Source organism: Calonectris borealis, chromosome 2 (genome assembly GCF_964195595.1).
Source record: "Calonectris borealis chromosome 2, bCalBor7.hap1.2, whole genome shotgun sequence".
NCBI lineage: Eukaryota > Metazoa > Chordata > Aves > Procellariiformes > Procellariidae > Calonectris > Calonectris borealis.
In genome coordinates this window covers 161,803,625-162,091,982 of record NC_134313.1, presented here as the reverse complement: position 1 = coordinate 162,091,982, position 288,358 = coordinate 161,803,625, and the positions used below count along the sequence as shown (strand labels likewise).

Sequence of the window (288,358 nt, the reverse complement as noted above, 5' to 3'; positions counted from 1 at the left end):
CCTGTTTGAAACCTCCCGGCAGCCCGAAGAGACCGCGGCGAAGGGAGACGGCCGGCGGCGGCGGATGTTTCGGGCCATGAAAGCCCTTGGCGCTCCAGCCACTTGTTTCTCTAGTTGAAGCGGAGTTTGCAAAAGTCCCGGGCTTTCAGTTGTTGCTCTGTCTTTTAGCCGCTGCTCGCCAGCTCAGATGCAGCTGTTTAATACCTCCCAGGGGTTTTGTGTGGAAAATAATAGCTTACAAAACCTAGCTTCTCCCAGGTTCTACTATTTCAGCTTTATTTCCGAACAGCTGGTCCGTGTCTTTGTCCATCCCCTTCCCTCCTGGCCGCGGCGAGAATTCGGCAGGAAACCTCCGGCCGCTACCTACGCCCCGAGAGCCACCGCCGCTGGCGGTGGGGGTCAAAGAGCAACCCTCGCCCTTGGAAACGGGGACAAAAAAAAAAAAAACCCCAAACTTCGCGCCCCGTCTAGACAGGTCAAGGTGCAAGATGCTCCTCTCCCTGTTGCGTCTTCCGGAAAGGGGCGTGAACCGGAGCCAAGTGCACAGCAAACACCCGCGCCGCATCCCTGCCCCTTTAGAAGACTTCTTTTTTTTTTTTTTTTCTTCTTCTTCTTTTTCTCTCCACCCTCTGCTGATCAAAGTAGGAAGTTTTCATGACAACCATAGTCAAAGGGCCTGCATCGCAAATGAACTCGATTTCGGCGATGTTGATATATCCCGGCTCCATTGTCTCTTTTCAGACACAGTATGAACCCTTCCGGTCTCAATGATTACATTACAGAAGGACTTTCACATGTGGGCTTCATTTGCACAAAGGGGTTGCCTTGCTTCACCACCATCTGGCCACAAATCAGATAAATAAAGGCAGGAGAATTAAAATTAAAGCTTAGAGGGTTTTTTTTTTCTCTCTCTCTCCCCCTTCGTCTTCTTCTTGCACCGGGGCCCATTATGAAAACCCTCCCTCCCCCCTAGTTGCATTCTGGATGGGGAGACTACTTTTTATGAAACCTGGGAAAAGCAAAAAAGTTCCTAAAAAAAAAAGACAAAAAAAAAAAGAAAAAAGAAAAAGAAGTCTGGGAAAAGCAAAAAAGTGCCCAAAAAAAAAAGGACAAAAAAAAAATACTGCTGTCTTCCCCTCCCAACCTGTTTGCAGGGCAGCGTAACCTATTTTACAGTAAAGACAGGCTCATGCAAAACCACATTTTGCTATCAAAAGTCAGTCTCATCCACTGGGATGCGAATATTTTTTTTCAGGAAAACACAATGTCCCACAAGCTGAAAAAAAAAAAAGCTGGTGGCGGCGGAAGGCGGTGGCAGAAGTTGTGTTTGAAACTTGTGCTCCAAACTGCTGGTTCTTCCTCCCGCCGGAGCGGGGAGCGAAGAGGCTCAGGCAGCGCTCAGACACAGGGGAAGGGCTTTTCCCCCCCAAGAAAGAGAAATACATGGCAGTTTCTGAAGGTAGAAAATAAAATAACCTGCGAACGCAGGAGGAAGGTGTTACAGCCCTTACGACAGAAGGTGAGATTCATCCTCACAATCTAATTTCAGCCCTGGCATCGCTTCTATTGAGGTCAGTGTTGCTCCGGGAGGGATTTTTTTTGCAATCTGATTGCTATAGCAATAAATTGCACTAAATTTCATCCCCCTTCCAAGCTACTTCCAGGACAGTAACTTAAGTCAGCTGATGGGGAAAGCCACTTTTCAAGGCTGTATTTCTTTACACAGAGATATTCAGTGCCATAAGCAGAAGGGTTTTACTCTGTAAATTCTGGAAAAAAAGATTTTTCCATGTCTATATTCCAACCGATATTCAAGTGTGTAGTCATATCGCCTATCGCCCCTCTGCAGCCCCTTCCCGTGGCTTCCTGGCTGGTCAGGAACACTGTGAGCGTGGCTGAGCCAAAGCCCACAGACGCCACAGGGTACCCTGCCCAAAGACGGGGCTCTCGCATCTCCTGAACTTTATCACGTGCAGCAAAGCCAAGCACCGACCCAGGAGAAAATGCATCCAATGTCTGAAAAAAATAACGAACCCTCAAAATTCATGTGACAAACCCCACAAATTTACAGAAATGGCTTTGCTGCATGTGCTGTTGTTTGGATGCACGAGAACGTTTTCGTACCATACTGGCACCTATGTGATGTGGTTCAGGCTGAGCATGGCTTGTATTTAGCATCATATTTAGATTTGGGCTGTATTCTCTTGCTACAGTAATGAAAAGTATTTTAGAGATAGCGTATACATAAAGAAGATGAATAAAAACGTAAGAGCATAACTTGCTAACAGTTGGGTTTGCTAATTTTTTGTTTCTTTTTAATAAATTACACACTGGATGTGTAATCTCTGAATAACTTTGTCTTCCCTCATTTGTTTGGAGTCAGACTCACGCTTTGGGTAGCAACTATTATTACATGAGCGTGTTTCTTGTAAACCCATGGATGCAGAAGCTGCCAAGATAATCTATTAATTTCTGTTGTCCATTTGTTGGGTTTTGCCTAAGGAAATTTTTGCAGAAATAAATGCAACTTGAATTTAAGCGAAGTATCTTTTGTAGAGCTGTGCTCTGCTTGGGCGTACAGGGCTCTAGGCAGTTGAGAGTGCTCTTTCTGAAAGTGTTTTAATAGTAAGAGAGGAATAAGTATTTGGACAAGTGGTGGAAAACTAAAGCCTTTCTTTCTATACTGTGAAGATTTTGAATAGTACTTGTCAATAAAGCAACTCCTATTGTAATTGTACCGGAGACATGGGCCTCCACCCCGAAAAAGCTGTCTCAGAGATACTAACCTCATTAAAATATGAATGAAAAGGCAGCCATCATTGTAATGGGAGAAAACCATTTACTCGGCAACAAACTTTATCTGCTATCTTTTGTAAAAATATAAATATGATATCTAGCAGATTTTTTTATTACATTTGACGAGGAGACTGATGAACACACGAGGGTTTTTTTAAGTTTTCAAATAAGTCACAAAATCTGATCCTTCCCTCCTTGCTTTTTCTACTGAGCATTTCAAAACTGGAAGCACCTCCAAATAATTTGAAATGTTTAAAAGGAAAAAAAAAGAGGGCTTTGTTTCTTTGGGGCTTTTTTTTAAGGTTGAAGGAAACTTTCGCCTTTATTTTTGTGTTTTTTTCCAGAATATCTCATCCAATTTCAAAACAAAACAAGAGAATTCATTACAGACTGCTGTGACGACACCCTAATAACAGTCAATTATAGGGTGCTCAAATGCCTGTTCATTACTATGTCTCTGTTAATCTAGTCCTAAATTTCTTGCTTGATAGATACCACAACCGGCCAAGAATACAATTGCATTACAAAGTGCAATAAAAAATATACAAAATGTAACTGCAGGAAGTAGGCAGTTTCAAAATAACCAAGCTGTCAATCAAACATTTGTCAAAATAATTAGACATATCTGGTCATTTTTTTAATAAAATATAGACAGACTCGGAATGGATAATATGTGAAGCTTTGGGTTTAAATAGGAGTTGTTTCAAAGACTTGGAAATAAGTCTTTTAAAATGTTTCATGTAGTTTAATCATTATCTTTTCATCCACAAAAGTGTTCAAATCATTTTTGATATTAGTTAAAAGTCAATATTTAGAAGTGAAAATTCAAACCTCCTTTGCTCTAGGCTAAAACAGGAGCAACATGAATGCTGAGCTGCTCTAAAGGCTGATGGGATATATAATTAGCTATTATGTTAATTGAATCCACTGTGAGTTTGTTGTATGAGATTTCTTCATATAATATGCAAATAGCTTCGAAGGTTTAGTTTTATTAGACAATATAATTAGAAATCTTCTAAAGGAGTGAATTCTAATGAGGCATAATAAAGCTTTGTAAAATATCTGTTTGCTGGGTGAGCAGACCACCTGGGCTTAATCAATACCGGGAACTTTATTGTGTAACGGCATATTTTAAAGAAAGTTTAAGAATTTACCTTTCTAGTTCCATTCATCGTAGTTTTATTTTAAGAGAAGGAGAGCTCATTTTAGCAAGGAAGGAGGTGAAATTCTTGTAATAAGGAAGGAGGTGAAATTCTTGTAATCTGAGGGGAGGAAATAACTTCAAAAATAAACGATTCGAATTCTGCTTATTTAAAAGAAAATAAAAATAAATTTAAAAAACCCCTCTCCCAGCTGTAGTGTCAGTTATGTGCATCTCGAGACGCTTAAAGTGAAATGTTACATGAGCGAAGTTAGCCATTATTCCTGCCATTAAATGCCTGCTTCAAGCAGATGTACATACTTTAGCTTCTGTAGTGTAACTAATCAGCGTAACTTCACTTTTAGTAAGATAGCCCAACATGTTAATATGTGGAATTAAGCACTCTCTTCTAAAGGAAGAAATTCACACCAGGGTATTCCGGAGCCAGTCCCGAATTCCACCCTCACATTCCACTTGCTTTAAGACCACCACCAAAGACAAAGCTTAAACTATTTTAGCTAATGCCAGAATGCCAAAAATGTGTAATCTCTCGTCTAATTCGCCTTGTTCGCACTTTAGACTGTGCCAAAGCTGCACTATTCAGTCTTAATATTAATTGAAAATAATAGACAGGATACTTTGTGCTAGCATAGCATTCAGAGAAGGGCATTTTTTTTCCCCCGTCGACAATAATCAGTAGCAACACATTAAGAAAGAACCTGAAGCCCTGATTAAAGCAGTAGATTTAAGCAAACCAAAAAAACCACATTATCACAGCAAGTGCCCTGCCAGCCCCCCTGGGGAGGAGAGGCAGAAGTCGACCCAGGCGAGGTGTCCGTGCAGCCAGGCTGCAGCTACCCAGAAAATGTTTCATTTCTTTGTGCCGTACTCAAATATCTCTGGTCCTACACTTCACAGAGATGCTCTCTGCAATGCCAAAAATCCAACAAACCCATACTTAATAAAGGCAATATTGTGAATATATTATGAACTTATCACATCTCATACAGTAGATCATAAAACCGTTGTACCTAGGTCTGGGTGGAGACCTAACTGGTACAAGTAGCCATCCATTAATGCTTCTCTGATCCATACACTTAAAATCGGCAGCAGCAGGGGCTTGTTCCTCTGAATAATGAGGATCTCAGCACAGCAGAAAAGGATGACATTGTACACATCATTTTCAGCTGAAAAAAAAATCACTGGGTTTATTTTCCCAAGTTCTGCTTTAAGCCGTTCAGAAGTTGTTTGCAATCTCTCAAAAACTCCCTCCCCTCCCCACCACCACTTGAGGAAAAAAATACTCAGTCAAAACCAACCTTCCTCCCCAAATGTGAACTTTATTCACACCCTGGTTTTTTATTTCTTCCTTAGATTCAAAGCATCTGGAGAAGATAGCCTGGAGCAGCCTTCAGAAATCGGGACCATGCCCTGGAGAATTAGTGTCAGAAGAGGATGTTACCTGTTTGCCTTGCCTGCTATCCTCCCCTTATCCCCTAAGGGAACAAAACCAGGCGGATTCTGCCTAATGTTAATTAAATCACTCTGTTAATTAGAAGTAAGGTGCTTTAGCAACAAGCAAACAAAGGGTCCTATTCCTCCCTTGCTCTGCAGGTTGGACTCAAATAACTCAGAAAGCAAATAGAGGCTGAGGAGGAACCCACATGCTTTGTTCAGCCTTTCCCACCTCTTCCCCAGGTGAAACGAGCTCTCCTAACGAAGGGCTGCCTGTGAGGGACACTGGATGCCGAGTCCCCAGCGAAGGAGAGAAAATATGAAAAAAAATTAAGTTTGATAGTCTGTTGTGCTGGAGAAGGTTTAAGTGTTCAGTCCCATGGGCCACACCTGGGCTAACGGACTCAGCAGGCATTGACACGCAACTGTCTGTGCTGTTGGGCCAACTCCTTGGTGGGGACAGCTGGGGAGGTCTGTGGGGTGAAGGGCTGAAGAGGCCAGGCTGGAGGTGAACACCCCGTCTTGGAGTGCGTGGATGGACGTCACCCCTCGTCGGGAGGCCTTGGTGCTGGAGAGCACATCGTGGAGTTTCATTTAGGGAAAGCGAGCTAAGATGAAGTGCCGGCCTGCTGGGATTCCCGTGGGATCCAGATCTGAGCTGAGTAAGGGTGCATCCCTGGAGCCATCGGTTCCCAGCTGGGGGGTAACGCTCTCTGCTGATGCCGGCTGTGCACCTCCTCCCCAGGGGTGACACCCTGCACCTCCTGAATCTCTTTTTCCATCCCTGTGAGCAGATGAATCGAAAGGGTTGCTACTCCCTGGTGTTCAAAATAAAACAGCAGGTTCTTCTCATTGCTCTATTAAAGTCGTAATTTTAAAGCAGCAACACGTCTGTCAGGGGACACTCTGTGACTACAGCGCAGGAAATAACACTGATAAAGGGAAACCCCGCTGGAAATTTTTAACTAGTCTTATACATGACAGTAGATGAAATTTTCTAATCCGTGGACATTTCTATGCTTCATAGATTTCCTTGCTAAAAGCTCAGAATTTCTTAAACTCCTCTGTCCTCCTCCCCCAGCAACCTCTGCTCCGAAGGGCAGGTCTGCAGCCTCCCCCCACGCTCCCCGGGGAAACCCAGCGCATCCTCCACAGCACTAAACCTGCACCGGGAGTATCGCACGAGCTTCCTCCCACCGCTGCTGCTTCCGTGCTTCCAGGGCAAGTAAAGGGTGGCAGGTTTCAGCTACTTGACTGCAGCCTTCTAAGACCACCTATAGACTTAAGCCTGTTAAATTAACCTTAATACCGTCATTATTCCTCTGCTGGATGGTAACCATCTGGCCATGACTTCATGTTGCAGTTAACCTAGGCTCCTGCCTAGATTTTAGCTGAAATCCCCTTTTTTTTTTTTTGCCCACATTGCAAAAGCACTGACTGAAGCTGGGTCAGGTTTAAGCTGGGCTGTGTCTCCCCAGCATCAGTAGGGATGTGGATCGGTGAATCCCATCCCAGCCTACCCGAAGCCGCCAACTTTACAGTAAGGATACCAGCACATTGCTTATTCTCTGACTGTCCTCCGTTGCCCACTCTCATCCCTCCATGAGTACAAAGGGTTGGAAAAACAGGTCTCCACATAAATGATGGTTCCTACATACTTTTATCTTGGCTTTGCTCTTTGCTTGGGGATGCAGTTAAAGCAGTTTAATTTTCACTGAAAATAACCTCTTACATGACATTAGTAGCATGGATGCTGCCTAAGCTACAGCTGTGATGGCTCTCCATTTTTCCTTAGGGGTTGGATTTTGTGTCTCCTCTGCCTACTCCATCCCCACTCACTCCACGTGTGTCTGAAGCTACTTATGTACCCCCGACCTGCAGCACAGGGCCATTTCTCATGGCTCCATTTACTACAACAGGGCCATTTCTGTCCTCAAGGTGCCATATGCACATCCCCACCTATACAAGGAACGATGAAATACATCATACAGTCCTCATGGATAGCAGCTTGGGGTGACATTGCCTGTCCTCAGTCAACAGCAAGTGATTTATTTTCATTTTTCCTTTCCTATTCCTGGACAGAAGGTAATACACCCTTTCATTGCCTGAGAAAGCTCTTTCCACCTCTGTAAAGCCACCCCAGCCCAGTGACACAAAGCCTTTTGAGGAGAGGACCATAAATTAGCAGACAAAAAGAAAAAGTCTTACCAATGAAACACAGTCCTGGCTGGGCTGCCATGTGATTTTATCATATAATTTCTTTTTTATTTCTTAATAGAGCTTTCAGTTGCATGCTGCATTGGTTTTTGAACGTCCAGGAAACAAGAAGTGAGCAGGAGGCTTTGTTCAAAAATATTGCTGGGTCACAAAGTAATATAAAGCCATGGCAAACTGTCCATTTGCAGTGTATTTTAAAACATTGCACAGCATCGTGGTATGCCCCGTGTACAGTGAAACACTTCAGCACATTGATCCTTTGCCTTCAGTGGAACATAAGCATATACCCATGTGCTTAAATAGATGTGTCATGTATACACGCTTAAATATATGTGTCAAGCTTAAAGAGGGTATCTGAGCACATTGGATCCAGAAGGTCCAGAACAGCCTCAGTCCAGTTCCTCAGCACAAAATTGCTGTGAGTGTGCCCATCCTGAGAAAGGACGTCCAAGTGTAGTTTAAGGCTACCCGAACGATGGATCAAGAGCAGATGTGATCCAGGTGAGCTCTGTATAGAGAAGGGCAATCGGCCGCCTAGAGATTTACCTATTTTACACCAGATTTTCTATGGCAATGCACAGTGCCAGCCTATGTCTTGTATGGTATAAATCCTGCTCAAAACTAGGGACAGCAGAGCGCTTGCCTCAGCTTCAGGGCTCTGCTCCTTCCTTCTACTAGGGGACAGCTGTAACTCACAAAACTGGGGTGTTTGGGACATGGGAAGGGAGCACAAAAGCCACGGGCCTCCTCGCTGCCGCTCGGTGAGCCCCAACGAACATCGCCAGCATCCCAGCAGCCGCGAGAAAGCCAGGTACTGCCTCTTCCTTCATTCAGTCTGAACAAAAACAAGGGCGTTTAGTCTTTGCGAAAGGTATTCCAGGAATGTTGAAGTTTCAGCGGTTTTTGCTTTTTCTTTCTCGAAAAAATCTACCGCAAATTTTTAGCGCTCCCCTCCAACACATCTACCCCCATACCTGCCCAGGGGAAACCAGTGGAAATTCATAACCTCACCTATGAGCAATCTAAACTAAGCTTCTCTACCCCAAAAAATTGACTCTGAGTAACTTAGCGGTGAAAAGAGACCCAGCTGATAAATAAACATCACCAACTAATTCTGTGCAGACTTATCAGCTATCGCTTAAGAGAGGCAAAGGGGATTATCACCCCAGCTGGCAGGAGCGGCCGCCTCTCTGCTGCACTTACAGGTACCAAAGGTCAGCTTCTTCCAGCGGCTTGCTGGGGCTCCCCACGTTTCTCCAGGGAGTTAACCCCCATTCTGCAGAAAACTAAGAGCTGATTTTACTTCAACACTGAGAAATGTTTATATACGTAGGGAAATTAACAGTAAGAACTACTTTCTGGTTTTATCTTAAGGGGATGGTTGTCACTGAAGCATCCCTTGTGTACAGTTGGTAGAACAAAACCCAAGTTTAACTGCTTCTCTGTTCACTGCATGAAGGTACTCAATACCACAGGATTTTATTTTAGTTAAAAGAAAAAGTTGAGAGCAGTTGATTGCTTAAATTAAGCCTCGTTTTCTACAGTGAAGCCTTTCTAATTTCTAGATTGGTTTCTAGAATGTTTCTAGGGATGGTAGATCCCAATATTCCAAGCATATGCATATTTGTATAAGCCATCTGCTTTAATGTTACATTTGATAATGCCTTAGATACAGCTGGACAATCCAGATTACGGTAAGCATTCGTGGGTGTTTTTTACAGCAAAAGTGTATACAAATCTACAAATACCAAAGTCATCTGTTTTCAAAGCAAACACAAATTAATGCGGATGACTGCATACACAAAAACACGGTATAAAACCAGGCATACCTGCATGCCATGAGCTAAATACCATGGGCATAAATCAGTGTTGAACCCCAGGCACCCAACCCCTGAATATCTGGCCGTCACCGATTCCCCATCCAACAGCGACAGACTCCACGCGATATTGAAGAGATGATTATGAGAGTATTACCCCACCTAGCACTGCTGAAGAAAGGCTCCCACGCTGAAGGGAGTCACAAATAATTAAATGTTTCAAAACACAATGGATATGACATGCTTTCAAAATAGCATCTATAGAACGGCTTCCACTAGGGCGAGGAGCTCTCGGGAGGGAAAGCCCTTTCACTCACTTCAGTTGATTACCTGTATAAAAGGGCTTAATTTCTCCGGAGCGTTTCGTTTCCGAATCGCCTCTTTTTACCAAAGCCATTGAGGCAGGAGTGGCAGGTACTCATACAACCCGTGAGATGATGTTTCCCCAGACGGAGCTATGAGGACATGGGTCCTGGCTAGATTTAATTTTTAACATGCAATTAAAAAAAAAAAATTTTAAAAAAGAATTTTCTTGGAAATCACCTTTTCCATCCCAATTCTGCTAACCTAGACCTTCACCCAGTTTGACAAGCAGCAGGTTCCTGAAGGATTTTGGCATCCCTTGGCTGAGAGCCAGCCCAGCTCCTGGCCCCCTTCAACACCCATTTGGGAAGAAGTGGTTGCCCAGCCCCCTTGGCCACGGTGCCCCATGAGTCACTTGCAGGCTAAAATCTTGCATTTCTTTGGTGGGTTCCTGGAATTGTGTCCTAAACTGGTAGTGCCATTTTCAAATGCATTTTGATGGGAGGTGCTGGATGGTCAGTGGTTTTAAAAGATTGCCTTGCCTCCTTCATTGAAGAAACAGTTGTTGGGGAACGTAACTGCAATCACCCATTAAGAACATCTTGGCCGAGTGAAAATAATTTCCTTAAAAACTAGCTCAATAGGTTAAAATCCACAAATAAATTAAATACTTCAAGAAAAAAAATGTGTGCCATTATAAAGCTGTGTAAAACAACCAGATACCAAAAAAAAACCATAGGAAAAGGCAGTGCAGAACACACAAACAAAACTGATATCAACTTTTAATATCTGCTGCTATGAGCTGCTATTGACTTCCTGTGATCAATGATTCGAACAACTGTCCCTCCGCCCCTGACACCCTATGGCTAATTCAGGATCCGTGCCCCATTGACAGCAGTAGTAGTCTCCATTTTATCTGATGGGAATCAGATCAGGTCATTGGATACTTCTGTGTTTACTACCTTAACATGCTTTTAATTCTTTGGTAGTGTATATTTATATCTGGACTTCCTGGGGGGTTTATGCTCTTTTTAAGGATAATTACAACCTGTTAGGAAAATGCCCTTAAGTTCTATAAATACATTCTCAACTCTGATCTTCATTGTATACAGATGTTTTCTCTAGGATTTTCTCTCATTTAAAAAATAATATTTAAAAATGCATATGTAAGGGAGCGAAATTAAGAAATACAAGAGTTTTAGATAGGCATGAGTTGCTGAAATGTTCATGGATTTGTAGGCTTTCCCACAGATTTTATGGGATGTAAATATTTTTACAAGCTTGAGACGAATGAGGATAAAACACATGTAGTTTCTAGAGAAACTTGATGGAGATAAATGCAGCCGGTCTGGACTTTCTTATCACCAACATTACACTTCAGAGGGAAGCTTGCGTGGTGGCTGGCTGATAAAAATAACGTTAATGTCCCTGTGTGCGGACAGGTATGAAGCTGGTGCCAGTAGAGATGCAACTGGGTGAGGACACACACAGGTTTTAATCCCTGTGAGTTTGAATTTGGCATTTACTGGGTGCTGATGTTCTCCCTGGAAGGCTGGGTCTCTCCAGCCGGCCGCAATGCCCTCTCTTGGAAATCCCCATTTGTGTCGGTGGGTCCTTCTCCCTCATCACCTTTGCGCTCTCTCTTCAGGAAACTGAAGAACTTGAATCACCAAGCAACTAAACAACTTAAAACTCAGATAGTGACGGAGATAAGAACAAAAGAAGAATAATTAAGCATTAAAAATCCTATGTGAAAATGACTTCATTCTCAAGTGGGTATAAAACTAATATACGTGTGGGACATTTGAAGAGCACCAAAGGCTCATGAGATACTGCGGTGAAATTTAGACCACAGCTAATTTTATCTTCTCTGATGGAATGTTTTTTCCTTTTATCCTCCAGTTTCCAAATTTTCAGGGCAAACTCTGACTTCACCTATTTAAAAAATACCTAATTTTATTATTAAAATTATTTGGATTAGAAACACCTTTGGGCAAAAGCTGATTTTCTGTAATGTCCTTATACTGGGTGGTGTAGAGTTGGTTGCTCCATGATTAAGACTCTTGGTACTACTGAGGTACACTAAATAGTAGTAACTTCTTAGTGCATCTTCAGTGCGTCTTGCTGCAGCAGAGGTGGTGCAAACACTGCAGAACGGGATTATTGAGGAAAAATCAGTTTGTTTTGTAACAAAACACAAAATCCAGTTCTTGTGAAAATTTCTGTTTAGCTTCCTCACAAGAAAATCTTGGAAATGTCTGGGAGTGGGGAAGCATCTGCTTCCCCAAAAAGCCAGGCACCAGTTCTCCGTATAGGAGACAGTGTGGTCCAGTACATGGTAGAACCAGGCTCTAGGTTCTAGCTCCACTGTCAACCAGGTGAACCACCTAGTCATTTATGCCTCTGTTTGGCCACCAAAATGTTCAGAAACAGCAACCCTGCTTCTATATACGTGCCAAGGGATGAGCTGGGCTCGGACAGAGATTTTTATTTCCATTTGGATAGTTTGGAGGGATTTGGGGAAGCAGACTGTGAGGATGCTCCGTGTCTATATTTCACCAGCATCTTTAATGTGTTGGACTACGTCTTTAGCTTCTCCTCCTTGCGAGAAAGTGCACACCAGTAAAATGGGTGGCTCCCAGGGTGGGAGATTAGACTTGTTCACACCCCGGGGGATATTGGAAGTGACAAGAATATCTAAGAAGAGCTTTAGAAGTACAGCTTATCCTCCTTACATTGCCAATCTGTCTTTTGCTGAGAGCTGCCTGGGAATGGATTTCCCACTGGATTAATTAATTCTAATTATGACCTTCCATCATCTACCCATAAATTGGCTTGGTGTGGACGTAGGTGAGATTTCAAATACAGGCTGCACATTAAATATACATACATATATATATATGTATAGCTGTGTGTGTACATACACAAGCAATTCTCCATGTGGGACTGCACGGCAACTGTGCCGGATGCTGTCTGCGAACGCATCGCCAAAGGATATTCCTGTCTTCATTGAATAACGACAGCCAGCCAGGCTGGCAGGTAGGTAGAGAGTAGCATTTTATAAGTGACCTGTATCTTAAATAGCAGATGTTGGGTTTTGGCCAGATTTCTTTTTTCTTGGTTTTTCAGCAGAGCCACCCAGGCTCCGCTTTCCTCCAACTACAGTCAACCTTAGTTTTGTCTCTGGGTTAATTTTCTCCTCTCAGCTCTACATTGCCTTGCTTCCAATGCGCTCTAGGATCTCAGCCGGATCTCTCGGGGACACAGCAATGCCTTCGAGGCTGTCCTCAGGGCTGTTGTAGAACACCGCTAAAAGCACCCACAGCCTCCGCTTCCATTACATCGCGGAGCATTAAAGATATGGACCTTTATTGGATACTGACATATAAATTAAGAATACTGTTCAAAATAATGCACTGGATAGGGCCTGAGGGGTACCAAGCCAAGAAAACAACTGTAAATCTTCCATCTGCAACTCACCCCCTTGAGTGTGGAACGTGCGATGTATCTTCACCTGATTAACCCAGCGTCCCAGATTGGACCGGGGATATGGCTGCCCCGGTCTTGCTATTGCTTGCCCTTGGTGGCATCGAGCAGGCTATATTCTCCCTGCCAAAAGACATCGAGGTCTCATAGCCTCAGCAGGGAGCTCAGCCACTGCCACATCTCTTGGGTGATGTATATGGAGTTACCAGAACCCAGGCTTGGCCCAGGGTTTTCTTCTTTCCAGGAAAAGTTTTGTAGAAAACTGCTTTTTGTACAATATTTTGATCAAGAAGATTAAAAAAAAAAAAAAAAAAAGAAGGAAAATTATCCTAAATTATCAAAAAGGAGCGAAATAAAGAAATAATTCTCCTTTTCCTGATACTCTGCTGCAAAGCTTCTAGCACAACAGTTGCAGTAAATATCAGCTACTGTTTGTAATCCATATATGTGGAGCCATATGTTTTACAGTCTGGATTAAGGCAACCAAAGCCCATCTGATCTTGGTTGTCAATAAATCATACAGACCCAGAAGGACTCACAGGAATCTCAGGAATTGAAAAGCTATAGTTACCTCTTTGCCTGGTAACATTACCAGTGATTCACAGAAACTGTAAGACTTGTGATGTAAAGAAAACTCATAACTACTCTGAAAACTATAGCCATATATAGCTACTCTGAAAATACTCAGAAGAGGATCTGTTTTGAGAGTACCAAATCTGAATTGCAGGAAACTCCTGTAGAAAATAAGAAAGAAAGAGCCACTCCTTTATAAGCTTATTTTTTGAGTAAAAAATCATACTTTAAGGATCATATCATTTTGGTGATGCTTATAGGAACATTATGCCCTTTGAACAACTTTTTGCAAGATCAGGATAATGGGCAAGTAAAGCTCAGAAAGCCTAATTATTTTATCTAAGTTAAAGAAATACATGGCAGAACAGCTCCTCTTTAAAGGTAATTTTTTAAATGCCTCAACTCCACAACTCCTCCCGCAATTCACCTAACCCAAGCGCAAATTTTTCCTTGATTATTTTTTGTGGAAAAAAAATAGAGCAAAAAGAGGTGTGACTAGGAAATGAGTACTGCCAGGCTAAAAAAAAAATATCCCTGCTTCCCCCTGTCTCTTAGTGCAGGTCAGGCCACCTTTGGGGGCATCCTTTTGGGAAAGCATTGCCCTGAAAGAGTGCCTGCCCTGCAGCCCAGAGGTGTAACGGCAGTAGTGCAGTCCAGCCCCAGCGCAGCCCGGCTCTGCGGGGCTGCGGGCAGACCTCAGGGTGCCTTAACGAGACTTTTTAGGTTTTGGGTGATCCTTCACGTTTCTTTGTATGAAGACACAACGCCATCACATAAATAGAGCAGGTTTTGTTGTAAGGAGCAGGCTCCTAGGAGAAGCCTGATAGCTCCTCTCAGTTATCTTTTTATAAACCGCAAGAGAATGGGGAATGTACGCCTAAGACTTTAAGCTCCTATCTGTGAAACATTTAAATATAGTTTTTTTCTGCCTTGTACTGGGTTTGCGTGGCAAGGTTTTAGTAGTGGGGGGGGGGGGCTACAGGGGTGGCTTCTGTGAGAAGCTGCTAGAAGCTTCCCCTATGTCCAATAGAGCCAATGCCAGCCGGCTCCAATACAGACTCACCGCTGGCCAAGGCTGAGTCCATCAGCGACGGTGGTAGTGCCTCTGGGATAACGTATTTAAGAATGGGAAAAAAACGGCACAACAGCAACTGCAGCCAGAGAGAGGAGTGAGAATATGTGAAACAACTCTGCAGACACCAAGGTCAGTGAAGAAGGAGGGGGAGGAGGTGCTCCAGGCACCGGAGCAGAGATTCCCCTGCAGCCCATGGTGAAGACCATGGTGAGGCAGGCTGTCCACCTGCAGCCCATGGAGGCCCACGCTGGAGCAGATATCCACCTGCAGCACATGGAGGACCCCACACCGGAGCAGGGGGATGCCCGAAGGAGGCTGTGACCCCGTGGGAAGTCCGTGCTGGAGTGATGTCCCTGTCCTTATCTCAACCCATGAGCCTTTCGTTATGTTTTCTCTCCCCTGTCCAGCTGAGGAGCGGAGTGATAGAGCGGCTTGGTGGGCACCTGGCATCCAGCCAGGGTCAACCCACCACATGCCTTTTTTTTTTTTTTTTTAAGAGAACACTTGCTGTTCTTTTCACAGCTCCATGCTGCACCTGGAAGCAAAACTCCTTCCCTTTTTAATTTTCAGAGCCCACCTATCACAGGTGTACTGAACGAGCCCCTTAGATGCTCTGCTACAGCATCTCCAAATCACATCCCCACTTGTTTCACCATCCAGGAGCAGAAAACCAACGAGCTCCTCGGCAGGTCTGGGAGCCTGCAGCCCCGGCAAATCCCAGGGCTGACACTCCGCAGCGAGGACTGTGAAAAGCTTTCATTGATCCCAGCACAACCTGCTGCTGTTTCACCCCTTATTGTCTCTCGCGCTCGCAATGTGCTGTCTAGGCGTTTCCTGCCGCTGTGATGAGATGCTTCGATGGCTGCACAAGTCATTTTTCCAGTCCTTTATAACACAGTAATGCCTTTATTTGATTGCAAGAGCAAGATCTGCCCCGCCAGACATTTTTGCGGCTGAAAGACCAACACAATCAAATCAGCAGATGCAGCATATAGGAAATAAGGACTTCATGCCAGAGAGATGACACTTTGAATCACATGCCATTTTAGAAATGAAAATCCCAAAGAGCCTCCGAAGAAATGGAAAGTCATTTAACTTTTCAATATTTCTGTATCAAAATCTCCAGGTAATAGCCAATACCAGTCTTCATCAATTTAGGAGGCTTAGTAGCGCCACAAGGAGACAGAGATGAGGACTCCCAGGATCCAAATCCTGGCAGCAACAGGGAGGACAGCGGGCGGGTTATTTGCCTGGGAGAAGGGTGGTGTTCGGCAGCGTACACCCCCCTGAGCGCCAGAAAGCAGGCAGGTAACGAGTCAAGCCCGTAGGACGCATCGCACCAAAGCTGCTCTTTGCTGTGCCCTCTGCAATGCCTTAAGCAATTTATTGAATTGTCCAACTCCCCAATTAGCCATAAACTAATGCTTCTGACCCAAAAGGTGTCACGCTTTCCTCCAACCCCTCCCAGCCTCAGCCATCACTGAGAACATGAGGGTGCAAAGAAACCACGAATGTACGACTAATCAGTTTTGACAGACACTATGGAGATAGGAAACAGCTACATTTTTGTGTATATAACCTGGTTATACACAAGAGAAGGTGTTTCTCTTCCAACAGCCCAAGCAGCCCGTATGGGGTGGCTTCCCATACCTCCTTCCCATGGAGAGCAACTGCAGCTGGTAACGGGAGGAAGAACAAAGAAGCCAGTTTGCTGGTAGGGAGACATACAAACAGCTCTTCAGAGCCATACAGGAAATGTGAAAGGAATGGGAAAGAAGTGAGCATGGTCTGCTAGGGGCAGACCAGCAGGAACCAGAGGAGATGAGCTGACCTGGTGGACTTGTAGTTGCCTCTACAGGAATCAGTGCAGCAAATCTGGGTGCTGCTGCTCCTGCGAGTGGGTGGGAGACATGAGATGCACCAGCCCTCGGGAAAGGTGACTTGGCAGCCCTCCTGCCTGCTCCACCACGGGGTAAGGACCAGCTTTCCCAGAGGGACTGGAAGAGAAGGGCCACCAGGCTGGAAGCAATGGTGGGGACTGGCAAGCAGAGTAAGCTTAGTATCACCAAGAAGAGACAACGAAGAGCTGTAATAAGAGTTTATGTAATGATGAGGACTCTTTTAAAACAGAAAAGAAGCAGAGTGGGAGAAAAAGGCTGTGCTGAAATTACAGGAGCAGCAGATGGGAATAATTTAATAGTTCAATACTTCTCTCCTGAAAACTGCACTGGAGTCTGCCATTCCCAGCTCTCACCTTCCCATCTCACGGAGGAGGAGTTGTCTCCACACTTTAGGTGAGCTGAGCATTGGCCAGCCGTGTTAAGGATGGGCACCAGAGGAATTTGTGTCACCCACCTTGGCAAAAGGTAAGCGGCCCTGCCAAGTCATCTTCCACAGGGAGGGCTCAGTGATCCAGGGTCAACTGGATTAAAGGCATTTGGGGAGCCATCATGGGCTACATCTAGTGTAACACAGCTGATGGGACCTCTATGCATATTGAGAGTCCCAAAGGGGACACCAATGCCTGTCTGATTTTGGGGGCAAGGAGATGATAGAGCAGAGGGAGGAACCCACCCTGCTCTCCCCATACCACCAGGAGAAGGGGATGCTCTGCACAGGAGTAGAAGTTTCTTTCAAAACTCATTACATTAGTATTTGAAATGCCTTCAAAAGCTTGTGGAGACATCAGCATAGCTTAGCCAGAGTTACTGCTTCTACCAATTTCTTATTACACCAGAGCTTGTCATGTGGGACACTGAAGTCCAGGTCAGTCTCCTCTCATCTAGGATGCGGGGAGGAGAAGATATGGCTGCACGTGGGCATCCTGACCAGGATTAGGCTGGTGGTGGTGTTAAGAAAAGATCAAACAAAGGCTAGCATGTGCTACAGCTTTGCAGATTTCAGAGCCGACTTAAGCCAAGAGCTTTTCTGACACAGGTTAGCACGTCCTGCACTGCTGCTGCTTGGCCATTCATGGCTTGCAACTGGGGCTGCCAAAACCTCAGTTACGTGATGCTACTGTGAAAGTAGCTGGACTTGGCTGGACCAGACACACTGCAGAGGGAGATACCTGAGCCTGAGCTGCCTTCCCTGGAGCGCTGTGAGGGTCTTTTCCAGCCTGATTCACATAGAGCCATTGTCCCAGTACAGTGGAGTCAGTCTTGTGGCTAGTCCAGGCTGAGTAAGACATGAGATGGGTCAGCTGCTAAATTTGTCAGACTAAATTCCAGATTAGACCAACATTTAAGTCAGAGCACTTAGTTGATGAGTATTTCACTGCGAAGCCCTCACAGAATATCAAAGGGTCTAAGTTTCAATGCCCTGAGGTTAGACAAAAAAGCTCAAAGAAACACAAAGCAGAAAACCTGAGCATCCCTGACAGAGGACTTCAGGGACAGGTAACAAAGAAAAGCAATCAGTATATGGACTATGTGATAAACCATCCCAATATTCTTGGAAAAAGTGTCTGTGCAAGTTGAACAGTATTTGTCTCTGAAAAAAGGTAAGGGTGCAACGTTGGGTGGAAAATAACTGGAAGTGATACTCATTAAAGAAAAACAGGAGAGAGGGATGTGCTCACTGGCTGGTTATAGCACTGCTGAAGGGTGTTCAGGGAAATGTCAAGAGCGAAGTTTTTCCCTTTTTGCTGCCATAGCCCAGTTAAGATCCGTTTGTGGAAGACTAAGCAACATAACTGATCAGCAAGTAAATGAGAGGTCTTTAATGCCAGCCAAGCCTCCTGGATCATTTCACTTTAAAGGCTCTAAAGTGCCTAGGACTTCTGACAGATGAAAGCAGAATCAGTTCATTTGTTGAATGCAAACTGAACCCTTTCAAAAATGTTAAGTCCCATTGTAGGGTTAAAAAAAAAATCCAGCTCAGAAGTCAGCCTGCAGATTTCTGCTGTGGAAGACAGAAAGCACGAGCTTCATTGCTGCAGAGCCAGGTTTCACATGCCAAGGCTGTAAGAGCATTTTACAGCTCCAGTGAGCAAACACCACTACACCTGATGACACAGAAGGTGATGTCTGTCGAGTTTCTTAAACACCAAAGCTTGATTCAGTCCTTCAGGGGAGCGCAGGCTAGGAAATATGGAAAACCAGGGACTGAAAGGTAGCCAGGAGAAACAGAGAAGGCAGCGCAGAGAGCTTACAGCAATGCTGCATGAAGCAGCAAATACCTTCAGTGAGCAGTGAGATTCAGGCAGTCCACACTCTCTTCTGTTTAACGTGTATAGATAAATCTCGGATATCTCGATAGCAAATGCTAGAAATAAGGAAGCCATATACATAAAGGAATTAATAAAGAGATCCAAACATATTACGTTACAGGTCTCATCGCACTGCGAGGTAGTCAGGACTATTCTGGATGAAGACTTTATTTTTATTATGGCAACATATTTCTCTCCATATTCTTTGATTCTGCCTGCAGTACCACACTATCCAGTCCATGGCAGAAATGGGGCCATAAAGCAGTTGCTGAGACATGGGGTAATGCCATTGAGTTGATGATCTATAGGCAGCGGTCCTTATGGAGAGCTGTGCATTGCACAGGAATTACAAGCTTCGGACTGGAACAACAAATGGAGAATTACAAGGAAGACTTGTGCTATGCCTATGGATTAGGGAATAAATTCTATGCTACCTGTCCAGTTTACCTTGGCTTTGGAACAAATAAAGTAGTGTGCAAAGGAAATACTGGAACCTGGAAGCCTAGAAATATAGTTTTACTTGTAACATCCAGTTTGATCATCTCATAAAGTATATATCCTTGCCCTGAACAGATGGGTCTGTCTACATGAAAAGCAAAATCTTTCCATTCCTGAATAGGGGAATACAGTGCTAGCTGTATGGAAGTTAAATATCTCTGCTTGCTTCAGATTTTTCACTAAAGGATCTAGTAAATGGGGGCACTACATAAAATGCAAATATAACTTGTTGAGGAAGGGGAAGGAGGGTTTAACGGTACAGCCTTTCTGGAAAGTCTTCCAGCAGAGGATTAGGAACTATGGATGGTATTTCCATAAGCCCTCGTTTTTGGCCTGACGATGACTCCCAGAGAAGTTGATGGTAAATCTGCCATTGTATCCAAGAGGAACAGACTTGAGACAGCGCTGAGCAAACTGAAGATCCCAGCCTTTGACTCAGTAGTGTAAATATTTTGCCTTTATAAGCAGAGATTAGTAAATTCAGGGACGTTATTCAAAATGCAATTTGGTAGCTGCTTCACTGAGCAGTATCCATACACACTGAGCATACTTATCTCCCACGGTTTTAAAACTGCTTCGTGCCGTTAAGGAACAAGAACATAAACCACAAAAGCGACTGCAGTCAGTGTCGCAGTGGGTAATCTCAGCACAAAGGAGACAAACGGGTCACAGACATATTATTCCCTTTGCACCCCTTACGATGCTCCCTCTCAGGAAGGGTGCGCGGCCGTATGGATGGGTGCTAGGAAATATAAACATAGGTGCTTGATTCTGCGTGAAAGCTGATGTTGGTCTCTCATGTTGTTGATATGCTGTTTTTAATGAGAATGGAAAACAGCTGGGGGGGGAAAAAGTAAATCCCTGTTCATGTTCAAAGTGAGAAATATTGTTGTGTATAGAGTGAATTTAATCCACTCAGCAGAAAAGTCCCTGGCTGAAAAGGTATCCAATAAAGATGTTCAGATCTGCTTAACTGAGTTGGAGAGTGGATTTTCTGTAGTTGTCTATCCAACGTATGTAGAAAAGATCAGGAGAGGAGCGCAACGTATCTTACCTTGTAGCTATAGCAGAAGCCAGGGTGGTCACAAAAAACTTAGATATCCACAGACACTGTTACCCACAGAATGCTTCATGCACTCGGTGCTCAAGGAAGAAATGGGATTTGAGACTGACATTTTAGACAGTCAGGAAAATGTACTTGTGCTTTCCTGAAACACTGCATTTGAGTAAAGCAGCCTACAGATCCATACCATTCCTCATCTGAGTAGCTAGGAAGTTCTCCTGCCTTATTACTGAAGGTTGGAATTTAATAATTAGTTGAAGGATTTTAAACAAGAAGAACTTCTATAATTTTATATTTTAAGAGTTATGAGGACTCTGTATCTGGCTTAAAAATCCAATAATAGAACCTGTCAAAGAATTCAATTCCGAGAAAGTCCCTGACTTGAAATTCATATGTCTGGAGACTCTACTTATACATGATGAACAGAAAGTAGAGGTCAGCCAGTACGGTAACGTAAGATGCAGAACACCATTGCGAAGTCATGGTCTGCAACTTCGTGAAGGAGGAACAAGAACTATTTACATAACAACAGTTTTAATACTTGGAGCTTTCCCCCAAACAATATGGTAACATTGTGGCACACAGAATTGACATTTTGCGTAAATATTTTGCTCCTGCTGCAAGATCTGACCCTACGGTTACATTTAACCTGCCCAGAGTATTAGCTGAAGAACAACCTTTCATGTCACACTAGAATAAAATCCTGTTCATTGACTTCTCTGAGTGCCCAGGACAGCATTAAGAAGTTTGTCCATCTCTATACTTTGGTCTGACAGACATTTACTTCAATGAATTTTTTCAACAGAAAACCTTTGTTGGGGAAAAAACCAAGAAGATCCAGAGCAAAGACAACCAGTTGGAGAGAAATCATCAGAAAATCCATATGACAGAAAGGGATGAACAGTACCAGAGGTTTCTGGTATTCCTATCTGCTGTACAGTTCTGGAGAGCAGTGGAAAAGTGGCAAGGCATTTAGAATCATTATAGAATCATAGAATTATTAAGGTTGGAAAAGACCTCTAAGATCATTGAGTCAAACCGTCAACCCACACCACCATGCCCACTACACCATGTCCCTAAGCACCACATCTACACGTCTTTTAAATACTTCCAGGGATGGTGACTCAACCACTTCCCTGGGCAGTCTGTTCCAAGGCCTGACCACTCTTTCAGTGAAGAAATTTCTCCTAATGTCCAATCTAAACCTCCTTGGCGCAACTTGAGGCCATTTCCTCTCGTCCTATCGCTTGTTACTTGGGAGAAGAGACCAACCCCCACCTCGCCACAACCTCCTGCCAGGTAGTTGTAGAGCGCGATGAGGTCTCCCCTCAGCCTCCTCTTCTCCAGGCTAAACAACCCCAGTTCCCTCAGACGCTCCTCATCAGACTTGTGCTCCAGGCCCTTCACCAGCTTCGTTGCCCTTCTCTGGACACGCTCCAGCACCTCCATGTCCTTCTTGGAGTGAGGGGCCCAAAACTGAACACAGGATTCGAGGTGCGGCCTCACCAGTGCCGAGTACAGGGGCACGATCACCTCCCTGCTCCTGCTGGCCACACTAGTTCTGATACAGGCCAGGATGCCGTTGGCCGCCTTGGCCACCTGGGCACACTGCCGGCTCATGTTCAGCCGGCTGTCAATCAGCACCCCCAGGTCCTTTTCCTCTGGGCAGCTTCCCAGCCACTCTTCCCCAAGCCTGTAGCGTTGCATGGGGTTGTTGTGACCCAAGTGCAGGACCCGGCACTTGGCCTTGTTGAACCTCATACAGTTGGCCTCGGCCCATCGATTCAGCCTGTCCAGGTCCCTCTGCAGAGCCTTCCTACCCTCCAGCAGATCAACACTCCCGCCCAACTTGGTGTTGTCTGCAAACTTATTGAGGGAGCACTTGATCGAGCAATGCCCCAAGCTTATGAGAGCTCATTTATTCTCATTCATCTTAAGTCTTGTTACATGCAGAGGAAGTCTGCCACCAGCACACCAAAGTGACTTACATGAGATGGGATAGCTCCCTAATTTAATTTATTTTAATGGAAGCCTCAGTGATATCTGCCCTTGGCAGCAGTGCATACTGGTAGGGCACCTGAAAGAGGAAACATCTCTCCACCTAAAACTGACAAGTTGATATATCTGAGCTGGGCTGAGCTGACCTTGTTCCTCTTAGTTTGCTTATGCAGCCCCCATCAGATCTGCTGACACTAACGGCCCAGGAGAGCATGTCACCCTCAGACATGCCTCAGGATCTTCATGAATCACTGCTCTTGCTGCTGGAGCCGTCGTTCATGGATTCATGGAGCCTTCTCATTATTCTGGAGATAAACTCTGGGTTTGAACTGGGACTTGAAATGATAACCACAGCTGGCATCAATACCACAGGCATGTGTGCCTCATCAACAAGTGCAATTCTCCACTCTAACTTCACAGTAGGGGGAACAGACAAGGAAACCTCTCCCAACCACATCTGCTGGCAGAGAGCAAGAAAAGGAAGAGACGACAGGAATTACTGCACAGCCCTCATGTGAACAGGACATCAGCATCGATCATAGGTTTTAAAGAAAACTGGATTTCTGTTTTTGTAAGGCCACTTGCTTTCCTCTATGGTCATTGCAATCTTCTGTCAACTTCTGAGGAGACACTTCTCATCCAATACTGTTCGTTGTCAGCCCAGATTCACTTCCTTGACTCCATCTGCCTGCATTTACAGTGAATTCGGGATCCTCCAGAAACAAGCATGTTGGTGCTGGCTCCAGCAGTCCTTTGAGTCAAAAACCCTGATTAAAAAACACAATAACTGTCCGATGAATTCCTTTTCCTTAAAACCGATGTTAATACTACCATGACCCAGAAAGATCACACAGTAACAATCAGACGTTGGGGGAACGGGGAAAGCCTCCCTCCAGATGCAGCGTGGAAGAGCCGTCTGCAGGACGGCATAATGGGAATGTGAAAACCAGCCTCCTTTGGGAGCAGGGTCGGACACGGAGCCCTGGTTCCTTATTGACATGGCTGGAAACTGGACAGAAGAAGGATTGTACTGCCTTGATCCAAAGCAGCTGAAAAAGGATTTCATTCACACCCTGGCATTTCCATGGGTCGCTTAAACACAGGAATGACCAAGTGGTGTTGCATAACTCCAGAGAGTAAACTTTCTGGACAACATCCAATGACATTCTTCTGAATAAACTCGCAAGTAGCCATTTCCCCCCAAACTGGAAAAAAACCTTGCCCCAGTCCTTGGGTCTGATGCAGGGCAGAGCCGAGGTGGTGGGGACCAAGCGCTGCATCTTACATCGCACCCTGCGCTTGACCTAGTCACCGACTGCCAAGTGGTGCTTTATCTCTTGCCGATCAAGGACTCTAGCCATTTCCATATGGTTTGTACTCCTGTAACTTGATTTTTTTTCTGATATCTGATTAATCTGAGCTTTTGCTCTATGACTTTCTGCCTCTGAAGTAATCCCCTCTGCGTGTTGGCACTAGTGCCCAGTCAGGGCACCAGTGATGGCCGGCAATCTCCTCTCTTCTTCATTGTGCTGCCGCCCTGCGTACTGATGGTGATGCTCTTCCTTCTGGATGGATGCCACCCCTGGGATTTGTCCCCATTAGCCCACTTCAGGAGGGAGACGCTGAAATTCTTCCAAAAATAGTTCCAATGGCTACTTGTGTCCCTCATCTCCAAGAGACTGAGCTTGTTCTCCCTCCCCAACACACACAGACCCTCCCTGGGGCTCTCAAGGAAACCACTCAGGTTCAAGAAAGGACTCGGGGTTCCCTGGGGGTTTGGGCATTCAGGGAAGGGACAGGCGGGGACAGGGAAGCTGGGACAGGACAGTGGGGAAGAGAGGGGGGTCTGCCCTCTGCTGTGCTGCAAATGCCGGCTACCCTCCAGCCTTTGGGGAGGGGGAGAGATGAGGTAGAACCATAGCTGTGGGGATGCAGTGCTGCCTTGGGCATGTTTCCTCTCCCTAAAATGGCAGCCAAGGGGCTGTTTGCCTCAGGAGCTGATTTGTTGGGTTGGTTTTTTTTCACCCAGAAAAAGCAAACCCAAGCATCCCAGCCCATGCTGTGCTATGGGACGGAGCCGAGCGGGCTAGCCTGGCTTGCTTCCCATAAGGGGTGCATCAAGCTATATATAAAGATACTTCCTTTTATCGCTTCCTGATAGCCCAATTTTCTTTGTGAATCCTGCAGGGGAGCCAGTCACGGTGTACACTTTGGTGGAAAAGCTCTGCTGAACAGAGAATCACCTCAAAATATAAGTAATGCCTCATGTTTGATAAAAGCTTGAGCCCGTTGGATGTTCATGGCACCTTGAAGTTCTGTGGATGGAAATCGTGGCCAAGCCACCCACCACCGTGGGGGTTTGTACTATGGCTACGGGTCTTGCCTCCCGGCTTTGCTTGCCAGCAGCCAGTGGTTTGTTTGAGGGGTGCAGTGACATGCAGGTAAATACAGTGAAAGTAGTTTTTTTTTACTGCAGGGGGGTTGCAGAGGACCTGGTCCTGCCCCCAGACTCTTTGGAGGCTGCTGCCACCTCTGGTTCTTGGCATAGCAAAGGCACTGCAGCATTAATGTTCTTTTAGAGAAATAACGGCTACAAACCTTGTTGCTCAGTTGCAATCTGAAAGCAAAGCTTGAGTTTTAATAAAACCCGAGTTTGGCAAATCTGAGATGGAAGTGCAAATCTGCCTAAATTCCCCATAGCTCCCCCTCTTTGAAAGACGTGCGAGTCACGTTGCCTTCAGCCTGCTGGAAAAAGCGAGAGAAAAAGGCATCCCTGAGCACAATTCTTTCCCTGAAATATGTTTAAACTCGTTCTCTTCTGACGATCGCAGTATCTCCGACGCTGCTATCACCACCACAGTGCTACGTACAGATGATGCTCCCGAAATGTATATGTGATTGACTTCAAAGCACCGAGCGAGTGCATGTGTAATCAAGTGTGGTGAATGAGTCTGAATCAGTCTTGACATGGCTTTCCTTCCCGGCCTGGCCTGGGTGCCTAGACAAGGTTTTTATTCTCATTGCTTTCTGATATGATAGATCTCCTCTAGCTGACTTTTTTTTTAACCTCCTCTGACATTTAGGGCTTGTCTATACTGGGGATTTAATTCAAATTATTCGAGGATGTGAATTTAGAGAGGAATAATTATTCCTGATTAACTCCCCATGTGGACAGTCTTGTTCCAAAATAAAAGTGCTTTATTTCAAATGGGTTTAATTGACTCCAAGAAAATCAGTAGGTTGTTTTCACTATGAAAAAAGGAAAAGAAGGATACAAAATGGAAAATATTTATTTCCTCTTCAATTTGTTGAAAAATGCAAGGACTTTTGAATGTTATGAAATTTTTAACTGAAAATTGCTTTATGTTATTGTGTATAATTTGCACCTCTGATAAACTGCATGCTGTTAAAATTATTGTTCCATGAAAATAATTACACAGCAGCCAACATAATTAGACAAGCAACGCAAAATCAGAGGCAGAAATGTAGGACGAGACTCTGACTGGGAGGGCTGTTTGTAGGGAGGTTGCTCTGAGGTGTATTTTATTCTGTCCACGCACTCGCATTCAGCCTGATTTGCTGGAACCAAAACTGATTACAGAATGTAACAAGCCTCACAAAAGCTTAATCAAAAAAAAAGTTTCTCAGCTTTAGGATGAATTTTCTGTTCAAAAACAAAAAAAAAGAGGAATCCCAGAATAATCGATACTCTGCTGGGGAAAATCAAAGCGCGAGGTGTCAAAAAATGTCCAACACCCCCAATGGCAGAGGCACTGACGCTGCTGATGCCTGTGGTACCCAGAAGGGAGAGCCGGAGTCAGGCAGGGCTCTGGCTGCCAAGCGTCACACATGGGCTCGGGCACTCATCTCGTATTATCCCTACTATTGAATTGATCTCATCCCAGATATCCCTATTTAAGAGTATTAAGGTATTGTCTGGGGACAGTGCAGGATGCAGTGAGCACTTCAGGGTGAAGAGTGTTTAGCATGGACACAGACACAAGTCATGTCATACCTTTTGACTACAGGGCAGGGAACTGGTCCTAGCCTTGGTTACCAGCACAGACCTACCCACTTAAACTCCTCTTTCTAAATAACTGCTCTGCTTAGGTGGCAATCCAGTGCTAGACATGAATGTCCTCCTGGAACTAAAAAACTTGCCCTTATGCAATCATTGTCAGAGCTGGTTCATGCAATTCTTCCAAAAAGTGTCATCATCAACAAATCAGTGTTTTCTGAATTAAAAAAAACCCAAACAAACAACAAACCCTAAAAAAATCAAGCCTCTTGTGTGAATCAGTAGATGGGAAATCTTAATCCAGGACCTCCCGTACAACAGGAGCCTCCAGTAATGGCCTACTGAAAAACACAAAGTACTGGCTTTTCTTAGCTTCCTTTTTTTTTGTTTTCATTCCAATGTAGGACGGGGAATCTTCGAAAGACTTCTTTTTTTTCTTTCCTTGGGCAGGAAACCATTTGCCACCCAATTGCAATTTGCAGTGAAGCAGTGAGAGCCAGCCCCCAGAGATTGCAGCTCTGATTTCGAGAACACGTAGGAGCACGCTGGGATCATGGTAACAAAGAGGTTTACAGAACGACTCGAGCATAAAAACATGCAGAGCTCTGCAGAAACAGAGCCTAGAATTGAAACTCCTGCAATCACACCAAGAGAAGTGGGAATCTTAAACTTCCAGAGTTAAAGAAGTTAAAGTTCTTAAAGTTCCAGAGAAGGTTTTTTCTTTGCTCTTCTAGCACTGCTTTCAATACTGGGTTTCATTGCCCCCTCTTCTCTGCCAAACTGGAAGAGCAATCAATAGACAGGAGACGATTATGCCACTCTTTTAAAACCTGCCCTACATGTTATACAGTTAGCAGCTCAGATGAGAAATTTTATGTCCACATCTATCCGTTCTCTACGTCCACTTCAAGGTACGTTATGAATCCGTACTCATTCATACCAAGCCAAACCTTTCCTTTCTTCTTGAAGAGCAATATCCTAATAAAATGCATTCCTTTAATTGTTCAACCCATCAGACCAAAACAGATCATAGCCAAAAACCCTAGAAAGAAAAAAGGACCTAATGTTTTCAAAACACTGAAGTAGCTTGAGCTTCCTAAATCTTACGGCCATGGGAGACATGGGTTACATAAAGAGCGTGGGCAGGTATGCTTCACTGCACATCTCACCATCCTGGTCACCTTCACCAGGTCCAGAATGAGCCGGAGCAACTGCAGCCCTTCTCTAGCCCACACACCCCCAGCTCTTAGTGGGAGGGAAGGCGACGGGTGCACAGACCTTACTGTGGGATGGAAATTGAGTGTGGCAGATGCAAACATCTGAACTCAGGAGCTCAGGAAAGGTCTCCAGTGCCATGCTTTAGATATGGCATTAACAACTTTGGGGACTTTCAGTAGACCTTGGGCTTTTTGGGGCCTAAGCCATTCTGAAAATAGGACTTCAGGATGCTATTCTAAATTTTAGTCAAGGTGAATTTATACTGAAGTCTAAATCCACAGTTAGTATCATAGAATCATAGAATCATTTAGGTTGGAAAAGACCTTTAAGATCATCAAGCCCAACCGTTAACCCAGCACTGCCAAGCCCACCACTAAACCATGTCCCTAAGCACCACATCTACACGTCTTTTAAATACTTCCAGGGATGGTGACTCAACCACTTCCCTGGGCAGCCTGTTCCAATGCTTGACAACTCTTTTGGTGAAGAACTTTCTCCTAATATCCAACCTAAACCTCCCTTGGCACAACTTGGGGCCATTTCCTCTTGTCCTATCGCTTGTTACTTGGGAGAAGAGATTGACAACCACTCGCTACAACCTCCTTCCAGGTAGTTGTAGAGCGCGATGAGGTCTCCCCTCAGCCTCCTCTTCTCCAGGCTAAACAACCCCAGTTCCCTCAGCCACTCCTCATCAGACTTGTGCTCCAGGCCCTTCACCAGCTTCGTTGCCCTCCTCTGGACACGCTCCAGCACCTCCATGTCCTTCTTGGAGTGAGGGGCCCAGAACTGAACACAGGATTCGAGGTGCGGCCTCACCAGTGCCGAGTACAGGGGCACGATCACCTCCCTGCTCCTGCTGGCCACACTAGTTCTGACACAAGCCAAGATGCCATTGGCCGCCTTAGCCACCTGGGCACACTGCCAGCTCATGTTCAGCCGGCTGTCAATCAGCACCCCCAGGTCCCTTTCCTCTGGGCAGCTTTCCAGCCACTCTTCCCCAAGCCTGTAGCGTTGCCTGGGGTTGTTGTGGCCGAAGTGCAGGACCCGGCACTTGGCCTTGTTGAACCTCATACAGTTGGCCTCGGCCCATCGATCCAGCCTGTCCAGGTCCCTCTGCAGAGCCTTCCTACCCTTGAGCAGATCAACACTCCCGCCCAGCTTGGTGTCATCTATAAACGTACTGAGGGAGCACTCGATCCCCTCATCCAGATCATTGATAAAGATATTGAACAGGACTGGCCCCAAAACTGAGCCCTGGGGAACACCGCTCGTGACTGGCCGCCAACTGAATTTAACTCCGTTCACCACAATTCTCTGGGCCCGGCCATCCAGTCACTTTTTTACCCAGTGAAGAGTACACCCATCCAAGCCATGAGCAGCCAGTTTCTCCAGGAGAATGCTGTGGGAAATGGTGTCAAAGGCTTTACGAAAGTCTAGGTAGATCACATCCACAGCCTTTCCCTCATCCACTAAGTGGGTCACCTGGTCATAGAAGGAGATCAGGTTGGTCAAGCAGGACCTGCCTTTCATAAACCCATGCTGACTGGGCCTGATCACCTGGTTGTCCTGTACATGCCGTGTGATGGCACTCAAGATGATCTGCTCCATAACCTTCCCTGGCACCGAGGTCAGACAGACAGGCCTGTAGTTCCCTGGATCCTCCTTCCAGCCCTTCTTGTAGATGTGCGTCACATTTGCTATCCTCCAGTCAACTGGGTTAGCCAGGACTGCTGAGAAATGATAAAGTGACTTGGTGAGCACTTCTGCCAGTTCCCTCAGTACCCTTGGGTGGGTCCCATCCAGCCCCATAAACTTGTGTGTGTCTAAGTGGTGTAGCAGGTTGCTAACCATTTTCCCTTGGATTTTGAGGGCTTCATTCTGCTCCCCGTCTTCCAGCTCAGGGGCCTGGGTACCCGGAGAACAACTGGTCTTACTATTAAAGACTGAGGCAAAGAAGACATTAAGTACCTCAGTCTTTTCCTCATCCTTTGTCACTATGTTTCCCGCTGCATCCGATAAAGGATGAAGATTCTCCTTAGCCCTCCTTTTGTTGCGAATGTATTTATAGAAACATTTTTTATTGTCTTTTACAGCAGTAGCCAGATTAAGTTCTAACTGGGCTTTGGCTCTTCTAATTTTCTCCCTGCGTAACCTCACGACAACCTTGTAGTCCTCCTGAGCAGCCTGCCCCTCTTCCAAAGGTCATAAATGCTCCTTTTTTTCCTGAGTTCCAGCCAAAGCTCTCTTTTCAGCCTGGCCAGTTTTCTTCCCCGCCGGCTCGTCTTTTGGCACATGGAGATGGCCTTCTCCTGCGCCTTTAAGACTTCCTTCTTGAAGAATGTCCAGCCTTCCTGGACTCCTTTGCCCTTCAGGACTGTCTCCCAAGGGACTCTGTCAAGCAGTCTGCTAAAAAGGCCAAAGTCTGCCCTCTGGAAGTCCAAGGTAGCAGTTCTGTTGACCCCCCTCCTTACTTCTCCAAGAATCGAAGACTCTATCATTTCATGATCGCTGTGCCCAAGACGGCCTCCAACGGTCACATCACCCACAAGTCCCTCTCTGTTCACAAACAACAGGTCCAGCGGGCGCCTTCCCTAGTTGGCTCACTCACCAGCTGTGTCAGGAAGTTATCTTCCACACACTCCAGGAACCTCTGAGACTGTTTCCTCTCTGCTGTATTGTATTTCCAGCAGACATCTGGTAAGTTGAAGTCCCCCAAGAGAACAAGGGATAGTGATTGTGAGACTTCTCCCAGCTGCTTATAGAATATTTCATCTGCCTCTTCATCCTGGTTGGGTGGTCTATAACAGACTCCCACCATGATATCTGCCTTGTTGGCCTTCCCCCTGATTCTTACCCATAAACACTCAACCCTATCATCACCATCATCAAGCTCTAGACAGTCAAAACACTCTCTAACATACAGGGCTACCCCACTGCCTCTCCTTCCTTGCTTGTCCCTTCTGAAGAATTTATGGCCATCCATTGCAGCACTCCAGTTGTGCGAGTCATCCCACCATGTTTCCATGATGGCAACTATATCATAGTTTTCCTGCTGCACAATGGCTTCCAGCTCCTCCTGTTTGTTGCTCACGCTGCGTACATTGGTGCAGATGCTATTGATCCTGCCACCTTTTTGGGGGAAGAAGGCCTAATTCCTATGTGACCATTCTCAGGCGCTCCCGTGGTTTCTAACACATCCATCTTGGCTGCCACATGGATGTCCATCCCCTGCCTCCACTGGGACAGCAGACCAAAGGATCTCACTAGCACACTGTCCCTTAAAATTGGTGTGCCGCCCTCAGGCTTATCTCTAGCGAGCCTGGTTTTATCCCTTTTCCCCTTCAAATCTAGTTTAAAGCTCTTTTAATGAGCCCTGCTAACTCCGGTGCAAAAATCCTTTTCCCCGCTTACAATGAAGTAGAAATTGTTCTGAACAGATTAGGGATGAGCTTTTGAAGGAGGCCTCTGAATTTTAAGTAACCAATTCTCATTGAAAGTCACTGGGTTTGGGCATCCCTTGCTCACTTTTGAAGATCCAAACCAGGGTCTAAAACTCATTCTGTTAACAAGCCAGACAATATTTCTTTCCTGGGAAAGCATTCTTCTGATATCCCAAAATTAAGACAATAGAGGGCTACATTATTTTTTTTATTCTCAAAGGCTAATACTGAAACAATATAGAAATAATTGTGAAAAATAAACTACAGCAATTTAGATATTTAGTTTTCAAATCAGTTGACAGGCATAGCAAGGAAATGTTTTTACCTCTGAAGAAATAAATGTAATAAAATACTGTTTAAATAATGTTTAAGTGATGTGATGAAAGACGGGTTCACGAACCCTCTGTTATGTTAACAATTAGCAGTGCAGGACATGGATTTTGTTTAAGAAATGTGTACTGCTAATATTGGGGTCGACATATGAATAAACAAGAATGGCAGTATGCACTGGAGTCAGACTTAAAGTCTGCTTATGCTTATGCTTAGTTATCTGTATTGCTTTACTCTTGCACCAAGACCTACTGCAGTCATCTCCCATGTGTCCGTGTGTCCACAGGCAGGTGTGGGCACCCATTCATATACTTGCCCACATCAAGACATCATTTGTGTACTGAAATGACTTTCTTGCTCAAAGCGAGGAAGACACACACGTATCAGCCCACTACTGAAGTCTGATGCTGACCCATGCTGTTAGAGGCAGCAAGGCCCAGGGGTTGGGGGTGCTGGCCTGGGACCACTCTAGGAGCACCCCAAGAGCTATCACTTGTTCTGCTATAGACTAACCGTGCAATGTCAGGCAAGCCACTGTGCCCTCCTCTCACTTTCTCTTAGTTGTTAATCTGATTTGACCATTGCCTTTGACCACACTGTTGTCCACAATGGTACCCCGAGCCTGAAGTTCCCACTGACACTAAAGATAAACTTCTTGGAGTTGGACGTCAGAAGACTCAAATGTCTTGGACAGCTTCTGATTCATCTCGCCTCCTGCTGACTTGGAAAGCTGTGGCATCCTTCCAGACATATCCTCGGACAGCTTGGTCCTCTGTCCTCCTCAGTGATAGCCTGGGAATAGACATGTAAAGCCAGGCCTGAGAAGCAACATCTTGAGAAGGCCGCTGCCGTTTACGGAGAAGCAGCTTTCATTTTCATTATGCCTTAAATAGTCTCTTAAGCCTCTTAATTTACAGACAGCGATGATGGAAAAGTCCATTATCTGAGTCAACAACAATCCTCTGAAATATTTGCCGAATGACTTAGCTCACCAAACATTTCCAGAAGCTTTTCTATTTACATGTATCTAGTATGATCTGTATTTTCCATGCTGCAGAACACATAGAATAAGCCAAGCTCTGCTCCTGGAAGTTGGCAGTGTAAGGGCTTGATCCACCACCCTCAGTTCCCACCATGGGCAATGGAACTTGAAGGTATCCAGCACCCACAAGAAGCCCATGGACAGCAGTGGACACTATTCGGACCTCCAGTGCAATGCCTGATTAGATAACAGTGTGTGTCTCTAGGTAGAATGTATATTCTCTCCCTCTCATTCTCCCTTTTTCTTTCTCCGTCTTAATAATGCGCGTAGCTCTGATTTATTTTTTATCAAGATTAACAATGGAACAATACTGTTTCAAATATTAAAAAGGCAAAGAAATGTAGGTACTGAAAAGGAAGGAAAATACCTCAATTTCAAGCCTAAAGATTACTTTGGGTCCCAGAGGAAGCAGAAGCAATTTAGTGGCTGATACCCTTAGCAAGAAAAAAGGTTGTAAGATTAAGACCAACTGCTGTTTGGATAAGTGGTTGGTAATTGCACATATCAGCAATTATGTGCTGTCATATCATTTTTCTGTTACCTTACTCCTCTCTTGTGTCCCGTCAGGGTTTACTTGGAATGACCCTACATCTATGGTCCTCTTTGGATTCACCTTCTTAATGTCATACAACAGTGCCTCATAAGTTCAAAGAAAAAAGAAGTCATTATTACAGGAGATGCCTGGTGGAGGTGCTCCTCTTCACAGATGTAGCTAGAGGCTACTGCTATAATAACCAGGCTTCCAGGAAGAGAAATAAAGAAAGGCCTCCTGAACCTGCAAAACCCCTATTTGTCCTCCAGCCATGCAGGGGGAGAAGTGGGTGTGTGGGGGGAGAGTTCTAGCAGGGACAGCTTTGCAGCAGGGTAGGAGAGGGTTGCCTGTGTGCGTGGTCCAGGTGCCATCCCGCCTGTGATGCTGCAGCACCTGGCTCAGGTCACGCAGGGGGGTCTCGGTGGGAGCTGGGGGCCCCGAGGCTTGCTTGGTCAGGGCAGTAGAGGCTACTATATTGAATCCTCTTCAAATGAAAAGGGGGAGCTTGAGTTCACTGTATGTAAGCTGGTTATAACTCCTGCCCCAGCTGGGGACATTTTGGGGGGTAACGGTGGCCCACCCAGAGCTGAGTGGCGGGGCTCACTTCTGTAGCTTGTCAGAGGCTTTGCATCGCTCAGAAAGGCGAACGCCATCAGAAACACCTTTTCTCTCGCAGAAGTAACTGATTCCCCAATAAAGTGTCAAAAGATAACAAAGTCTGTTGCAGCTAAACTCATCTGTTCATTGCCTGAGGGAAGCCTCCAGCTTATACGGCACTGGGTGCTCCCATGGAGCAGAAAATATTTAGCTCGCTAATCAGATTCAGGCAGGAGTGGTAACTGCCGCTGTCTGCAGTGTGCCTAGGGTGTATCTAGAGAGGACAGGCGAGGGCTGGCTTTCAGGTGTCCCGGTACTGACCTGCAGCGATGCCACTGAGGTCAATGACTTTATAGGGATGTAAAGGAGAGCAGGGTTTTACACGGGGATCCCACCGCAGAAGCAGAGCGAGTCCTGTCTCTGCAAGGGCCATCATGATGAGAAGCTCTGGGAAGGACCAGCAAACCGCTGTGTCAGGCTGTGGGAGATGCCAAACCGCAGCTGAACACAGGAGTCTTAGCAGTGATAGCGAGGTGCCACCTAACAGCTCATGGAACACCTGATACCCTTTGAAAAGCAGATAAAAGATTCATCAGCACAGATGAAGATATGAGGGCTTGGGCTTAGACAGCCTGTAGCTCCTGCCAAGAAATCGTGTGGAAGGTAGAAATGAATTTAAAAGGTTGAGTGGGGGCCAGCAAGTCAATAACTGAATAATCCCATCCAGATAGGAAACCAAAGCATAAACAAGAGTCTCCACATAGTGACGAGTTAGCACTGGTTGCACTCTGGAAAGGATCCTAAAATAACAGAGATTCCTGGAGACAGAATAAACACATCTCTCAGTTGTCATCCTGAGCAGAGGGTAATTGCCTAGATGTTTGATTGACTTGCTGCTAGAACTAAATATGTAGTTCTCTGACATGCTGTCACCTCCTTCGCTGTACGTTTGAGATTTTTCAGTAAAGCACACCAGGAATCAAAGCAAATGTCCACAAGGAAAGATGCACCTCAACCTTGAACTTTAATCATCAGCAAAGGGGTGAAAATATATTTAAAAGAAGAGAAGTCACTGCATTCCTGAGAGTGACATTTAATCCCGAAATTCCCCGGGGGCTTGTGCACATATGATCCAACCCCCCCCAACAGAGGAACATGGAGTTGCAGCCCCTGTCTGAGGGCTGGGGAGTTGGTGCGTGGCTTTCTGAGCTCCCCAGGCAGACCATGAGACGGTCCTCAACTTCACGTCCGATCCCCATTTCCTTTCCCGGGGTTTCCTTCGGGGTTTCCTTCAGCACGTCTCTTCCCATTTTGCACTGCCGGAAGGGACAGAGGAGCAAAGTTCCCAAGTTAGTCTTCCTTCTAGTTTTAGCAGCTCTTTTACCCTGAACCTGAGTGCTTGATGCCTTCTCAAAGCCACCACAAGGCTCTGGTTAGCAATTCTTACCGAGCGCTGAGCAGACCCTGCTATGCTTTGCTTCCTTTCCACCTCCGAGTTAGCCTCAGTTTCACCTATGTTAAACTTTTATTTATGTAAATGTAAGCGAACCTACCCAGAAGCCTTAGCACTGAAATGATAAAATGAATTTTCAGTAAGTCTTAGAAGTTGCAGGAGGCTGGAGGACTGTCACCATTATAGTGATTTTCAAAAGTAAAATGACCTGGCCAAACCCCAGGCTGGCCCAGCTCCTGGGAAGGATGATGTGCTAGTTCAGAGTTCAATTCATAACAGATATAAAAAATAATGTACTTAAAGCAACACAGTGTGAGTTCATGAAGGTAACTGTTTCTTAACTCGATATCATACTCTAACATGTAACAGACTTCTATAAAACAATTTGCTCCGTACTCTGTGACAGCTTAGGTACTGAACTCAAACCAAAATTAACCTGGCACATCATAGGCGAAAGGAAAATGTCTAAACAACAGGCCTTTAAAGGTAACTATGAAAGAAAATTATCATTAGATTAATATAATTCTAAAAGAGTCCCAGTTCTAAGTCCTCAGTCTTTCTTATTATGCACCATTTGAGGAAAAAAATAAGGTCATCATCAGAAGGCACAGACATTGATGGGTGATTAATAGCAAAAGGATAAATAACGGATGTGCATCACCTAGTTTGCTATGCACAGGCAATCGGTGCGGTCAGACACAAGGTAATTCCTCAGCAAACAAGGAACGCCAGACAAGGCTGCTCCGGAACCAGTGGAAAGCCAGCGTGCAAAACGGCTAATGCAAAACCTGGGGAAAATCTGCGAGTGGCAGACTGGAAAAAGGAGGTCACATCACCTCCCACCACGGGTCTGCTACGGTCCCTGCTGCGAAACCGCCTCCAGGACAGCAGCCCAGCACTACCATCAGGTGATGGAGAAGGAGAGGGAAGCTCCACAAAGAGACCAGGAATCATGGCATGGGATGAGTGGAGGGACAGCTTCTTCCTTCTCCCCCAAAAAGGGACACTGGAGGCACAGGCACATGGCAAGGCAGTGGAAATCATGCACCCCAAATCCAGGTTGGTGGCCCAAGGACAAGACTATCTTCTCTCTCTCTCTGCATTTGAGAATTCACCCCAGAGTGAACTGAATTCCAGGTCAGAGCGAGCTTGTGCGGCTGGTTTACAAACCTGACCCCTCCCCTCGCCTCCAGCCTGTGCAGGAAAAAAGCGTTTTCTAACAGAAACTTCAATGGAGCTATCACTTTGTGAGCACTGCAAATATATATATATACACAAAGCAACTTGTCTAATATATGTTCAAGATAGAAGTTTGAGATGTCAGAGAATTTCATCTGAAAAAAACAGGCATTCATGCACAAGAGGATAACTTCAAACCTATCTACCTATCTATTCAACTCCGAGCTCCAGGTAGATAAAGAAATCAAGCCGAACTAAAGCAGGCGGACACGTGTAAAATGATTCCTGCAGGCAGAAAAGAAGAGGATGTCCCCACAAGTACTGCTAAACTGAGTTTTAGAGAGAGAAGTGGCAATTACCCAGCCTGTGTCTCCTGCCCTCACATGCACGACCTCGGGAGCGAAGTGATGCGCTCAGCTGAGACAGTCAAACGTGCCCCAGGGGACTGGGATGGCACACGTCTCCACTGCAGCCAGCTCTTGTTCTACCCGCAACGACCTACTCAGCTTTCTCTTTTCTTTTACTGAAGGAAGAATATTACAACAACCCAGGGAAAAACAGGGTAGGAAGGCGCGCAGCACGGATGGGAGGAACCCAGCCCAAGCAGAAGACCAGGGGCTCTGTCGGTGCTCCCTTGGTCTGATTTCACGCCAGCGATGATCGGAAATAAGTCCAGTGATTTAAAAACAGTATAAATGAGTCCTAGCTTGGGCTCACCATACAGTGAATTCCCTTTTTCTCCAAAATTGTATTTGTCACCAAGAACCTTCACTCACAGAGACTGCAAAGCCAGAAGGCTCTCTCCATTCATTTACATATTAAAACTCAACAGATGATGAAGAAGAAGCAATTACTAGAGCCAGGAGGAGTAGTTTTCTTCGTTATGTTTATTCATTTTCGTTTTGCTCAGTAAAGTCTATGCTCAATGGAAAGCTGATTGTTTCAGATACCTTTGTAGGTGGTGTTTTACACCATCATACACTAGCATACAGCACATCATTAACTTAAAGTGAATTAACACACTCAAAATGAATGAGATAGATAATGCAATGCGAAGGAAATGTGTGGCAACATCTTTTGCTCCTTTCACAAGCAACGCCTGCCTACACGCCTGCAGGGAGCCCTGCCATTCCAGCTGGGCTGTGTCTGCCTCTCCGTTAGAGGAGAGGTTTGTCCACAGAGCCAAGAGCTGGGCAGCACCTTGAGGCAATGCTTCAGCAAAGGGTGCTGTCCCCTGCCCTGGGCAAACAGAAGTTCTCCTCTGTCCCAGCTGCAAAGTTGGCCATGATCTTTGCGATTGCTATCGGGATGGGTGCTCTTTCTCACCCAAATCTCTCTGCAGAGAAGACGGATCCTGGAGATGATATTTTAAACTTCCATTTTCCCCTCAAGTGCCATTTGGATTTATTTTTTCTCTCTCCCACGTTGTTTCACATTAACTGTGTTCAACTACAGGGAGTATCAGAAAATATTACCTTAGCTTGAGAATAGATTTGCTCTCAAGTGACATCTTCCAATACTACTGATTTATACCCTTTTCCTGCATTGATCTGTTGGGAGCTTTCATCAGCTATATCTGACATAAACACTGTATTATTCTGTATTGCATTATACCCTAGAAATCCACTCAAATCCCTTTGCTCCTCAAATTAAAGCAATATGCATTACAGTGTCCTGATTTCCTTCTATTCTTGCATTTGCATTTTTGTATCATGCTCTAGATTACTCATGTATATTTTGGCATAAGCATCTCCCTGTTCATTTAAGAATATTGCCTTTAATCTCCGTTATACCTTGAAGCATACAAAATCCTGGCCCCAAAGGACACATGGAGACATTTAGTTCCCACAGTGGCTGAATTTTTGTGGAAGTTATTTAAAGCAAATGTCATGTTGTTCAGAAGCCCAAGCCTTGTTCCAGGGCGATCCCATGGACACCCACGATGAGCCTCTGGTCTCACTGCTCCACACAGCCTGTGAGGTTCGTCTGCCGCACTGCAGATCACCGTGCTTTCGGGAAGGGACTTCTCGTCTCCTCCCGCCACAGTGACACAGACCGCAGCTCTGCAGCCAAAAGTTTCTAGTCGTGTGGTCGTGCTGGGATGCCTGAGCTTCTCAGTAGTTTAGCCACGGAGTTCGTTTGCCTGCGAGCAGCTTTTTGATGGCAGAAATAGAGTAGCAGCTGTATGTTGTACTTTTGCTGCAAGAGATGGGGTGGATTCATTCCATTGTTCTCATTCACTTTGAGCATCTTCTGACCATCAGAATGATCCACTATTGTATTTCTTACAAAACATAATGCTACAAGAGTACACCTAATAATATATCTCATAGTTTGGTAGTTTGGGTGGGGTTGGGATGTTTTTGTGGGTCTACATTACTTCCCAGATTTGTTCTGTGGTAGGACTCCACGTAGGTCCAATGTTTGTCCCAATCAGATATTAATGGTTATACTGGAAATGTATTCAGTCAGCCAGAGCCCTGAGTTTGGTAAAGCTACATGACATATATAAAAGGGTAGGAGTTTCCTTGAAAGAGGACCTTCAGACTTTTCTGAGGTGGTATATAGGCCTGCTGGTTCAGAGTTGCTCCGTTTGACAGCCAGTCTAAATAACCCAGCATACTCTTTATTTCTAGACTTTTTCTGGATTATTACATGCCCCAGAATGCAGTCTAAAGTAAAGCTGGTAGGAAAAGACGTCTGTAATTTAGGGATGAGTAAGTCTTTCCATAGGTGGGAGGCAAGAGAGAAGACTCAGGCTTTATTCCAGTTAAGGCTGAGACCGTCATGTTTGAAATGACCCTATGATTGTCTACTCTTATTTTCAAACATCCACCATAAGATATCTGAGATCTGACTTAAAGATCTGAGCACCACAAACTCTGCAGGCAATCAGAGCACAAGGTGCGCAGAGCCACTAAAAGTGCCCATTCGACTGGGCTCAGGACAGGCTCTCAAGAAACATCTTGAAAGCTGCAGTCCCTGACAAAGAGCAGCAAGCAACCCGCAACGCCAAGAAAGATCCAGCGGCATGTGCAAGCCGTGACCCATGGCAGTGAGCACACGCGGCGTGGCCTTTGGGTCCAGTGACAGCAAAAAACTGAAATATGGACCGTGGTACTTGGAAAGGAGAAGCCTTTGTATTAGGCAGAGCAGAAGCTGAAGATGGTTTGGCAAGAAAACTGGAGTCACAGGGGAAATGTGTCTGCAGCTTCCACGTCAGAACAGGAAACCTCTTCCTCCACCCGTGTTTAGGCAATGCCCTCATGCAGAGCCACTGATCAGTCCAGCGTAGCTTCAATCACAGCCAGTAACGTGGAGCTCTCCTTGGAGGACAGTCCAACATCATTGAGGTACCCCTGAGGACAGCATCTCCTGAAATCTCCCACAAAATGCCCCTCCCTGGCCTGTTCACATACAAAAGCAAAAGATGCTATCACTGCTAAAAATGAACAAAATTTTTTATCCAACCCAAGCAGAAGAGACCCATCTCTGCTAATGTCCACTGGACGAGGAACAAAAAGGACAGACAAAAACCAGAGGGCTAACAAAACAAGTTATGTTGTGCCTATCAGAGCAAGCAAAACACTATTGCATGTTCATTAAGATTTGTTCAAAAGTTCAGAAAATTCCCTCCAGTAATATAATGGGTGATAATTCAATTTATTTATGTTTTTAAGGCATGAATACTAGCTTTAATTTCCCTCAACTGTGCCTTTATTATTATTAATCTACTTATCTTCTAGAAAGATCATCTAAACTACACTTCTATAGGGAATGTGATCTTTGGCCATGTAGGGCTTTGCAATTATCCAGTTCTGAATGAACTTGTTGTTAAAACATTTTTTAAGTCTAATGAAAACATTAGATCAATTCCTCGCAGTGATAGTTGTCATTAAATCAATAGCGTGTGTAAGTCCATTATACTGATATTTGACACGAACTGCCGAAGGTCTGCTAACAATGAAACCATACTGAAGTGTGTCCTCCGCTAAGCATATTTCATACGAGATAAAAATCTGTTAAGTCTACAGTAACTGAAACTTTTCTTCTTTAACTAAAATAAACAGATATCTGAAATGTTGCTGTAACTCACACTAGGACCACCACGATCACACAGGTTTTAGAGCTGGTCCTTTTATCACACCTTTATCACAGCTCTACTCTCAAATCAGTTAGAAAAGCTTTTTTTGATTGTTTATCTGTATAGCTTACAAAGCACGGGCAGAGATTTCGTAATGAAGTTCTGCTAAGCACAGAGAACCTGAACCTACCCCCTCCAAAAGCAACAGCACTGTCACCAACTTCAGTGGAAGTCGGACCGTTCCTCAAGTCCCTGGACAAGGGAAGGTTTTCCCAAGGAGGAACAACATCTCTGCATGACAGCAGAGCAGCTTGCAGGGGCAAGAAACACCACCAGACCCATTTCCCCATGGAGAAAAGCAGTTTCTTTGTATATGCCATTATATTGCAAATGGGAAAGACTATTGAAAGACCTCTGCCTCTGTGTTCTTTAAACACTTTTCCAGTGGCCTGCAAACTCAGTTTCCACTCCTGCCATGGGTGCTTCAGAAACAGCATCGCTATCAATGCAATCCTGCGAGAGTGTGATGTCTGATATATGTAATATATTATGGGATTTTTACCATGAGAGAAAAATAAAACTTGAGAAAATGGCTAGCTGATGGAAAGACTGAAGTCCAGAGAAGAGCCATTCAACATGCAATTTCTTATGATTTATAAACCTAACAATTTTTCAGTAGTAGTACGTAACATTTGCTCACAGGCAAAGAGGCTGTGAGCACACAAGTGTAAAGGGAAATAATGGTCGATGGCAGACATTGACAATTTTCTGGCCAAAAAGACCACTTCAAAATGAAAATTCAAACTATTCATTTGAATGTCGTTAAAAATTTACTGGGAAGTGGGCAAAGGATCAGTGAAACTCTTCATCAAACAATTTTTGGAAATTTTGGTCCTCAGAAACAGCATTTTTTCACAAACAAATGAACTAATTGATAGGAAAAAAATCACCTGAGACATGATCTGAGACTTTGGCTTTTGTAATTCTTGCAGCAGAAAATCCCAACCAGCGCAGAAGTGGAGCAAGAACCCAAGCAGAGCTGGGTCCTGCCCTGCCCTGTGCTATGGCTCCCACTAACGGCAGCAAGGGAAAGCTCGGTCACTCCCAACACAGCAGAGAGAGCAGAAAAAACTCTGCAAAATGTTCTTCACCCCATTTTTGGTGTTTAGTTTTTAAATTTCTAAAAACACAGTCACCAACCAGATTTTCCTGAATCATTTCCACAGTTAGAATATGAGTTTAACACAAAATAATCTGAATATTAGTCCCCTTGGATGGGTTTTATCTCACCTTCAGACATCTGCAACGTAGACTTCTAGAGCTACATCCTCATTTCAGCCAGGGGAGCGAGATCCAGGGTATGATTCCCATTGTCGGCCTGACCTATTTCAGGCATGGGATGAATCATGATCTCGATTTCGCTGCCGACTTCTGCCTTGCCTGTATGTGGAGCTGGGGCGACTGGTTCAGACGTGTGGTAGAGGTTGCCCTGGCGTGACTGCAAGGAGACGCCATGCCGAAAACAAAGCCCTTGCGCTCAGCCGGAGAGGATGATGGTGGTTGAAAAGAGGACGTTATGTAGGGCTCCCCTGTAGGGAGCCCGAATCAGGGGATCAGTGCTGCGGGATGGAGGTTCTTGTCCACAGCTGAGGAGAGCTTCAACCTCCTTCACGTGGGGCCTTTAGATTTTGGTCAAGTCTATGTCCAGTTCTGTTACAAGGCGGGAAAAATCCAAAAATCTCAGGTGAGAACTGGTAACTGTGGAAGGAGATGGACAAATATGTTTGTTTTTCATTTCGGTTCCGAACACAATGGAGATTATCAAAACAGCCGAGTAATTTTCTGTTGTTAGCACCGCAGAGATATCTCCCCGCAATCAGGCGCAGAGACCAGGTGCAGGCTGTCCTTGGGTCCCACTTCTAAATCTCAGATACATTTTTATAAGGCCTCTGACTCAAGGAATAAACATGAGAGGATTACAGCTAATCAGATAAGTATGTCTTTATTTAACTGTAACATCAAAAATTAAGCTTGCAGTATGTTCTTAAGAGATAGAGTCTTCAATCTAATTCAAAGATTTTTTGGAAAGATTTTTTTCCTTTTAATTAAATCGTGTTGATTTTATTTGACATTTGATTTCAAGAGAACCGCCAGTGTTTCTCCTTCACTGTTTGTCTCGAATCCGTGTGTAACATGTCAGAGCCAAAAGTCTACGCTGCTCCTCCTGAAGGCTGCTGTATTTTAGCTTCTCTGTGGGTCATACAGATCAGCCTGGGTACAGATCACCCACTTAAACATCTCCCCCCGAAGATCTGGGTTTCTATACAGTGCAGCAGAGCGCTGTGCAGGTAGCACGGTATGCACTCGGCACGTATGTACGCGCAGAGAACGTAAACCTCCTGACACGAGGCAGGCTTTCCTCATATGAGGAACAAGTTACGCTGGGATAAGCAACACAGCAAATACCCCACAAATACCAGGGAAGAGGTTTCGGCCAGCTTGTCCCCCTGCACTGGTCCGTGGTAGGGCCAGACCAGCACCCAATGGGTGCAGCCAACAGTGGGAGGTTGAAGCGAAGTGGTATTACTCCTTTTCAGCAGCCAGTCCGTATTGCAATGTATTTTATATTTCAGCTCCATGGATGAAGTCTCAGCCTTGGTTTTAGCCTGGGTCAGTCCTCCGGTCTGGCCCCCCGTGTGACTGCAGCACAGACCTGCGATGGTGGCGTGTGGGAAGCAGCGGTGGAGGAGGTGGGAAGGGCAGAGCTTCCCCTTTCGTTGGCAATCCTCCTTGCGGGACCACAGCGGTGGACTCTGGGGACCTCCTTGGGTTCAAAACCACATGCGGAACTGCAGGGCCCAAGAAGGAACTTACAGAGATATTCCATATGTTAAAGCAGAGTGCAAGTTCTTCGGAGATGGGATCTGATGTACCAAACCGTAAAAGAGCTAAAAAAAGATGCTGTGCTATACAGAAATAATTACACAAGTATATTAAGATTGCAGATCAGCATCTCAGAAGTCAGAAAATGCCTGCATTAGCGTCAGCTGGGAAGAGCCCTGTGTCCACTGAATTCCCCCCTCGTTTGTTGCTGAAACTGGAAGCTGCCCAGTGAACAAGGCAGGAAATTTGAGGAGGAGGAAGGAGACATGGTGAAGGCAGCTGAATGGTGTCCTGGGGAACTGGCTGCTATCTCTGTCCCTGCTGAAGAGTTTCTCTGAGATACTGCCAAGTCATCCAAACCATACATTGAAAGCTTTGTCTCAGTAATTGTGTGGGGTTTTGTTTTTTGAATGCATAAATTAATGCCCCAAGTTGTGATTCACAAAACTGCTGAGCACTCATTGCTGTGAAAGAAAACAAGGGCACTGTCCTTCCAGCACATAAAGTGCTAGAGAACGTGAAGTGTTCAGAAAAATCAGGTCATTAGGCATGCAAATTGGGTCATCAAAATTAGTGGATCTTTTTGACATTAATCTCTCTAGACTTCTTCCTGGGAAAACAGGGAGATCCCATACCCTACAGGAGAGTTGTGAACTAAATTAATTTAATGTTTGTTTCCCCAATAGCTCCCGCTCCATCTGATGCTGATGCTATTTGCATGTCAGGCGGGCCGTTTCCATCTCTTCCTCGCTCACTGCAATCACCGACGACACGGTCGAGGTGAGGATTGCTGCCGTACCAGTACGGAGCATCCCCAGCCCTGGGCAGACGTGGAACGGGAGCCCTGCCCTGGCCCTTACAGCCACACCAGCCACCTCTGGTGTTGATGGGTCCATCTGGGCTGCCGAGCACTATGATTTCCAGCTCCCAAATTCTTAAATTTGGTCATATTTGAGCATTGTTTCACATGTCCGGAGTATCGTGAAGGCCAGGATGACCTGCCCGCTGCTGAGCTTTAGGACAGTGCTCCACTACGCAGAGCTTGCCAACAGCAAAAGCAACTTCTGAATGCGCTTGTTCCTCAAGGTGGTTCTGCTCCCCTTCCATTTAGACAAGCCCAAGTCTATTATCCCTAAAGTAAAATGCTAAAACTCCTACCGCAGATGTTTAAAGTAAGCATTTCTCAGAACAAAGAGCTTATTCATCTTGAAAAGACTTACTACCTACGGAGAAGTACTAACGCCTCAGCTCCCCGCTTCTCCAGTCCCCGGCATCTGGGGGCCGTCTCAGTCACTGCTCAGCCTGCCGCCCCAAATCCTGCTGCCGGCGGAGGCAGCAGGGTGGGACCCCTCAAAACTGCTGTGCCTCCATCACCCGCGGCTTTGTCAAGGGATTCGGGGAGAGAGGTACGGCTGCGTCTGAAGCCACGGCGTTCATCAGGGAGGACTTATTTCAATATGTTGTTGAAACTATCTGATGTCAGGTTATATGTCTCAGGGGGACGCGCGTTTCGTGTAGTTTGTTATGCCATCTGTTAAGAAATGCAGCCACTCGTCTCCCTGCTACACAACCACAGATGGGGAGTTTTTCCCCCTGTGTGCATTACTGTCAATATATGCCAAAGCCTTCCTAGCTGGAGCCAGGTGGAATCACCACCACGACGAGCGCGCCTGGGAAGAAGGGTGCTGCATGGGTCTTCCCGAGCACCTTAGCTCCCGGTGTGCAGACGAGCTTAACGAACAAAGCCAGCCTACGCCGGTGAGGTCAGGTCCCCAAAATTCCTCCGGCTTACAGGGCACTGAGCGATGACTCCAGCAGCGGAGCTCGAGGAGGAGTTCGTGCCGCTTCGTGCAACAAGGCGTGCGGCCCCTGTTGCAGATCTGACCCTCCTGTTGGCTGGCTGTGGACGGTGCTTGCCCCAAATCACCGTCTGGAGACGGCACCGTGAATCTCAGATGCAGAAAAAAATCCGAAGCCTCAACTGCTGCCTCTGTGGAGATGCCACAGCTCTCAATGAAGGCATGGTGTGCGCTTAACTAAACATCGTGTCTCCAGCACTCCAGACTGCGAAGGAAACCATGCTCTGCTGACTGACCAACCAAGTCCTGCAGGGGAAAAAGCAAACACGAAGCGAGCAGCAAGTCCCCCAACGGCTATAAGCAGCTATTGACTTAAGCATCAATAACGCTCCTTTTTTTCAGGAGTGATTATCGCACCTTTTAATATTGAGCTGACACTTTTCCAGCGTGACTGGGTCCGTTCCTGAGCCTGCGGGTTGGAAGTTTTAAAGGGAGGTTTTACAGAAAGGAGACTGTAACTGGGAGTTTTATTGAAAACTGGAAGTTTTACAGAAAGGGGACGTTGGTTAGGACGGGAAGCCTTACAGAAAGGGGATTTCATTAGGAAGGAAAGTTTTACAGAAAGGGGACTGCAAAGCCAGCCCGTTCCGATCACCCTCTATTCGCTGGTCTCTTTGGGGCAGGTATTTCACCCAAGCAGAACAGGAGCTGGTATCAGATTTATTTTCTCTGGAAAGCAAATGGTCACCCTGCTCTCATGGCACTACTCCCATCACACAGGCGACAGCACCCGGCGGCATTCCCCAGTGCAAGCAGCACTGCTGTCCTCCGGGAAGACCCAAGTCAGCAGCAGGAGTAGCAAAACAGCTCCCTGGGGATGAGGAAGCACTTCTGAGGCTGGTGGGCATACCAGAAAGTCTGTCTGAAAACTGAACTAAAGAAACCCAATTTTTTCCACCAGTGTTAGAAAGATCTTGCCCCGCCACCCCCAGCCCCACTCCCAGTCGCGGCTGGTGCTCAGCCCTTCTGCAAACCTGCTTTCAAAGCTCAGACCTGGGATGCTGCCTTGGGAGGCAGCATTTTGGGGAACCAGCAAATGTTTGAGCCCATTGCTTCTTTTAAAAGCCCAGTTGGCCTCAGCGAACACAGTCCCCCAACCGAGCCCCTCACTTCCGCAAAGCTCCGCAGGCGCCTGCTCCCCGTGCCCACTCTGACTGGGCTCCATGGACCAGCAGAGGCAGGCGAGGTGGCCCCAGCTCCAGGGGGACCAGGTTGCAGCCCCAGAAACCGCTGGGGACAGTGGGGGACCTGGAGATGCCACCGAGCGGTTCTGAGGCACCAAATGACCAACACTTGCCCATCCTGGATTTTTATAACCAAATGCAACTTTTGACTGATGTCCAGTTCGTGCAGCAAGAAGGCGGATGCTCTACGCAAAGATTTCACTGGTGCTGTGTGGACTTCGGGCTCCTTCCTCCTGTCTCACACTGCAGGATTGGGGCTTAATTTACCAAGTGATGTAACCAAATAAAAAAGTTAAAGCACTTTAATATAATATTGTGACTAATGGAAAGGATGTCATAATTTACAGATATCTTCTCTACTTCTGCCATAATTTAGTTCTGCCATAATTTAAGTTTGCACATGCCCATGGAAAAAACCCAACAACTCATAAAACAATTTTCAAATAACAGATATATTATCCACATATATCTTTAGGCATGTAAAGCCCTGTATCTAAAGCAACCTCCAGCAGATCTCTGCCTGCCATGAACTCTCAGCAGGGACTGCCCACGCGCATTTATTTTGAGTGCCCACATATTGCACCTGTGTTTGTGATGGCATGGCAAGGAGACAGCTGGCAGGATCCCCCAGCTTGGGGATGCTTCAGCCACGGACCAAGTCCATCAGCATTTATGTGGAGCCCCACGTAGCCGAAATTTTCCTCCATGTCTCTTACAATTGGGGGGCTGCCAGTGCTACATCTGCCTCTACAAGTTATGAGTCCTGTAAAAAATATTTGGACTCCAAAAAATAGGGCCCCAGGAGAGAAAGGATTAGGTGCAACCCTTAAAAAAATGAAGTCTTCATGTTTTAAGGTCCACATTCATATCTCAGCCTCTGTCAAGCTTTTCACACAGTGCTTTGGGTGGGGGGCAGCTCTCAGAGGGACCTGCCGGTTGAGGGAGCATCTCCTTCAACACCAGGAAGGGCAGCAACAACGCAGACCTTCGAGAGGAGAAACACTTGCTCCTTTCTGCACCTGTATAATTCCCCAGATGGACACCCACTAGGGTTGCCAGATTTAAAATCTGAAAATACGCGATGGAGCAGCCGCAGCAGCTGGAGGAAGCTGTGAGGAACTATTTTTCCATTGTGTCACTGAAAAAAAAAAATTGGAAATGGAAGAGAAGATGGACTAGAAATAGAAAAAAATAGAAAGAGTGAAAACTGCAGGAAGGCCAGAATCGAAAGGAAAGGAATAGAAGGAAGAGAAAGCTTAGCAGGAAAAAACACCTGCTTGCAATCCTGAAAATGAGTAAATTTGGAGAGAAATAACAATTCTGCTCTTACAGAAAATTGCAAAAAAAAAACCAACAAAAAACTCTGAATGGGCAAAAATCCTTGCCCAAATAAAAATTCACGAACTCCTCAATTTTTTAGGCAAATGACCAGCAACATGGCAACTTTTGTGCATCGATCCTTAGGAAACAGCACTCCCCCCGACTCCTGTCAAGAAGGACAAGGGATTAGCTCAGGCACTGAGGAGCTGACATAGTTAAACACTGCTGCTGGCAGATACAATCCAGTTTATGACTGAGGTGGTAAAAACACGCATGAAAGCAAATTCGTAAGAAAGATACTCTAATGAAGATGTATAGAAGGGCTGTAATGCCATGTAGCCTCTTGATAGCTAGGGCCCTGATCCTGCAAATTAAGCTAAGCGGCGAAGTTAATCAGATGCATAAGCGTTTGCAACATCAGTGTTTTTTTTTCTTCCCCAAATGAGCTAAATTCAAAAAGCCTTGGTTTAAATTACACAAAGATATTAGCAACATCAGTTCTTTATTAGAAGCAGTTTATTCATTCAGGGTGTACAGTACGGAGCAACACGCCTGGCATGGTTAGTGATGCGTGAACCTGAAGGGGAAGAAATCCCTTTGCATTCCCTTCACAGCCAAGTTGCACAACAATTCAGGCTGCTGCCTCAGCAGCCAAATGGGCAATTTTCCAAGCCTAAAAGTCAGCAACGAACCCAAGTATTAAGGCAGCTTTGTTCTCCCTTAAAGCTGACCAGATACCCTTGGAAAGCTCCCTCGGATCATTCTTCTTCCTCCCCATCTTCTCCCTGACAGCCTCTTTCACTAGGAGGGTACAACCATGATGTTGCATTTCCCAGCCCTCCGCTCCGAAGCAAGGGGTGAAAATCTCACGTGGCTTCACAGGGTCAACGGCAAAACCTTTGGTTCAAGGCAAAGCTATAAACATCCTGGTGAGGATGACTAAACTAGAGCAATGCACCTGAGGGAAGAGGAGAAGAAAAAATCCAGGCTCTCCGACAGCTCATCTCCTATCTCAGAGGTAAGTTTAAAGCTGTGGCAAATGTGCGTTAGCAGCAGGCATGGCAGGGTAACCCTCAGGAGCTGTCCTGCGCTTGTCCTCACGGCAGGCAATGAAATACTAACTCAAAGCAGCAAATCTTGCTTACAATTTGCACACCTCAAAGACGTCACTAAAATCATCTCTTTTGTAGGATGCAGGATGTCTCGTTCAATGAGGAAGAAAAACTGTCAAGAGCTGAACAAGCAAAGGGGAGCGAGAAGCCCTCTCGGTGAGCAGAGCATCTCTGTGATCGTAATACAACACGATCGAGGCTGGGAGGCCAGGGGGACCTTGTCGTCCTCTCAGCGCACCCATCAGCACCCCAGTAAGATTCTTCGCGTTGATCGGTTCAACAGTAGTGGTTTCTCATAACGAAGCACCCGAGCAGCATCCATCAGGTACGCTCGTGAGATAGGGGTGTGTGGATGATCAGGGACTACCTCCTCCGCAGTGAAACGTAGGTGATGTTGAGATGGGATGTTTAAGCTACGCCGTAATATACAGCAATGCTGTATAAAGGGGAAAATTGTGTAAAACCTTTTAGAAAGAAATGACTTTATTCAGGAAGAAATACAACACCAAGGGGAAAGAGGAATACAAAAAGAACAAGAGAACAAACGGCTCTTGCTTTTCTCCACCATTTTTAAGAGGCTTAAGTGAAAATTTCTAAACATATTTTTCAGTTAATTTCCAATTTTTCTCAAGATATATCCTCTCCATTTTTTACTGGCTCTGATAAGATTAATTTAATTTCTCATCCAAGCATTCCAGCAACTTCTTGACTAGTGTTGCCTATTTAACAAATATTTTCATCCCACACCATGGCTGTACTTTTTCGTAGCCAGTCTGTGCTGAATGGCCACAATGCATTTAGAAACCAAGAATGTCTACAAATATTGCACTGTGCATGACCTGATATTTCAGGGGAACCCCCCCCCCCAAATTCAATAGTCACTTGTGGTCATTCATGACTTCAATTTTGCAGCAGGAGCAAAGGATCTAATCTTGTCTTTGAACCTTGGTCCCATACCAAGTGAAAAGGAAGATGGCAATGACAAGAGTGAAACAGCATTACACGCCAAGCTATGATTTCTAGTCCCCCAGCCACAAATGTCTGGAAAATACTTTGAGTACATACAACTGTTCTTGCTCCCTTTTTCGGTCTTGGCTCTATGTACCTCTTAGTGGTCATTCTTGGAGATAAATACTGTGCCAGATGGACTTTTGTTCTGACCTGGTACACAACTTCTTACATGGTTGTAGGATCAAGACCTAGCTTTTCTAAATTTCCCAGGTTTGGAAGTGTTTCAAAGGGTAAAATAGAAAAGAAAAAGGAATGCTATCAATCTAGTAACATTTTTAAATTTTTTTTTTACCATTCTTCCCTGCACCAATTGTAATAACCAGACAAGTATTAAATAGTTAGAGTGGCAAGAGGAAAAGCAGACGGAAAAGGGAAAAGAAAAATCCCTAACATCTCTTGTTATTTCCTACAAGGCAAAAAGAGATGAAGTAAGTATTAAAATTATCCTAAGAAGCGAAAATAAATGCTAAGAACGATTAGAAAAACAAATGCTGTTTCATTTCAAATCTGCAAGAGAAAATCATCTTTTTTTTTTTTTACTTAATTAAAAATGAATTAAATTAATTCAATTCATTCATGAGGTAACCTCTTCATTTCAGTCTAACCCTTACACATCAGAGCGCCGGATGAAGAGGACATGGAGGGAAAAGAAGAGGGGGCTTCCTGGAGTGCTTTGTGCTGAGGCTATTTTGGGTTGCATAGCAGCTGGTGGGCAACTGTGGGCAGCATCTATAAGCTATAGCAACGCTTGGGGTGATGGCTGGCAGCTGTGCCAGCCCTTGGATCAGTCCCGAGGCCCAGAAACGCAAAAACATCACGAAGCCGTTTTCCTCCCTTGTCTTGTGTTGAGCCTCCTGGCAGGCACAAGACAAAACCTGGCGTTGACATTCTTCTTGATCTGTATCGGCCAGAGCTTCCACGCCCAAAACTCACAGAGACATCCACCCTATATGCATTTGCGGAATTGGTCCAATGTGTTTCAGAGATCGCTCTTTTCTTACAGTCAGAATGATAACAAACTAGATACACGTCAGCTCTTTGGAATAACTGCTGGAACAAGATCAAATTGGTAGGCAGGTCCAACAAAGCCTGGCTTTCAAGCCAGAAACATTTCGTAACAGCGCTCCCTCAGCTTGCTGCAGAAGATCCCTTTTGCTAAACTGAAGCACTAACCAGCACTGCTAACCTGTTCTGCTTACGGGATACCCGGCATGGTCCGAAAGCACTTTCTGAAATAATCTGTTTAACACAACTTCACAGCTGCTGTGTAAATTTAAGGACTGAACACAAGCTGGTACTTGCGCAATCACTGACCAAGACATTTGCAATTGAGCTGATTCACATTGACAACGTACACTGAGCAGGTTCTGGGAGGTACAACGCAAGGTCTGTGCCATCGGTACCGGAACAGGCAGCGTTGGTTCCTGACTGCCAGCAAATGTGTATTTTGGCATAGCTCCTGCTGGAAAGAGAGGAATGCAACTGTTAATCCCTGGCTTCTGAATAACTAAACACAAAATGCTTGTGAAGAAAAAAAACAACAAAATTAATCTTTTCTCTAAGTGGTTGCCAAACCTGACATAGACAAAACATCAAGCAGGCAAAAGATGCTGCAGTTTTCCCTTCAAATCTCTAACTGCAGAGAGCACTCGGCCATGGCTCTCCCTCAGATTAGCGAGAAGGTCAGCAGCTCCCATCAAAGAGCAGCCTTCACTCCGCAGCTGCAACCTGACACCTGTCAGCTTCATCAGCTGGAATTGAAACCTTTCCTAAACCCTCTGGCTCCGCCTGGGAGCAGGCAGCCCAACCTGAGCTGAGCCTGGACTCACTCAGAGCCCGATGCCAATCGATAAGTGTCCTTCCTCCCATTGGCATCTGCAATCTGGTGCCTACGATGGAGAGAAACGGCGCTTGCCGGCATGTCACGGGTCTGCTCCAAGGGCTTTCTGCTACTGCCACCACCCTGGGAGGTGACACCAGGGACCTAAATGAATGGAGAACCGGGGAGCCTTAGCGGCAGAGCCTCCTGCCTTGCCTGCACGAAGCTCCAGCCAGGTAGCACTAGTGCAAGGCTGGAACTGGAGTTACCATGGTGAATCCCCCGGCATGAAATGACCTCATTGGAGACTTCCTCCTTACAGGATTTCTGGGGGATGCGGTAAAGCTGATTGTAATGCTAATGTTCTTACAGGACTGCAGTGCTGTGCTTATGTCAGATGCTGAGCATCGCTGGTTGCAGGAGCGGTCCCCGTCCCCTTAGGGACTGGGAATCCTGCTTTAAGTCATCAGTAAAAATAGGGTTTCGCTAATCGCCAGTTGGTTGCATCACAGGAGTATTGCACACACACACACACAGAGAGCAGTGCCTGCTCCAGAGCGATGCAGAGCAAGGATTTCAGGGCTGTAAGGAGGTTTGGGCTGCAGCTTGCAATGGCTTTAGCATTGGTGGATGAAGTCAGTTCTCTGTGCTTTAAGTCTTATAAATGCTCTCATATTAAGCAGTGTCCCCTCATCCCACAGCAGAGGTGAACGCTGCTTCCAAAATAACCTTAAATGCAACCCAAACGGTTGGATTTGGCTGGTCTGCTAGGACAGCAGTTTTGGAACGTGTTATATATGTGTGTGTGTGTGCGTGCGCGCGTGTGAAGGGCTGTATGTGGCACATCCTGACATAGACAAATATTGGAAATCTTTGCCTCCACTTCAAGATTCTTTGATGCACCTCAAGGTGTAGATAAGATTGGGATTTTTGCTATTGCACCAACAGCTGCACCAAGATGTTTGGTGACTGAATGATGCCCCTTCCACGACCTTACCCTCCATCAATCCTGTTCATGATTTGACTTCCTCCAATCTCCTCATTGTGCTTAAACATACCTTCAGTCCAAGGCAGGCACACCTCTTGGAACCTGGCTGTGCTGATTCCTGGTCTCAGGCAGTCCTGCAAGCTCTCCTAAAGCATACAGACTTGCAATTAAGAGGCACCACACTTGCACAGGACCGAGGGTTCAAGCTCTATGAAAGCCTGGAGTCAGAGGGGAGGCAGCTGCTCCCACATCTGCGGGCAGTCCCAGGGCATTTACGTATCCAGGAAAATTGTTCTGATCTCACTCAAATCAAGTGTAAGATCTTTTTGCTTAAAAGATCTATGACACTTAGCAGCATTTATCTGCTTTAAGTTTTCTTGTCTCCCCCCTCTTACATTGGTTATTTCTCAGCTTCTCTTTCCATAGGTCTCCAAGATTGGAAGGGACAGTGGCAATTATTTTGTTTCATCTCCTGCACTGAACAAGCAACAGAGTTTCATCAAGCCCTCTGCTAAGTCTATTATTTCTGGCTGAGCTAAGAAATATCGTTAAGTAAACATTCTACTCCTGATTTAAAGACTTCTACTTGTGAGGGAGCCACCACATTTTTAGGTATAAGCACATATGTACATTTATGTGTGCACACATTTCTTTTAGACATTAGAGCATCTACAGATTTTCCAACAGGAATGACCCAAGAAAGTCCAATCCAGGAAGGAATTGTGAGATAAGCTTCTGTTTGGCACACAGCTATCAGCAGCGCTCCTAGGACCAATGCCAAACCTTTTTCTCCAAAGGTGGATGCAGAATTGCTTCCTATCATGAAGAAAACAACTCAATTCAAATCAGCTATGTTGCCCAGAACAATTTGGAGAGGTACAGAGGAGCAAGGAAAGGTTTCATCTATCTAATTTACTAGACGTAATGTAGTAATCTAGATTACCTAGGAATCTTGTTCCTCGTATCAAGAACAAGATCCATGAGATACGCAAAGACGTTAAAGGTATTTTTACTTGAAAAATAAATCACAAGCATCTATGGGAAGGTTAAACGAGCGCTCACATACAGAGGATGACCTATGCTCTATTTTTACAGACACACCCAGGTTTGGAAAGAAGGCCAAGCAACCAATTAAGGAAGCTAAAATGATGATGATAGTGTCACCTAAAAGATCTAAACAGCTCAGCTTTGTTTATCCCAGACTATCAGAAGTTCAAATGAACATCTCTAACTCTGTCATGGTGTTTATAATACCTGAAACCATTTGGTTGTACTGGGGAGAGGCTGGATGTAGTATCTAAGGGGGCGTGCAATGCTATCTATTCTATACAGTTAATTTCAACTACCAAATTGGATGGATTGCACTAACTATAGCATTTGTTTGATAAAATAAAGCTTAATCTAGCAAGGTGGATTCGGTTCGGAAAATATGCATTTTGGCTTCTAGAAAATCTTGACTTCATGCAACTAGATTGAGACCTCTGTTAACTTCAGGGTTCACATTGTCCATGTTTACATTACTCTGTTAGCTTATTCATGAGGATTACTCATTTAGATCCACACAGCAGATCCTTAAAGCATCCTGAGAGTATCTGCAAACGTGACCATACTGTGCCCAGCGCACCTTCAAATTTTCTCACAAATCCCCATAGTATCCACTCTAAGGCACTTTTACCACTTGCTCCTCCCTCAGCTCACCCACATCGCTCTCCAGACCTGCTGCTTTGCTCATGTACTTATGTTTCCCTGTGGTTACCTTGCCCAGCAGCACGCTGCAGAGCTGCAGCTCATCAGGGTGAGGGACAGAGCAAGAGTCTCTGGACAGCTCTACACACTGTTTGCAGGATGGTCTTTGCAAAGGAAGCCAGTTATCCTATTTCTCAGCACTATGACCTGTGCTAGCAAGCCACTCTTCAGGACTCCAAGAGCATATTTCAACAGGACATGGCTCAAATCTCAAGCACACATTGGTAAGACATCCTTCCCTTTTTGACACCAGGGGAATGCTGATTTCAGGCTGTAAGATGCCTTCCCTGTCATCCAATTTTAGGTGTCAGTTTGGTACAAAATGGCTCAGAACAAACCACCTCCAGATGTTCCACACAGTGAATTGCAAGGAGATCACTGAATAAATCTGGCTTGAGTTTTGTCATAAATGCTAGCGTTAGGTAGCCCTAATTGCTTGTTCCCTGAGTGTTTCACCTTTAATATCTAGGAGACTACTCAGCACTGGTGAGGCCACACCTGGAGTACTGTGTCCAGCTGTGGCTCCTCAGTACAAGAGAGACATGGACATAATGGAGAGAGTCCAATGAAGGGCCACCAAGATGATGAACGGACTAGAGCATCTCTCCTATAAGGAAAGGCTGAGAGAGCCGGGACTGCTTAGCCTGGAGGAGAGAAGGCTCAGGGGGGATCTTATCAATGTATATCACCTGCAGGGAGGGTGCAAAGAGGGCAGGGCTCTTTTCAGTGGTGCCCAGTAACAGGACCAGAGGCAATGGGCACAAACTAAAACTACAGGAGGCTCCATCATCATCATGAAACACTTTTTTTTATTGTGAGGGTAACTGAGCACTGGAGCAGATTGCCCAGGGAGGTTGTGAAATCTCCATCCTTGGAGATATTCAAAAGCTGTCTGGACATGGTCCAGGGTAACTGGCTCTGGGTGACCCTGCTTGAGCAGGGGAGTTGGACCAAATGACTTCTCCAGAGGTCTCTGCCAACCCCAACCATTCCGTGATTCTGTGAGGTTGCTGCCCACAAATCTATTGAAGTCTGTGAATTAGACTGGAGGGGACATCACATTCTTCACTCTTATAATCCGGTGTAAGCAACTTTGCCTCTTCAAGCCCTTATTCCTTTTCCCATCTTCTCTGTTTTATGTTTTAGACTGTCATTTTGTTGGGACAGGAACTACCTTATCCTGAGCTTGCGCAGCACCTTATGCAACAGGATGATCCTCTTCTCACTAAAGTCTTTTGATTGACACTGGAATATTAAAAATCACAAAGATAAAATGGAATTCTAATGTTAAGTACTGAGTGCTTCATTTTTCCCCTACTTTCAGTAAAACTGAAGACTTCATTCCACCCACCTTGGCTTCCCGCCAAAGTCAAGTCAGAGGATGTTCCTGCAGCTGCGATTCTGAAATCAGACCACATAACAGCCACCGAGCAAACGGCCCTGCAGCCAGACCCCAGCTGCCACCGCTCTCCCTGGATGGCAGGGCATGAAGTCAGCATGCTGGGCAGCAGGCGCTGCACAGTATAGTCTCCATACGACCTTCATATGGACATCTCTAGTCCTCCAGTGTCTCTTAACTCATTCACTTTTCTTGTTTAAGCAGATGAGAAAATGGTGGGGTTTGTTGTTTTTTTTAACAGGTAAAAATCAAGCTTTTTCCATATTGTCAAAAGAATTTTTAACTGTCTTGCAGCTATTGGAAGGAATTTTCAAGGTATTTTGCCATTTAAGGTTGAAAACTGTTCTTGTCTTGAAATATTTTTCTAAGCTTACTTTCTTTGTCTAACTAAATCAATAAACTGATGTGTGACCCAAACATAATGATTTAAATGCATTTTTAAATCAGTAAAAACTTCAAAGGAGCATGTTCATTGCAGACTACAAAATTGTCCTAGAATATTCACTGACACACTGTACATCAGGAAACATATACATATTCATTAGCAGTTTTTATTTATCTTCAAACCACTACGGTTCTGAAAGAGCAAATCAAACAGAAGTCTAAAAAGCCTTTGTATTCAGCCAAGACTCTTCCACAGCTTCTCAGGCAATGATTAGTATTACTGCAGTTGTACTGAGTAGACAGGATTATTAATTAAGACATATTGGTTTGCTCTGGTGCACTCTATCCTCAACAGAAGATCTGTCAAGTTGTAGTTTGTACAAAAGTTTCTCCGCATACCATTGCTCATGTTTTCTAAAATGAAAAGTCACTCGAGCTCTTTGCGCTTTCAAATTTCTCAGGGCTATATTCACTGAAAACAGTGGCAAGATTCCTACCGATTACAATCTTAACAGAGTCAATCTAGAAATATATTTGTTACAGATTTAAAAGTATCTTGCTGTCCTCCCAATAGATAACCACAAAATTTATTTTATTGGCCTTCAAGTCTGCGAACAACTGCCAGCAGTCTCTGTTCTGTGGAACAATGGTCTTCAGGAGACTCGTCTTTGATTTGCCACAGAAATGAAATCTAAACTCCTAAAGAGAGGAACAATGAGTGAACAGTCCTGTATAAGGCTGAGATTTAGGGGAGAGGAATTCAATTTTGCCATAAGCTCAAACTTCTTGTGTGATCTTGGACAACACCCTTGTGAAGGTCTACACTGCGCTGTCTGGGAAGCAGTCTGACTGTGATGAATTGGTGTATCTGGAGGCTCATGCTGTTGTGGCTGGCCTATTTCTGGGTCCTGAGCCAGGTCCAAATGAGTTCATGCTGTAAAGATCAGAACTTTACACTGATCTGCATTGTATCCCTGGGGGTATATCTGTAGTCATAGACCTGAGAAGACTGGAAAATTAGCCAAGATTGAGTCCTGTGACACTAGACTTTTAGCAATAGCTGAGGTAGCTCAAATACCTCTATAGACCATTAGTCCTCCTGTACCATTTCAGTCTTCATTTTAAAATGGCGATGATAGTGCTGACTGGTGAGGTGAGTCTGGCCACCTTGTTTTGGGCGTACCAGAGTTCAGCGAGCTGGGCCACTCATCCCCAGGGCCAGAGGGTAATCTCTGATGTCTTCTCTTTAGTGATACAGGTGTAGCCACCCTCTTCATTCTAGGACTCATTTGCTTTTTAAATAATGATCCTATGGTAAATGGTGTGAAGTGAGATTGTGCTGACTGAGTAAATGGCCTGTGAATGTATCACAGGCTCAATGCTTCCTGACAGTACTGACGCCTAACAGAAGGAAATCTCTATTTTCCCTAAATCAAAACTGCAATGAAATATAAGCAAATTTGATCCAGACTTCAATGAAAGGCAGTAAACAAGATAAGCAAGATATTTCTTCTGTTTCTTGAGCTACTTTTTCCAGTAGCTGCTCAAGAGTAAAACTGCATACTGATTCTTAATCTCTTCAAGCTTTGACCAAAGTGATGCTCTTATGAGGCCTGGACACTCTTACGGAGAATGGGATCTGCCTTTTCCTAGCTTTTGTGACTGTCCCTACCTCAAAGACCTCACAAAGTAAACGTACAAAACAAGACAACTAAAATATTTAAAAAACAGTCCTAAGGATCATAAAGAAACAGTGGGGCAATTATGAGAAGTGAAACGGCCACTGTCACAGCATGCCAACTCCACATAAAGTAAGTTGCATGTTTTATGTCCTGAAGTAAGCACAGCCACTTCAGCATTGCGTAAAGGTGTTCTTCTGAGATAAGCACAGGTCACAGCAATTCTTCTTCTACCCATTACACACTCAACGCACAGTCCTCGGCATGTTAAGGCTGCAGACTGCATTAGCACAAACTTCTTCCTGCAACTGCTTACTAAAATTGGTCTTTCTTAAAAAGTATTCCATCTGAAAATTTCACAGATAATACTTTGTCTGAAAAATGAGCATCAAATGCCTTTTGGAGGCTTTTTTTTTCATTCTTCCCTCCAAGTTAAGAAGAACATTTTGGTTTCAATGGCAATTATCAAAGCGTTTAATTTCTTATCTTTTATCTGTCAAATATACGTTACTGGATTCAGCCCAAATCCCTGTGTCCAGCAAAGCCTGAATTATCATCAACAACCTGACCTGACTAGCTAAGGTTTGAGTTCTGTTGTGCTTAGCTGGAGCTCTATTTTCTTCTTTTTACAGTTTTTATAGTTCTTTACCTTTTTTATTTTTCAACTCTCCTTACTCCACAAGTCTTATAAGCATCTTTCCCTTTGTTTAGGTTCTCTGTAAGAGACTCCTCGTACCCTGTAGTGGGAGGACATACATAAAACTGTTACACTTTCAGCTCCTCTGAGTCTGCTTCTCAGCCTGGAAGTTCCCCCTGCAGAACAGCTCATCTCTGAAGAAGTGAAAGCTTGAGCCTAGACAGATGCTGTAAAATACTCCATGAAAAATCCTACGACTATTCCAATTAAGATGGGTAGTCTTCATACACTATCTAGCAGATGGACTGAGACTCGATCTTTGGCTTTACTGAAAGGCTCTTTGCAAACATTAGGGGCTTGTCTGTGCTGAGGTAATGTAAAACTCTGCTACGTCAGCGGATTTAGGGTCAAGCTGTAAAAGCAAAGAGATATCCACAGTGATGTGGAGCCTAATACAGAGCCTCCTATAGTGAACAGCCCGTTGGTTTCTGTGGGACTCCTCTGGGTGATATGTTGTATGGCTGGTGCTAAAGATTTGCACACACACAAAAAAATCATTGCTTTAAAATAATGAAAGCATTTAAAATTCCTTTGGATAACAGTATGATGAAGAGTTCTCAACATACACATGGAGAAGGATGGGAAGGAAATGGAAGCAGAGAAAGGTATTGTGTCTTGAGGAAGGTCACACAAAAGATTGGTAGCAAGACTGAGAACAGAAACCAGGTGTTCTGGCTGGGGCTTTTTTAACAAGAAAACACTATCTCTCTTCTCATAGGGTCCCTCATCTTAGCATAATGCTGAAGTAACCACTGAGGGGACCATGTAAACTCAAGCATCAGCCAGACATCTTTTCCAGCAAGGAAACTCCTAGAAATTTTGGCAGACACCTACTATGGTGTCAAACGATCTCTTCCCCAGAACACAGCACCAACATATGGTTGTGACATGTGCCACATCGCAGCATTGTCTCAGCAATACCTGGCAACGTCCTTTGAAAAATTCACTTGCATTAGATGGCACATTCAGATGCACACAACTTCAAAAGCAGTAATAACAAAAGTAACAGCTGTAGAGTCAGCCCTTATGGACTGGCCATTTCCCGCAGAACTGTTTTACCGGCAGCCAGTGTTTTTTCTTCAATTCTTGTTTAAAGACTAAAGGACTTTTCCCTGATTATTTTTTCATACTATACAAGGTATTCTAACAGCTGCTGGAAGCTGAATACCACATTAACAATACATAATTTAGTAAATATATGCCCATATTGACACTGAAAGAAAACTTGAGATTGCACCACCATACTGTGTGTTTTTATTATACTGTAAGTACAGTCTCAAACATAATAGGATTTATTCATAGCATATTTACTCTGCTGAAGTGAGCATAAATATGTAAATGTTTAAGGCTTAGACTGGGAATTGCCTACTGCTGCTTTCAAGTCATGCAGCACTCTCCGCACTCTAAATGCAGGCTGACAGCAGAAACGGCAGAACTATACTTCCAAGGAAAGTATTACAGAAGGATCAAGCTTGCATATCATTACCTTACCCCTGACTTCTAATGCAGAATGACAGTGGACACACAGTTGTAGCTTTCACACTACTTTAATGGAACAACTACACAGAGAGAGCGAGAGACCAAACATTGCTGATTGGGGCAGCCCCACTGGAGCGTGATTTGAAGGAAGAAAAATTCGTTTTTGTAAGATACCATTCAGATGTATGAAGCAAAATAATTTTGTGTTGAAATACATGTAAGCAAAGAGGGTTGATTTTGTTCCCTAGTTGTCAGGGAAGAAAAGGACAGCAGAGTGCCTGCTAGCAGCACTCAGATAAAATCCTTTTCTGAGTGAAATAGGCATGAAGTATGTGGCGGGAAAGTTATTCTGCAGAAGCCAGTGGATGAAGCTCTGCTGGCTTCTCTGGAGCATGAGCCATCAGAGACCTGTTTCAAATGCTTGCAGGCATGAGAGGCTACACCAAGGTGAGGGAGCTCTATATGGGGTATATTAAGGTGCTTATAGCTTTCTCTGAGGCAGAAAGCTCAATCAGTTTTCAAAGTTGTAAATAAATAAGTAAAAAGACACAGCAGAAAAACTGCTCATGAGGCAATTACCACAGGGTAGTTGGAGCAAGAGAGAATAATCCCAGCTTCGCAGCTGGGATTTCAGGTCTAAGCAAATATCTGAGTAATCGTCTTTAGCTGTGTACACATTTTAATTCACACCTTTCCACTCGCTTATTGCTTCCGTGCCAGATACTTTTTAAAAAAGTGAATCAATTACCCATAAAAGGTGTCAGATTGTCAACAATGGAAATGAAATCCCCTGGTTACTGAAAAAAACAGGTTCGGAACAGCACTACAAACTTCCGCTCACCGCTGAGGCAATTGGCCTCTCGTGTAACCTGGAGGGTATCTCTCATTATAATTGCTACTCGGTCCTGGCTTGAATTGCTCCAAGCACTTCTAATACAATCTGATCCCTTCAGACCCCGCTTTACTGCCCCTGTTCAAGCATGAAGAATTCAAGCTGGAACAGGTGCAGAGCAGGATGATTAATACAATCTGGGGAACAGGGACTCTTTCACAAGCAGAGCTGCCAACGCTATCAATTTATGTGGTAGACAACTGCTTTGGGCAGTAACCTACTGGATTTCCAGTATCTGGCAGCTTAGGTTCTTGGATGCCTGGAAATTCAGGAGAATTTCACAGAGCCCACACAAAGCAACTTGAGGTGGAACGAACAGCGAGTCTGATACGTCCCTGGTCCCCAAAGGGGTACAGAGTCACTTCGTGGTTGTCGCTTCTGGACCTGCAAGGGCAGAATGGTACTATGTAGCATAGTAAAGGCTGACTGCTGTCTGGGATTACATGGGGATGGGAAGGAAAAATGCTGGCAAGGAAGAAATGCCACTTATGCTAAAAGGTAATGTCAGCACATAAGAACAAACAAGTATGGATTGGCCAGGGATACAGTCACACTGTAAACTGGAAGATCTCAGGTAACTATTAGTATAAGGATGTTGCAAAACAGCAGCCTTCCTCTAAGGGAGGGGGAGGCAACAGCCTAGCTACTTCTAAAAAAAAGCTTGAACCTTTATGAAAGAATTCTATTAAAAAAAGTGTCTGTAACATTAGGGATTACATCTGCTAAGTCCAAAGATCCTGTCCTGTTTTCAACCACACAGTAGCCCTTATGCACCTTTCTCACAAAAAACATATGATCTTCTCTCCTTTCTCTGGAATTTCCTCTGTGTTCTTCTCCACTGAGCATTAGCAGTAGTATTATTTTATGTTTTCCAGCGTGTTCATCTTATTTTAAGTGCCAGTTCTTTGTATTAACCTTAATTTCTTTACATGTTTTCTGCTTATATGTCTTTACATCACACAGGTAAAGGACTAGAGATTTTGGCATCATTTAGCTTAGCTGACAACACAATCATTAAAAGAACTGTCTTGAAATTATCTGTATCCCCCATTTTCTTCTATTGTGTAATCGCAATTTTTTCTAAACTTTACAACATAATCACGATTGTAGCCCTCTGAAATCAGCAATGAATGAATCTCTTTTATGGCCATGGCATCACGGAGTCACTGGAAAATCTCCTGCAAACCAGAGGCTGAGTTTCCACTTGAGCTGCAATCTGGTGCATTGTGAATAAAAACTACATAAATCCTATAAATTTCACCCAGTGAAGGCCACTGGTAACATTTTTCCCTGTTACAATCTCCCTTATAAAAGTCGATCTGAATCTTTAATACTAAGAAGAATACATGGAGAAAAGACAACAACCTAGAACTTAAAAAATGAGGTCTTTTCAATTAACGATTTAAAAACAGGGGAAGGCACCTTATGTACCTTTTTCTTATCTTTCAGATAAAGACCTCTTGGGTAAGATTGGTAAATCCTTATCTGCCAGATAAAGGACCACTATGATGGGCCTTATCGCTTAATTAAATCCTAGTACTATGTACAATGAAGTCAATAATTTGTTATACAAGACAGCACTTCAAACGGTGGCTGCATTGGATAATGCGTCTCTCTTGGTTCCCTGTACCACAGCACACTGTAATGGGTCATGTTCCATAACCCGCTCCTGGGCTGCAAGGAACTCATTATAGAAAAGGTGCCCAGCTTAATGTGGAAGGGCTGTGATAAATAAATCTGTTGGATCGACTAGATAAAGTACGGTTCCCGGATGAAATTGAATTGATATGTAGGGCCTAATTCTTTCAGTCTTCCTTATAAGAAAATTAGTTGAATGTGAAAGATTTGTGGATTTTGGCTCAAATAAAATACTGATGCTGTCAATTACTGTAACGGAAAAATAACAAAAGTTAATGTTAGAAGATGTTGTGAAACTCATGGAACAAATGCAACCTCTGAAAAAACACAATAAGGTCTAAATCCTGACGATCCCTTTACTCATTAAGGTTCATGCCACTCAATGCATTTACATCCACACACATCAAACTGGCTGGATGGCCAGGCCTGAAGAGTTGTGGTGAATGGAGTTAAATCCAGTTGGTGGCCAGTCACAAGTGGTGTTCCTCAGGGCTCAGTATTGGGGCCAGTTCTGTTTAATATCTTTATCAACGATCTGCGTGAGGGCATCAAGTGCTCCCTCAGTAAGTTTGCAGATGACACCAAGCTGGGCGGGAGTGTTGATCTGCTGGAGGGTAGGAAGGCTCTGCAGAGGGACCTGGACAGGCTGGATCGATGGGCTGAGGCCAACTGTATGAGGTTCAACAAGGCTAAGTGCCGGGTCCTGCACTTGGGTCACAACAACCCCAGGCAACGCTACAGGCTTGGGGAAGAGTGGCTGGAAAGTTGCCCAGCAGGAAGGGACCCGGAGGTGTTGGTCGACAGCCGGCTGAACATGAGCCGGCAGTGTGCCCAGGTGGCCAAGAAGGCCAATGGCATCCTGGCCTGTATCAGAACTAGTGTGGCCAGCAGGAGCAGGGAGGTGATCGTGCCCCTGTACTCGGCACTGGTGAGGCCACACCTCGAATCCTGTGTTCAGTTTTGGGCCCCTCACTACAAGAAGGACATGGAGGTGCTGGAGCGTGTCCAGAGAAGGACAACGAAGCTGGTGAAGGGTCTGGAGCACAAGTCTGATGAGGAGTGGCTGAGGGAACTGGGGTTGTTTAGTCTGGAGAAGAGGAGGCTGAGGGGAGACCTCATCGCGCTCTACAACTACCTGGCAGGAGGTTGTGGTGAGGTGGGTGTTGGTCTCTTCTCCCAAGTAACAAGCGATAGGACAAGAGGAAATGGCCTCAAGTTGCACCAGAGGAGGTTTAGACTGGATATTAGGAAAAATTTCTTCACCGAAAGGGTTGTCAAGCATTGGAAGAGGCTGCCCAGGGAAGTGGTTGAGTCACCATCTCTGGAGATATTATAAGACGTGTAGATGTGGTGCTTAGGGACATGGTTTAGTGGTGGACTTGGCAGTGCTAGGTTAACAGTTGGACTTGATGATCTTAAAGGTCTTTTCCAACCTTAATGATTCTATGATTCTATGATCACGGTGAAAATCAATAATACCTATATATACCTAACTGGTCAATAATACCTATCACCAGATATCATACTGGGAAGGTTTTCCTGGATACTAAACCCAGTCCAAATAATTCTCTTTTCCACACAAACATATTTCTATAAAGAAGTCTAATAATTGGAATGCTTCATTTAACTAATTGGCTTATTGGTAAAGTGCTAGGGTGATCTGTTCCTGAGTTTGTTTGGCAACAACACTTTTGTACATATGGGTAATCCATAAAATCAGGTGTATTGTATCTCTGAGTCTCTGAAGGACTCCATTATAGCCTAAACCCATAAACCATTAGGCCCAGCAAACACAGAAATGGCTTGATCCTGCAGTATGCACTGAAGCTCTACAAGCCAGGAGTCTTTTCCTGGTAAATGTGGAAAAATTTAGACTTGATATCTGCTATTGGCTCTAATCTTGCTGAGCACTATCAAAATAGAGACTCTATGGTTGGGATTTATTTCCCTTCATTTTTATCAAGACAGGTCTCCCACAGCTAAGAGCTGCCACTCAGCCCATCTAATGTAACTAAACGGAGGAGGATCACACAACTAGCTTAGATTAGGCATCTAACTTTTAGCCAACTAGAGCTAGAGAACATTTATTTTTCCCTTAGAAAGAATCCCCGAGGAGCGTCTGAGCACGCAGCTGTAGCAGTGCTATGACACAGATGTCTGTCCATGAAGGATGGGGCATCAAAATTCTTGGGTGTGCAGTAAGACAAAAGGTCCAAATGCAGATCTTGTTCATACTGAAGATGGTGATTGCTTCGAAGTGTGTTATTTTTACTTTATATTTATGCCAATGATATGCTCAGAACTACACCGTCAACATTAAGCAGAGACAACTCCTGGCCACCAGGATAAACAGGAGCAACCATAAAATGACTCTAGATTATGCCAACCAAAATCATCCCTGTTAAGGCTATTCCATAAACTTAGCATCTCCACACATTTACAGGGTTTGTTACAATCCCATTCACGCTTTCATAAAGCTGAGGGCACAAAAACTGCTTCCAGGAACCATTGGTATTGAGGCCAGGCTAAATATGCTCTAAGTCGCTAGAGCTGTGTGCAGGAGTTCTTGGATTTCACAGCTGGGCACTTCTAGCAAATTGTACTTCTTTCTGTGCATAATCCCGAAGGATTTCCCCATAAATGCATAGACCTAGTTCTCACATGTCTGGCAAACTCTTCCTGTCTGCTTGCCAAGTTTTAAAGGGCAAGGAATCAACAGCTGATAATTTATGCCAGAAACCTACAATGATCCAAATTCACCCCTCGTGTAATTCTGGTAAAGCCAGCAGAGTTCCAGGGGAGAAGTTGTTGGCTTAGCAAAGTAAATTTTCACTGACATGTGAGGAATACACAGTATCAATTAAAGCAGAGCTAATTATTGCTACTATTATTTGCATTGCAGTAGTTCCCAGAGGCTTTTAACAGGATTATAGCCTTCTGGTACGAGTTCTTAGGAACGTAAGCTCTGATCTGGAAGTTCATGTATGATAGCTGACATTTGGTACCTGTGCACGATGTCTCTACGTTCAGTGGGGCTCTACAGAGCACGGGGCTTTGCTCACAGGTATGGGCCACGAGAATCTGGGCCACAGAAGTTGCTTGTGATGCTCTGAGGTTTGCCTAGAGCCATCACATGTCTTTCTGCTCTTTACAGAGTGGAAGGGGCCAGCCTGGCCTGTGTCCAGAGAAAGCAAGTCCTTCCCAAACCTCAGCATTTGGGCAAGGACAACGATGCCGTACATTGGCTCCGTGTCAGGAAACCTTGGGAAACACTCAACCTCTCCTTATTCTGATATGTTTATCATGGGGTACGACTCCCTTTGCCTAAAAATAGGGCATCTTAGACATTTTCCACTTATTCTGAGTCATTCTTGAAAGGAAGGACTACCTGAGCACGGACTACCTGAGGACTACCTGACATTTGTCAGCTTCATCCTGATTCCCCTGCTGTCCCTGGCACCAAATGGGCTTCCTGGTGAAACAAAGCGAAGCTTAGTCAGTAAGACTTCCAGCATCCAGGCTGAAAAAAAAAAATCACAAATAAAATGCTGTAATATGTTTAACACTTGGATTCCTCTAGTGTTTCTTGATTTCTTTTCTCTAGATACCTAAAATATATTGCAAACACTGGGGTCCAGGGCAATCCCCAGGCTTCTGTGTGCCGCTCTCAGTTCAGAACCCAAAGTTACAGTCCACACCTCCCTGCAGCCAGTTGGTGCTGGTAATAATTTATATATTTTACACTATATTTCAACAATATATGCGTTCTGTTGAGATATTGATCTTTGGTGGGTGACCAGCTTTCTAGGGACTCCACATGTGATACATTAATAACACACTTGACAGACACATTGCTTGTTTAGACCATTTCTCAGCACACAAGCTCTCCTATTCTCCACCCCAGCAGCTGCTTCAGGGGTCCTTAGGTCACATTGCTCTGAAGAAATTACGGCTGAAATAAGATGCATCAAGTGGATTGCAGACAACAAGGCAGATAAGCTGCAACAAGTGGATAAATAAGTAACAAGAACGGGGGAGGAAACGGAAAGAAAAATTACAGCGATAAAAGCTGATAAACATGAACGCTGCCTGCAGATCTGAAACTACGGTTAGTCTGGAGGCTGTAACACACTCAGAATGTTTTCTGTTCAAAGTTTATCACACCAGTGTTTTTCATATATTTTAATTGTTTCAAGCCTCATACTGTTCTCTTTCCTTAAATAAGATATTTATTAGTTTTTGAAGTCTTTCCCATTTCCTACTCTGCCTTTGCCCTTCTGGGGAATAGGCTCAAAGAGAAAGCATCTTTCACCTGTGTATATCTTTTAAGAGGTACTACTGCCTCCTAAGCTTGCTGCCACTGTCAATAGGTCATAGATCAGGCCCAGTGGCACCTACAAGAGAGTGAATTTTCTTTCGCACCCCTCATTTGTACACAGAATTTCCTATCAGGTGTGACAGAACATTTGCTGCATCATAGGATGTTGCTGAAACAACCCAAGACCTGTTCAGAGTCCGATTTGGAGGAACTTGTCCGAAGACGGGCTTAACTTCAAATGGAAGACAGTGCCTCGGAATTAGATGTCACTTTGAGAGGTTAATCACAATAAGGTTATGAGCCAAGCCCACGACTGGACCACCCATCTCAGCCAGTTTGCCATGCTATGAGTTTTTTTGCCAGACTGAGTGGGACTAGAATGAAAGCTCACGAAGAGGTAACTGTGGTTAAAAAATAAGCCAGAAGCACATTTTCTCTCGGGAATTAGGAGCCATTTGCTGTTGATAACACTGTTCTTACTACTGCTACGTATTAATTTTAAGTGTTTAATGGAATCAAATTTGGAAGTCTGCTTTACTGGATTTCTGACTTTTAACCATTCGAGTATGCATGCAAAAATAAATAATAATTTAAATAAATTTAAAAGAAACACATTAAAAATTATGATGTCTGCTCAAAAAACAAGCTACTGAGTATTTTGGAAAAAAATGTTAAAATCCAAAACTAGCGTAAATAAAACTGATAGTGACTACTGCAGTGGAAACAGCTTAATGTGGACAAGTTAGGACACAACAATTTTTACCAAAAGGTTTCAAATAATCAGAAAAAAAGAAGTTTAGCATTATTCTCCCCAGCTTAGAGAGGGAAATCTGAGGCAGCAGATGCAAGGCAACCTGCCCCAGTAATGCAGCTAGCGAGTGCAGAACCAGGATTACAGGTTTCTTGAGTTCCGGCTCAGTTATGTACTTAATCTCCTTGCAAGACAATCTGTTGCCTTCCCAACTGCAGCTGGATTTGCTTTGGAAGACACACAGGCAAATATATTATTTATGCAGAACTTCCAAAAATATTTAAATAAATTGATGATGATTAGTTCATATAAAGTCATTTTAATTCATGGATTTAAAAAGCAGCAAGTATGTTAACCCCCATTTACAGAAAGCCACAAGCACAGTTGCATTTTATAGCACAGGTTAGGTAGTATCAAGAAAAAAGTTGGAGTTTTTTATACAGAATCCAGAGCAACTACAGTTCCTGGAATCTGAAAACTCACAGAAAGTCCTGAGTGAAGGTGAGTAGAGTTACCATACTTCATACATCATCCTTCATGGTAGTTTAGGTCCCCGTTCCACACCTGCTGAAGTTCAGACATCTGGGAACGGCCACTTTTTTGTATCCGGAGCTGTGCAAAATGGTTGAAGAGTCTGTATATTAACAAACGAGTAATAGTGAACTATCCTGTTATTCCTCTTCAATATTGGATTGGATTAAGCAAATGGTAACTTGATTTGTGTTTGGACTGTCAGTCAATCAGCTATTAAAATGAGCAAAAATATAGAGCATAAAATACCTATAAAATACACTCTTCTACATATCTGAATGCCACAAAGATGCTCATTGTGAATACTGCTTATGTTTAACACTTCATTTCCCAGCCTCAAACAGAAGAGATACAGAGAATTATGACAAGAGAGCTGTGAATTGTAACAGGCTGCTGCTGAGACTGGCCAAGTCTCGCCCCACACACTTCTCTGCCCAAAAAACTCCCTGCCTTGCCAGGAAATCCTTTTGTGTTGCAAACCAGCTGCCCAAAAGAAAGATCGATACCAAGGAGCGATGGCTGAAATCCTGGCCCCACTGAAATCACCATGGTTCTTTACCACTGATAGCAGTAGTGTTCACATTTTACCACCTCCACATCAGGCAATCAGAGCTGGACTGATGGACTATGTATTAAATTATCAGGAAGAATCGCCTGGTCTATTTCCTAAATTAAAGTCAGAATTTGTCTGAGAGTTTGTAGGAATATGTAAAGAATAAATCTCTAGCTGTACAGTTGTGAAGAAAACCTAAAAAATGAGACCAAATGCAATGCAGAGATAAGTCTGCAGGGAGCCCAGAACAAAGTGACATGAGAACTTCCTATTCTCATAGCGAGGGTTTAATCAGATAACGCCGATAATTTAAATACTAACATTGTTAATTATTTCCATGAGGACTTGTCCACCTGGGAAAGTTTTGCCGTTTACTTGAACTAGTCTTGTTATAGTAGGCTCCATTAAACAGTTTTAGATCAGACTGGGCTTCTTCACAAGTAGTGTAACCTAAAAGTTTTATATTAAGGCACAATTTTATACTGTGTTTAACCCGGTCTATGCAGAATGCCACAAGTCCTGATTCCCCCGTTAAAAGGAAAAGTAGGAAAAGGCGGGAAGGAAACTCAAAAGGAAAACTCTTTTTGGTGAATTACTTTTCTGTGGGATCAGTGATCCAAACTGATCTACTCTGCAGCCACACGATCACTAGGTCCTTTGAAAAGGAGACGGGGAGCACTTAGCTAAGCGGCCAGGAAGGAAGCGCTTAGAGAAAGGGCTAGCAGAAAAGGACTTTTAGCCTGCAGTGAAACTGGATTTAGCGTGTTATGACACTGAGCCTATAAAGCACGTACCCAGGTGAGGTTTGAGTGGAGAAGCAAGAACTACATGGCCTGAACTATTTTAATTTAGTTTATGCAAGCATTAACTCCCCTGCACGCTCAAGCCTTAAAAGATGGAGGACCACAGATCTACCTAACATAGCCCAAACCTTGGGGGGTCTAGCTGGACCTACAACCTACTGAAACCTCGATGCAACCCGATGCGAGCTGGGCATTTCGGAGGTGGTGTGAGCAGCCTCCCACTTTGGCAAGAGCCATCCACAGACCCTCGCCAGGGAGGCGTGAGAGCGCTGAAAAGCAGCGCCTTTCTCTCTTTGTCCCGGTCAGGTAAAGGCACGGCAGCCGGCTCGGCCGCCTCCGCACACAGCCAGGCTGCGGACAGCAGCCTCCCTCAGGGCCGGAGGCCGGCGGGCCTGCTCCCCTGTGAGGGAGCGGCTAGGCCCAGGCACCACGGACTGCCCGCAGGGACCCCCGGCAGGGCGCGGAACCGCTCGGGCACGGCTCCACGGCTCTTCCCCGGAGCCAAGGCCCAAAGCAGCCGCAGCACGGCCCCGACCGCCATCTCGCCCGCGCAGCACCCCCGCCTCCCCCGCGCATGCGCATCCCCGCCCCTCCGCCCAGGCACGTGCCACTCTGTGGCACATGCGCACTCCTGCCCAGCCCGCCCGCGCGGCGCCGCCAGGAGGAGGCCGCTCGGCGCATGCGCAGAGGGCGCTGACGGTGGCCGGCGTGCGGCGCGGCTGGGCCCCGGCTAACCAACCAGCGGCGCCCACTGCCCGCCCTCCCCGCGAGGGAGGGACCGGTCCTCCGCCACCCCATGATGCATCGCGGGGGCGGCAGCGACAGCGACGGTGGTGGCGGCGGCGGCCGCCATGTTGTGGTAGTTTGTTGTTCTCCTGGGGTGGGTGCGTGCGGAGGGGCGGCGGGAGGGGGAGCCGCCGGGCGCTGAATCCGAGCCCTTCCCCATCCCCCCGCTCCCCGCCGCTCCTGGGGGCGGCACGGGGTCGCCGCCGGGAGCCGCCGCCGCCTGGGCAAGGCGAAGAGCCATGGCTGCCGCCCTGGGAGGAGGCGCAGGTGGGTGTCGCGGCCCCGAAGGGCTTCACCTGGGGGCGGGCGGAGGGCTCGGGGTCTGGGGCCTCGCCTGGGGGAGCGGGGCCGGCTGCAGCCGCGGCGCGGGGCCTGGCTGGGGGCGGAGCGGCCGGCGGGGCTGAGGGGAGCCGTGGGCTGCGGGCCCTTGCTGGGGCGGTGCCGCCGCCGCCCCCCTCCCCACCTCTCTGCCTTCCGCTTGGGCGGGGGCGGTGAGTTTTGCGTGCTCGGGGGTGCCGGCGGGGCGCGGAGCGGGTGGGCCCCGCGCTCCCGGGGGGGAGCAGGAGCTTCCCTGGCACCGCAAGGCCCCAGGGGCTCCTCTCTTGCTAATGGCAGTCGGCGTCGTGCGGTGATGGGAACTGTTGTCTCCCCTTGGCCGGGGCGGGGCCGGGAAGGGGCAACAGCTTCATCGCTCACCGCAGGTGCGGGACCTCCGGGTGGGAGGGATGTGTTTATTTAGAGACATTCATTCCCATAGTTTTTGCAGCTACAGTATGTGACCTGTTTGAATAACTTATCTTTCATCTGGGAAGTAGTTATAATTTATTTTACAGACTGCCCAGAAGCAGAAGGTCTCACTTGGAAGGTGTAAAATGAAGTCAGTGCTTGACCCCAGGACGCTCAGGCGCGCCACTGTTGCTCTTCTTGACTAAGGACGCTTCTTCTCACAGCGTTTTAAATGACAGCTCAAAACCCTCTCTGGTTCTGATTGGTATATTAATCAAATTTTAAAATGAGGACATTTATTTGAGTGATTAAAAGAAAAACTTGCAGGGGTCACACTGGGGTGTTCAAGAGAGAGACAGTTAAGAGAACATGTCTGTTTCTGGTGCTATGGGCCTTGCTTTCACTAGGAATAACAGTTTTGATAAAGACTGGTCAGACTTGTCAGTTGGCCTGCTTGTCCTTGTCTGTACAAAAGTTTGTGATGATTTTAGTCAGTGTTTTTTCTGTAAGTAGGTGTCACGGAGAAGCATGTGGCTTGTCCTTGTGATCACTCACCTAAGTGGTGAGACTGTTCGCCATTGCTAGCTTAATTGGTAACAAAGTACGTAAACACAACTAAATTTCCTACTGAAGTTAAATGTTACAAAGAAATTCCCAAATTTAGGAGTTCAGGTGTTTGGGAAGAAGGCTAGGAAGGATGGCACTGATTGGTAAAACAGTAAATATTTGAATATTTTGGGCATTGTTTTAATGGTGTTAAATCTTTGTGCCATTTTCTGTGGTTCTGATCAGTTATTTGTCACATGGAAGTAAACTTTGCCTGCGTGTTCTATCTCTGGAAGTTTTTTTCTAGCATTATGAGGACAGAGTAATTTAAAGTGTTTGAAGCATTTTAGTTCTTGTGTTTAAAACTCTGCTGCAAGTTGAATGAGCATGCTTTCATGTACAAAGGTATATGCAACAGACAACCTTCCACTAAGTGGTGAAATTTTAGTTTCAAGGCTATTTTTTTTTGTTGTGGAGTACCATTTGTGTCTAACCGTGAATTAGGATCCCTTCCTACTATGTGGGCACAAACAGCTGTTTGTTCAGCGTTAGCACTGTGCTCATCAATAAATGGTGGCCAATTAAATACGATCCTTGCCCCATATAAACAGTGTTTGTTTAGTCTAGATGATCACTGTGAGCACTTGCCTGAATGAAGAAACCCAGAGGTATCACACACTGATGTCCATATGACTAGTCAAAGAAAATTCCTGGTTGAAGTTGTTAAATACACTTGTAAAACCCAGTAAAAAAGCCTGGAACTTACAGGGATGGTATATGGAACTCTTTTTGGAAAGCGACTACTATCCAAAGTCAATAGTGGTAACAAACGGGAAAGAAGGCATACAGGGTGAAAAGCCCAGGACTAAGTGGCTATTTGGCTTAAATGTTTTTGATCAGTTAGTTTTAATTGTAGGAACTAAAGTTTTGGATTTAGTTTTTTTGGGGAGGGAAAGACTTTAAAATATGGAGATAACAGCACCCCAGTGTTTCCTTAGGGGAAAAAAGCTCTAATGATTGGTAAAGTAGTATGAAATAGGTCTTGGAAAAATAAATGGAGTGTTAATTTGATGGCATTGCAGGGTAACAGTTGACAAAGTGAGTTAGTTTTGGCTTTCAAGATGCAGATTAAAGTTCAAATATTCTGTAAGGATATGATGCAGGGCTGAAAAATGAAATGTGAAATGGCTATGTCAGCTGAACATTTGAATATATTCGATGGGATGGAAGGAGGGTGATTTGTCTGTTGGACAGCATGTGTGGACTCATTGGTCATTTATAAATTTTTAGCCTCTTGGAGAAATACTGGCTTGATTCATAAGAATAAAGAATTCATATGTACTTTTGTGACCAGATACTTGTGTTGGTGCAGCTAAGCTTTCTAAGGATGAAGGTAAAGGCTCCTTCGGTGATAGGTTTCGCAAACATAAACTGGGAAGTTTTCAAGTGGTGGTCTGTGAGGTCTCTGGAAGTGATTCACAGCTTCATGTTACTTCACAAATTCCTTTGCCTATGCAGCCTGATTCAACTTGCTTCTAATTCTAGAATGGCTGCATTGAAACAGAGAAGTTCAAGGTGGCTGTGCTCGTGATGGTAAGGGACTTTGAGGGCTTATAGTTGCTCATTAGTCCATTGATATGGTTAAGACAATGGTTCCCAAGCTTTGATTCAAGCTTTCATATAAAAACAGAGCCAGAGCAAACACGCTGAACGCTAAGTAAAATCATCTTACTTAAAGGGCAGCTACAAAGAGGATGGAGGCCCTGTCTTCACAAGGAGCCACATGGAGAAGACAAGGGGCAACAGTTACAAGTTGTACCAGGAGAGGCTTCGCTTGATATAAGAAAGACTTTTTTTTTTTTTTTTTTTACAGTGAGAACAATCAATCACTGGAACAACCTCCTCAGGGAACATGGTGGTGTCCCCATCACTGGAGGTTTTCAAAATGTGATTGGACAGGGTGCTGGATATGCTGGATAATCTATCTCATCTAGGCTCCCTTTCTGACGAAAAGCTGGACCAGATGGTCTTTCAAGGTCCCTTCCAACCTGGGCTGTTCCATGATTTAGTGATCATCTGCTTATAGTGTAATGTAACAACTATGTTGTATAGCTGCTGAAATTTTTTCTTGGTATTTAAAATCTAGCTGTAAATTGATTGCAGTAATCTCATTTAGGGCAAGATGGTTACAGGGTAAACAACAAACCATCACTAAAACAAAGCAAGGAGCACTTCTAATCTCAATTGTCTGCCATACTGAAGGAAGGGAAAACTATTGTAAGTTTTCTTCCTTTCAGATTAATTCACTTTTGATGAGCTTCAGTGGTCTAGAAGACTTTGAGTGTAGATACCCTTCGGTTGTGAATCATGACAGGGGATGGGGAGAGGGAGGAACTGAAGAGGGCCCCATCTATACATGTCTGCCCCATATTCCTGCTGGAAGTCCTGTAGCAAGAGTAGCTGAATGGGTGTTTCTCTACCTCTGAGCCTGTTATGTTATTCCTGCAGCTTGAACTTAAGCTGTCATCAGTTTAATTTCATTTTAACCAATCTGAGGGCTGCTGTTGTGCTCTCAGCAGCGTAGTAGCTTTAAAAACCTCTTGTGAAGCTGTTGTTAAAAATTGGAAAAAATCTCATTCTGCTAGCCCAGCAAGCACCTTTCTCTGTGTTGTGGGTCACCATCCAATTCAAAGATGTAGTAAAAATTCTCCAGTGTGACAAATTCAATTGAATTTGTCGTGCTTCAGGCTATTTGGCAGCAGCATACGGGGGCTGGAAATAGATTCTACATTTATGTCTAGATGAAAGTGGCTGGGGTGCTGGCTGTGTTTTGGTCTCTGTGGGTATTGCATCTTACTTTATTAGGTGGACTGATGCAACTGGTCACTATAAATTAGAGTTATATTGGAATATGCACGCACTAAAACTCCTCTAAGTGTCAAAGGCCTATAGAGTTTACTATTCATGAAATACGAGTATATGATCATGGGATATTGTACCAGCTAAGGACTAGTGCCAAAAAACATTACTACTTGAATGAGCTTGTGGCAGATTTGCTTTAAAGCATAGCAATTTTTGATCTCTTTATGCTTCTTTGACAAGCTTTCACTGGAAGTCATGTTCTTCTAAATGTTCTCTCATTTCAGGTCATCTAAATTAAACATAGCCTTAGCGTCACTTGTTTTTACAAAAGCCAAATCATGCTTTATTGCATCAAATACTAAACCTCAGATTTTAGGTCACATAGAATTTGTTGTCCAGAATAATTTAAGATGATGGTTGTCACTGACTTGACCAAAAAACCTCCAAGTAAGTAATGTGATTGGTCCTGTGTTGTATTCTGCTGTAATGCAGCCTCAGTTTTAACTATAACTTTTGGTGGCTGTGAAAGACGCTGTCTGAAGAGTTGCAGTTTCTCATCAGTGTCCAAAGCCGTTTGGGAACTGAGTTCATGTGGATTTCATTTAAACTCTTGGCCTTCATTCACTGTTCAGCATTTGTGAGGCAAGGACTATGACACTTTTAAAATGTTTTTCCAAAGCAAATATATTTTCAAATCCAAGCAGACTTTGGAAATGTTTTTTTGTGGGTTGGTGGTTCTGGGTTTAGATGTAGTTTATTTTAAAAAAAAAAAAAAAGTACTATTTCTTTCAAGCAGTAGTTAGAGAACTTCAGTTCCAGGCAGCATATCATAATTAGTTCTGTTCTTGCTTATTGCTAGTGACTTGCTTTGCATCATGACAAACGCTCTAAAAAAAAGTTGGTTTTGAGAAGGTAAAAGGAACTTATCTCCTGTAGAAATTAATTTTTCTACTTTATTTCTTTGAGGAAGTTCAAATTACTCCTATAGGATAGAGTTTGAAAGAAAACATGAAATACGCTAGTTGAGGGACATGTTATGCGATTGTTACATTGTTATAAATATTTAGTCACTGAATACTTAAGGCTTCTATGAGTAATTGTTTACCAATCTAAAGACTCCATGATATCTGTTCCTGAAAGGATAAACTAAACTGCTCTGTGTTTGAGTGTGGTATGAGTATTTGTGCATGTGTGTTCTTGTGCATAATGCCAGTAGTAGGAGTGAATGTGATTTTTATGATGGCGTAGAGAGCTTGTTTATCTATAATAAGTGAGACTGGATTTGTGGTGTGCTTCATAATGTGTTAGGTTTACATCACAAACTCAGGTTCAGGAGTTCCTGTTGACCTTGTGCTTTTAGTGCTGGATGTTATTGTGATTTGTTACCAGAAGTTTTCATTCAGCTGGTGTTAATAGTATGTGCACATTGCCAGCCTGAGTTTTAGACATGGCTGTTCCTCATGAAACCTGTTGTTCTTCTGTATCGCATAGCAAGAGATATTTAAATTCAGTTCACTATCGGGCAGAAACATAGGTCTGGTTTTAAATGGTGTACTCAGTTCCTGAAAATCAAGGCTTTACAATGCCTATATGTTGTGTAACCTTTTGCAATGAAATATGAAGAAAAATGTTCTGTAGAAATAAACTATTACATAAAGATAAGCTCGTAAGCTGTTTTTAATCTGGAGACTTGTGCTTGAAATGCTGTCAAGTTGTCATGTTGAGTGTTTTAAATACGATACCGGGGAATGGGTTAGATCAAGATGGACTTGTTATGTTCAGCATTAAATCTAAGCATAGAGAAGTGGTGTTTTTTCATGTGGTAAATGACTTTTTTTCCTCTAGTTTTCTTTTCTTTTTCTATCTTTTTTTTTTAAATAGGTCCCTTACCTGTTCTGCCCAAAGACAGTGCAGCTTAGTTAGTTTATTAAAAGACCTGGTGGGTAAACAGTGAGTAATACTTTTTTATCCATTGAACTATTGGATCATTGTGGCATCTCCATCTTGTTTTGGATAAGGAGAAATCTTTGATGCTTTTTCAATGCCTAAAACTAATAGTGTGTTTGATATTCATGATAGCGTAATATTGAAGCGAACCAAAATACAAAATTTTGAACTGTTAAGGAGGTTTATGAGACAGCATGTGGTTAGTGTTCCAGAAAGCATGCAGGTGTATTTCTAGGAAGATGAACAATGCAGTCATCAAATGTTTTTCCTAGTCTAGAAGTCTTGGCCATCTCATTGCAGTAAAATACTCCATCTTAGCAACAGTTGCTATGTAGGACTACCTTTTTAGGCTACATCGGTACCATTTTAAGACATTAAGAGCTCTGCAGTGTTCCTGCTGATTCACCTCCTACGCTTCTCTGAGACTTGACTGTGTACTTGGGACTTCCATTTTACATCGAAAAATGATTAGTGAAGGCTTTATTGAAAGGGTGTCCACAGAGTTAGAAACTACCATCAGCATGGAGGAAATGAGGCTTGTATTTTGTGGCTTTCTAGTGTGGATGATCTATTGTTATTAAGCAGGAAAAAAGTTAACAGTTCTGGGCATTTATCATAAAACCAAAAAATAAGCTGTATAGAACAGCTTATAGCACTGCTGGTAAGTATAAGCACCAGGGTAAGTAAAAACCAAATGGGGACCTTTTAGTGTGGGGAACCAGATGTGTTTGGCTGTCTTTGAACTTATTCTGGCTCACAGCTGGCCAGGGCCTTGGCAGGCAGGCTGGTCCAACAAAACAGCCAGCGTTAGTGAGTCTCTGCAGCATCCTGCAACTTCTCTGTCACTTTGATAATGGTGATTTTCTTAGAGCTGCAGTAGGAAGAACCAAGTGGTGGATTATTTCTTTTGTTTTCCTGTATAACTGGTCTGTCCTGCTTACTTATTCAGTTAGTGCTTTTTTGGTATGTATAGGTCTTGGGGATTTTTCCCTTCTAGTGATGCCTGGAAGTTAGAGAGGGGACTTAGTGTGTTTAGTGATCACCTGTCTGGATATTCCAGTTGATACCCAGCTAAAGCGCACACATTTTGGTGAGCTTTGCCATGAGAGCCTTGAATTGAAACGAGGAGCCGTAGCCATTGCATTGCATGTCTTAGCAACAGTTGCTGTGTACAACTACCTTTCTAGGCTGTACTGATACTGCTGGAAGAAATACAAAACCTCTTCCAACTCCTACAATGGACATTTTCCTGCTGAAAAGGCTTATGTTCATGGATTTTCCCCCTCCCTTTTTTCCTTCTCTCCTCGCCTCCCACACAGTAATACTGAGAATTATAAAAAATCTTTGGCTGTTGCTCTCAGTGCTTTTGTGTTCTGCTGATGCTGAGTGTTCCTCTTTCTGTACAAGTTAATGTTTTACAGGCACTTAACCACACTTGACGTAAACGCTGACTTGTTTCTCAAGGAGAAACATCCATAAATGTTATGCTGATTGTTGTTTAGTGGTATTTTCCAATGTTATTGCCTAGACAGGTAGAAGAAAAATTAAAATATGTGAAGTTTCAGAAATGAAAAAAAAAATTATGCCTCACTGAGGTTTACCAGGCATCACATCACACTGCAGGTGTAAGGCTTGTGTCCATTTCAATGCTTTCTATCTCAGAAATGATGAAGCTGGCAATGAATGCTATTTGTAGATGCGTGACTGTTGTGACCTCCTTTTCTAAAGGAGAACTACAACCTGCTTTGAGCTCTGACAACACTTAATGTCAAAATGGCATAATTTGTAACGCTCATTGTCAGTGTCAGCTGTCACAGAACAAATAAGCATAAAAAAAAAAGCTGGCTCCCTCTGTCCCAAAGATCTTTATATGATAAGTGTGTGATGAGGCAGGGAGACAAGAGATGAAAACAGGGAGGTGGTGGTGACGTATGTGGAACAGTTCTTATAAGCTGTGGTCACCACACACAGATTGAACAGTCATTTTTTGAGGCTTTTGTATGCATCCTGCTAGAGGGGACTTGTGAAAAGGGCTTTGCATGGATGTAATTCAGCCTTGGATTTTGGTAGGAGTTGCTCATAAATAAGAAATAGGATGTGAGAAATTTGGAGGGGTTGGAAGAGCTAGAGGGTGGATGTTCGTGATGTTGGCTGAGTGGGGGTCCAGGTCTACACTAGAAAATTGGCAGGAAATCGGACGCTCTTTTGGTATTATTTCTTCACTAGCAGTAATACTAGGATGAAGCACTTTTATGGCCATGAAACTTAACTATCTAGTCTGGAAAAGTACTATGAATTATACTGAAGAGTGTTTCTTTTTGCTGTAGAGAGAGCTCAGTAGAGAAAAAGGGTTTGGCACGTAACTTTGTGTTGTCTAGATTTAAACTTGGCTGACGTGAAGGTCCATCTGTGTAAGAATTGTGTGCTGAAGAGCTAAGATCTTGTCTTCAAGTGGTGTTGGTTTATAATACAGCTCTCTGTAGTTCTAAAAGTGGTGCCTGGCATGAAAAAATACGGTATCTTGCAAGCAAGCAGGCATAGCTTAAAAAGAAGTTACTATCTTCCTGATGGTGGTCATTGTCCTGAGCTGTGTTAGTCAATATGTGGACACTCGTAATTTGGGTTGCTGCAAAACCAGTCACATTACCTTAAAAAAAAAAAAAAAAATCTTTGGAGGTGGTTACATCAAGTCAGTGGATTACTGCAATCCAGCGGTAAGAACAATGACAGTACAGGGTATTTGTGCCCTTAAAATGGCAGTGCACTAAGATAATCACTGCAGCATGGTTTTGAATGACCATAAGGAGAGTGAGGTGGCATTATTTTTCAGAGACCACAAAATTGGATAATTTGGTGTTCAAGAGGACGATCGTAAATGCTTGGATATCTGTCTAGCTTTCCCCTGTGGGTGAAATAGGAATTGGAATTGAAGGAGGTTGCAATATGTAGATGTTTGAGCAGAGAAATGTAAAACAACTGTTTGTTTCAGTGGTATTGGCTCATGTAAATTAGTTTAAATATAGAAGAATAATTAAAATATAAAAGTATCTGTAGGGAGTAAAGAGGGGAACCTCATCAAGGGGAATTGTTTTACCTACTGTTTCAAAACAAAAGAGTTGCCACCCATGACTTGTGTTGCATCATAATTCATACTGAGCAGTCTTATTTTCATAGCTATTTATGATTGAAATTTCTGGTTTGAAAGCTCTTAATTTAGTGACATTGCAAGAACTGAATTTTCTCTTTTTAATGTTTTTACCTCCTTTTAAACTCCTACCGGGCACTAATATCTGTATTTTGATTATATGAAGTAAGAATTGAATAGATTTGTCATTGCATGTAGGGAATATTCACTAAAGGATACTGGGTTGAGTTTAAAGAGCTTAGACAGGTTTGGTTTTGAAGGTTCACTAAAAAACCCCAAACAAACGTAAAAAACCAGTTGATCCTTGGCATTGTACTTGGTCAAAGAGTTAAGTGCTAAGAGTCAGGAGAATGACTGGATATATGGTATCTTAGTGTTCACCAATTCAGATTGTAAGGCTGGATTGCTCAACCTCCTGTGTTTTGCAGACAATTAAACTGCAGCGAGTTTCCCCATGTGTTGAGCATAACTTTTATTTGCCCACTTGTTTGACTCTTACAAAAGTCATTAAAATGTGTAAAAAGACACCAATTCCAGGTGTGCATTCTCTGTTGGGCTGTAGCGACAGGATGGGAAAGTGAGGGTTGAGTGTTCCTGAAGGTATGTGCTTCCAGTTTACAGATGACGAGACATCTGGATGTCTGAACAGAGCAGATGAGCTTTGCATTTCTTTTGCAGATAAATGGAAGTTTTAATATTTTTAAGTAGCAAAATTGTCATTTGCAAACTAAGCTACGCAGGAGTAATTTGTGATTTGATAGGCTAAAGTGAGGGTACTTGTAGAGGGAAATACATGGCGCACCAGTTTTATCTTGGAAGGCATGTGCATGCTTAGGTACACAGTGTAACCTGCTTCAATGACTTCTAGTGTTTCTAATGCCCCAATGTTGAGATAATTGATGGTGTATTACACCTGACTTCCCTCTTCAGTTTCGGGTTGCTGGTACCATCCTGCCTTATGCTGATCTGAGGTTTGTTCTTATTTTCAAAGTGCCTTTGCAAGCTCAGCATAGGCAGATGAGCTTGTGGCCTCCAAGGCAAGCAGAGATCTGGCAGACATGGTTCCTTCTACCTCCATTGCACCTCAGTTTCATGCATTTCTGGGGAGCTCCTGTCTCTGGGATGACCTCTGTTGGCAACATTTTCCAGGATGTATCTCACGCTCTTACATGTTTTCCTTGGGTCATCCTCACCTCAATAGTGAGAAGAGAGAAAGCTACATTAGGGGTTTTCCTCATATTAAAATGGAAAGTAGAAAAGGCTATTTTTACATCTTCTAAAAAACAACACCCCCCAAAAAAAAATCCCACCTGTGGTTGCTTCAGAAACCTTTCATTTCAGTAAGAATTATTTAATGTAGTTACCTTCCTTACAGATGATGACTTTGATCAATTTGATAAGCCTGGTGCAGAAAGGTCTTGGAGAAGAAGAGCTGGAGATGACGACTGGGACAGGTAGGTAGAATATCTTCATGTTCAGTTTCTGTATGCTGAATTACATTGCTCTGTTTTCCCATTCTGGCATTTTGTATTCTAACATTTGGAGTAGCACACATTTAGAAACTAATGAAGACGTTGGTTGTTATGCATGTATCAGCTGATGCTAGATTGTGCCAAACGTATACTTGCCTTGAGGAATATAGAGAGCACTGTGAAGAGATACCATGTAAAATTGGATAAATACAAAGTATTTGTGGTGTGTAATTAACTTGGCAATTAATAATCTGGTTTTCCTTTTAAATATTTAGTAGATCTCAATAGTTTAAAGTTAGATTAGTTAGATTTCGCTAGTACTTGAATTTGCCCAACTTTTTTTTTTTAAACTAGATGTTTAAATTCTTATCCTCAAAGTCCTACTTCAATTTTACACTAGGGGAGAGTAATGGAGCTTAGGTATGGGCTTCTATTGAAAAAATGACTGTTGTAAAGATTTAGAGGTATGTATGAATTTGGTTATTTTGGAGGAGAATAAGAGCATGTCCTTTTATGCGAAGGCACTCTAGCTGGGAAAGGCTTGAATCAAGCTGCTGGCTAGACTTGTCTATTCGTTCTGGGAGAAAACTTTTCACTTTTTTGTGGGGTTGCATTTTTTTATTATTCCTTTTTAGTAACAGAGAGACTTGTTCAGACTTTGCCAGTAGTTTTCACTCTAAAAAGGGGAAAAAACCATTCCAAACAGATTTTTGTCTTTTATAATAATCATTCAAATGATTGTAGTAAACAAATTTTACCCTAAGTAGTTTTCCACTGAGCTGAGCCCTTGGAGTGAATCAGCTACTCTACATTTATCATCATTCCAGAGGGATTAGTTTCTCTCCTGTGCCTTTCTGCTAGGTTAAGTGGGTAGTTTTCATTGCTCTAGGAGGTGAGTAAGAGTGAATAAGGAATTTGGACAATAGCTTCAGTATACAGGGTGTTCTGCTGTATGCTGATGAGAGGTGTCTGCTCTCTGTCACGCCAGCACAGCTGTTTGTGGGTTGGATGGTGAACTGCATCAAGGAACTGATCTGGTTTGAGAGTGTAATTAAAATAACTTGTTCAGCCTGGGTCACTGTACTGTGCTGCCTCCCAGCCCCAGCTCTGGGTATTCAAAAATACTGAAGCCAATATTACGGGCAAAATGTTTTGTATTAGAGTATTTTCTGAAATTTTTGCCTTTGCTGACTTCATGGTATGAATATGTGGGCTCTTAGATGCTGGCTGGTCACATTTGCTTTCAGCTGCCCTACTCTTACCACTTCAGAAAATTTGGAAGAGTCAAACAGCCATTGTATTGGAAGTTGTAAGCTTATTGCCAATGGTAAACTCCCTGTGGCAGTTTTTTTAATAGGACTTGAGAAAGGTTATAGAGTGTTTTCAGTAAGTTGAGACTTTGAAGCACACAAGGATTCAGTTTGAGAAAAAAGTTTTTGTTTATGTGTTTATTATTAGCTGCATATAATTTAAGATAGATGATCAAAAATCATATTGTTTATTCTTTAGTGAAATTTTAAGGGAAATGGTTTCAGGTGCAGTGCTGCAGATTCCAGAGTTTCATCTTGCTGATCATTTCAGAAAATGTTTTTCTTACAGCTGTATCTAATAGAATACTATTTTATTTGCATGTGTTGGAATTTTATTTTTTTATTATTATTAATTCTTTTTAGATTGACAAGCTGTCTTTGGAAGTCTTAAGTTCTATGGTTGTCTGGGTGATTACAAATGCTATACATGGATGTGTTGTTCGCTAATGTAATTGCTTGAATTTTTTTAACTACTGGCCTAACTCAGTATAGGACACAGTTTCTTGAAGGTGGAAAAAAGGCTAAATGAACACAGTAGACTTGTTTTGGTGTTTTTTTTTTTTTTGATCCTTCATGCTTTGTTTTGCAACCTAAGTAACTTTTTTTGTGGGGGAGGGTGAAGGGGTTATGCTGTTACTCGTACATCTTGATGAACCATCAACTCTTACTGTGTTGCTGCTTAACTGAGTCCCATCCTGCAGTCATTTAAATAATTTTGAATTTTCAGATCTCTTTCCTTTCTCAAACACTGGAGGGTGATAACTGAGAGTTGGAAGGCCCCTGTTATTTGGGAGTACAAATGTAACATTGTTCTTGGAGAATTTTTCCCATTACACTTTTTTTACAAATTCTTTTCCTGAAACACTTCTGTCCCTGCTACTGCTCAAGTTTAATGAGGCACGCTTATGAATTTGGAGGCCAGAAAGGGCCAGTCTGATGTCTTTATCATGGGCTGTTAATTTATACATTTATCTCTATAAGTAGCCCAAAGCTTGGGTTTGGGAGAAATGTGCAGTTCTGGTGCTATCCTGTGAGATGACAGGGCTGATTTAGTAGTTGACTTTTGCTGAAATTCGCTTGTTCTGACCCTTTTCTGAGACTATTCATTTCTCTACGCTGGCAGAAAACTTGTTGTCTGTCTTTTTTATTATTATTTTCTCTTCCTCATTTGGTGAGCTGAATTTATTCAGTGAGGGGAATGTTGAGTATTGGGAGTTGAGGAAGGGGAGGAAGTGGGTCTGTCTTTTGTGAGAGCGGTGAACTCTTAGATTATCTTAATCCTAATTTCCTAGAATTGTGGTTTTGGAAAGACCTTTGTGTATTGATGATAGTGAGGGTGAGTTGCCTTTGGAACTATCACAGATGTGTACTTTTATTCCAGTTTAATTTATTTTATGTGGCTTTGTGTGGTATCAGATTGCAACCATTCATTTTTGTCTGTTTTTCTCAGCTAGCCTAAGATCTTTCAGTGTCTGTGGTTTTTTTGTGTTTTTTTTTTTCTTTTCTGTTTTTTTAATAGTCAGATCTGGTAATTCTGGTCCCTCTTCTTTCTGATAGATAACTTCAGATTTGGCTGTTTTAAAAGAAGCTTGAAATAGGTCCGCTTCACTGTGCAGGCTTTTTACTGTTACTTTGTTTACTCAAACAGTTACCATTGGTGATTTTTCTTCTTTTAATTTATCGATGAAAATATTGAATGACATTGAATATTTTAATAGGTTTTGAGGGGCATTCTGTGAAACACCTTTGTTTCTGTTATAAGCTTTATGTATTTGCTAGTGCTAATTTTTTGACTGTCAAGTAAACAAGCCAAAGCTTTTAAAAATCTAGAATACATATGCAATTACTTCTATTGACCAAATGTTTAATCTTTTTTTTTTAAAAATCACATCGAGGATGTTTTTAGTAATGTGTTGAATAGCACTAACTATGTTTAGATAATTAATTTAATCTTTCACTTTCTTTTCCATTCCTCCTTGATCTGGATTTCTTACTATCTGAACTTGCTTTTCGTCTTTGAATGCTGCTATAACACACGCTCTTGCTGTCCTTTGGAATTTCTCTAGTGCAGCTTTATTAAAAGCTGTCAGTGGTCGACTATAGTGCTGGGAAATATTTTCAAACCTTTTGGTGCATTTGTCAGATTACTGGTAGCTGAAGAGATTAGTGACTTTTTCCTACTTCAATTTTGGCTCTAAATTCTTCTGAAACCATTTCTGTTACGTAGAATTTTCTATCTCTGAAATAAAGGTCTTAAATTCTAGTCAGTTTGCTCTTTGGGATGTATGATATGTCTAATGTCCCAATTTTTGTTTAATATTGCAGGGAGCACAAAACAATTGCTGTTTGTTAATGTTCAGTCATTCCTGGAACTGTTTGAGATCAGCAGCTATGAACAAATACTGTGTACTGATGATAATGTCCTATTTAGTGCTGATTTGGAATATCATCTGTTCTGTTCTAGCCCACAAGATTTTTATTGCCCTCTGAAAGAGATGTATCCATCTACAAAAACAACTTTTAGCACTGATTTATGTCTTGGGGTTGGCTTCCCCATTTTCAAGTATTTCCTATACCGTCCTAAGGAACTCTTATACATATCTCCATTCTGTTAATATAGTCCATTCTCACTCTGCGGTATTGAATTTTTATGTATTATCTAAGGCATGGGGGTGTTTTTTGTGGTTTGTTTTTTTTTAAGGTGTGCAGGTGGAAATAGGGTCACATTCTTGAAATACAGCTCATATTGCAAATCACTGGCATCTCATTTTAGTATTAGGACATGCATGTTCTAACATGGGCATTTGTCAGTAATAAGTGTATATTATAGAATGTTTATTCCTGTCACTAGGTAATTCTTTCACTGAAGGAAGAATGAGATTAAACAGTTGTCCTAAAGCTTAACTAATCTGGACTGTAGTTCTTTGTGTTGCATCCTATTTATGGGACAGATGCTATGTGATGGCAGAAGTTTTGTAAGCCAGGTATTTCTATGCTTCCTGAATTCTTAGCCACGCTTACAAAGATAGTGAAACATGCATTTGATTTTGTCGTCCACAAATGTCTGTTTGACCTTACCCTCAAATTGAGGAGGAGGGAATAAAGTACTTATGAAAGATCTAGGCCTAAGTGGCTCCCAAGCCAGCTGACATCCAGTGCCTCCTTGCTGAAGTGCAGCTTGGGCCACATGGTGGCCTGTAGACTGAGTCTTGCCCGCAGGACTTTACTGTCTCACTTCTTCCCTCGAGAGGTAGGAAATAGCAGTTTGGACAATATACCCAAATGGCCTTGAAGTGAAGCATCTCGAGTCGGGACTTAATAACCGTGTTTAAAATGCCTGCACTTTGTCTAGGTTTATATGCTGTGTTCTAGTTGGAGGGATATGGAAAGAAGAGCATATGGAAATGAAATGACTGCACAACAGAAGTCCTGTTTAATACGCATGGTCTATTGTTTCATTTAAAATATATATCTCCTCCTTCAACTTGCTGAATGCTTTGCTAAAAGGAAAGCTTTGTGCAGACTCAATTCTCCAAGTTAGTTTTTTAAGGTGTATACCCTATCTGGTGTTTGTTTCTGTTTTCTGAGGTTCAGCTTCTTAAATTTGTTAATGTTTTGCAGTGAACTTGATGATGACTTGCTTGGAGAGGATTTGCTAACTGGCAAAAAGGTAAGAGACGTGCGTTGAAGTGAATTGTTATAGATATTAAAATGTGAATGTTGTTCAACTTACCCACTTCAGTTGTTTGGTATGGCCTTTTACGTATTTTAGTCACCTCCCCAAAGCCTGACAGCCACAGGTACCTGAGATCTGCCCTATTGCCAGAGCGCTCTGCACCCAGAGCTTTGTTTCCTTTTGTGAAGTACCTCCAAGTGTGGCTTTTTAAAATAAAACTTCTAGAAAAAAATTTTTCATTTCTTCTCATAACACATGGTTCAAAAAGGAGATGGTTCTCAAAATCAGTTTCTCTGTAGCCCATATTGACTTAATGATAAAACAAAAAAAAAACAAAAAAAAAACCCCAACAAAAACAAAAAAAACCCTGTTATGCCTCCTGAGTGCTGATTAGCATTCTGGAGAATTCACTTCAACTGCCAGTTTCCTGGCTATTAAAAGTAACTCATCAAAATACCATCAGTATTTACCGGAGAGTAAATAAAAAAGCAATCAGTGGTGTCTATTAAAGATCCACTCACTGCACACAATCCAGTAGTACTTTGTCTAATGAGTAGGCAGAGGATTTCCCCTTCTACAGTGAGGGAAGAATATGGAAGCAGCTAGCGGAGAACATAAATGAGTTCCCTCATGTCTGCTATAGACTCCTCACTCTGATACTTATTTCCAGAATTGAACCCTATGAAAGAACTAAATGTATGTTTGGATTTGCCAGATATCTGCAGGAGAAGGCAGGTCTTCTGTTTGGGAAGTCAAAACTGGCTAGTCACCTCTTCCTCTACTTCATCTGCTAAATTAATTAATTTAGAAAATAGTTTTTAAAGTTTTGGTTGGAGATGAATAGGTTTGTTAAGAAATCCAGATCTGGTAAAAATTGAGTTTTAATTGATGTCATTTTTTATAATCACACTCTAGATGTTGGAAGTTAGCTTCTTGAAATTATTGTGTAAGTAATCCCTATTAAAGATAGGATGTTCCTTTGTCTCGTGTACTGGTTTAAAAAATAAAATAAAATTCCAGGAGGATAGGGATTGCAGGTGTGTGTTACACAATTATCAAAAACATAAGCAGTTAACATTGGATACATCTCTGTGGTTGAAACGTAAGTTGATAAAGCTACTTACTCTTTTTTTTTTTTTAAGATATCTATGAATACTAACCAATACTAGACTTCTCCAATGTATTATATGTTCTTGTGCTTTTTCTATTCTTGTTTTCAGTTTGCCATGTTACAGGGCTCTGAGCAATATCTGTGCGTATGGACTCTCATGGTGGAGTAATAATAGATCTCTGAGGAAGTTTTCCCTGAGCTATTTAGGCTAAACTTGCTTCTACTTAATCTCATCCCAGTACTTTTAGATAAATCTACCCTTGTATAACCTTTCTGCCCCTATTACTTTAGAGGATGGAAATAATGTTGCTGAGCAAAACTGCAGTTATCTCTTTCTAGCGGGTAATTATTTACAAAAAAAACCCAAACAAACAACTGAAAGTAGGATAGACAAATTAGGAGGAGTTCAGAAAAGGCATGATATTTTCTTCTAATTTTTTTTTGTCACTTAGAAACTAATAATGGTTTTTCAATTTTCTTCATAGCATCATATCCTTTTCTCCAGTCTCCAAAGTATCTCTGCTTTCTAGAAACTGCAGTAACTTAGTGGTTTTTCTTGACTCGCCTGATGCATCAAGGTTACAAGGCAGTTAAATAAGAGCACTAAAGCTAACTTTTCTTTCTTCCTGATATTTCTTAAGTGAGTTGTCGTCTTTGGCTATATTTGGGAATGCATCAGTGAAAAGTGTTGAAGCTAGGCAAATTTCAGTTTTGTAAATTTCCATAAGACTGTCAAACATTGATTTTCAGATTTGTTGCCTTGTGTAGTGTATTTTTTCTTATTGACTTAGATAATTTCGTTGAATATATGGTCTTAGTCTGGGATGCATTCTTCATAAAAAATACTTAGTGTTCAGAAGTTTCAATAGTTTCAGTACCTAGTTAGTTAAAAGTTTATATCCTTTTTATGTTCATGATTGACTTTTTCTGAAACCTAGAATCAGTCAGACTTGTCAGATGAAGAGCTGAATGATGATCTTCTGCAAAGTGACAATGAAGAGGAACAAGAATTTCGGTATCTCTTTTCTAAGTCTTGTGTTTTGAGTAACTCTAAGCTATTAATGACTACCACTACTGATAACTAGTAACTACTAAACTGAAGTGATTGGTATATACTTAAAATAGTTTTACTTTTTACCTAGCCAGCTACTTAATGATGTGTATATATAATGTGTTCAGTAGCATTGTTAGCATTTCAGTAAAATGATTTTTTGTCTATTTGAATCTAATAAATTTAACTCAAATCTATAAAGAAAGCTTATAAAGAAGAAACTGTGTCATCTCCTGCGCATTTAGAATTATTTATAAAAGCTTGCAGAGCTCTTGTTCTGTGCCTTCTTGGTATCGTTGTAGGCTTCCTTCTCCTGTGAAGTCCTTTTCTGCCATCTTTCTTTTAAAAATATATCTTAACTCCTAAGACCCTGAGGAGGGGAGCTTCATAGTTTGTAAGGCTTGATTTTTGTGGCTTAAGTATTTGTATACAATTACACAGCAGAAAATTTTGTACAGTTTATAGGGTTGAGCAAGTACTTCTATGGGCGTTTACTGACAATCCTGCCCTGTGAATACCCTGTGGTGATACAGCTCCACAAATTATGGGTATTACAAGTCAAAATGAGTGTCTTGATGTTTTTACTTTCCAAGCTGGACTGAAGGGGGAAGGAAGATGCTTCTGATGCAGAAGTGATGCAGTACCACTGCTGCTTTTAATGGCCTGCGTGTTTTGCCAGCTTTTCCTTTACTTGTCGCATGCTATGCAGGCATGTCGTCTAAAGGGGTATGAAAATACATATATGTATAACATATATACATATGTTGCTCTGAGATCTCCATTCTATCCTTGGCTGGAATTAGGAATGAGGAGTCCTGTCTCTGTGTTGGATTGATGAGGGTGTGGTGAAATACCTCAAACCATCAATCTCTCCATCGGCTGCTGTTTTCCTCCCTGCAGGAGTGAGGATTGGGCTGCTCCCTTCAAAATGGGGAATCCCAGTTACAGTCCTTGCTGTTTCTTCACTGGATTTCCCCCTTATGAGCCCTGGGCAGCAGGGATGGCTATGTGACGGCACGAGTGATGAGAAAGTATCTAAAGTGTGATAATATTGCTCAGTGGAAGCAGGTTTCTGTAGACAAGTCTTAACATTTTTAGCAGTTTTATTGCCAAGGAGTGAGAGCGTTGCTCCACTCCATTCCCCTCTTCCTCTATTTCCATTAAAACTCATTTATGCCTCTATAGTTGGGAGGATAATGATAATCCTGCATAATGTCTTCATTTTTGTGTTAAATCTTCTCCGTCTTATAGATGTAAATGGCTCAAAGCTGCCTGGGTCTTGTTCCCCCAAACTTATGAAAATAGTGAATAATAGGAAAGTAATCAAAAAAAAAAAAAATCTTTGTTTTCCTTGTACCTGGAGCTCTCAAATCACAAAGAGCTTTTTCCCTGCTTTTCTAACTAGTCTGCAGTTGCTTAGTCGCTCCTTTATATGTTGATGGCACTAGCTATTGTAAACAGTAAATTCTGAGTTTTGCTTTTTCTCTAGATTATAAACTTGCCAGTTTTGTATTGATGGTTTTTTTCCCAGTGTCTGTGCCAGTGCTGTTACTAAGTTAGAATAAATCTTAGGCATTTAAATGACAGTTCTTGACTATATATTTTACATTATTTTAAGTGGAACATTAATCTCTCATAAAGATTTAAGTTTGAGTTCAAGATAATCAAGAAAGAACAATATTAATACATGTAATAAAACTAGCCTATTCTGAAAGATTGGGAAAACAGATGCAGTTATAGTAATTTTGTGTATTTTTTTGTTAGTCTTTGAATTAATATTGAATCCAGTCTGCTTTGGTTACCAAGCAGGACTTTTGCCAGTTTGACCTGCTAAACCATCTGGTTGGTTTGATTCCCCTGGTCAAATAGCCTGCAGCTGGTGATAAGCTGCAGTACAGTATGCATTATGAGAATATGGCATGGAATCAAATAGCGTGTGAGGTATAAGTCTTTGTGAGTAGTTGACTGTTATGCTTCAGCCTCTGAATTTCTTCCCCCTATACCATAGTTCTCAAGGTGTCACAGTTAGCCTCAATGCTACATCTGGCATACTTACGTCATACGAACTCTCTGAGACCATCAACGATCAATCGATAGAACATGAGTCTGAGTATGACCAAGGGGAAGATGAAATTGTGTATGACAAATCTGAAGCACCTGACGTATATGCTTCAGAGTACGCAGAGGAAGGACATTATGAAGGCAATGATCCTGACCTGACAGAAGACCAAATAGAATATGGGGAAGAGCCTGGAGAAGAAGATGAAGTGCTAGACCTTGAAATCAATGAACCCCTAGATGAATTTCCAGTGAGTTTCTTTCTATTGTATCTTCAAAGATAACATTGCTTCATGTGCATAGGGTTTTAGACTGATTTCAAATCTGTTTACCTCCCTAGGGAGGAGGGGAAATTAGACCTATTATCGCTGTCTGCCAGTTTCTTTATCTAGGCTGTGACAAAGTTTGTGTTGACAGCTTGTTTGGCGGTAGGTAATGCTCCTTTGTCATGCTGGAAGGCAGTTGAGAATCATGACCTTGAGGATTGTATCCTTAAGGAAGAAAACAGCTTTGTGTGGTGAAGATACACTGCCAATTGTTAGAAGTACTTAATGCAAAAGCTTTTATCCAGGCTTTAGACAAGATCTGATAAAGTCCTTGGAAGGTGAAAAGATTATTGACCTGCTAAAGACATCTTTAAGGTGCTAATATCCCAAAGTGATTGATGTCCTGCTCGTTCATCCTTTTTGTAACTGAGAACTGTCTAAACCTGAATAAAGAGATTGGAGGTTAGTTCAGAAAATGTCACCTGCATAATTCAGTATAATTTAAACAGTGTATTAGAGAACATGCACTGGCTTTAATTGCTAGTGAAATTATTTAATCTTAATTAAAACTGTATGTGATCAATGAGATGTTTTAAAATACAAGCAAACTTACTGAGGAAAGGTTTTGTTCTTGTTTTTTGTTCATAATTGTTCAGAATTGAACCTGTTCATGTGTAAGCACTTGCAGAATGTTTAAGAATGTTTATATTTTTGATGGGGTAAAATCTGATGTTAATGTATATGTGCTATAGGTGCATGTTTCCTTTGGTAAGAAAGTACTGCAGTGTTTGCTTCATGAATTTGTAGTCAAAGGATGTAGAAGTACAGAAGTAAATGGGACAAACAGCAGTAGATGGGATCTTTATGATGATATTGCTGGGATCTGAATGAAAACTGTTTTGGTTATGGTTTTGATAATATTGAAATTATTGTCTACTTAAAAGCCCTGCTAATTATACCTTTGGGGTGGGTTGACCCTGGCTAGATGCCAGGTGCCCACCAAGCTGCTCTATCACTCCCCCTCCTCAACTGCACAGGGGAGAGAAAAATTGGACAAAAGGCTCGCTCGAGGTAAGGATGGGGAGATCACTCACCATTTATCATCATGGGCAAAACAGACTCAACTTGGGGAAATCAGTTTAATTTATTACCAATCAAATCAGAGTAGGGTAATAAGAAATAAAAATTAAATCTTAAAACAACTTCGCCCCACCCCTCCCTTCTTCCCGGGCTTCACTTTACTCCCGATTTTCTCTACCTCTTCCCCTGGGCGGTGCAGGGGGACAGGGAATGGTGGTTGTGGTCACTTCATCACATGTTGTCTCATTGTCTCTGCCACTCCTTCCTCCTCAGGAGGAGGACTCCTCACACTCTTCCCTTGCTCCAGCGTGGGGTCCCTTCCACAGGAGACAGTCCATGAACTTCTCCAGTGTGAGGGCTGCAGTTCTTCATGAACTGCTTCAGCGTGGGTCCCTTCCATGGGGTGCAGTCCTTTAGGACCAGGCTGCTCCAGCGTGAGTCCCCCACAGGGTCACAAGTCCTGCCAGCAAACTTGCTCCAGCGTGGGCTCTTCTCTCCACGGGTCCACAGGTCCTGCCAGGAGCCTGCTCCAGCACGGGCTTCCCACGGGGTCACAGCCTCCTTCAGGCATCCCCCTGCTCTGGTGTGGGGTCCTCCATGGGCTGCAGGTGGATATCTGCTCCACTGTTAACCTCCACGGGCTGCAGGGGCACAGCCTGCCTCACCATGGTCTTCACCACGGGCTGCAGGGGAATCTCTGCTCCGGTGCTTGGAGCACCTTCTCCCCCTCCTTGTTCGCTGACCTTGGTGTCAGCAGAGTTGTTTCACATATTCTCACTCCTCTCTCCGGCTGCAGTTGCCTAGGATTTTCCCCACCTTCTTAAATACGTTATCCCAGAGGTGCTACCACCGTCGCTGATGGGCTCAGCCTTGGCCAGCGGTGAGTCCGTCTTGGAGCAGCTGGCATTGGCTCTATTGGACATAGGGGAAGCTTCTAGCAGCCACCCCTGTACCCCCCTTGCTACCAAAACCTTGTCACAGAAACCCAATACAGCCATATATGATATGTCACTTAAAATTATCAGTTCTGATAAATACAATACTTCTCTCCCAGTTCTGGAAACAGTAACAGTGCATACAGACCTCGCCTCTTAACGGGTTTGCGATTCTGTAAATTTGGCCTGTGTCTTTTCACCTTCTTGTGTTATTGCCTTAGGATGAAGATTACATGCAATCATATAATGAGCAAGGAATGGAAGAACAAGAAGAATATACAGCTGATGAGGAGCTGGAAGAATCCCAGACAATAACAAATGAATCAGAAGAGGTATGTTGTGAATTTAATGGAAACTTAAAATAACTAGTTTTTTCAGAATTTGAATTTGTAGAATTGTCCATATTGCTGGGTAAGAACTGATGCAACTTTGCCAATGTTGAATTATTGGTGGTATTACTCTTTGTATAAGATGAATTGTGATAGCATCTATATTGTCAGATACATCAGATCCCCTCTCCCCCTTGGGATGGAAATCATAAGGGAAAGCTCAGAATGTCCATATGTAATCTTAGCTTCAACGTTAGAAACTTCAGGGACCCTTTTGGGTAGGAGAATGATAGTAACACTGCATGCTGTCTGTTAAATCTCTAATAGCTATGGTGCCCCACTTTCTAGATGGATAATTTGCTGCTGTTGGGAGTGTAGACACAGTTCTCAACATCCCATTTGAAGGAGGAGCATGGGCATGGAACGTTCTGTATGTTAGAAAGGCAAAGGTCAGATTGATTGTTGTTTTGAAAGAAGTTGTATTGGGACTGAAATTTCTATCAAGTTTATCTGAATTCTTCAATTAGGAAAAAGGATGAGTTCCTTCATTTGCAAGAAGAAAGCTTATGCCAAAAACTGTCAAGTATACATTCACTCATTATAGCCTGGAACAGTAGTATCATACCTGTTATTAATTTGCAGCAAGTTTTTGATGTGGGATTTTTTTTCCTTTCCCCACCAGGAATCTGCTTTAATATTACTTTTATTCCATTTCTTAATTAAATAGGATTGAATGGATTACCTGCTGAGAAGTGTAGTCAGAGTGTGTTCCCTCTTTGGAGCTTTAACTCATCAGGAAATTAATTCCTCAAAGACACAGCAGCGTTCTTCTATGAAGTTCTAACAAACGGGTGTGCTGTGATACTCTCTAGTTGTATCGAACTTATTATAATAAAACAGCGTTCTTTGGTAGGTGGAGAGAGATGCATTGAAAGGGACCACCTGCATTGTTCAGTCTTCACTGTTGCAAGCATGACATCTTGCACCAAATATACCTTAAACGTAGTTAATTTCCTATTTCCTAAGTATTAAATCTACCCTTCCAAAGAACTGTGAAACAGTTCAGCACTTTTTGTTCATTCACTGGATTATATACACTTTCCTTCTGGTGTTTTAAAAGCAGCCTGATGCATTTGTGCTATCTGCAGCCACAGTGTGTATGAGATGATGAAAGCACAGCATATCGTGTAAAATTAAGTACATAGTTGGGATTCGCTGTCAAACTTACTGCTTTAAAGAAGCACAGCTTCATTTTTAGAGTATGAACTAGTGAGAATTCTGTAATAATCATATTGTCTAAATTTGTCCAATTCAGAATTAAATTCCTTTCATTCAAAAGATAACATTAATGCAAGTTTTTAATTGATTTTAATTGTTAATAGAGCTTTTAGAGAATTTGTTCATTAATGTGAACGTTTTGGCCACATCTTTATTCAGTTAATCAACATTCTGGCTTTATTCTGATGGCTTGCAGATTGCCACAGGTTTCTTGTTTCCAAAATAGTACTATCTTTTTATTCCTTTATTATTTCACATATAGCTTATTTACATTTGTCTGTAGGCTCACAATTGCACTCTCTAAATGAGAATACCACCAAGAGAGATAATCTTTGTAGAGTATGCTTCTGTTTATTACATGGTTAGATGCATGCCTCCAGCTCTGAATAGTTTTGTTCTTTATTCGAGTGTTGTATTTAAATCTCATAACATTCACTGCTTGCAAACAAGGGTAATTGTTGGCATTCTCCTGTAGAAAATGCAACACAAGAATGGAGCTGTAATAGATGTGGTACAAATAAATAGCATTATTATTTCTTGACTGAAAGTTGACATCTGAATAACTGAGAGCGAGCTGATAAAGTGTTTGGTAGTGTTGTATTTTAAGCAATTTCCACATTAAAACCAAATAAAGCCTCTCATTATATTGCATGAAGAAATTTTCTAAACCAAGAGAAAAGCTGACTGGCTGGGGAATTGGAACATGATAGGGGAAACTGGTGAATAAGGGAAGTGAGAGACCTGTTAAGAGTGGCACTCAGGTGGGAGATGTGAGGAAGAGGCAGGAAAAGTTTGTGTCCTTGGCCAGATCAGGTTCAAGGCATGCTTTTTCATTTGGCATTTAATTTGAAACAGTGCTTAGAACTTGGATTTTGAATAAATAACACTCTTTGTGGAGCTTCCTTGAAAAATGTAGCAATGCTTCAGAAAATATTTTTGCCTTCCTAAGGTACAAAGCAAAACCCAATACCCAGAAGTTTCATCAGCAAATAGGTGTGGTGAAACTATCGGTGACATGAGTTACCGTGTCCTAAATATTTTTAGAGTAATAATATCATTAATTATTTCTACAAAATGTTCATAAAAATGTAGCCTCCTAAAATTAGAGTTCGTAGTTCCAATATAAAACAGAGAAATTAATCTCCTTTGAAGTCTATGGTAGGGGGGTGTCTCATTGCATAAATTTAAGCCATGTCTTGGGTTATGCTGATAAGAAATGATGAGGACTTTAATCAAGAAAACATTTCATGAAGAAGTGCTGCATATGGCTTTTCTTTTGATAGAATACAGACTTGGAAAAAAAAGGCCAATGTGTGTGTCTGTTGAATTGTTCCATCTGTGTTTAGCCAAAACTTATGCATTTTAGTTCTTCTGTTCAAGTTTGAAGGCACTACCTATCAGCCTGGAGGAAAATGATGAAAAGAGCGCAAATCAAAACAGCCAAGTTTTAAACATATTTAGAAGCTCTTAGGCTTGTTTTTTATTCCCATTTTTCATCTGTGAAGTGGAAGTGCCCTTGGAATAGGTGTAACATCCTCTTACCTGCTCTCTTATTTCTTGATCCCTTAGGATTGAGCAATTACTGCTGCTTCAGTGTGTTAGCCCCTGGTAGAAGCCTCCACTGCTTATTTTCTAGCTAGTTAATAAAAGTTCTTTGTTTCACCTTCATAATATTTCACGGGGCCAGTTCAACTTGTTTTGGGGCCAGTCTTGTTCAACATCTTTATCAATGATCTGGATGAGGGGATCGAGTGCACCCTCAGTAAGTTTGCAGATGACACCAAGTTGGGCGGGAGTGTTGATCTGCTGGAGGGTAGGAAGGCTCTGCAGAGGGACCTGGACAGGCTGGATCGATGGGCCGAGGCCAACTGTATGAGGTTCAACAAGGCCAAGTGCCGGGTCCTGCACTTGGGTCACAACAACCCCAGGCAACGCTACAGGCTTGGGGAAGAGTGGCTGGAAAGCTGCCCGGAGGAAAAGGACCTGGGGGTGCTGGTCGACAGCCGGCTGAACATGAGCCAGCAGTGTGCCCAGGTGGCCAAGAAGGCCAACAGCATCCTGGGCCTGTATCAGAAATAGTGTGGCCAGCAGGAGCAGGGAGGTGATTGTGCCCCTGTACTCGGCACTGGTGAGGCCGCACCTCGAATCCTGTGTTCAGTTTTGGGCCCCTCACTACAAGAAGGACATGGAGGTGCTGGAGCGTGTCCAGAGAAGGGCAACGAAGCTGGTGAAGGGCCTGGAGCACAAGTCTTATGAGGAGCGGCTGAGGTGGGTGTTGGTCTCTTCTGCCAAGTAACAAGCGATAGGACGAGAGGAAATGGCCTCAAGTTGGGCCAAGGGAGGTTTAGATTGGACATTAGGAAAAAGTTCTTTACTGAAAGAGTGGTCAAGCCTTGGAACAGGCTGCCCAGGGAAGTGATTGAGTCACCATCCCTGGAAGTATTTAAAAGATGTGTAGATGTGGTGCTTAGGGACATGGTTTAGTGGGCATGTTGATGTTGGGTTGACGGTTGGACTGGATGATCTTAAAGGTCTTTTCAAACCTTAATGATTCTATGATTCTATACGTGGAAGGGATCTGGTTTAGCCTTTACAGTGCTCACCTGTTCTGTACATCTTAGCACTCTCTGGCACAAAGCTCTCCAGGACACTTGACAATCCTGTGTTTAGGAGGATCCTGCGCTAAAATCAGCGTTTATCACGCTGACTAGTGTTTTCTCCTGCTTTCCTTGGCCTATGTCTGGTATCAGTCCTGCGACTGTGTGGCAAGCTGTTCGGAGCAGGAGCATTCTTGCAGATCATAACCAGCATGGGGAGTTCTGGTCAGTGACTGGGATTTATGGCATAATTATTTAATGAGGATGGCAGAAAACTCTGACCTTGTGATAGAAGAAAGGTTATTGTTTTTCTTCATAAGGAAGAGTCAGCAGAGCTCTTTGGTAGCTTTGTGCAAGGTGTCGTAATGGGAAATGTTAAGCTCCCTTTGAGGAGAGCTGCTAAGAAGCCTTGGCTGGCTAGTCCAGTCAAGTGACCTCAAGTGGGCTGTTCAAGGACTGTTTACGTATATTCAGAGATATTAATGATTAGCAAGTATTAAATAGAATCCTGTAAGTACTAGTATGTATTAATTCTATGTCTGCAGTTGTGTCTTTTCCTGTATAAATTTATTTTGAAACATAGAATCCATTCATATACTGTAATCTTGGCAAAACAACTCATCCTGTTAGGCTGGAAGTTGAAAAAGATGATCTAAAGAAGTCTTGCATGGTACAACTATTGAACAAATTGCGGGCTGTATGCTCCTACACAGCTCAGATAACCTTTCCTGGAGCTATACGTAGAGAACATATGGTTGCCTGTCAGACATGTTTGTGTCTCCATTGCAACTAATATAACTTCTTCAATAATACGTGTAATCAGACTTGGACATGGGTCAGTTAGCATTCTCGAGCCCTGCCTTTCCTTGGTGCCTGCTTTTTCATTAGCTCCTTTGATTTTTTTTGTCTTTGATACTTAACGCTTGTACGGCTGTTGTTTCTTAATAGGTGGCATGAGCCTTATACCGATGAATAAAGTGAGTTAGACCCAGAAGACTACAGAATTGATATAAGTGGCGAAGAATAGAATAATGCTGGTCTAGAAAAGTTTTAGAAATGTTTTTTATTGTTGCATAGAAAAATAGTTGTCTTGAATATAGTGTCTTACAACTTGGTGGGGTTTTTTTGTTGTTGGGGTTTTTTTGGGGGTTTTTTTTGGTGTGGTTTTTTTTTTTTAATGGATTTTTTTTTTCCAGACTGAATAATTATCAAAAGACAACAGTTTCCACAGGTATTTTCTGTAGCATTTCATTAAAGCATTGCAAAATTTTTCAGGACAATGCAGACTGCATTAACCATTCTAGTCCTGATTCTGCAGTCTGAGCCACGCATAGAGCCTTGCACGAGTAAGTTTTGCGCTGAGATTACATGATTTAGACCAGTCTTTGGTGAATAAAAACTGGAATTCCAACATAGCTTTTAAGGGGCATGGACATAGAGAGTGGTTGTGTCTGGGGTTTATGCTCTAAAGTAAAGCAGGAGGCTCAGTGTAGTGAGAGAGCGTGTCTCGCAAAACAGCCATTCCAGTTCTGACTTCCAAATCCTGATACTGAAGGGAAAGTTTTTAAAGACAACATTGGGACACTAAAATTGTGGGGCTTATAATATTTAAAAACATAAATTTGATAGAGAGATTGCTACTCCTTTCTCTTTTGGGAGTCCCTCTTTTGAAAGTGAAATGCTAACCCTGTCTTTCTCCCTAGTTTTTGTTTGTTTTTATTAAACCACGTTAGCATCTCTTTCCTTGCTAACATCCCTCCTCTGTTCCATGAGTCTCAACTGCCTGTCCTCAGAGGCGCTTTGATTATACATGGTTATGCTAATCAGACCAGTTGTTCTTAATTTGGGTTTGGTTTTGAGGTTTGGATTTTTTTCAATCTTGAAGGATTTTTTTTTTTCCTGCTATCCTGTCTTTTGTTTTTAGCTGCATTTTTTGATATGATAAAGTCGTCATATAAAAATAGATATCTTTTTAAAATATAAGCCTTAAAGCTTTTTGTGAGGTCAGGAGATGTAGTGCTTAAATGTTTGCCTGGAATGGATAAACACATTCTGAGATAAGGAGATGATAAAATGAAAGTAACTTGGGATCAGTAGCCCATTAAAGCCCAGTAACTAAGTATACAGATCACTTACTCATCAGACCAAAGTTGGAGAAGCTTTGAGCTTGAGTTCATATGATATGCTGTCTTTTAAAGTAGAAACTGTCTTGCCAGATCCTGTCTCTGATCTTACTCCCCATGTTCCTTTTTGGTTTTGGATGAAGTTGGGCTCCTGGATAAGGAAATTTATGATCTGTTGCCATTAATTCTGCCATTAATTCTTTTTCTTCATTTGTGACTTAGTATCTGTCCACCTGACTGACACAACTGCTGTGCCTTTTTCATATAAATTTTTGCACCAATCTGGTTAATTAGAAGATTAGACCATTTTTTGCATGTTACATTTCACTCATTTTTTAACTCTCCTCAAGCAACATATAAGTTATGATGTATTTAGTGGCTTTGCAAAGAACTAAAATGCATGTGCAGGCTCTAAGAAATGAGCAAGTAGGCTTGTACAAAAAATAACCAAATACACAGTAACCAAATATTTTATGGAAAATTGTACTATATTATAACACTTCTAATTTTCAACTCTAGAAATCAAATATAATTTGTGTAACATTCTGAACATTAATTTTACCATGCCAGCACGGGAAAATGAAATTGATTTTTTTCTTTTTTTCTTTTTTTTTCCTTTTTTCTTTTTTTTCCTTTTTTCTTTTCCTTTTTTCTTCCTTTTTTCTTTTTCTTCCTTTTTTCTTTTTCTTCCTTTTTTCTTTTTCTTCCTTTTTTCTTTTTCTTCCTTTTTTCTTTTTCTTCCTTTTTTCTTTTTCTTCCTTTTTTCTTTTTCTTCCTTTTTTCTTTTTCTTCCTTTTTTCTTTTTCTTCCTTTTTTCTTTTTCTTCCTTTTTTCTTTTTCTTCCTTTTTTCTTTTTCTTCCTTTTTTCTTTTTCTTCCTTTTTTCTTTTTCTTCCTTTTTTCTTTTTCTTCCTTTTTTCTTTTTCTTCCTTTTTTCTTTTTCTTCCTTTTTTCTTTTTCTTCCTTTTTTCTTTTTCTTCCTTTTTTCTTTTTCTTCCTTTTTTCTTTTTCTTCCTTTTTTCTTTTTCTTCCTTTTTTCTTTTTCTTCCTTTTTTCTTTTTCTTCCTTTTTTCTTTTTCTTCCTTTTTTCTTTTTCTTCCTTTTTTCTTTTTCTTCCTTTTTTCTTTTTCTTCCTTTTTTCTTTTTCTTCCTTTTTTCTTTTTCTTCCTTTTTTCTTTTTCTTCCTTTTTTCTTTTTCTTCCTTTTTTCTTTTTCTTCCTTTTTTCTTTTTCTTCCTTTTTTCTTTTTCTTCCTTTTTTCTTTTTCTTCCTTTTTTCTTTTTCTTCCTTTTTTCTTTTTCTTCCTTTTTTCTTTTTCTTCCTTTTTTCTTTTTCTTCCTTTTTTCTTTTTCTTCCTTTTTTCTTTTTCTTCCTTTTTTCTTTTTCTTCCTTTTTTCTTTTTCTTCCTTTTTTCTTTTTCTTCCTTTTTTCTTTTTCTTCCTTTTTTCTTTTTCTTCCTTTTTTCTTTTTCTTCCTTTTTTCTTTTTCTTCCTTTTTTCTTTTTCTTCCTTTTTTCTTTTTCTTCCTTTTTTCTTTTTCTTCCTTTTTTCTTTTTCTTCCTTTTTTCTTTTTCTTCCTTTTTTCTTTTTCTTCCTTTTTTCTTTTTCTTCCTTTTTTCTTTTTCTTCCTTTTTTCTTTTTTTTTTTTAATTTGGAGGAGAGTAATCCATTTTCATTTGGGACACTGTTTCATCTAAATAAATGTTCTCTGTTATAGTGAGAACTGGAAAGTTAAATGAGGACAAGGGAATAGCATTTCAATATACAAATTCAGTATATTCAAATTTTGTCCAATCCTGTTCTACGTTCTCTTCGTCAATTGCTGAATTAAAACTGAGAAGTATTCAAGGAGTAGAAAAAAATAAACACAAGTATAGTTATACATACCTAGAGGAATAAAATTGAGATGTAAGGTTATCTGTTGGGTTGGGTTTGTTTTTTTTTTTTAACAACATGCTACTGACAGTTGTTAACAAATAAAAAAAAAATTTAATGATTTAGTGTTTGTATTACTTGAATCTGGTAGTATCCCAAGTTTGCATCCTAGTCCATTCAGTGATAAAATGTCACTCTGTGTGCAAAAGTAGCTACTGATCAGATGGTGGTTCTAACTGGAGTTTCCATATTCTCTTAAGTATTGCAGCAAAATGGGTTTTCTCAATAGATTTTACTATATAATTTATTATATAATTCATATCTTTATATTTTAAAAAAATTCACCGAGCTCTTAAATGTTCACTGAGTTATGTATGAGGATAATGTATAATGCCTGCAAAATTTGTACAATGGGACCTTTAAAGAAAGCTTTGTCTTTTGACACTCACTGATGACAAGAAAATAGATTATTCAGTTTGCATGTCCTCTGTATTTTGTGATTCAGGCAGCTATTGAATCTCTGGAACTTCAAGAAGAAACAAAAGAAGAATCTGATGAAGAGGAGGATGATGACGAAGGGTCTGGACGATTACGTTTCAAAACTGAACGGAAAGAAGGAACAATAATTAGGCTCTCAGATGTGACAAGAGAAAGGAGAAACATTCCAGAAACTTTGGGTGAGGTTTTGTGGCAATGGACTATTTTGAAGAGCTGTAATAAAAAAAAGTAAAAGACAGGCTTGCCAAAACTTTTAGAAAAGAGTTTAATGGCAAAAAATAGAACCGTCACCTTCTAACTTAGACTGGCCTATATCCAAGTTGTCCAAAGTCATGTGTAATGTGTTGTAGTATGTGTAGTGTCTGTCTCCTTGGGAATAATGTTTAAGCATATCATGTTTTGAAAACCAGCGCAAGGTTTGTTCATTGAGAATTTTGTGGTGTCTTTAAAAGCGTTCCTGTTTTCAAGCAGCAGCTCTCTCATCTGTGCTTCACTACATATTGTGGTGGAATACATTTTAAGGAATTCCTTTGGACTTCCATCTTTGGAAGATTTTCAGTTGATAACACAAATCTTGTTACTTGTGTTCTGCTGTGAAATACCTGCATGTTTGCTGTTTCCCCCCCGGAACATAAGCGTGCTGTGAACCTGTTGTATTCCTACTGTTGGATTGGCCTAGAGAAATTGTAACTTGCTGGAGAGTGTGTTAGAAAAATATGGAAACCCTTGTTTTCTGGGTTCAACTTTTCTAACATGGAACAATCTGGGTCTCTTATACCACCTTGATTCTTTAGGCAGTGTCTGAAAGGGTGTATTTTCTTGGTATTTGAGAAGCATAACACAAGTGTGTGTGTTCCTAGGAACACTGCTCCATGTAGCTGATGAATTTGCCACTGCTAGTTCAGAAGAAGCAGTAGATTTGCAACTTTCTTGCAGCTGCTCTGTTTTAGTCTATAAATAAAATCACATTGGTGTTTGGTTTTGAGAGTTAACTTCAAGACCCCTCATGTAGCATGGATACTCAAGTATCTGGTACTGGTGTTGTACCTGCCCCACTGGGGATAACTATATGGCCTCTTCACGTTGGCCTTATGGTAGTGGTGGTAATAATAAATAATAATAATAAAAAGTCAAGTTAAAAAGGTGATACTAGGGAGATGGGCAGAAGTTAAGTTTTACTTTCAGAAAGGTGTACCATTCTCATAGTTTTGCTAGTGAACCAAAATATCAATTCAAACTGTGGAGAAAAAGCCCTGATCTTTTGAAGAGAATCAAGATATGCAAGAGAAGTGAACTGGTAATGAAGGCAAATTGTCAGATATTGTTGGCTAATTGTCAGATACCACTGGGGGACAATGAATTTTTTGATGATACTTCAAGTTTTGCCAGACTGTAGGGATGAATTCTTTACACAGGATTGCTTTAAGATGGGGGCCATGCAGCATGAGCTTGGTAGCTGGGTGCTTCTGCTTTCTTTCCAGATCAGTCAGTGTCTTTGGGCCAACAGAGCATTTTGGAATTATGTTCCTAGCGCACATACCTAGATTGCCAGAACTCGTCCTGATGAAATTTTCCTCTTACCTTAAAAGCCTTGCTTTGCAAAGGATGTTGGTTCTAGGGATTTTTCTCTTGATTTGCATAGCCTCCTAATTCTTTAATTCAGTTGCAAGGAATTTGGGCTTTTACTATGCCTGCAAAAATTGAGAAGCCTTAATTCTATAACAAAGGTGCTGTGGCTAAGAAAACCTGTAGTGTAGCTTGACTGTTAAAGGAACAGTGATTCGAATTAGACTTATTTTTAAGTGTAGTTTTAAGTGATTCTGAGATACAAGGAAAAGATGATGCTAATGTGGATGTATCTATAAATTAAAGAGCTTTTCTGAAACTTATCTTTGGCAAAAAACCAATCTTGCTGTTATGAAATGGTTTCTATTTGTACTAGGTTTTCATGTTAAGTTGTTGATAAAGAGACCAAATGGTTGACCATGTGGTGGAAAGTTAAACATAAAAAAATACTTGTTTGCATATAAATACCTGCTTGCTTTTGAGATTATAGAGCAAATTTTTGCAGATGCTACTGGTTTAAAAATGAAACTTAATTGCAGATCTGCATCTCCTTACTTCAAAATCTGGACATAGTTGAGAAAACACTTAAAGAGGAATTAACATTTCAGTTGAAGTTACAAACGTAATTTCCATCCTGTCACATTTTGGTGACCTTTTGTGACAGCTTGTCTCTATTGGAGGAGTGCATTCTTACTTGCTGATTAAAGATGTCATTTGAAACCATTTTATTACCAGCAATAGTGAAATTAATCTTGACACTTAGAGACACTGGAAAAATAATTGCTGATTCACTGCATTAACTGTGTGTGTGAGAACTGTACAGTCAAGATGAGAATAAGTGAGTGCTGGTAAAAATATGTAAAAATACAGAGTATTGTCATGAATGTAGCTGAGATCTTTCCTAAACATTTCTTTATCCAAGATAATGTAAGTAGTGGTTTTGAAAAGTTTAAAGGAGAGGTGTTGTAGTACAACTATGCAATTAATTTCTAGAGATACTGAGTTTATCATCTTTGATGAGAAATATTTTACTTCTTTCAGTGCAGGTAGTTGAAGTCCTCCCGGAGTTGGAATTGTCATCATGCTCTGGATTTAGTTACCTGTTAAGGAATGTGAAGAAAAATGACTTTGTTTGGCATCACCAAACCAAAGTATTCTCTCTGTACCTAATTTAAAAACCAAAACAAAACCCTACACTTATGCAGAGCCATTTGCAAAATGATAACAAAGTTTATTGGATGTGGTAGTACTTCTTGTTATGTCCTGCTTAGTTGGCTCATGTTCACTCTGATAACTAGTGGCTGAGATTTCGGGCAAGGCTAGGAAATTAAAATGAATGGTTTCACTGTGCACATAGTGTAATCAGGTTGCAAGTCTGGATGATGGGGAGAAAAAAAGTTACAGGAGAACATTTGCTAGCTCTCTATTTAGATTACATATATATGTAAATGTATATGTTTGGGTTTTTTTATAGCTGTTCTGGAATGTGATTTATGTTGCAAATGTCTGCATTATCCAGGATAATAGGAATTCTGGGATTCTCAAACCTGGAGATTTGAAATGCCGTTGCTCTCGGGGAGCCACCCAAGGCAGATGTAGCCGCAGAGACCTGTGCTCAGGGTTGGCGTAGGCAGGAGCCAGTGCCCGTGTGCTGCAGCAGCCTGCCCACACTGTCCAGGGGGCATGGCAGCATCCAGCCTGGCGCAGTGTGTTCTGGTCACAACACACACAAGCTCTTAACCAGGGAGAAACCGCGGGCCTTTTCATGTGAATACCTGGCTATGCTTTGGAAGAGTCTAGGGAGGGAAGGAGGATCTCTCTTCCTCTGCTCATTACCTCTTTTCTAGACAGCAGTTTGACCTTGCTTTCAGGGAAGACAAGGACTATTTTCCTTGATCCCCTCCCTGCAAAACTGTCTTCCACACGATCTCCTCTCCTTGATCTCTGTACGTGTGGCACAATGCTTTCAAATTCGATGAACAGCCCACCTAATAATTGAGCTGACTATTTTGCTGCATGGTGACTGATAGCAATTTAAAGCACTTGAGGTATTCACGAGTTTAGTTCATTGCATAAGACTTTTGCAGTCTGCCTCTGAGGCTCTGAACCTGCAGTTTTGTGTGTAAGTAAAATTCTTCACAGGTAGGACACTGTTGCCTTCAGTGGCATGTTGTGGGGGAAGTATGCTTGATGTTAATGTAATCTTACTTTCAAATGGTTATATTGTACTTCTGTGGTCATAGATGCAGTATGAATGTAATGATGCATGCTGCAGTGAATTCATGGGGGTTTTTGTTTTGGTTGGGATATTTTTTCCAAGGTCAGTGTTACACACAGTTTCATTTTTCTGGCTGAAAAACAGAATACGTGGACTGTGCCTTTAAAGACACAGCCTTTAAAGTTTGTGTAAAGAGAGTAGGAAAACAATTTATTAGCTTTTATTTTAAAGAGAGTGAAAAGTACCTGCACACATCAAAAATCATCAGGACTGACTTTGCCCTGGATGCTGTCATCCCTTTCCCAAGCTTAATCAGTGGAGCCCTCTGAAGTCATATTGTTTGGAGCAGCCCATTCTTTCTTCTGAAGTTGTTTCTATTCAGTGTCCTTCGATGTGTGCTCAAGAGGCTGAGAGACTCAGACATGATCTTGCCTTGTAGGAAGCCTAGCTGTATTCCCAGATTCATTAAGAATTGCTTTCCTCACATGTGACTTCTAATCTGTTTAATAGGAGATAGCTTCTTATCATCTTGAATGAATATCAGTGGTAGGTACTTGTTGCAATGACTGAACTTTGCTTTCCAAACTACTTTGCTGAGTTCAGGGTTGTAGTGTGGAAGATGGCAGAAAAATTGCCCTGTCTGTCCTATTCTTGGAAAAAAAAGAAAACTTTCCAGCTACCAGCATGCCCAGGATGACCTGCAGGATTTGGATCCTCTCTGGTTAAAAGGAGGAGAGCTGTTGCTTTGCAATGTAATGGCACCATTACATCCCATAAGTATATGGGAGCTAGTGGTCTTTCTTTCCTGCAGACCAACTAAAAGCCCGTGTTAGCCCTTTCACACTTGCAAGCCTCTGAAGAAACTGAACTTGCTCTTCAGGTCTGGACAGGAAGGAGGCTTGAAATCAGAGCTCTGTTTTTCCCATGAAACCAGTTTTTTTCATCCCTGATAGCTAAAGAGTGATAAGGTTGTTGTTTTAGTCGCATCTAGTGCTTTTGATTGCTTTGGACAAGAGTACATTTGTCTTAATTTTCCTCAGAAATCTATAGTGTGCACATGTAATACCATACTAAGACTTGAGGGAGTGTGATTCCTTGCCCCTTTCTAAGAATGCTGTGAGATTTTCCTGATAAAGCCTGATTGTCTTGGGCTCTGCCAATCTCTTGAGGCAGGTGCTAGGGCAAAGGTAGCATTTTGTAAGAATATCTGGTGTGATTGTAAATTAAGGCTTTATGCCACTTAATTGCAGTGTCAGAGAGGGGAGAGAAAAGGAGGTAGACACACTTGTCTCATCACCAACGTGCAGAAGTGAAATAGGAAACTATATGGCAGATCCTGGGCTTTTAGGAGTCTGTCATGTTTGCTGTGTTCTTAGACAGTCAGCAAGTTGTAAACTTTTTTTTTTTTAAATCAAAAAACTCCTGCTTTCTGGAGGTGCTGAATACCTCTGAAAACTGGGACATGCAAATTTACAGTCTTTGCAGCTCAGTCGTGCAGGTGGTTTTTGTAGCCAAGTAAGAACAACTGCCGCAGTGGCAATGCGCGGCACTCACTCTTTTCTGCCTTTCTGTCAATCCTCAACTTCAAAGATTAATTGAGATTACTTGTGAAGACGTTTAAGATGGTGGTTGAAGTAGCTTTGGCTATTAGACTCATAAGAAATTTTAATAATTTTCTAATTGCTTTAGTTATGTATTCTTGACGGAGGATATGTAGTGTGGAGATGCAGTAGTGTCTCAGCTGCCAGATACAAACTTATTTTTATTCTGATCTTCAGATATTACAACCATTATGTGTAGTATTAGCAAGTAAAACCACTTTGTCCTGAAAAGTGGTCTCTGTACCCAATCTCCTTTAACATTAAGAGCAGACTTTTTAAATGAAAAAATGTAATTCTTGCACGAATTGCCATTTATATGAATTCAAAATATGTTTTTATTTGTCAGGAATGTGTTTCTTGGAGAGTAGTTTAATTTTGCCTTGTTAGAGGCAGAAGTCAATTTTAGAGGTGACAAGGGATCTGACTGGCACATGGCAAAATCCTCAGCTGCATGTTTGGGTTAAAGTTTATCCCCTTTAAGTAACTGAAACCTGGTGAGTGGCACTGCTCATACTGTCACAGTGTGTTTCCTGAAGTTTGTTGTAGACTTTTTCTATATTTCCAAGTAATTTAATTACCTGGGCTTGTTACTGCATGGTTTTCTCTTAATGTTATCAGCATTGTCCCAGATTTCAAGCAAATTTGGCAATCTTCATTGAGTACTGTCCGTTCTCTGGTGTTTACCTGTCATGTGAGTTGAGTGGGCGTTATCAGTGGCCATGTATCTGACTTAGCTGAGCACAGATTTTGAAGTGTGCTCTCTCTAAGTGGAATTATCACTTGTACAGTTGGTTCTTCAACCACATACAATAAATAAAATATTAAGTAATTACATACTGCAAAAACACTTCAGTGACCAGAAAGTGCAAAAGAATCTGGCGGATAAAATCTGCTTATATGGAAGACTCAGCATAGCCTTTACTGTAAAGTTTGCTGGGGGTTTCATTGTGCTGCCTGACATTTCTGCAGATAAGTGAGATGTTGTTTAGCATAACACAAATGTAAGAGGAACCACAGACTCCTTTTACAGCATAAGGCAAACTTCAATAGCATTTTAAAAAAAAACCAAACCTTTTTGTTCATGTTTGTTTCATTTACCTGCTGTTTTTTGACTGTGCAACAGACACAAGTATCTGTGCTTTTTCCTTTTAAAGATGTCTTTAATGAAATGTTAACATGCCACCTAAAGGAGATCAAAGTGCCTGCAAATTTTATGTTAGTTGCAGGGATGCTTCCTTAGTCCTAGCAATGTTTTTTTCATTATATTCTCCATCTTTTCAGCACGAAGCTAAAATATTTTTTTTCCCATCTCTCTCTTTTAACAGAACTTTCTGCAGAAGCCAAAGCAGCATTACTTGAATTTGAAGAGAGGGAAAGGCAGCTTAAACAGGGACGGTATGGCTCAAGGAGAGGAGGGCGAAGAGGAGGCTCGGTTATGTGCCACGGAATGGGAGAACAAAGGAGAGACAATAATGATAGGGGCAGAATGAAGGATCACAGGCCTGCACTGCTGCCAAACCAGCCATCAACAATGGTACCTTTTAATCCTTAGTATTCTTTTAACATACTTTCAGGAAATTGTGGAGAAATGCATTCTAAATTGTGAATCTTTACAAAGGTGGAATATATATTCCAACGGACACTTTTTGCTCTTTCAGGGCACTGTTAGGCAAGATGGGCTTTGCGTAACGTAGTGATTGTGAAAGTATGTGCTTAGTCCTGTTACCAGCCTCAACTTGAGGAATCTCAAGGCCTCCAAATGAAAAGTGGATTTCCACTCATACAACGCGATCAGGTTGGAGGAAAAAGTTAAGTCCTCTGAGAAGTCCTCTACATGCAACATGGAAACATGTTCAGTTCCACATTATCAATAGTAATTTAGTTTGAAAAAATATGATTCTATAAAATATTTCTTGTTTTTTGTCAAACTAATATTTTTGCTGATACTTCTAAAAAAATCTGTGTGTATACCTACCATGCTACTATGGAGGCAAATAAAACCCTAGGAAGGTAATCACCACTAGATAAATTAGTGTCTTGCGATTTCACATGAAATTTAGCTTTGTTACTCCTTTTTTCCCCCTGCACTTTGTATCACAAACTGTAAGATGTTACTTTTTCCATCCAAAAAAAAACCCCAGCAAGTGTGTGATCAAGAGGTAGCCCATGCTTATTTTTGTTAACTGTCATAAAATGTACTGGAAGCTGAGATTGTAGAACAAAGCCTGTGTATGTCTTTGCAGGACAAGGTCATCTGTATTAAACAAAGGGGATTTTTTCCAACAGCAGTAACTCTAGGTGCTGATCACTAGCAGGAGTCGGTGGATATCGCAGCGGTTGAGAGCCCTGCAGTAGAATATTTCATGCTTTTAAAACAGTGAAGGTGGAATAATTTTTCTTCTGTATTGCTGCAGTCTTTGCTAGTTATTTTGATCTTAAATGTTGTAACCATATTGTGCTCATCACAATATCTTCTTGTGCATAATTCGTAGCTGCTTTGCTTTATATATATGGCTGCTGAAAAAAAATGATGTGTCGCATCTTTGTTACTAAAAGGTTGCCTGTTTGGGACTCTTCTTGCACTGCCATTTAGTTACTGGGCTAGGACTGATACCTACTATCAGTGAGTTCAGAAGCAGAAGAATGTCTCTGAAGAGAAACATGATTTTTTTTTTTTTGTAATTATAACTGATTTTGGCCATTTGTGTTTGAAAGTGTTGAGCAGCAAGAGACTTTCTTCTATGTTACAAAAGGTACCTTTGAAAGGTATCTTTAAAGTAGTTTTTCTTCAAGCAGTATGGATAGGTGTGCTGCACTGATATCTTAGAATCTAGCTTAATTTGTATTTTGACTTTTGTTGCTACTGTTAGTTCTGTTTTCCTAGAGAGGCTCTTCTATACATGAGACAAAAGTTAGTGGATTTGTTTTGATACTAGGACTCAGATTTCTAGTGATCATCACATATACCTTATTGCAGTTGATGACAGTTTCCAGTGACATATGCAGAACTCTACATATGAAACTAGACAGTTAAAAATACGTGAATGAAAGACTGCATTCCCTGTGTGCTTCCTTGCTCTTTGCCACCTTCTCCTTCACGTGAATGTCTTTGATTGTTCCTTTGCTTTCCCGTACTGATAGTTCTTAACAGTTCCAGTTGATGATATGGCAAAGAAGTTTTTCTGTTCATATTTGGCCTTAATCATTCTTCAGAGGTGTCTTGGTTTTGTGCTGGTTTATGTCAGGATATTTTAACTTTAAAGCCTATTGACTTTATTCTTTTGTCTGACTTTAGACTCATTCACAGAGGTTAATTCCAACACACCAGCAACCTGTTAGGAGTCTGTTCCAGCAGCACCAACAGCAGCAGCAGCAACAACAGCAGCAGCAGCAACAGCAGCAGCAACAGCAGCAGCAGCAGCAGCAACAGTTACAATCTCTGCTTCCTTTACAGCATCAGCATCATTCTTCTCCTCCTCCAGGGCTACATATGCCCCCTCAGATAGAAACGCCTAGAATAATGATGACTCCACCTCCAGTGACACCTCAGCAACCGAAGAACATACACATAAATCCGCATTTCAAGGGGACAGTAGTGACGCCTGTACAAGGTGAGCTTTCTGAACACCTTCCCAGTCATGCGAGCGTGACTCATCTTATTCTTTGCCAGGGATGCAACAATTTGTTTATCACTTCATGGAAATGTGCTTCAGGCTGATACTTTTTTCCTTAAGCTTGAAACAAATGTTTTGCCTAAAGTAAGACATAATGATGTTGGACTGTGGCCAGCTGAAATAGTAAAGCCTTTTCAACTTCTTTATCATCTTTGTTACTCTACTGTAAAGCCTGCAAAGAGCAGTAAAAATGGAAACTGAAAGTGCTTTTTAAAAGTAGCAAATGTCAGTTTTCAAAACTAGGTAAGTACTGCAGTTTATAATTTCCCACATCATTCCAGCTTCAGCCAAGCATTCACAGAACGACCACCCACCTATTTCAGCGAGAGTACACTGAGGCACTCCTTGCACTGTAATTGCTCTGTGAAAGGTACCAGCTGCTATCCTTACTTGACAAGATACATGCCCTCAGTTCTCCTTTCAGTGCCACATTTGTGATTGTTTGATTCGCAGCCTGCAAGTAACTTTTTCCGTAACTTAACACAAGCACTCTTTGGGCTATACTTTTTAGGGCAGCTCTCGGCAGAGCTGTTAACATTACTACTTATTTGGGAAGTGTTTAATCCCTAAGAGGATAAAAAAAAGACACCTATATAGGTCTGATTTGTAATTCTGTTGGGACTAGACAAAGTAAAGAAATACATATATATTTATACATATTTACCATTAGGTTTTCTGTATTTTTCCCCATTCAAATCCCAGAACTCCAAGCCAGCTTCATTTATTTGACCAATGAAAGGTAGGAATTTGGCAGAGTAGGATATTGCCAGTTGATAGAGATCTGTTAGGCTTCTCACAGATGATTTCATAGTAGTTGTAGAGATTATTTCACTTTTTCCTGTCTAATAAAATCAGTGCTTCCCACCAAATTATGCATCAGGACAGATTATCTGGAAGCAGTGCAAAAGGTCCTTTAGTCTTAGATTTATGCCTTCTCTGCAGTTTCCTAACATTTCCGAAGCAACAGTTTTTGTTTTGTGAAAAGCAAAAATTGTTTTTAGACTATTCTAGATGCCTCTCCTCTCTCCCCCTGTGAAACAGTCAACAAATCTTCTGCATCTAGGTGAACAAGTTTCCTCCTAATGCCAGCAATGGCTACTGGGGATTTTTGCCTTTGCCTAACGTCAAAAGTATACCAGTGTATCTTCTTTCTTTTGTCTGAGTTTTTTTTCACATTATCAGGTGGCTTCAGGCTTGTCTCAGCCTTACCACTACATCTGTGGCACTGTGGGTATTCCAGGGGCCTTGCTTTATCTTAGGCATAGTCTTTTTTTCTGTCTTTACTTGCAGATCCTCATTTTAACAAAGTTGTCTACCTCCTGCATGTTAGGAGATCTTCAATATTGGATTTGTAGTCTTTTTTTAGATCTTTTTTACCTGCTGACTTTGTGTGCACATTCATTTCTTCACTGGTAAAAGTCTAGTCGTCGTTTCAGAATGAGCTGCTCTGGAGAATGTGTGATCCATTTTTGAATGGTGTAAGACCTGTATTTCAGTGAGGAAGATCTTTGCTATGTGTATTGATGGCAGCTGGTTCATATGAAACACCTTTGTGCCATCCATTTTACTGAAGGAATCCTTGGCAAGACTACTGAATATTTCTGCTAATAGGTATGCAGCATACTATTAAATGCAATCTTTTAAATCACTGTAGAATTTTCATCTTCTTGATTTGAGAGCGTGTATGGGAAGCTGAATCTTCTGCAGTGGCTGAGAGTAGTGGCCATCTCCGTCTTTTAGTCTGCAGCAGTACAATTATGTTACATGAAAGTATACATGTGTAGGAAATCAGTAGTCTTCTTCAGGGAAAATGAGCATAATTCTAAAATCTTCAATGGCATTTGCATATTAAGATGAATTTTTAAGCAGTCACTGCAGGCAAATGGTAGACAAATACAGTGTAGGGAGAGCTGTTCTAAACTTCCTCTTAAAAAGTCCTCCTCAGTTTAATCCATCTGCTTGAGGCCCCAGTAGGCAGGGACTGGTAGTTGACAACTTTAGGATGTGTTTCACGTGCAGCATCACTTATTTCAGGGTAACAGGAAGTATGAAAGATCAGATTGACTTCTTGTTCTTGATGATGTCCTGCCCCTTCTTGGCTGAATATATTTCCAGATACATGAAGGTTTTTACACATTGGAGAATACAGTCAGATAGGTGCAAAGTTTATGGGGATTCTGTTGTTGAAAATGTGAGCCTGGAAGTTAAAAATGCCATGTCTGGAAGTGCATGATGTGCACACTTAGGTTCTGGTAGTTTTAATGGTGTGCTGTCATGTTTTAGTGTAGACTGGCATTTTTTTCCTCTCTAATTTTATGACAGGATTAAGCTCACATGCTTCTAATTGTCAGCACCAGGGACACTTTTTCTAACTGCAAATCATAGAAGTATAGTTTCTCAACATCTTTTTGGTTTGAGTTAGTCTTGAAATGCGTCAAATATATCAGTATTTTCTAAAATAGACTCAAACCTCCTGTAAATTGTTACGAAATTTTCATGTGAATAAAATAGCATGTATAAGAGCTCTAGTAGGCAGCTACTTCAGCCTGAAAGTGAGTTGAAGCACTCTTGAAGAATCCTATCATTGGCTTATTCCTTTGATGTCTTGAAGGCAAATCTCTTACAGTGGCCACCATCTGCCTGCCCAGCCTCAAATCTTGGTTCAGAAAAATAGTTACTTTCAAGTCAGTTTTGTTTCAAACAACTTTCTAGCCTTTGAAGCTTCATAAATGATTAAGAAGGACTCAGTCTATCAAAACCCCTAAAACGGTTACATGAGCCTCGGCGCGTACATGCTGCAGATACTGTTCAGTTGGCAGTCAGTTATGCCTTTTGTGGCATTTGAATCCCATGTCTTTTAGTTGCTTGCTTGTCATATAGTTTTCTCTTTTCTTTGTGTCCTATTTTGTAAATTAGTTTTGAGTTGTAAGTAGTAATTTTTGGCTGAATGCATGTCCGAATTTGAGTATGAGCAATTTACAAATGCTGGAGGACTGTACATAGATATACTATGAAATACTAATTCAACACGTGATAATAGGTATTGAGTTTTTTCCCCTTAATGTTTGTACCACAAATAACTATTTCAAGGATGCTGTGGTGCTGCTAAAATTGACATGTACTAATGAGCAGTTTATGGCAGCTCAGTAGATTAGTGTGCCATTTACCTTTTAAAAACTGTTTGGTGTCTTGGGAAAAATTACATTATAATTCTGCTAAATAATCAATAGGGGAATTGCTTCTTCATCTTTTCAGGTATAGCATTGGAATTTACGGCCAAAAGCAATTTAATCTTCTTAAAATAGTGTCTAACAACATGCTGTGTATTATTTTTGAAACATACTTTTCAAACCTATGGAAGATTTGACATCAGGAAAATGAATGCCTGTTTGAGACTTCTTTGCTGCTTCAGCAAGTGTCCAAGGATTGAAAAGGCACAGAGTTTGAACTACTATCTTTCATGAGTATTAAATTCATTTGGTTAAAATATATATATCTATATATACTACTGCCAGAGGCGGGATACTGAAATAGACACAAGTGCCCTGTTCAGTTGACATTTCTCTACATTTCCCACCTTACGCGATTTTTCTCAGTGCCTCTCTGACCTGTAATACCTGAGCTATTTTAGTCCTAGTTCTGTCAAGAGCACCCTGTCAATTTTTTCCAGGTGGCCATGGCTGTTTGGTATCGACAGATGTTCAATAGAAGCCAAAATGAGACTATTCAACTAATTTTCTCGTGTAACCCGATACAAAGTTTGTATGCAGTCCTTCGGTGCTGAAAGACTGGTGCAATTAGTTTATCCCATCAGTCCCCGAACTAGTAAACCACAAGTACTTAACAAAAGTGGATAGAAGCCAGACATGGACATGAACTAAAAATAAGCACTAATGCATTAGTTCTTGTGCCTCACTTACCAAAGAAAAGGGGATTTTTGAGGCATCTTATCAAACTCTATGCTGGGAAATGCAGCTAGTTTAAGGGAGGAGTTGGGTGTGTTTCTTAACATCTGTCCTGCTCTGAAGTGTAATACAGTAGTTGTTTACAAAGTCGATGTTTAACCCTGTCACTTTCAGAAATGCAAAAACAAATTGAAGAAAAATGAACTTACTAAAAGTTTTTAGTAAATGAGCAAACACATTCAGTGCTGTTTGATTGAAATGCTTTATTTAACTTCTCTAGGCCTTCTGTTTAACATTGAACATTTGTACTTTTAACACTTAGACAACTCAATGAGGAAAAAAAACAGCACTGGAAAATGGGAAATCTGTCATTACACTTTGTACTGGGGATTCAAATATAGATTCAGTCCCCAAGGTGATCCAGCAGTAGATGCTTTGTGCATTATGCCGTAATACTAAGTGAATATTTTGGGAAACTTTTTTTGTGACTAATCTTTTGAAATGCAGTTGTATGGACAAGTCATCCAGGTTAATGCCCCTGAAATCCTAATTTTGGAACTTATTTTTCAGGAAGGGGGTCTTCTAATTCTTCTTGGTGTTTTTTTATGAAATAGCAGTCTTTCATTCGAGATCAGCACAGTGATCACAGTTGCCTATACCATTATGGTGGCAAGGCCAGATTAAGTAGTTTTTGCTTGCTGTTAGTTGCCACTGTCTGCCTCATTTTATCCTCTTATGAACAGTGATTTACACCAGATAGAGCCTCTCATGCCCATGGTTGGTGGTGAGACTGGGAGATACCTAGGAAATCTTGAGGGGCGTGAAGCTGAGAAGGCAAATTAATCATATATTCTTCTATTTGAAACATGAAATTATTGTTAGAGTCTCTGTCAGCTTTGTCTAAGAGATGTCTTTGGCTGAGTAAGTATTCTAGTTTTCCTGCCTGCAACAAGGAGCAATTTAATTCTCGAAAATGCAGAATTAAATTATGTGAATTAACTAGGAGAATCCTAATTGCCCTGTTGCATGTTGTGGGGGAGGGAATGGTTACTTAAAGTTAATTGTAGGAACTGTGACATGTGAGGGTAAATGTAGCAGATTTTAATCATGGCTTCTTATTGCAATGGCTTTTGGAAATAACAGCAACAACTGTTAGGTAAAACAAATGGTGTTAAAAGGTGCTTCTTGTTTCAGTGCCCTTGCTGCCAGTTCCAGCCCAGCCAAGACCTGCTGTAGGACCCCAGAGATTTCCTGTGAGTAGCAGCTGTTTCTTCTTCTCTGATATGGATAAGCATACATTTGCAAGGAAATATTAATATAGCAAATAAAAGCTGTTCTAGTGAAATACAATTTTAAGGATTTGTAAATATTGACAATACACTCTGCAGTTGAAAATGTTTGTTAAAAGCTTAAGGTCAATGGATTTTTGAGAGTAGAATTAATTCTGTTTAACTGTAAAATTGTTGAACCAGTCTCTCCAGTGGGAGAGGCATGAATGCATCTTGTCTTAAGGAATATGGGCTTCATTTTATTACTTGACTCTTTCTGTATAAATAGAATCCTTATTTTATTTGGTATAATAAAAGGCTATTTGAAATAATCCCTAAGCTTAAAAAGCAGTATATATATTTTTATTGTAAAAATCAGCAAAATTTCATTTTTATCATTCCTTCAGGCATTTAAATGCTCTCATATTTTTATATAAAAAATGGGAATGGCATTGCATGACCTTGCTTTCTCATATATTTTGAACTTCCAAAACAAACAAGGCACCTAGCTGCTTCACTAGCCTAATTTCACTTGATAATTGTTTTTAGTTCTGTGAATGGAGAGAGTGCATACTTTTAGACCTTTTCTCATCATTTCACAATTTTGTGGTCCTGAACTTTTAGTTCAAGTGGTTTGCAGACTATCAAAATAAGCAAAAGAATAAATAGTTTGTGCAATATTGCCTTAAATATTTTCAAATAAAGACTCATATGTTAAGTTTCCCAAATATATAAAACACACAAAAATTATCCTCTGTTAATGTGTGCAGTGTTGAAGGAGGAAAGTAGATGTTTGTGAACATCTGTGTAGCATCACACAATAAATTACTTGCATAGAGATCAGATGTATTTGAAAGAAGCAGGTTTCAGAAACCTGCTGTGACTTTTGATTGCCATGTGCATACCTGGTTGGTTTTGTCGCAGGATATTTTTCAACAGGACATCTAGCTGAGGAATTGTGATGTCCCTATTTCATACAGAACTGAGTTTTTAAATTGCCATGTTTCTTCTGTGAAGTGTAAAAAGGTTAAGCAGTAAAACCACAGTTTCATCAAGTAAATTCATGTTATATAATTTCATCATCAACACTTTAACCGGAGATGTTTTTCTATTAAAAAATACTGCGGTTTTCAGAGGAAATACTTTTCTTCAGCAGTCTTTAGTATTATGTGGAGACCTTACTAACATTTTAAAAGTAATTTTAATTGTTTTTTATGAAAAAAGTATTTTGCATTTGTTTTTCTTTGACACTAAGTTGCTTTGCCAATAAACACAATTTGGGATGGAAGAGAAATTGGAGGACAAGGAATATCTGTAAAGGCATTGTAATTGACATCTTTGAAGTGTGTTTCCATCAGTGTAGAAAAATTGGAAATTAATTTTTTTAAATTGACTGTGAAATTAGATTTTAATTCTGTTCACTTTTGGTTTTGCAAGTTGAGAAGTACTGCAAACGTAGCTAATCTTGCAGGCAACAGTTTTTAAAAGGGAATAAAATAGATTGAACATTTTTGGTAGGACTCTTGCTCCTTTTCCCTGAAGGAAAATACTTGACTGCTTGCTGCCTTTTTATGTAAGCAATGCACTAGCAAAGAGTCAGTGTAATTCTTTTTTCATAAAGAGGAGGAGGGCTAGCTTAACTAAGAGCATCCAGTACTGTGATTTGGTTGCCCTGAGTGTGGGTTGTTTTTTTTTTTTTCTACTTCAGCTAGTAACCTGCTATATGACCCTGAGAAAGTTACTTAATCTTTCCATGACTCAGTGAGTTATAAAATGGGTATAATATGGACTTCCCTTACAAAGTACTTTATAAATTTTGCATAGGTTATCAGTCATATTAGGATTAGGAATTACGTGTCACTGTGTACATATCTCATGTTTTTTTTATTAAATATAGTATGTTAGCTCTTGAGCTGAAGACAAATTTACTTTCTGACTTGGACGTTTTATCTTGCAGAACTACCTTTTTTGCTATGTTACATGTCAAATGCCTTTGTGCCGTTATAATTCACTTGTTTATGTATAAATGTTGACTTATAGCAATACAGCAATGGTTAGACAACTTTGACAAGCCATTTGAAAAAGATCAAAGTAGTATTCCAGACTATAGTTCATTCATCCTTTTCCTCACTGTAGAAAGAATCTCTGGATATGTAATAACTTGAATTTGCTCTTGTTTTTAGGATTGCCTAATCAAAGGATAATAGTCAACTGATTTTTCCTATTGCTTTGTTTCTAAAAAACTATGGGGTTAGAACTAAGTATTTGTGGCCCGTTTTCCCCTTTAACTTTGAAATGGATGGTTTATTTTGATTGAATGTGGCAGAGGTGGAAATGTTAAAGGTAATGAAATTCTTGCAAGGGAGAGACCTAAAAGTGGCTAGTGCCCTAACTGAAGGAAAAATTGCCTCTGAGTTCCTATTTTATCTGGGAGAGAAACCTCTCAGCACAGAGAGCCTGTGTGTTCTCCGAACATGGGAAGAGCTTCAATCAGAGCTAATCAATTGCAAGTCGTAAATCCATTGGAAACCAGGTGTTATTAATTTAGGGCTAATGAAGTGACTTGTAACCATGTAATGGTTAATTCTTACAGCCTTTTGCAGAACGATGTAATTGAAGAGTTGAACAAAGTTGTGATGGATGTGTTAGCATATTGGTGTGAGTTCTAAATTACAAGAAATAATGTAGTACTAAATCAGGGTAATGTTGATCAGGATTGAACCTGCTTGGAGTTGGGACTGATTAAATTTACATAACCTTGAATCTAAATTTTAATATTTCAGGATAGGGCTCATTGTTCAATTATTTCTTACTTAAAGCTTAACTCCTGAATTGTTTAGAGAGGAAGTACTAGAAAGGACATAAAGGAATGCATCTGTGTTCCCTACTTAGGGTTATTTTAACATTTACAGTTATCTTGAATCAAGCAAGGAAGTTGTCTGTCTCTTATTCTGTAAGCATTCAAGGTGACAGTGTGAATGATGTTTGAGAGCTATATTCAACTGGTTAGGACTGAATAAATAGTGGATCTGAGGCATGTTATAGCTGAGAAATGTGGTGAACTTGTGGTAACTGGGAGTTGAAGACCTGAGTTCTGCAAAGACTTCTATGCTTGTCTGAATTGCGCAGTACTTTCCAGGTGGCTGTAGTTGATGCTGATATTTCTCTGGGTATTTGAATTAATGTGGAACTGTGCAAGTGCCAGCTGCATGTTTTCTTTAAACTGTTTAAAGAACAGATTAAGCTAACCTCTTTGGCAGAGTCCTTCTGAAGGTCTTGCTTTATCATCTGCCTTTGCTTTAAAGTGGTTAAAATTTTTCTGAGTTCCTGTCTCAGTGTCACGGTTGGTATTTCACAAATAACAGTCTACTTTGGGGACTGGAGGAAGGTGACACACTTTATTCATAAACTAATTGTATGGGTCTTCTGAACTTTTCACATATTTTCTAACCAAATTATTGATTCTGTGGATGCCCCAGTGCAGGTATAGAGCCTATGGTTTTTCTTGTTATGCAAGAGGGGCCATTGTGGTTCTTGTCCTCCGGTGTTTGTTATCTGGGCTAATTTTTCTTTCAACTCCTGCATTCTGTGAAGCAGGGTGGGGTAAAACAAGGGAAGAAGAAATTAAATAGAAAATGGAAGAGGCGATTCTAAACATTTTATATGTAGGTTGCTGCTAACTGACTATTATAGAGGCCAGATCATGACTTAATGTGAAACTAGGAGCAAGGTTGATGGTCCAGATCTTTTCATCCCTTATGCAGGTCCACCAGCACATTCTGTGTGTGAAATATTTCAATGTTTGCCTGAAGAAAAATTTATAAAGACTTTTGCTTCAAACATCATTTATTTAACTTAATGAACACTGAAGTAATACTCATATGTGGTACCTCTGCAATTTTTTAAGAACATATAAAAGTGGAACGAGTGTTGTCATGCCCGCTTTGGGATAGAGTGTGGCAGAGGGAAGGTGTTTTCACTGTCAACATTCTTCAGCCAGAAATTGTGAGGTATCCCTAGCATCCAAATTTGGGGCTGGAGTGGGGTATTTGGAGTGACGAGGAAGGTTGGGAGAACCTGCCTAACACTGCTCAAGGCAGAAGAGAGGAATTCCTCAGATCTGAGGCCATTCCTCCTCTGTCTCTGCCCTGGATCCTCCTCTGAAACTGCCGCAGAGAGAGCAGAGCCTGTTAACGCAGCTGTGCATCTTTATCCAGGAGAGTTTTCAGGAAATTGGGATAAATTCTGCTTTAGCTCCTGTCCTTAACCTGACACCCTGGATGTGGGGCGAGCTGGGCAGATGTCCATCCCACAGACACATTTTATTAACTTTAGTCAACTTGAGTTTCATAGCTGCAGTTAGGAATAGTCTGAAGTGGCACGAAGCACAAGCTGAACTGGCACTAGTGTCTGCCTGACTAATTTATGCCAGGGAGGCTTTGATGCTTTTTAATGCACAAAGCTTTTCTCCTCTGATAGGACACCTTAGTGCACTGGGTACCTTTTAGGTAACTGTTGAATTGAAGTCTGAAAAAGTTGAATTGTATAACATAAATTATGTTTTATTCAGTATAAAAATAAGACTTTAATAGAGCAACTTGTCCTCAGGCCCTTGTGAATATTCTACATCGCATGTCTTTTCAGTTCCCAGGGGTTTTTGATCTGATTTGGTTTTGGAATTTACCTTAGAATTTCCTTTCAAAATCATCTTCATCCCAAAAGAATACTTGATTTTTTTTTCTTCCTTAGACTGCAAAAACCTTAGTAAACTTTATATTCCCATTAAACATGCTTCCATGTGATCTACAGGACATCAGGTGTTGTCTTAAATGGATGCTGTGAAAGGCAGTTGATTAATCTTGATTCAGTTTTTCTCACCATTTCTGAAAGCTCTAGTCTGACGAATTCTGAGCTTTCAAGTGTTGTTTGAAATTCATACACTGCTTTTAAATACTTCTTTATGCTTTAATCTGTGAGAGGTTTTTAAACAGGTGCCCAGTTGTTGCTCAGAACAGAGGTCACTGGCTTTATTGCCACTTGCTTGAAACGTTTCTTTTAGGCAAACAACGTATTAGTGCTATACAAATTAATTATAAAAGGTACATTAGAATACGATTGACTGCTTTTTCCCCAAAGTGGCCCTTGGACTGACTTGGATCAGCCTACAACACCATTTTAGCAAACTTGGGTCAATTTAATAGATATTACAATGTATGTGGGTGTGTGGGTGTGCCTTTATGTAAACACCTCTTGCAGTATGTAGAAGCAGAAATTTGCGGTGCTTTTGAAAACAAAACTCCTTGCGATAGTGTTTGCTGTTTGTTGTGGGAAATGCAAATAGGGAGTACAATTTTTTTCCATCATTTCAAATTCGATTGTGAGTTGCTATGAGTGAATAAGGGTTTTAGCAACTTTTTCTAAGGTCGTGGCTCATATTCTCCAGTATTCACAGTAAGGACAATTTAAACAGTCCTGCATCTGAGTACAGGCAGTTGTTTTAAACTGATATTTAGTAAGTAATGATATTTAGTAACTAGTACATATTTGCAACAGTATATATGTAGGAGACAAACTGTTAATGGAAATAAGCCGCTTGTGAAAATGATTCTCACAATTATTCTGCTTTAGCTATGGCTTTACTATAATGAGTAACAGTAAATGAAATTTTCACTCTATTACTGTGTAGCAGTGGCACATCACAGGTAGTGTAGAAAGCATTTTGTTTTCATTTAACGGGATACATGGTATCAGGTGGTGTTGATTGACATTTCTTGGATAGTGCTTTATACAGCATTTCATGCAAATCATGTTTGAATGAGAATGCTGCATCAAATTACATTTCTTTCAGATTATAGCCCTTGCAGATGTGAGACAGAGCTTGTTCAGCAGCTAGCAAAAAGCTTTCGTTTTTAACACTTACTGTTTTCACAACTTGACTGCAAAGCCCTATAATTACAGCACTTAAGATAGTGAAGGAATGACGGACACTTTCTCTTATCAGATCTATAAGTAGTAGCAAGCAGATGCAGCATGAGATCCCTCCAGCTGTCAAATATTGTCAGGCTGGCATAGAGGGAATGCAGTTTAAAATGCAGGTGACATAATACCCAACATCCTCCATTTGCTAGTGGGCTTCTGATTAATCACGATTACCATACATTATCATACCATCAAATTTAATCATATCAATGAATTCCCATCTGCAGGAGGAGCAGCAGCAGCTAAACATGATGGTAACAGCTATTAAATAAGAAAGAAATAGATGGTTTCTAAATGCAGTAACCCTTTAACTTATCATACTAGCTCCAGTGTGCACAAGCTCTGTAGATACTAAAATCAAACAGAAAACTTGTTAATTTATATGTCATAGTTATTGTCATTTACCTTTCTGTTAAGTAATTACTATTTAACACTGCCAAGGAAACTGGAGTTGTAGATATTTTTATTTTTTAAAATTTTTTTTTCTGTGTTAATGATGCTAGATTTTCTTCAGTCTCAGCTTTATTTAGTACCTACTAAATACAGAATCACAGAATGGCTGAGGTTGGCAGGGACCTCTGAAGACCATCGTGTCCCACCCAGTGCTCAAGCAGGGTCACCCAGAGCTGGTTGCCTAGGACCATGTCCAGACGGCTTCTGAATATCTCCAGGGATGGAGACTCCACAGCCTCACTGGGCAACCTGTGCCAGCACTCACTCATATAGCTATATGGCTATTAATTAGGCATCTATATGCGTAATATGTTTTTCTCTTTGCTTCAATAAAAATCTGTGCTTTCCTCACAAGGCTTAAAAGTTCAAACTTCGTTCATACAAATATATCAAGATCACAGTATATAGCACTATATATATATAAAAATATGTATCTACATCAAAACTTTTTTACTCTGAGCGCTGGTGCAGTTTGCCCAGCGAGGTTGCAGTGTCTCCATCCTTGGAGATATTCAGAAGCTGTCTGGACATGAGTTAATTTAGAAGAATATTATGGGTTGCCGGTAGGATACCCAAAAAGGAAAAAATGTTCAGTCCTTCATACTCAACATGTGGATAGTACTTGCAGGCACATTGGGAGCTCTAGGTATGTAAAGTTCTTGCACCCAAATGTTTGCAAGGTCAGAGATGTGTAAAACAGCTCCAAAATGAGATTTCCGTACAGAATTAAAAATCTGATTTAACTACTAAATAGTCAGGTCTGAAATGGCATTTTCTCATACAGAGCAAAGTCCAGGTTAGCAGCAATTCTAATACTTGTCTCCTACAAAGCTGGCTGCTTCTTGACTTTTTTTTTGTAGCAATCTGAGCATTTTTCATTGAAGTGAGAAGCATCATCCCCAAGTCACGTGTATTTATCTTTGAGGTTCTCAGATTGTTTTAAAATTAGCTGTAACTGCACCTTCAAGCTTGGAGTGTAATGTAGAAATCCTGAATTTGATATTCATGATCCAATTTAGTTCTGACCTCAGAGTTGTTTCTAATCATCAGGTCACCAAGATACACTAGGTCAATAAACACTGTAATAATATTTCCACGGAGTAGTCTCTGGTAAGTCTAAGGATAAAGTATGAATTTTGTTAGATGTTTTATCTCAATAGTTCTGAAAGCAGAGGAGGTCCAAAACTTTTGGGTCCCTAATTTTTTACGCATCCCTAAAACTGTTAGCTTTCAGCACAGAAATATGCAGAAGGATTTTATTGTCTTTAAATAAAATGATTATGAAATTCTCTTCTTTCAAGGGAGAGTTCATCATTCTGAATGGCACTAATGTCTCTTATACTTTTTCTCCAATTTCTGTTTGTGATATTTCTATATTGTACTTAATCTTAAAAAGTTAGAGGGCACCAAAGAAAAATAATCACACACACTTCTACACCACACCCCTGAAGAGGATTACAAACTAAAGTGAAACTGAATCTTCCAAATGAATTAGTTTAAAACACCTGTTTAAGAAAGTAGTTAGGTTTGTGCTCTATTCCGAGAGGTTTAGATTTAGTATTCCTTCAGGCAGTGCAGGCTGCTACAACTTGTCTGTCATGCTATTTCTTATTATGGCCTGTCTCTCCTTGCTGGAGACACTCTTCCTTCATCCATACAAAACAGATGGGAGCATGGTTTTTCTGTACATCAACAGTGTTAGGAATTTAAAGCTAGAGTTAGGATTTAGTTAACAACATTTTTCTGTATTTCATTTAGGAGTGTTTTCTGAGAATTGTTCTTGAATGGGACCACTTGTCCTGCAGATTTTCCTTTTCTAATGTATGTCCCTCGATGGTAGAGCAGATGGAGGTGCAAGAACCCTATCTGTGAAGCAATCCTTCTCCGTAGCACTGGTTGCTTATGGGCTGTTCTGCTTTGTGGCTTCTCTTACAGAAACACACTGAAGTTGTGAGTATTTTTGTCTCCATTTGGAACATGAATATGTCCCTGCTTGATGTATTTGGGGGGGATGCCCTGAAACTTGCTGAAAAGGGATACTTTTAATATCCAATGGATCTAATTTTTAGCTTTAGTCTCCTGAAATGTTTGGGATTGTCTTAGTGTGCTGGGAGTATCCTTCTTTTTCTGTATTGCCTGTGTCCTTATTTTAGCTACTTGATCATGAGTTGGCTTAAATACCAAGGGATTCCATGCCTTTCTCTCCTTGCTTGTACTGGTTTTCCATGATGGCTGAATTCCATTTTGGGACCTTAAACAGTGAAATCAGGCATTGGTGATTTCTCTTACAGATGACCTGGACTTGTACCTAAACATCCCAACACACTTTCTTATCTCTTGGAGTTGTGTATTATCAAAGAGAAGCTTGTCCAAGTTATGTGGAACATTTTAATATTAAAAATTGCTGTCGGCTCAGTTGAGGAAAATATCAACCCGTTCTCTCTCAGACTCAATCTGCCTGTAATACTAGGATCTGTGCAGTCCACATACTTGAACCAGCACTTGCTATCTCCTTGCATTTTCCCCTCTGAAAATATATTCCAGAAGCTTTGAAAAGACTCCTGTATGGGTAGCATACATTCATTGTCTTGAGTTTTATGATCACTCTGAACTTTAATTTTTGTCCTTGATTGTAATGTATTTAAGGCATGAATTTTTATATAAGGTGGTCTTATAATACTAAATCCATTGGGAAAATCATGGTGCTTGCTAGTTTTTAGTTCACCTTGATGGAGTTACATGATTGTCATTGACATCACAGGGACATTAATGAGTCATTTAAACTATATTTGAGGAAATATCAAAATACATTTTATTATGAAACTTCAGTGAATCATTCCCTTTCTGTATGCTGTGCACAGTAAATGAGTGTTATGAAACTTGAATGTGAAGAGCCATGGTTTGTGGGATTTCTACTTGAAAATTTTTGAACCATATCCAAGATACATGAAGGAGGGCTTCTTATGCAGGAGGATGGGAAGTCAGTTCCTTCCATTGGAAGGATGCATTTGGGCATTTTAGGAAAGCTTTTCAAAAAGTCCTGAAATAAGAGGATTAACATCTTGTGACAGATGGCTATAGTTTTAATTGTCATAGGTTATAGTGGTCATTATTCTTTGCATTTAAACCATATAAGAAGAATTAACTGAGTGGCCCTGCTTAACTGTCAATGGGGTTCTCCTAGCTCTTTGCATTTTAAGTGAGATTAATAAATGAAAACATGTTGTAGAGGCAGGGTGTAATTTATTGAAAGATTCATGAAGTTTCAATGACATTGTTAAGGTATTTAATTAGTCTCATGAAAAAAAGTAGAGTGACCCTTTTAGAGAAGCTGATAAGTCGTATAATAGCTGTTAGATCCTCTTTATTCCTTGCTTTATAAGATTAACTTTGTGCTAAGCAATTTATGCTAAGTTTTCCCTTTTATTGGTAACCAAAGTTATCTGTGCTTCATGAATAGATTATTGGAGATAACATCATGTAATTAACAAGAGATGCAGAAAAGTAAAAGTACAATTTGTGTAAGAATTGTATGAGAGAGAATGTTAATTTCTTAACTAGGAAGGATATTTAAAGGGATAAAAGGAAGGCAAAATAGTGCAGTTCTTTGAAAGGATTAAAGTAACCTTATCTCGTGTTCTTTCAGAAGGTGGGATTGCCTGAGTGTGTGAAAGTCGTGTTCAATGAGCTATTCACAACTCTAATGAATTGTAGACACAAGTTTGCATTACATTTTTTTTTCCAAAAGTGATTGATAAGGTGTAAGTTATGCCTTAGCTATATTGAATAATGGAAGTTAGTAAAAGGGGAAATTGTGCAACCTGCAGGCATGTGGAATTGTATAAAAAAGTCAATCTGAGGTGCTGTAAATTATAGTGTGTGGGAAGGAAGAGTGGGTAGATTTTTTTCTTTTTTTTCCCCAGAGTAAATTTCACAAAATTAAAGATTTAAGACAATAAAATACCTGTCAGTAGCACTTCAGTGTGCGGTTATCTTCTCCTTTTAAGTATTTCTAAAATGTCTGTGATTGTGGTCTCTTTGGAAATCCACACAGAACCCCATTTCCAGTGTGATTTCCTTCTAGACCTCAGTTCTTGTATTCAAAAAAAAAAAAAAAAAAAAAAAGGGACTTAAGAATTTTCAAAGTAAAATTGTAAGAGGTTAAACTAAACGAGAGTTCATCACATTCCTTAAAAACAGGAAAAAGTATACACCAAAAATTACTTTCTTTGGTAGTTTAAGAAAAATCTTGATGTTTAGTACCTTGCTTTCATGTTCAGGCATTGGTATGTTTTGGTTTTCACAGAAGATACGAAAGAATGGCCAGAGCTGCCACCCCTCGCAGCCCACAAAGCCTTACTGAGACAACCATTCAAGAGCCCTCCAGCTTTCAAAAATCACAATTTCTCTCTCAGGTCTTTGAAATACTTGTTAACGCCAGGGCTGCAGGTAGTGGTTTAGGAGGAACTACAGAGCTGAAGTGGTTGCAGTTTTGTGAAGGGATATGTGTCAGTTGGTTAAGGGCTTCTAGGCCAGACTGTGACATGGTGGGTACGTCTGCTTCAGGTCTTGTGCGTTTTCTGATTCTGTGCTCTTTCTGTGACTAGCTTTACATCTAGCTAAAAGCTCCATTTTAGGAGTCTTTCCTTGCAATTTGATGCACTTTTACTAAATAATCGGTCTAGTAATTATACTAAATAATCAACAATAATGATACTAAATCAATAATAATGACACTAAATAATCAATCTGATAACAATGAGAAGGGGAGAAGACTCTTCCAAAAAGTTACTGAATAAACTCTGCCGAGTCTTTCTCATACGGATGTTTGGTAACTCAGTCTTTGGAACCGTTGGCTGTACGAATGTGGTCCAGCCTTGTGGGGTCTCACTGGACAGGCACGTAAATATTTTGTCCTTTCCCCCGGTGTCACAGTTGGCTCCAATCTTGGACTGAAATGTAGAACCTTGCAGCGTTGGCTGATCATATGAATTTGCAATTCTCCTTTTTGTTTGGTTGAACCCTGTTAACTTGAAAATAGGTATTTTGAAGACTGAGGGATTTATTAAGTAGGGAAGTTTCCTAAAAGGTATAATAATGGTGAAGTAATAGTTAAAATTATTTTTTGTAGGGATTCTTGGTTGACGTGTGGACTGAATAGTTGGTTGTAATTTGAAACTGTCCAGATAGCAAAAGCATGAAAAATGGGAGTAACTACTGTGCATATAAAGATTTATTATGCATCTATGTTACAGTATGCTTATTCTATCAAAAATAGACCATTATGAAAACTGGCTTTTGCACCTGCTCTTCATTAATTTTTGAAGTTAAATAGCTCTGCGTGGTCTTTTCTACAAAATATCAGAGGGCACTTGGGGGTTATTAGCAGCAAATACTTGCTGAATGTAGAGTTTAACACTAATGGTAAAATAAGGCACTCCTAGAATTATAGTTTAACTACTGTTAAGAAGAAAAATAACAAACAAACAAAAATCCAAAACCCCACACTCAAAAACTTTAAGTAATGGAGAACTGTTTTATTACTTTGTACTATTTTTAGGACAATTAGAGTTTGGCATAAGTAAAAGTTAAAGTTGTAGCATTAGTGTATTCCTATTAAACTGGGGGGGGGACCAAACTGTAATTGTATTTCAGAATAATAGACAAGCACCTCATAATTTAGAAAAATATCCACCATAGTTCACATATTTTCTTCCAAAAAAAAAAAAAAGGTTCATTTGTGTCTGGAAGTAGTAGCTCTGGTTGAACCTTAGAGTTTGTTTCACATGTAGTGTGTGAAATTAATCCATCATACAATCAAATTCATGTTGGAATTGTCCTGAAAGCTTTTTCAGAAGAAAAATCTCAGCAATGTAAAATCTGAAGATACAAGCTCCCCCCCGACCCATGTTACTGTAATTTTGGGGCAGAATTTTGTTTCACTCTTCAGGGACAGTAGAAGCAAAGCTAGTTTAGGAAAAAAGTGAAGGTCAGTCTTTTTTATGGATGTTTTTTAGAAGCAAATATTGGTAATTCGTTTTTTGGCAAATAACAAATGTCTTTGCAATTAATTTTGCATGATTGGCCTTTGGTTATCAGCCAAAAAATGTGATCAGTCATATTTTAGTAGTTCTTCAAAATGTCATATACATAAAGTTAAAATCTGTTCAGTGATCCAATAAGTAGGTATTTCTTAGTGATACTGTGATGTGATTCATATCAGCCGTACTTCTGTAGTTTTGCCATTTTTGAAATTTTTAGGTTTCAAAAAGCCCAACCTGCTGTTCCATTGTACATGGAATAAGTGCTCTGGCAGGGAAGGGTCATTGTTTCAGCACTAATGAATCCTGACATTGAGGGACAACTCATGTTTGTTGCATGATATAAAAAGGATCTTCATGTTACTTTAAACACAAAATGGAGAAGGAGGCTTGGCTTCAGGATTAGAAAATATTTGTTGTATTTAAAAACTTCTCAGCCTCAAAGTTTAACTGGAATCTTAAGAAGTGGGGAAAAAAACAGAATTCTTAACTGTGAGGGATGGAAAAAAAGAGAGGGCAATAGGAAGAGTTCCAAACTTCAAATACTTCCTTCTTGCTCTGATTTTGTTGGAGTGTTTTGGAGTTATTTTGACCCAAACTTGTGTTGTGGGATATACTTGTATGAAATATATCACTAATAAAACTAGAGCAAAAAAATATTTTCTCAATGTATTTTGGTGGGCATTTGCTGGGATTTTTGGATACCAGCTTTTGGATAAGAGTTGGATAACTGTTAGTTTGTCTAAAATCAGTGAAAGTATTTAGAGGACAGTAAATATTTGCTGCTTAAATTAAGCTGGATGGAGACCTTTGGTACTGAAGAGAGCTTGAAATCAGTATTGCTTACATTTTTAACGGTAAAATATCTTGTTGGTTATTGGTTTCTGTAATTTTTTTTGTAAATAAACTATAATATCTTTTTTTTTTTAGAAGTGTGACCTTTCTTAGATCTAAAATAACCTTGTATTACTCAGTTCTAAAACTTAACTAAAGCTTATTTCATAAGGGTTTAAAGGTTCATTATGATGGGAAATACAAAGCTGCTGTCAGCATGTGTAGTACTACCAGACTTCTGTGGTTTGAACCAAGGTGTTGTGCTGGTTGCCTGCCTCATTTTGAATCGTTTTGGTTGAAATTTTCCAAATACTTTGATTCCAAGATTGAAACAGTAGAAAAGTATTGTTATGCCTGAGTGAGTTGCTTAGAAATGTTTTATTATTGCTCAATTTCTCAAGGAAGGAAGTTGAGTTTGGCTGCACTGAGGATGTTTCAGTACATAAAAGCTGTGAAATTCAACAGGACTTCCCATGCATTTGCAATTCCGGGCTGCTTTGGGATGAGGTAGATCTGGGCATAATAACAAGGGTGCGGGTTGGCAGGAGAGGGAAAGCTGGTATGAAGAAGTGTCTATTTAAAATACAAGCAGAGGATCTTTTTCAACCTGTGCTTTTATTTACTTTTCCTTCCCTGGCAGGAAAAAGAGGGGAAATTGCCCTGGACTAAGTGTACAGGCAAGAAAGACAGGGTCTGGGTGGGGCAAATAGGAGCTCCTGATCGGCTGCCCTAAGCCAAGAGCACTAGTTTGGGAGCTGGGAAGCTGGATCCACGGTGGGATTGGAAACCAGCGGGCAGAGTGAAAGGATGAGAGAATGTATCTGAAGAGCAAGCAGGATCAGAACAGTAAGGCTGATCAGACAAAGAATTAATAGTGGGAAAGATGCTTGAGACTGGGTTACACATTTGGTCATAGAAGCAGACATGCCTGCTTATTTTGTAGTCTAAGGCTATATTTTGTAGTCTAGCACTAAAACTGAAGTTCGGGAGTGAGGGGAGAGGCTGATAAGGATCTGTTACCTCGACCAGGGCAGAATACATTGAGTTTGGAAGAAGCAGGTAGAGGAGACTGTGGTCACTGCAGTGCCATTTGGTGCTTGGAAACAAGCCAGCCAGATCATTACTCCTGCCAGTTCTTCAGCTCGGGTGGCAAATATGTGATACTTATGCTTTATTAGCTCAGGTTTCAGTATATTTCCACATAATTTGTTTTTTGCTGTCTATTTTAGAAATAACGAAGATATATGTAGGCATATATTGTGTCTAGGGAAAAATACAGGGAGAATTTTAGAGCTTCCAAGTCAAGCTCTCAGAAAATAGGAAGAAGCAGGTTGTCTGTCGAGACTGCTTTCTCTCCCCAAGTGCAGTATGTTCATGTGACTACGTGTGGTAAATAAGATGCAAGCTAAAAACCATCTTGTGTGAAAACTGCCCTGATGAACCGGTTTCTCCCCTCCCTGTGTTGCAATGACCTTATGCATTATGCGGTGATAAACTAATAACTAAATAGCTAAATATCAGTTGGTTTGCTGGGTGCCTCCCTCAAGGCCGTGCAGCTTGTGGAAGTGCTGTGTATTCCCTAGGTGGCTGTAAAAGCAATGCTTTGAGAAACAGGCTTTTATCACCGAGGCTTCAAAGATGAGGGAATGCATTTAACCTTAGTTTGAAAGTACCTCTGGCAGCTCCTACGTGCGGTGACGGTAGAGGTGCGTTTTGGGAGTGAAGGGTCAGGATCCTCAAGGTTTGTGTTCAGTTGCTCTTTTGGCAGGCAGCCAGTGCTGTCCTGCTCAACACGGGGGAAGGGCAATGCAGTTGCACAGCCTTGTTCAGCTAAACCTGAACAGATTTTGATGGGACAAATAAATGTCACTTTCTCCATCCCAAATAGCTCCCTCTTCCTCCAGCTGCTGTTGTTTGCAGACAGCCTGTGCAATTCAAAGGCATTAGTCTCTTCTGAGGTGGCAAGAATATTTTGTGTTGGTAACTGTTCACTTGCAGAAGCGTAGCAGCTCCTCCTGCAAACAGTATGTATGTTATGAGGACTGTCATGCTTGAGTGTAATATAATGTCTTTCCACTAAATGAAATACCCACAGGAGACTGGCTGACTAGGAGCACTGGCAACGGGATATAGACCCTTTAATCTCTAGGAACGATAAAGTATTTACAGTTGATGGCTGTATAATGGCATAAAATAAGTAGTCAGAGTCTCGCTTCCCAGTGAGAGGTCTTAGTATCTCACATATCCGCGTTTAGGTTTTTCAAGAAGGCCACAGATCTAATAATGGCTGTGATCCTTAGCGCCTCCCTCATCTACTTGTTTGGGCCTTGCCAATCCCAGTTGTGTTGTGCTGGTAGAAGAGTGCGAAGCAGCTTTATCTTGTGCTACTTCGGTAGTGAGTGGACTTCAATTTCCAGGGCAAATACCCATTTTTGCTGTGTGAGAAATGCTTTTCCTAAAATGCTAGTATTTTTGCAGTACAAATAAGATAGAGTGAGACTGCGCATTCTGTTGGTGAGGGCAGCTCAACAGATAAATGATAAGCAACTTAGTTGTTTGGTCCTTTGACCATATTTCAGTCTAGCGGGGAGTGTTTGGTCTGAAATCTGTTTTGGGAAGCTTGTCTTCAGCAATGGCAAGCTTTAAGCTTTAAGGTGAGCATCAAATATAGACAGAATAGATGTCACCACTGATTTCAGAATCTGTATAAAGAGGAAAACAAGGATGTTCTTAGATTATTTTCATTACTTATTTGATTTACTCACACATAATAAGGAAATGTTTGTTAATGTAATTATTTATGTGAGGCATAGCTTCTTCCAGTTATCAAAGGTTGCCAACATATTTTGTCAGCTTTTGATATAAAATAAAAAATTATAATATGTGAATTACTCAATTAAGTGTGGTTTCTGCAAAATTCTGCTTTTGGATTAACATCCTGCAATATGTAAAGGCTGACTTTACGTTTTAAAAAAAACTTACTGGAGGAGAGATAATTTTGCACTCTTTCATATAATGCTTCAGATACTAAGTTGTGAATAGACAGAAGTGTTACTCTCCTGTTACTTCTTTTGAAAGATGATTTCTTTCATTTTCTGGATCCCATAAATTGTCTTCCCCCCCTTTTTTTAAGTAAAGCTGCTTCACTGCTGTAGCTTACATTGTACTAAATTGATGGTGAAGAATAGCATGGTTTAAGAAGATAAATGTCAGGAATGTCTTCTAAAGTAGACATTCAGATTTTTTTGGATTAATGGAAAAGAAGGTCAATAATTGCATGGATTTCAGTAAGCTTGAGAAGAAATGGCGTTCCTGTGGTACTAGTGATTATTAAAACATTGTGAATTCATTTCAAGGTACTGTACTGGGGTTTAATATCTCTTCCATTGTGAAAGAATGACTCAGTAAGGACTGCCAATTTGTACAGATGATAGGAGATAACTCATAAAGCAATTGTATTTTTGAGAGAAAAAAGTTATAGCAGGCAATAGCTAAATTCCTGGATGGTAGTGTTAATCTCAGTTCTGTCTTATTAAATAGGGCCCTCCAGACTTTCAGCAGCATACGCCTGGACCAGTTCCTACCAACTTCTCCCAAGCCCCGAGGCTGCCAATCCAGGACCAATGGAGAGGGCCACCTCCACCGCCACCACCACTTCCTCCTCCGCCTCCTCAGGAAAGAGATCCTTTCTTTATAGCAGGTAAGCATTTTCATTTCCGTTAACATACAAAATCCACTTTTTGTAAAGTGGCTATGCAGTATAAGTGTGTATCATATAACATGAAGCATTTGGAAGAGCCTGAAGGCCAGAAGATCCTGTTTGATGTAGACAGACTAGTACATGCCAAAAATTCTGGTGGTCTGGTATCTTTTTTGTTCCCTGACGTAATCTTGTGTCTCCACCTGTAACTAACATCAAGCTGTGTATTTACACCGATACAAAATAAAATTAGTATCTAAGTGATTATTGGAAAAAAGTTGTTGTGATTTGTTACGTTTTAGGTAACTAGTACTCTCCGTACACTTTGGTTTCCACTAGTAACTCTTTAAACCGTCTGGATGTGTAATGTAATGAAATGTGTACTGTAAGAAATCTGTTAAGGTTAGCTAAAATGATACAGCATAGCCAACAAAATAGGTTGTGTGTGTGGATATATAGATACACATATATATGTAATGTGCATATATATAATGTATATTTTATAGATGTTTTACACACATACACACAATGTAAAAATTTGCTAAACATCTGGTCAGCAAACGGCATCAAAATTTTGTGAGTTCTTCTATGTTTTAAACTCTGATCCTTGGAATCTCTGATTTCATTAGAGTAGAATTTCTAAAAGGTATTCCTAATTCCAGCAAATTACCAGTTGTGCCAGTCTTTCAAGCATCAATTCCTTTTGTACACAGGTGGCAGAAGCAAGAGAAATGTAACCTTGAGGGTAGCTCTTAAAATTAGAACATCTCATACGATTTTGTTTTCTACAAATTTGAGGTTACTTTTCCAAATCAAAATAGAGCTTTGTGTTTTGAAAGTGTGTTTGTGTCCCAAGCAGGCTGTCATTTAAGTACCTACCTGATTCCCACAGATCCAAGGTTTCCAAGCCATCACTTGTTTGAGCAGCGGAGCCCCCCACCACCGCCACCTCCACCGCTTCTTAATAGCGCGCATCCTGTCCCTACCCAAAATCCGATGCCGTTCAGCCAGCCCGGGCCAGCGTTTAATCAGCAGGGGCAACAACCGGTGTTTCCCAGAGAGCGGCCAGTACGGCCGAACATGCAGCCTCAAGGTCCTGTGGGAATTCTCCACTTCAACCAGCCGGGTTCAGCAAATCCGCGGCCGTTCATCCCTCCGAGGCAGCAGTTCCTGCAGGCTCCGGGACAGCCCTTCCTCGCCGCACACGCGCAGCCCAGCATGCAGGTAGGGGTCTGCAGCGGGAAGGGGCCCACAAGGAATGTGTGAAGTGGCCCAGCTGCCTTGTAGGCTTTATAGGACTAACGTAACTGAAGTGGAATTATTTGAGATTTACAGGTGTGAGGCAGGTGGGCCTGTAGCACTTCATTGCTGTGCCTGAGAAAGTGATTAATTTTCTCCCCGGTTGCCAGCACTAACGTATTTCCGATAGCGAGCCTGCAGCCCGGCCCTGCCTCCTCCAGTTGCTTTAGCTCCGCAGAGGAGAGCGGCCCCGGCCCCGGCCAGCGGCAGGGCGGGAGCGCCCTCTGCCGCCCAGCTGCGGAGCCCGGCGGGGAGCCGGGGCCCTCCCGCAAACCGGGAGGAAGCAGGGTCGCTGCTTGAAGTGGGTAAATGTCTTGGGGATGCGCAGGGCAATGTGGAGGGCCCTGCACGTTGCGGGGGCTTTGTGCGGGATCTTTTCATGGTGTCTGTGTTTTGAACGTGCGGAAATCCTGAAATCTGGTAATGTTGGGGGAGCGGGGGGGGGGGAAAACCAAACGGAAAAAAAAAACACCACCAAAACCCAAACAGTTTAAAAGTCATTAGAAAAGAGGGCGGAGGGTAGGAACTCTTGCATTTGTCTTTTTCCACTTCAGCTGTTGACTTACACAGGTTTAAGTGTATCACTACCTTGCACAGCTTCTGTTAGTCTGTTTTTTACTCAGTATATTTTCAGTTTAGCCTGGTCCATACCTGCTTACAGATGCTTTGAGGACTTGGGAGGCTGGAGCCACTTTTCAGGAGTTTATTACCTTGAAACTAAAACCAAATAATCTTTCTCTTCACGTGAAGGGTCCCTTGCACCCTCCATTACAGCCTCAGCCACAACCTCAGCCTCAGCAGCACCATCACCAGCAGCAGCAGCAACACCATCACCAGCAGCAGCAGCAGCAGCACCATCATCATCTCCAAGGGCCACCACAGCCCTTGATGCCCATGAACCAGCCACAGTTCAGGCCTCATATGCAGGCCACGCAGCAGCAGCCAAATAACAACAGGATGCAGTGTCAGCCGCGACAAGGTCCAATGAAGCCAAGACATGTAAGTACCGCATACATCAGTGTTGCCTTGCATGGGTAGTTCTGCATGGGTAACAGGCATGTAAGCACAGCTTTCAAAACTCACCAGCGTGGTTTTTCAGTCCCATTTATTCCATCCTGCTCTGTCACCTTCTTTCACCATTTGCTGTTCCTTTTCTGCCGTGATCATTTTATAACCTACATCCAAAAATAGCACGTGTATCTTTCCCTTTTTCTTTTCTCCTCCAGTCTTCAGTGCTTTTCTTGATCTGGGTCCAATAAGAGATGATGCAGTTGCCCAAGAACTGGCAATGAAGGTTTTTTGGAGGATAGGTTTGCTTAGTAAGATTTTAAAACTGCTGGTAGCCTGTGATTGTGTGGGAGCCCAGTTCTCTGACACTGTCTTTCAATTTGAAGGCCTCTCTACCACTGCTAATAAGCTTTCTGGTTCAGATAGTGCCAGTCACGTCTTGTGAGTTTGCTCCAGTGCAGCATATTCTGTTGTTCGATAGGCTGGGGTAGCACAACAGTCTGAAGCAGTGCTTAAGACAACATGACTGTCGTTCAGAACAATTGCTTTGATTAGGAACATAAATTTCACAGTGAAGCCGATTTCTGAGAAAGATGGTAAACAAGTGAGATTCAGTTTTGCTTTTAATTAAAGAAAAATAAAACCATTGTTAAAATGTTCTCATTTCTATAATTTTTCTTTTCACATTGAAAATATTGTGCCTCTTCGAAAAGCTTTTCTTGTCCCCAAACCTAACCAAATCATGAAAATGTGAAACAGGAAACAGTTTAGACTGGTTTGTAGTGAAAGTCTGCATTTTTTTGATTTTCTGCTTTTCAGAATACACCATCACAAAATATTGTCAAGCGTCCAAATCAGCAGCTACAGTCAACTGCTCCAAGGAATAGTAACTTGCGTGAGTTGCCAATAGCACCATCACATGCTATGGAAATGAGCAACAACAGGCGAACCTCTACCCCAGCTGCTCAGGTCAAACCCATTACCAGCACGATGTCTGCCACCAAGTCTGTAGCTGGTGTTGGAAACTCGCAGGGAAGGCCCGAGATGAAAGCTAAAGCAATCACACCAGTGGGCCAAGCGAAATCAGAAGTAAAATCTGAACCAGAGGTAAGGCTTTTTTTTTTTTTTTAAAAAAAAAAAACCAACAAAAAAACCTCCCACCTTTTTAAAGCTTTTCTAGTCTGACTTGTGTAAGCACACTTAATATATTATTCACCCAGTATTTTTGGTGCCACTAGAGGCCTCCCTTCTGAGTTGCACTTTCCTCTTTAATGTGATAGCAAAACCAGTCTCCATTGATAAAAAAAAGTCTGGAAGGTTGCCAGGGCCATGGTGAGTCTGTTTTGCAGGAGGAGAAGTCATTTCTACTATGAAAAGACAGAGGTTGTGTAAAGGTCATCAACGATACAAGCCTCGGAAATACCCATGGTGCCTATTTTTATTGTGCCCATTTTTGTCTTCCAGGATTATGATTGGGTTGGTTTTTTTCAGGTAATCACTTCTTTCTAAGTCAGCAAACCTTTTCTCTTCCATTTCCTATGATGCTTTATGGCTCAAAACAAAAGGGCTATTTAAGATAGCTGTCTTCCTCATGCTGTTTTGCTTTAGGCTGCCCAGTCTCCACTAGGGTCTTGAGCACTTCTGCAGGAGGCTGCAGTTACATGATCCATAGAGCTTCTTGCTCTTGAAGAAGAAAATCTCTCTTTTATGAAACCTTTTGATGTGAGGGAAAATAGGAGATGCTCTCAAGTTTTTCATTTTCGAGAAAATGCTGTTTGCTCTGCTAGTACTCTGCACAATCAAAAAATGAGATGCCAGTGTTTTGGGCTCCACTGGATCGTGCAGTGTGAACAGATAACCACTTCCCTGCACAGATCCTCCTGGAAGCTAGAGGAGACTCTCCATGAGCACTGTTAGTTTGAGAGAGTGGGTAGGATTGTACTGATGGTGCTCTTAATCCTGAACATCAGGAGGTACCAGAGGAACATGGTGGCTAAATGCACCCTGTATAATTTCTGAGCGTCAGGTTATTCTGAGCAGAACTGTAAATCTTCAGAGTTTAGTTGACCATGAATCTTGTCTCGAGGACCAGGTTTTCTTCAACAACTGTTGAAAGCTTTAATTGTGATAATTCTGTCTTCCCTTTAAGCTGCTCATGATTAGCTTTTCATCTTGTTCTTGAATTAAGAATGGTCATAACTAATTTTCACAAATGAGGCACAAAAGAAACTCATAGCTAGCAGTGTTTGACCTCCTGTGCATTTGCTTTTCAATGGTAATATAAAAAAAATCCTTATTTCAGCTTTTCAGCTTTTAATTTTGATCTTTTTTGAAAAAAATTACTTAATCCCCTTTCCCTTAATTCAGTCTCTTGGAATAATCTAAGTCACAGAAAATGCAGTGCCTCTTAGAGAAGCCTCTGTCTTTCAGGACATTAAGTCCTGAAAGGTAAGTTTTGAAGCAAATCAGCTACAGGCCTCCCCATCTAAAACATCTTAAACTTCTTTCATAGTTCAGTCATATGAAAATTAAGGCATGAGTTCTGCAATATCTCTGGCAGTGTTTAGAAAAATGAATAAATATTTTTCACTCCTCTTAATCGGATGAATTTAAAAAAAAAAAGAAAAAAACCAAACAAAGCAGTCATCTTTTTCTCTCCATTTTAAGTTTTAAACATATCCTAACAAACCTGTAGTCATAATACTAACTAATCTTACTCATATGAATTCTTGGTTTTACAAATAAAGCTTTCTTTTTATTTCTATGTCAAAGCTATCTTTGAAAGCAGTTTGATACCTGTTTCATGTAAGTTTCTGCAAAACAGGATAAAAAAAAAAGTCTTGGAAAAAATGATGTCTCCTAGTGTTTCCTGTTATTAACCAGAAAAGTAAAGCCTTTGTAGACACTTAGCAAGTGCTAGAAAAGTGTGTGAATGTGTGCGCACACAGAACCCTCCTCCTTTCAAAGCGGACTTGAAATAGAGCCTTGTGCTGCAAACAACGGTGTAGTAGCAGTTGTCCCTTTTCAGCTGTGCTGCTGCGGTGGTCTTTTCCACTGATGCTGCTTATTGTCACTTGTACAAACAGCATCGCTGCACTTGTTCATTGCCAAGTGTTTAATCATATTCTTCAATATTGTTATAATGTAGGGTATTACATTTCTCTCCTTAGGCAGATTGTAACGTTTTCCAGTCTTATTTGAGTGTTTTTCTTGTAATTAGCTAACTTTGTCCTGTTCTTTTGCTTTCTATGAAGATGAGAAAGAGTTAAGTTCTGTCATCTTTTCTAGCTGTATTGCTCATAACTGAATTGGGCAGGTTATTTTGCAAGTGTCTTCAACTGGAAAATTATTAAGACTTTTCTTTGCATCCTTCTGCCCGAAGACTCAGTGGCCATATTTATGAATGCCCTATCTTTCAGGAAGCACCAAAAAAATAGCAATATTGGCTATTAAAGGTTTTGCTCACCTTCAGAATAGATATTTGAAAGGTTTGCAACCTGAGCGACTAGAAGATTAAAAACTATATTTCTACTTTACTAATGGTATGCTTGTGTTCCTGTTCCTGTGAGGCTGCAAAATACTGACTTTCAATGCCTTTGTCCATTTAGAATAGCTGTTACTCTCCAAGATTTAAACTTGCATAACCTCGGTCTGAAAGATCATTTTGTCAGTGAAATTGGAAAGTATGCATGATGACCGTGGGCCTAATTCTGCTCGTTTGAGGTCAATTTAGGATAAGAGGAATTAAGGCAATATTAAGCATTTTTGAGTTTAAAGAAGGGGGGAATGTAGAAAGGTGATGTGAATCTCTAGAAGAAATTGATATTGGAGCTCAGAACAGGAGAGAAATTCGTAGAGTGCTGCATAATCGTAGGTGTACTGATACTACTACTTACATTGCAGTTAATGTCCCTGATGTAGTGAAAGAAAACCTTCACATTCCATTCTCCCAAATCCCGTAAATTTTGCAATTGGGTTGTTGGGTTTTGTGTTTGCTGTCTTTTTTTAAAAAAGACGTGCAATATGGAAAATAGTTGCTACATTGCTATTGGAGCAAATGTGTCTAAATCCTTTTCATTTTTTTTTGGAAATTAACTACCTGAAAAATTGTACATGTCTGAATTTGAGTTTTCTCCAGTGTAAATAGGTTTGATTTCCAAATTTTGATAATGGTGCCTCCTGCCTCGTGCTTAGAATATTCTTCTTGTCAGTCTTTTTCCAGTTGGAAGATCGCAAGAGGGCAGTGTGCCTTCTCAAAGTAACTTGTGACCTTGTTCTTAATTCTCTTCCTGTTTGTCCAAGACATGCAGCACCTGTGTTTTGTAGGGTGACTCATGCTTTCCTAGGGTTGAGGAGCTGTGTCATCAGTAATGTGACATGTGATGTGTACGTGGGTGCCTTTATTTAAGATACTTTGTGGTTTTGAACACAAGCAGCCAAACAAAGTAATTTGGTTATGGCCTTACCTTTTATGAAGACTTGTGATGAATTTTTGGACAAATGAATCTAGCCTCTTTTGCTTCTAATGTTACAACTGAAAAAATAAAGATAAATCTGCTGAATAGATTTGTGTGTATGCCACAGATCAAACCGTTTTGATTGCTCTGTCCTTGCACCCGTTCTACCGAGGGACAAAAGTGAGCCTGGTTGCATGACTCCTTTTTTGTTCTTTGATAGCAAAACAGAACATTTACAGTGTCTGGTTCTTGTGACTCTGCATTTAATTCTATTAACTAGTAATAAAGCCTGCAGACCTCTTAAAAAGGTGTGGGTTTGGTTTTTTTAACTCACTGTATGAGAAGCAAGCTACTGATACTAGGATTTAAATTACAGTAGAAAACTTAAACCCTTGGTTTAAAGCATGTCTTTACCATCTTTTCCTCAATCAACAGTGCCATTCTAAGTTCTCCTGGAGAATGATGTAGAACTGCTGCTTCTCTTACTGCTGCTCTTCTGTTAAGACTCGGAAAAGCAGCCTTTAACATTGTCTTTTGGCACTTTCCATCAAAGCCTCTTTGGATCTTAAGGCAAAAGAAAACTTGTAGCTAAGGTTTGGTCTTCCCTTCAAACTACGGTGAAATACATTGTGTTCAAGAACTGTTCAAAGACAGATGAGAATCTCCACTTTAAAAACAAAACAAAACAACAAACCTAAATAACAACAACAACCAAACAAAAACAAACACACACACAGCCCCTCCCAACCCCAACAAAAAAAAGCCCTCCACAGACCCAAGGGAACTGCTTTGCATCTCTGGCCTTGTACTCTGTAGCCTCCTGTAAAAGGAGGACCCTTATACAATATACCGTTTCTCCATGTTGTGGAGTTTTCTACAGGAAAAGGTGAAGTGTCAAGAGTTTATCTAGGAGAAAGGCTGCTTCAGGTTCTTCTGCTTCTTCACCTACAGATAATACTGCTTTTGGTAGGAAACTTCCAAACACAAGCTGTGAACTTTATGACATCTTTGAAGGATGTCTACTTTCTCCCAGTTGCTTTCTTTTTTTTTTTTTTTTTTGTGGGGGTGGGGGTGTTTGTTTTGTTTTTGGTAGTGCTATGCTTGTTGGAGAAATCTGTACTGGGCTTATTAAACTACTGACATGAAAATCATTAGCAGTAGGCATTGCGTACTGTTTCCATCTTGACCCAATGTACTGTCTTGCCTGTTCTGTATGATGAAGCTCCTTATTACATAGTATAGGTCATTTATATGTACTGTAGATCATATATATATATATATATACACACACACATACACTATAGTATAGTGTAGTGTATCTATAAGATGCTCTTAAGGCTAAGCAGCAGAAGATTTAACTACCCTTGTTTTCAGCCTAGTGAGGAGTTTACCCATTCCGAATCTGCACTGTTGGGTCATTGCACAACTAATTCCAATTAAACCTGACTCCTAATTCAAATATTTTGTTAATGATCACAGGGTCATCATATTGTTTGGTCTCATTCTAGCTGCAGGAATAGTTTACTGAGAACTTAACAGTAGTAGCAACTTGCTTATGAAGATGAAGGATTTAGGTCTACCTATAGCCTGTTAACAGGCTGATCTGCAGTTGTCATGTAACCTCAGAGCTCTTGGACCTGAATTTCAAAGCTTACCCTTTTCGAAGGAATTGACTTCATAGGATCCGTACTGATTTCCTAAGTATTGAGTTGAGTTCCTGAAAGGAGAATTTCAGATTATATTTGAGATCAAGTTGCCTGAAGATTCTACTAAGCATTCGTCTAACTTCATATGTGTTGGGAATATAGTTTGTCGGTTGTCTTCTGTGTTTTGCTAGTGTAGTTGAAATCAGTGTATCTGTCTGTGCTGCACGGATGTATTGGTCAGAGTCTGTCAGGATGTTCATTCCTTGTCTGCTGGCAAGACTCATTTAAGCGTGCCACGAAGTACACATCTCTGTGCTGCTATATGTAGCTTTTGAGTTAGTGTCTTGTACTTACTAGATCGTGATCTACATCTTCCAAGGCCTTCAGAACTGGTTCGATGGTAATATGAGCAGACAGTACCCTGATAATAAAGGACAGCTGATAGAAGAGCTGTTCTCATGCAGATTCTTGCTGGTATTGACACCCTCAATTGAACATAAAGAAAAAAAATACAGCGCTACTTCCAAAGGTAAATTTGGTACTGACTCACTGGCATCCATCAAACCTGTTTAGATAAAATGTAGAATATTCTGATCTAAAGCAAAGCAAGCGAATAAACTAATTCATTAAGTTAAGTGGAAGAGGTTTTGTGTTTGGACTGTTTCAGTAATTGAGATATTTACTGTCTCTGAAAGTGACTGAAAATTTAATTCATTGCATCAGGATCTGCATAACAGCACATCCTCCTCCTGTCTGGAGCTTATCTGTATCTTGTCATCCTATGCAAACTATATTTGAGGGTCTTATCCTTTTAGTGCATAGCATTCTCCTAAAAAGGATAGCGTTAGACCTCATCTCAGAACTATAGCCCATATTAAAAGAAAAAAAAAAAAAAAAAAAAAAAACAACAAACCAAAAAAACCCCCCCAAAAACCCAAACAATTAAAATCCAGTTTTGTTCAAGTCTTATTTAGCCATTCTTTAGGCTGGAATTCTAGTGTGAGACATGCAGCTATTTCTTAGTCACTGTGGGAATAATCCCTATCAGTAGGTGCTCAGGGAAGAAGCAGTTACATCTGAAGGAAATAAGTGTTCAGGATTTGTGCATCTGGATTCTACGCGTATAGATACTACTCCACGGCCTTTTATATCTGTGAACCAACTTTATGGTTGAATCTGTTCTGCTCTTATTTTTCTTGGGTGGGGGAGGATTCTGGGATGTACCAGGGATAAAAGCACTTGAATTAAAAAAAAAAAAAAAATTTAAAAATATTGTTGCACATTTGGGTCCTATATGTGCAAAAAATGGCATTTGTGTTGACAAGAGCTTGCACCCAGTTACTACAAGGTAAATAACTTCATCACCGATTCCCAGTATTTGAGAAACGTTTTAGCATTCTTTATGCTGTAATTTAGCAAAATACAAAGTATTGTTACTTTGAGAGCCTGTTTTTGTTAGGGGTGATTAATATATCTCGAGTAGAATGTTATGCTAATCACCATCTGTAAGCAGTCTCTACAAGTCTCTAACTTAATACTTCAAAGAGTTGAAAATAAAAAATAATATAATGAAAAAGTATGCTTTGTAATTTTGAAAAATGCATGTGATTATATCACAGGAGCAATTTGATTTCTTTTCTAGGATGATGAGAATCTGCATTTCCTTGACTTTTGCCCATTTCATACAGCTTTTCATAAGAACCCCTTGTGCCAAAGTTGAAGAATCTTTAGAAAAGGTTATTTGATGATGTGTAATACTTTCAGAAGGGCCCAGGGCTGGAATATTAAAGGCATTCTCTATATACCATTAATATTCCAACACTGCATTTGGCAACATTTTGATTCTGAAGAGAGTGCATGAGTTCAAGGTCAGAGAGATTGACTTGTGCTGTTCATTATAACCAATTATTGTGTGACAAATGAGTTTGAGATCAGGCTGAAAATTCTGTGAGAAAAATCAATAGTTCTAATCAGGGCCTTTCAGGTCATTTACTACCCTACCTTTTGTTACTTTGTCAGAAAAGAGCAAGATAAAACCTGTGTGACAGTGGGTTGCCTCCGTATTGTTACTTTCCATTTGAAACATATTTTGATATCTTGAATTATATTAATAGTTTAATTGGTTTTAGAAACTTCTAAATGAGTTGCAATTTGTAAAACTTTTTTTTTTGTATTCTGATAAGATTTTTCAACTGGTATTAAAGCTTCCTCCCCCCACCTCCCCATCTAGGAAGTAGTATATCTAAGTCCTAAACCAGATTTGAGCTGTTTGTCTGTAATGAATAGCAAATAAACCTTACCAGCAGATATAATCCACTAATAGCCTTAGCTTGGTATCAGAGATAATTTAAAAAGCTCTTCAGAGAGTTATAGCTTTACGACGTCTGAAACAACATTTAATGTTGTTTTGACCAAGCTGGCCATTTGTTGAGAATTTTATAAATTCATTTTTGTTTTCCTTTGTAGTATCCAGATGAAGATGAAGAAACTAGATTGTATCGTTTGAAGATAGAAGAGCAGAAGCGTCTAAGAGAAGAAATCCTGAAACAAAAGGAGCTGAGACGGCAGCAGCAGGCTGGTGCTAGAAAGAGAGAATTGCTCGAAAGACTTGCGCAGCAGCAGCAGCAGCAGCAGCAGCAACCTTCTACGCAACAGTCCTACATGCAGCAGGAGGACAACTCCTCTGAGTTCCCCACCAATGGCAGCCCTTACATACCCCACTCTGGCTTACAGACCAGGCAAAATGTGAAAAACAGACTCCTTATTAAAAAGCAAGATATGGTAGTTCCAAATATCCAACCCAAACCCACAGATTTCCCACAGGTCGGGGCGAATATGCAGTATCAAGGGCAGCAGATGAAGCCAGTGAAGCAGCTGAGGCAGACTAGGACAGTACCTCCGAGTCAGCCTCAGGCGCCGCAGAAAGTATTACAGACAAAACCTGCTGCAGCATCGCTGCCCACGACACAGACTGCTCGAGTGGCTTCGGCACAAGCAAGGCCCCAGGAACTGAAACCTGGCGTGAAAAGGACTGTCATGCAGCGGACAAACAGTGGTAGTGGAGATGGGCCCCATGTCGGCAGCAAAGTCAGGGTGATTAAGTTGTCAGGAGGGGTAAGTTTCCAAGGCTCATCTCGTGTGTGTGTGTCGTCATGGTTTGTTCTTGTGTGTTTCATTCCGTGTAATCCCAAAATAAAAAATGGGCCTAAGCTGATGAGGGAAGTAGCAGGTTTAGCAGACCTAGTAATCCATACTTTATGTTTTCAGAACTGTAAGTTATTAGCAGTTATTCAGAAACTGATGTTTGCTGTAATGCTTTACTGCCAAGCAGTTATCACTAAAATCACATTGAAATAACACTGCTTTCTTTTAAGTTCATTGTAACTTGAGTCTGAAAGACTCCTCAACTGAGCTGCTTTTGCTTGGCAGTTGGTAGTTCTGATAATTGGTCAGAGAAAAGGATTTGGATGGCTCTTTTTAAGGTTCGGTTAAAAATCTAGGCTCTGCTTATCCAGTAGTTGAAGCCACCTAATTTAGTTGTGTGCAGGTGCTGGCGTTGGTGTGGTTTCTGTACTCAAGGGAAGGTTGTTTTTATTTTCTTGCGAAGTGTGTTGTGAAACTAATTTAAGCAGTATATTGGAGAGGGATGTTTTCTGTTGGAGGCTGGGTTTAAAACATTACCATTTCAGTTCTGCATCTAAATGAGATTTCCTTATCTTTTGATGAGGGGTCTATTATCTGCAGAGTGTCCCTTGAGCACTGGTGTTGTGGAGGACTCACAATGCTGCTCTTGATGGCAGTGTGCATATTTAAGATCTGGGGCTTTGGTTAGAAAGCATCTCGACCAAATTTCTTCTGTCTGAATGAAAAGACAAGTTAATTTGTTAGGGCTCTGAAGAAACTGAGATGAGGGGACATAGCAAGATGGTGTTGTCAGTGTGAAATCTGTCCTCGGGTTTATGCTGAGGAGGAAAGAAGGATGTGATGTGGTACATTGGAGGTGTTTTTTTGGAAGAATGCTTCTTAGATTATTCAGAGCGTTAATTAGGGAAACTTACAGAACTGCTGCAATCTGTAACGAAGTGAACAGTGTGTTAACAGGGACTGAACAAGGCCTTGGAGGCTAGGCTTTATCCTGTAGGAATGGAGAGGAAGTTGAAATGCCAAAGTCTTAACTACTTTTTATAAATGTTTTTCTACAGCTCATAAAACTTAAATACACTTAAAATTGTGAATTGCATAATGACCATGTGGTCTTTCACAATATTAACATAAAGGACGTTATTGACTAAATGGAGCTGACAACAACCTGACTTGGAGGATGTCTAATTCCTCAGATGTGGTAACTTAAGTATAGAAGAATAAAGTACAAGAAGTTGAAAGAAATTGCTTCTGTTGGGCTAAAAATATTTATTTATAAATATATTTGTAGGAATCCCAGTGGCCTGCCAGAGGTGTCACAGATTTGTTATCCATGAATAATTGAATAAAGCAATCATGCACAACTTTTTATTATGTGGTGAAACAAAACAATGCCAGTCACCACTGTATACAGCTCTTCATAACAAATGGTTATCAGTACCCAAACTAGCATTCGCAATGAAATAGTTTTTATCATAATGCTCTAAAACTGTACATTATTTGTTTCAGATAAGTCTCATGGTAAGCAAGAGCAATTAGCTTCATTAAATGCATGTGTAATTGTATACAGAGTTTCATTGTATACAGAAGCAGATTTGCTCTGTCCTTCTTAACTTTCAGATACCGAGGTTTTAGCAAGGTAAAGCAGATTCTTTACATGTAGCCTTTGTTACTTTTTTCATATTGCCATGGACACTTTAAGTTTTGCTTCCAACTGTGGAAGAATAAAAGCAAGCGTTGTAATTAGCTGTTTAACACTGATCAGGATAGTTGATTAATTTTTAATCAGTGACAAGCTGAATCTATGACTTTGTTTCTTTGACCACACAAGGAAAAAGAAAAAACTGAGCAGCGGGGGGGGGCAATCTTGTCTATTTTGACAGGATTTTAAAGAAGAATTAAAAGCTGCTTGGACGCTGAATACTATAAAGATCACAAATCACGTTTAGTTTCCATTTCTAGTGTCCTTTAGTCCTGCCACATGCTTTATTTATTTTCACAACTTTTGCTTCAACCCTAAATATAAAGCAAAAGCCTAATCTCATTTTTCCTAGCCATTCTCTTTAGCATGTAATAGTGCTTCCTGTAATTCCCTGCTTTTGGCCAAGGGGATGGCTGGTATCTCTTACCTATCTGGCTCTGACTTGATCCTGCAGTTAAGCAGCCCTGCCATTTCTCTCAGTCTAATCACTTGTACCCTTTTTCCTTTCTAGCGCTCTTTTGTGCAGAGGTGTTTTGAATACCCATGTACGATGGCTTGCGATTAGACACAATGCATGTTCCTTTTCAAAGCTCTCTTGATTCATATTGGCAAAGACTTGGAAAGTCCCTTCTCCAGCCTGCCAGCCGTGGTACAGCACGATAGTAGAGCTGGCAGTTGAAGAAGCTGCTTGAGGTCAGACCCAGACTAACTATATCTAAAGCAAATTGACCTAAACCAGGAGCTGCTAGCAAGGACTGTTCTAGCTTTAGTAGGACCATCCGTAGAACAAGATTAAATAGTGGTGTGTTGCTGGTGATGTTTTTTTGTTTAACAGTTTAACAGCTAAGGAGATGTACTTGGTGTATTGGTGAGATTTATGGTGTACAAATACCGTCATAAGAGAATGGTTTCTTCTCTTGAGGGCAATATCTTTCCCAGTCTAAGCTTCTAACTATGTTTATTTCCTATATGTCAGACTAAGTCTGCATATCAAGGTGACACGTGTTAGGTACTGTCATTAATGATTTTGTCTGTTGATGCTTTTTTTAAATAAATCCTGCCCCCCGCCTCCCCTCACCCCCCCCCCCACTGATATGCCTATCCCTTTCTAATACTCCTGTAATTTATACAGGAATGGCAGTACAGTGAACAGTTTTCCATTTTAATTACTCCTTTAAATGTTATGTTCCTTGAAAATGAGGCAATGCGTAGTGTTTAGCGGATGAACTTTGATTTTTGGGGTTTTTTTCCTGGAAGCCCAAATATCTTTTGATGGATCCAGTGTGCTTTATAGTTTGTATAGAATTTTTTCAGAGCCGTTCTTTCCAGATACAGGAGTTCAGCATATTTGCTGAGTATTCATACTTGTATATTTTGTTAAGGAAACATCTGAGATTTGCCTGGCTTGGTGAGGAGCCTGAAGTCAATTCTAAAGATACGCTTAAGAATAACCTCAGTGAGATTGTAGAGTGTTGTTTGTTGGGAAGAAACACCCTGATAAATCACTTAAAAATGTGATCATAAAATTATAGAAAACAGGGGTGAAAGGACCATAGAAATAATTTATTCTGTCTTGAAGGGAAGATGAATTCTGTACTATTCCTGACACATTTGACCAACCTTTTTCTGAGATCTCATTATTGGAGATTTCTTTGGCCATCTATTCCAGTGTCTAACCTGTACATTTAGGAGAATTTTCTTAGTGACCAAACCACGTTTTCTTGCTGCAATTCTGAATCTATACTAATTGTATTATACTTTAAGAGACATGGGAAAGAACTTATATCCCTCTTTGTGGCTGTGTCTCTCTTTAAAGATCTCTTACCTGTTTCTGAGCGCTCATGTCCTTCACTCCCTCTTGACGGTAACACCTTGGCTGTTTGTGGTGGTCTCATTTGGGCTCTCTGTGATCAGTCTGTTGGTAAATAGTTCCAGTACCAAGTGCAATTGAATTCCTTAAGCCAATATATTGGAAGTGTCTTTAGTCCTGGAAGAACAGGTTTGTGCCAGCTACAGCCTTAAAGATCTTAAGATCATATGAAATGTGATGAACATGTTTTTTCGTTTAGTTGGAGGTTCTGTGGGAAATGGTAATATCTTAAAAACTCTGTATCATTCAGTCATCTTATATTGTTGTTGGGTGATTTTTCTCTAGCCAGAAAATGGCCTGCCATGCTCAAAGAGATGCGTGTCTGTCCCAAAGGCCTGAAAATGCTGGTTCTTATGCTGCACCAAGAACACACCAATCTCTGTCTCTGTGGAAAGCTGCACAATGAGCTTTTTTCATAAAAATATATATATATATAAAAATATATATAAAAATACATAAAAATCTCAGTGTTCCCTGTTGGATTAGAAGCAGTATCTTATTAATGATCATAATTCCTGAAAACCTGAGATGATGCTTCATCTGAAAAGCTTGAAGAAAGATTTGGCAAGTCCTTTTTGTTTGAAAAGCCTGTCACAAAAAATGTCCTTGGATTGTAAAAAGAGAATTGGAATGGAAGATAAACAACTATTCATATTTAGAGTAACTGAGAAGTGTAAGAGACGAATATGGAGTTCTAAATACGGAAAAAGATACTGATTGAGATGATTCTTGTCTGATAATGTAACCTTATCAACCAACTTTGCTTAATGTTTGTACTTGTTTCTGCTTGCATGTGTATGTTCAAGTTTAATTAAAATATTTGACTTGAAAGCTCTATAGCGCCTTTCATCTAAATATGTCAGGAATTACAAACTAAGCTAAGATTTTTGGCACTTGCATGACAAGTTCTTGAGGGAGCCCTTAACCCAGCTCTGCAGTGCTACCAGCTACGAGAAACAACACGGGAACTCTCGCTGCGTACCATACTATTATTTTTTAAGAGGCAGAATGGCATTGCAGCTTATTTGTATCCCAGTATTTGAAGGAGATATGGATAATGTCCATATTCTATCAGGAGCGGACTGAAGGAGCTGCAGAAACCATGCTATCTGAATGCCCAGATACCATGTTTGTCATTTAGAGAGTACCAAGATGGGCAAGACCTTTGAAGCAATACTGATGTAAATGCTGTTGAAAAAGGACTCTGCCTGCCACAGCCTGCAAGATTTCACTCTGGAAATATTTCACAAATGGACGTGAATTTCTTACTTCCACCTCAAAAACAAACAAAAAAAGAAAAGGCAAAAAAAAGGAAGTCAGGGAGCCCTGTGGTATTCCGGTTATGAAAAAGGCATAGTATTTTCATGAAACATTAGAAAATGAGCAATAAACCCTGTCCTCCCAGACCTCCAGTGAGGATGGTCCCTATAGAGACAGAATATTTAATGGCTTGGGGGTAGTGAGGCGGGCTATGCTGTGCTGTTTGGGGCATATTTGGTTACTGGGAAAATGAAATACAAGGGTATGTGCGGACACACTTAGCAACTAGAGGGACTGAAGGTGACAACCAAACCATAGATATTGCTTTTTATGGGTTTGTAATAAAATCCTCGAAAGGGAGAAGATCTACTTAAATTGAATTTAACTTCGCTGTGGATAAGTTGGAACTAAAGTGCAATAAAGTATTTCCTATTGTAGACTGCAGAACAGGTATTCTCCTTTTCCTCAGGAGACTTTTAAATTGTGTGTTGAAGAAGAGTGCTGCTTCCTCCTGAACACCCTGAAAGCAAGGCGTTTGGTATTGCTTGTCGCTCTTGTTAAGTCTCAAAGGAGAGTTTTTCTGCCAATGTAGGTGTTATAGTGCAAAATTCATATTGATACGATGTTGGTGTTACAGAGTGTCTAGTAGCCCAGTTTCCTGATGGGAAATGACTAAAGGCAACTGTGACACTGTTAAAGTACGTTACAGAGAGAAAGAGCTAGTTTTCAAATGAAAATCAGTTGATTGCAATCTCTGAACTTGAGAGGGAAACATGTAGATTTGTCCAATTTAAATTTGATACTTCGAGAAATCACAAATGCCTTTGTTAAATGGTATTTCAGGTTTGACCACTTGGAATAGAGCTTCAGTACGGAGGTGTGGCTCTGAGTTGGGAGAATCCTGACACTGTAAGTGGTTGGGGAGGGAGGTAACGTGGGTTGTCCCTGTCAAGACTGTACAAGGAGCTTAGGGCGACAGACCAGAGGGATTCAACTTGCCATTGGTTTTAAGCTTTAAGGAACATGAAAAACTAGAAATGACACAAGAAGGGAAGCTCCAGTTGTACTGATTTCTGATAGCCGGTACTGGCTTTCTGTGCCATAGCTGGTGTCCAGCTGAGAAGTGCTCCTTCAGGAGCTTTGGGCCGTCAGAAGTTTTCAATCACTGATATTTTCCAACAGGAGCCTTTTCTCTCGATGATTTCTCTGCATATCCAGTCTTCACTAAAATTCTCTGTACAAAAAATTATCCCAGAGACTGCCAACTGAAAAGGGAACCAGGAAACTGCTCAAAAACATGTTTATTGACATCTACATTATATATTTTGCAGACAGCAATGTAAAAATGAAGGTACTTCTGAGAGTATTATACATATCTAGTCCAGGACCTTGATTTTGCTGTAGCTTTGACACAGAATTTGTATTTTTTTTCATAATGAACTAGTGGGTGGTTGTACTAGAAAAACGTAGTCGTGATTCAACATCTGATCAACTGTATCTCTGTCACTCCTGGTTAAACTTCAGTGTAGCACAGGTATGGCTAGGATTCTCTAACATCTCTTTGGCCAGTCCTTCTCCATGCCTTAGTTCTCCTCTCGGGCAGATGAGGAGATACTTAAGGTAAGAATTCTGTTAGGACATAGGATTAAATGGAATTAGCTGGTTTTTTTACAAGACATTTTCTTCTTGCTGTTCTGACTTTTCATACACCATTAGGCACAGAAGAAAAGATAGTCATCACATCATGGCTTGCTGAAGCAGCTTACCAGTGTCTTTTTATCACAGGAAGGGAGTTGTTTCTGCATTTTATTCATTTATTGTTTAGTCTGGGTGCTCTTGTTTGAGGTAAGTTTGCCCTATGCAAAATTTTTAGACTGGGGAAAATAACCCACAATTCACTGGCTAGCACCAGAAGTGTCTTTTTTCTGGTGTGAACAGGGAATGCTTCGGTTGTTTTGTAGTCTGATGTAGATTATTTCTGTGTGTATTCTGAGTCAAAACCAGACCATTAGTATGTCTTAAACCAGTTGTTAATGATGAGTTGTCTATTGATAGTGTATTCTAGCCAGGCTGGAGAGCAGGAGTTTTTCTAAGTACTGCTATTCTTGAATTTAAAAAAAGATACTTAAAGTTCTTAGAAGGCCTTTAAAAAAAGTCTCCAGGTGTTTCTCATTGGCATTTGACAGATTGAAAACAGATCTTCAACTATTCAGAAACAGTGCTTGGTCACGTCACTCAGTTGTGGGATATTTGGCAAGTGATTAGGCTTCCTGTTCCCAGGTCCCCAGTCTGTCAACTGGCCGAATCAAAGCAGTAAAGCATTTCGAGCACCAGTCAAAGAGACATAGCTAATTATTAGGGGCTTGCCTTTCATATACAATTCTGATAATTGTAGTGAGAAAATACTCGTATATGTTAGATGATAGTCTTTCTTGCTCTACATGGTTTTTGCTTTACTGTTTTTTTTCTCTTTGTTACGTGAGGATGACGGTTGTCTGTGTAGGTGTCTGTCTTTTTTAGTATAGTCTATTGCAGTATTAGTAAAATACAGGTTTACATGTGAAAACCTATATAGCTGATGAATAGTAATTTCTCTTGTCCTTGAAATGAAGATGAATTTAATAACCCAAAGGATGGTTTTCTCCCCTTCTTAACTACTGTGATACTGTGGAGGTACTCATTTCTAGAAATATTGACTTAAACTGGTAACAGATGAGGGGTTTCTCCTTTCTTAAAGGAAATCAATTACAAGACATTTTTGGGTTGAGATTTCCCTGCAAGATTTAAGCCTTCATCATGCTACAGAGAATTTGAGTTATAGTGCATCTAAGAAAAGATGAAAACATTTTGCTTCTCTCTGTTATTTTTACACAAATCAACCAGAGTTTATTTCCTTTAAGTGCTTTATCCGGCATGCACATCCCTTTACTACTGGGTGATTTTGAATTAGCTTTATAAAGATTACATGGATAGACGCAGCATTGTGGTAGTTAATAGAAACCTGTGCAGTGAGGTCTATGGGCTGCAAGATCACTAACAGTGCCAATGACAGTGAAGTATGGCCTTATCGAAAGGAGAATTCATAAGAGGCTGCCCTGGGACACTGCACCACTGTCCTTCTGTGTATCCTGACAATGTTATCTGTCCTCTCAGTACGGAGTATCAAATGTCTGTCACGAGTACAGAAATTAATTTAATGTCACCTGAAGACATGCAATTAATCTTTTAGAGGTTTTCATAATACCTTTACAGAAAGAGTTGCCAGTTTGGCGGATTTGGATTTTGGGGTTTAGCAGAAGATAAGGAAAATTAATTTTTCATCAGGGTTAATACAAGCTAGCAGGGCCACAAAGGCCGAGAAAAATGGTTTGGGAATTTGTCAAGTGTTGTCACTCTAGAATAATGCTGCTTAACGTCTGATAGGTGTAATCAAGAGTTGAGATTTCTATAGAGGGGGATTAATCAATTTGCTCACTACAGAATGCAAGTTGGTGATACCATTCCTTCATGGGGTTTAAGAATGAAAATAAGATTTGATCTGTCAAATTGCAAGCAGCTCTGACAGTATCAATAGGCATTTTTATCAGTACATTTGAAAGCATTTGTTATAAATAAATTTGTCCTGCTAATGTTGGTGGCATATAAACTTCATCTTCATTGTAAAACTGTCATAATGATTATGATAGGGTTGAGAGCTTCAGCTTGCTAAATTCAAGCAGTCCCTCATAAAATTCTGCTTTTAGAATTTGTGATCTCATATTTGACAGAATGGTCTTTATGTTTTTCAAAACACAACACTGACTATATGTGTGTAGAGCGAGAGAGTCTCACTATTGAAAAACAGCCTCGACAAGTATCAGGGAATCAGTTCTAAAATTCATGGCCATTGAATGGTGTAATTTGTCTTTTTTGTTAGTCTGGTTTCGGATCAAACTCTGTGCAGACTCTTCCACAGTAGAAGTTAGAAAAACCATTCACCATGTAGATCAAATACTTTTGCCTTGATCTTTGGGTTTTGTTTAATTACACACAGTATTTGAAATTAACTTGTCGTTTTGGCACCGCTAACAATCTTGCAGTACTTGAAATTTGAAAGATAGTTTTTGTACTTTCTCCTGAACAGAACTCCTGCCACTTAAACAAAAGGCATTTTCATTACTCCAGAATCAACTGAATAATGGTAAAGTTTCATTCAAGAGAACTTTTTCCTGGCTATATGTTAGGAAGGTAGACCTTTTCTAAAACTTGGAAATTCAGAGCTTGAAGATCAGAATGATTTGTAATATAGAAATTAAGCAATAGAAAATAACAGAAAAACATTCTTCCTTTATTGGTTTGCAGTCAAAGAATGGAAATCCACTTTTCTGCAGAGGACTTTTGCGGAGGAAATTTGCGGTATAAAATCAGAGCTTGTATCAATCAATCTCAGGTCTCTGTGGTGGACTGAGAAGTATTCTACCTGGTTTCAGCACTTTGTGCATCAAATTGTATGAGGCAGGCCATGATGATGAATAGATGCATCTCTGCAAAATTTAATGTTATCCTGTACATCCCAAAATGCTATAGAAAAAATCAGATAAAAATGTATTTTGACAAGAGAAGACTTAGAATTTTAATACCTCCTTCTGTTGCTACGTGTTTAAATTTGGGAAGGGCACTGATGTAAGCTAATGAAAAATCAGCAATACAGAAATTGTCTTTAGGAAAAGCAAAAGTTGATTTCAAATTAGTTAGAACTGAGACATTTCAAGAGAAGAGATGCTAGCAATTTAGTTTCTCCGATTTAGATGTCATTTTGGGTAACTTCTGCAATACAGCTTCAGTTCACTTACCTGCTTGCCTGTAGCTTTGCTGTGTGTTTTGATTTACCTTCTGGGTGCCAGCTTATTGCATACCTCATGAGTGAAAATCAGGAGTCAACATGTGTACGGTGATCTTTACAATCATACATCTTTTCCTCCAAAATGTTAATGTTCTCATATGACTGTGTGACCTGTAAGTAATGTTCTGAGGTTTTATAGCTTTAAGTCCAGATGTTGAAAGCTCTTTGTGGGCTTTCTGCTTGACTTAGCTCTTCACTGATGTGCCTGAAGAAGCCACTAAGTGTCTCGCATAGAAGGAGTTTAAAGGATGATGGTGATGGTGGGTCTAATTTGCCACTGAATACTACTACATAGGTTGTTCATTTTGGCTCGGACAGTTCTTGTCCTTGCACTGTCGTGTCTTTAACCAGTGAAAAAGGAATTGATGCTAAATGTTAACTGAGGCTGTCATTTTGCTTGTTAAGCACATAGTGACCTAGGAGTCACGTTTGGTTTTCATTTTCTTAAGAAAATCACCAAATTTTGTCTTCGGTTGAAGCCAGAGCTACCCCTGTAACGGGAAACAATGTAATGCTGACTTGCAGGGAGCACTGTTAGTCCTTGAGCACCAGTCGCTCGCTCGTGGACCTCTCTTGAGGTGCTGCAGGTTCATCTCTGCTTCCCCTCTTCAAGTCAGCTCGAAAAGCCGTAGATGTTCAGAGCAGTAGTATAAAGAAAGGGGTTGATCCAGTTGCCCTTTCTTCCTCCTTGTTGCAGGAACAAGCAGACCTTGCTCCATCCCCTTTTCTTACCCTATGGACTTTCTTTATTGTTTTGTATAGGTTTTCTTATTTCTGAAATGTATTAATTAATTAAAAAATCCGGAGATGTTTCTACCTTTTCAGACTTTTGCAGGAGCATCATGCTAGCAGTGAAGCCCAAAGGTGGCATTTGAGACCCCAGCAGGGAACAAACCCAGTCAAATTTTTCATCAGTGCGAACCAATGTTGTGTGCTTATGCCTTTGACTCTGTTATAGTAGTGTGTTTAGTTTATACAGTTTTATTTGGTGATAATTGGGCTTGGTAGTTAAATATTGGGTGGTTGTTGGCCATCCTAGCCTTTTATGGGAAACGATTGTTTGCTTTTGAAGTTTCGGTAATGAGCATGTTCGATGTGTTTTGCACCCGAGGGCTTCACTCTCAGATGCTCTTCCTATGTGCTGGGGTCGCTTTTTGATTTGGAAAGAAATGGTTGCAAATACTTATGGTTGTTTTTCACAGCAGGCAGTTAGCAGAGATTAGATTTTAACTCCCAATTACTGCGTTTAAATTCCTCCTAGAATTTTTTTGTTCCTTTTAGTTTCATCATCTTCCAGCTGCTGTAGGGTTGAATAAAAGAAATTATCTGATCAGGGCATAGGGCTTATGGTGATGCTGATATTGGAATTAATACTAAAATGAGGAGGATTTAATGCTGATTTCCTGGTAAGGTTTTGTTTGTGTGCATACGTTTGGGTTTTTCAGGAGAGGAGAGCTGTTGCTTTTATATTTTTGAGCAGTAATTGAAAGGAGAGACTCTGAAGGGAAAGCTTTATAATTTCGCACTAGTTACTGCTCTCAAAGGTTTATATACAAAATTTTCTGTGAAGCAACAGAGCCATTCAGTTTAGCAGAGGAAAAAAACCATACGTGATTAGAAGTGGAAAAACTAGATGCAGTTTTCTATTGCTTTCTCACTTCGGACACTGTGGACAAAAGTCCTTAAGTGGGAAGAGCTTCAAGATTTTCCCTATGACAGATTGTGCTTTTGAAGTGTAGACGGTGCAAGGGGGTGATGAAGCTGATTTGTCTGGGATTTAAGTAGTTGAGTTCTTGAGAAGTTATTCCCTGCACATACTTGGTAATACAGAGGACTTGGTTTCGGGGTGTGAATTGTGAACTTGCAAACGTGAGACGATCCTACATATCACCTGTACCGGCCTATTTCTCTTCGAATGCGAAGAGACTTAATAACCCGTCCTCAGTAGGTGTTTCTTTTGATTTTGTTTAATCCCAGTAGAGAGGTAATGATTTATATTCTCAATCAAGATAATCTCGCTCTTAGACCATAAACCTATTCCTTCTGCAGCCTTGTATATTGTTTCCTTATCTACAAGAAGCGTGCCAGTTAGTATGAAACGCTCTGGATCGTGACATATGTTACAGATGCAAAAGGAGTTATCCTTGTGAATATTTAAGGAAAGGGGAAAAAACCCCTATGTAAATAAAGATGCTTTCATATTTTTTTTTTTCACCCTTTAGACAAGCCTTCTATTTGAGAGCTTTTGCAGGATTACCTGAAGTTGGTTAGAGACTTAGACAAAGCCTTCCTCCTGCAGATAGAATGTTCACTAGTATTTGAGTTCTAAAGTTGGAGTCCAGTCAAGGTATAGATACTGCTGTTGAAACATGCAATAATGTGATACGCTTTATAGATGCAAAAGTACCTGATCTTTTGTCGGGCTCTGCTGTCTCTTGCTCCATGGGATGTTTTTCAGTGATTGATCTGACCTGGACAGTGGGACACAAAGTCAAGAATCACTGTCATGGTTTAACCCCAGCTGGCAACTAAGCCCCACCCAGCCGCTCGCTCACTCCCCCCACAGTGGGATGGGGGAGAGAATCAGAAGGGTAAAAGTGAGAAAACTCGTGGGTTGAGATAAAGACAGTTTAATAGGCAAAGCAAAAGCTGTGCACGCAAGCAAAGCAAACCAAGGAATTCATTCACTACTTCCCATCGGCAGGCGGGTGTTCAGCCATCTCCAGGAAAGCAGGGCTCCGTCACGCGTAGCGATTACTTGGGAAGACAAACGCCATCACTCCGAACGTCCCCCTTCCTTCTTCTTCCCTCAGCTTTATATGCTGAGCATGACATCATATGGTATGGAATACCCCATTGGCTAGTTGGGTCAGCTGTCCTGACTGTGCTCCCTCCCACCTTGTGTACCTAGCTCAGTCAGTAGGCACGGGAGCTGTCCTTGGACTAGCAGGGTACTTAGCAACAACTGAAAACATCAGTGTGTTATCAACATTCTCCTCATACTAAATCCAAAACACAGCACTAGGAAGAAATTTAACCCTATCCCAGCCGAAACCAGGACAATCACCTGTCTGTAGAGAAAACTGAACTGTTTGGGTAGAGGCAGTGGAAGGGAATCATTTCTTTCTTAGTGCTTTCAGGTTGTGCTTTTACTGTGCTTGATTGCACTGAGAGATGTAGTGGAAAGAGCTGGAGGAGTTGGATGAGAGAGGCACTGAGGTGGTGTTTCATTGTGCTTGAGATTATAAATATCTATAATAAAGCTTTATAAAACAAACAGGAAAAAAAAAACCTTGCGGAAGAACTGTTGCAAGTACAGACAGTGTTTGAGGAAGGAGACTGCTTAAAAGGCTGCTGGTGTAGAAGTTGGCAGAATAAGTATGTGCTTCAGAATAAACACCAGTTTTTAACTAAAGAGAGGTTGGAGTTTTAAAGATGAGCAGAGTATTTGTCTGGTTCTTCCTGCCTTCACAGTTCTTTGCTTCTTCTTCTGCAATGTGTATGTTTCTTTTAAAAAAAAAACCACAGTAATAAAAAAATAACACACACCATAGTTCACATGTAACCTGGAAGAAAGAATGATCTGGAAAGAGAACTGAAAACACCTTGCCTCTTTGTATATGAAAAGGCATTATTGAACGTTGTAATTACAATAAAGTCTGAACGAAGTAAACCGTACTTCAGATACCGTGGATTTATTTTAGACTGAAGCACAATTTCCAGGCTGAGCCCTCGCACACGCCTGCCACGGCCACCGGTTTGCTTTAGCAACCGATGGGCGTTCTCTGCGCTGAGCGAGCTGGATGTGGCAGGAGGCTGCTCAGGGCGAGGGTTTGCAGTGCCTGGACATTGAGCCGCCTGTTGTGTTGTTGATTTCAGCAGGGGGGAGAGGATGCTGGCTTTTTTCACCCAGAGGGCCAGCCCCAGCGGCCTCAGCAACCCCTGGAGCCGAAACAGCAGCCAGTGCGGAAGGTCACATTGACAAAGGGAATGCAACAGCAGCAGCACCAACAGCAGCAGCAGGCACAGATCCATTCACCAGCTCCTCAAGGAGTCAAAAACATCCAGGGAATCCATCAACCTAAAAAGGTGATTTTTTAGATGCATATTGCTGCTAGAAGTTTTACTGTCTAGCTGTGTTGCTCTATTAATAACTAGCATTCTGTTTGTCAATTGCTAGCGCAGGGCTGCATGACCCAGGAGATGCATAATTGCATATAAAGCTTTTAATCTAGAGAGGCCTGTTTGTACCCAGCACAGACTGGAGATGCCTGCAGGTTGTTTCATCTGCTGACTTTCTGGCCAGCACAGTACTTCCCCGGGGAAACACGTGCGTCCCAAGATAGCTACTGTAGGAGATGGTATCCAACATGCTTTTGGGCTTTAAAGCCAAGAGTTGTTCTGAAGTTGTGCTTAAGCTTTTATTCCGGCTGTTTCCTGCATACGTAGGAGCACACAGCGACTGTTTCAGGATGCTCTTTGGTCGATCCTCAAAGTTGGTATTGCTCAACGTAGTGGTGATCTCGTAACTGGATTTTCGCACTGATCATGCACTGGGAGGAGGCAGGGAGAGGATTCGGGTGGCACTGGCGTCTGCCTTCTCAGTATTTGCAAACTGGCACACTCCCTGAAAATAGCTGGTATTTTGGCTTTTAAGTTATATCTTGGTTTTGAACTGTCAGCCATAACCTTCCTGCTTCGTGTAAGGATAAAGTTTCCTTGCTGATGCGGAGGGGTGTGAACAGTCGTTACCCTCCATAGGCTTTCCAAGTAGGAATCGAAATACCATGTTAAGTGTTAACTCAATGTTGAGTGTTAACTCTGTGTAATGTTTGTTACCCTGTTTCATTGTTACTTTTCCTCTCTCCAACTGTTCGACCGTTAATTTACAAGAATTAAATCCACACATTTCCTGCTCCAGAGGATACTGTGGTGCCAGATCCTACAGGATTTGGGGGAAAGGAACTTTGAAAAAAATGGTTTCAAAGTTATTTGCCATATGGGAGTACTCCATCCTGATAACAGCCCCAGAGTTGGTAGCAGTAGAGGCTGGAGGCACTTGAAGCAGTTTGCTGGTCTTGTGGGTACATTAAATTTACCCATGGGTTGAGAAGAGAAAAGAGAGAGGGATCGCTGATTGGTTTTTTTGGCCAGACTCAAAATATGGGAGCTGAACACATGCTGCTAATGTGAGCAGTGTTGAAAACTAGATTATATATTTTGATCTGAACCCTCCATTGCTTGGTTGATTTGTGCTAATGCTGAGGCTTTTAGCCTCAATGCAATATATATATGTATAAACCAATATATAACTTCCTATCCTTCTAAGAGAGGTTTGTATAAGCAGTGGATGAATATGTTAATAAGTGGTCTTTCAAATCGGCAAACAGCAACAAGCTGTTTTAAATCAATGCGTACTTTAATCAAGTCTTTAAGTAAATTGCCAACTTTTGTATCGTCTGTCAAATGCAGTGAGCAGAAGCACTAGGTAAGTAAATCAAAATACCGTTACTTTTGTTGTTGGCAGGTCATTATGCACGGGAGAGGCAGAGGAGTAGCAGGCCAGATGGGCCGAGGACGCTTGATGCCAAATAAACAGAACCTGCGAGTGGTGGAGTGCAAACCTCAGCCCTGTATTGTGTCAGTTGAAGGGCTTTCTTCATCAACTACTGATGTCCAACTGAAAAACCTGCTGATGTCAGTGGGACCCATTCAGGTAGGTCAACCTCGGTTTATCATTTTTGTGCCAAAAGGCTTTCATTCTGGAAAGCTCAATTAATTCCCTGACACTAAATACAATGTGTGTTTATTGGTAATTTATGTTTGAAAGCACCCCCACCCACACACGCTACACCTGGTAGCAGAGACAAGCACGTGATGATATTGCGGCACGGGAGGTACGGTAGGATTTTGCTAACCATCACATTCCTGCTGCAAAAAAGTCTCCTTCATTTTGGAGTTCTCTTCTTGTACTACCTGTGTTATTTTCTTAGACAATACAAGCATGTCCATTCTGTGAGGTTGTTTAAGCCAAATGATCGTGTCAAAGCAAATATGTTTTTGGTTGCTGTCCTTGTTTTTGTTGGTGGCTTGCACCTATTCTCTTTTTTTGACATTTACCTGTTCCTGTCATTGCAGTCCTGGGGTAAGGGCACTTAATGACCACTACCCAGTGGAGATTTTGTACCATGTAGCACCATCTACATTTTTAGATGAAAACACAGTCTCCTTTGAAGGATTTTCTTTATCTTTTTTTTTTTTTTTTTAGAAAATTCTCTTTAGGAGGGGCCTGTGGGCAAGGTTATGACATGCATACATACACACTCACACCGGTGTATCTACTGTGAAGCTTCTGTTCGTAAACTGCCTCCTGAACTGATCTATCAGTTAAACTGACTTTAGGAAAACAGGAGATTTTCAAAGCACTGAAGGACTTAGGAGGCCCTGTCTGACTTATTGTACTTTTGAAAATATCAGTCAATGAATAATGAAATATACAGATTAGGAGAATATTTTTTCTTGATTCCCCCCCCCCCCCCAATTTTGGGTGCTCCTTTTGACAGGATCAACATTTTCAGACAAATGCAATGCATGAATTGGAGCTATTCTGTGAGACTTCTTTATGAGTGGGATCATCTCTCTGTTGCAAAACACGCTGCTCTCCTAAAGATGTACACTCTGCCTCACTTCTTCCCAGTTTAGTAAATGGAATAATGCTGAATTATTTACGTCGTCTATTCAGAGAGGTTTAATTTGTTTGTGAAAGCAAAAATACTCTCACAAAATACTTTGTCCCTTCATGTTCTGTAGGCCTCTAGGAAATTATTCATATAGTTCCAAAGCACATTTATTCAGTGTTTACTTGCTAAATCTTGCGTGAGAATATTAGAAGGAGATTAATAGAAAACCTTCTTGGAAATACTCACAATTGAGAGAAGTTATTGAGAATGTGCTAAAAAATTTATTCAGTACTTGCTGTTTTATAGCAGACTCCAAGCTCTGGTCTCTTAATTCAGTGTCACAGACCAGTTTAGAAGGGTGTGCGTATAGGAAAAAATTGATAACTAATTTTCCAGTGGGATTTGATACATCCCTGTGCCCTACAGAACTTGTATTCTTGCAGCAGCATTAGCTGTACCTTTGGAAATTATGGTTTCTAAATCATCATCTATTTTCACCTTATCAGAGATCTAGAATTAGCACTTGGAAGAGATGCTGGAATTTAGCTAACGATGCAGAAGGCTTTTGTGCTAATTCTGCACTTGAATTTCAAGTCTGACTTGTAGAAGGCTAGATATTTCCTGGCTTGTTTGAGACTGAATGATGTTTCACAAGTGTGGATAGTGAGGTATGCAATATTTAGCTTTTGGGGTTTTTTTTCATGGTACCATGTTGTACCACTGAAGTGGTAACATACCAAATGAGGAAAAGGTAGCAGCAATTTTAAGTGCCTTGTAAGACAAGAACTGAAAACAAAATGTTTGAAAATCTGTGTTGTCCCTGTTCACAGTAGTCATTTCTATACAGATGGTGCTAGATTTTGAAAGAGTTCAAAATCCTGGAGTGCACGAGTGGATTTTCTTGTGGCTGTAAATTAATGTTTTTACTAATGTTTGTGCTCAGTGCTGTGCAACTGGAAATGGTCAAGAGGCTCTGATAGTGAAGGGTTACTCTACTTGGTTAGTTCCTCATTCTTCTTTTAAAATGCATTTCATATTAGTGACTTGCAATGAGGAGTGCAGAAGTGAGCCACTGAAGAGAGCCAAGTAGTGAACAGAAGGATTCCTTGCCATGTGGGCTTTGGGGACAATAACTGAGAGGCAAGGACAGGTAATGGCCATGACCAGAGCAAAGAGATCTCGGGTGGTGCAGAGCTCTGATCTTCTGAGATGAAGTGTGGCAGCTTGGTGAACTGAAATAGGAGGGATTCAGAGAGATGGCTATTGTGAGAAAACAGCAAGCTGAGAAATTGTAGCTTTTTTGGAAATTAAGCAAGGTGCCCAGGTTTTTAGCTGGTTCAAGAGATAATAAGAGGCAGGATAGGTGAGTCAGTTGTCGCTAACTGAATCTTTAAGATGTAGTACATCCTGTCTTTAGCTGTTGACTATATTCAGCAAAACTTTCCTTAATGAACTGAACTCTGAGATGTTGGTTTCCTGAATTTTATTTGTCTGGGGGGGAGCGGGTGCATGTCAAACTCATGCTTATTTTTTGCAATTGTAAAAGAAATTTCAAGTCTGAACCAGAACTTAAGGAGTTTTCCTCCTGCCTGGATAGTGTCTTGAAATAACACATGCCGATTATCCAACACCCAAATCCCTGGTTAACGGTAAAGGTTCCCAAACTGTAAGACATACACCTCTAATGGTAACCAAGCATCTTGCTTCAAAGCGTCGTGCAAACGCAGCTCGTAAATCTGAATATTGCCTCTTGGGTATCAATATCTGCTGCAGTCAAGACGTGAATGTGGGAATGGCCGCAGTGAGGCATAGCTCCCAGAGGAGGGGAGGAAATACTTCCCAGTGATCTCCCTGCTCTTTGACAATAAGAATAGATCGCCAGCGCTTGTCCCACCTGGTACAGGACCTCTGTTTAATCTGCACCTTCCATACTGGTGCATCTGTAGAGCAATGGATCCCACACCAGCTCCTATTTTCAAATATGTAGTCTGGCTCCTGATTTTGTTGCATTGTGCTTATCCTGCACGTGTTTTCTCAGGAGGAGGATCTTCACTGGCATAACAAAGTTTTAACAAATTCATGGAAAAAGTCTATAATTTATCAATGGGATGAATGGGGAGGAAGAGAATACTTTGTTTTTCTGGGTACAAAAGGCTTGCATTTTTATTTTTAGCTTTTTCATGTCAGTATCATTATCGAGGTGTGAGTACCTTGCACAAACCTTGGGAAGGGAAGTTGAAAATTTCCCTCAATTTATGATGTTCAGTGCTCCTACCTTTGCCATCAGCTTGCATTGAGATGATGGCTCTGTGAGTCAGGGTTTGGGAATAGCTGGGCATGCATAAGAGAAGACAAAGGAGACTTTTACAGTTGAAGTTGGAAATTCACCATTATTTCCCTTCCATACCCTAGAAATGGAGAAAATTATCTTTTCCTGTATATGAGCTTTGAAATACCCTCTATTGCCTAATCACTGAAGACTCTTTAATTCTCATCCATGCTTCATTAAAGCTGTTCTGTTATTAACATAGGAGAAAAAAATACCATTAAGATTCTCAAGATACTGAATAGAAGCACATCTTTGGGGCTCCAGGAACAGCCCCTTAGTCATAGCTGCATTTTACAACTCAAACATGATTAAATTATCAGGAAAAGTACTTCCTTTCAACATTCGGTTTGCTGTCAGACCCTTTCTGGAGAGGATGAGCTTTCAGATAATGTACCTGCAGTAAAATCTGAGTGCTGAATCTAAAATAATTACATACTACAAATAAAATTATGCATTCCAAAGTGTTGGAAAGTATAGAAGATTTCTGAGCACACCACCAAAATAAAGCCTCCTGGGGCTGGAACAGTGACATTCAGTACGCATCCATCCAGAGCCCCTTGCTGAAGTAGATTACTAATAAGTTGCAAAGGTCATGAAAAACCCAGCGCATTTTTTGGTGCTCTTGATCCGGGTTTAATGTTTATATGTCTAAAGAGGCTTGTGTTCAGCTAGTTATTGCCGCCTTCAGTTTTTTTTTTTTTCCTTCAGGATGGTGACAGGTAGAGGAGATCGTTTGCTAGATCTCTAGATAATTTGAGTACTGAGTGATCGTTCTGTGGAGGTGTTCCATCATCATCTTTAATCATGGTTTTTTTACATCAAATGGTTGCAAACAAAACATCAGTGCAAAATTTCAGTATTGCTTTGTGAAGATTTAAGATCATGAATTCTGATGTTAGAAAAAGAAAAAACCCGCTGTTCTGTATCAGAGGTGATGATAATGTTGCGACTGTAGCTGTATTTTGAGTAGTTTTACAAGTAAGAGTTTTACTCTGATTACGTAGTCATTTCTTTTCTGGTCTCAGAGAGAAAAAAAATTGCCATGTTGATGCGCTTCTCTTCGCTTTCTTAGGGCGACAGTGCTACCTAGTGCTCAGTTAGGGTAAAGGCAGCTGTCTGCACTGACACTGTATTCAAAATCGATTAATTTATTTTTAGTGTAAAGGCTCATCGGTGGAAATGATGAGCATGCCCAGAACATGAGTGCTCTTGCGGATCAGCAGGGCGGTTCTCCGTGTGACACACAAGGTGCACAGGGCTGGCGTGGTGACCTCTGTGGTCTTCCTACCTGTAAAAACATTTTCAGCCAAGAGTCTTTGCCAGCTCCATTGACTGTGGGAGAAGACATGGGCAGTTCTGCTCCATCCTTGGGGCGGGGGGAGAGAAGAGCAGCTCCGTAATGAGCCTGTCCAGTTCAGCGCTGCTGTAGAGCAGTGTGTGAGCTGCGGATGCCCATCTCAACGACCGGAGAAGATCCTTTCTTATCTCATCTTGCATTCGGAGACGGAAGGCTGAGCACTTTTAAAGGCAGATAGTAGGAAGTCAAAGGTGGCAGAAAAGCAGGAAGGAGGGACGGAAGGTGGAAGAGACCAGCTGCAACAGCTGAGGATAAAATAAATACATTCTGTCCCAGCCTCTATGCCTGCTGGTAATGGCTAGGAAATGTCGCTCCCAGGAAAGATGCTTCAGGGGTCAGGAGACTGGGAGGATGATAAAAATGTGTCTACATTTATTGATGGGAGGGAAGAATAAACAGAATCCAATCTTTCTTTTTAGAAAGTGCCTGCTGTGCTGCTGTTCGACTTGTTGCAGAGCAGGTTGGATCACACACTGGAGATGATATTGGTTGGGAGAGTTTACACTTTCTTTTTGCATAGACCCTTTTCTAGCAGCTTCGTATGGACTGCCACTCCTGATCCCAAACTCACCAATGAACTGAATGTGTGGTCTATTAGGTGGTCCATTTACTTCAGTGAAAGAAATTAAGTAAAGGAGGAAACTTTTATTTCCCATGTGTCTCCTATAATTGAAATGAGTGCTCGCTCCAGTCTCACTCCTGCCTGTTTGGTTTCCATCTCCCAGTGCTCCGTTATCTCCCTTTTAACTTCTTCCTCTCTGTGTAACCTCTGAGAGTTTTGGTGTCAAAGGTGTTTGCTTTCTGCAAGAGATCTCTTGCTTTCTACTCGTGTATGTCCTGCTAATTGTCTCAAGGCTCTTTGTTTTGCAGTGAAGCTTAACTAGAGATTATTGTGCTGCTATTATCATACAGGCTATTTCAATATTATTTTCACTGTAGAAGTGTAGATTTAATTACAGCCCATGTGTAAAGGAGAAATTTGAGGGCAGTGTAGGTCTGCAGGCCTAAAGAAATGTCTGCAGAGGGAATGGTCCTTTTATGAGATTCATGCTTTAGTCACTGATAATACTTCAGTTGCAGAAAAAGCCAGAGCTACTGATTATTTTTTTTAAGTTGTTGAACTAAATAGTATCTTTTAAAACAGTTGTAGACAAACTCTCAATCAAAAGCATGAGTGATCATGAAATACTGGGTTTGTTGCGTTTTCCATTCAGCACAAGATCTGTATCTTCCCACGGCAGTGCCTAAGGAAGCAGAAAAAGGGGATAATCAAAATGAGTGTGAGCTCTATGCTACCTAAATCCTTTCCATATAAAAAGCTACAGCTCAGAGTTTTTTATTTTTAATGCTGGGAATATGTCAGAATGTAATCTCTGTTCTCCAGAGTTTAACGGGAACATGCCCAGAATACCTCTGTTCTCAGGTTGGTCTCGGGAAGTGTTGTACAGTAGATCTGTATGCCCAAATCCGTAAAGTAACCAGCCATTTGAAATCCCGTGGAAGTTATTGTGTGTATTGTCAATCCTTTACACCTGAGCGGATCCGGGAAGGGGTTTTCATCCTCTGGTGAACATCTGACTAGGTCAACTTAAAGAGAAGATGTGAATGAAGTTGTTTTCTCAGAGCTGTGACGTTTGGAAGGATTGTGATATTTCAGTTTAGGAATGCATGATAGCAGGCGATTCTAGTGGAGCGCAGTGTGGCAACAGGGAAATCTCCTGTGGAGGAAACATGAGTGTCCTCCCTTTAAATGGGAAGTCAAGTGATGTTCGGTAGAACCAGCCCGTCTCCAGAGGCAGTGCTGCATGGATGGCCGTTCTCTGCCTCCCCCGACCAGCCTTTCGACATTATTCAGTACGTAACTGAGTATTACTAAATTCAGATCAAATTCCTTATGAGGCATGATACTTTGGGAAAGATAGACTCATGTTTTTATCATTCTGATGGAAATCATAAGACTGAGGGTTACCTTAGTGTTATGTGCTCTTTGAAAATAAGAGAACAGCTGTCATTAGTGCTATATGAAGACCTGTCCGATGCTCTTAGCTTCTTTGTGATACTAGCTCAAGTCTAAAACCAACACGCTTAATTACTTTTTCAGAAACGCCATTAATCTGTGGTACTCACTGTATCTGAACATTATTGAAAGAAGGATTTAATACGGATTTGGACGTGTCTGTGTCTAATATATAGTTGTGCATTAGTAGGACATTACTCAAGCCTTAAAATATAAACCAGAAGTCATCTAGATTTTGTAAGGAAAAAAGCCAACTTACCACCAATAGTATGCCAGACATTTGTGTTACAGCACTCAGGTACCAGCCATAGCACTGCCTGTTAAGGACTTCAGCCTGGAACAGGTCGCTGGCACGGTCCCCCATAGCGATCCTTGTAGCATTTTTGGAAATGTGGTGTTGCGGAAGGGCTAGCACTTGTCACAAAGGACTGATACTTTTGCGGAGACTTGCTGTAGGTCCATTTGGCTTCATTGGTTCAAATGATGGGCAAAATCTTTTCTGAGCAAACTCGAATTTTGTAAATCTTGCCAATAAACATTGTCAAGCAGAAATACTTTCTTCAGGATTAAAAATTGTTGTGCTTCCTACTAATTGTCACACACTGAGGATTTCTTCCCCTCCCTGCCCCGATCTGTATTTTTTCTCACCTTACTTCGGCAGTGATCTTCCCAGCCTCTTGCTGTTATAGTTAGCTCTTGCTTCAAGGCTTCTCATATGGTGATTTGTAGGAGAGAGATCCATAATTTCATGCTTCACATGGAAGTTTTAGCAGCCATTGAGGTCGGTAGTCCAAAAATAAGACTCAACTGCTTCCTTTAAAATCATGTAGTTTCTGTTCATGTTATTAGATATTAACTAAAAAAAACCCCTTGTCTCTGAACATGTAGTAATTTCAAATAAATGTCATTAACTTCAGAAGTAAACAAGGTCAATAGACAAAAATGTACAAATACTAGATTAGTTGATGTAGTTATATAGAGAATCATGCAAGAAGAGCTTTTGTTCAGTGAAACTTTTGTTTAACTTGTTATAACATCTTCTCCAGAAGTAGTTAGGCTCTATGAAAAGAAATCATAAAAGTTTAATCTATCCCGGTGTACAGTGTTGTGTTGGAAACACAAGTTAGATATATTGTGGGCAAACAAAAATAGTACTGGAAACATTATAGGTGAGCATCTATTTTTGTGCAAGCTCTACAATAGCTAATGCAGTACTTTGAAAGATGAATGCTTGTACGTGTATGGGTTTTTACATTAATGAAATACATTAGACAGTAGTACCAATAATTTTGGAAACTTATTAGAGCATTCTTTACAAGTAAGCTGGCTAAAACAGTGGATAGTCTGATTGGTGAAAGAGCATGATTAAAAATAACAGCTTTCTAGGAGGTTATTTCAAGATCACCTTGTAGTGAATGTGTGAGCACTCAAACTATCTGAGAATGTTATGGATGCTAGAAATACTGAATGTTATCACTGAAAAAAATGGCTGCCAAATTATTTAAAAAAGGTGAAAAAATGTGTGTTAAACTAGCAAGGTAGCATGATTAAGATATGCAAAATTAATTAATTTTGTATGTATTTTCCTAGCACGTGTATTTGGAATCCACAAAAGCAGAAGCTGGTGAAGTAAGTCTTTAAGAATGCCTTGAACAACATTTTGAGCTAATAAAATTGCACAGGTTACACAAAAAAAATGTGTTTTCTTTAGACTGTCGCTGTTAACATCACCTAAATGCAGGATCAGCTCTAAACTGCGTATCATTCCGAATTCAGGGAGACAGAAATAATCCAGTAGGATGTTCCACTGAAGTGGAACACTAGTTTCTATGCCTGGCCAATAACCCATCTGCTCAGGGTGGGATAGCAGCAGCTCAGGACCCACACACTCTGGCAAAATCGTACCTACTTGTTCTGTGCCTGACAATCAGTGTTGTTAAGCGTAAAACTTGGGGTTTAAGTAGTAATGCAAGTAGATATTGTCCCAAAATCAGAACATAAATTTTCAAGAGATCTTTGTTAGCAGGATAAATAATGTTCATACTTGCACGTCATGATAGATGAGGATTTGTTTGAAAACACAATGTAGATCATGATTTATGTTGAGATATTAAAAATCTTTGTCAGCAAAGATATTTATGGTATTTCAGGCCATGGTGGTCATATCATCAAAGTAACTTAGCTTAGTAATTGTCTTTTTTCTTGTTAAAACAAAACCAGAACTTTTTTTTATACCTAAATAAGTTGTATATACCTAATATACCTAAACAAAAACGAAGTGATTCTGCATCATTTTCACTACCATAGTTTGAGCGCAGTGGAGGCTGAGAATTTGTATTAAAACTGTTTGAATTAAAATTTTTCAGACAGTTTCAACTGGAGAAGTATTGTTTGTGTAGTGTTAGTTTATCCTTTCATTTTGCTGCCCTTAATTCTCTCTCTTGTTAAAGCATAGGCACATGTAACTGCAGTAGTTGAGAAGACCCCGATGCTAGAAGTTACTGCCTTACCCCTGGGCTGTGTAACGGTGGTGTTTAGGCAGTTCAGCGAAGGATCAGACGGGTTGGCTTTTTGTTTCCACAGTTGTCTGTGTTGACAAGTGAAATTAAATCTGATAAAGATGCTTTTCAATAGACTTATTCAAGAATTGATGCCTTGTTGCCAAAGCAATTGAGTATTAAAATTAAAATGTATTTAGTGTTTTGATTGCTTTTTTTTTCTGCTTTGGAAAATAAGGCAGTAATACAACATAAGAACAGGCTGTGACATAATATTCAAACTAGTCAGTCAATAAACTTTATTAATTCATATGAAAGTATAAATAAGTTGTCTATAATTGGATTTAGATACTTCGCCTGATTTTGCTGATAAGTCTGCACTATTCCAGAATGTCTTCCTTTAGTCAATGCTAATTACCGAGCAGCTTCTTAATAATTTATCGTTATTGGTGTATAAATTGCAAAATTACGTTTTGCTTTTGTGCATCTCAAGAATATTAATACAATAATAGCTCAATTATTGTAGAAAAAGTCTCTAAATGCAGCTTTTCTTCAATTGATCACAATGGGTCTGGGGCATAAAGCATTGGGAGAATCTCCTGTGGTAGTTGAGCGAGACCTGACGTCGTTGTGAGGATCATTTGTCTGCAGGAGGGCTGGAAATGGTTCAGGAGAGGGGAGAGAAGCAGGTGACAGCAGGAAGCGCAGGATACAGCCAAAGGGATGAGTCTGCGGGTTCTTTTCCAGCTCCTCTTGTCCCACTGTTCTCTGAAATATTCGTCCTTTCAGTGATGCAAATGGGTTTTTCTCATAGTAAAAATTTCAAGTTCTTTGAAAGGAACAAGAGAGGCAGATTTACTTCTCTTGATTCCTTTTTTTTTAATTGCAGTTCAGAGATTTTTTTTTTTAGCTCTTACAAGTCTCTTGTTTCTAAGTCTTATTATTTAATGGCTGTGATTAATTCTTAGTCTTCAAAACTTAGTCTTTAGTACTAGGACTTACTTAGTCCTTAGTCCTTTTCTAGCCAGAAAAGTTGCATAAAGAGAATATGTATTAGATACAGTTCTATAAATCATAATAAAGAGGCATCAGTCGAGGAGAACACAAACTTCAGCACCTCCTTCACCCACTCCAGCAGATAACCTCCGGGAGAACTGAGCTTTGTCCAAGGTCTTTCATTGGTGCTTTGTGCAGCATAAGCATATTCTCATTGGTAAAACGTGCTTAACCTTGTCAAGAGCTTTATGATTAAAAAAAAACCAAAACAAAAATCATCTGCCAAATGTTTTGGTTTTTTAAAGATAAATTCCATTCCTACCAGCTCAGAAACTAAGAAGTTGCAGTGATTTAGCTAAACCTTTCCCTCGTAGCAGCTTTCCAAAAACTATACAGTGCACATAACCCACTGAGGCTTACCAGGTTTGCTGAATCCTTTAACTCCTCCTCAGCTTTCACTTTGCAATCACAGGAGTGATGGAAATATTAAACTTCTGTGATTTTCCTGGCAAGAGGGAAATTTCCTCTCAATTACAAGAAGGTGCAAGGTAGCTACTGCCAAAATTAATGACTTCCAAATCGCAGATAGATAAGTTACAGAAAGAGCCTAGAGCTGAATTGTCAGGCTTAGAAATGAAGAAATAGGACTATTGGGTGCCATGGCTCCTGTTAAATAAGCATCTTATCAATGAGAGTCTTACCTGTTCAAAAAAGATATAAGTAGGTAATTTTAATAGCAAATTTCATCTAGGCACTTGACATCTTGCTTAAAATGCTACATTAGATTGAATGAACAGCGAACACATTAGTTGAATTAAAAATTCTTTCACTGAGAGATCTCAAAGTATGTCACCCTTAAAATGTGTCAACGAGTGGGGTTGTACGTGGTTTCCCAAGGAATAGTTGTTGTGTAAAGATCTGCGGTGCCTTTTTTAATAGTCTAGACGATTATACTGAGGTTTTGTGGGTGAAATTTAAAGTCCTGGAGGCTCACCATCAGAGTGCTGGAATCATCCAAATGTGGGGGCATGCTGCTGAGTTCCAGGCGAGATGCAGGAGCAGAGAATTATGTTTATACATAACCACCAGGAGGTTATAATGAAATCTAGAAAAGTTTTAAGGTTCCTGTATATGTGTGTGTGTACATATATATGTACATATATATATATAAAGCTCGGTACAAAATTGGATTGGCTTTATGTAGAAGCTTATGCACAGAAAAGAGACATGTTAGGAATTCTTTAATTATGCATCCAAAGCCATAAGAACAATTGGAAACTGGATGCTGAATCAGAACAACTCTGTCTTGAACATGCTGCAGCATAGGCCATTAAACACCCAAAACCTTCTGTGAGATGCTGGAATCACTGGACTGCTCTCTGGGATCATCTTGGCATTGCCTGGACTTTTCCTGCTGCAACAGGGAGCAAGGACACGAGTTCTCCAAAGCCCTGGTGGAGGCATGCTATAGTTTTGGAGATCTCAATACTACATAGGGTTTTTTTGATAGTTACAGCACTGTGAAATGCCGCTCTCGTGGTATGGGAAGCACGTATCCCATGGACTTGCCTGGGTAGATGTGTGTTGCATCGTTTCCATTACTAGGAGGACTTGGAAGTGGTGACCTAAGCCATCTCTTTGGGGTCATGTGGTTGTTAGTGTCTGTCAAAAGCTAGCCACTTGTTTTTGTTAAAATAGTGTAAGAATATACATTCTGGAGATCAAAACCTAATGCTTTTTTCCTGTTTCTGTCCTGTTTAACCTGTGGAAAGCCCCGATCCTTTAATGTACATCAGATGAATGACTCCCAGGCGCTTGTGTGTGAGGTTGAGCTCTGCCCAGCTGAATGTTTCTCATTCAGTTGGTTGGAGTTTGGCCGCAGGGTTTGGTTCATCTGCATGGATTGAATTGAAGAGCTGTTGCCTTTGCTTAACCAGTGATGGTCTGGGTTTTCCAGTTAGTACAGCTGCTTAACGCACCAGCTCAAACACCTTCAGCTGGGTCCCTGACTGCAGTCTCAGAAGTCTCTTTCCATTCCCTGGACACCAATAAGTGTTTCCAAGAAAAGAAATATCACAAAATGTCAATGGGTTTGATGCAAAATTAGTTTAAGGGGAACTTCAAGTGAATACTAAAAATATATTTTGGCTTTTTGTCTCTGCAGAGTTTACAGATGCTTCCTCAACAACGGAAAGCCATAGCAAAATTTAAGGAGCCAGCACATGCTTTAGCATTTCAACAGAAATTCCACAGGTAAATAATTAAGCATTGCTGCCACCTCGGTTCCTTCCCTCCCTTCAAAAGATTAAATCAGTCTCCTCTGCTCAATGTTTCTCTTAAGCCAATCAAGCGTCTGTTTATTAGTGACCTTCATAGAACCTCCTTGTCTGTTCTCCACCCCTAGAATCAGTTTGAGTACCAGGTTTAAATTTCTTTTAACTTTTAACAGGCACATGATAGATCTGTCCCACATAAACGTGGCACTGATAGTTGAGTGATGTCTGCTGAGAGAAACCCTGACACTAACAGAAGCGTACTGTGGAGCTACACAAGACACAGTGGCAAAACCATCAGGTTGTGAAACCTTTCAGCTTAGTCTTTAATTGCTATGTTGAACTACAGAAAGCAGCAAGATGTCCTTCAGAAGAGCTGAACTTGAGGGGATCTGCAAAGGTGGAATTTCTGTTCTGTTTGTTCACATTCTGTTGTAACCACGTGGAACTACAGATTTTTTTTCAAAATGCTTTCAATGCATGTAGACACTGTTCTTCAAGATCCTACTGTGTGACCACAGTGACTTGAGAGAGAACGTTTACATCGAAAGATTTAAAAACTTTCTTCTTAGCAAAGAATATTTGATAATGGTTGCTCTTATCTTCAGTGCGAGGTATTTGAATGAAAACTCACTTTTCTAAACAAAACACATTAGTTACGTTGTATATCTGAGAGCACAGAAGGTATTCTTGCATAGATTTAAATGTGGTCTACTTCACTGAATAGCAGTATGCTGAGAAGCTTTGGAGGTGACGCTGGAAAAATGTAGTTTTGATCTTTGTAAATAAGTTAAGTCTGTCTTTGCATTTTTCTATTCCAACACAGACTTCCATCTTCTCCTTCCAACTCCATTTATTCCATAAAACCCTGTGTAGGAATAACATTGCTGTATTTTCCCTTGGTTTTTAAAAACAAGGATCTTTGCCCTTCAGTAGCATCGTGGGGTAGTGAACTCCAAGTTGTAACTAGGTTGTTTTAAATGACGTTGCCAGATACAAGGAAAAAGAAATATTTGGTGGCTCACTTCAAAAATGTTACACAGGAAGAGTGGCGCATTCCTAATAGTTCTTTTGGGCTAGCGTTTCATGATTACCTTATGCTTTATTTTGATTATTTTTTTTCTTTGAGATTTATTTTGTGACTAACGCTGAACCATAAGAAACCCGTAACTGAAAGGAGTTGGTTTGATGTGTTGTTCCCGATAAATACAGGACTATAAGGATATTGTGAATCTGCTGGTGAACGTGGCAGTTCCCCAAAATTACGTGCAAACGTTAAGGAGCTTATATTTTATTCAAAGTAAAATTCGTAATATTTCCTTTTGGTTCGAACCATCTAGATGGTGTTGCCAAAGGAACAATTTTTTTCAGTTACTTCTGAATAAACTTATTAAAATGTCATCTTTATATTGGATTCCAGTTTTTATGAACATTTCCTTAGTTTTTAGACTGTGAGCTTTTGCTTCATCCTTTATTTTAGGATCCTTTATTTTATTAAGCACTCCACCTACAATTTGAATGGGGGGACTTGCAGAAACTTGCAGAAAATAGGTTTGTTACCTGAGTGACCGCAGAAGAACACTATTGGTATGTAATGCAACAGCTGTGAATGGGGTCCAAAATAGGCATGCCAAGTGTGGAAGGATGAACTAAGCAAGTTTATAGTAGCATAGGGTTTTTTTTGTTTGTTTGTTTGAAGATTTAATGGTAACCAAGTCACAAAGACCTAATTGGCTTTCTTAGTTTTGGTCCAGATTTTCAATTAAGTAGAAGTTACTAAAAATAATGATTGAATAATAAATACCGTCAAAAGTCTTCTAGATAAAACAGCTCTTTGTTCATTGAAATAATACAGAATAATGTGGTACTTCGGAAATAGTGCACTGGGAAAAAAATTTAAAGAATACTCTAAGCCCATTTACAACTTAGAGACGAGACGCAGTAACATCATGAGAATTTTTGCGTGAAAGTGAGTTTTACACCCGTCTGTGTAGTTCCCCATTTATGCATAATACTTAATAACATCCAGCACAATTACTAGACATAAAGTGCTGTTAGTGCTGCCCGGTAGACCCAAGCCCAGGACAGAGAATGAGCCGCAGGTAGGAAGTGCCCAGTGGGAGCCGACCCTGAAGACTCATGCGAGGTGATCTGCCCCGAGCTCTTTAACTCCTCACACCGTGAGCACTAGGACCCCTGCGCTGCCTCCTCAGGTCATGTCATTTTTATTTTTAAGAAATAAATGCTTATCTTTAAAACAAGTCATTAAACAGTTATTCATCCCGCTGTCAGGGAGCAGCTTCTCTATAATGAGAAGGATGGGAAGACATCTCGGAGTGGAGCGATAATAGTGCGTGTCTGGAAATCTGGGTTAGATGCAAATGCCAGACAGGCCAGCAGCTGAGTTCAGCAGCAGGAACATCTGCAGTTGATCAGCTGTCCTGTCAGAAGCGAATGTTATTGGGGTTAGAGGGTTTCTTGGAGCCTAAGAATATGGGTTTGATTCAAAAGTCAAAGAAGTTTGTAGAAACGCTCCTGCTTTGGGTTTTGAATCCATCCCACAGAGGCTGAGGTTCAGCCAACTTAAGTTTTAACAATTCTTATTCAGTTGGGTTTTTTTTAAAAATTTTTTTTTGAGACAAATGCATGGCTTTGGAATAAAGACATGAAATCGCCTCAGATGTATTTAAATGTAGGAGGCAACGTAAGCAATGCCTGTTTAATGACTAGATGCATCCTCTTTAAAGGCGGTTGCAGTAGATTATTGCTACGGGCGGATCGCCGGTGGTGATTTTAGCTGCCTATTGCAGTATGTATGTAAACTTACTATATGTATGTATGTCTATATGCACTTTAGTATACACATACATACATACTAACACCCTGTGTTGTCACCATATCTCTCTAATATCTTAAAAAACTCAGTAGCAAAGGTAGCAATTAGGTGAGTCATTTGTTTAAATGTTTGTGTTTTGTTAGTTCTCAAATCCTAACTTAAAAGTGGATCTCTTGGCAATGATCAGTTTGGACGATACAGCTCTTTTAGATCCGTTTGTTGTCTCCTCCCAAAAAAACGCAAAGGAAGTAGAGGTAAAGCTAGACAGACGTGTTCTTGCCATGTTCTCTTTCAGCACATAGTTAAATCCAAATATCTTAAGTTAACTTTCTTGGAAGATCTGTTGCAACCATTATCTTGTTCTTTCTTTATCATGCATTCAAAATATGATGCAAAATGCAAAAAAAAAAAAAAAAGGCATTTAATGTAGTATGTAAATATTGACCTTTTAAAATTAAAATGTTACTCAAAGTGCTTACAGTCAACCACATCTTAGCTATTTGTTAGTTTTTTGTGTCGTCTTATCTAAGTTTAATGGATGCAGTTCCATAAATGTTGATGTGTTTTTGTGTATATCTTCAAATTTTTATAAAGATGCTAGTAAGTCAATACATATATCCTGATCTGTGTATTATTTGTTCACAGTTTTTATTAGCATAATTTTATAATGATTTTAATAGGCAACTCCAGTAGGTGCTTATATGGAGCCAACTTTTTTTTTTTTCAAATTCTTTTGTTTTCATCTTGTAGCACTGGAGAATTCATTTTATAACTAATCATATTTTGCCTTGACTAAAAGATTGGATTGCCCATATGATCTGTGGTATTTTAGTAGAATGTTCTACTTTTTTTTAATTAAAAAAAAAGTAATATCTCTGTGCTTTAACTTTTGAGGGGAAATACAGTGCACTGTCAGACCAAGGCATGGGGTTTCTAGGTTTGTTCCATTGTGCTGTACAAGTACAAATTAGGTCTGTTGTGTAATATTGTTCTCAAAAGTTTGGGATATTTTGGTTTTACACATCATTCAAGTTGGTCATGTAACGCATCGGTTCATCACAACGTTAGCAATTGGTGTGGCACATATACTGTATGATGGAACGATGTGCAGTGTTCAAAAAGCTCGGTATAATTGGTGCTAGGCAGGAGGAGGACAGCTCCGTAGCATCTTCATAGCTGGAGGAGCTGCCGTGCAAATGTTTACCTCTAAGTAGCGGTAGAGAATAAATTTAGACAGGGATATTGTTCCTGGCCCACATACATCTCCAATATGACTTTGCGAAAGAAGAGTAAAAACCGGCACCTCATCTGTAAAGTATTTTCAGATCCCTAGTTTATTCCCCAGTTTAATTCTGAAGATTCACTTCAGATTTCCAAATTTCTGTTAAAAAAAAAAAATCCTTCTAGCCATTAAAATGCCAAGCAGACTGAGCATTTTAATTCTTTGGTGTTAGGTTTCCACTGCAAGGATTTAGATGAGGTATTTTTTACAAAACTGTAGGTTATTTCGGAATAACCTTGAGGGTCTTCATCGTTTTTTTCTTAACATTGTCTAGCTACTTGGAATAAGAAAAAATCTTTTACTTGGTGGTGAATTTTTTAATTTTTTTTAAACGTAGTATATTTATCTGTTTAGCTTGAAATTGTGCAATTTTCCCAGAAGCTGCTGTAGGCGCTTCCTATAGTTACACACAGTAACTGCGTGTCTGTATGTGTGTGTGGGTGCCTTGCCCTTATAGCTGGGGTGAGAGGGTGAGCGGGAGCGTGTGAGGTTTCATTTCTTGGGGGGTTTTTTTTGCCTGTTTTTTTGTCTAACTCGGGAGATATCCTGGATTTGGTCTCTGGCGTAGAATTGTGTTGTTCTTGTCCTTCGCGTAGTATTCTGTTTGTTACGTGAGTCGTGATACTCGAAGGTAGAAATCTGGCTTCACCTGTTCACTGTCAAAAAGGGATTTTTGTTCAGAGAGACACGAATCTTTTTTTTTTTTTAAATGATTTTTTGTGCTTTTACTTTTTTTAGCAGCATGTTGGATGAGAAATTAAATGTGAAGGAAACAAATACTGAACAGATTGCAGAATGTTAGCTATATTATAAAGGTCATTTAGGGTAACATAGGGCTTTTGTTTCAGTGTTACCTTAAATAGTGCCTTAATCTCTAATTAATTCATAAACATAATACTTGAAAGTATTTTATCTTCAATTAGTATCAAATCCTAAGGATTTTATGTAAGGTTTTTTTGTAACCTGATTTTTAATCATGGAGATGACTTATTATCCACATGAGCACAGGGTCTTGTGTACAAAAACACTGATTCATATTGGATCCTTACGTATACCATCTTCTGGTATAATATGGTTGGGAAGGATCATTTTGTTCTTTATAACACTGCTTTTTGCAGGGTTGGGGTTTTTTAATTTAAAAAAAAACCACCTCTGTTTTCTACTTCTGTGCTTATTTTGGTGGAAAGTACGGTCCTTACTGCACTAAAGCAAACCTCAAGGGGCAAGTTAATCTCACTGGGTCTTTTAGGTGCCTGTGTTGCTTTCTCATTTCTTGGTTGGATGCACTGATGTTTCTAACTAACTGGAAGTGGGCTTTATATATACACTGTTTTTCAACAGGTTACACTGCTTTTATTTAATGTAACAGCACTCAGATTAAGCGATTTTTACCATCTAAATAATTATAAACAGTATTACAGATTAAGAATATCTTTATAAAAGAACCTGTGTACAGTTAGATGTAGCGGTATTGCAATGTTGCATGCAGTCACTTGGAAGATCACAACTTAAAATGCTGCTGTATTAATGTTATATACGTTCAGTGGTTCAGGATTTTCTTTATGTGCATCTAATGGTTTTTAATATGCATTGTATTTTTTTCCTAGTGTCTGTCAGGCTGACTTTGGAACTTTACAGTTTTGTTTCTATTTATATAATAACAAAACCATTTTTTTGCAGGGTTTTTTTCAGTGAAACGTCTTTCAACGGTGTAATTTCTAATTAATACACACTTTTCACTTACAGATACAGCAAAGACAAGAGGCTAACACTCATTTATTCACAGCTGATCTTCCGTATCATTGCATACAATTTTTATTGATACAAAGTGCCCTTAGAGGAAGTCAACTTTCTTTTTTCCTGTGGTACCTGTTGCCTCTACCCTATGCTTTACTTCATTTCCATCTCATTTGCCCCCATTTTTCCATTCCCACGAGGATATTTGTATCCTTGTTATGTTCCTGCTCTTTTCCCTCTCTGTTCATCTCTCTGGACTTTTTCCTATCTGAGTGCATTGCATTCAATCTTTTGCTTTATTTTCTGTTCTTATAGCTCTTTTGAGGATACCTGAAGCGGAGATCTCCCACCCTGGAAGCACATCGTACTGTACTTTTCTTTGCAGACTTTGGCACATAAAGTTGAGGTTGCTTTTACAGGTATCACACCTTAGGAGATGCTGCCCCTCCCAAAGCACTGGAGAAGCATCACTTACCAGTTTTGCTTTGCAGTTTTACCCATGTTGGAGAATTAAAACATTTTGTTTACATGTTCTAGCATTTGTGGCAAGCCAGGCGAAACAGGATTAACAACTCTTTTATCCTTTTCACTTTTTCAGGAGTTCTGTTCTTGAATTCAGTGATAGTAATAGCACTTTTTTTTTATGCCACATAGAAATATGAACACTGTCGACACGATTCTACCTCCTATTACTATTACTGAATGTGATCCTTCCTAACCTGTAAAGTCTTAAACACTGTATATATTTGGGTGTTCTGAGAATCACTTCAAATGTATTGCTCTAATCTGGATTACAGAGTTTGTTTATTAGCAGTTGAGGATATAAATTCAACAGCCGACTGTATCATACTGACTCCACTGCGAGTTCGTCTGCCTCATGTTTTCTACAGCATCATCTGCACAAGGTGTTCACTGCTAATTTCTTGAATGTAATACTGAACTATACCAAGTCCTCCACTTGCATAAGAGATCTTTCTGTCGTACCTATTTAAGTGGATGTAAAAATGGAAACACAAAGATGATCTCATGTACAAGTTTTTTTTACATGTAATTCCGTGTTTAAAATGTCAACATGTAAATATATTTATTGTACCTAAAACATGTCAATAAAACTTGATCTTCATCACGTTTCCTCTGTTGTTGCTTGATGATCAAACTTGTCAGAAAGAAGCTTCACATACCATATTATTTTACCATTTTTATTATGGTAGCATCTCTAGGCCCCTACTTTTACATTAGCGTCGTAGTGCAGGGTTCTTTGAGCTGTGCAAAGGTGCCCCAGATGGAAAAACAAGTGCCTGAGGGTAGGTGATGGTAAAGGGGCTTGTGCTGCTGTGGCTAGTTCAAGGGGTCTGGAGGCTAACAAGGATCTCGCAACATAGATATAGGAGGAAAACTTGTGAGTGTAGAAGCTTTTCTGCTTCTTTTCAGCCATACTCGTGTGTCTAATAAAAGATCTCTACTTTCAAGTATAGCCTATCTTAATTTATGGCATAATGAGGAGCTCTCAGCAAGCTCAGTACGGTCACCATCAGTTATATTCTGAACATGATTATATCAAAATAAATGAAAGCTAATTCCACTGGTGTGTTATGTATCAAGAAAAGAGATCAGAATCGGCTGCCTTGCACTTTGTAGGGTTTTTTAATAGTTTGTTAAAATTATTCACAAAGGTAAATGCAAAAAATCCCACTATCGCCCTGATACCACTTGAAGTTGCTACCTGTGATGCAGCGTGTCCATTTTCAGTGAAGCATTAGTAGCGTGTCAGATCATTACCGGGGGTAGATCTCAAGAGAACATCGTTACCTTGGAGCAGACTGATGATACTCCAAGTTGTTCGTTTCTGCTTGTACCCCAGTAGAGGACACATTGGTGACCAGCAACACAGTGACCTTAGAAAGCTCATCGAGTTAAAAAAAAAAAATGCCTCTGATGCAGCGATTTTTATAGTGAGCAGCATAAGAATAACCATCTTTGCTTACAAAGTTCCAACTTAGTTTTCAACTTGTGATTTTGTTCTGAATTAACAATAGGAGCACACTGTAAATATCCATCTGACTGCAGCATCTCCTCTTCCATATCTCCTCCTCTACAGAAAGCTCCAAGCAAAAGGAAACCTCACCAAAAACCTTCAAAACCTAAACCTGATGAGTTATATCTCCTTGCTTCTTTGTACCTTCTTGATCTGCAGTCTTGGGGCACGGGTTGTGTTTTAGTGAAGTTGCGGCACCGCTGAGCACAACGTCCACTCTTGCAATAGACTGAACAAGTTAACCATTGCACAGCACAGGAGAAAAACAATCTCCCTTTTTGAGAGCGCAGGTTATGATTGGGCATAAGAGTCCATGTAGTCTTTAGAAGGTAAAATCTCCAGCTGATGAACTGGTAAAAAAATGTTTAAGAGAATTAGATTTTTGAGAATTGGAAGGCTGACAACTGCAAAGTGATGGAGGAAATCAATGGGGCTAAAAACTAGTTAGTGAAGGGATGGAAAGGGAGTGACCAAGGGAGGTGCAAACAAACCTTGAAAATCAAATTTTGAGATGCCTAGTGGAGTGCTTCAAAAATTGGTCTTGATTGTCCTTAATTAATTTGTAATGATTTGGGCAGGAAGAGTTGGAGTGTGCTCACCAAGCGTGTTGGGAGACGCATGAGGGAGGGCTCGGATGAGGAGGAGGATCAGAGCATCTTAGAGGAATTGGATGAGCTAGAGAATTAGAATAATAGAGGTGAGATTAAATTTAATCTTGCAAAGTGCAAGAGCATGCACTCCGGTATTAATAAATAAGGATTTTTGCTGTAAGAGTCACTGGGAAAAGAGAAAGAGCAGTGAATTAATTGCAGATAGCTGATCTACAGATGTGGTGAACTATGAGAAAAGATGATGACTGCCTTTTTAGGATGGATGGGTCAGGCACTTCCAGAATCGAACTAGTGGTATGTATATGTGTAGTATGAAGATTTAGTGCTGGACTTCAAAATAGCAACCCAATCAACCACCTCCCTACTGCCCTAAGTAGAAACCCCTTTGTGAATATTTATTTTAGGGAGTTTTTTTGAATGGTTCAGCTATCAAAGATTTTCTCCGCTTTTTGCTCTACATGTTCAGCCTTTCAAAGACCAGGGCTTAAGCTACAGAAAACATCCTTAGGTGGGTTCAGTGAGAATTGACTGGTCACACGGTGCCACTGCTCCTTGGTTTCAAATGTCAATTCTGGTAACTGCTGAATATACATTAAATATTTTCACCCATCCGTGCTGTTTTGAAAAGATCCCAGGGGAAGGAACGCCTTCAACTGGTGAAAAAGTAAAGATGCTGATCCAGGAAAATTGTTCTGTGGAGATGCAGTCGGCATTGTGGATGCTTCGGAAAGGACTTGGGAGCTGAGCATTTCCATTTCTTCTGATTCTAGTCCCGTATTCCACTAATGGTTAGCTAATTAACAACTACTTTTCGTTAGATTACCGATAAGAGGATTCTACTTCCGTAAGATGGATTTTAAGGCAACAGCAAGAGGATGGACTAAATAGCCCCAGCAGCCTTTTCCAATCCTGTTTTCTTGGGTCAGTAACAAATTAGGCTGTGTCTTCCCAAACTTGGGTATTCCTGTACAGCATCCCAGTCTCTTTCCTTGCAGCAAAGCTAGTAACAACAGAGGGAGAGTGGTTCTGCAGGTTTTTTCCTTCATGCATCTATGCAGTGAGTCAGGTGCACGACACCGTGCTCTGTGCCTTCCACAGCCTTACTTAACACGGATCCCACTCTGCAGGGCTTGAGGGCTGGGGAAATAGCTAAAAACCTCACAGTAAAAGGTAAAAGGAAACTTCTATTTGTTTCGATAGCGGTCAAAAGGTATTCAGGGGGTTGGGATGCCTGGCTGCTCTTACAGCCCTCTTCGCAGAGGAGGCTGGGGTCTTCAAGCTGTTTTTTCTGGGATAGCTCACAGGGAGTTTGGGCACCTTCTCGAGTATGAAGTGTCTGTTTAGCGCTGCACAGAGCAAAATGGTCCTGGGTCAGGTACTCATGAGCGCAGGATGCTCTCTGGGTGATATTTATGTTAGTAGCGGTGGCTGGCATCAAATATTTTGCATGCAGGCAAAATCGAGTTCGCTAGTGTGGTCTAATTGTTAAAAAATTATAATATCTTGCTGAAATGTAACACTTTAAGAAAACTTGGTAGAAAATCAAATTACAAATAACGCTCTGAACACTCGTCATCTGAATCCTTACTACTTTGTGCTTAGATAGGTCTTTAATAAAATAGAGGGTCTGCTGTGAATTTGCTCCGGGATGGATTTAAGATCTCTCTGCAGATATTCAGTGGCCCTGATATCTGTCTATTCTTTGTCACTTCCTATCATTTGCTTTTTTTTTTATTATTATTATTAACCTTATTATTGAAACTGGGGCTTCTGCAAACAATGGCTGGATGCAAAATCTGGGTCCCAGGGAAATAACTGGGATTTGGTCGATGGAGCCAAGGGTGCTGTTTGAGAACCCCTGCGCTGTAAATATGTCCTTTTCTATTTCTAGCCTGGATTTTTGCATGACAAAGCCAGTCCTGGAAGCCAAACCCCGTTTAACTGAATGAGGAGATCATTTCTTTGTATATTCTCCATCTTAAAGACTGCCACAAACTGGCCTCTCTGCAAAGTGATACCTACAGTTCCTATTGCTATAAACCTTCCAGGCTGTTTAAAGGTGCTAGCTTATTGGAAAGGGCTTGTTTTCATTCACTGAGGTCAGGAAAATTCATGGATCGCATCAAAACAGGGAAGATGCGGTTGTTCCCAGGTCTTCCCTGCGTTACTGTTAATCAGCCGTATCGAAAGGGAGGATGCACGTCGCCTTTAATGGGGGTGAAGAGCAGGAGGAATGTAATCATCCCTCATCAGCGAGACCCTCAATCACTGCACTTCAAACAGCTGGGGGTACGTAACCTCATCTTCATTTGAAAATTTTAGTACCTTTTCTCTTAGCTGCCTCCATTTTATGTCTTTTTTTTTTTTCCCTCATAAATTTTTATGATTTTTTTAAAGGAGAATTTATGGGCGAAATGGCAGAGACCGTGTGAAATGTGGAAGAGCTAAAAGGCTATCACGGTGGTAAATGAGGCTAAATGGTTCTCTACCACCAGCTGTTTAGAGTTCAGTGATTGAGTCTAACTGACAAGAAATAATTACCCCCTCTCAGAGAGGTGAAATGGGTCCTCACACAGTGAATGCTGCTGATGAAGGGGCCGTCCTGGGAGAAGGCAGGATCCTTTCCGACAGTTTCTATGCCTACATCTTGGTTGCTTAAACCCCCTGGCAAGCATCTTGCGCTAAAGTTTTTCTTGTATAGGGTGATGTCCTTCAGTGACTCAGCGCATCTCTCCCGTCTTTCTGGTCCCAGGGAGGTTCAAAACCTTGACACAACATCTCCTTGCAGGGATGAGCCCAGAGCCAAAATATTCCTTGCATTATTGATTAAAACTGGCGAGTGTCTGTTAGCCCTTTTTATTGCAAAGCAAGAGCCTGGTGTTTCTTATTGCAAAGATGTGCATTAGGCTCTAAAAGCACCTTTTTTTTTTCTTCTTCTTTTCTAATCAATTGCAGGGAACAAATCTGAGTAGTACATTTGTTTGCAGGTTAGGGATGATGAATACCTTGACTTAGATCTGGGAAGGAAAGGACTTGCAGTGCTCCAGTGCAAAACCTGCATCCTCACAGATCCTGCTGAAGCCAGATCCTTTTTCTTTTTAAACACAAATCAAACCCTAAATATTTTAGGCATGCAAGACACATGAAATGAGACAGAAAAATAAGCATGATGGTGGTGGCTTGAATGCCACTATGTTTCTCTGGCTTTATTAGTTACGGTACTGCACTGATGAGGATGCAAACACTTTGGATACAGCAAAACAGATTACTAAATTAATCATTATTGCACAAGAGCCCATCCAGGCTGCCCAAGCAAAACCAGGTACCACCGCAGGCCAGCTCAGGGGGGTGGGAGGATGTAGTGGCCACAGCCTGGCAATGCTCTGTCACCGCCACTCACCTAGTTTCTTTAGGAGATGATGGCCGTGGTCACCAGATGGCTGCCGTGAGCCACCAGGGTGCAAACAGGGCTTGGTGGAGCCTCAGCAGTGAAGGAACAACTCGGTAAGGCTCTACATTGGTCTCTGCTTCATTACTCCTCTTTTAAGTGGCTGTTTCTGATGAGACTGCATTTTGAGATAAGAATTTCACCCATGACTATCCCCGTAAATGGCCGAGGTCTCATGGGTTGTAACAGGCCATTTAGTGCACATGCAGCATTGATGGGAGCTTGATGGGAGCTGCTCCTCTTGACGTGAGCCTTAGCTTCTTCCTCCTCGGTTTGGTCTCGGAAGGAGATGGGGTGGGCACCAGTGACAAGGCAGCATGCCAGAGACCGCCGAGCCACACGGCCACCCCAGTGACAGCCCCTGGGTCTTCATCAGAGGGTGCATCTCCACCGAGGTGGGGGAGAGCCGCCACAGCATCCTCCGAGCATCCTCTCCCTGCTGCGCTGGCGGAGTCTCTGTTTCAGTGGGAAAGGAGACGTTCATTTTTCTTTGCTGGGAAAGGGAAGGGTTAAGAAATGTATCTGGAAGCTGCCACATCGTCACTTTTCCCTGTCCTCCTGTGGGAATGGTTAAACGAAGCAGGATGGTTTTCTGAGCAGAGAAATACTTGTTTTATCCAAAGAGAATAAATAAATACCCCCAAAAGCCTAAAAATACCCCAAAAGAACCCCAAAATCCCATCTGCAAAACCAGCCAACCCACCAAATGAAAAAACCCAACCAGGAAGGGACTTCTCTCCTTCCATCCACCTCCAGTGCCCTGCGAGCATGTGGTCCTGGTCACCAGTGGTTGCCCTGTGGCTCTCCCAGCTTTAGTGTTTGCTAAAAAATAAACGTCGAGGAGATGAATCAGACCCCAGATTGCCAGCCAAGGGGGGCTTGGTGGCAGGGCGAGGAGTCGGGCAAAGGCGATGCTCACCCCAGGGATCAGGAGCAGACGTGAGGGAAGGTGAGGAGAAACCTTCAATGCCGAAGCATGGTCCAGGTGACCAAATGCTCCAGTGCAGACAACCAGAAAGAAATGGGGTTTCCTCCCTCCTGGAAAAAGCGAGTGGTTCAGGGTTTATTCCCCTTCAGGCTTTTTCCTTTGTACCCAGCTGCTTCTGTCCTTTCTAAAAATCTCTTTGCAAAGCAGAAGGGGTTGGGGTGACAGGAGCCCCCAGCACACAGCCCTGGACAGGGTCTGGGCCACAGTGCACCAGGGAGGCTCAGCTGGTGGGGAACCACGGGTCCCATTCTCACCATACTCCAGAGTGTCCTTAAACCTCCATCCCCAGGAGCCATGTCATCAGCACCCACCTCCTTACCGGCCTCTGTCCGTGGGGTCAAGGTCTTGAAGGCGAGCGTTTTGAAACATCAAAAACCTGAAAGCAAATGAAAAAATCCCGACATGCTCTATTCAAATCCCTTGCGTTTTTAAAAGTGTGGAGCGGACAACAGAAAGGATGGGAACCTTCTCCATGAAGGTGATATTTAGTTACGAGATACTTGGTTTTGCTTCCTGAGTGAAGGTGGAGGTCACCCATGACAAGAAACACAAAAGCCAAGCTTCACAAAAGTCCTCAGGGTTTTTTTTAGGTTGCCTTATGTTGGTGAGTGTATCTTAAGGGAGGATGTGCCAGTGTGAGAGACAGAGCAAAGGACTGCTGCCAGCTCTCTAGAAGGTATTAAGAAAGGTGCTTTTTGGCCCTGGTTGCAAGGACTCATGCTGGGCATGATGGTACAAGGGCTTTTCTTCTTCCTCAACCTCATAAAGTTAAATAATTAAGTCTGGTATATGTCCTTCAACCACACCTTTGCCCATCCTCAGGCCAACAATTCATGATGCAATTCCCACAGGAGCGGGGAGGAATTCTGCCCCCAGGACGGCACCTCCCCGCTCCCATCCTGAACCACCTGCCCTGTTCGTGCTGCTGCTCCCAGCGCAGGCGGTGGGATGGGGAGAGCCCCGGCTCACCTGGGAAGGGGTCCCTCCATCCCAAGAAGAGCCTGAGCCCAACTCTAATCCATTTTGTATTTTAAGTGCTTACCTTCCCCTTCCTCCTCCTGTCTCTACGATAAGATTTCACGATGGAGGGACGTAGACCCACATGGAGCAATGGGGTGGGCAGAAGCGTTGCCGGACCACCAGAGAGGAGTGATGCTGAACGTAGTGTTGGTCGTGCTGGAGTTTTGCCTGCTCCTGCCAGGCCCAGAGGTGCTGGGAGAGGGGCTTGGGCAGGGGCTGGTGTGCCGAGAGGCGGGCGATGGGTGGAGGGGCTGCCCAGCCGGGCGCTGCCGAGCTCCCCGGGGGCTGGGGGCTGGCAGCGGTGGGGAGAGCAAGACCACATTTCCCACAGGAATATGGTCCTTGTGCCATTGTTAAAAACACCCCAGGGAAACACAAAAAAAAACCACCAAAAAGCCCCTTGTTGCAGCTTTAGACCAGTGTTGTTTATACCAAATGCCCCAGAATATGCTTAGAGAACCAGTTTTAACATATGGTTTTGCAAAGGGCGTGAAAAACCTTAGGTCAGAACTGAACCAGAGATATAACCAGGCTTGAAACCCATTTACAGGAACCAATTACAAGGGTTTTGGGTGTATTTCCCACCCACCCCCCCAGCATCCCCAGCAAAGTCTTTGGACAGAAGTGTAACGAACAGGCAAGGAAGCAACCAGCTCTGGAAAGGCAGCCTGCTGCAGCGCGGGGTGGCAGGGGGAATGCTCCTTGCAGGACACATCTCCAGCAGCTTGGCAGTTGCAACCTGTGGAAACCAAGTGAAACACCCGGGGAAGCCAGTTACCCAGCTCCTGGTGCCGGCGGTGGAGGTGGCGCCTTGGTGACCCGTGCATGAGAGGTGACCTGCTTGAGATGCTCATCCAAAGTAACCCTGGAAGGAAAACATTTAACTTGCCAAAAAACTAAGTGAAAGTAAAAAACTAAGTATTGCACCAGGGCATGCAAGCCCAGGTACCCCAGCATGCCACCCCGCAATGGCAGAGGAGCTCAAGCCCCCCAGCACGGGGACATCCAGGCTCAGCCCCGTCCCCTGTCCTGCCCTCGCTGCCCACCACTGCGGTGCAGCCCTTTGCAGGCATTTGGCCCTCTCTGTCACCGTCCTTGCTGTGGCCAAAGGAGACCAGGGCAAGACTTGTACGTCCTCAGCCCTTTTACTGCGTTTTGGCCTCAGGGGAGAAGGTTTCCCAAGCTCCGGTGTCATCCTTGCTGATGGAAGCAAGGACTTTGCTAGAGGACTCAGTGGAAACACTGTCCAGCTCACAGCCCTCCTCCAGGTAGGAAACCAAAGTAGCAGATTTGTAGAGGAGATCAGGTAGAAAACAATAGTTTAACTCAATTTTGTTGCTCAAAAAGGGATGCGGGAGCCTGGCTGATGTGCAGCAGAGGAGAAGGTTAATACAGGGAGAGGTGGGAGGAATGAGGAGCGATTGCTGCCAGTGAAACCTCTTTACCTGCTGGTGGATGGCAGGGATAACCATAACACGGCAGGAACTGAGTCCACCGAGACCGTTCCTTCTCCGTATTTGGTGGAGCTGAAAATTCCCAGGCCCTGCCTGCTGCTGTGCGAGGCTGTTTTTAGGACCGGTGTCGGCAGGTGGTGCTGGGAGCCTGGGCAGGGCGGCAGAGCATCCCCGCGCCGCCGGCACGGCCGCATCCAGGGCAGGGGAGCGAAGTCCTGAGTGTCAGCCTCAACCTGGAAAAAGTGATTTGGATGGTAGTGGGAAAGAGGCGTAAAGCCTGCAATGTAATCTCCATCCTGCTGGCTGCTTTCTAAATGAGCTTCATTATACACATAATTAAAGGAAGAGATTTGAACGCTATTTAGCGGTGTTTTAGGGGTATTAATTTCAAGACTGAGGGCACCTGGAGATTAAATGAATTAACTCACAACTGAATCAGGTTAATTGTCATTTTCTTTACCTGGAGTGAAGCTGAAAAAGGGAAGATTTTGATTCAATAACAACTGTGGATATACTAAAGAAAAGCAGATTCTTGAACGGAAGGAGACCCACTATGAGAAATAGTGAACTGGGAACCGGAGCGGACATGAGCAGAGCCGGGCGGCAGCGCGGGCATCCCGGGGGGATGGAGCGGGCATCCCCGGTGGGCAGCGGGGCCTGACTCAGCCACCCGCATTCCTGACGAGGGAAGGGCCCCAGCCGCTCCCCTGCCCTCCCTGTTCCCTTTTGGCTGCCTTTACATGGATGCCTGTTGTGCAGCGGGATTGGAAGCTCCCGGTTTCTCCCAGGCAGCCCCCCGTTAACATGGGTCTCGGACCCGCTGCCAGGCACATCGGTCCTGGGAAGGATGCAGGGCAGGAGAAAGCAAACATGGAGCCCGGCTCGATGTGCTCAAATACAGAGCCTGTGCTCGCCCTGGAAGCACCCCTCCCGCTGATCAAAGCACTAAACCCAGCAAATCTTACAGAAAACGAACTGCCAACACGACATGCAAATTAATCTTAAATAATTACAGGTTTGCAGTCTCAGCTCTCTGTCAGCTGCTCCGGAGCGCTGCCCGGGCTCGGCAGGTCCCACGGCAGGCTGCGGCGTGGGCAGGACGCGGGGATGCTGGCAGGGCAGGCAGGGATGCTGCTGAGCGCAGAGACCTGCTCGGGGCTGGGGGCAGATATTTGGGGTGGGTTTTTTACACTTGAAGGTTTGGCCAGGCAAAGGTCCTTTTATCATACTGGAGAGATACTGGGCTCTGCTCTGACCATTGCACTCTGTTTCTCTGTGCAGGAACAGCCCAAAATTAGACCCTCTGTCGGGCGCTGCACTGTGCACCCTTCTGTGGTGGGGTGATGCTCCTGGACAGGAGCAGAGCTGACTTGTGCCCACGTCACAGAGGTCATCACTTCCTAACCCTCGTCACACCAACCCTTTCACTGCATCCGCCCAAAATAACAGCGACCGTAACCGAGTCCTCCCAGGCATCCCATCGGGGCATCCCATCCGGGCATCCCGTCCAGACTGCGGCTCTGCACACCTGCCCCACAGCTGAGTCTGGAGCTCTTGCCTGCCAAACAGCTAACCTCTGGGTTTGACATGCCTGATTCACTGGTGCTTGAATCTGGCTGGATATCTTCAGTGTGACCTGTGCATCTATCCATCCCTTAACCATGGCTCCTACACCTATAGGTTAGGCTTGTCAGCCCTGAAAATCTGTTCTGACATTTAAGTGCAAGCTAAACACTGCTCTAAATAACAAGTAATTAGCTATAGAGATATCTGTGAAACCTGATGAAATTCCTAGACATGATGTATTGCTGAGCACTTATTTTTCCATTACTGGTGTGACTGACCAGTGTTAATGTACAGGAAGGATGGACAACCTTTCAGCAAAGGACCCGTCTCTAAGCCTTCATCTTTCAGAGTTCACAACCCCCTGGGTTTCTTCCTACATCTCTGTCATCGTCAGACTCACTCTAACCCTAAGCAAAAACTTCAACTTCAAAAACCCTTCCTCCTATGCATATGTGGTACTTCCCAAAGCTTTCCCCTAACTCTGGTGGAAATACCTCACCTGATACCTCCTAGCATGGTATTAACTTTTCACATGGGCGTGCCACATTCGTGATGGTTACATGGAGGTGTCTAATGCCTGTAGGACTCATTTCTCCTCTCTTACCTCCAGTTTCTAACAGGAATAACTGTTTTTGCTCCTTATGTGCACAAGGAGCACTTCTGATTGATTGATTATTCATTTTCACATCATTTCTATTATCTAGTCAAGGTCATCTCGTGCTTCCTGACCAGCATTTTGGTCCCCTTTATTGTCCATGGCAGCTCTCTTCTTGTCACCCACCACAGCATACTCCTAAATTTCTGCCAGGGGTATTAGAATAACTGAGTGAAATGATCAATGCTTGAGGAAATCCATTTGTCTCCTCCTTCCATTTTCACGGTGAGCACTTCACAAGCCCCTTGTTGCCAAGCCTTCAGCTCGCACACTTGTTTCCTTGTTTCCATCTTCTCGGGCTTAGGTAGCATATACGAATGTAACATCATTGCAAATTCTTCTTAGATCAATTGTTCTGTCTAAAAATAAAATAAAATTGCTGACTTTATCAAAGAACCATTCTACATTAACTGAGCCAATCAATCCGGTACTATATATCCCATTTTCTGTTTGGCTCTCTATCTTTGATCCTTCTTTCATCTAAAACCTGTTCTGTTTTCTTGTGCAATGCTGGGGTCAAGGTATTTGGCTGTGATTGCTCAGACCCCCTTCTCCCTACCACAAATTAGAGTTTCTACCTTCGCAGATGTCCAATCACCTGCCAACACAGCCAATTTGATGGAAGAGTTTAACATCATCCTTCCTGGACGCATCATCTCACATGTTGGTTCCCTCCTGCTCTCGGATGGAGAGCAGCAAGGCTGCTTGTTTTAAGGGCATAAAAGAACAGTTTAATTTCCATGGTGGATGCAGTCACTTTCCATACATACCCTTGTTACCATGAGCCATTTTTCTGTTCCTCCCGTGTTCAATATCAGCATCCTCCTGCAAACCACGACAAGGTATTTTTTAAGCCATACCTCAGTTGTCTTTGACTCCCTCCTCTCTGCAGAGTGAACGAAGTTATCCTTGCACAGCTTCATCTTTATCTGGATGTTTCAAGAACCTTTAGCTTTTTCCTATGCAAAGCCGAGCTACAAAACTTGACTTTTGGCAATTTCCCCTGTAAACCTTCAAAAAGATTGGTTTCTTTGCTGCTCAGTGACTTGCCAGCTTGTCTCCAGGAGTGCGATCTGCCTGCAGTTATGTTAGTGTCTGGTTCTGCTTTGTGCAAGAGTGCCTGAAGAGGACTAGAAATGCCTTTTCAACACTTTATTGGTATCACAAAATTGGCTAAAACACAGACACAGCCCAGGAAGATGGAGGGAGAATAGCCATTAGTTTCAATACCTCCAAAGGGCTTCACGATGCGTTCGGGCAGCATGTCAGGACATTGTCATTTCAGTTAACACAAGGTTTTGTTGGTGAACTCTTTTTTTGGTTTGTTTTTGGCCCCAAAATGTGCTTGGCTCCAAAATGTGTGCCGGAGCCGGGGCGCCTTGTGCTGTTATCATTTTGTGACTCGCTCCCCTCTGGTACGAGGGAAGTCCGGGAGGTTGGCTCCATTTGGAAACCCATGTCAGGAGATGCTGGGGAGGTGGGAGCAGAAGGGACCTCCCCAGCCCCGACGTTAGCCCTTCCTCTCACTCGCTCCCTCCTCTGGCGTTTCTAAATCCACTCTTGGGTTCCAGGGCAGGAAAAACGAAACTCCACATATAGTTGTGATGGATCTGCGGGAGCGTGTTATGCACCTCTTATTTCTCCAGGCTGTTTGAGTAGTCTCTGTTTCTGCACTCCACCATTGCTTTCATTCCCAATAAATCTGATGAGACCTTTTCTAAGGAACAGGTTGTCAAACCTGCTTTCCTTAGGAAAACTTTCCTTCAGACAGCGGTGAACCTTTTATAAAATATGCAACACCATCATGTTTCACCTCCTTCAAACGAGTGCCCATGGAGGACCAGGGTGACCTACTCTCTTGCAGACGGGCTGGGCTGGGTGGGCTGGTTTCCAGCTGGCGGGTTTATACTTTTCTGTAGCTTCCAGCAGCAAAGAATTTAAATGTTCCACTGTGCTACTTTTGACTCGTCTCCTGATGCCAACTTCAACTGTGCAAACTTTACCGTGACATAAATACAAGATCATTTTAAACTCAAGTTTTATTTTAATTTCCTTTTTTTTTTTTTATTGCCTCCAGGTCTTCAAGATTTCAGGTTCACCTTCTTAACATCTTTGCTGCAAAAGATGAAGGCTGGAAGCTAACTTGAAAAAAACCAACATAATCTGAAATTCACATGCAATCACATGGCTCACGGAGTCAGAAATTTAAAAATGCTTCTAATATTAGAATATTCAAAACAAACAAAAAAGAGCTTTAGTAAAAATACTCTAAAAAGTCCAACTGTTATGCACTGTTGTTATCTAGGAAGTTCTGTCATCAAGATGATATTTCAGCAGCTTTAGACAGATGAGATTTCTAAAGGGGATTTCTAATTTGTATTTGTTTTTCATTTGGGGTTTGGATCGCAGCAGCAGCAGCAACAATTTGTTTTGTTGTGTATTTATGGCTGCACATGTTTAAAATGGTAAATCTGCACTGACCTATTAGACCACAAAAGTGAAACCAGCTTCTGTATTCTCATTCCTTAGCTGGAAAAATAAACCCACAGCATGCATGTATAAAATAAATTATATTTTTACAGCTTTCAGTTTGGGGACTCAAAGGCTGTGCAAGTATTTTGGATTATCACAGCCTGGCTTTAAAAATAAGGAAATGGTTCTTTACCAGAAAGTGACTCTTTCAAGACAAAATGCATTTTTCTAGCTGTTGCCTTTCATTAAAATTTTCTCATTTTATCAAAAATGAAAATAAAATTAGTAAGGATCTTAATAAAATGTGCAAGTTTCTTTGGGAAAGAAATAAACCACAATACAGAGAGATGCTGGTTTGGTTTAACACCAATAAAGATATCTATGTCTAAAATATAATTCAGAGTCAGCACCAGAGCATCCAGCTGTGGCTCTGAAGAAGGCTTACCCGGGTAGAGCAGAGCCTGGGCTGGGTGTCTCTGGTAGCTGGATTCATTATTTGATGACAAATCTATCTTCTCTGGCTAATTTCTAAGCCCTGGACAAACACGTGCATAATTTTACTCATTCAAGTTGCTTCATGCCCCAGGATGGAGGAGGCTGAATCCAGAAGATGCTCCTGAGCGACGGCAGGTGAAACTGTAGGTTGACAATTAATAACAGCCCAGCATCCAGGTCCGATCTGGGCATTTTGGGGGTAGAGAGCAGCGGTTATCAAGAATACAGCCCAGTTTTATACCGTGGACACCCCCCAGAGAGGCAGGAGGGTCCCCCAGCACCCCTCGCAGGGCTGGTGGGGCGGGCAGAGCTGGCAAGTCAAACGACACCAGTTGCAAAACGTCTCATTTCCGTGAGAAGTCCTTCTGAAACGTATCTTAGGAATGTCCTAAATAATACTTGCTGGTGGGAGTGGAAGGTGCTGACAAATCCGGGCAAAAAAAAAAAGAGCTTTATTGCAAATGGGTGATGAAAGTAGCACTGACCACAACAAGGGAGGATGTTTCATTACAGCGGCTGCGGCAGAGCCTCCGCGAAAATTACAGGGAATGCTAAAGCAGGCCTGGAAAGGACTCAAACAGCAATTTGCTCTCGGCATCACCATCACGGAGAGCCGGCAACAGGGAAAGAGAGCAAGAGGGAAGCAATGTTCTTGTCCTTCCCTGCAGATACCAAACATCACGGTCTTTAATGGAGGTGGGGAGGGAAAGAATCAAAGAGGAGGTTGGAGATGAACTTCTTCGAAACACATATGAAACTAAAGCAGTTGGGTGATTTTTTTCTGGCAGGGATAGTGTCCTGTTTTTCATCCAGTTCTGGTTCAGAGACTGACACATCTAACCTACAGAAGATATATTTTTTTAAAATATCTGCATTCTGAGTCTCAGCATCTCCTTTGTGCCCGTCCCATGCCAAAGGAATTGATGATTTTTGCTGCCTTCCCCAACCCTGAAATATCCCTGGGGAATATTAGGCCAGAGCACGCAACCGTCTCGCTGCTGACTGAGCTTCCCCTGCATTGCCTCTGAATGATTACATCCCATTTCTAACCTCCTTTTCTATTGATTTTCATGGTAAACCAACATAATTTGGCTGATGTATATTTTTAATTTCCCCCGCTGCTGATCAATTGTAACGTCCTCTCTCTATGCTCTTTTTTTTTAAAACTTGATAGTTTGGGAGGGAAAAGATGACCTTGTGGAGGTGAAAATCTCGCTCCTGTTGTCCAGCCTGGTTGAACCCAGGGATGGGTATGGCTTAGCCCCGCAGGAACTCTTCACGTTCGCTACACAACTGGTAATAATTTTGTGATCAGCCTGTGACTGTTCCAAAAAGTAGGAACAAACGAGTTAAATCACAAATCTAGCGCACTTCCTATCCTGCCTATTCCCAAAGAACAGCACGTCAGCAGTGCCAGAAGACACATGGATGATAAGTGACTAATAAATTCATTGTGTTGCTTATTTTTAATGGGCTAATAAAAACAATCCTCTTATTTTAACAGTGTGCGACTTGCATGAAAAGAAACGATAGAGTTTGGGAAAATATTTTATACTTGAATTGTAGGAATGGTCATTGTAACAGTCATTAATTGCTATAATTTAGCTTTAATCAGGTATCGATTGCATTTATAACAGATGAGAGCGCATCGTACCATTGCACCACTCGTGCTCTGTGCTGGCGGCTGCCGAGCTGCACGGTTAACGGGGAATCACTAGAGGTCACTTTGATTCCACCTAAAGGAACAAATCCTAAAAGGTCTGGGGTTCTGTTTCTGCTTCTTTTTTTCGGTGAGACATTTTTGGAAAACAAACTCTTTCTGCACATGTGTATAGTACTTGTTTGTAGAAGCTCCTTGGGCTGAATTTTATTCTGGTCTAAAGAGTGAAACTTTAAAGAAGTTTATAAAGCTGTGCCTATATTCATCAAGAGGAAATTTGGCCCTGAGTTTCTTTTTTAATATGAAACAGCTTCCACTGGAGTTGATATTTATGATAACAGATGTCATTATTTAACTCGCAATAAATAGTTCTGTCCTGTCAGGATCCCAATAAATAGGAAAAGAATAGCTCCGATGTATAAATCTGCAAGAAGATATTCTAATTTTGCTGCTTATTCTGTTATACACAAAGGTGAAATAATGTTTAGATGTGTTTCGTTCTCAGCTTCGGTTGACAATCAAAGTGCAGACATTTCCTCGATGAGGAGAAAAAAGCCCTAAAACTGAACACCTTGTGATCGGGCGAAACATTTTCCTGCTGCAAAGAGCAACTCCAAGGAGCCCAAACTTGACTTCTTTTACATTTGTAAAGTGACAATTTACCTCCTTGGGAACCTATAGCATGAAATCTGACTTTTCTTTCATTTTGGGCTCACTTGGGCCCTACTCTGCCCAAGTGTGGGATCACAAGCACCTGAGCCCCAGGTGAGGAATCCATGCCACAGCTCCCTCCAAAATGGCATCGCTGCCACCCAGCCGCCTGCCCGCTCAGTCCCTGAGGGAGCAGGGGCTGCACGGAGACAACCCCCCTGCCCTGCAGCATCCCGCCCATCGCTAATGCGGTTGGTTTATTCCTGTTTTGGGAAAAGCAAACCCCCCTTGCACCTCCAGGATCTTATCCAGGGAGGTGGAAATCCCTTCGTGGCGCTTAGGTCCTTCTTGCTGTGCATACGTCAGCTTTTGCTGCAGACTGCTGCAACATCTGCCAGGGCCCACCGGCGAGGTCCCACAAAGGTTCACCTTTTCTTCTGCACCCAGTATTGTTCAACATCTGCTGGAAGGCACCAGGCGACCTGATGAAGCAGCACGACCCCATGCACTGGTGGGTACCAGCTGCATCCCTCCCGTGGCAGCACCACCAGCTCAGTGCCAAGCTGCTCAGCACTGACAAAAGCAAGACACCAGAGCTGATTTGAAGTGAAAATGCTTCAGAAGGGCTTGTCGTGTGTCCTGTGCTCAGTGCAGAGGACATCTGCCCTTGTGCTTTGGAACTAAGACTTTCCCAGAGGTGGAAAACAGCCCTGCGTGTCACAGTGTTGGTTGCATGGACCAGGGCACTCGCTTTCCGTGAATGAGCCCTTTCGCATCCACACACCACAAAATAAAGTCCCAAGCAACTCCCTGGTGTCTCCATGAGTAACTCGGGAGCAGCGGGCAGGAGAGCTGTAGGCTGTTCTTCTTCTATGTCTGGCGCCTGGGATGGCTCCTGGCATCAGGGCTGAGTCACCGCAACCGAGCGCCGGTGCGCAGACCCGGCTGTGTCATGCCCACACCCAGCCACCTGTGACTTCTCCTGTCCTTTCCATGAGTTGCCCAAAAACTAGGCTTTGGAGGACGGGAAGTTCCCGAGATCCCAAAAGGTCCCAAGCAAGAAGTCAACGTTGGGTGGGTGTCAGGGCAAGCCTCCATCCATGCCTCCTCGCCTTGGAGAGTGGATGGTCTTGGTCTCTTGTTTTCTCTCCTAGAAACACACCGCTTCTTCCCTTCGACAGTGCACTGATTAAGGGAAATTCCATTCTAGGGACAGCTCTCCACGCGCTCCATGGTGCTCCCTCAGCCCTCCGCAGCTTTTCATCCCCACGGTACTGCATGGCCCCCTCCAGATCACATTAAGCAATGTGACGAGCACCTCTCCCATGAGCATTTATCTCTTCTCCCTTCCTTCCCCCAGGGGAAAATCGTGTGGGAATAGTTTTAATTAACTACACTGTACGTGCACGGTGTTTATACCAACGCAGGCAAGGCTGAACAAGTGTGCCTCGTTCTTGGAAAGAGAGGTGCTGAGGTTTGTGGCCACTCTGAAGTCCTGAGCGCATCCCACAGTGGAGGACCAGCCCCAGAGAAAACTCTGGCTTTGGACTACACTGGGCTTACCCCAGCATGGACACAGAGTGGGGGCAAATATGTCAACACCCAGAGCTCTGTCACTCTGCAGAGCTAGGGAAAGTCTATATGTGCCCCACACCAGGACCACTGGATGAGTCAAGGATGCCCCAAATGTAATCTAGCACCCCATGGGGAGCCTCTGCAGAAAACGAGGTGACATTTTGGGCAGAATTCAGCTCTAGGTTAGGACACCTGCATTCAGACACATAATTGCAGGTGACTATGCAAGCTCTTGGTGTCTCAGCTCCCTCATTAGTCCATGGAGATCTTGTCCACCTAGACCCCTCCAGCCAGCGGGTATCTACTTCAGGGTGAAGCAAATTGCCCTCCAGGCCCCACTGACTGCACTAAGAGACACATGGAGACGCAATCAGAAGCCAAAATCGTGTCTTAGCCTTGAGCTGGCTACTGCCTTGTGGGTCGTCCTTGTGACTTATGTGTGCGGTGCAAAGTTTTACATCGTGTAAAAAGCCAGCTGTCCTCTTTTCCAAAGGTATTTAGAATGGACTTTAAAATCCCATAGGAAATATGCTTATTTTAGATATAAAGATGTCTAATACTGGCAGTTGTGAGAGATTTAAAAAATAAATGCAATTTGTTAACCAAGTTACAAAAGGTTAACAAAGGGCTTTCAAATAGGCTGCCGTGTAAAGGTTCTTGATCGTCCTTGGGTTTCACCATGTACACACAGAGGAGATCCTCAGAGTGACACACAGGCAGTAGATGATATCTGAATCACTGTGTTTCTCATCATGTAGACCACATAGACCATGGAAAATTATCCTCAGAGATGTTTTTCTGCACATCTCTGATGAAAGCAGAGAGACAACAAGCTACTTGCTCAAAATCAGAAGAAACCCCATCAAAGGGGCAAGGACCAAACCCGGTTCAGTCAAAGCACAGCATCATTCTGGCAACTTGTTTGTCTGTAATGAGGGATTTTTTTACTGCTTTCTCCTTCAGTTGGCATTCCTATGGCTATTTATAGTTTCACTTCATAACCAGTGGTTAATATTTTCAAAGTAGTCTAGCATGTGGCCACCCACACAGAAGATGTGGCTGATTCTCCTGCGCTGCCTAAAAAGTGTTGCCCGTGAGATTCATGATCTATCTGCAAGGGACTGTGGGCAGCTGTTGGCAGAGGGCAGGGAAGATGCCCTGCTGCCTTGGGAAGAAGGTCTTGCTGACGCCACCGTGCTCTGCAAGGCTGTGCGTGAGCTTGCGAAGCTGGTACCTTCTCCTGAAGATGCCCCACATCGGGATTTCACGGACTTTTTTTTTCTACTGAATTTACCCCCCCTCCTTTCAAAGTGCAGCTGCATGCTTCTAAATACATGAGTTAAACTTCACTGCACTCTAGATCAAAGACTAGTATTTCATGCCTTCTCCTGCACTGTTGTGTAGTGACAAAGTTCCTGGTGACTTAAGTGGGAGGGAGGCCGTGTCCTGGGAGACAAAACTTAATTGAGTGTAATACCACAGGGCACGTAAAGTAGGACAACACAGCCTGACCTCATTTTGCCCATACATAACCCTACTGACATCAGTGGGAGCTGCACATATGCAGTCAGGAGATGACATTTGCCCACTCTTGGCTGCTCTAGGAAATTCCTGCTTGCCTGATAAATTCTATTATTTAATCATGCAATATGAAAATGAGGGATACATCGAGTAAAAGGGAGCAAACACAGCTCAGCTCCCTGCTTGTTTGAAGTTGTGGAAAGACTCCTTTTGACGCTGGTGGTTGTTGGATTGAGCCCACAGTACACAGTGATTCATAATCATTTTCCTCAATGAAAGCAACCAGGTTGGTTTGTTGTTATTTGTGGGATCACATGATTCATTATTTGCAAATATTTGAATGGCAGTTGGACTTTCTGATGCCTGTGAACCCCGTAGCTTCCACCGATGTTAACACAAAATGGTTATTCATACAAATACTGTGCCAGAACAGACTTGTTTGATACTGTACATTTATTACGCTCCTGTTTCTAGAAAAACTTTGCAGAGTAGAAAGGGCATTATTTGGCAAAGCCAACAAAGCTTACACCAAACCGATGACTATTCCAAGAGAATTGTTCATGAGCAATGCTGAGACTAATATTTATTTGCATTCATCACAGTCTAATAATTAAAAACAGTGCTTACTGCTGTAGAAAACAGGACGGGACTGACTTACAGAGAAGAGGCTAGCTGGGCGAGTAGTGTTTCAGCTGTCTCTGCTTGGTGTGGGCTGCAGGAGCAGAAGCAGAGCTTGGCAGAACCCTGAACGTCCCAGATATTTAACCTGGGATTTCTTAAAACTCTTGTTTTAACTCTTGGGTCTCTTTCCCCCCAGAAGAAATACAAAGAGAATATAAAGGAAGATTCTTGGTAGATGGAACGCAATACTGCAATGTTTAGGCAAAATGTCAGCTCATTTAACAATACCAGTTACCCAGAGGGATGGTGGCTCTCCATCCTTGGAGACACGTGGGACCTGAGAGAAGATGGCCTCCAGCAGCCTGCTCTAAGCCAGCCCCGTATGGGCCAGGCTTGGACCCAGGACCACCAGAGGCCCCTTCCAGCCTAAACTGTTCAAAAAAAGCTCATGAAATATTTTAATACTCCAAACTAACCAAAGCCTGAGCTGTACCCTGCCTCTAAAATAAGCTTCCTCCACCCAGCGAAACCCTATGACAGGTCTGTGACATAGTGCCTGTGTGTCATGATACCAAAAGGATGTTGCTGTAATTGCATACAGATTTATCATCCGTTCCCTTGCAGCGAATGCCATCAAAAGACTCAAGACTTGGAACGATACAGCGTTCCCAAGTATATTTTTCCTGTGAGCACATCCCCTTTTCAAGGGAGACATCGTGGTGTCCCAGAGAGCTGGTTCCAGACAAGCATTGCACCAGCGATGGGGTGAGGAAGGGGTCCCCGTGCCATCCCTGGAGCCGAGCAAGCTGGGCAGAGCCGCACAAAGCACACGGTGCTCCCACAGCATCCCTGCTCCCCTGCCCACGTCCGAGCCCTCCTGCCCTTGGGCAGCAGCCAGATGTGAGTTTGGTGGCCAAGGGACCCTCCGCGGTCACGCCACACAGAGCATCCCTTGTCACCTCTCCTCCTCGGTAATACGAACAGACATTTGTTTACACCAAACTGAGCAAATCTAATATTTATTTCACATTTAGGTCACAGGACATCAAAACAAATATTTTTACCCCAAACAGATTTCCTGACCTTGTGGTTTCACTCCTGATTTGCAGTAATATTTGTCCGAAGATCTGGCTTGCTCTCACTTAAAAATGGAAGAAAAGAAGTTATATAGGGTCCTGCACTGGGCTTTAAGGTAACAGTACAACTCCCTGTGCACCCGGATCAGCTCTGGATGCCGCTCTTGATTTTACTGGAACCAGGACAGGATTATTAAACTCATATATCCTGGAGTTGCTTCTTTTCAGTCCTAAAAACCAAAATTATTTAAATACGTAAGCCTAAACACCCCAAATGCAAAGTATTAAAAATTATATTTAACAATCTTGGCATAAACAGTGCCTGCGGGCCTCATCCTGCTCCCACCAAAATCTGAGACAATCCCATCGCTTTTAAAGATGCACTTTTAAAAGATGATTTTTCCCTTTCAGCCTGCGTTAGGCCAAGGATCACATTAACACTGCTCCATCGAAAGCTCTGAAATGTTCTGTACATGGAAAATTGACCTTTTTTTTCGGTAAAGTTTGCACTAGTTTTAAGACAGAAACTGCTGAAGAGAGAATTTCAAAAGCTTAGGAAATCTAGTGGTCCCTTACGGCTTGCAGTAATGAGTAAAATAAAATGCTCTTTCTGATTTCCTTCCCCCTGTAATTGAAATAGATGTCGTACTGGAGTTGCAAAACTGCTGCCCAATTATCACCCAACTGGGCTGATTTACATCTCCTGCTCAACCTCGGCGTGATGTGAAATGCTCGAGGGGGCCAACGTAAACACATTTATAGCCTAATAGGGTATGCTGAGCTCTTAATATAGGGATAATAATAATAGATATGTACACATACATGTGCATAAATATATAAAAAGATACAGCTAAGCAAACTTCCATATGTGAGGGCACAAAGAGCTGCTGGCTGTGGCATGGCACGGCTACCTGGATGTGAAAGACCTGGCTTACTCCAGTGCTTGGCTTGGATTTTAGCTGCACTGGGGATGTGATCCTCTTTTACTGGTATACCCAAGCTTCCCTTCGGTTGGTTTACCTGGTGTCTGAGCACCGGGGCACTGCGTGAAAGACGGGTTAGATAAACACAAAATAGCCCCCGTCTCATTGGGGTCACTTCTCACGTTGGCTTGGATGGGGAGGCTGGGACGGACAGGCAGCTGCTGATGGGCTGACCTTCAGGGCATCTCTGCCTCCCCACAAAGCCCTGCCAAATGAGTTGGCTTTGCAGAGCCACGCGGTATTTGGCAGGTAAATGATAGACTGTCTACGTGGCTCTAGATGGGAGAAGAGGGAGGTTGCCACCATCCCATGAAGCGGCACGGGCACAATTCCTGCCGTGTTTGAGGGGCCCCATGCCAAATCCCACAGGACCGAGCTCCGGGCTCCCCATGCCCTGTTTCAATGTCACCGGGAGAAAAACCACAGAGCTGAGAGTGTGCGATAGGAATGCCGTCACATAACAGACATTTCAGGAAGTCTCTGTAATTTCTTTAATTATTCAGACAACAGAGCACAAGGATAATAGCTTCAAGTACACTCTTATACATTATTTTAACAGTAATAGATATGTATTTAGTCATAAACTATTCTGTAGCCACCACTATGTGTACATTTTATACAAACTATTGCCATACTCGGACCCTGAAAATGGACGGTGACATCTCCTAGACGTTTTGCACAATGTTATGACAGTACATCCTTCATACGAGAGCTGTAGCTATAGGTTGGATCGGTCCATCTAACAAAGCACTTCTAATGCATACCACGGAGGGGTGATCCGGACGTGAGGCACCGAAGGAAGAGATGTAATAAATATACGGTGAGAGGGAGGCATACAGTCACTCGAAATACGTGCGATGGAGAATGCGGCACAGCATTTCTTTGCTTGGCGAAACAGGTTGATCCTAGTATAAGACAGCATCTTAGCTTCTCTCACACCACAAAGCTCTGAGCTCGTCTCGGCCTTTCAGTGAAGATTAAATGTGGCAATGGCTGATATGGTCCCTACCGGGGCACGTACCCTACCCTGACACAAGCGTGGGCTCTGGTCTAATGGGTCTTTTTCATCTGTTACAATTTAGACCGAAGCCCCCAAGCCAACGACTTTAAGTTTGATCACTGACACCCCTAAACACCTCCACCGCCTGACCTCTGGAGAAGGTAGGCTCCAACATGGTCGTTTTTTGAGTGTAAAGGCTTTACAAAATGCCATCCGCCATTCAGAGACAGGGGTAAGAGAGCTCAGATGCCCAGACACCGCCGTACAAAGGCCAGACTCTTACAGCAGAGTCTCATTTGTTCCACGATCACATTTTTACATGCCCCAAACCAGCCACTTTTGCAGCCCCCGACGCACCAGCAGACCCCAAAGACACGGAGGAGGCAGAGTCCGAGCCGGGGTGGGCAGCAGGTCCCCCGTACCCACCGGGCAGTCCACAGTCCCCTGCGATGCCCCACACCACATGGGCATTAGGGTGGCTTGGTTCCTATCCTGGCGGTCCACACGGGTGCTGCAGCATGCCGGCAGTCGCACCAAAGTCTCACCACCCCGGCCATGGCCGAGCTTCATAGGGTGGAAGTGGCCCTGGACTAGAAGCTGCCGGGAAGGAGAGACCACATCCATCTGTTAGGGTTTGACACAGGGTTGCTCGTGCCTGGGGCTCAGCCACCAGCTCCTGGCACCGCTCCGGAATCTCCCAGGCTTTCAGCGTGGAAGGGCATGGTCTATGCTCTCTGGAGGTGGCCCCAGGCAGGGACATCCTGGGAGGCCACCTGGAGCTGCAATCCATCCCGGCGGAGGACGTAGCTGCGTCTCTGGAGCAAAAGGCTGCCCGATGGATGACCGTCCTAGACCGGCGAGTAATGGAAACCGAAGAAAAGGTGAGAAGACATTCAAGGAAAGCTCCCTTCTGGCACGGTCCTGTCGCAGACGCGCACACGCACGCACACGCAATGTTTTGCAAAATTTTTAAAGGGATCCTGGAAACCCTCCGGGGAGGAGCACGTGGCACAGCAGAACCTCACTCATCGGCACCCGTCGAGGAGGAGCCCCTCAGCGGGGCTGGGGCTGGGGCTGGGACCAGGCAGGGGATGTGGCACTGGCCCCACCACTTGGCTCCTAAAACACATCTCCAGTACGTTCACCCATCAATGGCTCGGGACAGACTCTGATGCGTTACAGCTAAGGAACATCTCTCAGAATAAATGAACAGATTTTTATCCCTTTTTTTGTTTTGCAAAGGGTGTTTTGTTCTTTTCTTGGTGGCCCCAAGCCCCGCATTGTTACTCAGGCAAGGTGGCCAGTGAAATCTGGTGGCCATTTCCTTCTTCCAGCATCAGCCACATGAATCCCAGTTAATTTACCAAAGTCAGTGCCTCTCCCCCAGATTTCCATCTTCTGGGCACCCAAATTAAAGCCAATTAAAATCCCGCTGCTGCCACAAAGTGAAGGCCTTCAGATTAACATGCTTCAAAGGGCAAACTTGATTTAATGCCCTCAGAAATCAATTTTAAGAGCCGTCTGCGGTGTCCGGACCAGACCGGGAGGTGGACCCAGAGCCAGGACTGGAGCTGGAAGAGGGGAGCATCGCCTGAGCGCGGACGGGGAGCCGGGGCTCTGGCGAAGGGAAACCGCATCTCCCGGTTGCTTGTGCGAATAAGTGAGGTTCTACTGTTAGTACAAGAGATTCCAGGTTATGTGCAGATGTGATGGATTCGTTTCCTTAATTAAAGTAACAAAATTAAAAGTTATAAGCAACACATCTAAATAAAACAACGGGCACTCCTTTAGGCATCATGTTTCCTAAACCAATAAGCAAAAAGGAAAAAAAAAATGGGATGCACCAGGAACTTTTAGTTATTATATACTAACCAGACTGTGCATGGCACATTTTATTTCTATAAAACTATTAAAACTATTACAAAATATTCAAAAATACATTTTAGTAAATTTACAGCAGTTATTTCTCAATTTATTAATGCAAAACATCCTTTTCTCCCCTCTGTACAAACTACCGTCTCCATCGTCACAGAATTGCCGCCATGTGCGCTTTTTAAAAAATATTATTTTCTAATAAATTTTTTTTGAAGTTAAAAATAACAAAGTTTCTTACGGTTTTTGCAAATAAAAAGTTTGTGTAACAGTCTTGACTTCCATGAACGTGGCCAAATGGTGTTTTTACAAAGCAAAACATGGAAAACGATACAGGAAATGACGTTACATTTGAAACTATTTAAATTAAAATAATATATTCTCATATTTTACACTATTTCAAAAAACGAAATGTGATTCAGTTAAGTATTGATCTCTCAAAAAAATCTAATTTACAATTCTGTGTATAAAAATATAATTTACGGACCCCCATGAAGTTTGTCTTTTTTTGTGTGTGTGTTTGCTTGGTTTTTAGACTTGCTGAAATGAAGGAGCAATGTAATGGAGAGATGGGAAAGTACAGAATTTTGCTTTCTGAAAGTCAGGACACACATGACATGTAGAAAAATAGACTCTGCGCAGTTTTGCTTGGCCTCACAAAATAATTTTTTCCCCTGTGAGTACAGTTCACATGATAATAAATTATCAAAGAAACTATTTAAGGCTCTTGAAGGTCCGGTTCATATCATTTAAAACATCTATTCAAAATACCAAAGAAATAAATATCCAGGAGAGGAGGAAAAAAAAAAACCACAACAAACAAAACAACAAAACAAAAGAACAAATAAAAATATATATATATTTATAAACTAAACAGAACAGAACTTCCCGGGGTCTTTGTTTCCCTTAAAGTCTACTTTGGACTGTCCTACTTAATTATTATTATTTTATTATTATTATTTTTAAGTCTTAATCCGTGCTCTCTTTTAAAAATATGTAATTTTTTTTCCTTTTTTTTTTCTTTTAGGTTTTTCTTTTCTTTTTTTTTTTTTCCTTTTTTTCTCCTTTCTCTCTCTCTCTCTCTCTCTGTGTCTCTGTCTCTCCCTCGGAGGCTGGCGGGTGGCTGGGGCGGCGCGGGACGCTCTCAGCTGGACGGCACCAGCATGCCCAGCGGGTGCAGAGAGTCACTATCCAGCACCCAGCTGCCGATGCGGTAGAGGAGGCGAGAGTACCAGTGGATGCCGGGGGCGGCGGGGGCACCCACCGGGCTCCCCCCGCCGGAGGGGCAGAGAGCGGCCAGCATCCCCTGGAGCAGGCGGAAGGGAGCGAACGCCCAGTGCGCCCAGCTGTGCTCCTCGATGACGGCGTAGCAGGAGGCCAGCACCCGGTTGATGAGGATGGTGCCCTGGGCGGTGAGCGGGGCGTACGCCCCCGAAGCCTCCTCCCGCAGTGAGACGCTGTGCACGGCCGCTGGCAGGAGCTGCCGCCCGCCCTCGCCCAACACGTAGACCCGTTGGCCCGGCCGTACGCGGCTGGCGAAGAGCGCCCGGCTGCTGGGGGTCCCCGCCTGCGACTGGTTGTGTTGGGGGGCCACGAAGAGGAGGTGGGCGGCCGTCAGCAACAGCCGGGCCCGGGGCTGCCGTGTCTCGATGACGTAGAAGAGCTTGTGGGAGCCGTCCTCCCGGTCGAGGAAGGCGAGGAAGTCGCTGTAGAGCAGCCGGCCCTCCGCGTCGGCCGCCAGTACCCGGTCCCCGGGGCTCAGGTCCTTCACCAGCTTGGTGCCGCCTTGCTCCAGGTGCACCGTGGCCGAGCCAGGGAAGCAGCCCCCCGATTTGGCTGCCACCGAGTTTTCTGTGCAAGGAGAGAGGCACGGCAGGGTTAGAGGGAGCACCCGCCAGGCTGGGGCATGGGGGCACGAGGGGACACGCCGCTTCCCCGCCCACCCCAACCCACCCAAGAGACACGGGTGCAGGATGAAACTTCGCTTCCTTCGAAATTCCTCCATCCTCATCTACGAACGTGCCCTGTTTGCACTCAGTGGGTCAAGGCCCCTTCCTGCCAGATTTGAGCTGGTGCATCTCCCTCTGGGTTAGGAGCTACAGGGGTGGTTTGTCTCATTAAGGAAACCAAAATATTTCCCCTGAAAAAGCTGTTCCAGAACAAATCTCTTCTGGAGGAGCTTCCTACTTGGCTACTGTGTGCCCTGCACCAAAACCTGATGCCAGATAACCGTTAGGTTTTGCTGGCATAAGGTTTCTCCTCCTCTAGGCGAGTGTCCATGCTCGCAATGCTCAGGGTCCCCATGCAGTTCTTACTCAAGGAGCCCATCTAGGGCAGCAAACAGCAGAGAGCAGGAGGAGGTTTTGCCCTGAGGAGCACATGAATTTGCCCATTGCCCCACTGGAAAGCAACAGCCCGGATTGCCTGAGCCCCCCTCCATCAGCCCGTGCATGACCCCATGCTGCCTCCCGCCCTTGCTGCCCTCCTGCTCGGCACGGCGGTTGCTGGGCACATGCCACCCCCCGTAACACCCCTGCCCGGCATCCGCAGCACTCTGGTTCACTCCTTTTTCCAAAAAAAAAGCATCTCGCTCACCTCACCCACCCCACTAGAAGAAGGATGCTGTTCCCTGTCCCAGGGCGTGTGGTCCCCGGGCAGCCCCATGCTTGTGCCAGACCCAAGCACATCCCTCCTTCACCTCCTCCAGCTCTTGGAGTTACTCAGAGTTTAGATACTAAATGCTGTCACCAACTGCTGCTGCTTTCCGGTGTTACCAAGCGGAACAATTGCAGGTTTAAAGAAAGCAGAAATAGCGAGAAGACTTTTAAGTCTCTCTTGCAAATCCCTTTCTGGAAGCTCAGCCACGTGAGGGTTGTGGGAGAGGACCTCTGCCCTGTTCCAGGCTGATCTCTGACTTAACTGAGGGACTCTGCAGTGCTCCTAAAAGCTTTGATTTTCTATATATTGGGTAGTAGCCCCCAGAATGTCACGGTAGCAAGTGCCTTGGCTACAGCTGTTGACATTCCTCATCCCACCCTTGCTTCCCTTGGTTTCTCCCAGTTACTCCTTATGCCAGTTCAGAGTCCTGGTGATTTATCTCAGATTCAAAAGGTGCATTCTTCAGAAAGGCAGTCCGATTTCATATTTTGACTCTGTGGCTGGTACTGAAGCTCTTATGATTTAAATAAATCCTTGGAGTGTCTTCTAATGACTTTCTCAGGAAGGACAGGAAGGGCGAAAATTAGAGCATTATTGATTTGCTAACGACTTTATCACTTCTCCTTCAGAAATGAAGCAGTGAGATCTCCAAGGCCTCTTCAGGGAGGACATGGCAACAAACAAGCTATGTGCTTTATGTGCAGCCCTCCGCTAGCAAACTACACCTTCCTACAAGCCGGCGGTAAAGGTCTGGCTAGAGCTTTGTTTGCATATTCAGGGACTTGATGAATAGATCTAGTAGTGTAGCAGCTCTACAAACATGCCAGTGAATTGGCAGAGGTGTGAAAATCTGCTTCTTTGAGCAGTGCTTGTTTGGGTTCTCTAATTAAAATCCAATAAAGGATCAGCATTGTCATTCTGATTCATGTAATAAATGCAGACACTCTTGGAAGAGAGGACACTTCCATTTTTTTCCCAGCTTCTTCCCCCCCTTTTCTCCCCCTCCCTATTTGTTCAGGTGCAGAAACCCTATGTGCCAATTCACACACATACTCTCCAAAAAACCCAGGACCTTCCAAGCACTATTTGCACAGCAGAGCCACTTTTCCAAGGCACTCAAGATCTGTATTTGAATTTTAAATGTAGAAGCTTGCTCTAAATACTTGCTGTAGCGCATTATCAATGTCCCTTTTACCACCCCTGCCTCTCCCTCCTCTGTCCTGGTGACAATAATTCAGGCCTTGGGGGAACTCTTCTTTGCATTCCAGTCTCCGGGATCATACTTTTTGCAAACAGAGATCTAGATAAAGAATCTTCCTGCCTGGCATTATGGGGTTTAATCTTCTCATAAGATGCTCTGTCATGAAACAAGGTTTGGACAGTTTGAAATCAGGCTGAGCGGGTGGAATTCAAGCCTGTCCCTTGCAGCCCGCGTGGTGCAGTCACACGACCCTGCCTGACACCCTCTAAATATTGCCCCCAAGTCCGTGTGTGCCGAATCTCAATGAGCGGCTTGGGGTTACTCCTTTCCTGTGAAATACCCATGGGGGTGGATTAAGGGGTGCGCTTGGGCTAAGGTCATCGTGCGCCACAATCGGACACCTTGCGCTATAAAGCCCATCTTCGCTATTGAAAGGGATGTTTCATATCACCGCACAGCTGATAGCTTTGCGGGGCCTCTTTTTGGCTAGAAAGGACCAGGGAGCTGAACAAAAGCGGTAGCAGGCTCTCAGGACAAAGCCCGAGTGGACCGGGAGAGATGCTACCTCAGCTCAGCCCCTGAGGAGCTGCAGGCTGGAGTGGGGGGATGAATCCCTCTTGCAGACAGGCGTGGTGAGGCCAGGCCGGTTTCCCTGCCATGGGGCTGCTGGTTTGGAAGCAAAAGGCTCTATTTAAAGAAAGCCCATTATTTTCCTTTGCAACCAAGTGTTTCTTGACACTTCCAGCGGGCTGCTGGGCTAGAGGATGCTGTTAGAAAGTGCTTTAGCTGCCATGCAGCCAGGTGGAGGAAGGCGGCGGGTGGGGGGGGGGCTGGCACTTGCCAACTGTTTTGCTCCCTAAAAAAGTGTCAAGTGTTAAGAAAATGAACTCGGCGAGTCGGGGATTTCTTGCGAGCTGTTCCCGGGTTGAGACAGCGTGTGGCGTTGTAAGCACAGGGGAGGGGAGGGAAAAAAATTATATGTATGTGTATCCCTATCTGGGAATTTCCTAGCGGCTACCGCTGAAGAAGGCAGGGGACCACGTTACTTATTTATTTTCCTGGCCGGCGCCCACTCGGAGATTAGCGATCGCGAGTAAGGCGTGCAGCCAGCGGGGCGGCTGGAGGCGGCCACTAGTGTTTGTGTTGAACACGCTCTTTGGATGGGGAAAGCATCAAATCCCACGGGGGGAGGAGAAGGGTGTGTGGCTGCGGCGCAGCGCTCGTGGGAAGGCTGGGCAAGCAAATCACCCAAATAAAAATGCTGTCAAAAAGTGCTGCAGCTGGCTGGGCTTCCCCCCCCCCCCCCCCTTTTTTCCCCCCTCTCTTTCCTTTCCCCCACCCCTGCGCCGGCGGGATCACTAAGAGGCGGGGGGGTCACTAAGAGGCGGAGGGGGGGGGTAGGCTGCGCCCTCGGGGGCTCCGCTCCGCATCCTCGGAGCAGCCCCGACGGGACGGGCAGGGCTGATTGGGGACCCTGCGGGGGCGGAGAGGAGGGAGCCCGGGTGGCACCGGGCAGGGCGGAGAAGGCTCTGAGGGGCTGAGCCGTGGCCCGGGGGTGTCCCGCCCCGACCCCGACTTGTCCCGGGACACGCTGCCCGCCTTACCTGCTTTGACGGAGCAATGGATGTGCGCCTTCGACTCATAGTAGACCCAATCGAAGCCGGCCTCGACGGCCAGGCGGGCCAGCATGCCGTACTTGCTGCGGTCCCGGTCCGAGGTGGTGATGTCCACGGCGCGGCCCTCGTAGTGCAGGGACTCTTCGGAGTGGTGGCCGTCCTCGTCCCAGCCCTCGGTCACCCGCAGCTTCACCCCGGGCCACTGGTTCATCACCGAGATCGCCAGGGCGTTCAGCTTGTCCTTGCAGCGCTGCGGGGATACGGGCACACGGGGAAGGGCGCATTGCGGGGGGCACTGCTGCAGCCAGGAGCAGACCCCCCCCTTCACCAGCCATCCTGCCCAGGGCCGCATCCTGCCCTCTCTCTCCAACCAAATCGGCGGCAGGCGGCCCCCCCCCCCCCCCAAAAGCGCCGCAGGATGGGCCCAGCCAGGGCTGAGCATCTTCTACCCCGCTGCCAGGGAGGGACGGGGAGGCACGTGAGGAGGAGGAGGAGGATGAAATTTGGGGACACGGGAGGAAGAGGGGGTGAAACACCACGAAGACCCACCGGGACGGAGCCGCCCCCTCTCCCGGCACCTGCCGCAGGGGCAGGAGGACCCCCCGCCCCGTCACCGGCGCTGGGGTGTGAGTGTGTCGGTTCAAAACCACCTGCACGGAGCAAATTCCTGCCGCTAAGTGCCCTGTCCCCTTCCCGAGAGCGAAGTTTCTGCCGAGAACAAACACTCGCCATATATCTCGGAGTCACGGATTCCCCCCCGGAATGTCTCTCCGGGTCTTTTCAGCTTAATTCTGTGTTGAAAGGGGTCTCAATACATGTTAACAGCCTTTATGTGCTGGAGGGAGGGGTGGGGTTTTTTTTCTCTCCTTTCGCCCATCACTCATTAGAGCCCTCAAAGCAGCATGGGCTGGGAGCATTCACTCCGCTTCAAACATACATCGGCGCTCGCCTACAAAGCCGAGCAAATCCATACAATAATATAGCTCTTAGTGGGAAGATGAAAAGCAAGGGAGGGCCGAGGAGGGAAGGTAAGCGAAGCAGGGATGCTATGCAAGCTAGGAGACCCTTTGTGTGGAGTGAAACGTTTCCAACTCCGTGGAGAAGCACTACAGGGTTTTCCATCGCCCCTCCGGAGCCACCGGCCTTCCTCGGGGCTGAACCGGGCCCTGCAGCACCGGGGGCCTGCGGGGACCGAGCAAATGAGGGGAGCGGGATGGGGGGGAGGGAAGGGAAGGGGAACTGCAGCGGTGGAGGGGGGTGAGCTCTAAATGAAACCCTGAAAGTTTGGGGGGGGATTCCTATCTTAGCCAAGGGGGGGATAGACACGCCAGCGATAGGGGAAAAGGACTTGCAGCCCGCCAGAAATAGGAAATCAGCACCGAAAGCATTGAAAAGCGCTTGACTAAAGGTACAGAGTTGGAAACACACACGTTGCCAACTTCCCCCCTCCCTTTTTGAGAGGAAAATAACTCGTGGGTATACACGATGTGGCTCGTTTGATGCAAATATGCTCGTTTGATGTGGATTAAAGCCACGGCGGGATGCAGTAAACTGCTCTTCCCTCGCTTTTGCTGGCCTGACTGGGATGCTTGGCCTTCTGCAGGACCATTCTCCCCAGCGTGCACCCAGCACTCCCAGTAACAGACCGCAAAGGCCCTCTTCACAGCTGCCAGAAAGGGAAAGCCCCTCCATTACCCCGACAACGCTACTTTTAGGGACGTGACAAGGTTGCTCAACAGGAAAGTTCTATCAACAGCCATAAAAAGCAATTCCAGCAATAGACAGGTCCCCGAGAGATATAAAACGCAATCGTGAGCTCACTTTGGACTCTCTGGCCTACCGTTTTATGGGAAGAGCTGGGTGTTTGGGTTTCGGCACCGTTCCCGGCAGCAAAGCGCAGCAGCACAAGGAAGTTGAGTTTGATTTATTTTTCCTCCTCTCTCCCTCGCACACCTGAGAGGATGGATACGCTCCTCCACTGATTTACAGGGGGAAGGGGGAGAAGGATCAAACGTCTCAGCTACAGATAAGGCGACAGCCCTGCGCGACACGGCGATGTCTTGCCCTGCCACTGCGCACGGGGAGCAGCGGGAGCGGAGGGGTGGGCAGCGGTGCGGGCAGCGGTGCGGGCAGCGCCGAGGGGCTCCTGCCGCTCCGGCCCTGCCAGCACCAGACTCCCGGCCTCAGGCGAAATAAAGAAGAAGAAACGACCTCCTAAAGGACTTTCCTCCCTTTTATACTGCCTGAGCTGGATTGTCAGAGTCAAAAGCCGTGAAGCCCAGACTATTTATTAATTCATTGGGTCGTGTGCCACAAATCAAGCCCAATTCTGTTCAGCCACCGTGAAGCTCAGCAGGGCTGCCTCCACTAACGCTTTGTGTGGAGGCAAAGTTGTTCAACAAGCCCTCTCCTGCCAGCTCCTAATCTCTTCACAAATGAATTGCTTGAAGGAAACACTTAACAGGTACCTGTCAGTGTAAACAACCTGGTGGGCTTCCTAAATGCCAAGTTGATCTCTAAATTCCTCACATCACGCACCGGTTGTGTGCCTGCATTACACGAGATTGCTATTTTATTTCATACAAATTCCAGCTTTATCATACTGACCTGGCCTCCTTATCTCTCCCCCGGATCCAGCCAATGGCTGGGATGGGGGGGAGGAAGGGGGGAACCTTCAGCAAACTGCTGCTGTCACCTGCAAAGTTGAGAACCTGACTTACCTACCTCTGTTTGCGTTTTTTTCCCCCCCTTCTGGAGTTAATATTAACTAGCGGCTAATGCATTCGGCAACTATTCTGCAAGTTTAACGATTCTACTCAGGGAAGATCTCTCCATGGTTGAAGGGCTGGCGAAGCAGTCGTTTAAAGGCTGGGATTTAACGAGAGGCTGCTGGCCGAGGGAGAGAGGGAAGGAGAGAAAAGCAAGGCAGGGAGGCCGGCGGCAGGACGGCACCTCGGGGCGCTGCGGACCCGGCTGTGCCCTGGCGAGGATGGGCAACGGCAGCCCCTCCGCCCCCTCCCCAGCCCCGCTCCGCTTCCCCGCTCCTTGCCTCGCTGAGGGGTGCCGGAGCCCGGCTCGGTCCCCCACCTCGCTCCCTTCTTTGCCGCCGGGTACCCGGCGTTGCGGCCCCCCCGTCGCCGCTGCCCTCAGCCCACCTCCCCCCTTTGTGTCTAAGACACGGGAATAAGCACTGAAGGAGAAAAAAAAAAAAAGTATTTGTTTTCGTTTCGTTCGTCTGAGGGAAGTTGACAGAAGGTCAGGAGTTCAGATGCTGCCAGCTAATGCAGCGAGAGCGGCCAGCCGCGTAGCCGGCGCGGCGTGCCCCGGGAGAGCCGCGGGGCCGGGGTCAGCCCGCACGCCGCCCCCGGCCCGCAGCCCACCTCTCCCGACGGTCTCCCGGCTCCCCCCTTGCCCCGCTCCGCCGCGCACACGCACCGGCGCAGCCGCGCAGGAGGGATGCGCCGTGTCGCGGCGGGAGCCCGTCTCCCGCGGAGCCGCCGCCGCCGCCGGGCTGCGGAGGGAAGAAGGGTGAAACCCGAGCCGCCGCGATCGATACGCGAGGGGAGTAAGTGGAGCTGAAAATGCGAGAGATGCGGCTGACGCCGCACGCCTCGCACCGGAGGCGGCGAGGGCGGAGGACCGCGGGTGCGCAGAGGGGCGCGGAGCGCGCTGCACCCGAGCGGGGGCCCGACACCCGCTCCGCTCCGCTCCGCACCCCTGCGCGGGGCAGCGGCGGGCAGCGGGCGGCGGCGGCCGGGCAGAGGCGCGCCGCCGCGCTCCGAGGTACGGTGCGATTTAAGGTGGTCGGGCGGAGATGCTGGCGGCCGCCGGTCCCTCGCCCCGGGAGACCCGGCAAACGTGCGGAAAATCAGGCCGAGGAACGGGGAGAGTTTGGGAAATTCCACCCCCCACCCCCCTTCCCCGCGTCCACTCCCCGCCTAGTCCTTCCAGGCGAGTCCTGTTCTAGCACTGAAGGTGGGGCTTAAATGTATTAATATTAAAAAAGCGCTGTTGACCTATATTTGGAGGAAACCCATTTCCAGTGTCTAGATCGCATGTAGTTTCAGAAACTCCGGGATTGGCAGAGCAATTGACTTCACCGAGCTCTCTGTTGAGCATGAATAATAATTATGAGGTGATTCTCGGAGAGGTTCTCTCCCTCTCTCTCTCTTTTTTTTTTTTTGCATAAAATGGTTCCGCAATCTGATTCCACCCGAGATCCAATATTTACCCAGTTGTAAACCTTGTGCCATCAGATCTTTTAAAACAGAAGGTGATGCAATGCCGATAAGTTGCAAGTCCCTCCCCTATGGAAGTACCAGAGCATTGGTGGCGAGCATCCTTAAAGAAATATCAATATATTTACGCTCTGATGGGCACAATTGCAAATGATGGTATTGCAATACGAGCTATATAATACGGAATCAGGAGAGGAATGGTCGATCCGGCTTCAGCTGCCTTTTGTGAGTGCACGACTGCATGCCTACTAAATTTAGAATATGCTCGCGAGGAAAAAAAAAATAATAATGAAGGCTAAAATGAAATGAAGCAAAAAAAAAAAAAAGAAAGAAATGAAATAAAATATATATTAAAAAAAAATCAAGTCAGCAGGCGTAGCAACCGAGGACTACGTTTGTAATAATGAGTGAGTGGCCTGGCGGTCACTATACACTTGGGGTCCTCTGAGCTGTATGCAATTCGTTTGATCAAAGTGCATCCTTGGGGACAAATGCAAACAGCAATCTCTAACCAAGTTACAGGGAACGCCATGGCACGGTAATGACTGTAAGTATCACACAGATTCCCCCACCAAATATCTAGATAGCTCCAGCTCCAGCCCCTGCTAACTTGTCTGGATAGATGGTATTTACATTCAATGGGGGAAACTAGCCGAGTTTGGAGGGGCGGGGGAGGAGGGGGAGAGGGAAAGGGGGGGCTTTCAAAAATACTAAGACAGATGCGTCCTTTAGGATTGCTCAGAGAGGTTAACAAACACAAATACAGGTATCTCTGTGGCTCTACCTGAGTCATCAGTCTGTCAGCTCCCGTGTTCTCTTCATCCTTAAAAATAATGTCAGGGTTGTAATTTGGGGTTAGTTCTTTAAATCTCTCGGAGTTTCTTGTGATCTTCCCTTCATATCTTCCACTGGCCCCTAGGGTCTTCTCTGCCACATTGGGAATAAACTGCTTATAGGCTAAAGGGGTCAGCTTTTTGGGGTGTCTCCTTTTTCCAATGCCCCTGCCTGGTCCACAAGTCAGCCCAGAGGAGACTAAAAGAGCGCAGATGAAGCCCACCAAGAGAATTCTTGTCAACAGCAGCATTTCGTCCATTGAATCCAATTACTTCAAAGCTCTCTGTGCCTATCCCTGGCTGTCTCTCTAGAGCTCTCTCTCCTCCTATGTCCTTGTCTGCTTTCTGAATCGTATACTATCCACCGATCCCTAGCAAGACAGGTGCTGGAATGGCAGGCTTTAGGTCGCTGATAACGGAACACATCGGAGTTTGGTCGGGAGACAGCAATCGAGAGACAAAAAAAGGGTCTGATTTTAATGGTAGCAAAGCAAGACGCTTGTGAGAGGAGTCTGCCTTTAGTTCTATATTATAGCTGCCAGGGCCGAGAGCTGATTGGCCAAGGCGAGACAAGCTTGTCTTCTGATGTTTTAACCCTCAAAAAGGCAACAAATTCTTGAAAGATTTTTTTTTTTCCTTTTACCTGAAGGGCTTGGAGCTGAGAGGGGTGGAGATCGCGCTTTCTTGGGATAACATCAATTACACGCTGGTTTTTTTTTTGTTGTTTTTTTTTTTTTCCCAAAAACTTTCTTGGCAGAATGGTACATTTGTCAGCAAGAGGAACAGATGCCTCTGTGAAAGAGAAAAAAAATAATAAATAAGATTAGCAGGCTGCCTCAGTGCAAGTCAAGTTTCTAAGGGCAGTTGCGGTTAAATAAAATGCCGAATTATCGGGGAGCTGTGCAAATAGAAACGTATTGGGGAAATATGAACGCCCGGGGGGGAATAATGTCATTTAAGAGCGCACCCACCTAAGTGGCTTAGTAACAGGTTTCTGCCCCCTGAAAAGGGAGATTGCTCTCCCTCCTAAAGACATACATTTTTAAACACACTCGCCTTTTAGCTGATAAATAACTACTTTAAAGGCAGAAACAAGTAAGCCTGATGTGAGGCAGCAGTTATATGAAGTTAGCGAGTCTGACTTGTGTATCACACAACTGCTATGTGGAGAGATCTAAATGGCACTTTTTTTTTTTTTTAATAAAACCAGGACTAGCACCCAGTTTAAAATAATGTTGTATCTTCAGAAGTGCATGAAAAGTCAACTGATTAAAAATAGATGGTCTCCTGAGCACGCTGTGGCTGTATTCTTTGTTTCTTTGGTCGAAGTCGAAGAGGAGCGTTTTAGACTCTTACACCTCCTTGCGGGGTGTCATTAAGTTTTTAAGAAAAGCATAGTGTTGAAAGCATCCGCAAACACAATTAACAGAGATCGATCCAAGCAAAGTGAATGGAAAGGGGATAAGTTTAATGTTAAATTAATTGTTATCTCATGCAGCGTGGCAAGTGATGTCTTTATCCCGATCTCCAAAAGCTACTAATCAGACAAAGGTGTTGAGAGACGAGCAAAATTGCAGAGATGGGGCTGATAGAGCAGGTTAGACAGAAAAGCAGAGTCCCATATGAACAAACACTTCTCTGCCTGTAAAGAGCTCATTTACTTTTGCTCCTGAGAAAATACAATTTGTCTAGGATCTAGAAACTTTCAGGAGTTTTTTAGGAGTTCTTAAAAACGTCTGGACGACATGCTGAAGTAATTCAAAGTCCATTCTCTCAGAAAAACAAAAAAAAATCAACTTTATTTAAGTTTTTTTTTTAAAAAAAAGCTCTTTGTGGCGAGCAATTATATGGGAGTTTTCCGGTCTGTGACATCGAGCTGAGTCGTAATCAACTTAAACCATGTGAAAATGGACTTCAAAATTAGTTTTTAAGTGGTAAAAAAGTTGTATATCCGTAAACTGTAACAAGCAGGGCAGCGTGGACTTTTCAAGGGACAAAGTGATCTTTTTACGTAAACTTTAGAAAATAGCCGAAAGAAGTGATCCGAAGCTCTCACACCGACTCTAACTGCTGCTCTTCTCTCTTTTTTATCCTGTACTTTTCTTCTCTATTTATGTTTCTTTGTAGAGTTTCAGTGAATCATTGATTTCTCTTTCCGAGCTTTAAATGAGGCGTTTTGACTTGGGAGTGGGCAAAAAGTTAGAAAGTCAGCAGCTTGGCTTCTAGGTTTTTATCAACCAACTTAGTTGCAGAAACAAGTTGTATAACAGCTAAATACCTGCTTCATGCTATTAAAAAACAAACTTAAGTTTTATCTCCCTGTCTGCGTGCATGTGAGAAGACAGATACAAGGAATATATAATTTATACAAAAGAGGGTATGTTCTTTTGATGTGGTTGCTTAAACAGCATGACTTGATATAACAGTTGATTAAACAGTGCCAAGGAATAAAAGCTATTCTTAATGGTGTGGGATACTGCAAATCTTTTATCACCCCTCTTACCTTGTCCCCTTCCCCAAGGAAAGATGATCGATATCCCAGGCACTAGACGGGTGGACATCGCAATGAAGAAGTATAGAGAATAAGGATAAACTCCCTCATTATCAGATTGCCATATGTACAAAGCAGTCACCCAAAGATTAACAGGAAAGGAAACGCAAAGAAGGAATTAATTAAATGCAAGTAATAAATGCGCGGGGAGGGGGGGGCAAAGGGAGAAATCAAGAAAAGTTGTAACTGTGGGAAGCTTGAAATCACCCTCCTATCAAATTAGATGTGAAAGAAAGCAGAGCTGGGGGGTGCGGGGAGGGTCTGCTCAGTTTCAGCGCAGGCTGGAGCTGGCCGCGGCCCCGCCGGGAGCCGGGCGGGGGGAGCTGGGGGAACCGGGGGGAGCCGGGGGAGCCAGGGGAGCCGGGGGGAGCCGGAGGGAGCCGGGCCACCGCTCCCGCCCGCCCGCCCCGCCGCTCCCCGGGCCTCCGGGATGCGCCTGCCTCTCCTACCCACGTTAAGCTTTTCTTTTTCTTTTTTCTTTTTTTTTCTTTCTTTAAACGCCACAGCTTCTGGGGAAAAATAACCCCCAAGTCCCCCCAAACTCACACCAGCTGGTAAAGGCACCGGAGCACGTTTCCCTCGGACGGGTGCCCTGTCCCCAGCACCGCCAGCCGCACACACCCACCCGCCCAAGCCTGAGCTGCTGAAGGAGCATCAGTGCCCGACCCACACCCACCCCTGTCCGCACTCACATTTTAACAACAACAACAGCAAAAACCCCAAACCAAGCAACAACAACAGCCACCGGTTGGGCACCGATGCCTTCTCTAGAGACATTAATCCCTTGGTCGTGGATTATAAAAATCAATGTTGCGTCCTGTTGTCCCCCAAACCTGCAGGCCGCTCTTTCGCTCCCTGGCGAGGGAGGCTGGGGCTGTCCCAGTGTTCGGGGGGCGAGTGAGATGCTCTGCACCCCTCTGCCAATGCCACCACAAACCAAAGCCGCTGCTGCCCCCCCATGGGGAGCAGCCCCCAGGATCCCTTCAGGGCTGCCCAGGGTGAAGGGTACCAGGGAAGGCCCCTGAGTGCAGATTCACTTGCTCCACCATCCCTGCCTGCACAGCCAGGTTCCTCACAGAGCTGCCACCGGGCGCCCTGTCGGGCCCCAAAGCCCTGGTGGGGTGGTGGGGACCCCCTTGGTCCTCCTGGGTGCAGAAAGCACCACAGTCCTAGGAGCATCTACCACTGACCCCACAGAGTCCTATTTTTCTTGCTCTTGTGCAAACATCCACCACAGCCCCATGGCCCAACTTTGCTTGCTGACGTACGGGCTCTTCCAGCGGCTCTGCCAAACCCTGTGGCAGCTCCAAGGCTTCCCTCACCCTGCGGGGCCATGCATGGGGCCATGGGCCACACTGGCCTGGACCATCCCCACGGGGCCCAGGCTGAGAAGGGGCAGCAGTGGGTGCACTCAGGCCCAGGCCAAGCTATTTGAGAATCTCAGTTATTATTTATCTTCTGGGTTTTTTTGAAATGTGGACTTGCTGCCTGCTGTTTGCTCTGCCTAATGCCAGGGAAGGGTTCAGACCGCACAAGTGACATTGCTCATTGGCCATTTTAAACTCCCTGAGTTTTGTTGCACCGATATATTTTGGCTGATGAATCCCAAAATACAGGATGTTTCCCTCAGAAAACTGGAGAGGCAAAAGTTTGTGTAGCTTTTAACTGGATCTTAATTACTTATCACCCTTAACAGCCACCGATTGTGCTCACCCTTAATATATGATTTTTTAATAAATTATCCATTTTTAGAGTGTTAAGGCTTCATTCTCATAGCCTCTTTGCACCTATGATGTTTCCCAAGAAATTTGGGACCAAAGCGATCAGTGACAGAGAAGTAAATCATTACTAACTTCAGTGAAACCAGAGGTTATGCTGGAGTAAAACTGGTGTAAATGGAAAGAGACTCAGACAGGCTTTTCATCTGAAGCTTTGTTTGTTTCTTTTATATACCCCACCCTCCTTCATGAAGATGTTAAACTATTTTGTTTAAAGGAATTTTTATACATCCCTCGTTGCCTATCCTAGCGGTATCGCAATATCTATCTTGAAAATCAACTTAGAAATTTCAGTTCAGAATTATAGGCTAGCTGGCAACTATACCTTTACAGTGACAAGCAGAACAGGTCTTATTCCTTGAAATTTCTTTCCAAAAAACCCCAAACCCTGGCACAAACAAGAAAAATATGTTCATGGTTTTCCACCCATTTTGGTTTGTCAGCAAAATTCAGGGAGTGATGCAGCTGAAGCCTGGTATCTGCTTCGATATGCCCTTAGTTTGGCAATAGTCCATAAGCATTTCTGCTACAGGAAAAAAATATTCTGTGCATATGGAGAGGCATAAAATGGTTGCTTTCCAGAATAATTGTGTTTACGTGCATTGATTTTGCAGTTTTCATATATATCTGCTTGTGGATTAATGCTAATCATTGGCTTGAATATGGTCAATAAAGCCTTCCATCATACACACAAAAAATAATGTAGGCAGCATGATTCATAAGACATTGTTGCCTATGTTTTGTGTGTGTATTTGCTGTTAACCCAAACTTTCAAGCAGAGTTTCCCACAGGATTCCTTATATCCTCAGCAGGGCAATGCATAGTGTCTGATTTTATAAAGAAGCCTTAGATTTCTCTTTTAGGTCTTTTCGCTTCTCCTTGAATAACCCAACATTTTCCCATACCGAAAGCCCCAGGTAGGAATGATTATCACTTTTTTTTTTCCCTTCCTTTATCACTTTTTTTTTTCCCCTCCTTGGTTTGTGATCTGCATCCCTTTTCAGCCACTTCCTTCTGGTCATGAGTGGGGAAAATCCCAACCGAGGTGTTTCTGTCCACGCAGGGAAGGCGGGAGGGAAGCAGCCACTAGGGGAGCTCGACGTTGGGAGTAACCTCCGAGCATCTTCCTCACAGGTTACACAGCTTTCTGCAGTCCCCAGCAGTGGGAGTTTGAAAGCAGGTGTTAAGTTTAAAAAAAAAAGCAGCAACAAACCAAATGGACAAGTTTTGGAGCTTTATTTTTTTTTTATAGAAGGCAATTTTATAACTGAGTATTTGAAAGTTATTTTCTTGTCCCTCTGTACATTGAATTGTGATGTGTGCGTATATGAGTATGTGTGAGCTTATCCAAGTGCACAGAGGTGAGAAGTAACCATGGCACATATTTCTTAAGTTTCTGATGACCCATAAAATTAAGACATATTGAAATGCAGCTGCTTAAGCACCAGCCATGAGTACGAGAATATCCAATGTTTGGTCCCGGTTGTAACATTGACTTGCTTTCCTGGTCGTTGGCAGGTGACTTAGATCCAATGTTTGCATCATATAAACATTGCTAAGAATAAACCTTCAAAAGAAATCATATCTTTTTCTTCTTGTTGTTGTTATAAAAATTGTTAACTGGCATATTAATGGTTAGTATGTTAATTTGTGTTTTGGTTGTTTATCTAAGGAATTTATCTGGGCAACTGAGTCAATGATCATTAGAGGTTGTGGGTGTATGAAAAGCCAAAATAGATTTTTTTCCCATGCAAATCAATACTAGCAGGTTCTTACTTGGCTGTCTTGGGGTCCCACCTATTTTCAAATGTATCTCTGAGTATGAAGAAGTTATTTATTTTAACAAGCTTGCCCTCATCGCTTTCAATGCCAAGGATTATTGAAGCTAATACAAGTGTGTAAATTTATAATAAAAAAAAAAGAGCCTATGTTTGATATATATCAATACTCTCCACAAATGGTTAATGGAAGAGTTACCTTTTAGCAAGATCTACATTTTAAGGTACTGTCTTCTGTTCAGAAAAAAAAAAGGGCAGATATACATAAATAGCATTGCGAGATGCAAGTAATGCTAGCTGTCTGACTTGCAGTGTTCTTGCATTTTAGGGGAAAAGTGCAGAGTCATATTTTGGAATACCGAGTGATAATACATCTCCCAGTCTGTGTGATATGACAGCCAGACAGGGGATGCTAAGAGAAACCTGAAGGCATGAGATAAATTCAAACTTAACTTGCTGGCTCTTGCAGTGTGAGGTTGGCTTGCCCAAAGTACACAAACCAACAGACTGGATCAAGGCGCTCTGTTTGGGCAGAGATCAGAAACAAAGCTTGCCCTCTAAAGTCCACCTCATAGCCAGATCCAGCCATGGTAACCACTGTATTCACTGGGCCATGGTAGCAAGAGAGGTATGTGCATGATTGTCTTAGTTTTTCTTGTTTCCTTACATTTGCAGACTATTTTTGAGCATAGTTTACATGTTTTCTTTCTTTTTTCCTGGCATATTTACACCCCAGCTTTTTAAAATGCTTTGTTCATGCCAGTCAGTTTAGCAATGCGCTTGTTAAAACAGATCCTAATATATTGTATATGACTGAAAATGACTTAATTGTTCTATTTCTTTCTGACCTCAATAAAAAATGTCCCTGATATTGTTTGAGACGCTCTCTGTTCACAAGCACCTACATATATGTCACCGGGTGACTTTGAAACACATCTTAGATACATCAATTCAATTGCTCTTATTTATTTATTTAGATTTGTAATAATGACAGTAAATGGCCATCTGAATCAATCTGGGCACTTTGCAGTCATTAATACTGCAGCATCGATATCACATAACACAATTATAGTGCAATAAATTACCCGTATGCCTCATCTGTTGCCCAACCAAAACAAGAGCTCCCCATATCTATCACATTGCTCATTTATGTCCTTTCCCTCTAAAACACCTTGGTAGCGGAAAAAGGGGCTCTGAAATGTTCCTGAAAGCTTAACAAAACCCTGTCCTTTCCAAGAGAAGAAGCAGATATAAGAGCTCAGGAAATGGCGTGTGGGATGCTCCATCACCTAATAGGTCCTCATGAATGGAGAAGGGCCCAATCCTCTGCACAGTCAACTACCGAAGTTCCTTATATTAACATCAGAAAACCTCAGAAGGATGTCTTTCATCCATCACATCTGCAGCTGGATTGTGTGACAGTTCAGGAAGTCTTCTGGATGCTCATCTCAAGCCATGTGGGGCTTTCTAAGCTAAAACCAAAGACTTGAATTTCTTGTAGAAACCCGTGCAAACCAAGTCACTAATAACAGCTGTCAAATCAGCGTGAAGCCAGACCTAGAAGCAGGCTGCCACACTCAGCATCACCTTCAGTCTATGGGTTGTTTTCAGAAATTATGTAACAAAATGCCCATTTCAGGAGCTTAATCTCCATGCATGGAAGGACTGGGTAACTGCAGAAAGATTTGCATCTAAACCCCACCATGATGATGTAAGGAACTCTTTAGCGCAGCTTCTTTCTGGGCATGCAGCAGCATCGATCATTTTTACCTCCAATGACTTTCTGAAGCATCTTTCCTGGGGGGCCAGAGGGAGGGAGGGTTCTTGGGTGCAAAGGGTCCTTTGTGCAACCACAAAGCTCTGTGTTCCTGTGCCGTTGTGTCACGGGCTGGAAGGGGAAAGAAGCTGAAGCTGAACCAATGATTTTGCAAAAGCAGTAGCTTGAAACCTCAGTAATCCCTGGATTCAAGAAATTGGAATCCTTTTTCCAATCTCCCACAGGATCCCCTTAGAAAACCCATTAGGACGACACACTTGACCCTGGTAGACCTTGATTCAAAGTCCTCTGGATTCAGTCAGAGCCTTTCTGTTGTTTTCGGTGGATTTTGCATCACTTTGATGTTAAGTCCGTTACATTTGTGTTGCTCAGAGCAAACTGCTCTTGGTGCTGTTAACAATTCCTTAGATTCATACATAAAAGCAGAGAGGTAACACAATGGTTTTATAGCATCAAAGTAGCACGCCCTGCTCAGTCCCCCGGTGAGATTTCCTTGGGTAACTCAACAAGCAACTCTACAGGGTAACAAACTGTATTAACTATTCGTGCTAGACGGTTAGGTCTCCTTCACAACTGCGGCAGTATTGCCCAAATCTGCCGTAACGTGACAACTAATCTATTGGTCAAATTTGTTTGTAGAATTAATCAATTTCAATCAGTAATTGCCTTTGGGCAATAGTTCAATTATGCCCTCATCTTTTGGCTCTCACTATCGTGAAAACAGCTAAGTAAGTTTTGAAGAGTAATGTGCCTCACTACTTTAATGCTCAAAATCAGTCAGTGTTGATGTTGATGCTTATTTTATTCATATAACCATGTTTTCTGCACATGGGTTCTCTCTGGGCATGAACAAACAATGCATTGACAATACTGTAGCTCACAGTGTACCCAGCTATATGTAAAATAACATTAATGACCAAAGGCGGCCACTTTTGAGGAGTATGATGCACCTCTTACTCCAATGCTGGAGTTATGAGAACTTAGCATCTCTTAAGGTTCGAACAAAAGATACTGTTTTTCTTTTTATTTCAGCTCTTTTCTGAGTATATTTTTCTATAGAGGAAAAAAAAATAAATTTGCTGGAAGTACAGAGTTTTCTTCATATGAAAAAAACCCACTCTTGAAATATTCATAATAAAAAACAAACCAAAAAACCCACACTCTATTACTTCACTCAGCCTCCCTTTTGGAAAGCAACATAAATCATAATTTATGCATGGAGGCTTGAAAATCAAAATAGTCACAAAGTAGCATAAGGGCAGCCTGACAAAATAAGGCACAGACCGTAGGCTAGAAAATAACCCACCATGTAAACAAGGTAAGTGACACAGACAATTGGGCACTGAGAGCTTAGTGATTTCTGAGACAGGGGAAAACGTTTCGCTGATATAACCTAAGGGAATTTTGAAATCACTCCAAAATGCACTACCTGAAGACAGGCAATTTTTGGAATGCGTTCATATTATGTCATTATATCTAAATATGCTGAGCAAAGAGCAGGATAATATTTCCCCTTCCTCTATGCTGTTAAAATGAATTCAATTTGGGGCAAAATTACTCAGCCTTAATCAGTATTTTTTTGCTATTAGTATCCAGTTGAATCCCAGGGCAAGTCAAGTAGGCTGCAGACATTGGTGCAGCTTGATATTGCTGTTTTTATTCATCTCTGTTTATTGTGGCAAAGCTTACAAGCCAAGAGAGAATCAAGCACCTTTTTACCAGGCTCTACCCAAACAAATCCAAGAAGGTCTCTTCTTCAAAGAACCTACCCTTTTATTTGTACTGTTTGTACTTCACCTTATCTGCGTGAAGACCCATCGAAGTAAGTGGAACAATTTACAGAACAAGGCGTATTAAGATTTCCAATCTGATGTAGCAAGATGAAACTTCATAAAAGTCTTCAGCTGCTGCTGATAGGATGTAGTGTGAGAAATACCTCACTTGCCTTGGCTGAAGGTCTCGTCCATACATTTTAAAGCCTTCTGGCCAACCTCATCTCTAGATATTGCTGGGGCAATTATATTCAGAGTGTTTCAAAAAGGACTGGTTACTCACATAATTGGAGTATCTATGCTGAGTAGACAGTTTTAAATGATGTGCGAGCCTTAGTAATTTTTGACAGAAAGTTACATTAATTATCTGGAGCTAGGAGGAAACCCTCCCTTTAAACACCTCAAAATACCCATTTTGAGGGTCAGCCAACAGTAGTCACTCGGCTGGAGCCAAGGGGGGGAAGGTTTCAAAGATCCGTGGTGATTTGGTAGCACGGAGGCCCTTCTTAAGGAGTGACTTGTGCATCTGCAAGCCCCGGCACAAGGTTAAACTGCAACAGCTTCACAAGTCACTTCATGGTGACTGTCCGAGGGGGCATCCTCACTCGTGGCGAATGTACGAGAAGAGGTTTATGGGACAATCTAAGCAAGCTCATGTTGCTTGGTAGGTGCAGTAAGTTAGGAGAGCATGCGTGGCTAGTTAGAGCAGGTGAGCTGCAGCGTGGTAACTAATTAGGCCTTGTCACAACAGTACTTCTTTGAATCCGAGAGATCCGTAAGTGGCTTTTGAAAATGTCACTTAGGTATGAAAGTGTTGTCCAAGTTGTTCAGTGAACCAAGAATCAGACTGCGCATGGCAAGTCTTCTACAGAGGAAAAAAGCAAAAGAACCCCACACCTTTCTTTCTTCAAGTCACAAACACCACATGGAGAATGGAGATCTTTAATTTGTATTGCCGTTTTCTAATCTGATGTCTTGAAGTTCATTATGTTAAATTATTATTTTCACTAGAAATAAGGATTATAAGCTATGCTTATGAGATATTATCAGCCTCCAAAAAATCTCTGCTAAGATCTTAGTCTTCTGTGCATGACAGCCACTTAGAAAAACAAGATTTTTTTTTTGTTCTTACACTGTACACTTTTTATTTCCTGTTGAATACATTTATTATACATTAACATAATTACTTTAATTTATTACCTGAGTAAATGTCAGACCCATAAGAAGATGTCAGCGTATTACATGTATTACACTGCACTCATTCTGTCTAACAAAGAGCCTCGAACAAATGGTCAAACTAAGCGTCAAGTTTCTACTTCATGTAGGCATTTTTAAGAGAGTATTGTGCAATAAAATGTGCACTTGTAATTAAATTCTGCCTTTGTTTATACCTATGTACTTCTGTTGGGATCCATGCAGTCTGAGACCTGCAAAGCCATGTCCAGCTGGCTGGGATGCTGGAAAGCCCTGTGTTGCTAACAGTAGTACTTTTAATATATTAAATGACTCTCACACCCTGAATTTAAGGACAGGGTTTTTTACTTTCTTTTTTCCTGTTGTTTTTTTTTTTCCTAAAGTTAAAAAGTATTAGAACCCTCAAATTTGCTATTTAAAAAAACCCTAGATTCTGGTTAGCACAATTATGGCATAGAATCAGAAAGGATCCCAAGAAGTTTATCTGGCTTTACTTCTTGTGCCAGGTCAGGATCACCTATTTACACATATAGATGGCTTCACTACTGAACATACAGATTTTGGAACAAGCGCATGTTAGAGGTACTGGCTACAACACCGTGCACCTTCTGTCGTGCTTCATGGAGAGAGAACTGCAACATCCCCTTTCAGCCCTTTTGCAGATTCCCCAGCAGCAGGTACTTCATAGGTAAGTGCTGACCACACACTTTTCTTAGAGGAGGGCTGAAGCGTTCTTCTATATCCCCCTCCAACTCTTTGACCTTTTATGCAATCTTTTTTCCCCTAAGGAAAATATGTAACTTCCTGTTGAGGATTATATACTCAGATATTTTTCAGAAGAAAGTATTGTGAACACTGTTCCTGATCTGCATTGGCAGGATTCACTGGAATGACTCCATAGAAGTCATGTTTAGTTCATATACTGTCAATAATTATGACTAATATCCTAACCTGGCATATTCACATACTATATCATTTCAAAGATTTACCTCTGATTATGTTAGTGCAACGCATTGACAGGTTCTAGGAAGGCAGAGCTCTTCTTGACAAAACATTTGTACTGTACATTTCCATAACATATCACAATGACTTTGGAGAGGCCCTCTGAGAATACCTGCAAAACAAAAAAGTGTTAGGGGTTGAGATCAAGGGAGATGAAAGCTACCAGGAAACCTGTTTCTCTCCAGAATGGAGAGAAAACACAGTGTTGTCTTCACGCCGCTCACGGCACCGTGAAGAGAGCGCTTTGTGGGAAGGATGTCTGCTGAACTTAGGGACACTTCTCTGTACAAACCCACTTGATTAGGACTCTGTTAGACCAGATTTTCCATATATGCACAGCCCACAGAATGCCCCCATGAGGGTTATCGGAGCCTTATATTGTTTATGAGACATCATAAATATTTCGTCTCCAGTGAACTTAATTTATTTTTCCATTTGATAAAGAGTTTCCAGAACAAATGTATAAATCTTCTAAAATGCAGACCTCAACTCCAAAGAACTGTTTCTAAGCAGCAAAGCCATAGACATTTTTGCTCAAAATCTGCAAATCTTTTTCTTCACATAAAAACCCAACAATTTTTCCCTGATCATTTTTTAAAAAGTAATGTTTAAATTGGTTCTGAGGGGAAAAAAGAAAAAATTAAATTAATAACTTAACCCATTGAATTTTAGACAAGGCAATTTGCACCTATTAGGTGCCAACTAGAGGCCAACTTCTACCCAGTGCTTGGGGTGCTGCTACCAGTTCTTCCAGCTCTGATCATCACTGGGTTACTCTCCTTCACCATGGTTCCTGGAGCAACAGAGGCCTGCAGGTAACCACCTTTGCAACAGACACCTTTGTGGATGATTTGTTATGTACTCATGAATGGAAATCTACATTTTCAACTTAATTTTTTTCTGAGAACTCGTTATGTTCTTCCTTGCTGAGAAATGCAGAGGATTTGAACTTCAAGACACTTAACGAAGCAATATGATCAAAAATAGCATGCCTGCTTTTTCCTTTCAGAATGGTAAATTTTACTTTCTCTCAGTTGAAGAGTGAAAAGGAGCATTTTCCCCTGCTATATAAGAACATTTTCTTCATTTGTAAACCATCAACTACCAGACTGCGAAGGACCTCAGTTGGGACTGCATTTGGTACGAAAGTATAGATCTTATTTTGGATTGGGGTCCTGTATCTACTTTTGATCAGAGACTAAAAACAGAGCAGTTCAACCTTGCAAATGTCTCTTGCGTGATCTAAGTGCTGTGGAAGGATGTGGCTTGGCTCAGAGGAGGCCCCTATCCCTCTGTGGACAGACAGCAAGGCACAGGCGGCACTCATCTGTGGGATTTTTTCCCAGGTGGGTAAGGTGGACTCCTTTGGCCTGCTGACATCAGCTAAAATTTTAATTTCATCTTCACAACCTCATTTTGAGGCCAGTCATGGAACAAGAGACTATCACTGAGAATGCATTGTGGGTAACCTGTTTTCACGCTTTCATTTTCTTTCTGCTGGGATCTCTTGATGCATCCAGGATCCAGGAGGTGTGCTGGAAGCTACCTCTGTTACTCGTGCAATTTGTGAGCTTAGTGTTACAAAGTGAGGTGCCCTGGGCTTTCTTCAGCAGATATTTGAGGGAAAAGAGAATCTCACGCAAATTAATAAAGCATGGGTTATGATGACTGCCCACCACATCTTTGGAACCTATGCTTAGCTACATCCTCTGTGTTTCATGTGAATGCTAAGACTAATTAAAGATAGTTATCTTGGTGCTATATCTTTTGGGTGAGGTACAGTAGAATCAGTCTTTGCATGAGCTTTCCAGTAGAGCTGGGTCATTAGGTTTCAGTCACGAGTGGCTAGCAGCTACGAGGTCTTTCTCTAAGGAAAGACTGTCTGTCACGTCAGATTTTATTGGTTTTGTGATATGGATAAGCATCCAAAAAGTAACAGGCTGAGACCAATAAACTAATTTCATTTTTAATCTGTGGCAGATTTGAACGTGGCTTTTATACTGTAATACCAGGGTTCAAACCAGCTGGTTTCACCACATTCTTGGTGCTGCCCCCTCCTTTAACCCACAGTAGCAGAATCACATGTAACAATTTATGAGCTCGTGTTCTCCCAAGAGCTTGTGTTTCTTTGTTTACCGTACCTTTCTATCTATAAAAAAATTAAATAAATATGCTTAAATGAGTCAGTGATTATTGAACTGGGAAGCAGATCTGAGTATGACAATTAAATGTAACGCGTCCATATTGGGGTGGGGGGAAGTAAAGCAAAAAAACCCAATAAAATTTTAACATTTTCACATGCCAGAAAAACTAGCTTTCATGTACTTTAAATAAAAGAAAGGTAAGACGTGTTTGGGAATAAAGCTGTAGCCATCAAATTCACTCTTCAAGTATACCCTGTTACAGCAGCATGATTCCTTTTATGATTGTATCCATCATGCTGTCAAAAAAAGAAATCTTATCTTCACTCATTACTAAATATACAAAGAGCTGGGATTTCCACTTGGCAAATGCTCCTGTTTACCTGAAGGCTCGATTTTACCTGCACTTTGATAAAGTTCATTTGCAGAGATAGACTAAACTTTTTAATCCTTAAACTACTTGAGTTTGTAAACCAAGTTTTGCTCTGAAGTAAGCAGCATGTGCAAGAAGTTGCTATTTTCTTTAGGAAAACTGAAGATTTTATTATGGAAGGAAGCCAAAGGGCCCATCTGGATCCGACCTGAGTTGTGAGTTATAGCTCTGTTGTGAGTTATAGTTTACAACAGCTCTGCAAAAAGAAGTCTGGGTAAGGATGCCTTCAGTAGTCATCTTCAGCCTTGTCTTCTCAAGTTTTTTGTCTTCAGGAAAGGTCTATCAATAATGGAGACAATCTCTTGGCATCTGTCAGCCCTAGTATGCTCAGACCTTTTTAACATCCTCTCTCGTCACCTAAACCTTACAATAAAAATATCAGAAGAACTTTGCCAGTTTAAAAGACACAGAATCAGGACCCTCATGTGCCATATGTGTACTTTCCTTTATAATGAATGTGAACAAGCCTCTCTGAACGTCTTGATGCAGATGAACTTCCTGAATCTAAATATTGCTCCCAGTGCCCTTGATTGCTTCTTTTTCTGTTGCATCCTTTTAAAACTAAATGAACATTTATTATTATTACTATTATATCTGTTATAATGACAACCACAAACCATCAATGAAATCACGGACCCATTTTTTTGAGCTACGTTTAAATGTGAAATCACAAACTTGACTGAGTGCCACTGAGGGCCGTGCTAAAATTCAACCAGATTGAAAAGGAAGAGTTAGACCAACACAAAAAAAAATTCCACTTCTTCTATTTGATACTTCTTTCTTGTCCTTAGTATTAACTTCCATTATATAGCATATATCCTTTATAGCATTCAGTCTCTTTCACCTCATGTTCTTAACTCAAGAAGTTAATCCCAGGTCTGGAGCACTCTTTAATGACCATCTTTCCAAGCAGGTACAGTCTGGCTAATTTAATCACCTGGTTCATTGATTCTTTAAGGTCACTGGCATACCTACATGAGCAACTCTCACATATTAACCCTTCTGAGTTTTGCCTTCCTGTCCTTACCTGTTTTCACATGGACTTAATCTATAGGCCAGTTTTTTATCAACAGAGTGGCTTGCCCTTCAACCAATACTTACACATGATGTTATGCTTTTGCACAGCGCTATATCCAAAAGTCAAGAATTCTGATTTGCTTACACATGATCTTTAATTAAACAATAGCTTTCTAGGTGTTCCCCTACTGTGTTCCTGATTAATGTTTCCAGTAACTTCCCAGTTTATGAATCAAAATCTGCAATCTGTTATCATTTTTATACTACCATCGACTGAAATTCTTCTTCTGTAATAAAGCTGAACTTTGCAAACTCTAGAGGATTTTGCTGTGTAGCGTGTGTGGGTGCGCACATATACACACTCACACACAGAGTCAAAATTTGACTCCCAACTTGTCCCCAGCTGCTTGGCAAACAGAGATCACGTACCTTTATCTTCTTAATGACCTGCAGAACATTGGGTGAATGCTGCAAACCCCATGAAGATTCAAAACATAAGAACAGCTATGTGTCGTGTATGCTGTGTGTCCCCTTTATGTTCACCCACAAATATTTGGTTGATTTTCAGAGAAGGGCATTTCATACAGAAATCCTTGTGGAAAGCTGTGTTTTCCCCACACCTGGCTACTTCCACTGTGAGTGGTATATTTCATATGGGACAGAAGGCAGTTAGAATGATAATATTCAACAAACTTCTTTTAAGAATCCTGACATGAAGGCGCTTAACGCAGGCAAGGATTAGAGGGTACCTTTGTAGCACTCGCATAGAGAATTGCATCATTCTCTTTGAGAGTCCGGGTGGTTTTTGGCAGGTGCGATGGTGCAATCAGTGCTCATATTCAAAGGAGCCCCAGCATTTCCAGGTATTTCCTGGAGTAGTGCACTTCTGTCCTTTCCCCACCCCATGACCCAGAGTGGGTATTGCTCACTCCTGGGCCCTGCTCCTACCTGCCCTGCTGAAAGTTTAAATGAGGAAATTGCCATTACGTAGTTGAGTTTAGAGCTGGTTTTTCTAAAAGGAATGATACTAAAAGTGGCACAATTTCCTCCCAGAATTCAGTAACTTTGCTTTTCTGCTGGCTCCCCTAACAGAGGTGAGCCCAATTGTCTGAATGATGCGAGTCCTTAGTGGAAGACCTTGGCCTGAATTTTTCCCACCATAAAGCATAACAAGAACCTCAGCCCCTTTCCACATCAGGAATGAAAGCAAGAGCCAGCAGACTTTTCACAAGAAAAAGACGGAAAAGCATACTTGGCAGCAGTCTCCGTTTGCACCTGGGATGCAGAAGGCTGCAGGAAGGCCTTGCCTTGCCTGCTGGAGAGCAGAGACGGAGGGTTGCGTTTCCCATATTTCCAGTGTGCGTCCTGACCACTGAGCTGAATTTTCTCAGTCTTTCCTGTGAGAACTTGATCATTTGTATAAATAATTCATCACCATAGGGACAGTATCCCACTTTTTTTTTTTTTTAATAATCCCTTATTATGTCCTAGCCATTAGGTTATTAAGACTTTTACTCTCTCCTTCTTATATACACATGCACATTTTATTCTGATCAGAACCTCTGCTCTGAACCTGTGTCATCACTAAATGAGTGATTTTTTTTTTTACAAGCACTGTTTTCACCTAACTGGAGGTTTGCAATGGAAAAATATTTTGATCTAACCCATTTCTGATTATGGGTAGGTTTATGCCGACAGGAAAGAGGAATAATGCCATGTCGTGTGAGCTAACCAACCAGTGTGATTCATATATTCAATTTGGAAAGCAAACTAAAGGAGAAGCGTACAATGGAGATATAAGTGTGCGTATATATGGTACACTAATAATATAGCATTTGTAGACATTTTGATTGCTTGTTTCTCCACCAATTTTGTATATGTTTCTGTGTTTTTTTTCCTTGGGAATGGAAAACAGGTAGCTAAGCAGTGCTTGCTGCCATTCTGACTGCATCGTGCAGATGATGTGTCCTCCTCTCTTTGCCTATTCTTTGGGTGAAATATTTCTCTTTGAAATTAATTGTTTTGTTTTGTTTTCTTTGCCGCTCTCTTTAATGGGACCAAATATTTCACCCATATTCTTTAGTCTTGCAAGATCCTCAGGGTAAACCAAATCTTGGTACATCTATTCCCATTGAGTAACATACTCCTTGAGCAATCCCATTGGCTTCTGTGAGACTATTTGGGACTATCCAATGGGAGCAAAAGTACGTGAGTCTGGCCCCAAGGTACTTACACACCCCCTCGCTCAATGGCACCTCAGTTTCGGTCAGTGCCTTTGGGTGCTGCTGCATTGCAGCATTTAATAATCAGTTTGTTTCAATTCTCATAGCGAAATTTTTATGAATAGTCTATTAGGTACATGTAGAAACCCAATCTGTGAAAGTGAGAAGATATTCAAGAAAATGCTTTCCTATGGACACTTCACAGAAGAAGAAAGGATGAACTCATCCCAGCAACTATTTGCTTAGTTCTTGGAGATTTATGCTTCTACGTCAATGGTTCAAAGGTTGTCTGAACTTGCAGTGGACTCAAAGTTTCTATATTTTCATCCAAGAGTTATTTTCCGTGGGAGAGAGATGTGGGTACACTATCACCTGCTTTGTGATGGTGCTGGGCTCATCATTCTTAGAAGGCTTCTCTGCTTCTGTTTTGCTCAATCAAATCGTTCATGATTCTGGACTGAGTCTAGGAGCAAACTTTGTTAAGGAGAACATGCTTTAACAGAAGAGTAACAGAAAGTTTCAACATGTCAAGTTAAATATATAAATTTTCAAAGAGGCAGGTATGGTGAGGTCTTGAAGATACTGTCAAAGCTGAGAAGTCCGGTCACAAGGGATTAATCTCAGCTAAATTTATCACCTTGACACTTAGTTATCTAATCTAAATGGGTTGTCTAGGGTCCCCCTATTGTTAGTGAAAAGAGATAGAGTGCAATGAATAGCCTTCTGGAGGTGTTTATGTCTCTCTACACTGACCATAGGTGTAGCCCAGAGGACTGGTTTAGGGTAAAGGTCTAACTTCTCATGGGCTATAGTTAGAGATGAGATAAGTGGATTCCACCCTTAATTTCCAAAGGCCTCATCTTCTTCCATCAGTGACTCAGGAAAAAAAAATCCATGTCTACATGCAAGGAGTGTCTACGCTAAAGGAAAATATCAATTTGTTGTAAATCCTGACCTAGGCTGAGGGTATCTCGGTGGGATGAAGCAGGAGCCAGTCACTGGTTTCACTAGGGGGAGCTAGGAAGAAATCCGTTCGTTTCACCGTGATAATGGAGTTCCTGCTGCAGAATTATTCAAGAGAAGGTAACTGTGATGGAGAGTCCTCCGAGGTCTCTTCTCCGCCAGCTCACGGAGATAGTGCTGGATTTGTCATACCTAATTTTCCAGCTGGATTGTAACTTCTTCTCCTTTCAATCTTAAGCACTATATTTGATTGTCTTTCCTGGGTAAGACTTGACTTGTGGACAGAGGAAAACGTCGTGCAAGATAAGCATGTATTTGTCTTCAGAGAAATAACACCAACAATGACAACAATAAATCTATCTGGCTGTAAGGCTACATTTCTGTCTCGGCAAGACTCTGGACACATGGTCACTAACGTACCTCTAGGATTATAACACGTATTACGCATGCGTGTATACATATGTGTATAGAGCTACACATGCCCTGTATCAAGATTTATTTTTCTGAGGGCGAATCAATAAAAAAGGCTGACCTGTCTCATTTCTTTCTAACTCATCCAGGCTGACTCAACTTCGAATCAGCAGTTCTCCAGTTCTACAGTATTTTCCATTTCGGTGGGGTGAGACAAGACAAAAATGTTGCTACTGAGATCACTCACTGTTTTAGCAGCCTGTGTTCTGGATTGCTGAACTCAGATGAGCGTGAACTTTTTACAGGAGCAGTCCCAGCTCTGCTGGATCTAGCTGGTTTCCCTGAAAGTGCATGGCTGCCTGCAAAATTGATATCCCAAAGCATTCTATTTTTATGCTGCGAGTTGCTGTGTTGAGATCTAAAATGTTCAGAATTATTTTTATTGGACAAACGCAAGTACAGAAATCATGAGGTTCTGGCAGGCTCCAGACTCTGCCAGCTTAACATTTATTTGTGCTTGGCAGACAAAACAGTTTTTAATATTTTAGTTTTACTTTGCTAGTCTCCGCACAATGGGGATAATTCTTAGTAACTTTAATCAAAAAGTAGGAAGCATGCAAACACTACTGTGAGACTTTTAACTGAATTGAATAAACCATTCTCTGATCAATTTTAACAGCAAAAATGTAAATTTAATTTTGGATGCAAACTTATATAATTTGCTGCAGCTTGTTAGCCAGCTGAATTACCTGGTGTGCTGTGTGTCTGACTGCACAGGTGAACGATTCTGATTTATTTCCAGTGCTGGTTGGGGGATCGAAACCTGCTCTCTGTAATTCAATGTAAAAGCCAAAATAATTCCATTGTTTTGAAGGAACAAATGTTCTGTTGACCTTGGACCTTCAGTCCCTTTCCTGCAAAATACAGGCTCAGCGAGGTAGGTTTACTATCTGGTTCGTGCGATGAGAAGGAGGGGGTAAGGAAGGAAAAGAAAACCTGGATCATCTCCAGCAGTAAAAAAGCTCTAGGTAGATCATTGCCAGGTTCTTTTCTGCAGATAAGCTTAAATAAGTGTCACACCCAATGAATGCTACTGTGACCTGCAAATGCTACGGTGTGACGGAGCCCCATAAAAGAGGTACAAATGAGAGGGAAAACAGAAAGATGGTGACCTGCAAAGGACCAGTTCCTCTCTTTTTTTCATAATGCTGGTACAAGTTTGGATTAATTCTACCAACTGCAGCAGGACTGCTGAGCCAGGACTGTGTTGTAAAGACGAAGTAATACATCCTTTCAGAAGCTGCTCTTGCAAAATGTTTTTTTCCTGGTGACGTGCTTCTCTGCCTCCTGATTATTATTTCTTGTATGCGTCTGACATAGAAGGATAGTTGCATAAAATCCAAACTGAAACCACGGCCTCAGCGAGGATTCGAGCAGCTCGGTGAGCTCATCATGGCTCAGCAGTCAGGCAGAACTATAGATTGTAATTTACAGCAGAGTCCAAGCTCTGAGCAGCAGATTCAATTTTATAAGTGCCTTTCTAGTTCAGCCTAGGTAAGAGTCTCTGCAACAGACATCCTCTACACATCCTATAAATAGTGAGTGGTTAAATGTGTTATTCGGCTCCCTCAGTACACATCATTGATTGCCATGCAAAGCACATACTCGAGAACAGCAGCCTCACCCCCCTCATCAGGTACCGGGGTATTTATTTATTCCTTATTGTCATTACAGGCAAATAAGAGGTTTGACCTAATGTGGCAGAGAGGTGGAAGGTTGATTATTTTATTTCCACAACTGTTGCATTGCTGTGTTTTATAATATGTTTATAAATTATCAACACACTGGCACGTTATTATAGCTGGAAAGTTATATCTTCAAGGAAATATATTTTTATTTACTAAAAAGGAATACAAATAGCTAACTATCTTATCAGAAAGCCTGTCTTAAGTCCAAGAACAAGGTCCACCCAGATACTGATTAATATCAACAGTATTGATTTTATTACTCATACTTTAAAAATGACATTGATATTCCCGAAGACTGCAAACATTTGTTTTGTTGTGCTATTGTCTCAGTTGGAGTGTAAATCTCTCACTTTTGATATACACACAGTGATTATTGTTCTGGTCATTGTTTCATGACTGGAGGCATTTTAATGATGATTTACGAGGTTATATATAGTTGGACTATAAACTTCTGATTGCAATTAAAAACTAATTAAATGAAAACTTTCAGCTTGAAGGCAGTGTCTGTTTATCACAGCAAGATATAAAGGACTAAAATGTGGTATTTTGAAAAAAAAAATCAATAAATAGTTGGTTTTATTTTTCTCTTTTCATACTACAAGGCAAAGGAAGCTTCCAGAAATCTGTATTTTTTGTGGATTTTCCAGAAGGAGTATTTTAGAAACATGCTACCTTACCACTCCTGAACAGCTACCGATTTCTTTTTTCATTATTTATACGCCCAGTGTGTGCTCAGCCCAGAGAAGGAGACCTTGTTCTCATGTTTTGTCAGAAGAACTGTGGACCAACAGAACAACCTGGGGTGCTCCCAAGCGCTCCTTGCTGAAGAAACAATATAAATCCTGTAGGTCCTCATGCAAGAGGAAAATAACTTTATTTGGTATCACAATGAAAGAGTCTCCTTCCATTTTGGGGTTCTGCAAGCTAGTTTCCCCAGATATTGTATTTCCATTTCTATCAGTTAATAGTATTTCCCAGTATGGCATTAGCCTGAGATGTTACTGTCTGCACATGAAAAATATTACCTCCAAAACACTCCTGAGTATGTTGTTACGTGATTACATTGGCCAAGATATAAATAATTTTGTGTTGAGTTTGCAAGGTGTAAGCAATGCAAGCAGGTGCAGACAGTCCAGGAATGCCATTTAAACCTGTGTGTTTGCATATGTACATCTAGGTATATGTATGTGTAACATACCACTGTGGCTTATATGAGGGTGTATGAATCCGTACTGTTCAATAATTGTTTCACTGACAGTGAAAAGAAGTTGCTATACAGCTCATCACATAATTATATGTTCTTTGTTACACACTTCTCGAGTGAATTATTTTAGAATTTTCTGAGTCTTTAGAAAACCCATCATGTTCCCATCACTTTTCCTTCTCTCCTGTATCTCATGGGTACGGCCGTGTTGGCCATCAAAGACTTTTGCCACCGATGGGGAGGGCTAGAGGTGAAAGGGGTCATCAGGCAGGCTGAATTTGAATTTTGCATAACATTTTGCTGGTGTACCCTGTAAGTCCTGATAGGAGCACTGTCACTATCCAGTCCCATATTGTCTGCCCAGCATTATTCTAACCTTGTTGTCTACATGGCTAAAGTTTTAGCCCTGGCAGTTACAGCAGTTTGTGAAATGCTATTGCTAGGGCAAAGAGACATTTCTGATCTTGAAACAGACCAAAAAGACACAGAGAGGGTGAGCTTTTCCATGAGCTGCCTGCTGCTTAAATCTCATAATTCTCCTACATTTTCTCTTGCAATAGGGATTTCACACAGGTTGGTGTAATTTGGTATATCCCTGCCAAATACTAATGTCCTCTCTAAACAGTGGATATACTGGAGCTGTGTCTTTTTCCTCTCTTTCTGTTTTTAGAAGACTGCTAGAAGAAGTTGTATATACCCTCAAAATACATACATACTTCTTCCACTTTATTTACTGTGTAAACAAATGGAAGACAAGAAATTGTGCTTTTAAAGGTGCATCCCTGACACTAATATAGATGTTGCATTAAGGCTTCCCTGTATCAAATTTATATTTTCATCCTCAAAGGTCTTTTTAACCTCTAGAAGAATAGACTTGAAAGGGAAGGTTATGTGAAATTAATGTCTGCTTAACTCCTCTGTACCTTGGCAAATTGTGCACTTTTTTGTAGAGCTTCCAAAGAACAAAATTTGACAAAACAGAACAGAAGTTGTTGGTGTCTCCTATTCACTTTGTCTGGACCATATCTAGCACTGGACATGGACTTGAGAGGAAATGTCATGAGATGATTACATGATCTAACAAGATGTTTTTCACTAGCTTGCATTGATAATAATATACTTGTCTGTAATGAACCACATCCTACTGAGTGTGAATATTTTGAAATGAGGATGATTGTTGGAGCATGTCCCTTTCTATAACTCTGGTACCTACTTCATATGCCTACGGCACTCAGATCAACTGGTGTGTGCTTGGATATCGACCATTTACTGATGAGTGTTCAAGGACTTTCAGAGTCTTGTGCACATGCAGAAATGTGAATTTCCTTGAGGACATCATTATTGCCTGAAACAGGCAACACTGGCACACAGCTGACAGTCCTACCACCTCAGCTTTATTCCAGTTGTTTTTTCCACCTGTGTAGGGCATTTTGGTGATCAAACAGTTCAGCTGATTTTCTCTTTTTTTCCCCTTCTGATGATCACTGAGCCAAGAAGGATCCCTGGCTCCTGTACGCTCCTTAGGGAGAAGATACCCAGAGCGTATCTGGACTGTGTTGTTATGGCTTCCTATTCCGTATATTTAAAGGTGAAGAGTTGTTGGGCCTCACACCCAGCTGCAGAGCTATGGGTTTTTTTCTTTTCTGTTTATCCTTCCACTACCTTTCTTTCTAAATTCCTGCAACCTCCAGAAAACTCAGAGTGAGCTCTTTCGAGTGACCTCCTGTTTCACCTGGCCAGAGGATCGAGGTCAGATTGTGAAGAGCTCCATTACATTGCAATTTAAGTAAGTTTATTGTTAAACTATCAGGTGTATTTGAAAGTACCTGAGGAAAAGAACATCAAGAGTTAGTAGATTATTACAGGTAGGATATACTTGGAGATATATAATGTAAAATCTCTGTACCCCTCACACTCCTTTTTGGGGACCTGTTTTTACCATCATGTTATTCCTGCTTCATACTGCTGTAACTGAAGTGAAGCCCTTTCAATTACTCTGCTGTGATGGGAGCCATCAAAATCAACTGAGGGGGCTCTTCAGAGGTTTTAAATGTAAGAGTTAAAATCCTCCTAGAACATAAAGCAGCTTGACGTTACCAACTATCATGATTTTTACCAAGTCTTTGGGTCAAACTCCTGGCCCCACTGGGATCAAAATATTGAAACATAGGTCAACTGCATGGTGTTTTAAGTATCAGCTACGACAGTCATCTAGTTAAGAACTTCGTCTTTTCCTTCCTCCGTGAGGAAGAAATAAGCTTTGATGATGCAAAGGGAGACTGGAATGAAGCCTACCAGTACAGGCATCAGATTGCAAAGAAAAATAACTTTTTCTTAACTTCCTGAGGTTTGCAAGCCAGACTTATGTTTTCTGTAGCCTGACTGGCAATTTTTAAACACTCATAGCTGCTGATACAGTATGATAACTCCACAGAGGATAGTTATGAAAACTGACGTCAATGGGTGAGCTACCCCAGCTTGGGGTCTGTGAATGTTGGGCAACCACCTTAAGACTTTGCACTGACCCCAAAGTGCAGGGCATAACATATGGGGCTGTTACACCCTTAGACCCAGTGGCAATGAAGTACATGAACAGTCCTCAGGAGCTGAGGTTTAGCAAGGTGTTAATTGTTAACCCAGGACTAGGACCATATATATTCTCTTCTTCATCCACAATGGGATGAATCCGAGGTGTTACAGGTCTGCATCTCTACTGTCATTTCTGCTGGAGTATTGCATGGGCTTGGGCTGCTTTGTAACCGGCATTTTTAGGAAAGCTTGAGAAATAGGCTTCGATGTTTATTTGTGATGTGTTTGTACAACTCAGGCAATTTGCAAAATGCAATTTGTCTGGCGCTCTTCCTCTTTCGCCCCAGCATAAATGCAATAGATCCTTCTGACTCCATGGCAGTGAATCTCTCTGCTTCAGCTGCTCTCTTTTAGAACATCTTGATTTAATGAATTGTCACTCTCTTCTGGATTTTTAGTAACAAATGCTGTTACTAAACTGACTGACACACTAAATGAAGAACTAGATGAAATCTGCTACACAGGTATGAAAAGCTGAAAATTCCTCTTTACTATGGCTATAAATTCACATCAACTTTTCTTAAATAATTGCTATACATTGCTATTTTGTGATTAGTGATAGGCTCCTGTATAAGCCAGCACAAATGAAGCCAATGTAGCTAATGAATTAGGCAATAAATACCTACAAAAGAATAATCTTAATAAAAACACTAAAAGAGCAATACTGTAAAGAAAGTCTCTGTCTACACAAATCAAATAGGAAATAATCTTGGAAAAATCTGAAAATGAGTACAAGCGCTACTGACTGTTACTCAGAGCAAAGAATTATTGATCCTTGCCTGCTTCTATTGATTTTATGTCACTTCTGTGATTTAATCATGTTTTCCTTGTTATCTCTTTGCAGTCTTTCTTCTATTGTCTGGTATGAAATCTCAGCCAAGGCCTTTCAGCCTGTGGTAGTGGATCAAAATAACTTTGGCTTCCATTTGCATTGTTTTAAAGAAATGATTAAACAATCAAGCTTAGGTGATCTTTGGACAGGATTACACAGTATAAATGCATCTCTGAAAAATGAAAATGCCTCCTTCTTTTCCTTAGTCAGGGACTAAGAAAGGTTGTGAATTGCGTCTGCAGACAATCCAGTATGCAAACCTATGCAAAAGTGTCTAAGCGCTTCACTTTTGCATTAATCCATTTATTCGTTTCTTTTTAAAATACTCAAATTGTGTTAGAGCTTCTGGCTACTGAAGTCTATGGGAACAAATTTGCATGTGGGAGAGACAAAACTTGCATTTTATTAAAGCAGTATGGCTACTGTCATGCAAACTTCTCTGCAGGATAGTACTGTGCTTTTTCTACAAAGTGCTCAAATTTCACTTTCAGGAAAATGGCTGCAGTGAAGAGCAGGATTTGGACTAATTCTTGACTTACGTTTAGAAATACACATTTATGTTTATGTTTTCATTATTGTTTTTGAAGGAAAAGAATTCTAGAAAAGGTCATTTCTTTGAAAGAACAAATATGAGGTACATATTAATAGATATATACAGTGAGATATATATTAATAGGGCAGCATTTAGATATCTACTGCTCTACAACTCACTGTTTTCAGAATATATTTCTTGATTTTTCTTTTTCAGTTTTAATTAGAATATGTTTTGTGCTCATAGTTGCACACAACTGGCAAAATACTGTAGTTCCCTCACATGCACTTGAAATTGTTAACATTAGATGTTTCTTGCGTTCTGGGTCTATTTCCATAATGGAATACCTTTTTCACTCTTTGTATTAAGATTCCATTTAGGAAGGGTTCAGAGAGGTTTAATATAGAGTCAGTAGATTTATGAGTGTGTTACATACATAATTATTATAGATGGTTATAAGCACATCAAAAGGAAATGTAATAGATGTTTGTAAGCTCTGGTTACATGAAACCTGTTGGACTCTAACAACTGAATCACCATTTATTAAACGTACCTTAATAATCGATCATAGCCTTATTATAGCTTTTAACATAATGCTCAACTATTTATTTTTCCATTTGAATCTGGACTTTTTAACCTAATCTCCATAGGCTGCAGTAAATTCCACACCAGGAGAGGGCTGCATTTCCAGTGCATGGGAATTACAGAATATTATGCAGGTTTACACTACCCAAAGGTCTAGTCCAAGCAAATATATATATACACACAAGCTTCTCGTGTTCTTGTTTAAACCTCTTAATGAGATTGTGTTACACTGTAAGTTGTATGAAGAACAGAAACATACTTTATCAGATTCATTCTCTGTAGACCATAATGTTGCATGAGTCCATGAGATCTTTTTGTATAAAATGGGCCATGCAAACCTTTCAGCTGTCCTCCTTACATCTTTGAGCAGTAGTAGAAAAGTGTCTTGGAGACCACTAAACTTCTGCCCGTCAAAATGGGTAGGGGCTGGTCTTATGCGACGTGGCGACCCAATTGGCTTTCCAATGGATGTCTGTGGCAGACAAAAGGTCAAATTGGAGGCGGAAATCAGAGTGGGTGGGGAAAAAAACAACACATAAAAATGTCACTGTGCTACTTGTTGCCCTATGACAAAGATAGTGTGGGAGGATGGATTGGAAATGCAAGTGAGACCTTCCCTGGGTATCCGCAAGTTGTTCTTTGCAGCAGCCCAGCGTAACTTTTGTGTTCTAGTTAACAGCATGTGCTCTAAGCCCTCAAATATAAATAGTTACTGGTGACTCATTCAATGTAATTCTTCAGCTATGTCAGTGGGACGCAAGGGTGGCCTTATGGGTAAAGGCATGGCTTTCAGGCAGGAAGTGCACATTTTATTCTTGCCACTTGCCACAAGATAAGTCATAAGGAATTTCTTTAATCTTTCCATTTGTAATTTTGTGAAAAAGAGAGAAAAAATGTTACTCCCTTCAGAGCAGTATTGTGAATTCATCAGGGGTCAGCAAAGCATCCATTTGTCTGTCAGCACTGCCAAGGACTGCCAGGGCCCCACTGCCCACTTTGCTTATGCCAGGATGCCGGAGAGCTAGCCTGGCTGCTGCTGCTGATGGTGCGACTGGGGCTCGGGCCATAACAGCTTTCCTGCTGGGAAAGGGGGAGATCCCTCTCAGGAAGCACAACTGCCCCAACTGCTTCCACCACCGCAGATCAACAAGCCCAGGTTTCCTCCCATCCCTGGTACATCTACGGCTTCTCTACCATTATTTGCCACGCAAAATCATCCCTGCCTCCCTCATGCTCCTGCCCCTCATCCTTGGTCCAGCAATATTTGGTTCTACAGGTGGTGCTGAGAAGCCTTGGGCTAATTCAGGTCAAACTCTTTTGCATGTGTGACCTCTTGAGACCTTAGACTTGCTTGGGTACTTCAGGGATTGCTGCATTCCGGAAAGCAGATGCGGTATAAAGCTGTCCAGTGCAGATATGAGCTATGGACTATACCTCTCATATCAAGCATATCTGGAAAAGTATAAATTAAATAACACTGCAGAACTGTTCAGCTTTGGGTGGGAAAAGATCTTCATTTGTTAGGATTTTACAGCTGCTCATTATGTGTGCCTATGATTACTTAAAATTGTATAGACCAGAGGACAGTATTTGCTTTTAAACCTCAATCTCTTTTTCAGAAGGAGAACAGGGTCACTCAGATGTTGAAGTTAGAAGGGTTTGCACTCGGTCTTTACTGCTCTTTGTATTTCAAAGTCTGCATAACGTGGGCCTGAGCGAGCAGTGAACATACTCTCTGCAAGACGATTATACAGCGAAACCTGAAACAAAAGTTTTGAAATCAAATCATCAACTGCACCCTTGTTTATTTGCTCAGGGGAGAACAGGATTTAACATTTAAGAATGTGGTGCTGACAAAAAATGCAGTATTCAGAGCATTTTAGGCACAGTCAGTTTTTGGTCAAATGTAGAGAATAATGCCAGTTGATTTAATTTGCACTTTATTCAAGCTGAGACTCCCTTATGACTTAAGTTTGCTTTCATTTAGGTATGTGTAGTGTACATCCCCTGCATGTCTCCTCTCCCTGTGCCTCACTACTCCTGAACGGTATAATTCTGAACTGGGAGTCCCATAAGCAGAAAACCATGAACCAAGGAGCTACACTCAATGGAAAGCTTTGCCCTGTTCCGAAGCAAGGGCTTAATCTCCCTCTTCTTTCTTGCATGTTTGATATCAAAGCTTTCAGATGGAGCATTTCAATAGCAACACACAGCTTACTCCCATATATTCAACAAATAGGTTTTTGACAGTGTTAGCCTACGGTAACAGATAAAAAAGGGCAAATATTTTCACAGTGCAATAGAGAGTGCAGCTCTATTGTAAAGCTGAACTCCTCTCATGCAGAGGAAAGACTTGATATATAGTGAGAAAGCCTCACAGTGCATGTATCTAGCTGCCTTCCCTAAAAGGCTCCTGACTTGATGTAATGTCTATATAGTTGCTATTCTTTGCAAGTTCACTTCAACAGCTACATCCTGGTATCGAGTTTTGTTATATTATACTGCCATGCTAACGCTTACACGTTTGTTCTTGCTGATGAACGTCTCCTAATATTGAGTTATGTATCAGGTTATTGCAGGAAATCTGAGTGAAGATGTAATATTTCACATGCTTACCTTAAGAGGAAAGAACTGCTAATATCATGAATAATTTCTTACAATAGAGATCCAAGCTGTCAGCTCCAACTATAATATCTGGGCCCCAAGGGAACTCAGGTTTTCATCTGGAGGTGTACAGATCCAAAGGAAAATTTGGCAGTGTTATCTCGACAGTGGTGGAGAGTTCTACTTCCTTACTCCAGAGTTCCGTTAAATACATCAATAGATACACCGTATTATGAATTTTTAAGCACCTCTCCAGAGACAGTACTTAATACAGAATATTTGAGGACTCAGCCACTGCAGGGTTTGTTCGGTGCCTTAGAAATGTTTCTGCTGGGTAAATTTCTGTGGGAGTAGAGTTCGGCCCTTTATTTTAATCTGTCTTCTTTCAAGATGAATGTGTTTGTTCTTAAGGTCCAGGTGACATTGGCAGATTCTTTTAGCATCTCCAGACACCATGGCTGGAAGATACTATAAATTTGTTTTAAAGCATAAGATTTTTCAGCACTGACCAAGAAAAAATGAAATGTTCTACTATTTTCAATGTTCTTACCATTTTCCTTAAAAAAAAATCAAAGTTACACAAAGAAATTACTTCCCTTTTGAGGAGAAACGAGAAGACTGTGTGTTCTTGAAGAGAACAGGAGTGCAGAACAAGATCCTGGGACACTATCAGCATGGACTCTAAGCGTGTGAAATACTTTCTGCTATTGTTGCAGACTGGATTTCTCTGAAATGACTCATAGGTGTGAAAAACCCAAAGGTGCTTTCTGCCCCACTTTTTAACAAGAGTCGGGAACAACCTTCAGCATCACCTGCAAGAAATGGGCTTGATTTTCCATGGTGGGGTACACAGTTGAACTTAATGGCTGCTTCAAATCCCACAGAAGACAGGAGGGCTCCACAGAAACTTTTGTGCTTAGAGGTTTGGTGGCAACCTCAGAAAGTTTCAGAGACAGGGTGGAAGAGTCCAGCAGTGGTCATTTGGCAGTCCATGTGATACTGCAATCACTCCTACCCTGTGTACCAACAAATACACGGAACGTTGCCATTTAAAGAGACTGAAATAATTAATAATCTAGAATTTGCTTCACTTGCCCTGACAAAGGTCTTGCTCTGCAACCTGAAGTTCAACATATTCTGGCATCTTAGTAGGGGAAGTGAATTTTTTTAAATGCATGGCTTCATAGTATATAAAGTCAGCTCCACCATTAAGCTTCATATATGGCATTACCTGTGTCAGAATTCTTTAAAGCAACAAAATTCTTCCCAGTGCTATGATTCAATTAGAAGAGCTAGCTTTTAAGGCTGGGTAAAAAGACCATTTCAAAACCCAATATCTTATTTTGATATTGGGCCTTGCTTTGTCTTCAGCCTCTGGGCCTGCTGCTCGGCTGATGTAAATATGGTAGATTTTTCACTTGCTTGCGCCAGCTTATTCTGAAACTGTATTTAAAAACAAAATAAAGCACTGATGACTGTATTTTTGGTGCACATACAGAAAGCATGTGAAAATAAGCAAAGAAAATGAACTTGCAGCTAAATTTAAAGAAACTAAAATGCACACAGGGCAGAAAGCAGGAACACACACCACTTCTGCAAGAAAAAAGCTTTGCACTCTGATGTAAAGATCAGCCAAGGAGAAAATGGTTAAGGAGGCAGCGAGACTCATCGGAGAGACCAGTGACTTGATGGCAGGCGCTCAGAGGCGTCTCACATATCCACATGACATTTCTTGAGCTAGCAAACATGGTAAGGGCAAAACCATGTTTGCAATTTGCAGGTAAAGAAAGGCTATATTTAAGCTAATTTATTACCTAAGGTATTTCTCTGTGTCAGTGTAAGCTTTCAAGCCAGGCTTAAACTGCAAGATCAGATACTGCTAGCAGAGCTAGTATGTTAGAACAGAAATTGTGGTGCAAACCTTGTCCACTTACACCAGGCTCCCTGCTTGGGTCACTGCAGTCATCTTGTGAGCTATATAAAAAACTGCTTATAGGCTCAGAGAGATCGATTTGGGCATCTTAAACATCTCTGCATAATCATGGCTGGTGGAGATGCATAATCAATCTGTGCATACTTGGTGTAAAGTGGTGGCATGAACCTGTATCTCAGTTTGCATGTGACAATATCAAACGTTTGACCACTTCCTTGAGTATGCCACCACTGTCCTCAGGATGTTTGACCAAGCAGATGTGTTTGAACCATACGTTCTAGCTCTGCTTGCCAATCCAGAAATGCACATCTCTGAAAGGTTCAGGGTTTTTTGGCTTGGTCTATCAAAATGTGTTTGATATGATAGCACTGGCTGTTTAGAGTTGCTTACATGTGATAACTGCACGCGTTTGCTTTCAAATTAAACCTTGTTTCGGAAGATTTGTAACAGTTGTGATGTTTTTTCTTTCACAACATAAGGAGGCTGCTTATGTGTTGGAATAAGAAAGATGTCCTATGCAAACAGTAGCTCCCTTATGCAAGGAAGAGTAGTTACTTAAGAACAGCAAACAGAGGCGTTCGAAAGAGGAAATATCTACCTCTCATTCATAAAACATTGAAGTTGTCCTAAAATGTAAGATATGGATTCACAGTGGGGGGTTAGGCTCCTAAGCACTATTGGTTTAACAGGAAAGAAGGGTTGGTACCTGGAGAGATTTAGCATTATGGCTTAAATTAAGCAAAACATGCCTAATTGAAAGCAAGTGCCTTACCCATTGCAATCAGTGGGATGTAAGTACACGCCTGTGTTAGACACGGAGGGAGAGACTGCTGAATTGGTGCCTGAGCGAGGGACAAAACTGGTTTATTTATAAGCACTCTATTTATAGCTTTTGCTGTGTTGGAATATACTAATTCATTTTAAGTGCTCTATCTCTGCGAATGAGCTCATAGCCCTCAAGAAGGTGAAGTTCTCCGTCTGTGCTGCCTTTTCTGATGCAGTCCTGCTCTCATTGAATAGGTCTGAGCTCCTCACCATGGAAAATACCACCTAGGAGGGAATTAAAAAAATAGGCATGTCCCATAACAACCTGTAAATCATGAATATACACCAGGAGGGCAATAGTGTGCTTTTTTGCCATGGGAGAGCTGGGCCAGCAGAGCAGAAGTAGCATTGTGGAAAGGATTTGTTGAAGAGAGCTTGATCCAAGGGGAGCAACGCACGATGCAGGACCTGTCCATGGAAATGCGTCCAGGGGGCTGGAGGGCTGGAATTAGCCCAGGCCCACAACCAACATCTCTGAAATTGTGGCTATCACCTTGCCCTTTCCTGGTTTGCCAGTGTTTGGACGAAGGCAACACAGGTCATTGCCTCCCCGTGGCAAGGCGGTCACCGGGGAATAGCACGAGGGAGGAGGCTGTCCTCCCAAGGTCACCCCAAAAAACTTCACACAAGCCTGTTTACTAAAGCCTTTCCATGCATTTGAAGATTTGGCCCACAGATAGCAGGACAAGTAGTCTACAGCATGGTTCTTGTGGAGCACCACTTGCCTGTTGAGTTAGCTTAGAGTAGGCTCCAACTTGGGAGAAAAGCAAAGCTTCAGTGTGAGATGGCCTTGTGGAAGAGATAATATGGATGGGCAGAGAAGAGCCCTCCACCTCCAAGGAGCAGAAAATATAAAACCAGCTGAAGCTGAGGCTGGAGGAGATGCAGGGTGTTTCTCTTCCTCCCCTTTAAACAGGAACCGCATGTGAAGCCATTGTCCAGATCTTTGGCAACCTATGCGTGTCTTTCAGGACATCTACTTCAAAGGATGCACCCCTGGAAGCGGGAAGAGGTGTGTTTCATGTGGGGCAGGCTCCTGACTTGCATCTCTTTCAGGGAACTCTGAGTCATTATTTGATCCTGGTGAATGTGGCAAAGGCGGTTCTGGGCTGCCCCCACGTTTCAGGCTCAACTCCTTCCTCCTTTGTGGTCCTCTCCTAACGGCATCTTGAATTTCCAGTTTGGCCCTCGTCTAAATTTGAAACCGGACCAACCAGTCAAATCCCATCCCCAAGCCAGACAACCCCAAAGAAAACCCCACAGTCCTACTTTATTAATGGCTATGTTTTTAGGGAAGTCCTTGTAGGAGATACCATCTGAAGCTCCAGGAGAGGACGAGCAAACGGAAGCGGGTGACAGAATCATATGCAAATTTCACGATATAACCACAGTCTCGTGTTTACAAACCACAGAGCGTCACCTTTGATCACTTTCTCTTAAGCCCTGAGCACATAAAAGCGAGTAAATTAGACATGGCAAAACATATGCATTCCCCATGCTGCTTCTTTTCCAGAAATAACGAGAAAAATAACGAGAAAGCAAAGGTTAAAAAGAGCTCAAAAAAAAAAAAAAAAAAGAAAATGCTGGAAGAATTTGTCATTTATTTTTAAAAAATATTAATACCAGTTTGGCTAAAGTGGTCTTCTCTTATGTTTCTCTCTTGAACACAAAGGAAACATTTTCAGGAGCACAGAGGATTTTTTCAGTGCAGCCTGCTCTTGGCTTTATCTTTATTTTCTATCAAGTAACTGAAAACGAAGCAAAGATCTCAGACATAGGTACATCTTTAAGAGAATTTGCTCACTCTTAACTTTGTTTGAATGGGTAAACCTCCTCACTGTTTGCCCTTAAAGCTATTCTAACAGAGAGCTGTTTTATCAACACTGGCTGCTCAGTAAGGAGAGGCATTTTCTTCCACCTTCAGTGCAGTTTTCTATGCCACTGTTGGGGGGTGGGAAGTTGACCTTACGTGGACCCTCAGGACAAAACCAGAGGCTTTAAGCAAGTGAAGAATAGGCAAACACTAGCCAGCAGTTGCCATATACAGAGTACACTGCTCAAAAATCCCAGAAATCTCACTGATAGAGCGTTACACTCTGACTGGATAGGGCTTCTCCCCTTGTAATTTATACATGTGTCAATAGGAGATTAAGCCTGTAAGTACAGACTCAGCAAACTCACTTCTAGTGTTTATTATGGAATTTTTCAGGAGAAAAGTAAAAGAAGTACTGCAGGTATTTTCCCCAGTCACGGTGCCTTGGAATGATGAAACTGTCTCTGGAGCTGTTTTGTAAAAACTCTTAAACAATATGTTTAAACAATTTTTTTAAACAATAGACAATTTCCTGGGCTTTGGGGGGAGAAGTTGTAGCTAAGAGCTTAATGTTAAAATTCACAGAGAAGCAGATCTGCAACAAATGATCTGCTTGTAATTATTAATTGAACAAATGTCCCTAAATCTCTGAATTTTGCAAAGAAGTGTGAGAAGCAGATCTGAATTCTTCTGACCCATGTCTCAGGGCTATGAGAAATCATCAACAGTTAAACAGTGGGCTTATACCTGCATTGCACAGATGTTTTGATTTATCTCAAGCCTATTGGGAACAGGTTCAAGATAAACTGAATTAAGCTACTATTTAAACTGTAGCAAGAATGTCCACAGCCCTTTTGCAGTGATTTAATGGAATAAATTGGGGGGAAAAAAGTATGGTAAACTTCCTGGTCTTTTCCCAGGAATGTGGTTGAGGGACTGGAATGGGTTTTAGGAAATCTTGATTCTATTTCTGGCCCTGACAAGCCATTTATCCTCTCTGTGCTTCTATTCTTTACAGTTCAAATAACCATAATTAATATATCTCTGCCAGGCATGTAGCAAGGGTGAAACCGTATTTGCTCAAAGACTAAATGACATGTATTAGAGGAAAAACATAAACAGGTACAGGTGAAGTTTTTCAACATACTAGCTGTTACCATTCAAAAAATTCCAAATCCTGGAAATTTTACACACTCTGTTAGAAATGGAAGTTTCTAACTGATAGAGCATTTATTAGATAATGTCTAAAATTAGAGGAAGTTTCTAACTGCACTGATCTGTTTAGTTCTGCTACAAGAAAGTGCAGGGAGTTCTGCTGTAGTGCAAATGTAGTCCCACAGCTCTCTAGGAAGGACCGTGGCAGTTTGATATTCAGATGCCATAAATCAAGGATATTCGCACACTTTCACACAAAAAAAATCCAGATCTCCGTATTTGAAGCTTTCTCATGGATATGAGGATTCTCCAGTGGATTCCAATGGATTTTCACTGTATTTCAGGGGCTCAAATACTAGTCCTAACCTAAGACTGCATGTAAAACTACCTCAGCATTCCAAAAGAACAAAATTATTTTTAAGTTGATTTAAACACAAAAAAGTTAAAAAACCCCTGACGCTGAAGTACATCTTCATCTTCATTCCCCAAGCTTAATTTTAAAAATCCCAAAGCCAACATAGCTGTTTCCATTATTCTTTTTTTTTTTTTTTCATTATTGAATTTCAACATATGTCATGCAAACATCACAGTGCTGTGATCTAGAAAGTGCAACTCGCTCTTCATTCAGCTGAGGTGACGTAACGTGCTGCGTAGCCCTGCAGCTGCATTACATAAATATCATTAATGACGAAATGTGGGCTGGGTGTTGAAGTATTATGTTAGAGTAATCCAAGGCAATATCAGTGACAAGGTTTTTTAGACATTATCTAAAATATGGCAGGTAAGTCTCCCATCAGGAAAAATGTTTCTCAGGAGACAGGATCATGTATTGGTAATTCTTACTTTATTTGATCTGCTGGTGAAAAGTATGGAGAGACACGTCTTGGTATGTGGAATCCAGCCATGCCTATTTGTGGATGGGGGTGTGGTTTACTGCAAGATATCTCAATACAGCAATGAATAAAATACTTTTTTTTCAGAGTTTGCATAATATTAGGGACAGCCATGCAAACACAGGCTCTACTGTCATCAACACTCTTAATCAAGGGCCTAATAAAAACTCTCCACAAAGTGAATGGAGTTTAGGAAGCAATTCATCTCAGCCTGAGCTAGACATTTACAATAAGTCAGATGAACCGGTCCCTTTGCTTCTGGAAGCAGACAGACAACAGGTAAGCTATGCATTGTGTCTGAACTGGTTTGGTGGGAATTTTTAGCTTTCAGGTCTTCTACGTGAACTCTTGCTCCTGCAGAAATTGCTTTATGGTCTTTGTTGACTATATGGAGGAAATGGGATCTTAGATCTAAAGAGCTCATTTGAAAGGCATGTATATGCACAAACGCACATGCTCAAATATACACATATCACACACAGAGGCAATAAAATCCATAGTTTGAAAACACACTTTCAGAGCCTTGGCTACCACAGCATCACTAAAAAGATGCTGTCAGCTCAAGTACCGTAAACCTCAGTATTTTATCTCTCTAGATTTTCAAAATGGAAATAATGCCAAAAAGGCATACATTTTCTGTTAGCTTTTATTATTTTGCTTAGTTGGGACAACGATGAACAGCAGAATCCTCTGCCTTTTTGTTCACAATCTTTTTTACAGTCACTGTAGATTTGATTTCAGACTGCACTGGGTGGTGCTCATTCAGACCAACTGCTTTCAATGGGATTTTTTTTTAATGTCAAATCACATTTATTGATTTAAGAATTTGCCACAGTGGGTTGCTGTTGTTTTTAGTAATATCAATTAAATTTATAATGTCCCCTTAGCGCTGAGAAGCGAAAAAACGTCTTTGTTTTGAAACTGAACTCCATCAAAACACAAATCCCACTATGAATAGAGGACCGAATGATTACAACGGCCATATGTTTATAAATGAGTAATAACCTTTACATCAGCAGAGTCCTTCACCAGGAACATCACAGATGGCGATATTTACAGTAGTTCTCTCCGAAGGGCTGACACCTAGGGTGGGTGAGCCTCCGTTAGCACAAGCAATCTTAAAATGGCAATTTTTGACCTTCCAGGCTGGACAATGGAGGAGTTTCATTTTCCAGAGATTTTTTGCCTCCCTTCTGTCATCAGTTTTGCCACGTTGTTTAGTGACCTTCCGACACTTGACCAGTCGGCGATTTTCAGAATGCAGGAAAACGTTCATCGAGAACAATGCAAATCCAAGTGCCAGCTTTCCTCAATACCCTGCTTTTGTATCTGTACAATTCAAAACCTGTAGGAGTTGGAGAGATATAATACTGCAGCAAGTAGGCCTCTAAACCAGCTATTGAAAATTCATATGTTTTGATGAGATAGCACATAAAACAGTGACTGGCACCAGGCCACAGTCTGATTGCAAATGTTCATATTTGTTGGCAAAAACGAGTCTTCTGTGACCTCCCAAGGTCACCTCTCCAGATTTCTCTCTCTGATTCATCAGTAGCGGTTTTGTCAGTGTGTGCAAGCACACAACTATGAGCTCTTCTTTTTCTCCTCTGCTGGCCGAGTGCCACTTCTGAGCAATAAAGTTTCCGGAATTGCTTCTGAATATTGCCTGTGACACTTGCCCCGCTCCGGCTCCCGCTGCTTGCAGAGAGATGGCAAGAGAGTGAGCAAAAGCTCACCCACGTGCAACATCAGAAAGTCAGCCGGCTGCCGGAATGCCACGCAGTCTACAAAAATGCTGTGAATTTGGGGCGTTCTAAGGCCGAGAAATTCTGTCCCAGGACGAGCAGCGTCTTCTGAACTCTGGGGAAGGGGATTTGGATGCCTGAGGCACGCTGAGATGCTTGGGTTTCTGGAAGATTGCGTGAGGTTTCTGCTCTTGTTTGACAAGTCAGGTTCTGCCAAGGTCCAGTTTCAGCACCCACCAGGGCTGTCTGTGTTCTCAGTGGGCAGGGTCCAGGAGAATTTCTGAAGAAGACACCTCAGCTCCTCAGCCTGCTCTTCCGTTGTCTTCATGGGCAGGTGCATCTTTCCATTCAGTCCTTGGACTGTCCCTTTGCAGTGCTGGTGAGCTTGTGATGAGGTGGGTGTTTCAGGAGCACTGAATGCAAATGACAGAGTGGTTCCCAAATCCTGGATCTCCACACCCATCACCTTGTGGATGAGGACCCTGCCTGGACGCTAACCACTTTCTGTATTGGTTTCCCTTGCTGCCCTGTTGGATAGTTCAATCTGAACTATTCACTTCACTATTGGAGCTGACCTCTCATGAATCAAAATACTGGCACTGCCCTTTTCCTCAGACATTGGAGCATTTTAGCCTAGGGTCTTCTCTGTTTTCACTCTGTTTTTAAGTTCGTTGGATCCTATTTACACCTTCCCTTGTCTGTGAGGCACCATTCATTTCCCCTTCACCGAAGTGAAGGGCTCAAGAAACCGATCTTAAGACTCAAGCTGTACATTTTCATAGTCATTTTGTCCACAGTTAATCCAGCTCTGAGTTCCTTACTCCGCTCTATGCCTCAACGTAAAACACTGGCCCTTCCAGTGAAATCAGCTGAGTAGAAACACCATAACTGCCACAGGTCCCCTGATGGTACCTTTGACTCCTCCTGCAGGGTTTCAGATTTAATGACTTGGAATGGGTAGCAGATACTAATGGTTTGCACATCTGTTACACTGCAGCTGGAGAGTGTGCTCCTGCGTTAGGGGCTTGTTTTCGTGTACTGAATGTAGATGGACAAAAATAAAAGCTCATTAAATATTGAAAAGAAAGGTATCTTTTTTAGTCAGAATATTTACGTCTCTTCTAAAAATCAAAGTTTATAAAAAAAAATCTCATCTCTTCCTTCTGGTATGAAACAATTCTCTTTAGCAAAGGAATATGTCTGTGTTTCTTGGGGTCATCTCTTTTTTAACTTCAGCCACTCATCAAACTATTCCTCATTGTTGCTTTTTCTTCTCTCCTTTTCCTCTGCCCATTTTGCTTAAAAAAAAAAGCTACCTTGACTCCTTGTGTATTGGAGGAAGTAAGCAGACATCCACAGAAGACAAAGACAACAACACGGGAAACTTCCTTTACAGTTTTCCCAGTCACTTCAACACAGAGATCTTACATGACCTTCCTCCATTTTGTGGTGGTGTAAGATAAACTGGGGGACTCAGTCCCTTCACTGGCAGGGAATTCAAACACGCACTGCCCTTTCCAGCTATTCCCACTGCTCCAATAAAAAATGTTACCTATCCCTTAAAACCTTGCAAGTCTGGAATGTACCAAACAACAAAACATTTAAAAAACCCTCTAAATTACTGCCCAGCGGAAGAGCGCCTTACTTTCTGTGCTCCTCTGATGAAAAGTGAAATCGTGTTTTTTCTTTGTATTTTGAGACCTTGCAGCCTTATCTTCTTTGAACCTTCGGCACAATTTGTTTTTCGCTGTCAAAGTGACACTGCAAGGACGGCTGTCCTCACTAAAGTTCTCATTTTCCTAATATTACATTGTTCTGTGCATAAAGAGCACCTAAATGTATTCAAGCAAGTGGCCTTTCTTGTACTGGGTACGAAGAAGAAAGAATGAAAATGAAGTCAGATCCTTGAGAATCCGCACTAGAGTAAACAAACGCAACAAAAATATTACCGTTACAATCAACGAATGCTGACTGAACTCAGTGGGAGCTATCCACATCCATCTGAGCACAGGCTTTGACTCGCCTTAGCAGTAAAGTTTACACATGAACCTGACCTTGAAAGTTCAAGGGTGTTGTGATTTAAAGTTCTAGTTTGATCTCATCTGCACTCGCAACAGCAGGACAACAACTTCTGTTTTCCCCTCTTTGTTAAAGAGGTCATAACTTGCCTTGGTTTCCAAAAGTTTGTTCTTTTCTTGGAAGAAAATGTAAGAAGAAAAAGAGGGTGTTTTTTTTTTTACAAGTAGATAAAAATAGGAGAAAAGGGAATGGCAAATGATAGAAAATAATTGTTTTATCTGAGAAAAAATCATGCTTTATTACAATAACCGGTTTTATTGCACAGACCTTGTTTTTTCCCTCTCTTTGTACAGCAGACAGAAGATGGAATGGGGCTGACTGTGAACATGAATATAAAGGTATGCATGGATGTAGGACTTTATGAACTGCATGGGGTAGGAGTCTTGATTAGTGTTGCTGAGTAACAGATTAATTCCTTTAGCGCTTTCCTGTAAACACGCCTGACCGTTTATACAGTCAGGGGCTTTAAACTGAATGCATAACTTGAGTTCTGCCTCCCTTGTCCATGTGAGCTGACATCATCTGTTTCTTCAGCCCGTTTCTGATTTTTCTACTTTGCCTGCCCTTTCCCTCAGCAGGGATTTGCTCTCCAGCGTGCTTTGCAGGACTAGTTCGCAAAGGCTGTGTGATCACGGCAGAGCTTTGTCTGCGTTTGCATCCTCCCAGCGATCTGGGGGCAGGACGGGGATGGGTGCCGTGCAGTCGGATGCTGAGCAGCCGCTCAGGGTTTCAGTACTGAAAGGGTTAGGGCTGCCAACAGGAATCCTCCCATTGATTTTTCACTAGGAGCAAGTTCAGGCCCTTCTTCAGTAAGTTACTGACACAAGTATCACTGTTGATAATAGTGGCCCTGCAGCAGATGGAGCGCTTCAATTATCTTGGGCCCGTGATGAATGAGTGCTATTGACAGCTGCTGCAAAATCCATAGCAGACTGAGTACTGCACAGACAATTATGATATCGCTGGTAAACATATGGCAGGATTGGATCTCTTAAAAAACTACAAACTCAGGCTCTGCTAGCCTTGGGTTTGGTCCAGAGCCAAGTTCTAGGCTGAACTTCGGTCACACGCCATTGGAAAATCCCATAGGGGTGGCAAATCGGAGTCTTAGGACTTTGGTGTTTGGAGCTCGTTCTGCCTTTGTTGAATATTGTCTTTGAGTGTCATTGGTGTTTATTTGGTGTGAGAAAAAGGAAAGTTTGTTTTCCTATAATACTGCTAAAAATGTACATGTGAATTCCTTTCAGCCTATTCTAATTCATCTTATTGCATACAGTACTACCTACAGAGGACTGTGTCCGAGCAGGTCAGTCAGCAGGAGAATGTATTCCCCTACTGACCAAGCCAAGGGCCAGTAATATGCGTTTATTTTAGCCAGTTGCCTGCAGTATACCAGCCAGTGAAGCAGGAGAGCAGAGTTGGTTTTGCCAGCTGTTCTCTTGCTGATTCCCATCTCTCTCTTCACTACAAAAATCGGGTGGATTTGGGAGTACCCAGGCAGGCTTACAGCCCCAGGAAAGGAGCAGCAGATGAACTAGGCGGCTCCTCTGTAAGACGAACCCTGCCTTGACCTAGAGCTGAAAGGGAAAAAGGCAGGAGCCCCTCTTGGCCGAGCCACAACCACATCTGCATCGCAGCCTTTGAGATGGAGGCACAGCCAGGCAGAGGCAGTGGGGGACCCTGGCCATTGGCATTTCTGCACCGCTCTGACCTACATGCAGGTTGTGATCCAAATTCTCCCCTGAATTACACACAAGCACCGAGGACAGATGCATGCAGGGACCACATGTGCTGTCTGTCCTTCTCCACGGCCGAGACCGTCCCTGTTCCACTGGCTGCTGCAAAGGGCTCCCTGGACGCAAACTACCCAGTTGTTCTCTGTGGCCTCCTACAAACCAGCGCCCATTTGCTTCAGCTGTGGCTGCTTAGTGTTGCCAAAAAGGATGCTGAGATGGGTACACATCCACCTTCAACCTCCATGATCACTTTGGGCACAGCTGTGACTGTCTCACCAGGGTCTGAGGGGCTCAGGACCCCCAGGCCTTCTCCAGGCTCAGTGGCTCACAGAGCTTTGCCTCATGGTCCTTTCCGGACTCTGAGGTGATGTCTTGCAGACCTGGTGAGCTTCTGTTTCACCCAATCCAGAAAATATATATAAAATGAAAGTTCTGGTTTTTAGTCTTTTTCTTCTGGGTGAGGATAGTTTTTCAGTGGCTTTGTTATACAGTTTCTGTCCTCCTTTGGCAGTGTTAACTATATTATGTGATTAACAAACAGACGCAGCAAGAACTGTGCATAATAAATGTCCCATCAGCTCAGGGAGTTAAAAAAAATGTTGAATAACTGCTTTTTCTTTTATTCACTGAAATAACATTTTGAACTGATCCTCCTGCAACGGGCCATATTCAGAACTCTGCATGTACATTAGAAAATTGAGAGCAAAGTTTGCCCTTCATATACACTTTACTTCTCCGATCACGTCACATCTCAGTGCCTTCCTAGAAAATGCACTGATTTTTATTCTTGCTGTATTGTCCTTAACACTTATTATCTCATTGTCAGATGGCAAAGTTATGAGATCAAAGGCTTGAGCATAGCAGGCAACCACTACTCTAAAATATTAGAAACATAGCCAGAGTGATCTTATCCAATTCTCTACTGTTTGGTAATTCGGGAGGGACTTTTGGATCTTATTGTCTGCATTGTCATTTTATTTTTTTAATGCCAACTTGTTTCTTAAACATTATAAATTACGATACCAGGTGCAAGCATTTCTCAGCACAGACCACTCTCTGAAATACATCTTTAATTGTATCAGATTATGTTTTTATTTTGTTTTTAATAAATAAAAATATGTGAACACACCTACACAGGCAAGGGATGTATGAGCTTGTTTGCTTACTTTGAAACCTACTTACACGCAGAGAGTTCAAAAGCTTTTCTCAGACATCATGCTCTGCTTGGGGGAGGCTGAATAAAGAGGTGATGAGGGGTCAAAGAGGGAAAAAAATCCAACTAAAATGGGTACTGTAGATGACCACAGTTGATGTGAGGGTGTGTATTTGCACTGGACTCATCAGAGATATCCCTCTTTGTCTGAACTGAGCATTTGGTGGTGTTTAAATACTGGTACCTTATCTTGGCTACTAATACGTGGCGTCTCTTTCCCCTTTGTTCATGGCACAAGTCTTTCCTTTGGTTGAAAACACGAAAGGGATTGCTGACAGGTGAGAACTAAGTTTAAATACCAGAGGTATTTAAAGGTTTGCGAATTCAACCAGTATTTGAAAGAAGAAGTGCCTTGCCAGTTCAGACCACTAGTTCTGTCACCATAAAGCCCAAGCCACAAGCCATTTCCCTTCGCTCCCAAAAACAGAGGAGCCTTTTTGCCACGCAACTGCCTGGTCAGGTTTGTTCTCCGCTCTCTGCGTGGCTTGTCCTCTCCAGCCTCAGGTTCTCCTTGACCACCTCCTCCAAACCACAGAGGTGTGGGGCCAGCCTGTTATAAAGTAATTTACGGATTTATTTGTTTATTTAAAAAAGGGGTGTTGGGGAAGGAAAAGGGAATAGCCCATCTTTTGGGTCCAAACCCTGTCACAGTGGAATTCAAGGAAGAGCACAGATTATCCAGTATGTTTGCAAAAGCACAGATAAATGCAATAGATACATCTGCAAATAAAAGAAAACATTAAAAAAATCAATTTAAATCCCCCTGCCAACACTCACAAGAAACAAATCATTTGCTAAAACTCAGAAAGAAACAGAGGAATTGGGGACAAAAGTGGGATTAGATGTGTCCAGAAGACCGTGGCACTGCTTCCCTGCAAGGCAATGCCAGCCTCTAGTTGGCATTGTGCATCATTTCCACGGTGGCACATGGCCCATCTTCCTCTTAGAAAGCATGTAGGGGTTCAGCATAAATGATTGTGGGGTTTGAGATGCTTACCAAAGTCGTATTAATAAAAACACCAATCTGATGTAAAAATATGTTCTGTTCCATCTGGGGTCAGATTGCATTTGTTATCATTTAAATTTAAAATGAGGCTACAGAAGATATAAAACCCAGATATTCTAGGAACTGACACAGCCCCAGGTCTGACTTTGAACAATTTATCGCAGAGACTAGAGTTGTCAAGGGATCAGTCATAGCCTGTAGCTGAAAGTCATAGACTGTGAGCAGGAGAAATCCAAATATGCAGGAGGAAAAAGGAAAAAAAAACCTGTTATATTCCATTTCTCTGTAAACATAAGGTTCTTGTCCTTGTAGAAGCTTTTGCATTTCATCAAAACCAACTAGGAAAAACCCATAAATTGTCCCTAGATAGTAAGCTGGGACCAGCAATGCATTTTTCCTGATTTTGTGAATTTTTGTGCAAGGGTGCTGATAGTTAAGATTACACTGTATCCACTTGACACTTAAAATGCATTTTCATGATGAGGACTGGTTTTGCCACTGGTTTTAACAATCTTATCACTTAAATGGTCACAAAGGGGTTTAAGCATAATACCCCTATTAAGATGTATGAAAGAAGTTCAAACCTCTGCTGGATTTATTTTTTCTCACCCTGTCTGGCTACAGATTTGAACAGATTCAAGTGCATTGATTCGCAGAGCACAGACAATCTGGATAACCAGAAATCATAGGCACTGCAGGGCATATCTTTCCCTTCAAATCCATTAACTTTAGGAAAAGCTTCTACATGGGTAACTTAAGGGGAAAAATAGACTTACGAACTTAAAAAGAAGTTATCTCATTGCTGAAACAGTTAATGAAATGCTTTAAACCCCAGGAACTAAGCAAATGCTTTCAGTTTGAGTTGATTGTAACAGGAAGATGAAATGCCACACCATGCCAAGCCACAGCCCACGGAGAACTGAAGCACACCTTGCTCAGCCCCAGCACAGGGGGTGAGGGCTGCGCAGAGGCCAGGACACCCACTCGACCCAGCACCATGGTCCCCACGCAGCTGAAGATGCACTTGAGTTTTCAGCAGGAGCTGGGCTCCTCTAAAATACATGGGATCTGCTGCGGTGTCTTGGTGCATGTTCCCAGAATGAACTTGGTTTTTAACACTAGGAGATATAACGTAGCAGTCGGTATCCACTACACAAATGATTTTCAGTGTTGTAATAATTTTCTTTGGGACATGTCCCAAAAACTCTTTAGAGCCATGCTCAGAGGGGGCTGGATATAGCTAGTTTCTTACCAGTCTCTGCCACCCCCCCGCGGGTGCAATCGCCAGCGCAAAGGCAATTTGTCGCGCAGTCGGTGTGCTCGGCTCGGAGGAGCCCAGCTGGGTGCTGCTGGCTGGACTTCTCCCCATCCGCATGTCTGGACATGGGTGGAGATTCATTAACTCTGTGCTTCTGTTGGAATTCCTCTGCTGTGCCAATCTCCTGCTATCTGATCATTTCCAGCAAATTTATGTGGCCAGTCACGTAAAATTACGGAAAACTCTGACAAACTAGGGCAAACCATTTATTAAACTCACAAATGAAACAATTCACCATTTCTACAGTCATTTAAATACAAATGGCTTTTCACGGATTCTAGTGAAAAACGAGGTAAGCTTCAAGAAATGTATCAGTGACATTTATAACTGCACAGATTGGTTTGTTGTCTTTTACTAAACAATGTCTTAGAAAGCATTTCTGTGTGGACTTCATTTGTTAACATGTTTTATGGCTCCATAAGCCTTACAAGCCACTTAGCAGATAGCCTCCTCTCCACCCAACAGTACAAGACTGATACCCATTTACTTTATGTTGATCAGCCCATGTGCTAAAACTGATATTCTCATCTATTGCTTTTCAGTACTACAGCAATCTCTTTTCACTTTACAACTGTCAAATCCTCCCTTACTCACTTTTTCAGCAATTACAAATGCTGCAGCCTACATGGATTCAGTTCCTACTTTATTTTGTTTCCTTAAGTTTATGCATAACTACGTATTCCCATAACAGTGGCTGCAGAAATCCTTCCTCAGCTCAGTATTGTGTCTCTGACAATGGCCTGTAGCAGGTATTTAGGCGAAGAGTGTAAAAGCAGAGCAACCGTACAGTGATACTTTATTCTGGCACACCCTCCCAGCAGTCTGTGCCTTAGGGGCATCGTGAGCCAGAGATTGTATCTGCATCTTTGCGTTTTGTAACGCTCGATGAATTTTTCAGCCAGGAATTTCTCTAATTGCTTTTTGAGCCCATTTATACTTTTGGCCTCTACAACATCCTGTGGCAATGAGTTCCGCAGTTTAATTATGCGTCATGTGGAAAAAAAAATCCTTTTTTTTGTTTTAAATCTGCTGTTTGATAATTTTATTTAATACCCTTCCTTGATACCCCCTTTTTTGAGTGGTAGTAACTAATTTAGAGCACACCATACTTTTCTTATATTTAGGATACTTTATCTTCCTATGTACTATCCTACATTTACCAACACTAAATTTCAGCTGACAGTTTTTATCAACTGGTCACTAAGTAACATGAAATCCTTCAGCAGCATGTCACAATCATCTTTTGCTTTTACTTTTGATTTTGGTGGGTTTTTTTCTTTCCATTGCTTTTGTTGATCAATTTTGTATCGCGAAAAATTCTCATCTTGCTGCTCAGCTCCTTTTCCAGTTTGTTTATGCATATGTTGAATCCCTGTGAAACTCCACTGATAATCCCCACCGTGGAGAAACCTGACCATCCATTCCTACTCTTGTTTTCCCATCTTTTATCTACTTATTGGTCCACATAAGAATTTCCTTACCTACAAGCGCTCAGTTTACCTAAACAGTGTCAGTGAAGGACCTTGTAGAAAATGCTAGGAATCTAAGTGCAATATGGGAATAGACATAGTGTCATGTTGCAGTGCCCTCTTTTTCTTGTTGGTCCCTTGACAATCCACATTGCAGGGAAGTCAGTTCACATCTTGGGTCTAAATTGGCCACCCACATGCAAAGTTTGACCTTAGGATGCAAGAGGCAGGGGCAAACTCAGGCATTTTTGACTGGGAGACCTCAGACTTGGGTACGCCCAAGCTACCACCAATCTTCACGCTCAAACACAAGCAGGGTGCTCAGCAAGTCCTTCAGAGGAACTTGGGAAGACCTGAAAATAACTCTAGCCCCATCTCAGTGTGATCTGCATTACAGGGCAGATGGGCATGTCCACTGCACCGAGCTTGTGTCCCATGCAGTGTGATATGATGGACAACATTCATTTCAATTTCTTGAAGCAGAGAGGCCCTCAGAAAAAGATGTCACTCTTCCAAGGGCACAAACACTGTTCTCACACTTTGTGTCAGGTAGCTATTATCTACGCAGTGGCTCCCCCACTGGTCAATATGAGCCAGGATCTCTTGCAGCAGAGGCTGTTGACTATTGACTCCAACACCTTATATTTTGCACCATCATTTATGGATGACAGCACCAGTAGGGAGGAGGAAAGGGGGAAAGATATGTGGGACCTTTGATTCCTTGTCCCACTTTGAAGGTAGTCTTGCTGGACGCTATGCCTTTGGGCTATTCTTTTTCCTTTTTACTATGTTCATATTACGTGCTTGGTTAGAATATTTGGTTTGCTGGCTTGGCCAAGCCATTTAGTTCTCACTTGTGAAACAAATGCATTTTATAATCAAGTCTATGTGCTCTTCTTCATCTCCCAATAGATTTTGACCTTCTGCAGAAGGTGTTCTCAGGTCCAGGCTGTCTAGTGTCTGGAAATACAGAGAAACTTCCCTGAAAAGAAAATGGCCATGAAAAGGGATTGTTGCTAGATGCACTGTGTTTTCATGATCAAGAGAAGATAGTAGGGTTGAAAGGGGCCTCCTAAAAAGCATGCTAGACAGCAGTACGCTGTCTCACAGACTTTGGGATGGTGCAGGAGAATATTCAAGTGGGAGAAAAAGGAGTGAGGTATGGGTCAGGAGAGGAGGAAAGAGAGTTCGACAGAGAACAAGGGAGAGGAGTACTGCAGAGAAAACATGGGCCCAAGCATTAGCTTTTTTGTGTGCGTAGCACTTACTTCTCTTCATATGTAAGTGGAAATGGCTTCCTGGGTTTCGCTTGCATACTGGGATGAGGACTGCCAGTGTCAGGCTGCATAAAAGTGGCCTGTGGGACTGGGTACTCCTGTATGCACTTCTGGAGAGACTCCACAAACTGTGGCAGATTCAGTTGGCTTCAGTGATGCAGATAGTATTGGGGACTTTGGTGTTTAGCCTTTTCCTGAGTCTCCAGCGTCTTGTTTTGAGCAAATCAAAGGCCGTACTTCACCTCTGGTCTAGAGAAATTCTGGGCTTGGCTAAAATCCTCGTTTGGGCCTTGATTATCTGTGCTGGGTTCTATGAGTACAGGGAATATACAGCACAGCCACAATCCAGGTGGTTTCCTAGCACTGTTGATGACTGTGTCTCCTGCAGGAGAAAGTGCCAGCTGCACACAGATGTCAGTTCTTGATCCATGGAGACTGCTAATGGTGAAATTATACCTAGTGATTGGCTGGGGCTTGCAAAGACCAGCAAGTGATACTTCTAAATGTTGCTATATTGGCCCTCTCTGGCGGATACTACATGAAGACATTCATTAAATGTCCCTTTGTTCTTGAGAAGACGTGTGGATGCTCGTAATAGGATACCAACTCTTCACACAGCACTGTGAAGTACAGGCATCCTTGTGGGAAAGCTTTGCCTGCTGCTCTTGGACCTTGCTCTTCAGGACCATGTAGTCCAAAAAGTAGGTGTTTGTCTCTCTTTGCCAAAACTAGCAAACACTGAAGAACAAGGAGGTTGAACTGGCCCCAGCCAATATCTGCACCAAGGGAGGTAAAGAGCAACCTTCCACTTGCCTGTAATCACAGGAGAGACCTGTGATTTCCACCGCAGGACAGATTTGCTTCATCTTACAGGGATGCTTGTTCCATACGTCCTTGGTGGTCCGACGCTTGCAAGAGTGACCAGTTACAGCAGCAGAATCAACAGCAGGAGTACAAGGACTGTGCAGACAGCACAAAGGAGAAGAGGGGTTGGGCCATATCCCTGCTCTTGAGCATATTATCATGATAGTGGTATGAACAAGAACAAACTTGTACATGAATCTGTGTAGCGCTGTGCCATAGTACATGCTATTTGATGGATGTGACATGTCCACCCCAAAAGACTCTGATCTTGGACAGGACAGGAGAGAACCAATGAACACTGCTTGACCTGGAAAATACAGAGGCCCTTTCGGGCATGGCTGCAAAAGGCAGTGCAGATCTAGTCTGTATCTCCCATGTCAACATGCTCCAACTATGCACATAATAGGCAAAAGCTGCATGTCCTATCTCAACACAATTCTCTCATACCCAAACATGAAGAACAAAATCCCTCTAAATTCCTTGCCTTCTTCTGTTTGCTACAATTTATTCATGCTTGTCTGGCTTGCCTTCATTTCCAGGACCCATAGGCAGAGGCACAGCATCTCACAGCAGTACACGTCTTTTGGCAAACTCAGTATCTACCGATCCTTCAAGCCTGACCTGTTTCTGCACACAGTTCTTGGCAACAGCTGTCCTGATTTTTGATCCCTGAGGCCTTCTTAGAGATGTTGATTGAGCGGAAAGACCAGGGACAGAATTTTAGAAGTAGCCAGAGAATCAGGAACGTTCTCCTTTTTCTCCCCAAGGTTTCCTCTTGTATCTCTAGGTTATGAAGTTTGCTGGGACCCAGTAGTCTATCCAGCTGAGAAAATCATTAATCTTTCATGCTACCCATTTTCCCAGGCTAGGAACATGATTCTCCTTTGATACTATTGACCGATCATGAAAACAGTTGCGCTGCATTTCCCCATCTCATCCTCACTTTTTTTCACCAAAATAGAACCGTCCCTCTCTTCCTCAGGCATGACCATTTTTGTCTTCCCTTTGACCACATAGTAAGAAACTGCTTCATTACTGCAAATTGACTGATCATCCTTCTTTCAGAAAAATCTGAAACCCGTTGCCAATTATCTTTATGTCTCTCAAGTTTCAATAAGCTAAATATGCCTTTAAAATTAACTTCAATTATTTTAATTGAATTGGAATAAATGCCACAAGAAAAATAATGTAAAAAAAAAAAAAAAAAGAGAGAACCCTATTAGCATGGTGAGTGAGTTCTTATCTCCAAAGCACATCCAGCACTAGTTCATACCCAGTCCCTGGTTTAAATTCCAGGTGCAAAGCATGGGTAATCAAAAAGTTTTTCTTAACTCACCAGCACATCACATTCCAGACCTTAACTGTATGGTGACTGTGGTGTCACAACAGCTCTTCAACTTCCAGGCAGCACAGTGAAGAATGTTGGGCTATAAATAAGCCAAAAGCTGTAACTTTCTCTTCATTGGATCACATGCCTGTCCATCGGTGTTATTATTCTTGGCTTTCTTACAATTCTCCTGCTTCATGTTGGTCACCAGCACAGTGAATCCATTCTGCTGAATTTTCAGAGGCCAACATCCTGGTATTGCACCTAGAAGAGGCATGCTTGGGTATTCATTACGTGGGAATTTCTCATGATTCAGCATTTAACACTGCACCTTTGAGACTGTGATGTTATTTCACCTTTGTTTTTCTCCTGTGACAAAGGGCTTTATCAAAGAAATGTAACCTGTTTTAACAGCTGTTTGATGACAAAGATCCTGTGTTCTGTTCATGTGACTCAGTCCACAGAAGGGACTTAGGAGGCTTGTGCTTCGAGATCTAACATCAGTAGCCTAACAAGGGTGTTGGCATCTGCGAGGAGGAAGGAGCATTTAAAGCAGTGAGTTTAGGTCACAACGAGAACCAGACATTCTGCAGCGGTGAGAATGATTAGTGTTTCTTCCTGTGAGGAGGTGTAGTTTCAGGAATGAGATGTCTGCTCTGTGGTAAGAGAGAGGGGACTCTATATAAACATTTCTGATGAAAGGTAGCACAAATGGCTCTTATTTTCCTCCATGGGCCCCTTTATAAGACATCACTTGTAGATCAAGATAAATAATATATGAGTGCATGAGTGCAGGCATAGATCACACCTTCTCAGAGATCAGATGTTTCTCTTCTTTTAGAGGTTTCAGAGCAGAAATAAAAGCCAGCATTGATGATCTTATTGGTCATCATGTAACGTGACTTGAAAATTAAATACCTAATGCCTTGGGGCTGGGGGCAATGAGTTAACCTTGCATTAAATATTTGGATACAGTGAGCAGAAACTAGCCTATTTGTTGTCTTTAATCATAAACCACCTTGATTTCAAACTTTGTTAACACTTACGGCAGTAAATAAACCTCGGTAGATCTCTCTCTCTCCCTCTTAGGCCAGCCAATACTATTAACCACATCTTCTACTTTTATGTTAGTGATCATGTTGTAAATTTGAAAGATCTCTTTAGCTTCCTGGTGTAACACTGAAGATGAGTCTGTCAGTGCTGGGGAAACTTATGGTATTTGCCATCATTTGATGAGAAGAAATAGAGCTCTCGTCTCTTTTTTTGGCAGTGAAGGTCTTTGCCCCCATCAACAGAGCTGTTCGCCTCCACATCAGGGTGTCACAGACACCTTGGTCAGAAGTATGGGGTGGTTGTGGTGATCTCTGCTGGCCTTGGAGTTTGTGAAATCTCCTGTTTTCCATTCATAATCCATGCAGAGGACAAGAAGCTCTGGATTGTCCCCAATGTTATTTCTGACAAAGGCAACTGCTTTCAAATAACAACAAACACTGGACCTCAGGCTTCAGGGACCAAGGAAGGAATTTCCCTTTGGTGAAGAATTGCGTGCACACACACACAATCACATAAGCACATACTGGAACATAAAGAATATGCCCACAGATAAAGAAAGGCCTCCAGATGGGACAGCATAGTGTTCCCAGGTGAGACGTTGAATCATCCTTGCCTGAGTCTTGACTGGCATGCCTTCTTCATGGGCTCAGGTCATGCTGATTTCCAGATTTTGGGGTTGGGCAGATATTTTCCATGAGGTCAGATTGCAAAAGGCAGGATCCTTCCCCTTCCATTGTTCCCCGGAAAGTGGGAATCTTACAGGGATCAATTGAGCTTATTCCAATTAATCTGTTCCCTGCTAGGGCAGGAATCTCAGGCTATATTTTCTGTTCTTTGAGTGTTATACAGGAGGTCAAATGAGATAATTTGGTGGTTTCTTTTGTCCTTGAACCCTATGAAACTGTGAAATAAGGATTTAGAACATTTGGCTTGTACTCAGTGACAGAGAGAGTTTTACAGTTGCTGTAATTTAAAAGGAGTTATGATGGAAATGGATGTAATATGCCCCTGAGAACTCTGAGGTTTTATACGCAAAACAGACAATAGACTAAGGGCGATGAGCAGAGACAGGCCGCAGTGCAGAAATTCTGGGGTGTCTGGAGGTAGGGTGTTTGTTCTTGCCCATCTCCAGACCCTCTGCAGCCTGTAAATTGGAGCAGCTCCACTGCAGTCAGCAAAACCGTGCCAATTCCCAGCCAGCAGATAATTTGGCTCTTAATCTTCACATGTGTAAATGACAGTCATAAACATGGGAAATAATAAGATACTTCAAAAGGTCACATTGAGGGTGATTAAAGCACTCATTTGCACAGGTCTCCAGGCAATATTGATAGGACGGGAGTGTCAGGGAGAATGCACAGAGTAACAAGTGGCAATAAGGAAATATTTTTCCTGGAAACCCAAATAAAATTAAACCAAACACAACCATTGCCTTCCCCAAATGAGAGAGCTCAGCTGGCAGCTCTAAGAGTTGGTTCTTTATGACAGTGTTTAGCAGCACTTCTTTTATGAGAAATAGCTAGTGAAATATTCACCTTCTCTGTGGGACTTAACGCTTAAGCTGCTGGCATCGGGACTAAGGATTCCTCATTAAGCATGGTGCTTGGTTTAAAGTGTTTTCCACCACTCTCTGGTGAGGATAAATCTAAGCTAATGGTGGATTTGAGAAGGCAGCAGTTTTATGATCCAAATACATTGCGTTGTCTATGAATATAATCTATTTTTGTCAGTTACATTGGAAAGAAATAAATTACTCATCAGTCAATCCATTATTATTATAATAAGAGCACAGCACTACTTAATTGCATCAGTTAAGTGGATATGACTTTGCCAATGCTCATAAATGCCATTACATCAATCCACAGAAATGGACCTGTTGATTTATTAGATGATGATGGACAAAGAAGATGCTGCAATCTCTTTTATAATTTAACCTGTGCTTAAAACATGTAGGTGTTTAAGGCCCATACATGTGTAGTTATTACCACAGAGAGGGAAAGTGAAAAGGGAATTGTAAACCATAACAACCTCTATCAAGTACATGTCTATTTTGGTACGTGTAATAATCCTGAACGTGCATTTATGTAACACACTGTACGGTACTTAAGCTGCTGTGGGCTATCATGTACTGTAAATCCACATTTAATAAAAGGACCCGTGGCATATGATTGAGTACAATAAATTTTCTTTACTGTGGAGAAATGCAACTGCAGAACGGCAGTTCCACAGACAAACTGCAGCCGTGCTGACTGTCTAGCAATAATAAACTTCTCAGAGGAACTTCAGGTCCATCATTGGTGATTCATTTACCAAGTGCCGGTTTTCATTTACTTATATATTTTTAACAACAAATCATTACCCAGCAGTGAGCCAAATGAATGCAGTCCCAGTAGTGATATCATTTAATGGAATGAGGACAAGTGGACTGTTGTGATTTGGTAATACACCTGCACTAGCTCTTCTGTTATTTTTGCACAATTCCATTTGTTTACAAGAAAGGCCTTGCATACACTGGATAAAGGTCAGAAATGTCACAAAAATGGAAGTCATCCCGTCTCTTGTGAAAGCTGCTTCTATTTGCCTTTCGCTCTTCACTGCCTCATTGAAACAATTGGGGGTTTATACCTTCTTCTGTATTCTGCCTACGTTTTGGGACAAAGACGCTCTTTGAGAATAGCCTGATTGGGGAGCTGTAAAAGACAGGGTTCCAGAAGTCTTCTGCACCAAGAAGAAAGGCCAGGTTTTCTCAAGTGTTTGAGTCCCATTTAGGCACCTGCCTAGAGCAGTCATATTCAATGAATTGCTCCCACACAGAGTCCTGGAAACTCTGAGTTGAGAAAGTCTTTGAAAAGTTGAAAAGTGTGGCTATAAACACAGATCTTAGTTGTTTGAAATTCCTACTCAGAACATCTGTGGGGAAATCTGCATAAATTCTAAAGTTCATATGCAACTTTGAGTAGCTGACAAAAATGAGAAATAGGCTGAAATTTAATTTGTTTCAATTAATTAAATATTGAGATTTGATATTTTTACTATTTGCACTTTTGACTCCCCAGCGGGTATAATATTATATTAGGCTTCTCAATAAGTCTTCTAATTATAATGCATCATATGAAGTCTAGAAGGTCAGCATCTTATTAGAAATAAAAATTGAAACTTTGGAATAATACTGAACACTGTAGCACCTGCGAAGCTGCCGTGCCTGTGTTATCAAAAGCCAGACTCTTGTGCCCATTATTCAAGCTGAATAAATAGATTTCTTCCTGAGAAGCTTCCTTGAAGTCAGTGGACTGTGCAGTAAGAATCCCTTTGCCGTGATTGAAGGCATCAGGCTCTGACCTCAAATAAGGAAAGAGATTTTGATTTTGCTGAACCTTTGGACCATATTGCACAATCTGGTGGAGCTCCTGGTATGTTGCCAAGGGAGAAATCTGCACAGCAGCAAAGACTTCTGAGTTATCTCAGGAAGGAGCAGAATGGTCAGTCCCTTTCAAGAGCTACTCTCTGGGCTGCACAGCCCATTCAATCTCCTCCTGCTGGTGGCAAAACAAGGAAAGCCACAAGCACAACTTCATGGGCTGCCTCCTCTGATCACCGTATTTACCAGTAAGGGGAAGAGCGAGCATCGTGATGTCTGTCCCGCAAAGGAAAGTTGCTGCAGCCCTACGAGCTCTAACATTGCTGTTTCAGGCAACAAGGAGTTCTTTTCCTCCTCCAGGGCTCTGAGTCTTGTGGTGGAACCATGAAACCTTGAATATACTTTCCAAGGAGCCTGCTCAGACCCGGGGCTGTCCCTGATCACACTCTCCAGACTGAGATTTTATCAGATTGCTGCAACGAACATGTTTCTGGTTGACATTTTCAGGAGAGCCTCAAGAGGTCTGATGAAGCATGTCAGAAAACACAAATCCAAGAGCCAATCCTATACGTGTCAGAGGGGCATCTAGATCTAGCGTAAATTAAAAAGCATCTCCAGTACACTGACTTCAGTAGCATAACTAACAGCAGGATTTGGCCCATTGTTTCCTGGGAAAATTAATGAGCTGTAAGAAAAATATCTGACCATCATTTGACTTATCAAAGCCATTGTGACTCCTTCCCTAAATAACATCAAGATGAATCACCTATTATTTGAGAATCGAGAGTCACGGTAGTGACTGAAGCCAAGTTAGGAAAATAGCACTGCCATTACTAGCTTTGCAGGATTGAACTTGACTTGGAATCTGGGGTTTTGCCCTGACAATACCACAACGTTTGAAATCTTATTTACTTTGTGGGGTTTCTTTTGTACTAACCTACCCACTCTAACATCACATGAAACCTTTAATAGGTGTCCTACATACATGGAATTTATCGTCAGCTGCTCAAATCCTGATCTCATGCGCAATGGTGCAAAAAAAAATGAGGGTGCTGCAACCAGTGCAGAAAATGTCTATTTTCCTGCTGCAAAATGCAGTCACTGAATTTTACAGTAATGAAATTGGACTTGCAGGTGGATTATTGGCATTACTTTGGGGATGCATTTTGTTTGATCTTTATTGCTTTCACATATTTTTTCAAGTGTCTTTTCTATCCTCTTCACTCTCTCACTGTTTCAGTTGCACAAATGAAAAAATATGGGAACCCTCTGGTGGCCAAAATAATATCTGTAAATCCCACTCAGCCTTAACCACCTCTGTGTGATCTAGCGGTAAGGTCAAATTCTGTTGGAGTTGCATTATTAACGTGTCTGATCACCTTCTTCCTCCTCTTCTGTCCATGTACAGTCGTACATACCCTCTATGTCATTACCTCTGTTACACAAAATGCCCTGAATTTATCTAGACAACTTAAACAACGTGGTTTTTATTGTGGTTGAAGGTCTGTTGGTCTTTAATTGCTGATCACATGCTCAGTGATTGGGGCATTTCAGCACAATTAAATGGTGCAGCAATGGATTAAACAGTAATCAGGACTGCCTATCACGGAGTCCTTTATGCAGGTCAGTCCAGATGTGAGCATGCTTTAAGATAATACTTTCTGCCTTTATCCTCAAAAACGAATGAAAGTTTTCATCATCCCCCTCCCCCTCTAATATTACTTTTGAGTTTAAAACATAAAAATTGTGAGCCCTCCGGTGGCTAGAAAAACACCTGGTAAATCCAGGGGTACTTGTCAAGGGCTAGGGCTTGGGACAATTGAGCATTGATGAATTGGCATAACCTGTCTGCCTGCTGTGGAGCGACTTCTTTTCTACACTGCTGTCATCAGCAAGGGCGTCGGGCCTCTGGCAATGTAGACTTAGATGTCCCCAACTTCTACTGCAGTGGTGTTTGGGCTTTTTTGACTTGTCAACTTCATTATGTCTCCTAACGAAAGTGTAGACTCCTCCTGATTTGCTTTCAAAGTGCAAGATAAGCCTGCAGGACAGTCTCATTTTCCTTAGCAACCTTCCCTGGACACTGCAGAAGTATTTAAATTCTGCCAGAGATCTATGGACCACAGTCTGCTAGTGCCCTCCAGTTTGTCAAATGGATGAAGGTCTGGTATGAATCACCACTTTTCCATTTTGTGCCATTGTATAATCAATACACACTCATATAAATGAGGATGCAATGGCCAAGGTTCCAGAGGGAGTTGGGCCCCACAGATTGCTGCATCAGAAAGTGGTTGCATCAGATTCCTGCTCTTCTTTGCTGATGCTAACATAAATTTTATTGCTTTGTTGACAAATTTGGCCCACTGAAAGGATTGTGACAATTGCGATGATCAGCATTTCCTGACCAACGTGTTCCTTACATTTTTATTCCTTTCTTATAGGGAAATTAAATAAGTTGATTTTCATATATTAATTTAATTCTTTTCCTGAAAAAGAGTTTATTCAGACAACTGTATACTAATTTCTGGCCATAAATTCATCAAGGAATATGCATATAAGCTGTTCACTTAAATCCTAAGCTCTTCAGGGTAAGGATCATACATCTTTGCCTTGTAATCCTCTGCAACATCTACTGTGACACAGATCATTTGTAATGCCAGATTCCACATGCATTATGGTTTCTTACTTGACATCAACTACTTGGTATCAATGAAGCAGTAAAGGGCATTCTTCAACTGCTCTACGTTGCCATCTGAAATTTAAAGAGTCTAAATCTAAGCAAGTCATTTTTCAAACTCCTTATAGTCAATCGAGAAAAGTAGGGACCAACAAAGAATAATTAATCACACGTCAAGCTGGACATCTAAGATAGGTCAAGCATCCCCAGGGAGTGAGCCCAGGCACTGGACTGCTGATCATACACATGTTTAAATTGTTGGCCTGTTCCCTGAAAGGGTTTGTGTGTGTGCCAAACAGCACTCCCCTAGACATTGCTTGGGCATGTTTCTGGGGAAAGATGACCCATAAGGTAGTCCGGGGACAGGACTGCACCAGATATGGTTCACCACTGCACAGCTCTCCACCATTGCCATGCGGTGTACTTACAACCTCCGTTTCATGCCATGAAAACATCAGTCTGACAGGCTGCAGCACAGCCCTCACATGATTTCAGACACTTGCAGCTGAATAATATCATGTCCCAAGGCCATGAAGGCAGCAAACAAAGCCCAAAGGAGATCCAGAGCCAACTGCATGGGTGAAGCTAGGCCTTGCTGCTTGGTTTTGAGGTCAATCATCTGCTTTGCATTCAATAACCCTGGCCCCTTTTTATAAAATGGTATATTGGTAACCAGAGTTTCATTTTGGGTTTAAAAAGCAATATTTCTGTCATGGCAACTATATGGTGATTTTTTATAATTGCATTTTATTTAGACAAATACAAAGAGCGATAAGTAAAGCCCAGGAGCAGCAAGTAGGCCTAATGGGACTACATCAAGAGAACCAACACTTACTGTCATGTGGATGTAACAGTACTGCTGTATCACAGACACAAACCTCTTCAAAGTGAACTTGAAGATACTGGTTTCCAAAGGAGCTATGGAGACCCAGTTCACTCAGCCAGTTCAGCCTTTGGTAGCAGATGAGGGCAGGAGGAAAAAGCAGCCAAGTATTGACTGTTTCATTAATGTGCTGCTCCTACAGTAGAGGAAGAAATACTTGGTGAGCCTAAGAGTATGTATCTCACTGCTGCCTGTCTGTACATTTGCAGTGTTGCTTTGTTCTGAAAAATCGTTGCAAAAAATGGCACCTCCTTGCACTCCTGAGTACATGCAAACGTAGCTCTAAAATAGCATAGTGTAGAATTTGCCTTTCAAGTCCTAGGTACCTAGGACTGGATGTATTGCTAGTTTCTGCTCCTCTCACGGCATCAGTTACTTCAGGGAAGCTGGACTGCACAGGATCCCTGAATTCCTCAAGACCTGGAGTTTAGGAGGTAGTTTGGCAGAATCCCCTCTGCAATGGCAAGAGACATTAAGAGAACCCACCTTCATATATAGTCCTCAGACTGTCTGGACAGCGAGAAAAAAAATAACCATTTACACACAAAGTGAGCACATGCAACCTGTAGTCTTTGTGATAGAGTCCATGCGTAACTCTGCAGTGCCATTTTTGCAGGTACTTCTAAGAGCGGAGTTGCATTTAAAGTCCGTGTTGAGGCAAGCAGAGGGGAAATAGCTTCTCATTTCTCAGCAGCCTGTAGCAAATTGATGGTGTTTTGGTTTCATGGCTTGGGGAGGAGTAGATGAAGGCAGAGAACAGCGCTCCAGCAATGTGGGTTGTGTTCAGACCACCTACAAGAGGTGCCTCGCTTAGTTGTCATAACTGTTATGGCAACTTAGTTCAATAAAGCAGTGAGACGCCTACAATCGAGGTCTGATAGATTTTGGCTCCCTGTGCAAACAGTGGATAGAAGCAGTCACTATGCCTAAGTTAGGCACTTGTAGTAGGAGGGTTCAATGAAGCCCCATGTGCTTTTGCCTCATCTGCAGAATTACGTTGTTTTTCACTCAAGCAGGCTATGTCATGTTGCCAGAAACTGATTAACATCTGAATCATGTTGTCCTCTGTCTGTATGGCAGATATAAATAGGTTGCAGTAGAGGTGGGCTGTGTCCACGACCGCTCGTTTCCTTAGGGCATGGTCTTATCTACGTGCACAAAAGTAGGGAAACCTGAGTCTACTCAAGGAAAGCTTCCAAGATGTTCCCCTTGCGATGAGGATTTATCCTACAGATCCTGTGCTGTGGAGTTGCCCCTCTGGCCCCTGTTCTCGGAGGTTTTACTGCTGGCAGACTGCGACATGGGTCTCCACCCATTCGACCCACACATGGTTGGACAGCTGAAGAACTAGCGAAACTGCACCAGCTGAAATTCGCTTTCAGTTTATTATCTATGTAGTGTCACTATAAAGGTCTGAGCTAATCTTAGCTGCATAATGGGCTGGTAGAAAGTATTCCATTTGTTATACAAATAAATATTTGCTTCAAATGTGGTTTCCCAAAGTAGGGTCACCTTGCACGCATCTGCTTCCAAAAATGCATCTGCTTTACAACAAGGTAGTAATTATCCTTTCCTCAAGGGGGTTCAGTTTGAACCTACTATGTGTACTAGACTGCTGGCGAAGTTTTTAATTTTGGTTTATGGTGTTTGTAGTTTTTGGAGGCACAGGATCAAACGCTTGAAATGCAGTGTTCATCTGATACTACGTACCAACCCCAAATACAGGTAGGGTTTGCTTGGTGGGCTTTTTTCTTCTTCAAGAACAGTTCTTTTCTCCTGTGCATTTTTTTTTTTTTCTGAAAACATCAGTCAGTTGAGTGGATAGATGCAGAAAGCAAGTAACTTCATTTTACTGGTAAAATACCTTAGTGGAGTAACACAATAGCATTATCATCCTTCTTTTTTACTGGTTCTTCTTTTAATCTGTATGTCATAATAATGTCATTAGAGGGTGACTTCATCTTTTTAGCAGGCTATTTCTGCAGTACTTAATGTCTGTTTGATCTTTCATTCAGATATCTATTACCATACGTATCTATTATAAGTTGAAAAGGTTTTTAGTCTGACATAACATTGGAGGGGAAGAAATGTCAGCTTCATTAAACCTCACAGTTCTGAGGCTGGAGGTAAATTACTTAATCAGCACATTTTTGAAGAAACATACTGAAAAAATCTTACAAAAATATGTAGTTTTTCTTCATTTATCTTCCCTCCTCTCTTTAATTCACCTCATAACGCATTTTGCTCTGCTTTCTCTGGAAAGGGGGCAGTGAGTGAAACAGTGTCTTGAAGTAAGACATAAGGTAATGCCTGAGCCCAGTTTCTACTGGACTGAGCAGCTCAGTGAGCTCAGGGCCGGGAACAAGAGGGAGGAGGAGGCTGGGAAGTGACATGGTCTTTAGCCTCTCACATGCCATAGCCCCGTGTTGCAGAGGGTGATTCAAAGGGTGCACCTATAGCTATCCACTTCAAGACAGCACAATTCTGCCACGACAGTCTTATGGGGGGAGTTAAGGCAGCAGAATACTGCGTGAAGTCCCGGGACCATCAAAGCCAATAAGAAGACTTCATTGTATTTCATTTTTGACGCATAATGTTGGGCTGATGTGTAATTCAGGTGAATTAGGGCCTGATTCAGCAAGGAGCATAAGCACTTCAACAACTTCCAGTGCTCAAACCATCCCACTGAAGCAGATAGGATGCCCGTATGGGTGATATCTGTATTTATGTGGCTTGCTGAACTAGGACTGCGAGAACACGGAGACAGTGATGGCTTTTCTCCCAGGGTTTGTGGCTGTCTTCATCTGTCTGACAATTCTCAGCAGTGGCACCAAGGCTGACAGTCTGGGCATCAAAGAGCACAAAACTGAAGTCCTTTTGAAGCAGGGAAGTGCAGAATGCATACGGAAAGGCAAGGGAAGGAGGGGCACTCCGGGGGGCTGAATCTGAAAGGCATTAGCATGCACTGGCTACTAGCTCTTATGAAAACTAAAAGTTGATGCCTCCACTTCAGATTTTGCTCCTTTGAGGGATCTGACAGGCGAGTTTAGGGGTGCAGAGGCTATGCTTTAGATATGAATTGCCACACAGACATTATGCAGACTAGAACAAGGGTATGTTTGCAGATGCCCTCTGTAACTCTGTATAACACTAGCGCTGCTTTTTCATTTAGTTTTCAGAGGCATGTGCAGTTGTGTCTTGGTTGTCTTGACTGAAAGAATGATCCTGTGTGTTTTAGCTGGATCTTCTTTGCTACAATCCATAACAGATGCCATTGGTGTTTTTGTTACTATCGCTACTTGATGGCTTTCTGCAACTGCACTTCACATTCCTGAAGCTGAAAGTTTTGTTCTCTTGACCACCGAGAAACACTGCACTCTTATTTTGGAGTCTCCCTGCATTCCAAGATAGCACCGGTAACAGAGGACATGCAAGGGTCAACAGCTCCTCGGCCAGCAACACAACCTCATTCATTGTAGCAAAGAGGTTTTCAGAGTCTGGAAATGCCCTCGAGAGTTTTTACTTCTGTGGCCCAAAATGGCTGTCATTTGCTCCTTGTTCCCGGGCAACCCATGGAGACATAGACAACGGTAGTCAAATATTCTGCACCCAAACTTGTCCTTTCTTGGCACTGAAAACTCTCGCTGAGCTCACTTGGAGTCTTGAATTCACACTAGGTGCCTTTGATTTTGTGATTGGTAATAGCATGTTTGTGCCATTGATAGACTAAGGAAAAGCTGGCAGCAAGCTTAAAATACGGTGTGTAATGACATTTGCACTAAGCTGTTCCAGAAACACCTTACCCCCTGGAGCAACTGGGAAAATGAAGGTGAAAACTTTTAGCAATATACACCTTAAGCTGTGCGAAATTCTGCCCTGGATTTTCTTTATGTTAACCCGTCGAATGAGATTCACGGTTGTACCTGAGGTCTCTACTTGGCCATGAATAATAAAGACAGTACTGAGATTTAGGCGCAAAAGGAGAGATCAAGGTGTTTTGACAAGCTATTTTACCTCCTGTAACATTTTTATCTCATTAAGTCTTAAGATGTGAAGTGCAAATGGTTGACATACACTTGGTCTGAGGAGTTGTCATCAACTTTCAGACTTTTTTTTCCCAAGTGTCGAACTTTTACAAGCAGCCTGTGAAGTTCCTCTTCAGTCCTAGCATACAAACACAGACATCTCAGATGGAATGACCGTGACAGTGGTGACATCTCTCCTTACCCATTTCCATCACTAGAAATCAAAGATCTCGTTTCCAAGTTACCCGTAGCTATATTCTGTTACTGCTTCCCTGCAGAGAAATAGGATAGATAATTTTTCAGTTCCTTTCCAGACCTGTCGCTGTATAGATTTTTGCACCAGTAACTTTTTTATTTTTTCTGTTAATTGTTACTCTAGGAGAAATATGTTATTCTAGGAGAAACAATCAGAGGGTTCTTGTAATACCTAACAGTTTGTTAAATAATGGCTAGAAATGCATGACCTAGCACTGACATTTCTTAATTTTTGAGAGTTTCAGACAAGTATTATTTTTAAACAAAGGAAGGCAAGAAAAACCCTGTATTTGTTTAGAACAGCAGCTCTCAGTCTGTAGTAAACACTGACAATCTGGTTTATCACACCTGAGGTCACCAGTTTTTATACCTGTGTCTGTCCTGGTTTTTACAGGAAGGTGTCTGTCCCCACAGCAGTGCAGCAGGTCCTCACAATACTGATGTGGCATGTAGCAGGAGGAGATTTTCTACTGTTGTAGATACACAACCTCTTTGGGCAACATAATCTTGACTGATAAAATCTCCCTCCTGTTAGTGTCCACATCGAAGATTTTTTTTTGTCTAATTTTGGCTACCAGTGATGTGAATTTTTCATACTGAAGCCAATATAGCTGTTCTGGAAGAACATTGTCAGCCAGGCCCAGCCTCCATAAATCAGAGCGTGCCGAGCCTGCATTAGCTGAGCATCTGGATGGGGCAGCAGGAGATGCCTTTGGGAGTTGCTCTGCCTCTTTGCAAGGCAGCCAGGAGACTGAAAGTGAAACTCGTCTGTGGGAGCCAGACTCTCACCACGTTTTTGTTCCCAGTGGCACAGCATGGGGCTGGCAGAGGGTCCAGGTTGGACCCATGGTGGGCAGAGCAGTGACAGGCAGAGGTAGTGAGTCCTCAGGAGGGAAAATGTATGAGAACACAAGGCAGAAACCTGAGAAGAACGGCCATACCCATGTATACATCTGTAAATAACTGGCATTTTAGTTGGGTTTTCCTAAAATACAGTATGCACAAGACACATGGGTTGTAATGCTGGCACCAGCCTAGGAACAAGAGGGAGCCCTGATTTCAAAGTGAGTGGCCCAGTGAAGCCCTTTGGTCTAGGGTCAATCCCTAACCTTTGTCTCTCATTAAAATATCGTTCAAGTGCTAAAAACGTTCTTCCCACTGGTTATATCATTATGAATGTTTACCCTGCCAGTACCTGGAAAAAATTGCTCTCTGAGGTAGAGCCAAATACCATTACTAGATCTGCAAAAGATTTGACAGTGAAATTAATTAGTTAATCTTTGTAAAGTGCTTTGAAGATGAAGAGCTCACTATGAGTTTTAGGTAATGTTATTATAGGTTAGTGAGTCATTTTGTAAATTTAAGGCAGAGGGGTCTCTTTTACAATGTCTTATATCATGGCCTTCACCGTGTCTGTGCAGCTGGCCGGTCTTGTCCTGTTGCCTCCTGCACCCTTCCCTCTGCCTGCATTCGTGTGCTGCCTACAGTCCTCCGGTGTAAGCTCTGTGGGTCAGGGACCGGGCTGTTCTAGGGGCAGATTTGCTTTGGGCAGTGAGAATCTGCTGCTAAAAATTGCTTTCAGCAAGTTTCACTCCTTGCCATCGCTGCCCCCCTTTCCTGGGAAGTTTGCCATCCGAAGTTTGCCAGCTACTTCTCCTCTGCCTGAACAGACTCGGACCCCGACGTCCCCAATCTCCCGCAAAAGGGCGGCCCAATCCACCCTGGCTCGCTGCCCTGGGCCCCACCTGGATGCTCTCTGATCTGCTTGTGGAGCTCATGGTTGGTATTAGGTCAGGGACTTTCCTTCTGCTCTGTGTTTGTGCAGAAGGCAGCACACTGGTTCCCCACCAGACTCTGAGATACTGCTGTAATGCAGGTAATAAATAATAACAACCTTTAAACCTCTAGTGCAAATTACAGCCTCATGCAACACCTACGTAATTTTGTATAGTAGCTACCTTGGGAGAACTATATTCAGATAAGAGAATACACAATAATAATCCTTCCATCTGAAATCAAATGGAATTGTCTAAATGCCTACAGCTCCTTTTCTGCCACCGTGGTTTTTAAAGAAAAGAAGGAACACAGGAGGGAAGTGAGGATGTGAGATAAATAACCAAAGACAAAAGGAATAAAAAAATAAATACTAAAGCATAATAATGATGTAATTTCTCTTCTGTAATACACAAAAATTCTTCTTATGTCTAGTCCCCCTTGCATCTAGCACTCCATGATTACATTGGAGGAGATGAGCCCTCTCCCAGTGTTTATAATCTGAGGTTCCAATCTTGCAAACATTTACATGCATGGTTAACTTTATGCACACAATTAGTGCAATTGAAGTCATGCCACTTGCAAGACAAGATGCAACAAGTGAGTGTATCAAACGCTAGGTGGGAAGAGGGCGGCAGACAGATGAAGGGTAGTAATGATAAGATCATGTGGTTACCTGGGCTAACTCTGCACGCTCAATGACTCCAAATGCCTTTTTTATTTTTGAATCATCACTTAAAAAGATTTCCCTGTCACTCTATAACTGCTTGTTGTGACTCAGAAAATGCTGGGCTTACTCATGTTCATATAGTATGTAATTAGTGGACTTTTTCATTTTCCCTTCATAGAAATGATATCTCTCCACCGCTAACTAACCCTACTTTAAAAATAAGAAGAAAAAATGACCCCAAGCCTTTCTCATTTACTGCTTTCCTTCTCTCTGTTTGTGTATTAACCTCCCCCTCTAGATACCTTCTCCAAACGAGCATCTCCTGGTTTCCTGAGGCTTTTCTTATCTTTGTTGCAGCTGTCCAAGAGTCAAGATCTGAGGAACAGGAAGGCAGACGTCTCATTGACCAAATATAGCAGACACCCCTTACATTCAGGGCTCTGGGGTTGTGAACCACACGAGGCTGCTCTTGACAACATCCTGGCCTTGATCTGTCCCTCCTGGTTCTTACCAATCAACACAGCATGGGGAAGTAGACCATGAAGTCTGGCTGTGCCGAAATTACTGGGGCATCTGGACCAGCTGGGAAGGGAAAAATAGTGTTTTTCAAGGACCACCTCGCTCTCACGTTTCCTAACTCTTTGGGGAGATGGGACAGTCCTTTTGATAGCTAAATCTCTCCTTCTTGGAAGATCTTCTAAAAAGGCTGTTGCCCCACAGACTGCCATGGGAGGCTTTGCAATGTCAGATTTAGAAAAGTGACGCTATGCCACTCGACATGCACTGCTGGAGACTCGAGGCACATTTGTGGAGCAGGGAATTGTTCAAAGTTGGATGGACTTGGGAAGACAATTTAGTTTACACGTAACATTGTTATCACATAAATTAGAATAATTATCACATTTGTGTTGTATTTTCATGATATTTGCTTCACTTAAATTGTTGTTATAAAATAATTTTATGAGTTATGTTGCTATACTCTGCGGCGATGTAAGGGAGTTTTCTGAACTCAATGATGAGGCCATGTGATTTAATTGCCACACTATTTGTTAATTAGTCTGGGTGAAAATGCCAGCACCTGAGTGTGTTTGGAGAGTGGGCGGTGAGAATGTAGCTTTGTGTGAAGTAGTTCCAAACGCCAGAGAGGTTGAATTTGTGGTTCTGATTTCTTAATGTTCTGACTTCTTTAGCTCTACCAGCCAAATAGCTAGCATTTAAAGTTTTCACAGGCAGAACTTTTCTTGTGTTTCTCATGCATCTGAGTGGAAGAACGTTGATCTGATTCATCACTGGATCACATCTTGTGTAGTGCAAGTGGGTTTGGATCCCTCTCAGACCAGAGAGGCAGCATTTTATGCCATGTTGTAAGGGCTTAAATGACTCAAAACAGTGGGGGCACCACTGGCCCCCTCAGTGTCTAGCTGATGTAGTTGTAGAGCAATTTGCTTGATATCAAAGGCAGACAAAAGTCCATGAAGTCTTGGGGTAATTTTTAGTGATCAGGTGCATACCTTGCAAAATCTTCATATAGTCTTGGTCCTGTAGGAGAATCTGGTCAAGGCAGATATACCAGACAGCAAAGATAGTGTCACTCATGCATAGTTTGTATTAAATATGGGTAACGATGTATAATAACGTTGGCTTTTTCAGAGACATGAAGCGCTGTTAATGAAGCTTCTGATGGGGCCAAAGGAGCTACAGGTCATTTCCCAGCCATTGATCTGGTTGTAAGAAGCAGCAGCCACAAGGCTGTCAGTCTTCTCAATGTTAATATGCCTAGGCCTCGAGCTGCAAGTTATGTTTTACGCGATGTGTGTTATTTCTGGGCTAGCAAGTTTAAAATTCAAACATCAGATGAGTTTGTATTTCAGGGAGCAGTAAGAAGATGCCACACTCTCAAGTTCTTTCTGATGTTACAAAGCAGACTACGGCAATCTGTGAGGTGGCAGAGTCATCCACAGCTTTTAAACAGCACGGATGAGAAAGTAGCCATGCTTCTGCCATGGTTTAGAAATTCAGGATAAAACACTCCCTACATAACACATTTTTTGATGACTTCAAGGCTTAAGGAAGGCAAACAGATCTAGAAAGGATCCTGAAAGGATTCCTTTGCTGTATCATAACAGACGAAACAACAGCCTGGCAGGAGAATAACTTAAGAGCAAGGAAGTAACTAACCCAGTGGTGGACTGACAGCTCCTTTGGTGCAGTCCGAGGCTACAAGAAAGATCGATTGACTCAGCGCGAGAAGAGGAAAAAGTCCTACTTGCCAGTGCTCCCTGTCTACCCGAGACCCAAACTGGTTACACGCAGGTATTAATCACACAGGGAATGCATGTGTATACACTCGGGGTCAGCTGGCTCTGGTTTAGTTTTGCTGAGTTACTATTTTCAACCCAACAACCTGCCATAAAGGTGTGTCAGAAAGGCAATGAATAAAAAAACATCTCTAAAATACACTCATTACAGCAATTTTTTTATATCCACAGGAATGGTCTTCCTTTTAGCAAGTGAGTAAACCCTGTGTCCACATCATCATTGCCTTCTGCTATGTTGACCATTGATGGCAACAGTAAAGGTGACACAAAAAGGAGTTACGTGCTTGCACGAGCAGGTAGTAAAACCGCTGAGTTCTGCGCTACTCTAAAGGTAATTATTTCACTGTCATTTCAGAGCAGAGTCTGCTTATATGAGAGGGAAACTGCAAGTCACCTGTGCTTAATATCTAAGTTCACATTAATTTATACACACTGGGCTAAACCGTGCCCTCGTTTATATGCATGCTGCCCCACAGTGATTATGCAAGAGGAACTGAGTGGAGAATTTGATCTAGTGTGATTTCAAAAATAGCACCATGAAGTAAAGTTAGCATAAATGTGGAGGAAGTAAATCCACAGAAGAGCATAACCTAGGATGTAAACCGGCAAGTTTGGGTGATGATGCTATCATGAAAACTCAGCACTGGAGGGGGTGCCTGCCCAAATAGCAAACTCTCCCAAACACGCTCCAGTCCACCACGTGTATGCAAAGCCACCAGTGGCGAGGAAAGGCAGGATGCTCCCGGGCATCGAGAGCCCTTGTTGGCTAAGGAGTAGAAAAGGAGGGAAGAGAATAGGTTGTTTAATCACCCTGCAGATAAGATAATTGTGGCTCAAATTCAGAAGTGTAAGGTAAAAATCCCCTACATGCACGAAACTAAAACTGTTTTATTTCAGGAAAGCTGGCGGAGTGTTTCAACAGCTTCCTGTGGCTTAGCTGCTATGACACAGTAGGAATAACCTTTCTTCTGTCTGGGTCTTAGGAAGTATTATGTTTCATCCTTGCTGAGTGACCTGCATTTCACAGGTCAGATGTAAAAATTATCCAAGACTCAATTCTCTTGCCCCTCAGCCTGTTGGGGGTTCATTAGAAAGAGCGGCTGGCACAGGGTGTACCGGGCACTCAGGGCTCATTCACCCTTCCTTGTTCATCGTGCTGACCATGTCCCCAGGTATCTGATCACTGGCTGAGATGAAAGCCAGATCCAATCCCTTCAGAAAGGGGATCTCTTCCCTTCCTTTCGGGTCAGCAGGGCAGTGCAGGGACCGAGCTAGCCAGGCCTCCTGCTGCATCCCTGACACGGGGTGCAGGCAGTTCTGCGGGGTAGAAAATGGTTCAGTTCCTAATAGTGACTCTTGCTCTTCCTTGTGTCTGTTAGTCGGTGCCAGCAAGGGCAGCGATTGTTAGGGATGGCAGTGCCTAGAAAAGTTCTTCTATTAACAGGCAGCTGTGAAAAATCAGCATTAAACTCACCCTTAAATTTTTCTGGTTTTGTGTGGTGTTTCCATTAGGGCCTCATGTAAAACAAAGTAATTGACCTGCCATTCTGGGATGATCATGAGAGTTTGAGTCGCATATCCAGCACTGTGACTCTGTCACAATGACAAGTGATGCTGCTTCATAGAGTATTTCTTACTGGTACTGTGCTCCGATAATACTGCTGCTATGGTCTGCTACATGGTTTCCAGTTTGGAAATACTCTGATGGTGGAATAATACTTCTTTTCCAATCTTTCCTTATTCCCAGGTGCATAATTAGTTTTTATAGGGACATAATAACATGGTAGCTTATACATAATTATAATGTGTAAAGTTTGTAAAATTAAAAAAGAATCCTTTAAAATAAGTTGAGAAACAGCAGCAGAGCGTTTAGACAGTTTTGCACATTGCTCAAGGTACTTTCCCGAAATCCAGCAGCAACCATGAGAACACGGGTTAGAAGTTGGACATTTCCTATTCTGGTATCAGTGTAAAACCACAGAGAGGGAGCTTTACCGGCTTTCAGGTTCAGGACTTGTCCTTACAACTGTGTATCATGAACCACATAGTTGCACATACACTTACTAGCTACGCAACAGCTTTAACACAGAGATCACATTGTGGTTTTCTTCAGTATAACTCACAAATAGCCTAAGAAATGGTAGCTGTAATTCTGCAAACACGTGGGCAAAATGAAATTATTTAACTGACGATTCAGAAGAAAACTGCTTCAGAGTTGAGTTTTGCCAGCATCCCTTCTGGCATTTGGAAAAACGACTGATTTTTTAAAAATTTTAAAATTACTTATAATTTGGAATTTTTTTGATTGGTAGCACCTAGAAATCTGAGAGATTAAAAATAAGCATTTTCATTACATTACAACATTTCAAGGGATCAGATCACATTTTTCTTACTGACAAAGGGGATATCTTTCAAAAACCCAAAATTTGTTTCATTGAGGACTGTCATCCTCAACCAGCGCAAATATTTATTCCCCCAAAAGCTGTCGTTTTGCATTGATTATCATTCCTGTTTTAATGTGGATATTTAGGGTTATATGCCCTTAACCATGTAGACAGGTGTTTGCAGGACTTCTTTAAAAACTCCTGAGGTGCCTTGTTCCTGATGAGCTCTGTGGGGGTTGGGCATCTAGAAACCTCTGAAAATCCCTCTGCCTGTTTATACTGGAAGGACCTCAAGACGTTTAAAGATCTGGCTCTAAGGATGGGATTCATGACATCTAACACTAGCCACCAAACAGACATGTGTCTAACCTAAGCAAACCATCTCGCTCACATCCCGAAGGGGAGCTCAGCCCTCCCAGAGGGCAAGGCAGCCTCCTCACGAAAGGCACCCAGCCCAGGACACGGTCACTCGCTTTGTGGAGGTTTCTGACTCTTTCCGCTGACTCCAGGGCCATATGAAATCCATGGCTTAGATGAGATGCTTAGCTTTTAGAGACCTAATTTATGGGAGATTAATTCAACGCTAGGGTGAGGCATCGTACTGGAGTTATCCATACAATACTGTTATAGGCACATGTAACTAGTAGGTAGCACTGCTGCATCTATATTTTAGGCAGTTTTTAAGTCAAAACTTAAAGCGTTAGGAGCCAAATTCACTGACACTTATTATTCTCCTTGACCTTGATCCAGCTGAAACCTGTAGAAGAGATACATGGTGCTAAAAACAAAAACTCCCAGTCAAGGCAAACTCCTAGATGCTGAAGTTTTTGCGTAAGATCAGTGTGGGAGCTTCAGGCAGGTAAACAAGTCACAAGGTAGCTTAGGTGTGTAAAATTACTGTGGATCTCTTGAATTAAGTCCAACTCATCCCCTTTTTATATCAACATAGGGCCCCATAGGCCCAGGGCTGTGCTTATGCTTTTCCAGCATAAGCATTTTTATGTATGCAAAAGCTCCATCCGACCAGAATGTTATGAATACAATTTCTAAGGTTTTGTGAGATCCCTGGGTTAAATGCAGTGCATAAATGAAAATGGTACTATTTAAGCTGCTGCACTACTAAAAGTGGAACTTTGATGATGCCCAAATATAGGTTTGATAATTATTTGATATGATGGATCGGTTAACAATTGTCTTGTGAGTAGTCAACAGCCTAAATTTGCTACACCCCGGTCTGTATATTTGGGGCTAGGTCTCCTCCTCACCTTTCCTGGAATGCCAGCTATGATGAGCAAGCTATTTTCAGTCTCTTATTAGGAAGCTGCCTTTGGACCAGTTCCTACACTACTTAGCATTTTGCCTGTGTAGCAAATTCAGGATCTGGCCCTAGGAAACCTGTTTACTTGGCACTTTGAGCCAATTCCTTATTAGCGTAGTTACCTCTAATAATCTGCTTTGTGCTGTCTGCAGTGGCCTGTGTAGGAACCTCTATGAAGATGGAGTTGTTGTGACACTTGTCTCATGAAAGAGCCTCTCCAGTTCTTCACTTTGAAGGTCCACTAAAAGGTGTGTCTGTGATGACACATCTGTTCTGGTATTTTTTTTCTTCTTTCTCATATAAAAAAGTACCGTGATAAGTTCTTGTCGCTGTGCCAGGACGTCACTCGATACATGTAGAGGAGAAACAGTTTAAAGCTACTTGACTAACAGCTTCCTCTGTCAAATATGACATTAGAGTTATGATTGTCTCTTTTTTATCTCTTCACTTTGATGACAGGCTTATCTGAGGTAGTGAGACAAAGAGCGGAGTTGATTCAGCCTACCATGCTGTGCAGGTGAGAGTTTTGAGATCAAGTACAGCTGTTCTAAGGGCAAGTCCTAGTGCTGAATGACAGCTGCTTTCATCAGGAGCATGGCTTGTTTTTTCTTTTTCTTTTTCTTTTTCTTTCTTTCTTTCTTTCTTTCTTTCTTTCTTTCTTTCTTTCTTTCTTTCTTTCTTTCTTTCTTTCTTTCTTTCTTTCTTTCTTTCTTTCTTTTTTTGATAATACCAAGAAATTTGACTGAGGTTTAAGGAATGTACAAGCTTAAATATCAAAATGTGACTGCTTGTGTAATAATGTCAGTCTGATCTACTGGCTCCTTTTGATATTCTTAGATCAGATCAGATGCTCCTCTTTCTTAGAAAATCAAACGTGTTATTGCTGATTCTGGTCAGAAGGAGTAAATCTGCTTACCGAACCCATGTGTGTGGATCTGACAGTGCAATGTATCACACCCACTGTAATACTGCACGGAATATTAACATTCCTGATTTTTTGCTAGAAAAGAGCTGCAGATTGCTCAGCACTGTGCTTTTCAACCAGTGTTTGCCAAGATCACACTTTTCACCATTTTTTGCAGAGCAGTGTGACATTCCTTCCTTCTCTCCTTCCCTTCCCCCATCACTCACTGCCACTCTACCCCACCTCTCAAAAACAATTGTTAGTGATTTGATAAGTTCATTAGCCCACTCTCCAAAAGCCCTCAGATAGTGCACGTTATTGGGACATTTGACGTGTGGCTATTTTGAATTTCCCAGAATAGTCACATATGCAGATGTAGCATGAGGTTTTGCAAAAAAAGTGCTCAGCCTTTATTGCATGAACAAAATCTCCCATGTAAGCAAGCAAAGAGGTATGTGCTTATCCAGGTATTTATCTATGCCTGCAGGTATTTGAAGTGTGTGAAGGAGTGCAGGGTTTGTACATGCACTGGTTGGACTATACATACATGTTATTAAAAGCTGAATATACCTAGGGCTCTCTCACACTTACTCTGCCTATCCAGGAAAGGATATATTTATTTTTAAACTTCAGGTCTTCTTGCATTCCCTGAACAGAACAACCTGACTTCTTCCTTAGTCTTTTCTTTCTGGTTGTCCGATATGTCACAAATAGAATCTCTTCCAGAACTGTCAGACGTATTCAGACACATTCATGCTTTTTACTACTTCCTCTTACTTTTCCTCAAAGACCATTCAGGCAAAGACCATTACAGTCATGTAAGGGGGAGTGCTATACTCCATGGGATGCTGTCCTCAATTTGAAAGCCACTAGTGCCATATGCCATAACTTCCTGGAATTGAGGGGTACTGGCCATGTGATGTTGGAAAGTTCTGAGGATAAAGACGCTACTTTGCTTTTCTATAATAATCACGTCAGCCAGGTCTCTGTAGAAGTACTTTTCCAATATGGGTTTCCCACCAGCAGAAGACACTGCTTTTTCTGCCATGAAACACAGAAGAGTATAGGAGTTTATCTTAGGTGAAAACAATCATTCATGTCGGCCAGTAAAGGCACTGGAAATAAGAAAAATATTTGTAGCCGCTACAATATTCCGGTATATGGTACTTTTGCAGCTATGGATTGATACGCACTGAAACCTAGAAAGAGTAGGTTCTATTAATACCAAATCTACCTATTAATATCTATTAATATTAAAATAGGACTAAAAAAATCCTGTGAAGAAGCCCAGTAAAGTCAGAGGGCTTGGACATATTGTAGAAATGTCTAATATTTAGGCAAATACCCATTGAATGAGATGGAAAGAAAAAATGCTGACAAATCTCTGCTTCCATATAGGCATTGTAACATTATTATGGACCGGTTGTATTATAACAAACTTACAGACTGATACACTTGAGGAAGAGGTGTGTTAGGAACATGCTCTCACCCAGATCCCACCCTTAAAGTCATGTAAGGGGGAGTTCCATACTCCATGGGATGCTATCCTCAATTTGAAAGCCACTAGTGCCATATGCCATAACTTCCACCTCATGGAAGGCCACCGAATGTAAAGGGATATAAGAAAAGAGAGGCATATATCTCATTTTAAAACTCCTTGGAGCAAGACCATCTGGCTAATTTAATTTTATTTTAAATGGGAACCCAAGAGAGCATCCACCACGTAGTATTGCAGTGAGGCAGACTTGCAAGTTGGTTAGGTGTCTAGAGCTGCAGCTAACCAGCTCAACACCATTCAAGTTCCACTGAAATTTGAGGCATTGGGTACCTAGATGCTTTTGAAAATCTCCATATGCCTCTATTTGCCCCTCTCGACATCTAAACATTTTAAAAAATCTGTCCCCTTCTCTCCTTTTCCAACAGAGGTTTCCAAAATGAGATCCTTTAATTATTAGAGCCAGAGTGGTAGCTAATTGCTATTGAGGAGCTTTTCACTGTGGCCAAAAACAACAATAACAAGCAATAAAAATCTAATAATCCAAGCCATCGACAGTGTATTGAATAATTCTTCTGAGAGCACAGTGCAAATAGCACAATTCTGGGCATACTAAAGAGAGTGAAAGATTAAAAACCTAAATGAACACAGAAAATGTCTGTCACGTCAGATACATCAACTCTGTCAGTCCAATACATACACTTAATTAAAATGGTTCAACCATCTGTCCAAGAGGGTGCATGGGAAAACTTTAATTGATCGTCTCAGTTTTTCTGAGTGATCAGGAAATAGGGCTAAAGCTAGCTCTCCTGGAATGGATTTAAGAATTATAAAACTGACAGTTGGGGAATTTTCTGCTTTAGCTATTTTAAGCCTCTCTCGTTTCTCCCCTCAACTTTGATTGAATTGGATGATTCAAAAATATAGGAGCATCTTAAATACCGAGATGGCAGGTGAATCACGTCCCTCGGTGACAGCCAGGCCTTGTGCCCGAGGGGCGATTTTCTGTGAAGAAGGGTAGGTGTTTTCCTGCCCTCCCTGGAGGATACTGTGGAGGAGCAAAGGCAGCTTTCATTTTCCACTGGGGCTCTCCGGGAGCTCAGTGAACGGAAGCAGCTGAGAGGACATGCAGAATCCCTCACTGCCTTAATTGCCTCACCCGCCTCTTGATCGGGTCTTTGCTCTGTAAAAAGATGCAAAGTCAGACTCATATTCAGCTGGGTGTAGCCACTTCACCTAGAACTGTGCCTAATGTTGAGGCTTCTGGGATGAGATTCAGCTCATTTAACTTCAGCTGCCTAAAAGGTATCTGGTCTAAGCTGGTCACTTTATGACATCAGTGAGAGAAAGACCCCTCCAGAAAGTGTTGAAACTGCTTTCTGCTGGTGTCTGTCCCCATAAAGCCAGTGGAAGAAGCTGGTGCTGTTGAAGGCCTCCAAAAAGACATCAAGTCCATATAATT

General features: G+C 42.2%; 2 protein-coding genes across 14 annotated transcripts; one reads left to right on the top strand and one right to left on the bottom strand.

Annotated features, from left to right (window-relative positions):
- The first annotated feature begins 70,316 nt into the window (after positions 1 to 70,316).
- On the top strand, positions 70,317 to 178,874 carry RBM33 (RNA binding motif protein 33). Of its 13 annotated transcripts, none has more exons than XM_075144157.1 (20): positions 70,317 to 70,624; positions 80,959 to 81,037; positions 85,987 to 86,035; positions 88,091 to 88,167; positions 90,212 to 90,512; positions 92,764 to 92,874; positions 101,247 to 101,418; positions 107,950 to 108,158; positions 110,079 to 110,235; positions 115,398 to 115,456; positions 132,319 to 132,478; positions 133,371 to 133,702; positions 134,528 to 134,776; positions 135,605 to 135,892; positions 143,355 to 144,002; positions 157,623 to 157,832; positions 159,271 to 159,459; positions 167,717 to 167,755; positions 171,785 to 171,873; positions 172,070 to 178,874. In XM_075144157.1, exons 1-20 carry the CDS (start codon positions 70,597 to 70,599, stop codon positions 172,116 to 172,118), a joined length of 3,495 nt encoding a protein of 1,164 aa, XP_075000258.1. In that variant the 5' UTR covers positions 70,317 to 70,596; the 3' UTR covers positions 172,119 to 178,874. The 13 variants fall into 13 exon arrangements, with proteins under 13 accessions (XP_075000258.1, XP_075000252.1, XP_075000251.1 ...); XM_075144151.1 differs by having other exon boundaries at positions 109,920 to 110,235; XM_075144150.1 differs by having other exon boundaries at positions 70,361 to 70,624; positions 80,944 to 81,037; positions 109,920 to 110,235; positions 157,626 to 157,832.
- Positions 178,875 to 203,735: 24,861 nt separating this feature from the next.
- Positions 203,736 to 214,257, bottom strand: SHH (sonic hedgehog signaling molecule). Its single transcript, XM_075140809.1, has 3 exons — positions 213,949 to 214,257; positions 208,915 to 209,176; positions 203,736 to 205,302 (listed from the first exon to the last, which is right to left on the bottom strand). Exons 1-3 carry the CDS (start codon positions 214,255 to 214,257, stop codon positions 204,596 to 204,598), a joined length of 1,278 nt encoding a protein of 425 aa, XP_074996910.1. The 3' UTR covers positions 203,736 to 204,595.
- Positions 214,258 to 288,358: the final 74,101 nt, after the last annotated feature.

Coding starts and splice junctions, on each gene's coding strand:
- RBM33 (XM_075144149.1), top strand. CDS start 70,597: ATGGCTGCCGCCCTGGGAGGAGGCGCAG. Junction 70,625..80,943: donor CGCCCTGGGAGGAGGCGCAG/GTGGGTGTCGCG, acceptor TATTTAATGTAG/TTACCTTCCTTACAGATGAT. Junction 144,003..157,622: donor TGATTAAGTTGTCAGGAGGG/GTAAGTTTCCAA, acceptor TGTTGATTTCAG/CAGGGGGGAGAGGATGCTGG.
- SHH (XM_075140809.1), bottom strand. CDS start 214,257: ATGGACGAAATGCTGCTGTTGACAAGAATTCTCTTGGTGGGCTTCATC. Junction 209,177..213,948: donor CTGACAGACTGATGACTCAG/GTAGAGCCACAG, acceptor GTATCCCCGCAG/CGCTGCAAGGACAAGCTGAA. Junction 205,303..208,914: donor CCATTGCTCCGTCAAAGCAG/GTAAGGCGGGCA, acceptor CTCCTTGCACAG/AAAACTCGGTGGCAGCCAAA.